We start from the raw sequence: 288,358 nt of genomic DNA on the forward strand, positions 1-288,358 counted from the left end.
AAGGACTTCTAATGGAGGAGAAAACATGGAAAAAATATAGATATACAAACAAGCTATACATAAGATAAATTGGAAATAGTCAACAGAAAGAACAAATAAGGAGAATCTAGCAAGACTTCCTGTAGAAGGTAGAATTTTATTTTTTTTTAATTTAGTTTTAAAACTTTCAGTTCTGAACTTTCCTCCTTTTCCTCCTTACCTCTTTCCAGCCATCTGGAAGGCAAGAAAAACAAAACCCATTACAAATATGTATAGTCACTAACTCGTATTTAGAATGTCAAAAAAAAAAAAAAAAAGAAAAAAGAAAAAAAGAAAGAAAGAAAGAAAAAAGAAAAAGAAAAAGAAAAAAAGAAAGAAAAGAAAAAAAAAGAAAAGAAGAAACAAGAAACTATGCTTCAGTCTGCAATCTCAAGTTCATCAATTAATCAATTATGTAGAAGTAGATAACATTTTTCAATATGAGTTCTTTGGAACTGTGGCTGGTTATTATCTTGATTAGAGTTATTAAGTCAATATTGATGATCTTTACAATACTGTTATTTTATAAATTGCTCTCCTGGTTCTTCTCAGTTAACTTTGCACCAAGTTCATACAAGTCTTCTCAAATTTATCTGAAACCATTTCAAAATGTGAGATTTTACCTAGGACTTAAAGAAAGCCAGGAAGTCAGGAAGTGGAAATGAAGATGCAGAGCATTCTGGTCATGGGGGGATAGTCAATGAAAAGTCCTATTCAGGACTTGTTAGAGGGACAACAGGGAGGCCACTGTCATTTGAATGAAAAGTGCATAGTGAGAGTAATAGTTCAGGGGAGTAAGGTATAAGAGGATTGGGGTATTTTTGGGGTAGGTTTTGAAGGGCTTTTGAATAGTGAAGAATTTTTATATTTGATCCTGGAGTTGATAGAAATTTATGAACAATCTGGGTAGATATGATGTACTCCTGTAGATGAGGAATAATTGAGTACTAAAATAAATCATCGTCACCAAGGACCTCAGCAAAATAGCAAGTGAGTTGCTTTTGGTTCTTTTCATCTTTCTTTCTGTATCTCTCATTGCCTCTTATCTCTTCTTTTAATTGACTCTCTACCTCTCCTGGCAGCTATCCAGTTACAGTTACCTCATGCCTTACCCAGGCCAGCATGCTTCCAAATTATTCTTTACCTCCTCCAACTCCCTTCTGGCCAAACTAACTTTTAGGGGATAATGGATCTGTTCTCATTTCTGTGTCAGTTTGCTCTTTTGCTTCTAGAATATATGATGTAGCTGGAGATTTGGGAGGGCTCTCCCTAACCTGGGCTAATCTTTTCATTCTACTCCTCTGTTAGCAACTCTTAAAAAACTGACTAGTATTTATAAAATTCAGTCTGCAAAGCTGATTTTTATTACATTATAGGCAGCAATTTATTCAGTCAACAAACATTAAACCTTCATTATGCTAGACAATGTGCTAAGCTCTGGAGATACAAAGAAAGACAAAAGTACAGCTCTATGCAGCTAAAAATCTACTGGGAGAGACAGCATGGAAATAATATTCACCCAAGATGTATACAATGTAAATGGGTATAAAAATCCAAATGCATTATTTTTAATTATGTTTCTCTTGATTTGGTATCAGTATTGTGTGGCATTGGCCTATTGCCCAGAGCCTGTGTGTACATCAGGCTATTTCTTTTTCTTACCAGAACCGGAATTGGGGAGGTAGGTATGGAGAGGTGTTGCTGGAAGTGCACGGCAAAGAGAGAAGCAACAATACTTGGACAACTCAGGGACTTAGCAAACAAATCAAACCAAATTTTAATAAGAAAACCAAATCTGAACATGCTGTTACTGGATTTTTAAAAAACGCTATCATTACCCCTGTCATGTTAGAAAATATATAAATATTATTCAACAACTCTTATCCTGTGATGCACTGAACACTCCTTATCCTCCCCCATTTGATCCTGCATTGTGGAGATATGTACAAACATAGATGGTATCCTTACATTAGTCCAGTTTTGTTCTGTTGTGTTTTGTTTTTTTAAGTCACACATCAAAGTGAAAATAGGGGATAGGGAAGCCAGAAATCCACCACAACATTAATTCAATGTGTCTCATTCCTTGTATTTATTTGTATAGTGCCTAGTACAGCGCCTGACACAGTATAGATGTTTAATAATGGTTTACTCAACCTCTTGCAGGACATGAGATTTCAAGAGTTCATAGTCTAAAAGACTGAAGACTAAGGACCTGGTAAGAATTTAAGACCATGAAGCATCCTTTATTCTGCTCTTGGTTTAAAACTGATCTGCCCTCTCATCCCCATCTCTTGAGCTTCCCTGGCTTCCTTCAAGACTTAGCTCAAAGCCCACTTCTGAAGGAGCCATTTCCGGGTTCTCTTTCATTTGTTTATATGCATTCTAACTTTTCTGCATATATTTTGTATGTACATAGACTAGAGTGCCCGGTGTGTAAGGGTGTGTTTGTATGTGTGTATATGATTGCCCTCTCTGGCAGTCGGTAAAACCTATGGACCCCACCACAGAATGCTTTTAAATGTATAAAATAAAATATACAAGACGTGAGCTCTTCCAGAGCAGGAACTATTCTTTGCCTTTCTTTGTTCCGCCAGTGCTAACCTCTTTGCCTGACACACTGTAGGTGCTTAATGTTTATTAACTGATTGACAAAGGTAACCAATTATACCAAAGTAGTTATCAAAATGCTTTTTTTTTTTTTTTTTAAGTTCACAGATTTTTTATTCAGCTTGTTTGTGCGTAGTTGCTGGCTTGTTTTACCATAAACTTGGGAGTTCTTTGAAGTCAGAAACTGTCTTTTTCCTTTTTGTATTTCTAGACTTAGTATAGTGCTTGACATAGTAAGAACTATTTAAAGTAGTAACTATTTAAATGCTATTGTTGCTGTTATTTTTATAATATTCCTCTTTTGATTGTAAGCTCCTTGAGGATAGAGACTTTCTCCGACCTCTTTTTCCCCAGTGCTTAGCGCAGTGCCTGGTATATTAGTAAGCGCTATATCAATTTTAATTTTTACATTATACAATTCCTCTAGAATTGTAAGCTCCTTGAAGGTAGAGATGGCTTCTTTTTGTATTCTCAGCACTTGGCATAGTGCCTAACACATAGCAGGAGGCATAATATTTATTGGTTGATCGATCCTAGTTATCTCTCCTGTCTCCCCCCCATCCCCATTAGACTATATGCAGGCACGTGAGTGACTTTTCTTTGTATCCCCAATGCTTCATTCAACACAGTGAACGTAGACAAAATGTTTGTGCGTTGCTTGCTTGACAGACCAAGGCACGTGTTCTGGAGGAAGGCGTTTTGGGCCGCCTGAGGTTGAAAAAGTAGGGGTCTCCCCAGCGTCCCCGCGTTCCTCAGTTTATCTTCCCAGCCTCTCTCTCCCGAGCTCTGCCCGAAGGTGAGCCCGCGGACGACTGGGCGGAGTTGGGCCCCATCCCGGTGACGTGCGGGCCAACCAGGCGGCGTTGCGGCTCCCCGGGTTCCCTCCCGGCCGCTACCGCCTCGCCTCCTTCTTCTCCTCCTCCCCCGCCTCCTCCCCGGCTTTCTCCTCTCCCGGCCCCTCCGAGTAGCAGCAGCAGCAGCAGCAGCAGCAGCAGCCGCCGCCGCAGCCGCCGCCGCCGCCTCCAGCCTCCGCACTCGCTGCTGCCGCCGGCCGGCCGGCCGCCTTCCAGTCCGTCCGTCCTTCCGCCGGCCCGGCCTGGTCCGGCTCGGCCCTGGCCCCGGCTCCGGCTCTGGCCCCGGCCACATGGCGTTCCCTCATTTCTGCAACGCGGACGGCTCCGATCCGCTCTGGGTAGATTACGCGCGGGGCTGGGGAGAGGCCGCTCCCGGGCTGGGGAGGGCAGGGCCGGGCCGGGGCTGCCTGACCGTGATCCTGGACACCCCGTTGGGCGAGCCCCCAATCTGCGGGAGGGGGAGCGAGTACCTATCGGTTTGCCCCGCCCGGAGCCACCTGGACTGAGGCTTCGGAACCTTGGGGGGAGGGGAAGGGCCGCGGCTGCAAGCCCGGCACGCTCTGGGGTCCTCTTCAACGCTGCGCCCTCCCCCCCCCCCCTTTACCAACCTAGCTGCTCCTAGATTGGGGTGAAGACTGTCCGGCTTTCCTCGGGTTCCCACTTCTGGGCGGGCGGAGAGTTGATGGTCTCTTTTCCATGGTTAGGGTTGGGTGGGACTGACTCTGAGCCGGATTTGGAGCTCTAGGAGGAATGGGTGTGAGGAGGTGGAGCACCTACTTAAAAGATGAAAGCATCTGGGCATAGGCTCCCCCCATTTTCCTTCCCCACCTACCTCCTTTGATCTCACTCCACGGCTTCCCCTCTCCCGAGAGACCCTCTGTAGAGGGAAGTACCGAAGAACTTCGGTGTCTCAGTTGCATGTTTTCAGTTAGCCTGTCTCCCATGGGAATATATGCGTGGCTGAGCCTTGAGACTGAGGAGTGGGTACAGAGAGGAAACGGGATGGGGCTTTAGGTTTTGTGGATATGGATGGTTGTCTGGAGACATCCCTTCATCTAGGTGAGTGGGATTGGGGGCATTTCATTAGATCTACAGAAGTGCTTTTCCTTCTTGTGACACCATGCAAATAAGTGCGCTTAGGGGATTTTGTGGAAAGCTTGGGGTTGATTTCTGACTCTTCCTTCAAAGTCAAGGAATGAATTTATTATTCACTCTCACTGGAAGTCACAAAGCATGTGCTCTGGCTGTGTATTGTCCTCTCATTGTGCAACTGGGAGAATCCACTAAAAAGGACCAATAGTCAGGAGGTCAAAATTCCCCACTGATGATGCTCTGGGCTCAGTGGTCAAAGGAAGTTAAAAATCAAAACACTATAATAATAAAAATGAATCGTATAATTAGTTGGATGCATGAGAGCTTTGAGGATCCCTCTTCAGGAGTAGTGGATTTGATACTTCAAGGTGACTGATTCCTGTAAACTCTGAACATATTTATGTTTCCTTCGTTTAGAATTACTTTCACCTTAGTAAACATTGTTTCCTTCTTTGTGTTGAAGTAGGGATTTAGACTTAACAGAAGCTTGATTACAATGTAAATGCAGTGAGCACATCTGGATTTTAAACTTTGGTTCTTTAAGGAGGGATTGCTGTAAGAAGGAGATGAAATTCAGCACCCTAAATATATTCTTTTATTGTTTTTCTTGCTTCTCTGCTTCATAAACTGCATCTAGGGTGTTTGTGTAATTGCCACCTCCCCCAGTAGTACTAGAGATGCCAGTCCAGGATGACAGAGCTGTAATGAGCCCCTTGTCCTGTTTTCAGTTCAGTGGAATATGATAGTCTAGTCTGGAAATACTTAAGATTCTTTACAGTCAAGGCTCTGGAGAGATTTAGAAACAAAATGTCTACAATGATCAAATAAGAGAATATTTGTACAAGACATGTGCACAGTGCCTGGCACATAGTAATCTCTCTATAAATGATTATTCTCTTCCCCTCTTTTCCTCTACAAAGGCCAATTGTACTGTCAGTGTACTGTAGTGTTCAGGAAAGTGCAAAATTCGAGACAGGAGAAACCTTGGTTCAAATCCTGTTTCAGGCACTTAATTACCTAGGTAACTAACCTCTCTGAGCCTGTTTTCTTATCTGTAAAACTCAGTTACTCAAGCCAGTACTTTCTAAGGATCAGATGAAACAATGTTTATAAAGCCTTTTGTATATCTGAAAATTATATATAAATGCCTTGTAATAGTTATTACTAGTGGCAGTACTTTGGTGAAAGCTGAGGAGAAAGGTTGGGACTTGTCATCTTACAGTTTGTGTCATAGAGAGTCTGGAAGAACTCATTTGGAGTTCTCAGATTAGTAGTTAGCTTGAAATGATAGAAATTTGTTTTCCTAAGTTAAGAGAAAATCAATAAATGAGCCTTAGGAGACTACAGATTTCTACGAAAAGGATGCTATTTACAAATTACTTTCCTGTGAAAATTAGATGGTGCCCTTCCTGTTGCCCTAACTCAAGAAAACTCATCCAGGAAAAATCTGTCAAATTGTGCTTTCCTAAAGTTTTCTGCCATACCTTTTTAGCCTTTTAGAAGTAATGGTCATTAAATGGTCTTTTCTCAGGTTCTAACTGCTAGGAGAATCAGGATAAACCAGGCTGGGTGGGGAAGAAGAAAAGCCAAAAGGAAGGCATTAGTAACACCTTAGTTGCATAAGAATAGATCCTGGATATACTAACCAGCATACAAATAGCATCTTAGCCTAATTGGCCCTTCTTATGAGAAGATGGTGTAATTGGTATTAATCAGACTAGTTCTGTGGTTTATTTTTTCTTGTAGTGGGGATAGATTGTATTGAGCCATCATCAGAACACATGACAAAGGCCTCCTAGCCATTAAGATTTGCATTTTGTGAGATTGCCATTTAGGTGCTGGTGGTTAGGGTTAGACACCTTACTGTTGTGATGGAACAGAGAAAATTTTTCTGGCCTCTAAGACATTTGTATAATGGCTTCCCTTTTAGCAACTGACCATAAATTTGGAATACAAATAAGAAAAAAAATGTGCTTATATGTATATAATATATTATTATTATTATTATTATTATTATTATTATTATTATTATTATTATTATTATTATTATTAATAGTCTTGGTTGTTCAGTTGTGTTTGACTCTGTGTCCTCATTTGGTGTTCTCTTGGCAAAGATACTGGAATAGTTTGCCTTTTCCTTCAATGTGTACCCATTTTAGAGATGGAAACTGAAGCAAGTAGGGTTCAGTGATTTGCCCAGGAACACAGCTAGTAAGTGTCTGAGGCCAAATTTGAACTCAGGTCTTCCTGACTCTAAGCCTGGTGCTCTATCCATTGTGTCACCTGGCTGCCCTAACAACAACCACCATAATAATAACCTTGGGAGGTATTATCTGCATTTTACAGATGAGGGCTCCTTGAGGTTAAATGACTTGATCTTTGACCACTTAAGCAGCAACAGCAGTAGCTGATTGAGTTCTGTTAGCTCATAAAATCCAAATCTTTTCAATAGTTCACAGGATCAGAGATCCAGAAGGAATTTGAAAAATTATATAGTCCATCCAAATTTTGCAAATGAGGAAACTGAGGCCGAGAGAAATCACCTGGTCAAGGTTACATTAAGTGGCAATGCTCAGAATTTTAAACTCATTCATTACTCTTTTTCACTGTACCACTTTTTTTTTTTTTAAATTGGAAGAAAGCATCCACATTTTTAATCTACTTTGTTTCCCCTCCAGCCCCCCAGAGTCTAAGATGAGGAAGGGAGAGAAGGAGAAACATGACCCAATGAACGAAGGCATCGAATTTATGGAGTGCTGAACGAATTTTAACATTGTCTGTCTCTATTTTTGGTTTTGGTTAAAGTCAATAAACTTCTTTGATGAGCAAATTAAGAACTTTGAGAACCTGCTTAAGTGGGGGTATTATTACCATTGAAATGGCAATGAAAATCAGAAATAAGGTTAAGAAATTTCTAAAAAGGTGCAACCTCTCAAGATTGGAACTTCTACACTGAAATTTTTTTGCTCTCATAGCTTTCTGGCTCTGAAAGAATGGATGTTTTCCTTGGAATTACATAGGTATTAAGCTATTTTAAACAATTTGACTTCTTGGATTCCACCCTTTTAAGCAATTTTTGTTATTTTTCTCTTTCCCTTTATGGTCAAGCTTCTCTTGAAAAAGGTGATTTTCATTCTCTTACCCCAGCCCAGGTAAATAAGAAATAAATGTGGTATTTCCATTCCAATAGGCCTTATATACTTTTCTTCCATATTTCCTCAGTTCATAGAGATTGAGATACTTTGGGATGGTTGGGATATTAATAGTGAATGGCTGAAGAGCATTCTTTCACCATTTAGATTGTTTTTTCTTTCAAAGGAAAAATTTGTAGGCTAGGGATTCTTAAACTAGGCTGTATGAACTCGTATGTGTGTTCAGTATTTTATTTTTGAGTTAACTGTTTTCAATAGAATTGATTTGTCAATCCAATATATATTATTTTATGTATTAAAAGATATTGTTCTGAGAAGAGATGCATAAGTCAGATTGCCAGAAGAGTCTTTGACAAAGAAAAGATTAAGAATCCAATTCAGTACAATCTAGCTCAACAGCATTTATTAAATTCCTGTTCTGGGCCAGGGACTATGATAGGTGCCAGAGCTGTAAAGATAGAATGACAATAATCCCTCAAGTAGCTTTCTTTCTACAGGAATGGGCCCCAAAGTAGCCAGGAGTCTCCTTTTTTTGGAGAGTCCTCTAGAACTGACCCGTGTTTCCAAGCTTCTTATTGGCAACAAGTTGGTACTGTTCCAAAAATGTTAAATGTATTGTTAGAGGTCTTGGGTTCAAATCCATGCTTGGCTACTTGTGTTATCTCTGACAAGTCACTTTTTGGTCCACAATTTTCTAGTTTCTAAAATAAGAGGATTGGGCCAAATAACTTCTGAAATTCTTTTCAGCTTGAAATCTTTTAACCGAACGAATACATCTGAATGAATCCATGTGACTGTTTTCTGTAGGTCTTCAAATAATCATGAAATCAGAAGACCTGAGTTTAAGTCAAGAAGACTATATGACTCTGGGCAATTCACTTAACCTTCAACTATAAGTTGGATCAGTAGATGTAATTTCCTTATCTGGTGCCTGTTAAATTACAGGTCAAGTCCTTTTTCTTTTTTTCCCCAAATTTGTTTTATTTTAAGAAACAATAAAAAAAAAAAAAAGAAAAACAGGAAATACAAAACAAAATAGAACATTATCATGTGCCCAACAGAACATCAGGGAGGATTCAAAGTATATGACAACAAATACCAATTTAAGAAAGTATATATATATGTAGAAGAAATTACATTCCTGAATGTCTCTTTTCTTTATTTTCATGTAAATTATTCTTTTGTTCTCTGCTGTATATCTTTTATACTTTATTCTTTTTCCCCTTTTCATCTTTCCCACCTCCAAGCAGGCTATAGTTAAGAAAGGCTATATATATATATATACACACAACACATACATACACACACATATAGATAGATACACTTATATTTTCCTTTCATCCTCCCCACTACCCCTAGCAGACTATAATTAAGAAAAGATATATTTATGTATACATATGTAGATATATACATACATACATACATACAATCACACACATAAGTCTTTCCTATCATTGATTATCTTATTAAATTCTGCTCCATAACTTGGCTTACTATTACTTAACCTCCTCCCACCCAGAAATCCCTTCCTTGTCTTCTTCCCTTATCCTTTGTTTCCCATCTACCTATCCCTTTCCCCTTATTTATTTTTAGATATTGGGAGGGTACTATACCATTCATGGTATATATGTAGTGTTGCCTAGTAAACCTATTTGTGATGTGAGTAGGTTTTCATAACTAATAGCCTTCCTCCTTCTAATGCCTCTGTGTCTTCTTCCTCTGCACCTCATTTATGTAACATGATTACTATTTTTACCTTTATTCTGCCAATTTTTCTTTTGAGCTTATCTTATTGTAGATGTAAATCTTAAACGTTAACTATACATTTTCCATGTTTAAAAAAGTCCAATTTGACCATGATTCAACAGTTTGTCCATGTTGAGTTCCTTAAAATTGATCTAGGATATTGGCTCTTATATGTTAAATTTTCTTTTAAGTTTGGGTTTAATTGGTAGAAAGTACTGAAAATCTGCAAGTTTGTTGAATGTCTATTTTTTCTCATTCAAAATTCTAGATAATTTTGCTGGATATGAGTTGTATCAGGGTGGATCCCTGTTCTGCCCCTAGTCTTCTTGGTTTTTCACTTGGTTTTGCCCAAGTTTGTTTTATTTGAGGGGAAAATCTAGGAGAGCTTGAAATCAGCCTATTCTCCCATCTTTTCAGAATCCTCCTTCCTTTTTTCTTAATATTATGTTATTTTAGGTGTTATAGGGTCGTGGCTCTTATGATCCACAATAAGTATATCAACAGCAAAGTATTTTCCCCAAAGAGCCCTGCCAGGTGAGTACTACAAATATTAGTCTTTCCTTTTTATAGATAAGAAAAGTGAGACTAAGTTAATTGCCCATAGTCACAGAGTGAATGTTAAACCAAGAAAGTGTCTAGAGTGGACAGTACCTTGCACACATGAAGACATTCAATAGGGCTATGTTGAATTATATTCATAGTCAGTATTCTACTATGGGCCTCCTGGATCATTCCCACTGCATATATCTTTTGTCTAGTGGTAACTACAAATCCTCTGTTCACTTCTGTAGAATTTAATATAGAGACAAATTTGGGGGAAGAGGGATGGAGACATGACTGTAAACCTTCCTGTCTGACTGAAGTATTCACAATTATATAATATAATCTGTGGTTTGGCTCAAGAAGCACCATTGAATTTTCATTATAGACTTTCATACTTCCTGAGACCCCCTTCATTACTGAATCATAATAGCTAATAAAACCTTCACATATAAAAACTTCCCTCAAGCTTTTGGCAAAATTAATAGAAAGTATTTACAAAATGACCTGATGGTGACAATAAAGGCCTGAGAGCCCTTAGGGGGGAATATAACCCTTCCCAATAGGAAACAACCCATCCTAGAAGGAAAAATGAGAGTGACATTGTCTACTGAGGTCCTTTCTCACCCACATGCAACTACATTGCTTGTAGCTGGATTTAGACAGTGTTAAAGGTTGTAAGTAGAGTTGAACTGTTCATGAGTGTGGGCTAAGATTCTTCCTCCTCCTTTTCCTTTACTTTCTGTACTAGTATCTGATAGCCCTTTTTGATGGCTTGGATGCCTTAACTTTAATTGGCTGCTTTGAGGTCATTTGACTATTTCTTTATCTGGTGAGAATAGTACTTATAGCAATTGAGATAAAACTCCCCAAAGCTGAAGAAGTGACTTGTTGACACTTTCTTGTGATATCTCTTCCTTTTGAAGGTGAGTTCAAATCTTGCTTCAGATCCTTACTATTGTGTGACCTTGGACAAGTCAAATAATCTCTCTGCCTCAGTTTCCTCATCTGTAAGATGATATCTCTTCCTTTTGGAGTGAGTTCAAATCTTGCTTCAGATCCTTAGTTTTTCTGTGACCTTGGACAAGTTAAATAACCTCTCTGCCTCAGTTTCCTCATCTGTAAGATGATGATAATAATAGCACCTATTTTCCAGTATTGTTGTTGGAGTCAAATGACATAATAATTGTAAAACTTTTTGAAAATCTTAAAAAATTTTAGAAATGCTAGCTATTATGTCAGTCCACATAAACCTATTAAAAATTATTTTAAGTTCTAAATTCTTTCCCTCTACTCCTTCCTCACCCATTGAAAAGGCAAGAAATACAATACCTATTATATATATTAACTCATGCAAGACATTTTCATGTTAACCATGTTGCATGAAGAAAAAGTTTCAGTCCAAATTCAGAGTTCATCAGTTCTCTATTTGGAAGATGGATATATATATATATATATGTATGTATGTATATTTATATCAGAGTACTTTGAAATTGTTATGATACAGAAACCCATTTCCTGACCAAGATCTGCAAATTTATTTTTATTTTTGTCCTCCTCCTCCCCTTCACTCTTTAGTTTAAGTGAGCTCAGAATAAAAAAAAATTTTTTTGGAAATTTTAGATCTTGAATAATTCAGATTAATCAGATGTTTTTGAAAGTGGTTGGACAATTATGAATTTTAAATTGATATAAGGAGCGTACATCAACTCTGAATTCTGTTAGCTAGTTACAATCTAGGATCAAAAGGAAGGAATTCACACTTTGCTGGGGAATTTGGATCAGTCCTACTTAATGGACCTGTTAGGTATTAAAGAAAATAAGAGGGCTGGACTTGGGGCAAGAAAACCTGAACTCAAATCCAGCCTTAGACATATACTTTTTAGTTGTGTGACCCTCGGCAAGGCAAATAACTTCCTTGCCTCAATCTCCCCCTCTATAAAATCAAGCTTAATAAATAGCACCTACTTCCCAGGGTAGTTGTGAACTCAAATGAGGTTACATTTGTAAAGTGATTTTCAAATCTTTAAGAGCTATGAAAATGCTAATTTTTTTTTTTTTTAAAGACTGATTTTGGGGTTATGAGGGTCAGCTGAGATTATACAGGGGGAAGGGAATAAGGATTTATTACTCTGTTAGGCACTGTGCTAAGCACTGTGCAAAATTTTGACTTAAGTTTTTCATTATCATTTCCCCTTCCCCTTATTAGTGCTCCCATCCTCCCTTGTTTGCTTTCTTATTTTCCTCAAGGACTCTTTTGTTAAGTTCTATTTCTCCCCTCCCAAAGATATGTGAAAATGGAAAGAACATTGGGAAGAGACAGGAGATCTGGGTTCTAGCTTAGCCACTTACAAGCTCTTGGACAAGTAATTCCCTTAGACTCTTTTGGTATCAGTTTCCTATTCTGTAAAGTAACAATAATTTGTCCTAGTTTTCTTTTTTCCTCTCTCATTGGAGTAGACTTAGGCAACTGAGGTAATGCTTGTTAATTGAAAATAATTAAAAGTAATACTCTGGGGCAGCTAGGTGGCACAGTGGATAGAGCACCAGTCCTGAAATCAGGAGGACCTGAGTTCAAATTTGACCTCAGACATAACACTTCCTAGCTGTGTGACCCTGGGCAAATCACTTAACCCAGTTGCCTCAACAAAAATAAATAAATAAAAATTTAAAAATTACTCCATTCCATCTCTTAGGACTAATGATACAGTGTTGTCTAATAGCACCATATTATGACAAAGATGGTATAGCTCCTTTGGGGTGGATTAGTGGGACTGCCTACTCTTCTCATTTATATAGAGATTTGAGGCTCCTGTGGTATGACTTATCTAAGACTAGCAAGTTACTGGAGAACCCTGGCTAGTTAATAAATATTTATTAAGCATGTTCTGTGCACAACATATTCTCTAGTAGTGAATCATGGATAAAGAACAATTTTGGCTCTTGTGGAATTTTAGTGTCTTAATAAGGATGGGTAAGTCAACTTCAGTAAACAAAAAATAAGACATGGAAGTAGCTTAGAGGTTAGAACCTGATCTCCAGACGCTAAATATGGTGATACCATTCAAATTCATTAATGTGAATTAATTAATTAGTTAATTCTCTCCTTCCTCCCCACTCCTCCCTCTTGGCTCAAAGCTGCATATAAAAATTTTACAATTAAGTAGCTGTCACTTAAAGTTTTTCACAAAATTCTACTCCTCTTTTGTGATCTAGTGTTCCCTTTGCCCTTAGTCAAGATTTGGGTCCGTCCCCCCCATAGTTAATACTGTTGTTGAGCAATCCCAGTGACTTTGCAGAGAAATAAGAATATTTCCTTTGAGTGTTACTTCTTTATTTTATTTAACTTTTGGGTCCAACAGGTTATATACTGCTACCCCTCATTCTCCAGTGTTATTATCAGAACCATTTAAAACAAGCAACAGGCTTACACAGTTGAGAACAAGGTGGAAGTTATTAGTGTGCCTTGTGTGTCAATCTTGCTGGTATGAAATGTCTGTGTCAGGGTAGTGTGTGGGTGTGATAGTTATGGTGGTGGGTGGAGGTTTCCACACAATTGAACATATTCTACTCTAAAGGATTTCCAGCACTTGGCTTTCTGTTGATTGTGGACTTTTGCCTGCACTTGGCTTTCATAACCTTCAAAAGAAAGAAAAGAAGGAAGAAAGAAAGAAAATAACATGTCTGATTTTCAAATGCTCAAAAGAACTGGAAGACTTTTTAGACATGGTCTATTGGAGGTCAGGTAGTTCCCTTTGGCAGTTTGATCAGAGAAATGTTTTAAAATGCAGAAATAAAATACGTAAGATTATAAAGCCAAATTATCAAAATAGCTTCAAAAAGCAAGTTCACAGGCTCCAGGTCCCTGATCTAATCTAACTCCCACATTTTACAGATGAGGAAACTGAGGGCCATATAAGTACTAAGCAGCACATCCTGGATTTTTACTCAAGTTTCCTGACCAGTATTTTCCCCCATCATAACACTTTTATTTATTATTTTACAATATTCCTCATTATTATTCTTTTAGGAAGAAAAATGGGTTTGTGAAATGTCCACTTCTTATGTCCTTTTACAAATTCTTAAAATTGGGGAGAGGGGAAATATAATGATTTAGGTGAAAAGCATTTGGTGGTGGATGAGTAGGGTGGAAGAAGAAGGTGACCTGGTGATTATAATTAAGTTGGATTAACTAAAGCCTTTTGAGAAATCCCCTTCCCCAAGATCATTAATAAAATTATTCCTGGATAAGAGGAAAAGCCATGTCATAGGTTAGAATCTTTTGAAGGACTAGAATTATAATTTAATGAGGGTGAATGATCAGGCTACTTTATCAAGGAATCTTCCCTTATTCTTTTTTCCTTCAGATAAAGTTTCTGAACAAGCTATTGCATGCCTTGTGTCTCACCCAGAGCCAGACCTTCCTCCAATATTCAAGATTGAGAATAGTTCCAGGTTATAATTTTTAGCCAGTTAGTTTGGGAGGAGGCAGAGGGATGAATTGAGGTGGTCATGGGGTGTATTGTATATTTTGGAGAAATGGGTTAATTATTACACAAGTTAGAAACCTTGAATTCTGATCATCATGTAACAGTGCTTTGAGGAAGAAAAAACCATTGACAAAAGAAAAGAGAGAATAGGAAACAGAAAAGTGAGAAAGATTCAGAATAATGCTGTTGCTATAATTTGCCTACATCTGATTTGCTAGGCCCTGGTAAGCCCAAGATTATATGAAAGGTCTTAGCAGAATTGAGGACACAGCCTAGACCTCTAGTCTCTAGGTCACACAAGGTTCCTTTGGCTTCAGCTGCATAGGAGTTAGGGAGGAGAGTTTGGAAAAACGAACAATAGACATTTATGTCAGGTTTAAGGACTGAATTTGAGCAATTGGCTGGAAAAAGCAATTAGTAAATTCTTTAATTAGGTTCTGTTGGTAGTTTTGTTGTAAGGATAATCCTTTTATTAGTTTAATCTGTGAAAATAGAGCTGAGACCCCATTTCAGATTTAACAACCACTGACCCATACCTGTGAAATTCAGGTTATTCTTTACTGAAAGAAATGGATAACTGAATTAGCTAAGAAGTCATGACTATATCAGATATATAGATCTCATTTGGATTATTCACTGTAATATGGGGAACTATTATCTAGGAATACAGAATTATCTGCACCAAGCACTTAGTAAGCTCTAATAGATGCCTGTTGACTTGACTGATTTCCTTTTAATTATTTTCTTATTTAATATTTAATTTCCACCATAACATGTAAAAACAGTTTTAAAATTTTTCTTTTCAAATTTTGAGTTCCAAATTCTCTCCCTCCCCTCCCCTTTCATTGAGAAAGTAAAGCAATTTGACATAGGTTATATGTGTTGACTTCTTTTTAAGCATATATATCTTATTTATATGTATATAAATAAGATATATATGCATATATATCTATGTATACATACGCATATATCTTCTATTTCTGTTTATTCTAGATCCTAAATATAAGGGATAGTTTCCATAGTTTGGTAAGAATATAGGTGAGGGGTCCTGCTTGGTTTTTGATTTGATTCACAACCTATTTTAGTTTGTTAACTACTCATTGATGAAGAAAATGAGGGTTACTAGAATACTTATAATTCTCAGAGTTGTCTTACCCTTTTTGAAGGATCTTCATATACATTTGATCCTCAGATCGACCTGTTAGAATATAACAAGAATCTTCAAATTAAAAAAAAAGAAACAAGACAAGAAGGTTTAGAAATCTAAGATGTTGATGTTTCCACATCCATCTTACTCACTGGATTCAAGAGGGATAGGGGGTGGGGAGGGAGACTCTTGGAGGTTGGCTGAGGTCAGAAGTAGCAATTTTCCATCTGCCAAAGCCATATTCAAGTGTGTGATTCAGCACATTGTGCTTCCTTATGCCTAAGGTAGGTAAAAGTAATTCTTTTGCTTTTTTCCATAAGGGAGAGAAGAGAATGATGTAAGGTGAAAAATATTCTGCACAATCATATGTTGAAAAATATTATTGTGGTAAGGTATCCCAGAGAGACAGATTTTATTGCCACCAAATACCATAGATTGGCAAAAACAACACTAGATCAGGCAAGTGTTGGTGGAAGGAGTTGTTGAAACAAGAAGAATCAGAAGCAGCTTGTGGGAATAAGTTCTTAAAGAAAGATCTGGGGTGCTTGGCTAAATTTTGGTCAGGTCATAAGGCAGTTGACTATAGGCTAAAATTAAAGTCTGCTTTGTTGTATGTTTGCCTCTCAGAGGAAAGATGCTCCAAAACAAGAAAATCTTATCTTTTAAACACTGATAATTTAGGAACACTGTTTTTTTTTTTTTTTTTAAACAAAAATGTTTATGCCTTTTAGTATCATAGTTATTTCCCTTATAAAACTCTTCCACCTCCCTATCTGCCTGTCCCTTCAGTTGAGGCAGGAAAACTATTAGAGGACATCAATAGCCACAGCCACCTAATTTTATTGCATCTAGCATATCTTGCATCCAGAGTATACCACCTCTATACTAAGAGGAGAGAGTTGTATTTCACTGACTGTTCTCTGGGGCTGTTTAGGGATGTTTTAATTTAAATTGTTATTATGAATATCATTTTGGTTAGATTTATTTTTCTCTTATCAGTTCATCTAAATCTTTAGTGCTTCTAGGAGTTTCTCAGATTTGTCACTTCTATTTTTTTGGGTATTTTGTTTATTTTTTTTTTTTTAATGAGGTAGTTGGGGTTAAGTGACTTGCCCAGGGTCACACAGCTTGTAAGGGGTGATTGTCAAGAGGCAGGATTTGAACTCAAATCCTCTTGATTCCAGGGCTACTAGCTGCTTCTTTGTGTTTTATTGATGCTCTTGTTTCATCACTGTCACTTTTTTTTTTTTTAATTAAAACTTTTTATTTTCATAATATATGTGTGGATAATTTTAATATTCACCCTTGCAAAACCTTGTATTCCAAATTTTTGCCTTCCCTTCTCCTTGCCCCCTTCTCTAGATGGCAAGTAATCCAATATATATATGTTAAAATGTGCAATTTTTCTGCATATATTTCTACAATTAACATGTTACACAAGAAAAATCAGATCAAAAAGCAAAACAATGAAAAAGAAAACAAAATGCAAGCAAACAACAAAAAGTATGAAAATTATGTTGTGATCCACACTCAGTTCCCACAGTCCTCTTTCTGGGTATAGAATGCTCTCTTCATCACAAGACCATTGGAACTGGCCTGGGCCATCTCATTGTTGAAGAGTGCCATGCCCATCAGAACTGGTCATCATTTAATCTTGCTGTTGCTGTGTATAATGATCTCCTGGTTCTGCTCATTTCACTTAGTATCAGTACATGTAAGTCTCTCCAAGCTTCTCTGTATTCCTCCTGTTGGTCATTTCTTATAGAACAATAATATTCCATAACATTCACGTACCACAATTTACCCAACCATTCTCCAATTGATGGACATCCATTCAATTTCCAGTTTCTAGCCACTACAAAAAGGGCTGCCACAAACATTTTTGCACATGTGGGTCCCTTTCCCTCATTTGTGATCTCTTTGGGATACAAGCCCAATAGAAATACTGCTGGATCAAAGGGTATGTACAGTTTGATAACTTTTTGGGCATAGTTCCAAATTGCTCTCCAGAATAGTTGAATCAGTTCACAATTCCACCAACAACGTATTGATGTTCCAGTTTTCTCACATACCTTCATTATCTTTTCCTGTCATTTTAGCCGATCTGAGAGGTATGTAGTGATATCTCAGAGTTGTCTTAATTTACATTTCTCTGATCGATAATCAGTGTCACATCTTATATTCATTTATCTTTACCTCTATCTAAACCTCTACCCCTCAAAACTTCCCAATTACTGTTGAGGGTATCATCCTCCCCTAGGTATCATCTTTAGCATCTCTCCCTCCCTATATCCAAAGTGCTGCCTAGGCCTGTCGATTTCACCTTTTCATGATCTGTAGTCTTCCTTTTCTTCTCTGACATTGCCACCACTCAGCTGCAGATCTTTATATTTGGACTATTGCAATAGCTTGCTGATGGCTTAGTCTGTTTCAAGTCTTTCCCCACTACAATCCATCCCCAATTCAACCACTAAAGTGATTTCCCCAAAATTCAGGTCCTCACCATGTCACCTCCCTATTCACTAAACTCTGGTGGTTGCCTATCACCTTCAGGATTAAAACAAAGTGCTCTGTTTAGCATTCAAAGTTTCATAACCTAGTTCCCTCCTCCCTTTCCAGGCTTTTTACACCTTATTCCCTCACATATACTCTTATTCAGTGACAATAATCTCTTGGCTGTTTCACCAACAAGACATTCTATCTCTTGGTTCTGGGTGTTTTCTAAGGCTGTCCTCCTTACCTGCAATGCTTTCTCTTACCATCTCTGCTTACTGCCTTCCCTGGTTTCATTTAAGTCTGACTAAAATCCAGTCTTCTACAGGAAGTGTTTCTTAATCCCTCTTACTTCTAGGACCTCCCTTTGTTAGTTATTTTCTATATATCTCATATGATTAGCATATTGGTTTGTTATATCCCCATTATATTATAAGCTTTCTGAGAATAAGGACTGTCTTTTGCCTCTTTTTATATCTTCAGTATTTAGCACAGTGCCTGGTCACATAATAAATACCTAATATATAATTATTGACTAACCAACCTTGGAACCCTTTCTTATAGTAGATGCATCATTTTTCATCATATAATAATATTGTTTCACATTTCTATCATCCCAGTTTGTTCAGACATTCCTTTATCGTAAATACTTAATTTATTTCTCAATTTTTGTTTTAAAAATGCTTACATTTTAATATTTTGGTGGACATGGAGCAATTTTTCCTCATGGGGCATATCCCCTGCAGGACTTTCCCTGAGTCAAAGATAATTGTGCTTCATTATTCAAATTATTAAACAACTTCATCGTTGAACATGTATGATAGTTTTAGATTAACAGTAGGGTTTTTTTTTTTTTTTTTTTAAAGCATCAGTTTGTCAGAACTCACCAACTGCTACTTCTGATCTCCCTCCTCAGTCTTTTTTATGTCAAATGGGATCCAGGTGGAAAAACAACTGGACTGTGAGCACTCTTCCCTATGTACTTGGTGACTCTGCCTTTGGATTTTGAGGCAGAATAACTTCAAGTTATGTAGTTTTTCTATATTTCTTATTTCCTCCTCTGTAAAATGTGAAGATTGAACAAGATTAGCTGTAACATTATATAGCAAAAAGAGCAGGGGGATTTATAACCAACTGTGGAAGTAGGAGGAGGAAGAAAAGGGAAGTGACCTACTATGTGCCAGGCACTGTACTAAATAAACACTAAACAAATATAATTGTATTTGATCCTTAGGATAATCCTGGGAGGTAGGTATTATTGTTATCCCTATTTTACATCTTAGGAAACTGAGGCTAACAGAGGTTAAGTGATTACCTGTGGTCAATAAGCTGAATCTAGATTTGAACTCGAGTCTTCCTGACTTCATACTTAGTACTCTAGTTACCATGCCAACTAGCTGCATCTAGTCAGAGCTTTAGGATTTGAATCTTGACTCTGATAATTATAACTCACATGGTTGTGGGTAAGTCATTTCCTTTCTTTGGGACCTAGTTTCCTCATCCATAGAATAAGGGTATTGAACTAAATGATCTTGTCTTTTCCTCATCTTCCAAATCCCATACTATATAGGATTTTTCAACCTGGCATCTGTGAACTTAGAAAAATTTATAAAAATTGATTCAATTTATAATCCTATTTTATTTTATGCACTTAAAGATATATCAGACAATAAACATTTATTTACATGCCTTCGAAGCGCCAGGCAGGTGTTGAGTACTGTAAAAACAAAGACAAAACAGCCCCAGCTCTCAAGGGGCTCATATTTTAATAGGAACATCAGGGTACATATTTACAAGCATATACAAAATGAACTGGAAATTATCAACAAAGACTTGATAATAATCAACATAATTAAGAAATAATCAACAGAGAAATAATCACTAGAATTAAGGGAGGGTGTAAAGAAGGGGATTCACCAGATTTCCAAGGTGCCCGTGACAAAACAGGCTTAGGATCCCTTTTGTAAGAGCTCTTTCAACTCTTAAATTTCCATTAGTTTATGTAAACAAATTCTTTGTATTATACTCCAGAGGACCAATTCTGGACATCCATTATCAAGGTATAATAAGAAAATTGGAAGAGAAATGAGTAGAACTAAAACCTAGTTCTCCTGATTGCCACTCTAGTGCTTTCTACCATATAAATCTGCTTGAAATACCTTGAACTACCTGAGTCTCAGAAGCTGAAAACTATTTGGTGATGGTTAAACCACCATAAACCACCGTGTTGAACTGTTTTGGGAGATAGTTTGATATGATGGCTAGAAAGCTGGACTTTGAATTAGAAAAAAACTTAAGTTAAAATCTGTTTCAAACATTTGCTAATTCTGATCTGGGGCAAGCCATTTCATTTTTAATTACCTCACGGTGTTGTGAGGATCAAATGAGATACTATGTATAAAAATGTTTTGAAAATCTTAAGGCACTATAAAAACATCAGTTATTTTTTGAACATGTATAGCTTGTTGGATAAAAGTTAAAGTGTATGGGTGACTTGTAGGAAGCTCCTAAAAGAATGCTCTATTAAGATTATATGAATCTTACCACCTTAGTATAGGGTGAACAATTTGTTTTTAAAAGAAGAGAGAATTTAGGTAATAGCATTTATAAGAAATACTTGAATCAGTTTCCTCATTGATAAAATATGGGGCTTGGAATTCATGGCCCTTCTGGAAGGAAATCTGTGATTCACACTCTTGAAAGGACTTAATCCCAGGTTAATTGGTATACTTTAAAATTTTATTTGGGTTAACGCTGTGCCTTTCTTCCTTAGTACAAGCTGGCTCATATTAAAACAAAAGCCTTGTTCTGTGTGGGCTATCTTTCAAAGTAGGTAATATGGAAACTCCTTTTGTTATTTTGGGGCTGCTCAATAATTAGAAAGACATTATAATGATATATCAAGAAGGGGGTGAGGAGTTGTATGTGATTTAGAGCACAGAATCATCACTCAGTGGGATTCACCAACACATTCATCAATAATTATTAAATTGACTATGCAGAGCATTTTATAAGGTATATCTATAAAGTAAGGCTTGGTCCCTGCCTACCTGAAGTTTATAGTATTTTAAGGGGATTCTTTTAAGGGAATACTTTTCTTGAAAACTTGGGATCATATCCTTTTTTTTGGTACTTCCAAGCAAGGTGCCTGGCACATAGTGGCCACTTAATATGTGGCATAAATGGAATATAAGCAAGATGTTGGGTGGATTTCTGAAGGATATGAGTTTTTTTTTTTTTTTTTTTTTTAACTAATTGGGGACATTAGGGAAGGACTTAAAATTCGGGTTGGGCTTTAAAAGTTATGAATGAGATTTTGCCATTGAGAAAATTGGGGACATTAGGGAAGGACTTAAAATTCGGGTTGGGCTTTAAAAGTTATGAATGAGATTTTTGCCATTGAGAAGATTATTCCAACTATAGGGCAGGAGCAGAAGCACAGGGCTAGGAAGAGATGGAATGCATCTTCTAAGAAGATGGGCACAAGGGCTGCCAATTACTCCAACTAGATTTTGGCCTGTGTAAAGTACATGTAAAGGAATATTCTTAAGTGGTGTGGAAAAGAATGAAAGGTGTGGAAATCACTATTTCCAGCCCCTTGGGCATTACTCTCCCTCTCAAACTCTTGTTTTGGAGTTATTTTAGACATGTCCAACTCTCTATGACTCCATTTTGCAGTTTTTCTTGGCTGGTTCTTGACTGGTTTGCTATTCCTTCTCTAGTTCATTTTATAGATGAAAAAACTGAGGCAGAGTTAAGTGATTTATCCAGAGACACACAGCTAGTATGTATCTAAGACTGTATTTCAATTCATGAAAATGAGTCATCCTTATTTCAAAACCACTCTCTGTTTACTGTGCCATCTAGTCCTCCCAAACTTTGAGATCCAACCAAACTAACCTCTCTATATGTCCCTTTTATATGACACTCTATTTTCTGTCTTCATACCTGGAATACAGGCCATCTTTTCCACTCCTTCAGGAAGTTCCTTGATTTCTTTATGATCAGCTCAAGTTCCATCTTCTGCAAAAAGCTGTTCCTAACCCTTCTAGCCATTAATGTCTTGCCTTCCAGATCATCCTGGGTTTAAATCCTTTGTATAGATCTGCATTTATTTGCTTTATATTTATGTTATATATATTTATATATAAACTTATCATCACATTAGAAGTTCCTAGGAAATAGCTCAGGGGTAAGCTTCTAGAGAGCATGGGCGGTCAATTTTAACTGGAATTGGGTTAGGGTTACTTTGTCTAGACCACTTTATGTTTCTTTGCCCATTGATGAAATTGAGTCTTCTCTTTTCTCTTGCTTGAATAGAAATAAGTTAATGTGGAGGGGAAGAGAAGTATAAACCAACATCTGTCCTTAGTTTCATAACATCTCGGTGCTTTTGCAATATTTGGATGAAGAAGCACTTTTTTGGTGGTTGGAATCTTGGCTAGTGTGCATGTTTTCTTCCTCAGCAGGAAATGCTTATGTCCTTATGTTGTCAGTTTTAACCCAGGGATATAGAAGGAACATAGGAGCAAAAACTCCCATTGTCATCTTACTTTAGTATTATTATTTGGGTAAAAACAATAGAAAATAAGATGAGAATTAAAATAAGAATCTCTCTTAGATCTCCTGAAAGCCAGAAGCATTCATTGCAAGGGATTGAACTGCCTGCCTGGCTCTCCTTCCATTCATGTTAAGTAACAGCAGCAAGAGAAAACCTTGACACAGGTTGAAACACAGATGAAAACCTTGAACCAAGTGAAAAATTGAGAGAGAGCCTTGATAAGCATCAAGTTGTTGTTTTTTTTGTCCTTTGTTCTCAAAGAGCACCATGACACCAGGAAGGTGATGCCATGACAAGCAATTGATTTGGATTTAAATGAGGGAGGCTGTGCAAAGTTACCAGCCTCACTCTCTTCTCCAGAGCCATCTGGATCAAGTGACAAGATCTAGATCAGGATGACTAGACACTGATGCAGGAAAAGACCTTTACCTTTTTTAAGCTAAGGTTTTTAACAGGTCTCAGTTTGACTGACTAATTAATCAGTAATTAAGATTAGGTAAGAAATAAGGAGAAAATAGCTTCTTTTACTAAGTAAAAAAAAAAAAAAATCCAGGAGGGGAAGATCCTCAGGATTTCTGGCCAAAACAGAAATATTTTCTATTTATATTTATATCAGGAACCAAACAATGACCAATTGGGGCATGGCCTGGGATCTATTGTTGGTCAACCAATGAGAGCCAGTGTGAGTTGGGTTTAAGGCAAGCACTAGCCTGTAAACCCCAAGATATCTTGTGAGGTTTCACCTACCAAAATGTATATTCCTTTGGGCAGAGCATCTGCTGGTAAAGGTGTGGATACTATCTAGACAGAGGGTAAGGAAGGGAAGGAAGAAAGAAAAGAAAGAGCTGTGCTTTTTTTTTTTTTTTTTTAAGGTGCCCAATCTTTTCATTTAAAACATGCTTTTAAGATAGGAACTTAGGATACTTCAGGATAAGGTTTCTTAATGTCTTTTGTGACATGGATGCTTTTGGCATTTTGGGTAAACCTTTTCAGAATAATAATTTTAAGCGCCCATAGAATAGAATTACAAAGGATTACATGAAATAATGATCAAAATGTTAAAAAAAAATTTCACAGACTCAAAGCTATGAACCCTTGTCTTAGAGTGAATTTAATTCAGGGAACCTTGATTGCATGGGGAACAGAAGCATCTATGCATAGTGAGCTTTGGATTGGTGCCTCCCTTAATAATAGAATCAGATTTCTTGGCCTATTCTTACAAAGAGAGTTGGGAAAATCATGGTGGCTGCTATTTAGAGCAGCAAGTTTTCTAAAAACTCACTTCTTTTAGTGCTTTCTCTACCAGAGAATTGAGGGTCAGGGAATAGCGTTTTATATATATATATATATGTATTTGTATTTAATCAGAGGAACTATTGTTAAGATAGAAACATTTGTCATTAAAAAAAGTGTCTCCTTTTGGGTTCTATTCTTTGGACTCAAAAGATGTTGCGGAAGTTGGTGTATGCTTCCATGGTGCCATTGGTAAAGGCAGCTACAGGACTACTGAGTTGATAAATTTTCATGGTTGTTTTATTTTTAAATATAATGAGTCAGAAAATGAGGACTCCTAGGGAGGATCCCCAGTGAAATGTAGGATTGGTGATGGGAAGCTGGAGTCTTCTCTTTTACAGATATATTTGATTTTATTTCTGACATTATCCAATTAGATATTATTTCACACCCCGCCACCCCTTTGTTTTATGCAGTCTGTTTCAGATGGGATTAGCATCCAGAGCACAACAGGTCTGATGTTGTTCCCATCTGTGCCTAGCTGCAGGCCTTTGATTGCTTCTTTGTTTTGTGTTCCCTTTAAAGTTAGATTCAGTTTGAATGGGACTAATTCATTTGTTCTTGTTCTGAATCTTGCTTTTTTCAGGAGGGGGGGGTGGAGAGGGAGAGGGGAGAAGGGAGAGGAGAGAAGGGAGAGGAAAGAGGGGAGGGGAGGGGAGAAGAGGAAGAGGAGGGGAGAGAGAGAGAAAAAGAGACAGAGAGAATATGAATGAATGTATGTGTATGTTTCTTTTCCCTCACACTAGATAGTAAACTCCTCCTCAAGGACTGGTACTATACCTATCTTTTTGGTATTTTCCTATGAAGTTTTGCATATGAGGAAATGCTGTATCGATAATGTGTTGGCTGAGCAGTTGCATTTTTTCCCTCCAGTTTACTTCAACATTATTTTTTTCAACTAATTAAGGTGAAAGACTCCAGGCTAATTTTGAGTATACAAAAATTTTGAATATATAACCCTTCCTGAGAGGAAGAATTGACAGTTGGATAGATTGATAATTCCCCACTTTATTAGTAATGGCTAGCATTTATTTTTCTATAGGGCTTTAAGGTTTGCAAAGTGGCTTATAAATATTAACTTATTTTCTAAGAAACCAAGATAGAGAGTGTAACCAGACGCTGCCCAGTATCACATAGTAAATATCTGAGGCTTGATTTGAACTTAGGTCTTCCTGATTTCAGATCTGGTACTCTATGTACTGAACCACTGTTACCTCTAAATGTACACTTAACATGCTCAGGTATAGAGAGCTCTGATGAAATGGATTACTGAAAAGACTTTTGTTTGTTCTTGTTAAATATTTCTGGAAAAAATAGCTAACATTTATGCTGCACTTAATATGTACTATGCACTGTTAGGTGCTTTACAATAACAGGCTCATTTGATCCTCACAAATAACCCTGGGAGGTAAGTGCTGTTTTACAGATGAGGAAATTTAGGCTGACAGAGGTTAGGTGACTTGCCTAGAGTCATACAGTTAGTAAGTGTCTGAGTCTGTATGTGAACTCTAGGCTTGTTGACTCCAGTCCCAGCACTCTATCCACTGTATTACCCAGCAACTTTTAAAGATATATTTCGTATTTTATTCTTAGAATTGATTTTCTTTGCCTCTTAAGTGGAATCACAGTAAATGGGACCTTAAATGTTCATTTAGTTGGACTACTCAGTGATAGAGATGTTCTGCTGAAATTTGATTACTAGAAAGACGTTTTTATCCCTTGTCAAAACTTTTTCTAAAATATTTGAATATAAAGATAGTAAGAGGCCAGGCTGATTGTGTTCTGGTGATATTCAGTGGTCTGAAATTTGCTTGCTTATTTATTTGTTTTAAAATAAATCCCCTGGTGAGTTTTTATGTTCCTCCTGAGAGCCAACAGCATGAAATAAGCAAGATTATTTGTGGAATGATGCTCTGGTTTAATCAACGACTTAATGTAATATCAGTAAGCAAGCATTTTTAAAACTCCCTAATATGTGGAAGGTACTTGGAAATACAAATGCAAAAGTGAGACAGTCCCTATGAGAGGCTTATATTTAACTGAGGTTGATAAATTATGATTTATGATGAACCTAAATCTGGAATCCATTAAGTGCCAAAGGTGCCCTGAGATCCAAGAAGCAAGTTGAACATTTATGCTTTTAATAGCTGGATTATTAGAACTTTTATTCTACTAAGAAAATGTTGTTTTTCATCCTTTATTTTGTGTGCTGTTTTGTAGAGATTATTCACATAGTCATAACATATATGATGGCTAGAGTTTCATTTTAAATGTTGTTGCCACACTTTAATGGTTTAGAAACTGAAAGTTTGGTGAATGCATATTTACAGAATTAAATTACAAAGGTACAATGGATAGCTGTAGAAGAAGGAGGTGAGTTCCCCTTCCTTGGAGTCTGAATTACTTATTTTTTTAAAGTTGTTTTCAGTCATGTCCAACTTTCCTTAAACCTTTTTGGAGCTTTCTTGGCAGATGTTGGAGTAGTTTGCTATTTCTTTCTCCAAAGCACTTTATAGATGAGGCAACTGAGGTAAAGAGTTAAGTGACTTGGCCAGGTTCACACATCTATTAAATGTCTGAATCCAAATTTGAACTCAGATCCTTCTAACTCCAGGCTTGGTACTCTGTCCGTTTCACCACCTACTTGCCCATGACTACTATTAGGTGTGTTGTACTGGGAGATTCTTTTTTTATGAATTGGACTAGCTGGCTGATTCTAACTCTTAAATTCTGTGATTTGCCTTCCAATGAAAAAAGAATGAAAAGTTTAAACTAGGAGGCTATTCTAATCAGAAAGCTGATTCTGGAGTCAGGGGACCTGGTTTCTAAACTTGCCATTGACAAAAGTTGTATGAGCTTAAACTAGTTTTTGGACCTTCATAAATAATTAATTTCATGTGGCAAGATGTTGGGGAGAGATTGGGACTCAGGTCCTTTTCCAGCTCTATATGTGATCGTGTGAATTTTGAACCGGAAATTGGGAGAGCTGGGTCCTACTGTTAGCTCTTCCAGATGATTCTGGATAAAATGCAAAACACAATCCTGTGCTTTAATTTTCCTCTAAGTAAAATAATCATCACTGACCCCCATTTTGCCTCCCTTTTGATTACTCACTTTTTGAGTGAGTAGTGTTGTTTGGATGACCAAGAAGAGTGAGGCAGCAGTAGACATTTTTTATTCAGGGGGAAGTTTGCTGTGTTTGGATGGGTCAGGTGGGTTTTGTGCTCAGCAGAAGTCAGAGGTGAGCAAGCCAGCCCATGCAGCTAGAATAGGAAACCACAATTCTGCTCTGAATAGCACACAGCATCCTCCTCAGAAACTGTTTATAAAGTCAGTGGGGTCTGTATTATGTGGCACTCATTCTAGGAAGTGCATTTATTTTTCCTCCACCTCCTGCAAACAAGCACCTGTATGATTCACATTTCAAATATCTCCATTCTTCAAAAATTATGCCAAAATAGAATTCATGAGCTAGAATTGAAATGGCACCAATGGCACTTGTGGAGAGTCCCCAACTCCGCTCCTTATTTGTTGGGTGAACATGCTGTCATATCACTTTCCAGTTTTCTTATCTATAAAATGTATGATAAGAACTTACATTTGGACTGGAAAAGATTTAGTAATAATCTAGTTTAACATCTTTTCTATCCCTCCCCAGTTTTACAGGTGAGGAAGTTATATCTTAGGTTGAGTGATTTGCCCAAGTCACACAGCATTTGGACCCCAGGTCTTTAAACTCTGCTCTTAACTGCTCTTTCACCAGGATGCTTCTCCTAGGTTAAATAATTTCTACCATGTCTACTTTATAGGTTTATAAGGATCAAATTACATGTAAAAGTGCTTTAAGAAAGAAGTCTTAGAAACATTTATAATGAATTATAATTATTTATCTTGATTTCAATTTAACAAACAATTTAGAGGCATTTAAGTGGTGGTGGAGAGAACTTTGGGCCAAGAATCAGGAAGATCTGAGTTTAAGTTCAGCTCTAGACCCTTACTAGTTGTGGGACCAGGCAGGCCACTTAACCTCTGGCTGCCTCAGTTTCCTTAGCTGGAAAAGGAAAGTAACAATACCTACCTCCCCAGGTTTTTGTCAGGATCAAATGGGATAATACTTGTAAAATCCTTAGCACATCTCCTGGCCCATAGTAGATGCTTAGTAAATGCTTATTCCCCTTATTTATTAAATGCTGTTTATGTATAAGACACTGTAGACAAAGAATAGAAACAACAATAAGATTGTCCTTGCTGTTAGAGACCTTGCATTCATTCTATGGGAACATCAAGACGGTTTTAGTTATTTGCTGGACTTGTCTAACAGTAGCTACTTTGTATATATTTGTATTCATTAATTTATATTTTTGCTATATATATTTTATACGTACTTGTCTGTTCATCAGAATGTAAGACCCTGCATAGTAGGTACTTAGTGAATAATTACTGATTGATTGATATTTGACTTCCATAAAGAATTTTCTGTGACCGCTAGTGATTGTCCAAAGCTGTACATCTGTCCTCATTTATGATCTAGTATAATGAGCTGCCTGGCATACAGTATGCATCCAACAGATGCTTGCTTGGTTCTGTATGCTTAAATACACAAGGTTAAGCCATAACAAAGAAAATAGTATCCAGATGACAAAATTCCAACTAAAAAAAGGCCTGGTCTAAGTATCCTGACCTCTAGATTCCAGCCAGCTCTGTTTCTAAAGTAGTTAAAGATCTTGGATAAATTATTTCATTTCTTAGGGCCTCAGTTTACTTTTTAATATTGATTTCCTATTCTTTCCGCATGAAGGATACTCTTCTACCTGGACCATCTATAATGTGAATCTGTCATACCTGACTAAGTAAGTCCTCATTGTCCATTGAATAGTACATGAAAATTTCTACCTCCATTCATCGTATTCTTGCCTAAAATCTGCTTCCCCTATCTACTTTCCCATTATTATTGCATAGATAAATTTTTGCCTGAATGGATTTGAGAATCATGAAGTGCTGAAGTAGGTATAAATTATGAATTTTTAAAATGTGTAGTTGTCCTATCTCCCAACTAGATTGGGGGATCTTTATTTAAGGATTTGAGCCAAGGTCTTTCCCAGTTTGAAATTTTCTTTATTTAAATAATTCCATGTTATTGACATGAAGAAGTTACTCAATAAATATCTTAAATTTAATAGATTATAGAGTGTGAGACTCTCCTAGATTCTAGGATCTCAGGGGTCTGTAGATAGATTTCAGGGGGTCTATGGACTTGGATGGGAGGGAAATTAGTTTCACTATCTTCTAACTAAACTTGAGCACTTCTTTCAATTTTATTATTTTTTGTGTGAAAAGAGGGTCAGATGATTTCATCAGACTGCCAAATAGGGTAGGGCATGACACATAAAGCTTAAGGATCTAGAAAAAGAGTAAAACATTTAGCTGGATTGTGAGAAACCTGTAGCTTTTGCCTAGAGAAGGGAGTAAGTGCTGCCTGGGAACAGGGAGATTTGCTTGGAACTATTTGCTACAGCGAGCTCATTCTGCCCTGTTAGAGTCAGGTATCTCCCTACCCCCAACCAACCAGAGAGTTTGGTGGCAGAAATCTTCTAGCCTTTCAGCTGCTCCTGCTAAAAAAAGAAACAACAGTTATCATTCCTTTCGGGTAAATGAACCTGATGGCCTATGAGACAGCTATAAGGAACAAGAATATTTCAGGAGTTAGGACTGATAGTACTCTGCCCTGCAACTTGACCTGGAGGGAACTCTGGGTTTGAAGGAGCAGAAGCTGCATTTTTATTACATATTGAGAAAACGTTATGGAAGATAAAAGTATCTGTTTGGTGTCTGGCTGGTTTTTTTGTTCTCACCCTTTGCTTTCTAATAGAAGAAAGTCTCAATTCAATTCAGTTGTGTCAATTCAGTATAAGCCGCTACACAAACTGAAAAACAAACCCGATCCTTTTTTAAATTTTTTAATTAATTATTTTTTTTACAGACGTCATTCTTTAAGAATTTTTATCTTACTGAGGGATACAGAATGATACAGATAAATACAAGGAAGTTTGGAGAAAGACAGAGAGAACAATGTTAGTAAGGGTATTAAGAGGGAGATTTAAGAAAGGTGTCATCTAAGTTAACAGGGAGAGACAAAACAGGGTCAGTGTTAATGTCAGTAAAGGGGAATTAAGAAAGGCAACATTTAAATTGAGCTCTAAATGAAGGGAAATATTGTAAGAGAAAAAGGCCAAATATGGTGCTGGTTTTAGCAGGATATGAAGGATCTTAAATGACAGGCTAAGGAGTTTGTATTCCATTTTGGTGTCCATTGAATAATTGTTTGATTATCTTAGCATCAACAGAAAGACTAGGAATGCTGGTGAACAGGGTAGTGACAGATTTTGACAGCTATTTTAGAAGACAAAAGACTGGAAACAAGGAGACCAATTGGTCCAGGTCAAAAGTGATTAACATTTGCTCAAAAATGGTAATCATTGAATAATGGGAACAAGTGTGGAAGATATAGAGCTTGAATCAACTGTACTTGGCCACTACCAACAATAAGTGCCAGATATTCAAAGATGTTTTATAGCAGCATTATATGTAATTGTTTAAAAAAAAAAAAGCGGCTTTCATGAGTGACAAGTAGTGAAATAGTTAAATGAATTAAAGACACAGTTTATGTAGGAGGGAGGTAGCAGGTATGAATCCAAAGTTTAAAATTGAGAGGAAGGTGGTCCCCTTATCAGAAACAGGGACATTTAAAGGAAATGTAGCTTTTTAAGGTGTTGAATAATTTAATTTTAGAATGCTTCCCTTGTCATCTGTGAACCAGAATATTGTATTTGCTGGATTTGTGTGCTGTTAAGTGGAGAGAATACGCTAATGCTACAGGTTGTTATGTTAAAAGATTAGAGTTTATTTGCTCTTGGCCCTTGACTCACAGCTGTGGACTGGAGGAGCATGAAGTGAAAATTCAAAACATTAATCACATGCAAGAAAGAGGAGGGTTTTCTTTAGTGCAGATATGTGATTACTCTTTGGAACAGAGATTCAGGGGGGATTAGACCACTTCCATAGGAAGCAGTCAAGTTGCCTAGCCTTTGACTAAATCTGTATAAACTCAATATACCCTTTAAATAGGGGGTATGAGAAAGACCTGAGTTCAAATACAATTTCAGACAATTGTGGAAGTCACTTAATCTGTTTATCTTAATCTACTAGAAAAGAAAATGGCAAATCACTCTTTTATCTTTGCCAAGAAAGTTCCAATGATAATATGGTTTATGGGATCATGAAGAGTTTATTCTTGACTGACTGAACCATCTTCAAAAACCATCTTTTTCTAAAGGATTAATAACACAGTGTTTGAGAAAGAAAGATTGTGATGCTGTCTAAATAAATGCTGGAACAATAAGTGTATATTAACTTTATAAAAGAATGGCAAATCCATAGGCTTCCCAGCTAGGGTTTCCTTGCAATGAAGGAGAAAAAATTAGTTCGTTTTCTTCATTAAACCTGCAACTATAACCTTTTTCTTATTTGAATACTTTAGAGGGTTAATCTCAATTTAACAAATCTCTTCCTTTTTATTCTTTCAACTATGTGGCTTTTTCTTTCTTTCTTTTTCTTTTTCTTTTCTTTTCTTTTTTTTTTTTTGCAGTCAAATTTTCTTTCTTTCTTTTTTTTTTTTTCTTTTTTTTTTTTTTACCTTGCATAATCTTTTGTTGCAAATTTTCCCCTCCTTCCCCTCACTCCTCCCCTAGCTGGCAGGTCATCCAATACATGTTAAATATATTGAAATACATGTTAGAGCCAATATGTGGATATATATTTATACAGTTATCTTGTTGCACAAGAAAAATCAGATCAAGAAGGAAAAAAAAAGAAAAAATTGAGGAAAAAAACAAAATGCAAGCAAATAACAACAGAGAGAGTGTGAATGCTATGTTGGGTTCCACACTGTTCCCATGGTTCTCTCTCTGGGTGTATATGGCTCTCTTCATCACTGCACAAGTGGAACTGGTTTGAATCATCTCAATATTGAAGAGAGTCATGTCCCTTAGAATTGTTGTTGCCATGTATATTGGTTCTGCTCATTTCACTTAGCATCAGTTGATATAAGTCTCTCCCAAGCCTCTCTGAAATCATCCTGCTTACAAAACAATAGTATTCCATAGCATTCATATACCATAACTTATTCAGCCATTCTCCAATTGATGGGCAGTTACTCAGTTTCCAATTTCTTGCTACTACAAAGAGCGCTGCCACAGACATTTTTGTATATATGGGTCCCTTTCCCTCCTTTAAGATCTCTTTGGGGTATAATCCCAGTAGAAACATTGCTGGATCAAAGGGCATGCACAGTTTGATAACTTTTTGAGCATAGTGGTTTTTTTTTTTTTTAATGCTTTATTAGAAATATCACTTAAAACAACTAAACTTGATTGGTGACTTAGTTATAATTTCTTTAGTCTAACCATCTCCATCAGCAACTGAGCTGCATTATATAGACAGAGGGGCTGCATACAAATGTTAGGAAATCTGCCTGTCATATAGTCAGGATTTGAATCAAGGGCTTCCTGACACCAAGACCATTCTTTATCCACTAGGCCAAATTGTCTCTCTCTATTGAATGAATGTTTTAATTAATTAATTTCAACTCATTATTTTATCTGAGGGTCAAGGCATAGTTAATCAGGAAGATCAGGGTTCAAGTTCACAGACGCAGAGAGGAGCATGAAGTGAGACACCTCTGTTTCTAGTAACTTTGCAAGGCTATTAAAGTTAAGCAGAAAATAAATGCTTACAGATATTGGTAAAGGGAGTTTTCTTATCTGGGAGTTTATTGTTATATAATAATGACTTTTCAGACCTTCCACTAAGGCCCTATCAATATTCTTTGTCTATTCATAAGTAGTGTATAATCCATTCTTCTCTTCTTGCTTTTTTTCACTTTGCAGTAATTATTTCATAAAGATCTTTCCAGTTTTTTTTTTTGTAAAAATAATCATGCCCTTTGATCCACTAATTCTATCACTGAGACTATACCCTGATGATGTTAGCAAAAAAGCCACTACCAACAATTTCCAGGTATTCAAAGATGTTTTATCACAGCCTTATATGTAATTGCAAAAAAAAAAAAAAAAAAAAAAAAAAAAAGGCAGCTTTCATGTTGACAAGTAGTGAAATAGTTAAATGAATTATAGATACTTACAGTACAATAATATTGCAATGCAACTAAAATAGATAAATATAAGGAATTCTTGTATGAAGCACTGTTCTGGGCAGCTAGTCAGTATAGTAGATATCAGGAGACTCCTCTTCATATGTTCAAATCCAGCCTCAGACACTTATTAACTGTAAGACTCTGTTTCTTCATCTGTAAAATGATCTACAGAAGGAAATGGCAAACCATTCCAGTGTCTTTGCCAAGAAAACCCTAAATGGGGTCACAATGAGTCAGACATGACTGAAATGACTGAATAACAACAAATTTTCTGTGCTCATGGGTGTGAGGAATACTAGGGAGGAGGAATGGGTGAATAGGAAGAGATACTGATTAGGAGTTTAAAAGGTTAGAACATAAATCCCCCATCCTGCAATCACCTTTATTCAGGTCTCCATCACCTCTCACCCAACCTATTACAACAGCCTCCTTATACCATCTTATCATTCCACTCTATCCTATATATTGTTAACCACAGTAATTTTCTCTAAGTGCAGATTTGACTTTGTGATTCTTTTACTTAACAGACTCTCATAGTTTCTAGGATAAAATATAAACTTTCTTTTTAGCTTTTAAAGCACTCTAAGACCCTGACTCTTAATTGATCTTTAATGCCTTAGTGGACATTCTCCTCCTTTTGGACTCTGAACACCAACCAAAGTGTTTTCTTTTCTTTGACTCTCATCCATGATACTCACTTTTCTTTTTCAGTGGTTTTTCACTGAACATCTCCCATTCCTGAAATATCCTCCCTCCTTTTGCTCAAGAGATACCCTGTCTTCCTTCAGGCATCATCTTTTGTGTGGACCCTTTCCTGATTTCTTCCAAGTGTTTGTGTTCTCCTTCTGAAACTACCTTAACTACTTCATGTGCAATTGTGTACGTTCACTTTATATTTATGCTGTGTGTTTTTATATGAATTTGTTTCTTATTAGTAAACTCATTGTAAGTAGGTATTCTTCCATTCTCTGTACTGGTATGCTCAATTGTTCAACACTGCTTGGCACATAGTAGGTGCTTAATAAGAACCTGATGATTGATATTAGCCAAGCAACTTTTGGCAAGTCATTTCAAAGAGGGGTTATTTGATCCACCAAGATACCAGGTATGAAGGCATTGTATTGCATTGGGTATCAGAACATCTCGATTCTAAAGTTGGCATTACCACTAACCAATTCTGTGATTTTGGGCACGTTATTTAATTTTTTTGGTTCTAGTCCCTTGTTCTGTAAGATGTTGAGCTAGGTGATATGCAAAGCCTCTAATTATTCTTAGTCTAGAATTTTGTGAGGAACCAGATTGTGGCTGAAGTGTTCTCTTTTTTGCCATTAAATTATAAGTACTTTATGTACTGAGGCACCAGTGAGGATAGATAGTCTGTGGGAGTTTAGAAGAAATGAAAGGGTTAGTCTCAGTGTTGGAGTTTCTGATCTAACTGGCAAAGTCAAAAATACATATGAAAAATAACATAAGAATTATAGTGGTAATCAGAAAGTACACAGTGACATAGTACAAACTGAATAGTCAAGGTCCAGAGAACACTTTGAATAAGAAACAGAGGTGAGTTAAGCCAACAAACATTAAGTGTTAACTATGTGCTAGACATGGTACTAAAGATAGCATATAAATACAAGATTTGTATAAAATCTGTACATAGTAGATGGAAGATACCCCAAGAAGGGAAAGCAGTAGCAACTGGGAAGATCAGGAAAGATTTTCTGCTGACAATGCAATTGGAACTTTTTGTTTGTTTGTTTTGTTTTGTTTTTTTATTAAAACTTTTTATTTACAAAACACATGCATGGGTAATTTTTCAACATTGACCTTTGCCAAACTTTTTGTTCCAAATTTTTTCCTTCTTCCCCCCACCCCCTCCCCTAGATACAGGTAATCCAATATATGTTAAATATGTAAAAATATATGTTAAATCCAATATGTGTACATATGTGTGTGTATATATGTGTGCGTGTATCTTGCTGCACAAGAAAAATCAGATCTAGAAAGAAAAAAAAATCCTGAGAAGGAAAAACAAAAATGCAAGCAAACATCAACAGAAAGCGTGAAAACGCTATGTTGTCATCCAAACTCAGTTCCTACAGGCCATTCTCTGGGTATATATGGCTTTCGTCATCACTGAACAATTGGAACTGGTTTGAAGAGAGCTACATCCATCAGAATTGATCATCATATAGTATTGTTGTTGAAGTGTATATTCTTAGTCTAGAATTTTGTGAGGAACCAGATTGTGGCTGAAGTGTTCTCTTTTTTGCCATTAAATTATAAGTACTTTATGTACTGAGGCACCAGTGAGGATAGATAGTCTGTGGGAGTTTAGAAGAAATGAAAGGGTTAGTCTCAGTGTTGGAGTTTCTGATCTAACTGGCAAAGTCAAAAATACATATGAAAAATAACATAAGAATTATAGTGGTAATCAGAAAGTACACAGTGACATAGTACAAACTGAATAGTCAAGGTCCAGAGAACACTTTGAATAAGAAACAGAGGTGAGTTCTCCAGGTTCTGCTCATTTCACTCAGCATCAGTTCATGGAGGTCTCTCCAGGCCTCTTTGAAATCACCCTGTTGGCCGTTTCTTACAGAACAAAAATATTCCATAACATTCATATACCATAATTTATTCAGCCAATCTCAATTGATGGACATCCATTTAATTTCCAGTTTCTAGCCGCTACAAAAAGGGCTGCCACAAACATTTTTGCACATGTGGGTCCCTTTCCTTCCTTTAAGATCTCTTTGGGATAACTTTTTGTTCCAAATTTTTCTCCCTCCCTCCCTTTCCCTAGATAGCAGGTAATCTAACATAGGTTTAAACATGTGTAGTTCTTCTAAACATATTCCATATTTATCATTCTGTACAAGAAAAAAATGACAACAACAACAACAACAAAAAAAAAAAAACACAAGCAAACAACAATAAGAAAGGTGAAAAGTACTAAGTTGTGATCAACATTAAGTCCCGATAGTCCTCTCTTTGGATCCAGGTGGCTATCTGTATCACAAGTCTATTGGAATTGGTCTGAATCAACTCATTGATGAAAAGAGCCAAGTCCATCACAGGTGATCATCACATAATCTTCTTGTTGCTGTGTACAATGTTCTCTTGGCTCTATTCACTTCATTTAGCATCAATTCCTGTAAGTCTCTTCAGGCCTTTCTGAAATCAGTCTGCTCACTCTTATAATACAAGAATATTCCATAAAATTCATATATCATAACTTATTCAGCCATTCTTTAACTGATGAATATCCACTTAGTTTCTAGTTCCTTGCCATTACAAAAAGGGCTCCTACAAATATTTTGCACATTTGGATCCTTTTCCCTTTTTCTGTGATGTCTTTCAGATATAGACTCAGTAGAGACACTGCTAGATCAAAGGGTATGTACAATTTGATAGCTTTTTGAGTATAGTTCCAGATTGCTTTTCAGAAGGGTTGAATTGGTTCACAACTCCTCCAACAATATATTAACATCCCAGTTTTCTCACATCCCTTCCAACGTTTATCATTATCTTTGGTAAACTATTTTTGAGATGAGAATTGAGTCAATGCTGGAAGTAAGTTTGGATGGGGACTGGTGGAACAAAGGAAGGGGGAAAAGTGAAAATAAAGATTACAAGGATTTCAGATTTAGAGCTACAAAGAACCTTGGAGGTCATGTATCCAACTTCATTTTAGAGATAAAGAAACTGAGGTCTAGAGAGGTTCAGTGACTTGCCTATATGGAGGAACACAGAGTTTGAGCCTAGGTCTTCTGATTTCAAATTCATTAAGCATACATTAAGTATCAAAATGGGAAGCTGGGTGGTGCAGTAAATAAAAGAGTAAATAGATAGTAGATAGAATTGTGGAGTCCAGAAAACTTGAGTTCAAATCTAGCCTAAGACACATTAACTTTGTGACCCTGGACAAATCACTTACCATGTTTGCCTAAGTTACCTATCTGTAAAATGATTTGGAGAAGGAAATGGCAGACTACTCCAATATCTGTCAAGAAAGTACCCAAAGAAATCATGAAGAGTCTTAGTTAAAATAAGCAAACAATAATAAAGTATCTATACTTCCTAACCTTTCACTTTCCTATTGGAAACTAGGTCTAACTAAACTATTTCTTACTTTTGCAAGCATGTTATTAGACTAAATGAAATCCTTATATAGTAAATATCAGACTCTGGTCATGTCGGTAGGACTTGGTTCCTTTGTTTTTTTTAACTGGATTTTGTTGAAATGTTATGATTAGAATATGTTAAACCTCTTGTCATTCTGAATCTTACAGATTAAAATGTTTTGAATTTTTGGGATAGTTTATATATTTCTTTAAAAAAATATTTCTTTTAATAGAGAAGGAACTTAATGTTATTGCCTTTCTTCTGAGATTAACTTAAATTTATCCTGTATAAAAATTGTTTGTACACAGTGGTAGATTATAAACATCCTGGGAAGAGAAATTATTGTTGCTTTTCATTTTATCACTACACTCAGCACATAATGGGTATTTAATAAATGCCTGGTGACTTGGCAGACTTGACAGTAGCATGTGGGGTAGGAGATCTTATCTGTGGTTTCCTCCTCCTGTGGCAAATTAGTTTTTTAATTAGTGATTTTTCTTTGGGACACATAGTAGGGTTAAAATTGAAAAAGGGGACATAACGTGAGTGACTATGTTCCTTAACTCCATATTTCAGTGAAGCCTTTCCCATGGAACTTTGTCACTGAATGCCTCTCAGAAATCTCAGACATGAGGTAGAAGGGAAGGGCAGCAATGTCAGTTTAGATAGTATTAACTTCTCAGGGGATAGGAATACTTTCTTTATGCCTCTGCACAAAGTAGGAGCTTAAGAACTCTTTAGTAATGTTTTCCAGAACCCTTAACTCTTTTGGGGCCTTTCAAAGAGTTCAGAATTAGGTGTTAGGTTTTTGGTTTCCACTCTGCTTCTTCCTTGATAGCATTAATTTCCTGTATAGTTCTTCAAGATAGACAAGGAGGGCCCCTTGGGGGTTGAAAAGAGTCCCTTAATTTGTAGCTATGGGTCAGAGGATTATAAAAAGACAAATATAGACAACTTCCAGTGTGGTGGTATGCTTTGATGGCCTTTTTCCTTAGTCCTCTTTGGGGAGCTAGCCGGATTTATTTATGTTAAGGTTAACTGTCTTTCTCTTAAGGAATGTTTTCTCAGATCTAGTCATATCTGGGGAGGGAGCTTGAACGGAGCCCCACGCTCAAGTCACAGCCTGTGCTGACCTTCCCAGTTAAGTTGGAAGTATTGAGTAAACACTAACAACATTTAGTGGTATTTGGGGCTATACAGAGCATTGTGTCAGTGCTTTATACAGAGTATTGGAGCACTGAATAGTTCATACAATCTTTTTTTTTCCATCCAGAAGCATATTAAGTACTTGCTTGGGGCCAGGATTCGTGCTAAGTGTAGGAGAGACAAAGAAAGGCTGAAACAACTCTTGTATTTTTTTTTTTTTTCTGGTAGGAAAGAACAAGGAAACAGAAAAAATCACTTCTCTCTCATCCTGTTTTCTTATTTGGGAAAATGGACTCTGGAAGAAGCAATAAGATCCTCTTTTAGTTTTAATGCTTTTCTGTGTATTAATTTTCCATTATTTATTGTGTCTCAAAGATCCTTGGTGATAATCAGACCTATTATGGCTATTCTGTTCATGTTGTGTGAATGAATGAATATGTGTGTGTGTGTGTGTATGTTTTACTAATCAGAAATTTCTCCTAAATATGAATTTCAGTTTATGCTAAAACTTTATTAATTTCTCAAAATTGAATTACTACAATTAAATAAATTAAATTAGAAATTCTAGAGGGTGTGTTAGAAATTTTTTTTTTTTGGATTCCTGAAAACTTCTAGAATGAATTTTATTTTATTTTTTGAAATATTTTTTTATTATTTAAAAATTTTTTTTGACAGTATATATGCATGAATAATTCATTTTTCCAAATTATCCCCTCCCTCCCTCTACTTCCTCCCCTAGATGACAGGCAATCCCATACATTTTACATGTGTTACAATATAACCTAGATACAATATATGTGTGTAAATCCAATTTTCTTGATGCACCTTAAGTATTAGATTCTGAAGGTATAAGTAACCTGGGTAGACAGACAGTGGTGCTAACAATTTACATTCACTTCCCAGTGTTCCTTCTCTGGGTGTAGTTATTTCTGTCCATCATTGATCAACTGGAAGTGAGTTGGATCTTCTTTATGTTGAAGATATCCACTTCCATCAGAATATCTTCATACAACACTGAAGTGTACAGCGATCTTCCTGTTCTATTCATTTCACTCAGCATCAATTCATGTAAGTCTTTCCAGGTCTCTGTATTCCTCCTGCTGGTCATTTCTTACAGAGCAATAATATTCCATAACCTTTATACACCATAATTTACCCAACCATTCTCCAATTGATGGACATCCATTCAACTTCCAGTTTCTATCCACTACGAAAAGAGCTGCCACAAACATTTTGGCACACACAGGTCCCTTTCCTCTCCTCAGTATTTCTTTGGGATATAAGCCCAATAGCAGCAATGCTGGGTCAAAGGGTATGCACAGTTTGATAACTTTGACCATTTATCAATTGGAGAATGGTTTGATTTCACAAAGAATATAAGAGGAAAAAAGTTCAGTAAAACTAACAAGTAGAAGTCTGGCTTATATGCAGGATTCTACCTTCATTCCATATGCCTATTTCTTCAATGAATATGTGTTTTCATTTATCCCTTCTCTTTCTGTTTTGGTTATGTTCCAGTTTTTTACATTTTCTGAGTTGTGGTGTGTGTTATTTTCCTGGATCTACTTAATCCAACTTGCATTAGTGAGAATAAACTTCTAAAAGTACTTTCTATCTACTTAAGGATAGAAACTAGCCTGTACTCTGTAGACTCCCATTTGATTTATTTGATCAAGTATTTGTCACTTTTTAAAAAAATAAATTTTATTAATATCTTTTATTTTTACATCATCTCCATTTCCCCATTATATAATTTCCTTCAACTCTCTGAAAGCTATTCCTTATAATAAAGACAAAGGCAAAAAAAAGCTCAGCAAAATTAATATTAGTCAACAAGCATTTTGTTGTCTGTTGTTAGCCAGATAGTGTTCTAAATACTGGAGAAAATAAGTATGAAGAATGAAATTAGTCTCTATATTCCCAAGGAGCATGTTCAAATGGGAGAGACAATATGAACCTATCCAAAAATATACAGCATAAATGTAAAGCAAATAAATTATGTGTGTATGTTCAAGCATGTGTGCACATGTGTAATGCCCCCCTTCCTTCTAGTTTGGGAGGAAGGATACTAGCAATTAGTGGGATGGATAAAAGCTTCATGTAGAAAATATCTTTAAGAAAGAGAGATTTCCCAAGGGGAAGGTAAACTTGGAATACATTCCAGGCATGTGGGAATTCAACTGATTAACAAATATTTATTAAATGCCTTCTTTGTGTAAGGCACAATTTTAGATGCTGCAAAGATAAAAGTTAAAAACTATAGTCCCTCTAAATTGTGGGTTTTCTATTCTGTCTGAGAAGATAATGTGTATATATGTATGTATGTATACACACATGTATGTATCTGCACACACATAGATATATAAGACAAAATAGTTGGGGGAGGGCCTCAAAATCTTTCTATTAGAAGGTAGTCCTTGAGAATTGATCATAAAACTTAGTTGAGGAAACAAGAGCAATACATCTACCATAAAAAGGAATAATTAAAGACAGCACAAAATTCAGTTTTAGGCCCTTAATGGCCTGAAAGATAAAATCTAAAAAGCTCCCTGAGGAGATGGAACTGGAGCTTAAAGATGGGTAGGGTTTGAATAAGATGGAGTTTCATGGAAAAGGTATTCAAAGACAAAATCATGAGTGACATGCATTTAGGAAATGAGTTTGATTAAACTGGAGGATGAATCGTTCATCAACAGAGAACATTGTGGGGAAGGTAAGTCCTGATTGTGGAGATTCTTCTAATGGAGGTTGGATCACAAATATAGGGAGTAATGGCCAGGGAGAATTTTTGGCCAGGAAAGTCACATGATTAATAGATATATAGTCTTTTAAGGGGTTAGGGAGTACCTCCTATGATCTGGAAAATTCACATATTATGGTATTAAAAGATAAAATATTCTGACATTATACAATATCATATACATATATATGTACATTTTATGCATTTTTAAGTTTCCAAACTTTTTCTGTGATAGCTGCTGGCCTTCACATGTTGTCTGCATCTTCTGAAAACCCCTCCGCCTTAAATTCCCATTCAATTTCTCATACTGACCTGTGATAACTATGGTAACTAAGGGATAACTCTAGTGCAAACAGGGCCTTTGTAGATCCCTGAGCAGGGGAGTGATGAAATGTTTGTCTTAATTTGGCAATGGTGTATAAGATGGATGGAATAGATTGGGGGGAAGGGAACAAATAAGAAAGATGAAGCAGTGGTTAAGGTAATAGGGCATCACTGAAGCAACAAAACTTTAAGTAATTCAACATTTAATAACCTATTAACAAAGCCCTCCAGCTCAATCCATATCATATAACATAACATTTAATTACATGTCATTGTATTGTTTTATGTGTATTGGTCCTCCCTCCCAAGCCAGTCTGTAATAATTCAGACTTTTCATTTTAAAAATCCATATTTGGCTAGGTTTTGCTGTATTTTGGCCTTTTTTGGAGAAGGAGAACATCTGGTCACTTCTCCCTTAAAGGCCTTGCTATGCTTGAAGATTATTATCTACTTATAGCCTTTTCTTTGAACCAAGTACCCCTCTCGTCTTAAATTCTTACAGGTTGGACTGAAGGTTGATGACATTGCCCCTTTTATCAGTTCCCATAGTACAGTGATAATAGTGGTTCTCCTTTGCCACAGGAGATCTTGAACTCACACTGAGAGCAGAGGGTGTAATAAAGGAATCAGTGGCCCCTAGCCAATTCTTTTGGCAGCAGTAAGATTTCAAGTCTGGACTTGGTGCTTCCCCCTTTTCAGTCTCCACCCTTCTTCCTTCCTCTGTTCTGACCCCATTTGTCATCATGCTTTCTGTTTCAAAACTGCTGATTTTATTTTCTTTTACACAGTACTCTCAGAATGTCATTTGTGTAACTGTCACCTTTAGGACATCTGTACATAATAGGTCTCAGCAAATATTTGAATTGAATTAAATAAAGGTTCCCATAGTGTAAGCATATTATCCCTCACACCATAAACTAAAGAATGTTCCCTTCTATTTGAGAGATAAACTAGAGTGACCAGGGAGAAAAACACAATAGGTATTGGGGACAATAATGCTGCTGGAGTCTCTTAATATAGGAAACACAATACAACTGTGGGTGTGGCTCAACACAGCATGAGTAATATCAATGTTATCCCTATCAGTGTCATTCAAGATGAAGGGAATTTTTGTCTGTATGACTCAAATCCCATATTTTGTTTGGGTTTTAACTATAGGGGTATATACTTCTAGCCTTAAAGGAAGCTTAACCAAATCACAGTTTTGTATTCAGAGATTGCTCTTTCTCTGCATTTTTCATGCCTCATGAAGTAAGCATGAGGAGAAATTCATGAGTAGAATTTTTTTAGATCAGTCTAGATAAATGGCCTCAGCAGGAAGTTGACTTTTGACTAAGGATGATGATTAGTTACCTTTTTATTGTTTCTTGAAGGGATATAAATCAATTCATCAACAAATATGTCAGTCACTGAACATTTATAAATTGCCTACTGTGTGCCAGGCACTGTACCAAGCTTTGAGGATAGAAAGAAAGGCAAATGATAGTCCCCTGCCTTAGTGGAGCTCACAGTGTAATAGTGGTTAGCCCACATAAAAGGAAGCAAAATGAGAGTGGGAGAAGGATGGCACCCAGCCCTCAGGACATGATGCAGTCCTGTAGCAGATGAAAAATGATGAAATGGCCACCCCTGGGCACCCTCCTAAAATGGAAGATGTACGAGATGCTTCTTGAAGTCTACCTTTCACTCTCCTTAACCCAAGGGAGATAGTGAGGAGTACCACGGTCAGGGAGTATTTGAGGACTTGTGAGCTCCAGTATGAAGAGTTTGGGAATACAAAGAAACAAAACCAGTTCCTGCTTTTAAGAAATTTACTTGACAAAAAAGAAGACAACATGTATCTTCACATATATTCTTTCAGTCTCTGTGTCTCTGTCTTTCTCTCCCTCCCTTTCATTTCCCCTTCTCTCCCTATCCCTTTTTCTCTTCCCCTTTCCCTTTGAAAAAGTAGAGCTTAAGCTGAGAGAAAGGAAGAGGACCTGAAAGGAGGAGGTACTACTTTCCAGGCATAGGGGAAGGCCAGTGCAAAGGAAAGGGAGATGTAGTGCTGTTTGTGGTGGGACACAACTGAAAAACGAATTTAAAAAGAAGAGATCAGGATGCTGATTACAACATGGGACAGAGGAAAAATTCTCTGCTGGCTTGCCATAGATTTTCCTTGCTCAGTTATGATATTTACTTATTTTTATTTTTTAATATATAAATTGATATCATTTATCTGTATGTTTACTCTTTTCAACCCTCTCTCAATTTTTGCCTTAGTCACTAGCTGTGTGACCCTGGACAAATCACTTAATCTCTCTACCTCAGTTTCCCCAACTGTATAATGGAGATAATGCTACTACCCATTTTGCAAGGTTGTTGTGAGGATTAGATAATACTTATAAAGCACATAGTAGGTGCCATATTAATGCTCTCTCCTCAGTCCCTAGCCTCTTTGCTATGAAGAGATTTTCTTATCTGCTTATGAGGACACTAGTCATTTCATTACTTAGAACCCTGTTTCTTCTTAGTGATGTCTTTATGTCTTCATTTACATCGTGATCATTGTGTACATTGTTCTCTTTGCTAGCTTATTTTGATTTTCATCATTTTGTATCACATTTTCTCTGATTTTGTAATTTCTTAATTCTATTATATCATAAACAATTAAAACAAAAGAAAACTTCTTCCTCAGTATTGGACACTTTGTTTCCAGTTCTTGGCTTCTTCTTTGCTATGGATATTTTGGCACATTGAGCCTACTTTCTTTGATTTCCTTGGCATATGTGCCTAGTAGTGGGATTTCTGGGTTATTGTATAAATAAGATTCACATTTTTCTTCCATAATTTCAAAATGTTCAAGATGTTATTTGGTCACTTTGTAGCTCCACCAGCAGTGTATTAGTGTTCTTTGGATCCCTCTACCAACATTGACTGCTTTCTTTCTTTGACCTCTTTGCCAATTTACAGAGGTAGGGATTTGTAAAGACAACCTCAGAGTTGTCTTTAATCTGCATTTCTTTTATTCTTAGAGATTGAGTATATTTTGATGGAATCATTTATTTCTTGCAATTGTTTTGAAAACTTTTTTTGTTTGTTTCTATCCTTTAATTACTAACTACATGTCAATTACCTATATATCTTGGATCTCACAGTTTTATCAGTGATTTTAGGTGCAAATTTTCCCCCTTTATACATTTTCTCTTCTTATTCTATCTGCATAGTTTTATTCATAGAAGTTGTCAAAATTATTTTATCTTCCATTTATATTCAGGTTTGCACATGAGGAACCTGGGATAAACAGGGTTTAAGTGTCTTGTTCAGGAGGTCACACAGATGGTGACTGAGGCCAAATTTGAACTCAGGAAGATGAATCTTCCTGACTCTAGAGCCAGTATTCTATCCAATGCCATCTAGCTGCCTCCTTTCATCCTTTTTAAACACAGTTTTATTTTATTTTATCTTCTTCTTCTTATTATTATTTTGCCAAATAAAAGACCTTGGACAAAGCACATATGTGACTTTTATTTATTTATTTTTTTTTTGCTGAGGCAGTTGGGGTTAAGCGGCCATGCACAACTTTTAAGGAGATTTTAAAAAGAGGTACTATATGGCAAAGCAGGCAGAGTCTGGAGTCTTGAAGACATTAAATTCTTAAATTCAGATGTGGTTTTCGACACTTAGCTATGTGACCCTAAGCAAATCATTTAGCTTCTGTGTGCCTCAGTTTCCTTATCTGCAAAATGAGGGGGGTAATAGGACCTACTTCTCAGGACTGTTGTTAACATCAACTAAGGTAATATTTGTAAAAGATTTTGCAAACCTTAAAGTAATATGCAAACGCAAACTATTATTAATAAAATCTGAAATTACATTGAGTTCTCAGTATTGGTGGTGATGTGCTTGAATTATTCTGAGGGTTATCACACAGTTTGAGGTTGTATATCTCAGTGTGAGCCACATTCTCTTGTATACCTATGGTGATTTAGAGGTAGTTGGTTGTGCAATAGACCCAAATGCTGGGTCTTGAGTCAGGAAGACTGTTCAGATCTGAACTCAGATACTTATTACCTATGTGATACAGGGCAAATCACTTCATTTCTATTGGACTCAGTTTCCTTAACTGTAAACTGGGGATAATGACACCTACCTTGCAGAGTTTGTTGTGAAGATCAAAGGAGATAATAATTTAGCACAGTGTCTGCCACATTATAGGTGCTATGTAAATGATTATTTCCTTCCTCTTTCCTTTCTAGTATCATTTTCCTACTTTCAGAGAAAATTCTTAGGAAAGAGAATTTCTTTTAGTGATAGTGTAGAAGCCACTGTAGCTAGAGGACCCCAAAGGTGACATCCCATGGACACCTGAAGAGTTTCACAAAATAAGAACATAATTAGTAACTCATCTTAATGAGTAATTATTTACAGAGTTGTCTTAAAACTTTTAAAGTTCTTGGTCATGGTGAGAAAATTAACTTTAAGATTTTTTTTTTTTTTTGTGGTTTGAAACTTCCTGATTGAGTCTGCATTAGCTTTAAAAATAAATATTAGTGTTATTTAAAAAAAAAAAAAAAGCTCTGTGTTCATGAAGAGCAGTACATGAATGTGTGTATGGGTGTATATAAATAAAATAGTGCTAGAAAAATAACATTTTAAATTCTGGTGGTTCCCTGTCTCCCAAGAATTAGTTCTGCTTAACACAGATGGAATAATTTTGATCAAATAACAGTCTAGGCTTATAAGCAAAAAGTGACCTCATTTGTAGAGTATCTCTCATCCTACTTCCTTTTATACACTTAGCTTATGAGGACACTAGTCATTTCATTACTTAGAACCATGATCAGTGGCAAATCATGTAGGCACCCTGATCCTTAGTAGAATGAGGGTCTTGCAATGATGGACTCTAAGGTCTGCCTCTTACAACTCAGAACTTCTAATACTATGATGCTTAGGGACTGACCATTGACTTACTAAGGAAATGTGTTGTTCTTGTCTGTACATTGTAGAGACAGTAGTTGATAGTTAGAGTAGGCAGTTTTCTCTTTCCTCTTTTCTTTTTAGCTTAAAACCTTTTTGTTTGGGTTTGTAAGCCTTTAGCTAGGTGATAGTGCATACATAGGGTGTGGGGGACTAGAGTCAGCAAGAACTGAGTTCAGATCCAGCCTCAGATGTTAGTTGTATGACTAAAATAAGTCACTTAACATCTGTTTCCTCATCTGTAGGACACCTGCTTTGAAGAGTTGTTGTTAAGGATCAAATGAGCTTATACTGGTAAAATACTTAGCACAGTACCTGGCACATAGGAAATGCTATATAAATTTCAGCTAGCTCCAAATCAAATCTTACCTTCCTATGTAAGGTGGCCTCCATTCCAGACCAGTAGAATTCCTTCCTCTGTTTCTAACCATAGATCCAGAAATCCAAATCCCATTCTTAGATGTCATGTTCCTAATCAGGTTTTTACTTCCCAAACCTGCCTTTATTTAAAAAAAAAAAAAAAAGTTTTAAAAAATATTTTATTTATATGCCACTTTTAAAAACTTTATTATATTTTCCCTTTCTCTTATAAAGCTTTTTCTTTAGCTAACATATGTTAAATATTTTGTGACTCTAAACGGACTCCTTAAAAATGTTTGCTCTTATTTGTGTTCCTCCTAATTATAATGTTCTGTGTTTTTATAATTCTAGAATTTCATTTAAAAACATATAAAAACCCCCTTACCAAAGATGACTTGCTGGCATATATTAAAATTTGATAATATTTGTAAAAAAAAAAATTCTAATTTGCATGCCATCCCTCTAGGAATTTTTGTATGTTATGTAAAAGCAAGACATAGCTCTTTTTTATACTTCCATATTAACAGTGATCATCTTGATCTTATTTTCCCCTTAAGATTGTGTATGGACCTTCTCATTGTATCTTGGACACTAACCTGTAACCAGGATAGCATAATTGGGGTCTTTGCTGAAATTTAGAGGATTCCGACAATACTTCTACTCTTTCAGCAGGTGGAAATAATTAAATTCTTAGTACCTGGTTGGGAAGACTAAGTTAAAATAGGAAACACCCTAAAGGCAGATTTTCCCCCCCAACAGCCCACTTTTTAAGCTTTCTAAGCAAGCCTTCTCTTTACTAGTATCCGCTATATTCTGAGTTTTGACTCATTATATGGGATGTGTTAATTACTCTTGGGCAATGATTTGGGGGTCTCTTAATTCACAGTGCTTTGGGTCTTGAAGATCATGCAGTCTTTTTCTTGCATTACATTCTGCCTCCCTCTGCCTCCTTCTTCCCCAAAGAGAGAATTTATCTTGGAAAAAACTGCTGCTATGGCGCTTTTGCTACTTTTTCTTGGACCTGCTTTGTGGCATCTGCCCCAGGTGTCAGAATTGCTAAGTATGGCTCTGTTATTTGGGACAGCTGCTGAGAGGGAGCCACTGAAACTTTATGTATGGCCTTGATGTTCTGTTTGATTCCATTAACAGAACCTTTTTTTTTTTTGTCTCTCTAGGATTGGAATATCACCTGGTATACTAACAATCCAGACTTCACCAAGTGCTTTCAGAACACAGTGCTGGTATGGGTGCCTTGTTTTTACCTCTGGGCTTGCTTCCCATTCTACTTCTTCCATCTCTGTCGGCACAACAGGGGCTATATCCAAATGACACATCTCAACAAAGCCAAAACTGTAAGTGATTGTGGGTGTGTTTTGTGAGGGATGGAAGTGGGGTGAGGAAACAGATCAGTTAGCATACTCCTGAAAGGATTTGGTTCTTTCTGTTCTATGAGTAATAAAACTTCATTTATTTGAAACTCTGCTAACTAAAGTCCTAAGATAGCTAGAATTTAAAAAATAATAGTTTTTAAGAAGTTTATTGTTGTATTTTGTTTTGGTATTACAGTCATTTCTTCATATATATATCATCCACAAATCCTAGATAGCTATCTTCTAGCAAAAGAAACAAGATAAACAAAACCAACCAACTTATTATCTCCTCTGATAGCTTTAGGCAGTCATTAGGCAATTATTAAGTGTATCTTAAATACTGGGGATACAAAGAAGGCAAAAAGCAATTCTTGCCCTCAAAGAACATTCATTCTGATGGGGGAGATGACATAAATAATGGGTTCACATGAACGTTATACAAAGTAGATAAATGTAATCTGAAAGAGGAAGCATTAGCAACTGGGGACTGGGAAAGGCATCCTTTAAAAAAGGTGGGATTAGACTTGATTCTTGAAGGAAGCCAAACAAACTAAGATGCAGAAGTGAGATATCGTGTGCAACACTCCCTACTCGTAGCCCACCACTCCTCTAAGAAAAGAGAGGAGTGCATTAGTGCTTTTCTTCTTTGGGGCCAACCTTAGTCCTTATATTCCACAGCATTCAGATGGTAAATGGAATTTTTTTTTTTTTTTTTTTTTTTGGCACATGGCTTTAAAAAGAAAGATGACCAGAAAACAACTATTAAAGAATTATTTAAGGAAAAAAAAATACCTTCCATGGTATGTCTATATTTCCTGAAGTTGGAAAATCATTTCAGCTTCCTAAGCCTTCTATGTCTGTTTCTTCAATGGAAATAGGTATTAAGACTGGTGCTGCTGAAGCCCCACAGGGTCTACTCATTAAAGGACAACACAGCTCTTTTTCACTGATTTGTTCTTGGTGAGGAACAGTGGATTGTCAAAGATTTTCAACAATAAATTAAAATGAAGGGAAGTTTCTGAATAATCCTTGTACTGAAAATCAGCAAGAAGAATTCCCTACTCAGCCCTAATGGGAGATCTGGCTGATCTTGTTACTAGAATAGACCCTCGTCTTAGGTCTTAGATTTGCAATAGCAATGATTCAATCAAATGGTTATCAACAAAATGTATAAATACACCAACCAAAGAGTATTCTCTGCAACCCAGCAGAGAGATCTTCATGATCTTCAAGGAGATTTCATCACTCATCTTAATAAATTAGTGGGAATATCTTCCCTTCTTTAAGATATGGTCCTAGAAAAAGAGCAAAGGGCTCATCTTTTAACCTTAAGGTGATTAGGCTCTCCTAGTCATACCCTTTTAAATATTTAGAGTCAATGTTTTCCTGTTGTCTCGGGAATGCAAAGTAAATATGCTATGATAAAGGCTATGGAATGAAGACATTGAGCTTCCTAATATTTTAAATATTTATGGTCAGTCAGTCCTTTCTTGCTGTCTTGAGAATGCAAAGCAAATATGCTATGGTAAATGTTATGGAATGAGGAAATTGAGCTTCCTAACTAATTAGATACATATCTGTCAATATTTTTCCCCTTACCCATTCTTCTTCCCTTTCTCTGTTCTTAGTTAATGTGGATAATAATCTTTTGTGAATTGACTGGATTCTGATTACCATCTCCATCTCCACTACTCTTTAAGCAATGTAGTTGGGAAACAATGATAATATAAAATGTCTATTTCTATTGCAGGCCTTGGGCTTTTTGCTATGGATAGTCTGCTGGGCAGATCTATTCTACTCTTTCTGGGAAAGAAGTCAGAGCATTTATCGGGCTCCTGTGTTTCTAGTCAGCCCTACACTCTTGGGCATAACAATGGCAAGTATGAACTATCTTGTGTTGTTCCTTGTTGGGTAAGAAACATGATTTTAAGAGAAAAAAGGAATTTTTTTCTGGCTTGAATAACAAATGCTGCCTCTTAGTTTTTTTGTATCTTACTCTCTCAGTCTAGGTCCTTCTTATCCTATTCATTTTGAGCCGTTATTGAATATCCACTCTTGGCATAATTGCCTAGATGTTACTGGAATTCCTCTTACTGTGGGGAAAGGACCAGAAATGGCTGAGAATTGGGCAAATCTGTCAGACATAGACTAATTTCATCCTTTCACATAAAACCTCTAAATGTGTATTAGGGTAGTGGGAAAGTCCTATTTTTAATTCTGTAACCATTATATTCTCCCTGAACTCAGAGGAACCCGATTAGATTTATTGCCAAGGATAGTTGAGCATATTCTCAGTGGTTGGTAGGAGTAACTTGCAGTTTTAGATTGGAATAACAGAAATCTATTACCATCTCCTGGGAACTACTTAATATCCTAGAATCTTGGGGCTTTACCTAGCCTGCTTCATAGGAATCATTCTGCCACATGACAGTGACCCCATGCAACTCATGAACTGCCTTCAAAACATCCTCCATGGCATTTAAATGGTTTGTATTGGTGCCTTCATTCCAGTTGCTCTATTATTCTTGGTGCTAAACTTTGGGGTAGCAAGTTGGTTTTTGAATATGAGTATTTGAATTCTTGAAGTTGATGGGTGACAAGTCATTATGACAGGGGCATTTCTTATTTTCAAGTCATACTATATTGGCATATTTGGATGCTGTGTATATCTCCCCAGTAACAAACTTAGAGCAAATAAGTTTGTGGTTTGTGGAAGACCTATGGCACTGAGGTGGAATAGCAATCATAATAGCTATGATAAATAACAGCATTTATTTCGTGCTTTCAGGTTTGCAAAATGATTTACAAATACTGTACTACTTGATCCTCATCCCAGGACATGAGGCTCCTCATTATATTTTATTATTTATTATCTCCATTTTATAGATGAGAAAGCTGAGACAAATTGAAATTAAATGTTTTGTTCAAGGACATAGAGCTAGTTTAATGTCTGAGGAAGGATTCAAACTTGAGTCTTTCAGACTTCAAGTCAGATGCTCTTTTTACTGAGCCATCTAGATGGAATTCTGAGTTTTCATGCTAAAAGTTGCCTTTTGAAAAGAGAAAATGACTTTATAATAGAATTGCAATTCATCATGAGCACTAATATTTGCATGGTCACAGAATTGTAGAGTTGGAAGAAACTTTAGAAATGATCTAGTCTTACCCTTTTATTTTATAGAGAAGGAAATGTACTTTATAGCAACATTCACTCAGCACTTTGGATTTGCAAAGCTTTTTATATACATTATCTCATTTAATTCCCATTGCTTCATAGGGTTATTATGAAGATCAGATAAGACAAACATTTGTATACATACACAAATTTACATTTGCATAAAGCCCTTTGCAAACTCAAAAGTCTTCTTGTCATTATGATATTTATATTCTTATCATTGTTATGTTGTTTTTAGGTCTTATCAATATTATTGATAAGATTATTGATACCTTGCTTTTGGCCATGAATTAGAATTTTACATATTTAACTACAAGACCTATTGTATTCCCTAATTCCCTAATAAATACTCTTGATGATATTTTTTCATCTAACTTTTGGGAAATAGTTTGAAGACTTAAAAAAAATGCTTAACATAGAAAATATTGAACCTTTGTTCACTTTTTAAAAAATACTGATAAATGTCATTTTAACAAAACAAAGTATGATTCCCTCAAAAGAATTAAGCAAAATGAAGCTTAACGCTCATCATTGTTTATCAATAGGCAGTGACAGGTAAACTAAGTACTGGGTATACAAAGAAATGTTAAAAGTTGAGAGATGGATTTTTATGTTGAAGAAACCACCATAAGACCAGTATGTCTGAATTTCCATTCAGATCAATTTCTCAGGCTAAAGTGCTACAGACTGGCCAAAGGATAATCAACTCTTTGCTGCAGACCACTCTTTCTTGTGTAGTGTCCATTCTGTGGCTTACTAGTAGGGGACTATGAGCTGAGGAGGTAGAAAAATCCAAATTAGAAGAGAAGGTAGAATCTTTTTTTTTTTTTTTTAATAGTTTGTAGAGTTTTTTTTTTTTCTTTTTAAGAAATAAAGATGTTCAGTAGTCATAGTTTTGTTTACTAATAAAAATGCATTGTTGATAAACAGTTAGGAAATATTGGTGGCCAGAGTGGAACCTGTTTTAATTATCTTAGATTGTTAAGCACTCAGACTCTTTTTGGGTCTGACAAACATATCATCTTCCTAATAATTTTCTTTCTATGTTTGTGTCTATTTTGTGTTCATTTCTTTTCCAGTTGCTAGCTACCTTTTTAATTCAATGTGAGAGAAAGAAAGGGGTCCAGTCCTCAGGGGTCATGCTCATTTTTTGGCTCCTCACCCTGTTATGTGCTGGCATTGTCTTTCGATCCAAAGTCCTGCATGCCTTAAGAGAGGTAAATAGTTTCTTCGTCCCTTCCTTTCCTTGAGGGTTGTCCCATTCATGAAAGGCACCAGACTTTCATGTTCTTATTATTGTATTGACTGTGGATCTGAATAGTTTTAATAAGCATCATTCGCCCTCTGAGAGTAAGGATTTGGTAAACAAAAAATTGATAAGACTTCCATTTGATAGAGAGTACTTTTAGACCAACAGTTAATTGTAAACAATAAGACAGGCCACCATCCCATTTTCTTTAGCATGGGAGCAAGCAGGAAGGCAACCCTCTCCCCTGGGTAGTAAAAACTTGTCCTAGAATAACCTATGTATGGTAAATTCTTGTTCTGTCTCTGAGATGAGAAAATGTGTTTACATGTTTCCAAGTGTGTGCTCTTTTAAAGCCCAAGGGTTTAAAAAAAAAAATAGTCCTTTAAAAATGCTTAAAGTGGAAAGGACTAAACCTCAACTCATTTTAAAGAAATTACTATTAAATAAATAATAATAATGTAAATAACAAATAAAGCGAAGTATAGTCCTTAAAGCATTAAGCAGAAATATCTCTCTGAAGTTATTTATAATTTTGAGAATTTGGAAAATGGACTTACAATTATTTTGCTTTAGGGATTACCCATTATGGAATTCCTTCTGTCAAAACAGATTAAATCCTGTTCTGCAAATTAGAGAACTATCTAGGACCCTGAGAAATTAAAAGACTTGCCTAAGGTAACATAGCCAGTATGGATTGGAACTGGGACTTGAATATAAGTTTTCCTGGCTAGTTTTCAATCCATTGTATCACACTGTATTTTTATGAGGAGTTTTCCTTATTTCTTCGAATAGACCCACATTACAGAGCAGAATTCTTTATATAGTTACCAAACTTTAAATTTCTGTTTTTTACCTGGCAGACCCTTTTTGTGCTGATAAAAGGAGTAGATTAAATAGAATATATCTTATGGAGTGGCTAGATGCCACTGGAAGGACTTTATTTTCCCAAACTGGACATTTTTTGGTTGGGGTTGATAAGATCAGAGTTGGTATGTTCCAGGTTCTATTCTTACCTATATATTATCCCACCCCCATTTTTAAAGCACCCTCAGAGAAGAAGTTCTGAAAGTTGAATGTGTTTTACCTTTTCTCCTCTTGTGTTCAGAGTGATAGAGTTGATATATTTCGCGATGTCACTTTCTACATTTACTTCATCCTGGTACTGATTCAGTTGATACTGTCCTGCTTCTCAGACCAGTCACCTCTCTTCTCAGAAACTATCAACGATCCTGTAAGTATGAAGAAAAAGGTCTGTGTGTGTGTGTGTGTGTGTGTGTGTGTGTGTGTGTGTGTAAGAAGAAAAAGGAAAGTATGTGTGGGGGGTGGGGAGAAGGAGCCTGAAGATGATCATGTCATTAGGGTCAGGATATCATGATTTCCATGACAGTAGTTTGGATTGAGGCAGGAAAGACAATGCACTATCTTCTCTCCCTTCTGTGGACTGAAGGGGAACTACATTTTCCTGTACATGAAGAAGCATTATTTGTGACCAGCCAATGAGATTTTGTTGTGAGAACAGTTTTCTGGCTGCTGAAATGCACTTGGGCTTGACTGGGGTTGTTCTGGGCCTGAGCCATTGGTTTTGTGTAGAATTGATCATTCTAATGTGTGGCCAATTTAAATGGGAGGAAGAAAGATTCTTTGAGAATTTTTTTTAAAAAGAAATACTTCAACTAAGATATCATGAGGGAGGAGGGACCTGGAAATTCTTGTTTTCAGAACTCCAGCCTGGAGATTTGCTTCTTCTGAGGAAATGAGCCCTTAGAGAGTTTATTTAGCAGAGAGCATGTGTGTATGAGTGTGTGTGTGTGTGTGTGTGTGTGTGTGTGTGTGTGTGTGTGTATGTGTTTTGATTGTTTCCATTATCACTTTAGAGATCTAGAAGCACATATGTGCTGGGTAATGAATCATCTATCACCTTGCGAATAATTAAAGTCTTTATATGTGACAAATACACTGATAAGATAAAAATATATGTTGTTTACAAGCAATAAGTTTTTGATTAATGAAGAAGTGATGGTGGGTGGTGGGAAGAGAAGCAGAACTTGAAATTTCATTCTCTGACTGGGTACTTTTAGGATAAATCATTTTCTCTTGGCCAACAAATTCAGGAAAACTGAAGAGGGAATGGGATTTTCTGAGAGCTGACACTATTGAGGATTAAGATAAGAGAATTCTCTTGTTCCTCTTGAGTGCAGTGACAGGATATAAAGTAGAATTCATGTTGTTTTTTTCATTCTTTTCTCTTCTCCTCTCCTTCCACTCTCCATTGCTTTTGTGATATTATTTTGAAAGAATAAGGTTCTCAGTGCCAAGCCCTGGCCAACAGAGACCAGAATGTGCAGAACTGGGGAATGTTCCCACTTCATCTCTTTTCTAGGTCAGTAAAATAGTTTTTTGGGGAATTTGATTGGTATAGCACTAAATAAATAGCTGTTTAGGGACAGCTAGGTGGTGCAGTGGATAAAGTACCAACCTTGAAATTAGGAGGGCCTGATTTCAAATCTGGCCTCAGACACTTAACATTTCCTAGCTGTGCGACCTCGGACAAGTCACTTAGCCCAATTGCGTCAGAGGAAAAATAAAGAAAAATAAATAAACAAATTAGTTTAGGTATTATTGTCATCTTTATTAAATTTGTTCGATCTATCCAAGAGTACTTGATATTTTTCCAATTGCTTAGATCTGACTTTATTTGTGTGGAGAGTGTTTTGTAGTTTTGCTCATATAGTTTTTGACCCTTTCTTGGCAGATAGATTCCCAAATATTTTATCCTATTGACAGTTATTTTAAGTGGAATTTCTCTTTGTATTTCTTGCTGTTGGATTTTGTTGGTGATGTATAAAAATACTGATGATTTATGTGGATTTATTTTGTATCCTGCAATTTTGCTAAAGTTGTGGATTACTTCTAATGTTTTTTAGTTATTCTCTAGGGTTCTCTATACCATCATGTCATCTGTAAAGAATGATAATTTGGTTTCCTCATTACCTACTCTAATTCCTTTAATCTCTTTTTATTCTCCTATTGCCAGTGCTAGTATTTCTAATACAATATTGATTAGTAATGGTGATAGTGGGCAACCTTGTTTCACCCTTGATCTTATTGGGAATGGTTCCAGTTTTTCCTCATTACATATGATGCTTACTGATGGTTTTAAAATAGAGGCTACTGACTGTTTTAAGGAAAAGTCCATTTATTCCTATGCTCTCTAGTGTTTTTAATAGGAATGAGTGTTGGATTTTATCAAATACTCTTTCTGCATCAATTGAGATAATCATATGATTTTTGTTAATTTGATTATTGATATAGTCAGTTATACTAATAGTTTTCCTAATATTGAACCAGCCCTGCATTCCTGGTATAAATTCTACTTGGTTATGGTATATTATCCTAAGGATGCTTTTTCGTAATCTCTTTGCTAATATTTTATTTAAGATTTTTGCATCAGTATTCATTAGGGAGATTGGTCTACAATTTTTTCCCTCTGTTTTCATCCTATTTGATTTAGGTATCAGTACCACGTCTATGTTATAAAAGGGATTTGGTAGGAATCCTTAATTCTCTCTTTTTTTTTTTTTTCAAATACTTTCTATATTATTGGAGTTAGTTGTTCTTTAAATGTTTGGTAGAATTCACATGTAAATCCATCCCGCCTGGGGATTTTTTCTTAGGGAGTTGATTAATAGCTTGTTCTGTTTCTAAAATGGGACTATTTAAGTAATTTATTTCCTCTTCTGTTAATCTGGGAAATCTATATTTTTGTAGATATTCTTCCATTTCACTTATGTTGTCAAATTTATTGGCATAAAGTTGGGCAAAGTAACTCCTAATTATTGCTCTGATTTCCTCTTCCTTGGTGGAAAGTTCTCCCTTTTCATTTTTGAGACTAACAATTTGATTTTCCTCTTTCCTTTTTGTAATCAAATTAACTAAAGGTTTATCTATTTTGTTGTTTTATTCATAAAACCAACTTTTAATTTTATTAATTAATTCAATATATATTTTTTTTTTTTTTACACTTTCAATTTTATTGATTTCTTTTATTTTTAGAATTTCAAGTTTGGTATTTGATTGGGGGGGTTTAATTTGTTCTTTTTCTAGCTTTTTTAGTTGCAAGTCCAGTTAATCTTATCTTTCTCTATTTTATGCAATTTAAGCATCTAGAGATATATAATTTCCCATATTATTGCTTTGGCTACATCCCACAAATTTTGGTCTCATTATTGTCATTCTCTTGGATGAAATTATTGATTGTGTCTATGATTTGCTGTTTCACCTATTCATTATTTAGAAGGGATTATTTAGTTTCCAATTACTTTTTGGTCTATTTTCTTCTGGCTTTTTATTGAGTGTAATTTTTATTGCATTGTGATCTGAAAAAAATGCATTTACTATTTCTGCCTTTCTGCAGTTGATTTTGGAGTCTTTATGTCCTAATATATGGTCAGTTTTCGTATAAGTTCCATGAACTGCTGAGAAGGAAGTGTACTCCTTTCTGCCTCCATTTGATTTTCTCCAAAGATCTATCATACCTACCTTTTCTAGTATTCTATTTACCTCCTTAACTTCTTTCTTATTTATTTTGTGGTTTGATTTATCTAGTTCTGAGAGTGCAAGGTTGAGATCTCCCACTATTATGGTTTTGCTGTCTATTTCTTCTTGCAACTCTCTTAACTTCTCCTTTAGGAAGTTAGATGCTATACCACTTGGTGCATATATGTTTAGTATTGATATTGCTTCATTGTCTCTGCTACCCTTTAGCAAGATAGTTTCCTTCCTTATCTCTTTTAATTAGATCAATTTTTGCTTTTGCTTGATCTGAGATAAGGATGGCTACCCCTGCTTTTTTTTTTTTTTTTTTTTTTACTTTACCTAAAGCATAATAGATTCTGCTCCAGCTTTTTACTTTTACTCTATATGTATTGCTCTGCTTTAAATGTGTTTTTTGTAAACAATATATTTTGGGATTCTATCTGCTATCTGCTTACGCTTTATGGGAGAGTTCACCCCATTTCACATTTGTGGTTAAAACTACTAATTCTATATTTCCTGCCATCTTAATTAATTTCGAATTATACTTTTCTCTTTCCTTTTCCCCTTTCCCTCCTTCTTACTATTTTACTTATGAGCACTACTTGCCTCAAGCAATCCTTCCCCTTTATGGAACCTCCCAATTTCTTATAACTTTCTCCTACTATTTCTTTTTTCCCTTCTATTTAGCCTACCCCTTCCCTTTTCCTCTTTCCCCGCTTGCTTTTTTATAATATGAAAGAAGTTTCTTGGTGAAACCAAACATGTCTAATATTTTCTCTTTGAGCCAAATCTGATGAGAGTAAGATTCACACAATGTTCATCACTTCTTTCCCTCAGTTATAACAGGTTTTCTTTGCCTCTTCCTGAGATGTAATTTCCCTCATTTTATTTTCACTTTCCCCTTTTTTCTGGTACACTCCTCTCTATTTTAAAGAGACTTCTAGAAATTTTCAGCTAGACCATGGTAGATAACCTTATACCTGGAGTGCTAGTGGCAGGTTGCTGAGGAAAATGGGTGAAGAGTGGGACTTGGAAAGGGAAAGTTCCATTATTTCTAGAAATAGAAGAAATAAACTCCAAACCCCGTTGTAGCCCTCTGCTGGTGCCAGTCTTGTCTTCACAGAAGATTTTGCTCAAGGTAGTGTTGAAATTGGCTTTAGACAACATCTAACAGGTTTGACAGTTTTCATAGAGATGGTAGAAATTACTGTTCTTTGCTTTACTTAATTCACTGATATCAGCCAAGTTAGCAAATATTTGTGTAGGCTGGTAAATTCTTGGTATTTAACTACATAGCTAGCTGAGCATATACTATTTAGATCAACAAGATCTATTCAGTTGGATAGATTTTCCCCCATATGGTTTTCCTTTTTTGAATGGTATTTTTGCTATTAAGACCATTTCAGTTGCTTTAAAAATTTTTTATTAAGTACTTGCTATTTAAAAAGCAAGTCCACATAGTTCATCTGCCATCTATTAAAAACATTGTCTTGTATTATGAAGTATCCTTTCATATTAATTTGTCTCATTTCCTTCTCTAGGTTGTGAGCTCCATAAGGACAGGGACTAGATCCTATTTAATATCTTTCATATGCTTTATTTATTATTATTATTATTGAGAATAGTAATAATGATAACAATAGTTGACCTTTATACAGTGCTTCCTGGTTTGTAATGTGCTTTGTACACTTTATTTCATTTGATCTTCACAGCAATGCTGTGAAGCAAGTATTACAGGTGTTGTTATCTCCATTATACTGGTGAGGAAACCGAGATTTATAGCGGTTAAGTGACTCACTCTTTTTTACATAACTTGTAAGGCAAGATTTGAATCCAGATCTGTCCTGACTCTTCCCACAATGCTACCTTGCCGCTAATAGTACTGAATAGGTTTCCCGTAGGTTCTTATTAAAAGCTATTGCTCAATGTGAGTATGTACCCCTGCTTCATTTTATCTCTCTGTATCCCTGATTCACCCTCTTTTTTGGAAATTATGGAATTTTATTTGTTTTGAAACAACATAGACCCAAGATTTTTCAGCATCTGTGTGGTTTGTAAACATATTTGTTTGTTCTCATACCTCCTAGGGACAGATTATAGATAGTGAAGCGAAGGCTAAAGTGAAGGCTAAAGCTTCATTTCTGGATCCAAAGCTTCATTTCTGGATCCAGAGCAAACATTTTGTACCTATCAAGTGAAGAGGAATCCTTCCTAAATTGTGCTCCAGTCCTTCCTTACAACAGGCCTACATGTGCAGATACAGTATTCAGTCAGTAGAGGAGAGATTATAGAGCCACAAACAAGAATTCTAGTCTTGTTTGTTATGTGTTGTAACAAATTATTCAACCCCACTTGGACTTCATTTTTTCCTTAGCAAAACAAAGGGATTAAATTAGATACTTTTTATTAAACTGCTATCTGTGCTCTCTGGCTAGGAAATTTAAATAAGACATGCATTTTGCCCTCCTGGGGTAAAGGGTTAAGACAATTTTTGCTTGGCCTTTCTGACTCAAGTCTTTCCTTGTTCTAACTCATTCTTCACTTAGTTGCCAAACTGATTTTCCTAAAGTGCAAATCTGACTGTGTTAACTTTCTATTAACTACTGTGATTCCCTATTACCATCAGGATCAAATACAACAGCTTCTGTTTGGTTTTTGTGAAGCCCTTTGCAAACTGGTTCCAGTCTACTTTTCCAGTCTTATACTTTACTTCCCTTTGGAAATTCTTCGAAATGATACCTTTGGCATATTTGCTAGTCCTCAGATGAGATAGTCTCTCTCCTTGCTCTGTCTTACCAAAAGTAGCTTGCATCTAGAACTGTCTCTCGCCTCACTTCTGTCCTGTGGGGGGTTTCTCTAGCCTCCTTTAAGACAAAGCTTGAACCTCATCTTTGGCAAGAGGCTTTTTCTAGTGCCCCCTGGCTACTAGTGCCTTCCCTCTTAGTGCCTTCTATTACTGTAAGTAAAAAAGAAACTAGTTTTTTTTTTTTCAAATTGTCTTATCTATTAATATGTGAGCTGTTTAAAAGCAAAGACAGTGATTTTGTCTATCTTTGTATCTGTAAGGTGCCTAGCATAGGACTTGATAGATTAAGTGCTTAAAAAATGCTTGCTGACTGATTTATAGATTGCATTGTACAATAAACACAATGGAAAATTGCAACCTAAATACTTTCCGAGGTCTTGAGTAGAAAGGTTATTTCTGATCAAGAATACTTTATTGAATACCATAACTGAATTGTGCTTTTAAGGATGGACAAGATTTGACAAATATAAAGGAAATTATAGGTATAAGATACAGCTTGAAAAGCAGACAACAGAATATTATTACTTGGGGAAGTGAATAGTCCTCTTTTGATGGAGTAAAATGTACAGAAGAATAAAATGCAATCGTAGTCTAGAATAAAAAAGGCTAGTTGATTAGGGAGAGCTTTGAACATGAGACAAAGCAAATTTGAACTTTGTAAGCAGTAATTATTTTTGAGGAGTAAGATTTATGTATAGAAATAGATCATTCTGGCTGTGATATAAAGCATAATTTGAAGTGGAAGAAAGTGAAGATAGAAAGACTTTTTCAATGTTATTGAATAATCTAGATAGGTAATGATGAGAGTTTATATGAAGGTAGTGACTCCTAAGGGAGTAAGAAGGAAGATATAGGGATATTCATATAAGAGAAATTGTGGAAATAAAATCAACAAACCTTGATAATTGAGCTCATTTAAGGTGTAAAGGTGAGGGAAGAGTTAAAGGACTCAAATTTTGGAATCTGGATAAATGGTGATATCACCAACAAGAATAGTTAATTCTTTCATCAAAATCCTCTTCCTGATCTGAGATCTAGGGAATGTGATTCTGTTTGCTCTGGCTCTTTAATGAATCTCACACCCTTGTGATGAAGACATTTTTTCTGGTATTATTTTTCTTTCTTCAAACTTTCTCTTTGGCCAGCCAGGAACTTTACTTGGCCCAGTCTTTTTCATAATTTGGGGCTCTCTTAGGTTAGGCAGATTCTAAGCCTAAATCTAAACAGAAAGTAGGAACCCGAGATCCCTGGGAAGTTTTAATTTCTATTGATAGTTTGTAGGTTTCCTAGTTCCTTGAGTCTAAGAGATTAGAAAAAAGAGGAAGAGATGTTTGCTAAATGTCTTTAGTTGTGTTTAACATTGCTAGTCTGTTCAAAATAACATGTAAGATTTTGTAATGAGACTTCATTTCTTTGAACTCAGTTCACTTTTGGGTAAGGGATAGGAATAATGGAGAGTAATAGCAGAAAAAAAACTGAATTTACATTAACTTGAGTATCCAAGTCCATAGAGGGTGTTATGATTTTTTCTTTTTTTGGCTTAAAGACTTCTTATCTATTATATTTGTCTTGTCATACATATTTGACCAGCAGACTGGTACTGATCCGAGGCTGTCTAACTACACATGTCTTGGAGGGTTTTGTTTTTTTTAAAGAATTGACTTGCTTTGATCCCTAGCACCTAATATATTGCCTGGTATACAATAGGAATTTAATAAATGTTTGTTGATTGATTGATGGATTGGTTTCCAATTCAAAAAAAGTGCATCTCCATAGTTATGCTATTTTTGTTTTCCTTAAACTACACTTCAAATAGCCTCCTCAGTCCTTAACTAAATATCTAGCTTAAAGAATCACAAATAGTACTAGGGTTAGAAAAAGAAGAAATTGTTCCTAGGCTTATGAAAGTAGAATCAGAAAAAAATCTCAGAGCGATTAAATTACTTGCATAAAATTTCTTGGTTAGCTAATAAATAAAGTACTTCGATTTGTCCCATTTCTTTTATTTCTTAATTTATTAGTCTTCCCCCAATACCATGCTTGTGGGATCTTGGACAAGTCACTTAACTTAGTCTGACCTTAGTTTCCTCATCTGTAAAGTGAAGTAGAAGATCATCTAGATTGTCTTTTAACATTCATTTCCTTCATAGCTTTAATATTCTCTGATTCTATATGTTTGGAACCTTTAAATTCTAATATGGCTGGCCTCTTAGAACCAGTGTAATGTACCTGATTTTGAAGCCAGGAACTGGGTTCAGGTGTGGCATCTGGATAAGTTCCTTAATTCCTCAGTGCTCTAGTCTACACCCTAAACATATAATTTGCAGAAAAAGTCCCAGTGTGTACTGGCAGAGGATGCTTCCTTCCCCAGAACTTCCCTCTAAAAGTGGAACCATAGCTCCAATCCCTATTCTCTGGGGCTGACCTCAGAGATTAAAGGGTCTAGAACACCTGTACTATAGAGGATTTCCATTTCAGTTGGTGGGCTAACAGTGTTGGAAAGCAGTCACCAAATGTGTAGGCAGAGAAGATTATGTATTGAGGATTCACTGAGGTCATATAGAGAAACAGGAAGAAAATGTGACCTTTCCTGAATGGGTCCCTAAATTCTATAACTGAAAGAGTGAGTTTAGCCAGTATAGATGGGTTAACATAAAAGGTGTTACTCCTCCTTTCTCCCAAAATCCAATAAAATGGTGATTTTGTTTATTCACTAGATACTAAAGATGGAGCCTATTCTTTTGAGGAGGGAAACCCCCTCCCCCAGAAAGTAAAGGGAACATGGAATTATATCTGGTAGTCTGGCTGTATAGACAGTTTGACTCTCCTTAATCCCTTTTCACTTCCTTTTTAAGAGAGGAGTCAGGAAAATCTTAAAGGCACTATTGGCTCAGGGCTTCTTATACCCAGCACAGAGTCTCTGAGACTACATTCTCTTCTGTGGCTAATTTTATGCTTAGCCACAGGCTTAGTGATTGTCCTTCGGAGTGAGTCCCTCAGAGAGCTCTTGAGTCACAGTGGCCTTAATGTAGGATGCCTAGCATTCTTATCTGTAACAGTCAGATGTCCCTCTCCTCCCTCCGCTGGCCCTTTGCTGTACCCTGGAAACTGATTACAGATTTCTTAGGTCAATGTGACAACTTACTAAAGACTGACCAAACTTTTCTTTTTACTCTCCCTCTCTTCTGCTCCATTCCCCCTAACCTTCCTCCCTGTGTTTATCTGCTATACCTCACTATCAGGGTATGTTGGTTGTATCTGTCAAAGAATACAACTGTGGACATAGGCCTTTGAAGTGCATTTATTTGGAGGAATGGAAGAGGTAGAGGCCAAATAGGTTTATTTAGAAAAGTCCTATAAAATCTTGTTAATTTGGGGTAGGCTTCTGCCCCAAATTGGCAAAGTATCCAAACTATAGACTATCCTAGAAGCAAAAATGATTTCTTTTATTGCTATTATAACTGATATTCATCTAATGTATTAACATTTATAAAGTATCTTCTTTCCATGTATTAGCTTATTTGAGCCTCAAAAAAACCCTATGAAATAGGTTCTATAATTATTATTCCCATTTTACAGATGAGGAAACTTAAGACCCATAGTAGTTTAGTCAGTCAGCAGGCATTTATTAATTTCCTACTTTGTTTTAGAGACTGAAGATATTAAGGGGGAAAAAAAAAGAAATAGTCCCTGTCCTTAGGAGAGAGAGCAAGTATGTTTTTTAAGCATATGCAAAATTAGTATAATTTCAAGGGGGAAGATACTAGCAGCAGTATGGAGAGGAGGTGGTGAACTCAGGCAATATCTCGTGTAGAATAACACCTCATTAATTGAGCTTTCAAAAAAATTAGAAATCTAAAAAAATGAAATTCAGTAAGAACTGTTTCCTAGGAATGCTCATCATAGTCCTACCGCTACTACACAGATGGAGATTAAAACCTAGGTCTTCAGTACAATGTCCAGCCTTCTGGATCATCACCAGTAGTAATAGCTTGTGTTTATATATTACTTTAAGGTCTATGAAGTACTTTCTTTGCAACAATTCTAAGAGGCAGATAGTATGAAGTACAATTTTCCCCCATTTTTAGAGAATGAAGCAACCTCAGAGAGGCTATTTAATTGCCCATGTTAGAATATCTTGTAAAGTGTTGAAGCCATAATTGGAATTTAGATCTCTCCAATTCCAGGTTCTGTACCTAGAGATGTGTAAGGCCATTGATATATTTTAAATTTAAATTAAAATATACATTTCACATACATGCATGTATTAATGCTTAAAATTATTTTAAGACTTTTGGCATATAAATACACATCCACACCTGCCATAAATGAACTTTAGAGATCATTTAATTCCACATTTTACCACTAAAGAAACTTAGACCCAGATATATTCAATAGTGTTTTATTTTTCCAAATATATGTAAACATAATTTTCAAAATTCATTTTGTAAGACTTTGTGTTGTAGATTTTTCTTCCTCCCTCCCTTATCTCCCTTCTCCTTGAGACGACATGCAATCTAATATAGGTTAAATATGTGCAGTCCTTTTACTTATATTTCTATATTTGTCATTTGTGTAAACAAAATCACACAAAAGGGAAAAACCACAAGAAAGAAAAAGCAATCAAACAACAAAAAAGTGAAAATACTGTATTTCAATCCATATTTAGACTCCATCTTAAATGCAGATGGCATTTTTCAAGTATGTAGGAATTGTATAGGATCACCGCATTGCTGAGAAGAGTCAAGTCCATCCATTGATCATCATATAATCTTGCTGTTATTATGTAGAATGATCTCCTGGTTCTGCTCACTTTGCTGAGCATCAGTTCATGTCTTTCCAGGTTTTTCTGAAGTTAGCCTACTCATCATTTTTTATAGAACAGTAGCATTACATTCATATACCATAGTTTATTCAGCTACTCCCCAGTTGATAGGCTTCTACTCAATTTCCAATTCCTTATCACTACAAAAAGATGTTACAAAAATTTTTGCACATATGTAGACTTTCCTATGCATGGTTCCTTAACTGATTAGTAGCAAACACAGGACAGCCACCTATCCTTATCTCCCTGTCTAGAGCATTTTTACATTATTCCCTTCTCCTTCTTTGGCTTCAAGCCTGGTCATATTTTTTTTTTTCATTTTCTTTGAAGAGAAATTCCATTTAAAATAACTGTCAATAGGATAAAATATTTGGGAATCTATCTGCCAAGGAAAAGTCAGAAACTATATAAGCAAAACTACAAAACACTTTCTACACAAATAATCTAGAGGTTAAATTTGGCTCTTCAATTTTTAAAATTCAGAGAATATCAATTTATATGCTATTTGTTGTTTCTATCCTCATCTACCTGATGTGTCTTTAAAAAAAATTATAAGGATCCAACTATAAATTAATTCTGCCTTTTAAATTATCAGGATAGATTAAAAATGGGAAAATGATTTATCATTATCAATTAATTTATGTGTAAAATCCAATTAATCCTTAATTAATTAAAGCTAATTCAGTTTTGAGAACTTATTACTTAAATGTAATACTAATACTTAAAACTAAAACTCAATGCCTGAATTTTCATGATAGATAAATTTTAGAAGTTGATCATATACATCTATTTATAGTTCGTAGAGAAAACAGTCTAATCGTGTTGCTTTTTCAAATTTACTGTTCCATTCAATTAAAAAACTTACACATTACATCTTTGATTCTAATCATTTCCCCCTTTGGAGAATATCATCCCTGTGTTATAATTTGACTACAAAAATAGGCTAAAATTATGAGATGTTCATACCTTCATCCTATTATAGTATCAATCTGTAATTTAATAGATTTAATATTATATGTACAAAACTTCTTGATTATAGCAACTTGATATAAAAAGAAAAATAGGGACAGTTATATTATAATATAGGGAAAACTCCTTTAGCTCTGTTAGGAAAAAAAAAAATTCCTTTATCTCTGTTTTATTCCAGCATGATTCATATCTAACAACCATTCATGTAGTCAGAGTGTTAAAATCAAGACTTAAGATTATCATGGTGAGAAATTTTTCCTTTTCAAGAAAATAGAGTAGTGGTAAAATAGAATCAGGAGGATCCTACCTAGGCTGTGTCCTAAGTTGTCCCCAGAACTTTTCCTAGGTATGGACATCCACCTTTAAGCAGTACTACAGCCTATGCTGTTTTCTACTATTGGCTTTATGACAATTCTCTTTGTAAACAAAGCTCAAAACAATAAAATTTTCATAATAACCAAGAATTTTCAAATGAAAATTCACTATTAAAGTAAACATTATTTACTATATATACTATATATTATTATTATGTTACTTGCCTTATAACAAAATATTTAGCAATCTCCTCACTAGATATTTTTTAAAATACCAAATATCCAATTTTCTTTCATATCCTTTTAAAAGCCAATTTATAATCAAATAGCATCTAAATTTATGATTTAATTTTTATTTTAATTTATTACCTAATAGCATCTAAATTAAAAGAGAAATTTTATCAAACAGCATTTCTGGTTTATAATGGCCTCTCAAATTTTATAATATAGATTTAGAAATATGCTATAACTTAGAAATACAATAACACAATAAATTTCAGATGACATCAGTTACACTTCCAAAATTGGAAGTCAAAATAATACAAAATTAAGTGCTGAGAACTGTCTTTACATGTAATTGGAAAAAAAATATTAAATGCGGAAAAACACTGATTTAACCTAGCATGTTAAGCTCTGCTTCTCAAGCAGGGGAGATTTTCTTTGGAGTCAGACTCTACTTGCTTAGCAAGTTCACTAATCTCACTCCTGCTTTATTATTGAACTCACTTTTAATTGAGGCCACCATTTCTTTGTGAAGAAAACTCTTGGGACCTTTTTCTTGACCTGGGAATAACTCACTCTGGTAAGGCTTTTTTGGTGGGTGGTTGGGGTAAAAGGAGCACATGGAAAATTGATTTAATTGCATGATTTAGGTTAGTTTGATTTTTTTTTTTTTTTTATTTGTACAAGTCTGGTAAAATTTGTAAAATTAAATAACTTTCTGGGTTTTTTAATTGCTTTATGCCTCTGGTTTGTGTGCCTCTGTGAAATGGTTGAAATTAGTGTTTTAAGTGCGTGCTTTGTTTATATATGTCTTGTTCTTTTGTCTGTGTTGTGGCAGGGCAAAAGCAAATGCTGGCCCTGAGGACCTAACTGCAGACTCTGCTGGGGCTCAGGCCACTTGCAGCTACTGGGCAGGGTAGACAAAATATACTAAGTTGCCTTACAATTCTCTTAACACCTGTATTTAGGAGAGGGTCTCTGAACTAGGGAGGAGGGTTAACAAGAGGTGACTCTACAATACAAACTGCTTACCTATTTTTTTCTCTACTCTTCATTCTGTGCAAAGTACTAAACTATTTTTCTTCATTTCCCTAGAGCAATAAAATTATTCTTGCTGTTTGCTTTTAAAAAACTTTTAAGGGGGCAGTTAGTTGATGTAGTGGATAGAGCACCAGCCCTGAAGTCAGGAGGACCTAAGTGTCCAAATTTGACCTCAGACACTTAACACTTCCTGGCTGTGTGACCCTGGGCAAGTCACTTAACCCCAATTGCCTCAGGGGATAAAAACTTCTAATAAGTTTTAATAAGATTTAATCCTTATTTCTCCTTAAAATAAATCTTACAGAGTGGGTGCCCCAAAACTTACTAAGATAGTTCAGAAGAGAGTGAATTCCTGGACTTAATTCAAAGTCTCAAAAATTCTCTCCAACATTCTTAAAATGATTAATTTCCAAACTCCTTGATAATTAAACCACAATCAGCTTGAATCTGGTAAGATTTTTTAAAAATAGTTTTACAACTTTGATTATCTGACTTTATTTCTGTAATTCCAACTTGGCCAGTAGCTGAAATGACAGAAAAAAAAAGTGTCCTATAAGTTTCTCTTTTCTTATAATCTAATCTTCCACAAAAAGGCTAAAGTGGGAGTTAGACTTGCTAACTGGGACTTCTGCTTCAAGTGTAAAAGCTCATCAATCTTTCCCAGTGTTCTAAATTCTGGCTATAACACTTAGAAGTTTTTCTGGCTGGCTACATTTTAAATCTTTCAAGGCAAAATCTATCTTACAACACAAATATAGATATTTACATCTTACAAAGACAGAGCCAGGGCAAAATAACAAAATAAATACAAACTGTTCAATTAAAGTGCTAATTTCAACCAGTTCAGAGTTACACAAATCAGAAGCATAAGCAGTTAAAAAACTCAGAGACTTATGCAATTTTACAAATGTAGGCATCTACAATTTACAGACGTGTGCAGAAAAAGAAAAAAAATAACTCAGACACGCAACTAAGTCAATTAACTTTATTGAAAAAAAGGGGGAAAAGAAGTTACCAGAATAATTCAGGCAAACCAGGACACGAAAGAGGACCCAAGAGTTTCCTTCACAAAGAAATGGTGAGCCAGAGTTTTTCTTACAAAGAAATGGCAGGTGCAATCAAAGTTGAGTTTGATAATGGAGTAGGAGCAAGAGCAATGAACCTGTCTGGCAAGTTGGGATTGGACTCTGGAGAAAACCGCCATTACACCCCGTCCATTCTACCTGTACTGGAGAACACACAGCCCCACCTCCACATCCACTCCTTGAACTATTACTCCCAACTGAAGTGAACAGAATTTTTTAATACATTCTAAACTGGGACAGTTTCTAACTTTAAAAAGTCCAGAGCTCAACAGAGCAGGCCACAGGCAGGTGTGGAAAATAACTTGCATGCAAGAAAGCTCTCCCCTCCTGAGAAGGAGAATTCAACATGATGGGCTAAGGTCGTGCTTAAATTCATAAGTGGACTGTACTATGCTGTAATCATTCTCTCCCCCCCATTTTATATTAATTAATTTTTTTCCAATTACATGTAAATACAGTTTTCAGCATTTATTTTTGTATGATTTTGAGTTCCAAATTTTTCTCTCTCCTTTCTTCCCCAAGATAGCAAGTAATCCGATATAGGTTATACATGTACAGTCATGTTAAACATATTTCCCAATTAGTCATGTTGTGAAAGAAGAATCAGAACAAAAGGGAAAACCACAAGAAAGGAAAAACAAACAAAAAAGTGAACATAGTATTTTTCCATCTGCATTCAGATTCATAGTTCTTTCTCTGGATGTGGATAGGATTTTTCCAGGTATTTTCACAAGTCTTTTGGAATTGTCTTAGATCATTGCATTGTTGAGAAGAGCTAAGTCGATCATAATTGATCATTGCATAGTATTGCTAATACTATATGCAATATTTTCCTGGTTCTGCTTGCTTCATTCAGCATCAGTTCCTATAGTCTTTTCAGGTTTTTCTGAAACCAGCTTGCTCACGATTTCATTTTTAAATAGTATTTTCCAAATACATGTAAAGATAGTTTTCAACATTAATTTTTGTAAAACTTTGTATTCCAAATTTTCCTCCCTTCCTCTCTTACCTTCTCCCCCCCGCCCCAAGACAACAAGCAATCTGATTTTAGGTTAAATAAGTGCAATTCTTTTAAATATATTTCTATATCTGTCATGTTGTGCAAGAAAAATAACCAAAAAAATCATAAGAAAGAAAAAAACAGACAATAAAAAATGGTGAAATTATTATGCTTCAATCCATGTTCCGTGTCCGTAGTTCTTTCTCTGGATGCAGATGACATTTCCCATTCCACGTCTGTTGGAATTGCCTTGAATCACTTCATTGAAAAGAACCAAGTCTACCATAGATAACCATCATATAATCTTGTTACTGTATATAATATTCTCTTGGTTCTGCTCACTTCGCTCAGCATTAATTCATTAAGTCTTTCCAGGCTTTTCTAAATCAGTTAGCTCATCATTTCTTATAGAATAATATTCCATTACATTAATATATCACAAGTTATTCAGCCATCCCCCAGTTGATAGACACCCACTCAATTTCTAGTTCCTTGCTACAAACATTTTTGCACATGTGGGTCTTTTTTCTCTTTTATCTGCTCATCATTTCTTATAGCAAAATTACATTCCATTCCATTAATATATCATAACTTGTTCAGCAATTCTCCAATTAGTGGGCATTTCCTTAATTTTCAATTCTTTGCTATTATAAAAAGAGCTGCTATAAACATTTTTGTATATGTGGGTCCTTTTGCCTTTTTTATGATCTCTTAGTGATACAGACCTAGTAGTGGTATTGATGGATCAAAGAGTTTTATGGCCCTTTAGGCATAGTTCCAAATTACTCTCCAGAACAGTTGGAACAGTTCACCAAGTGCACCAATAATGCATCAGTGTTCTAATTTTCCCACATCATCTTCAACATTTCTCATTTCCCTTTTCTGATACATTAGGCAATCTGATAGGTGTGAGGTGGCATCTCAGAGTTATTTTAATTTGCATTTTTCCAATCAATAGAGCAATTTTTTTTTTCATATGGCTATGTATAGCTTTAATTTCTTCATCTGAAAACTTCCTGTTGTATCCTTTGACCAATTATCAACGGAGGAATGGTTTGTATTCTTGTAAATTTGACTCATTTCTCTGTATATTTTAGAAATGAGACCTTTATCAGAAACACTGTAAAAACTCTTTCCAATGAAGGAGTCCTACCAAACTCCTTTTATGACACAGCCATGGTACTGATACCTAAAACAGGTCAATCGAAAACTGAGAAAGAAAATTATAGATCAATCTCCTTAATGAATATTGATGCTAAAATCTTAAATAAGATATTAGCAAAAAGACTTCAGAAAATCATCCCCAGGATAATACACTTTGATCAAGTAGGATTTATTCCAGGAATTCAGGGCTGGTTTAATATTAGGAAAACTATTAATATAATTGACCATATTAATAATCAAATTAATAAAAACCATATGATCATCTCAATAGATGCAGAAAAAGCATTTGACAAAATCCAACATCCATTCCTACTAAAAACTCTTGAGAGTATAGGAATAAATGGACTATTCCTTAGAATAATCAGGAGCATATATTTACGACCGTCAGTAAGCATAGTATGCAATAGAAATAAACTGCAACCTTTCCAAGTAAGATCAGGAGTGAAACAAAGTTGCCCAGAAACACTAGCCTCTGCAATAAGAGCCGAGAAAGAGATTCAAGGAATTAGAGTAGGAAATGAGGAAATCAAACTATCACTCTTTGCAGATGACATGATGGTATACTTAGAGAACCCCAAAGACTGCTAAAAAGCTATTAGAAATAATTCAGAATTTTAGCAAAGTGGCAGAATACAAAATAAATCCACATAAATCCTCAGCATTTTTATACATTACCAACACAATCCAACAGCAAGAGATACAAAGAGAAATTCCATTCCAAACAAATGTTGAGAGTATAAAGTATTTGGGAATCCATCTACCAAAGAATAGTCAGGAATTATATGAGAAAAATTACAAAACACTTGCCACAAAAATAAAGTCAGATTTAAATAATTGGAAAGACATTCAGTGCTCTTGGATAGGCCGAGCGAATATAATAAAGATGACAATACTCCCCAAACTAATCTATTTATTTAGTGCTATACCAAATAGACTCACAAGAAACTATTTTAATGACCTAGAAAAAATAACAACAAAATTCATATGGAAGAATAAAAGGTCGAGAATTGCAAGGGAACTAATGAAAAAAAAGTCAGAGGAAGGTGGTCTAAGTGTACCTGATCTAAAGCTATATTATATAGCAGCAGTCACCAAAACCATTTGGTATTGGCTAAGAAATAGACCGGTAGATCAGTGGAACAGGTTAGATACAAAGGTCAAAAAAGGGTACATCTATAGCAATCTAATCTTTGACAAACCCAAAGATACCAACATTAGGGATAAAAATTCATTATTTGGAAAAAAACTGTTGGGAAAACTGTAAATTAGTATGGCAGAAATTAGATATGGATCCACACTTAACAGAAGATTTTGACTACATCAAACTAAAAAGTTTCTGTACAAACAATACTAATGCAAACAAGATTAGAAGGGAAGTAACAAATTGGGAAAATATTTTTAAAGTTAAAGGTTCTGACAAAGGTCTCATTTCCAAAATATATAGAGAACTGACCCTAATTTATAAGAAATCAAACCATTCTCCAATTGATAAATGGTCAAAGGATATGAACAGACAATTCTCAGATGATGAAATTGAAACTATATCCACTCATATGAAAAAATGTTCCAAATCACTACTGATCAGAGAAATGCAAATTAAGGCAACTCTGAGATAACACTACACACCTGTCATATTGGCTAAGATGACAGGAACAAATAATGATGAATGTTGGAGGGGATGTGTGAAAACTGGGACACTAATACATTGTTGGTGGAGTTGTGAAAAAATCCAGCCATTCTGGAGAGCAATTTGGAACTATGCCCAAAAAAATTATCAAACTGTGCATACCCTTTGACCCAGCATTGCTGCTATTGGGCTTATATCCCAAAGAAATACTAAAGAGTGGAAAGGGACCTGTATGTGCCAAAATGTTTGTGGCAGCTCTTTTTGTTGTAGCTAGAAACTGGAAGATGAATGCATGTCCATCAATTGGAGAATGGTTGGGTAAATTATGGTATATGAAGGTTATGGAATATTATTGCTCTGTAAGAAATGACCAACAGGAAGAATACAGAGAGGCTTGGAGAGACTTACATCAACTGATGCTGAGGAAAATGAATAGAACCGGAAGATCGCTGTACACTTCAATGCTGTATGAGGATGTATTCTGATGGAAGTGGAAATCTTCAACATAAAGAAGATCCAACTCACTTCCAGTTGATCAATGATGGACAGAAACAACTATACCCAGAGAAGGAACACTGGGAAGTGAATGTAAATTGTTAGCACTACTGTCTATCTACCCAGCTTACTTATACCTTCGGAATCTAGTACTTAATGTGCAACAAGAAAATGTATTTACACACATATATTGTATCTAGGTTATATTGTAACACATGTAAAATGTATGGGATTGCCTGTCATCGGGGGGAGGGAGTGGAAGGAGGGGGATAATTTGGAAAAATGAATACAAGGGATAATATTATTTAAAAAAATTACTCATGCATATACTCATGCATATCTAAATTAAAAAAAAAAAAACAACTGTTTCCAAGCTTTCTGCTTTTCTTCTAATCTTGGCTGCATTGCTTTTATTTGGCAACCGCTTTTTAATTTAATGTAATCAAACTTATTCATTTTGCATTTTGTAATCTTCTCTACCCCTTTTTTGGTCACAAATTCTTCTCTTCTCAATAGATCTGACAGGTAAACTATTCCTTGCATTCCTAATTTGCATATGGTATTACCTTTTATGTGTAAATCATACATCTATTTTTGACCTTTTCCTGGTATAGTGTGTGAGATATTGTTCTATGTCTAACTTCTGCTATATTATTTCCAGTTTTCTCAGCAGTTTTTGTGAAATAATGAGTTCTTATCTCAGAAGCTAGTCTTTGAGTTTATCAAACAGTAGATTGATATAGTCATGTATTATGTATAGTCAAGTCTATGTCTTGTGTACCCAGTCTATTCACTGGGTTATTTCTTAGCCAGTAGCAAATAGTTTTGATGATTGCCACTTTATAATATAGTTTTAGATCTGATACAGCAAGGCTACCTTCCTTTGTATTTCTCCCCCTGCCCCAATTAATTCCTTTGGTATTCTTGAACTTTTGTTCTTCCAGATGAATTTTGTATTTGTTTTTTCTAGCTCTATAAAATAATTTTTGGTAGTTTGATTGATATGGCACTGAATAAGTAGATTAATTTAGATAGAATTGTCATTTTTATTATATTGGCCTGACCTACTGATGAGCAATTGATAGTTTTCCACTTGTTTAGATCTGACTAAATGTGTATGGAAAATGTTTTATAATTGTATTCATAGAGTTTTTGGATGTGTCATGGCAGGTAGACTCCCAAATCTTATATATTGCCTACAGTAATTTTAAATGAAATTTCTCTTTCTGTCTTTTGTTTCTGGGGTCTGTTGGTAATATATAGAAAGGCTGACTATTTATGTGGGCTTATTTTATATCCTACAACTTTGCTAACATTGTTAATTGTTTCAAGTAATTTTTTAGTTGATTCTCTAGGATTCTTTAAGTATTATCATCTGTCATCTGCAAAGAATGATAATTTTATTTCCTCATTGCTTATTCAAATTCCTGTTATTTCTTTTTTTTTTTTCTCTTATTGCTAAAGTTAACATTTCTAGTGTAATATTTAATAATAATCTTGGGATGATAATGGGCATATCCTTATTTTACTCTTGATCTTACTAGGAATGCTTCTAGTTTATATTCATTACATATAATGCTTGCTGCTGATTTTAGATAGATATTACTTAACATTTTTAAAAAAATTGTATGCTATTAAGTGTTTTAAATAGGAATGGGTACTCTATTTTGTCAGATGCTTTTTCTGCATCTTTTGAAACATTTGATTTTTGTTAATTTTGTTAATGATATGCTCATTTATGCTAATTCTTTTCCTAATATTGAATCACCCCTGCATTCCTGGTATAAATCCCACCAAATTATACTTTATCCATGTGATTAATTGCTGTAATCTGTTTGCTAATATTTTATTTAAAATTTTTATCAGTATTCATTAGGAAAATTAGTCTATAATTTTCATTGTTTTGGCCCTTCCTGGTTTAGATATCAACACCCTATTTGTGTCATAAATAGAGTTTGGTAGGATTCTTTCACCTGTTTTTACATTACCATTTTTGGCCCTGCTTCTTTTTTTAGTCATGTATTTTCTTGATCCTGGAGATAGTAGGTCTAGGGATCTATAAGCCAAGGGACTAAGATGAAAAGTTCCTAAGAATTGTATTGACACTCTTCCTCCCCATATATGTACTTGTAGAGTGTGTGTGTGTGTGTGTGTGTGTGTGTGTGTGTGTGTGTGTGTGTGTGTATTTGATATCTAGAGAGTTTAGGTCTGTCATACAAAAAGTCTTAATGCAACTGGAAGCTTTAATAGCTAAAGTTTACACTAAGACTTTTGGGACATCCTGTATGTGTCAAATATTCAATCAATAGGCATTTATTAAGTGCCTTCTCTATGTTAAGTATTGTGTTAGGAACCTGGGATATAAGTGCAAAGAATGAAAATTCCCCTCATGAAAGTTTACATCCTAATGGAAGAGATAAGTACAGATAAATGTAAAAATTCATTGTATAAATAAAAAGTTAATAAATAGGAATACATGCATAGTAGTTAAATGTGAAGTAGTTTGGGAGAAAAGCCCAGGATCAGGAAGTTTTCATAGAGAATAGTGCTTAAAATGTCTATTAAAGGAAGAGTGGTAATCAGTGAGGAAGTAGAAGGAGAGTTAAGGAGGAGTACACCTCAGGCATGTGAAAGGGCCAGAGCCAAAGGAGAGGGATGGGCAATGGGGCATCTTGACTTGTTTGAGGAATATAGAGGTAAGTTTTTTTGGATTCCATGGTACTAGAGGGAGAGAAATGTCCTATGAGCCTGGAAAAGTTGGCCTGGGTCAGGTTGTAGAAGGCTTTTAATGCTAAATAGAAGTTTATATTTAACCTAGAGGCAATAGTAACTACCAGAGTTGACTAAGCTTTGAAGTCATAGGGTCAGAACTTCATTTAAGAAAAATTACTTTGTCACCAATAGGTAGAATCCACTGGAGCAGGGAGAGACTTGAGGCTGAGAAACCAGTTAGCCTGTTGAAATAATCTAGGAGACAGATGCTGGACTTAAGTGACAGTGTGTGAGTAGCAAGGAGATGGATTCAAGAGAAATAGAGCATCTGTTCTGCCTCTTCTGTTATGGTAGCAGATTTGCCTTTCTGTTTATGTTTGGTTTATATTGATAATTATTAATTTTCAATTAACTTATTATGTACCCACCTATTATTGAACATGGCACTATAGGAAACAGGAAGGTGTAGTTCTCCTAGGGAAGCCAGACTATAATGAAACATTTTTCATACATAATCAGAAAGTGAACAATTAAAAGTTGGCTTATACTCGCTTGTATAAAGTGTCTTTTAATTTGTACTTTGTTAAAGGTCTTTTATGACTGTGTACTAGCTTAGATTCCAGAATTCAACATTAAGTCAACATTAAGTAGTGCTGGGGGCAGGTGAACTGCTCTGTGTATTTGAACCTAGAAAATAATACTTATTAATGATTTGGGTCTTTTATGAAACTCTTATGGCCTCCTCTGAGAAAAGGTCTTTGAAAAGGCTGAAAGTAATGTCTTGTTATTTATTGTTTTTAAAAGTTATAACTCAGGAGAGGGAATATCATTTTTGATGCCAGATTGGATGTGTTGAAGTGATTGAATGTCACCAAAACAGAAGGATAAGGTGTCAGTAACTACTTTAATAGCCCTAGTGTGTGTGATTTAATTATTCTATTCCCTGCCCCCACCCCCTATTTCTTTTTTTCTGATAGAATCCCTGTCCGGAGTCTGGTGCTTCCTTCCTTTCTAGAATCACTTTCTGGTGGATTACTGGGTAAGGACACTGAACTCTAACTCCTATCTATTTTTTTCTGAGCTGACTGACCTCACAGATTGGGCTTGTCTCCTCTGCTTGTGCAGAAGTACTGTGGCCAGTAGAAGCTGTGTGATCATAAATGAATTGGTACCTCATTCAGTTTGTTCATCTGTAAAAAGGGGATGGTGTTAAATCCCATGCCAAAAACCTATAAATGTACTCCTTTCTCAAGTTGAAAGTTATAAAAATTAAAAATACTTTAAATCATTTGGTAAGGAAAGACTGGATCATTTGAAGTTATTTTCTCTATATTATTACTGTCAAATTAAAATAGAAACTGGGGCCATTAAAAGCTCCTTTTGGGTCATATTGATTTAGTTTTAAAATGTAATGTTCTTTATTATATTTTAAATTTATTTTGTTAAGTATTTCCCAGTTACACTTTTTAAATTTAATTTTTATTTTCAGTTTTAAACTCTCTCCCATTCATTGAAAAGACAAGACATGAAACTTAATATACATATGAAGTCATGTAAAATATATTTCCATATTAGGCCCAATTTCATTTTAATCTGGTTCAGACCACATTCAGGAATGTTGTGGCCTTCATATGAGCCATAGGCCATATCTTTTATATCTCTACTCTACAGGACAATTTTTCAAGGTTTATCCTGTTTGTTTTTGTCATTAGAATGATTGAGAATAAGAGCTCTTTCTTCCTTAGTAATATGTTTTCTGGTATTGACATGCAGATATACTTGTTCTCTCACACAGTTTTCTCTGTTTCAAATTTAGGTTGATGGTCCAGGGATATAAATGTCCTCTGGAAGCCACAGATTTATGGTCCCTAAACCCAGAAGACACCTCTGAACAGGTAGTGCCTGTTCTGGTGAAAAACTGGAAGAAAGAATGTGCTAAGTCAAAAAAGTAAGTGTGAATACTATAGACGATATGTAGGCTTCTGGGATGATGATCTAGGTTTCAGACTAGTGAATATAGAATAGTTTTTCCTAGGAAGGGCGTGGCATATAAATTTGGAGTTTTTTCCCATTGTTAATTGACCAATAGTGCCAGAGTTTTAATTGTTTAGGTCATTAATATAAGGTAATAGTTCTCCAATTTTTTTGTCTTTAGGACCTCTTTACACTCTTAAAAATTTTTTGAGGACCCCAAAGAACTTTAGTTTATCTGAACCATAGTTATTAGTATTTACTATACTAGAAACTAAAAATTCTTTTTAAAATTTGTCAATCATTAAAAAATTCCACTTCATTCATGTTAACATAAATAACATTTTTATGAAAAATTACTTTCTAAAACAAAAAAAAAAATTAGAATGTTTTTTTACAAACTTCTCTATAATTTGGCATAATAGAAGGCAGCTTTATTCTCATACCTGTTTTTGCATTCAATCTGTTTTAAAAAGTTGTTTTGGTTAAAAAAGTGAAGAATGCCTGGCCTCACAGAAGTATGCAATTGGAAAAGAAAGCAGTTTTTTTTAATATACAATTTTTAAATGGCTATTTTAATAGCAATATTTAATAGACCGTAGGCATTATTTTAATAGACATCTTAGTACTGAGAATGAAAATAGTTTTGATTTCATGTATCACCTGAATGGGTCTCTAGAGACTCCCAGGAATTCAAGCACCACATTTTGAGAACAACTGATTAACTAATTAGGCCAAGATTGTGAATTACATCTCCATAGAAATATATATATATAAAGAGAGAGAGAGAGAGAGAATGAAGGAAGGAAAGCTCTCCTCAGCTTTCCAAATCCTTGGCATGTAATTCACACTTTCTGTCATAAGGGATCCAGGCAAAAAGACATCAATAAATTCATTCAGCTCTTTACCACTGTTACTGGGAAAACAACCAAGTACAGGATCAGCTGCTACTATATCAGTAGCATCCTCTTTGTAAGCAAGAGGAAATCATATTTGGAAGGCATTGTTGATTATAGGAGAATGGGGTTTCTGTGCCTTGTTTGGTTGGGATGAGCATTCTATTATTATGCTAGGAAAAGTGCATTTGTGGTTGTATGACTGGTTGTGTTCATAAATACCTAATCATATTCCTGACTTTGAGAAGGGAAAGTATGGATTGTATCTGTTGAAACCAGAGTTTGCCTAGTCTTAAGTATATTTCATTAAGGATAAATTAGACTTGAATGTGCTCTCGGTAGAGTAAATTTTCTGGCCACAATTTCATCACTATGGGAAATAGGTCTTCATCCCCACAGGACTAAACTAGACTTGGAGAGAGCCAAGTTCCCAGAATTCACATCAGAAAAAGCAAGAGAACCCTGCCTGGTTCTAGAATTCCTCAGTTTGATTATATTTTGGGCCTTTCTTAATGAAGGGATGCAGGGGCAGTTACTACTTTGAGATATTCTAGTTGCTATATATATATATATATATATATATATATAATACAATCATTCCTGTTCTATAAAGTGAAACAGATCATGTAACTTTGTTTTTCCTTTATATGCTGCTATTGGGGATCAGGAACAGGAGTCACAAAGTACTTGAAAATGAGAAGTGCTCCTCAGAACAGCTAAATGTTATTTATTTTCTCATATCAAAATCAAGGTTATATATAACAAACAAGCTCAGATACCTGTTTTTCTCAGTTTAGCGAGTTTTAGGAATATAAACCTCTTTCTGAACCATGATCTTTATCCTGACTTGACTTTTTACCTTATTTTTGGGGTAAAAATTTTTTACAGAATATTATTAGTTATAGTAAAATTTAAAAATTTATGGCCTATTTGAACAACATGAATAAAAATGAGAATACAACCTTGTAGGAATCAAGTCATAGTTGGTAATTATAATATTTTAAAAGTAAGTTCATTGATGATGTCTTTAGTTTTTTACGTCATCATAGTTTTCTCAAATATCCCCTTCTCTCCCCCTTTCACAGATCCATCCCATGTAAATTAAGAGATAAAGAGAGGAACATAGAAAATCAGTACTGACTAGGGCATGAAAATATCCAAGAACATGTGCAGTGTGCAATACTATGAAAGGATGGATTGAGTGTATCTTCTCATATCAGTTCTTTCAAGTCATTCTTGATCTTTATAATTGTGCAACAGAATTCTTACCTTATTAATTCTCAACATAGTTTCCAAGGCAATCAAGAGATATATTCTACTATTTCCTCACAAATGACCAAACTTGGAGAGTCTCATTAGTCAGTTAGCTGAGAGTCCTCTCTCTAATTTATTAAATATTCTTTATTCAATAACCCAGTGAAACTTTTATTTCTATATACTTTTGTTCATTTTTAAATAACCTTTTTTTCTCACCTAATCTGCTAAGTTTAAATAAGGCTCAAGGTTACTGGCTTTGTAATTTAGCAACAAAAATGGACAAATGATTATTTACAGTGTACTAATTGTGAAAAAGGTCACACAATCAGGTACTTCTAATGATTAACTTTGGAAATACTCACTATTCAACTTGCAGGTACCAGTTTAAGTCTTTTTTTCAAGAATTTTCTTCATGTTTTCCCCCCTGAAAAAAGTTAAATTCTGTTTTCTCATGAAACATTTCCTCACATTTTTCTCCTTAACAGATAAATCATCCAATTTCTTAGGAAAGAAATTCTCTCTCTAGCCATGACAACTAAAATACACTCCAGAATAATAGTGAAATTATAACTTCTCAAGATTCTATTCCCTCTTAGAAAGCTGTTGAAGCCAGTGTTGTGGTCTGTTTGTAGGAAGAGCCTTGGCTCATAGTTCTTTGTTCTCATGTTCTTTGTGCCTGCACAACCTAGTTCACTTTCTGCCCTTTTACATTCTTCTTTGCTCTTGCCCAGAATCTAGTTATCCTAGGCATCCTAATATCTTCTCTTTTCTATAAAATCGCTTCTACTAGATTCTTCTTTTCTTTGATTCAGTCTTAACTTTATTTCACCACACTTTATTTTCTTTACTTTATATTACTCTCCTGTCTTCTCTCTGTGGGTCTTCTCTTTTTCTTCTGGTATTTAGTCCTTCTAGCTTTGTATTTTCCCATATCCTTTAAGTTAAAAAGGCCAAGAATAGATGACATCTCTTGCTAGTAGTGACTTTAGGCAAATGAATGATGTAAAGCTATGGAAAAAAATAAATTAAGAGACCACTCCTTTCCTCCACTTAGCCCCCTTCTTCCTTTTCTCAAACAGAAAAAAAATATTAAATATTTCTATAAGAAATAAATAGGTAGAGTTGTGAAAAACCTGGAAAGACTTGACTTATGATAAGTGAAGTGAGCAGAACCAGGAGAACATTATACATAGTAACAGCAACATTGTTTGATGATCAACTATGATAAGACTTAGCTCTTCTCAGCAATACAATGATCCAAGACAACTCCAAAGGACTTGTGATGGAAAAATATGATCTATGTCTAGAGAAAGAACTATGGAGACTGAATACAGATCAAAGGACATTATTTTCACATTTTAAATTTTGTTGTTTCTTTCTCATGGCTGTTCCTGCTTGTTTGACTCTTCTTAAAATTTTTTTTTAAATGTTCTGATTCTTCTTTCACAACGTGACTGATACGGAAATACATTTCACATGATTGTATATATATAACCTACATCAGATTGCTTGCTGCCTTGAGGAAATGGAAGGGAAGGAGGGGAGGGAGAAACATTTGGAGCTCAAAACCTTACAAAAACAAATGTCGAAAACTATCTTTGCATCTAATTAGAAAAGATGATTTAGTATGATAAATAAACAAATACTTAAAAAGCATTAAATATTTAATTGAATTAGTAGTTATAGCTTGTATGTAGATGCATATTGTTTATGTAAATAGTATATGTATGCAAAACATGCACACACATTTTTATTATTTATTTATTTTTTTTAATTTATAATTTTTTTCACAGTATATATGCATGAGTACTTTTTTTTATAATATTATCCCTTGTATTCATTTTTCCGAGTTATGCCCTCCCTCTACTCTCTCTCCTTGATGACAGGCAATCCCATACATTTTACATGTGTTACAATATAACCTAGATACAATATATGTGTGTAAATACCATTTTCTTGTTGCACATTAAGTACTAGATTCCGAAGGTATAAGTAACCTGGGTAGATAGACAGTAGTGCTAACAATTTACATTCACTTCCCAGTGTTCCTTCTCTGGGTGTAGTTATTTCTGTCCATCATTGATCAACTGGAAGGCACACACATTTTTACATGCCTATGAAAACTTTGGCTGAACAGATATAATGAAAAAGTGAAATAATTATCTATGGTAGTATAATAATTTATTAAAATAAAGAACAGACAAAAATCAAAGGTTAAGAGAGGAAGAAATCCATGCAGGTAGCATGATGGAGAAGACTTCATGGAGATGTAATTTCTTAGAGTCTTGAAGTATATGTGAAATTTGGATAGAATTCTAGGTAACAAGTGATAGAAGGAAAGTTCTGGAGTTGAGAAAGAACATATTATGTTTGTGTTTGCTGAATATTCAGAGATATGTCTGTATAGAGATACTGCAATTGGATTTTATAAAATAGTTATCAAACTTGATTATATGTTAAAAAATTATATGTAAAATAGGTATGAAACTTACAGCTGCAAAATTCAGCTTAAAATGTAATTGGGAAATCTTTAACAAAAGATATAAAAATATAGGAGCAGATAGGTGACACCTATAGATACCTATAGATAGAACACCAGCCCTGAAGTCAGGAGGACCTGAGTTCAAATTTGGTCTCAGACACTTAACACTTCCTAGCTGTGTGACCCTGGGCAAGTCACTTAACCCCAGTTACCTCAGCAAAAAAATCACACACACACACACACACACACACACACACACACACACACAGAGTACAATATAGATAATAGATAATGTTAAGACTGCTAAGTGGCTCAGTGGGATAGATCACTGGGCTTAGAATTGGGAAGATATCATCATGAATTCAAATCTAACCTCATGTACTAGCTGTGTGACCCTGAACAAGTCACTTAACTGTATGCCTCAATTACTCATCTATAAAAATGAGCTGAAGAAGGAAATGGCAAACCATTCTAGAATCTTTGCCAAGAAAAGCCCAAATGGGGTCGTGAAGAGTAAAACTGAAAGGACTCAGCAACAGTAATTAATAATATTGTGATTTTATAAGTCAATATGACTCATAGATATTCATATCTATTAGAGTTTGATACTACTGAGATAAAACAACGAACATTGGGTGTGATTTATGGGATTTTATCTTATAGATAAATGGAAGCCATTGAAATTTTTGTGTAGGGTAGTAATGTGGAAGAATTAGACATTTTTAAATAATTAACTTCATGGTAGCTCAAAAGATATATTGAAAAGACTCAGAGAACTACAATTCAGGAGCCCAAAAGCTATCACAGTATAAGGGGTTGGCTGTGAGGGCCTAAATGAGTATGTTTGTTGTACATTTCTAGGGTACGTTGCTGTGACTAGAGAAGGAAGTGCTCAATGGGGACTGGGGCATGTTACTTTAACTATGTTGCTCTCCTTCTGTCTTTTAGGCAACCTGTAAAGATCATGTATTCCCCCAAGGATCCAGCAAAGTCAAAAGGGGGCTCTAAAGCAGATGTGAACGAAGAGGTTGAAGCCCTAATTGTGAAACCCACTCAGAGGGAGAGAGACCCTTCTTTGTTTAAGGTGTTATATAAAACCTTTGGGCCTTACTTCCTCATGAGCTTCCTTTTTAAAGCACTCCATGATCTGATGATGTTTGCAGGCCCTGAGATCTTAAAGTAAGTATATCAATAACCAAATTAACAAAAACCATATGATTATCTCAATTGATGCTATGTGTAATAATATTAATAAGTACAATTATAGTTATAGTAGTTGAGGCAGCAATCAGAACAGTAGCAGCTGCAACAGGAGCAGTAGTAGTAACAGCAGTTTACACATATCACCCCCAATGGGATGTAAGCTCTTTGGGACTATTTCTGTAGCCTAGAATAATTCCTTGTACTTAGCAGACACTTCATAAATGTATATTTTATAATTGTTCAGTCATGTCCAACTCTTTGTGATACCATTTGGAGTTTTCTTGGCAGAGATACTGAAGTAGTTTGCCATTGACTTCTTCAACTCATTTTATAGATGAGGAAACTGAGGCAAACAATGATTTGCCCAAGGTCACACCGCTATCTAGTAAATGTCTTCCTGACTCCAGACCCAGCATTCTATCCATTTTTCCATATAGTTGCCCAATAAATATATACATGATATTGCATTGGATTGGGAAGGTAGTGATACTGAATGTAAATGTAACAATAAAATACAAAATTTTATTTTTAAAAACTTCAATGAGTCTAGCCTACATTTTTAGCCCTTATTGATCACATGTTACATTATTGAGAAAGAGTTCTTCTGTTCACATTAGTGTTCAGAAGCCTTATAAAACTCTTGGACAAGCAGTACTTATTATTTTCGTCCTTCCTGGACTTGAGATTTAACATCTTGGGACACTCCAAGGCATCATTCAATCACTAAACATATCTTAAGTGCCTTCTACATTCTAGGTACTATCCTAAGCACTGGATATGGAGATAGAATGGTAGAAAGAACACTGATTATCGTAAAGTTTAAAAAAAAAAACAAAACTAACATAGTGTATTGTAACAGAAATAAATTTTTTTTCATACATAGTTTTTTGTTTCCTCCATTGGATCTGTCATGTAAATCAGATCATTAATAACATTTTAAATGTACATTTCAGCTAGATTAAAATTTCTCAAGAGTTAAGATCTACTTTCTTGTTTTTGCTGATTATCATCTGTAAAAATAAAGAACACATGACATGCTTTAGTATTAGAATTTTCAAGGGTTCTTAATCTCTCATTTCAACAGGGACTGATTTCTCCTTTCGAATTTATTATAATTTTAAAAAAGGGCTCTCTTCCCTTTATTGGATAAAGACTTATGTTCTTTGGGTTTCTCAGTCTATGGAGAGTCCTTAATTACCTTAGTATCTAAACTTAATCTGAATATGGGTAATTTGGTTTGTTTTCTTGAATATACTATTCAATATTGATCCTTGAGTTGATTTTTGTTTTTGTTTTTCATCATCCATATTATCATAACAATGCTACAGTTAACTAAATGGAATATATGTACTAATATAAAATAACTTGGATCTATAATTTCTAGATAGGATATCTCAGCAAAACTCTTAGAAATAAAACAACTTCATTCAAAACTTTAAAAAAAAAAAAGAATACTGAATTTTAGAGTCAGAGGACTTATGTTTAAGTCATGGTTCTTTTAATTTGCCACATTACTTTGGTAAGTTACTTTGACCCCCTCTGGCCATCAATTTTTTCATCTGAAAAATGAGGCAGTTCAACCAGAGAATCTCTAAAGAGCTCTCCTGGCTCTAGACTCTTTTATCCTTTCCTGTGTAACTCTTTGTCTCTAAGACCTATGTTCCTGTGATCTTGGACCCTGGAAAATGGGGTAACCAGATAAGCTGGGAGACAGAGCTTTTCTGAATTGTTCCCTTGAATTTTGCCAAGACTTTGGCATTCAACACTATGTAGTCTGTTACTTTCCCACTTTTGTACTTCACCTTCCCTCCCAAGTTTTATTTTATTTTATTTTAATTTTTAATCTTTAAATAAATTAAGCATTTGTGTAAGTTGCTTGTCAGCACTTTCTGCATTTTGAATGGAGTGATTGAGTTTTGTTGCCTCTTCAGCCTGGAGTTAATGGGCTTTCTTTGTTCCTTTACAGATTGCTCATCAATTTTGTGAATGACCAGCAGGCCCCTAGTTGGCAAGGTTATCTGTATACAGCACTTCTCTTTGTGAGCGCCTGCCTACAAACCCTCGTTTTGCACCAGTACTTCCATATCTGTTTTGTGAGTGGAATGAGAATCAAAACTGCTGTCATTGGGGCCATCTATCGTAAGGTAAATTAAATGAAAAATTCCTTAGCGTACAGATTGGCAAATTATCTTTGGGATCTTCACTTTCTTGTTCTCTTGACCTTGAGCTTCAGAACCTACAATCATGCTTCAATGAGCTCTTGGACAGGGACCTTTATTTTGCTTATATATTTTAACAGATTTTTATTGACATTTTTTGTTTTTACATCTCATAGGTTGTTTCCTTTATGTCTTTCCCTCTTCTACTTCCCAAAGAGTCATCCCACATTACAACTTTTTGTAATAAAGAAAAAGGAAAAAAAGAGGGGGAAAAGTTAGGAGAGATTGTGGAAAAACATGCCACCAAAATGTAGGTAATGGCATGAATTGTTATAGGTATTTTGGAAAGCAGTTTGGAATTAGGCAAATAAAGGGACTAAAATGTTTCCCCTGCTAGATCTAAGATAGTCATTGAGAAAAAGAAAGGCACACCAAAATATTTTTAGCAGCACTTTTCATGATAATAAAAGACTGAAAGCATAGTAGATGCCCATTGACTGGAAGATAGTTAAATAAATGGAATATCACTGTGCTGTAAGAAACATTTACAGTGATGAATAGACTATAGAAACATAGACTATCACTGTAACTGTAAATGAGAAGAGCATCTACCCCAAAATAATTGAACTGGGCTTGTGAAATCATAAAGAACAAACTTGTTCCCAAAAAAGAGATAGGAGGGGATTCCTCTGCCCCTTTCTAGAGATTGAAGTCTATAGATATAGACTGTTGCAATATAACGTTAGATTTTTTTAATGTCATTTCAAAAAAAATTATGGATATATTTTGCTTTTGTATGACTTCCATTTCAGATATCTTCTTCCTCCTATATCATTCTTTGTAACAAAGAATAAAAGAAAAAAATAGCAGTTCAGAAAAACTGCCCAGCAAATAAATCTAATCCAACAGTTTATACAATATTATAGACTTCAGTACCCTGATTCTGCAAGGAAAGGAGGGAGGTGCCTTTTCTAATATCTTCTTTAAAGCCAATTTTAATCATTGCAATAACATAGTGTTCAGTCTGGAGGTTTGTTGTTCTTTCATTTATGTTATTGTATATAATTCCTTTGCCAATTTTGCTTACTTTTTATGTCCAATTTTGTATGTCTCCCTATGCTTCTATGTATTCTTCACTTCTATCCTTTTTTACAACAATATTCTGTTACATTCATGGACCACACTTTATTTATTCATCACCCAATTGAAGAGTAGATTCTACTTTGTTAGAGGGATAGATAAATTCAATTTCTGAAGCTTTTAAGATGAAGATTGATTAATGTTAAGTTATGGAATGGTAAAGGGTTGTGTCTAATAGAGAAGGTGATTTCCTACATTAGCATGTAGAATGTATGAGCCTTTAACATGTAGTTTTTTTTAAATAATAGCCAGCAGTTGGCAACTCTTTTCATAGTGGCTAGAAACTGGAAAATGAATGGATGCCCATCAGTTGGAGAATGGTTGGGTTAATTATGGTATATGAAGGTTATTGAATATTATTGCTCTGTAAGAAATGACCAGCAGGAGGAATACAGAGAGGCTTGGAGAGACTTGCATGAACTGATGCTGAGTGAAATGAGCAGAACCAGGAGATCGTTATACACTTTAACAACAATACTGTATGAAGATGTATTCTGATGGAAGTGGATGTCTTCAACATAAAGAAGATCTAATTCAGTTCCAGTTGATCAGTGATGGACAGAAACAGCTACACCCAGAGAAGAAACACTGGGAATTGAGTGTAAACTCTTTGCACTATTGTCTTTTTACCCAGGTTACTTATACCTTTGGAATCCAATTCTTACCATGCAACAAGAAATTTGGTTTTACACACATATATTGTATCTAGGTTATACTGTAACACATGTAAAATGTATGGGATTGCCTGTCATCCAGGAGAGGGAGTAGAGGGAAGGAGGGGAGAATTTGGAAAAATGAATACAAGGGATAATGTTGTTAAAAAAAAAATTACCCATGCATATGTACTGTCAAAAAAAATTATAATTATAAAATTAATTTTAAAAAATAAACAGCAGTATTTCTTGAATGGAATAGTAAACTGATTTGTGTAGGTCTGAGTTTAGCTAATAGTTTTTTCCCATTACTTTAATGCATATGGCATTAGCCATTTCATTTAAGCTTTGAACATCATTAAGTAGATTATTTGTTCTTTGAGCTGTATAACAATTGATATATTGTGGGTGCGCTTTTTGTGTATTCTCTTGAGTCCTTCTTTTACTACTTTGAAGCCTGTATAAAACTAGTGCCTTCTGAATGTTGTAGAGAATCTTTTTACATTTGAAGATGGGGTGATAGTGATGGTGGCAAAGTCTGAACCTCTAGAGTCCTTTCCATTGCAAAGACTCTGTTGGCTGCCTGCTGGGATGCTAGGAAGATTGGAAGTTGCCACCTCTTCAGGGGTGAAGAGAACGGCACTTTATTAATTCAGGTTTCACAAAATGCCCCAAAAGACAATTTGTTGTTTTGTTTGTTTTGTTTTGTTTTTGTTACTAAGTAGATTTATCTTTAGAGAAGCTGTAGCTTGTGCAAACTGGACTAGATCCTTGGTCTGGTATGCCCAGTCATTCTATCTTCTGCTTTTTCTCTTAGGCCCTGGTGATTACAAATTCTGCCCGAAAGTCTTCCACGGTTGGGGAAATAGTGAATCTCATGTCTGTAGATGCCCAGAGATTCATGGACTTGGCCACTTACATTAACATGATCTGGTCAGCTCCACTGCAGGTCATCCTAGCTCTCTACCTGCTATGGCTGGTATGTATTTGTTGCTTTTTCTTTATTGTTTTGCTCATATGATTGTATTCGATAGAAGTAGTAACTTGAGTTTGGGGGCATTGTGAGGTTTCTTTGCTCTCCCTTTCAAATATTAGAATGATGAAATAGTATGTATTTCCATCCTATGGTAACTGGCGTTTGTATTGTAATGTATATGCTAAGTGTGCATAATCTCCTTTGAATCTAGGTAGTAAATATTTTGCATATTATTATAGACAAGGAAACAAACTTATAAAGGTTGAGTGACTTGTCTCACTTGGCGGTGATCATCAGAGGTAGGATTTGACAAAGAAAAAAGAAAAAAGAGGAAAAAAAAATCAATCCAGCCATATTATATTAACCAAGTCTAATGTTGTATATAATGGTACCCTAACATACTTTTCTACTTCTGCAAAGAAGGTAGGGAGTTGCTTTCTATCTCTTCTTTAGGACCAAAGTAGGTCATTATTTCATAACATTCAGTTTCTATTGTTTTGGTCTTCTTTCTCTTTTCATTTATGTTGTAGTCATTATATATATTATTTTCTAGGTTTCTTCATTCATTATTTCTAGTTTAGGCTTTTTAAAAATTAAATTCATTTCTTTTTAAATTTTATTTTTTATTATGGACTTTAACAACAATAGCATGAACATTTCATTGTGTAATGAAAAACAGAAAGGGGATGTTATGTGAAAACAGTGAACTTTTGTTAGGTCCAACTTGATTTTTTTTCCTTACTGTATATAGCTTGGGGTAGGGATTTTTGGGGCGGGGGTGGGGTGGGGTGGTGGGAAGGCAAGATTCAAATTGAATGTGGTAATTCTAAAACTACCCCACTTTTTTATCTCCCTCTGAACTTCCTTATGCTTTTTTCTATTATTTTTTTTCTAATTATTTTTTAACATTTTTTCTTCCACTTTTTAAAGTATCACTATCATTATCCCTTCTACCCCTCCTTCAAAAAAAAGAAAGAAAGAAAGAAAGAAAAAAAGAAAGAAAGAAAAGTCCTCTCTTATAATAAATAAGAATGATTTTTAGTCAGGTTACTAATCTTTTTTGTTCTTCTTCTCTGTATTTTTTTTTTGGAGAAAGGTGAGTTCTTGTGACTATTTGCCAGTTTTGATTGTTTTATTCCTCCTTATTGAAGATCTGATTATTACCCTGTTTTGGGGCATGTTCTTTTGCTAAGTTTATTTTAAAAGTCCCTGCTTGATTTATCTTGTATAAGCATTTTGACTTTTAATGTATCCACAGAGAGAGGGAAAGATGACAAGAGATGAGGTGTGACCACAAAAGATGGAGACTGAAACTGGATGTTTAGCAAACAAATCAGATTTAGACGTCTAAGTGAGTGTAGTCAGTTACCCTGTTGATTTGGCCCAGTGTTGCTGCTATTGCCCAAACCCACAAGCCTTCTGAAGAAAAGACTTTTTACTTTGATAGTTACTCTTCGTATTTGGATTGGCATTCTATTATTTGGACTACATTAATACTTCGACTTTCTCTTTCACCCTATTTATCCCTCTGAACATGGAATGCTTTATTTAATTATTCTGTTCTCCAAATTAATTTTGCCCTCAAGGAATCAATTGTCTTCAAAAACATTCTCCCTCCCCCTCCAAAAAAAAAAAAAAAAGAATATATCTCAGTCTTTAAAGGTAGTGGCTAGAGGAGTTACTGAGCATATTTTGAATAATGACACCTTTGCCTAGGGTATGCATTTTTGTAGCAGATGATGCATTGGGAAGTGTTAATTCTTGTCTGTTCTCGTAGAGCTATTTTAAATTATTGGATTTTATTGCTCATTTGCTATTTCAAAGAGCTTCCCTTTTATAGGCAGGATTCTTCAAGGGCAATTGTTTCTTCTTAATTCTTCTTTCCTTCCCCCTTAGAATTTAGGGCCTTCTGTGTTAGCTGGAGTGGCTGTCATGATCCTCATGGTTCCCCTCAATGCTGTGATGGCCATGAAGACCAAAACCTACCAGGTAAGGCCTGATGAGAGTCCCAGGCTGGGCTTGGTACTGTTCTCCTCCTCTGCCAAATTTACTCAGATAAAAATCCTGTTACTGAATTAGAACAAGTGCTTGAAGGAGTATGGAACAGATTCTAGGTTGCTTATGGAATTTAAAATGTGAGAACTTGGCTATGCTTTTTGGAAATCATGAGCATGTAAATCTCTTAGATGAGTTCCAGGGCCCAGCCTTTATGGAACATAATGACATGCTCTTAAGAGATTGCCTTCTCTGACTGGGGGTAGGTCTTGAAATTGACTTATTTCTCAATCTGTCTTTAATGAGCAGATTTCCTTAAATTTATCTTTTTCTTGAATAAATATCATCTCAATTACTTGGCTTTGACTTTGCTTAAAAGAAAGGTTGCCTCCTTTGTCCCCTGGCAGAAACTCTAAATGACTGTTCTTGGCTTTGCTTTTTTTTAATCTGTAATTCACATTTTCCCCCTTGGTCTCTGGAGAGACTAATACGCAGCCTGCCAATGGAACCTGCAGTGGAGAAGGCCTGTCTATGATAAATGGGATCTCATTAAGGAGAAAAGTATGGCTTTTGGCTGGGCTGTGTGAGTCTTATGCTTTCAAAGTCTCACAGCTTAGGTTCAAAGCATCAATCTTGTCCATTATTCTTTATTTAAGCATGTCACCAGTAGCCTCCTTGCAAAGAAAACCATGATGCCAATGGAATTAAATTTGCCTTTAAAGATCAGTAAAAGTACAGAAAATTGCATGAGATGAAGGGCTGGAGAGGGAGACTTTGGGTTCTTCTAGATATCTGCAGTATAGGATTTTCTCTTTGATTTGTCAGAATTTCATAAATCTTGTTAATTTGAAGTTCTTAAAAGACCATCAGAGCAGCTCTCAAGTATAAGTTAAAGATTATCTGTATTCTGGAAATGTTATTGTCTTCCTTCAATAAATGGACCTTGGAAGGGGAAAAAAAATTACAATTCTAATTGTAATCACTCTCATTCTCTACTCCTTTCCATGGTCAACATCCCTTTTCTCCTAAGCCAGTGATTATGAGGAAAGAGGAAAAGAGTGAACAGAGAGGAAAAACAGCTCAAGGAAATAGAGAGATGGAGAAAAAGATGAGAGACTGGGGAAATTAAAAGATGCTCCATCAGTATTTGCCCAAAATATTTTACCTCATTTAGATCTAACTCAAGCTTTCTTCTTCTCCTCCTCCTCTTCCTACTCCTTCTACTCTTTCTTTTCTTCCTCCTCTTACTATACTCTTACTTTTTTCTTTTTTGTCCAACTTGCATTTAGTGACAAAAGTCCATCAACTGAGCTTTTCAGAACACTGCATTCTGGGCAGTAAAAAAATTAGATGATATACAAATTAGAACTCCAGTTCCCTATAACTCAACAAGTTCTCTGTTGACTCTGTGTCTTTTGTATAAATTTAGTAGATGCCTTGAAGTTGATTTGGGCAACAAAATTTAAATGATTTGGTATGTGATTTGGAGAGAAAAATGGAATATTTTAATAGCTTTTCTTGAAAAAAATGAACATTTTCTTTAGAAGTAAATGATGTGGTTTTTATGTTTTCTTTTTTAAAATAGTATTTTATTTTTTCCAATACATGCAAACATAGTTTCAACATTGATCTTTGCAAAATTTTATGTTCCAAATTTTTCTCCTCCCACCTGCCAAGATAACAAGAATGCAATATAGGTTAAACATGTATACTTATTCTAAGCATATTTCTGTATTTGCCATGATGTGCAAAAAAATCAGATCAAAAGGGAAAAAAGGCACGAGAAAGAAAAAAAAAAAGATCAAACGACAAGGTGAAAATATTATATGCATTTATCCACATTCAATCTCCATAGTTCTCTCTGGATGTTGAATTACCTTGAATCTTGGTGCAACTTTTTCACTACAATGCTACAGTAATAAGCGACAAGAGTAATTCTGTAGTTGACAAATCCAGTATACTTCTGAATTCACATATGGAAGGCCTCCCCTTAATTTTCAATTGCCTTTTTTCTCAAAGGTGGCCCACATGAAGAGCAAAGACAATCGAATCAAGTTGATGAATGAAATTCTCAATGGAATCAAAGTTCTGAAGCTGTATGCCTGGGAGTTGGCTTTCAAGGAGAAAGTGTTAGAGATCAGACAGGAGGAGCTGAAAGTGCTTAAGAAATCTGCTTATTTGGCAGCTGTGGGGACCTTCACCTGGGTTTGCACACCCTTCTTGGTAAGTGAGATTGATAGGAAACTTGTCCTTAAGTCATTTAAGAGTTACAGTTCTCTTTCTATGGTTCAGATCTTCCTGGAGAGATGGAGTCATGAGTGAAATGAAGTTCTTACTGAAGCCAGCTTTAAATTGTCAGAAGTGGTATCAAAAAGACTATAAAGTATAGGAAACATGTTTAAACAGAGTTTGATAATTGTTGGTTATTCATCAGAATACCATATTGTTCCTAGGTTTGTGCGTTTAAAAAAACCTTTCTCTAAACTGTGCCATTTATATCTCTAGAGGATCATGGAAACTCTAGAGGATCACATCTAGTCCAAAGTGTCTTAAAATGTGGGTCGTGACCCCATATAGGTTCATGTAAGTTAGTGTGGAGATCACAAAAAATTTGGCAATAATAAAAAGATATCAAATATTCTACCAAGATTTAATTTTTTATGTAAAAATAAGCAAGCACATCCACCTCAGAATGCAAATTTGCTTTTATATTTAACAAATGGCAAACATATATACACCAAAGAATTGTTTTAAAATAAATTTCTTTATTATTTATTATCAATAAATGTTTGATTTGTGCACCTATTTTGTGCATCTATATATGTGGGGTTGCATAAAAATTTCTCAGGTAAAAAAAGGGTTGAGAGTTAGAAAAAGGATAAGAAACCCTGATATCATTTTAGGATAGATCATATGATGGTATTCAGTTGTACTTTTCTTACAAAAATAGAGCTTTCTAAATGCAAAAAAGTATTAATAAATTTTTCTGTTCAGAAAAACTATATACCACAGTTTAAGCATCATAGTCTATTTGGTAGGAACTCAGCTAAATTGCACATGTAGGATCTCAAAATGATTTTTACCAAAGCATGTATCTGATCATATCATTTCCTTGTTCAGTTAATTCCAATGGTTGTTTGCCATAGAATCAAACACAGACTTCTCTGTTTGGCATTTAAATACCTTTACCACCTGTCTCTAATCTATCTTTCAGAGGCTATACAGTATCCTACATGATCCAGCCAGACTATCTTGCTGCTTCTCACATATAACATGATATTTCCCATCTCTGTGTATTTGTTTAGGCTATCCTTCATACCTAGAACACATTCCCACTTAATCTCTAACTCTTAGAATCCTTAGTTCCCTTCAATGCTCATCTCAAAGTTTTATCTCCTATGTGAAGCCATTTCTTTTCCCATCGGCTGTTTTAGAACATCTACCTCATAAATTATCTTGTATTTATTTCGTGAATGTTTATGCAGAAACGTATTGTCTCTCCCACTAGAGAATGAGTCTCTGAGTTTGGGTACTTCAACATTTCTGTTTTTATAGCTCCAGGGCCAAGCACAATGTTGAAATGTAGTAAGAACTTAATAAATGCTTATTTGATGGATTGATAAAGAAGAGAAAACAAACTATCATGAACATACTAGCCTTCCAAGCTCAGATTATCCTGTCCTTCAGCAAATATCATATCATATCCAAATGAATGTTTGCTGCAATTAGATTTCAATTAGTCTTAAGCATAACTTGGCAGAAAGGACATTGCTCTAGGAATCTGGAGATCAACCTGAGTTTTAGTGTTAAATCTGCTACTGCATTATGTGTGTGACCCTGAACAAATTATTTGTGGGCTTCAGTCTTCTCATGGATAAAATGGGGGGGAAGGGTGGAAGAGAGTATGAATGAATCATTTTAGGTAATATCTAAACCTGATCTGGAATATATTGACTCAGTATTCATTTGAACCCAAAAAACAATTTCCAACCATTAACAGGGACTTGAAGGAAAAAAATGAAATAAAATTTAAAAATAAAATAAAAATTAATACAAATATTTAAAATATTTATATTAGATAATATGACATAATATTATATAATAATAAAAATATTTAAAATTTTAAAAATTAAAAAATAAAATTGTGAAATGGAAAATGCACAGAAAACTTGGGGAAAAAATTGCAGTTATTAGATTGAGAGGTTGAAAGGTAACTTCCACAATTATTTCAGGCATGTGAATATTAGAAACTTGTATTTGGAAGCCATTCTCTGGTAGTATGAATCTTGGACCTTGAGTCAGAAACGCCTGAGTTCAAATCCTATCCCAGATACTTGGTAGCTGTGTGACCCTGAACAAGTCATATAATCTCCTTGTACTTTAGTTTCCCAATTTGAAGAATGAGGATGATAGCACCTATTTCACAGTTTCTTAATATTTGAAATCAGATCCTTATGACTGCATGATTTAGATTATTAATACTTTTATTAAATATTTTATAAGGTTTTGAGGAAATCTTAAAGGACAATATAATTAAGAGTTACAAAGTTTGTCATATTGTGACCAAAATAATTTTTATGTATAGGTCTTATCATATATTTCTGTTCAAAAATGTCTATTACTTCAAGAAAAGTCAAGCTCTTTTTATTGTCATTCAAGACTTTCTGAACTCTAGTATCATCCTGCTTAAAGAGTTGTATGATGCTTCAGCCCAAAAGGACTACTCTTTGGTAGCTCTGCTTTTCTGATTTTGTTCTTTAGCTCATACTGTCCTTCCTCCCCATATCGACCTCTAAAATTCTTCCCCATCCTTTAAAGCCCAACTAAGATGCCACTCTCCCATGAAATTTTTTCTCATTTCCCACCTATTGGTAAGTACTTTCCTTCTCAGCTCCTAAGTAATTGCAATGGCTATACTGGTCCATGCAAAGAGATTCAGAACCTGAGTTCTAAATCTGGGACTTTATTCAAGTCCCAGCTCTGCACTTTACTCTCTGTATGACCTTAAGCAAGTCAGTCCTTTTGAGTTTCAGATTCCTCATTTGTAAAGTGTAGGAGTTAGGCTAGATAACTTGTAGTGTCCTATTCCAGATCTAAATCTTTTATCATACTTTTATCTTGTAACTCTCTAGTATATTTAATATATACTGATATATAATTATGTATATGACTTATCCCCTTAACAGCTCTGTGACAGCAAATGTGATGTTTTATCTAAACTTTTATATCTTTTTCTGTGCTTTGTACTATGTTCTGCAGACAGTAGCTGATTAATAAGTGCTTGAATAGGGCAGCTAGGTGGTGCAGTGGATAGAGCACTCAGGAGGACCTGAGTTCAATTCTGCCCTCAGATACTTCCTAGCTGTGTAACCCTGGGCAAGTCACTTAACCCCAATTGCCTCAGGGAAAAAAATGCTTGAATAAATAAATGAATAAACCAAACTGTGTAGTGAAGCATAGTATTGGAAGTCAGGAAACTTATATTCTAATGTGGCCTTGGCAAAATTATTTCTCCTCACTTTAATAGCAATAACAACAACAATAATAGCATTTATAGATTGCTTTAAGGTTTGCAAAGCCCTTTACTATATTATCCCCATTGCTTCTTATTTGAGTTTCCTTATCTTCTATATAGTGGGGGAGTTGGGATTGATGGAGATGAAGTACTTTATTCTAAAAACTCCTGTTTTGTATTTTGCTTCATTCAGTGAAACCAATAGTTAGAGATGTCAGCCCGACTTGTTAGTTTTAGTCATCTTTTCCTGCTAGGCTATCTGAAAACAAGGAGTGAAAGCTTCCAAGGGAGTTGGAGGAGGATGGTGCATTCTTTCTTGACTTTTATATTTGTAGCTTATTCATTTATTTATTTTTGATGGGTGGAGTTGAAGTGCTGGTTGTATGACTGTGCTTAGAAGATGCCATCCATTCCAAATAAATCTTTTGCATAAAGCAGTCTAGAAGCAGGGGCATGGCTGAAAAAGTAGTAAAACTTGGCCACTGACTTAAAAGCCAAGGCCTCTGACTACATTAGGATAAAATATGTTCCTTCTGTTGGAAGACACCTAAATGTTCTTTTCACTGGAAGATTCTTTTCCTTCAATGTTGGTGAAATGTTTATACAAATGGAGGTATGATAAAAGACAGGAGACTGGGATGGTTGGGTGCTGGCAATAGGAATGTCACCAACCCATTTTTTATATGCTACTTTTCCCCCTGAAAATATAGCCTGCTATGTTTAAAGTTGGTTTACAGTAATGTAAATGGAAAGAATAAAAAAGTCCCTCATGAATGCTTTGTAATTAGAATGACCATTCTTGGCCCTAAAGAAAGATGAGAGAATGCATTTCTCCTGTTCATCCTCAAGCTTTCAAATTAATCTTCCTGAAGTTGCAGGTGTTGTATAATCATAGCATCCCTTCCCTCCTCTCCCTCCTCTCCCTTCTCTCCCCTCACTCCCCCATCCATTGAACTCCTGTGGTTCTCTATGACCTTCAGCATCCAGAGGTTTTAAAGCTCTTCTTGCCTTTACAGGATTCTTACGCCTTGTACTCTACAATCTAGTAACACTGGTTTCTTTGCAGTTCTTTACAAATGACACCTCTTCTCCTGATTCTGAGCATTTTTACTGCCTGTTCCCTGTACCTAGAACAGTTTTCCTTCTGACCTCCACCTACAAGTTTCTTTAAAGTCTCAGCAAAAGTCTTCAAGAAGCCTTTCCAAGTCTTCCTTAATCTCAGAGCCTTTATTCTGAGATAAAGTCTTTATCTTGTTATACATATTTGTTTGCTCCTGTGAGTAAGAGACTGTGAGTTTTTTGGGAGCCAGGATTGTTTGTTTTTTTCCCTTTCTCTGTATACCCAGTGTTTTTAGCATAATGCTTGACACATATTAGGTACTTTCAAGAAATGCTTGTTGACTGATACTGTTAGACTCAGTTATTGTGTGGGTTAGTTTTGCTGAACTGCTTTTTTTTTCCCATTTAAAAAATTCTCTCTTAGTATATTTCTTAATATTAATATAATATAATATATTTCTTAATATAATATTCATATATAATTTATAAATAAAAGGGATATAAAATTTTTAAAAATCAAAAAATTCTTAAATTGTATTAAATACCCTTAATGAAGAACATCATAACTGGATATTTTTTAAAGTACTGATATCTTTACTTTTCATATTCCCTTCATTTATTTATAAGCATAGCCCTCTTCATCCACCTATAAAGGATGGTTTAGGGCAAACCCCATCATCACTCTTGGACAAACAACTCTAAAGAACATGCCTTGGTATGATATCGATTGGTACTTTTTACTTGAATTGTAAAGGATACTCTTAGTGGGTGTGTGGGTATCTAGTATTTTGGAAATGTAGGTACCTTTTTCCCTCTGCAAAATATTGTGGGGGAAATAGGATAGTATTTTTTGCATCTTTTCTTCAGTCCCTAACTTGATAACTTGGTCTAGCTTAAAATAGTTGGTCCCAATTCTTTCACTCTTTTAAAAATTATTTTCCCATACAATGTACTAATCTATTTTTTTAATTTTTAAAAAAACCTAAACTTAATAGGAAATAGGAATAATTTTCATAGACACAGTAGAAAACAAAAAGAGGACATGAAACTGTGAATCTTCATTTCATGTTGCTTGCTTTAAAAAGTATTATTACATTTTCCTTATTACTTTCAAATCTGTCTTGTTTCCTCCAGAATTTTCTTCTTTTGCCTTGTATACATTAAAAAAAAAAATTTTAATGACTCTTGAGAGAGCATCACTTGTTAACTAACACATTTCCTTAATTAATAACCAAGAGGAAGTGAAAAAGGCATAAGCAAGCAAAATAAATACATGTATTATCCATGTTCAAAAATATTTGGTTCTGCCCTTTGAATCTTATACTTTTTGTTGGGAGCTAGTTTTCATGGATCATCATTGGTCTTCCGGAGACATAGTCAATTATTACATTAATTGGAGTTCTTAAGTCTTTCAAAATTGTCCTTATCATTGCTATTGTCCTTGTGTACGTTTTTCTTTGAGTTCTACTGATTTTATTCTGTATCCATTCACACTACTCAGGATTCTCATAAATCCTTTTGCCTGTTTTTATGGTAGAATTAGATTCCCTTACATTTATATACCACAGTTTGTTCAACCATTCTCCAGTTGTCTGAGGAGAGATCAAGGGCAAATCCTTTTCTTTTTTTTCCCACCTTTTAATCCTCACTTCAGATTTAGGAAAGCTGTTTTGCTTGTGACTGTTCTTTCTGTGATATAATCTTCTTTCTTATCCTCCCCACCCTCCTCCCTATTTGTTTTCCTATTCAGTTTCATGTATTTCTGTACCAAACTATTTGTGTGCAGTGTGCTAATCTTCAAATATGATGCCATTGACTCACTATCATTAGAACACATTCTTTAAAATTAAAAAAAATTTTTTTTGAGGATTTAAAAATGTTTTTAATTTCTTTTAACAGGCTGTGATTAGGGTACTTATTAAATTACTCTTACTGTGCAGTTACTTTGGAGGAATCAAAGTATATGACATAGTCATTCCCTTTATGTTTTTAGCAACTCAGTGAAGAAGCAGGCAAATCATATATGTATGAAATGAAGAAGAGAATAAGGCAATATGTAACAAAGTGCTGAAATGAATGGTATAGACTAAATGTTAGAGGTAATGATAGGGAGAGATGACATGGAAGAGTACATGGCATGTGTTGGACTTAAAGATGGACCTTTAGGAATAGATAAGATTTCAATAAGAAATGAAGACAGAGTATTCCAGTCTATTGGAAGAGATGAGAACATGAACCATGATGTGAATAAAAATGGAATATTTATGGGAAGATGAGTAAGCTGGCCATTCTGGAGTGAATAAATCAATTGAAAAAGACCATGTAATGGCAAAGGTAAAATTCAAACTCAAATCTCCTATTTTCTTGGCTCAGTGTTTTCTTTTGGCAAATATATTGCAAATAAATTTATTTTTTAAACTTTCCAATTAAAAAGTCTATATTTTTTACCCTTCTCCAATTGAGAAAGAGAAAAACAAAACCCTTGTTAAATATTCAGTCAAACAGATTCCCACATACAAAACTTGTCTCATTTTCCCTCCTGGTTTATTTGCATGGAAAAATCTTCCTAGGGCATAGTGGAGGATAGGTCCATTAATCAAGAAGGGATGCAAATAAAAAGAATGAAAGTTGTCATGTTCTTGGTTCAATTTTTTGAAGGTCTTTGGGGGCAGCCTTAGTTTGGAGAATAGCCCGGGGTTAAAGTCCAAATCCTTTATTAGCTCTTTCAAAAGTCTTATGTCCTTGCCTAGGGCTTCCGCTAGCTTTCTTAGAGGTATTTCCTAAGTAGGACAGGTGAGTCACCATGGTGGTGTGAGATGGGAAGAATGAATCTGAGTCCAAGGGCTTGTGCTTCAGCCTCCAGTCCGCTTGTCTTCCTTAGCTCTGAAATCTGGCTGAGGCTCCTAATTTATATACTCTATACTGAGTATAAATCAATCATTATATCATTAGGAAATCATTATTTGTTGTAAGATTAAATCAATCATACTGAACTTAGAGAACTATTAAGCACCATGCTAAACTAGATAACCATTGTCTCATCAATTCTACTTAGTACCTTGTAAGAATCTTCGTTTCAAGTTCAGAATTCTGGCCCATAACAGAAAGATTTCTCTTAAAAAAAATTAATAATAGCTTTTTATTTTCAAAATACATGCAAAGATAATTTTCAACATTCACCCTTGCAAAACCTTGTGTTCCAAATTTTCCTCCCTCTTTCCCTTCCTTCCCCCGTCCCCTCGATAGCAATAATCCAATATATATTAAACAATTTTTCTAAACATATTTCCACATTTATCATGCTGCACAAGAAAAATCATACCAAAAAGGACAAAAAAGAGAAGAAAAAAAGCAAGCAAAAAACATAAAAGGTGAAAATACTGTGTTGTGATCCACATTTAGTTCCCACAGTCCTCTTTCTATGTGCTGATGAATCTCTCCCTCACAAGTCTGTTGGAATTAGCCTGAATCAATGCTCTTTTTGAAAAGAGCCAAATTCTTCTTCTTGCTGTGTACAGTGTTCTCTTGGTTCTACTTACTGCACTTATTATCAGTTTATGTAAGTCTCTCCAAAACTCTCTGAAAGCATCCTGCTGGTCATTTCTTACAGAACAATAATATTCCATAACATTCATGTACCATTCTCTCAGTTTCCAGTTCTTTGCCACTATAAAAAGGGATGCTACGAACATTTTTGCACATTTGGGTCCTTTCAGATCCAGTAAACACACTACTGGATCAAAGAGTATACATAGTTTGGCCTTTTGGGCATAATTCCAAATTATTCTCCAGAATGGTTGAATCAATTCACAACTCTACCAACAATATGTTAGTGTCCCAGTTTTCCCATATTCCCTCCAACATTTATCATTATCTTTTCCTGTCATCTTAGCCAATCTGAGAGATGTATAGTGGTACCTCAGAAAAATAATCCTCTCTTTAGGATCCTATGTTTGAACAATAGGGGCAACAAATACACACACATGCACACATATGTATACATATACACAAGGTGTTCCAGTAGGCTTAGTAAAGTTTTAACCTATTATAGCCAAAACTTTTGGAACATCCTATATAAGGAGGGAAGAAAATAAGCATATATTATCATGTGCCAGACACTGTGCTAAGTACCTGTGGTATGGTTACAAGCAAAATAAGACAGTCACTACTCTCAATGTTATATTCTAATGGAGGAAAATCATCCATAAAAGGGGGAGAGACAAGGAGTTGGCACAGGAGCATGATTTTGAAGCCCAAAGAGAAGTTACAAGAACTGATAGAAAAGGAAGGCAGGATGGCCTAGGCCCTTCCACAAAACTGAGGGTTGAGAAGGAGCTTAAAGTGAGAGAGAAGAGATGGGCTGTGTGGAATATTCCAGGAGGAGGAGGCCCTATGAGTGCTGTCTACTTTATGTCAAGGAAGCCTCCATTGGTAAAGTCCAGAAAATCAGGGCCAGGAGGAAAGTGAAGATACAAGTCTATGCTAAATAAATATAACAACCACAAAAGAATAAATACCAGGTAATTTAGGAGATAGGGGATTTTTCAGTTGGTGGAATCAGAAAAGGTTGCATGTAGGAAGTAGTGCTTAAGATGTGTCTTAGAGGAAAATTGAGATTCTGTGAAGTAGAAATGCGGAGGGATAGAATGATCATTGTGAAAGCTAAGGAACAGAAGATGGAGTAAAAAAGGTGAAGAATGAGAGAAGGCCAGTTTGACTGGATCCCAGGGAGAAATATGCAGTGGGGATTGAAAAAACTAGATTAGGGTCATGTTAGGAATATATGTGGAATTTATATTGTGTCCTAAAGGCAATGAGGAAGCACTGGAATTTATTAATTAATTAGGGGAGGTATATGGTGAGAGTTGCACTTAAAATCACTTGGCAGTTAATATGGAGGATGGATTGGAGAGAGGTAAAGAGACCAATTAGGAAGCCATTGCTGTTGACTAAGGAGATGCTATGAGGACATAAGATTAGATGATGGCCCTATGAGTAGATGAAAGAGATAAGTAAGGTACTAGACTTAGTACTTTAGTACTAATTTGCAAGATTTAGCAACTGATGGGATATGTGGAATGAGAGAGTATGAAAGGAGTCAAGAATTAATTATACTGAGGTTATAAACTATGGAGTCTTGGAAGGTTCATGGTTCTTTTAAGAAAAATATGAAAGTTCAGTAAAGGGGAGAGTCCTTTAGGGAGAAAGAAAATGGGTTCTGTTTTAGACATTTCCAGTTTGAGATGTTTAGGATATGTATTTTATAATATCCATTAGACAGAAATTGAAGGTAGCATCTAAAGCTATTCTTGTGACTCATTAGCCTAGAGATGATAATTAAACCCACAGAAACTGATGATGCTATTTAAGAGTATGTTGAAAGGAAGAGAAGGGTCCAAGGTAAAGCCTTGGAGAATGTCTAATGTTAGGGCATATGATATGGATATAATGAGTCAATAAAGAAGACTGAGAAGTGGTCAGACAGATAGGAGGAAAATCCTCGAAGTAAGAAGAACTGAGAGGAGTACTTGATCAATCACATCAAATGCAGTAGAAATGTTTAATCTATTAGATTATTAGATTTTGCTCTTAGGAGATAATTGGTAATTTTGAAGAAAGTAGTTTGTGTTTAGGTCAGAAACTGAATAGCAGAGGGTTGAAGAGTAAGGAGAAGAAGCAATCAGAAAACAATGATGTGGTTAGCTTTTTCTATGAATTTGGCTGAGAAAGAAAATAGAGATGAAGGCAGAAATAATAAGAACTAACAATAGATTGGAAGAGTCAATCAAAAACACTAAGCCTTAATTGTGAATTCGGGAGGCTGATGGTACTCTTGAGATTAATAAGAAAGTTAAAAAAGGGAAAAGAAAATAAGTTCTGTTTTGACATGCTGAATTTGTTATACTTCTGGGACTTACAGATTGACCTGTGTAGGATTGGAGCTCAGGAGACAAATAAGGACTGGATATTTAACTGTGAATCATCTGTTTAGAGATGATCATCTGACCCCCCCAGGAGCTATTGAGAGCATTAATCAAGTTTTTTAAAAAAAGAGAAAAGTAAAGGAGGTCCAGAATGGAACCTTGGAAGATACTGGTAATGGGCTGATGGCACAAATGAAGATTCAGCAAAGGAGACAATACAGAGGAGGAGAACAAGGAAAGAGCAGATCATGGTAATAAGAGAAGAGAGAATATCTAGGAGAAGATGATTGTGTCAGAGACTATGAAGAGATAAAGAACAAAAGACCTGGTTTTTATTTCTTGTTTTTGAGCTCTTCTGTTGTTGTTGTTGTTTTTGGTTTTTTTTGGAGAGGCTGTGGTACCCTTGTTGTCATGGTAAACAGTCAAAAGGCCCATGTTCAGATTCTAACTTCATCACTTAATAGTTACTTGTCCTAATCATTTGGTCTCTCTAAACCTTAGTTTACTCATTTGTAAAAAGTATACTACCACAATACTAACTTAACCTCATGAATAAGATGATTTATGCAGAGTATTTGGTCATTTGTAAATAAAAGTAAGCGCCTATTGTTTTTCCCACATGCCCTTTAATAGTCTGGAAGCACCAAATGCATTTGGTGAGTGTAAATAAGATTGTGAATTTGATGGAAGAAAACTGAAATTTCATTTCTTTATTTCAGGTAGCTCTGTCTACTTTTGCAGTCTATGTGACAGTAGATGATAACAACGTCCTGGATGCCCAGAAAGCTTTTGTTTCTCTGGCCTTATTCAACATTCTCCGGTTTCCCCTGAATATACTTCCAATGGTCATTAGCAGCATTGTACAGGTACAAGTCTAGAATGGATATATGATTTCCAAGATAAGGAATTCTTAGAAAAACATTGTTTAAAAAAAGTATTTCTCTACAGTCCCAGTTCATGCCTTTTACTGTTATGTTAGAACTACATCAATCAAGTTTATATAGAAACTTGAGTCCCTCCCCAATACCCATGATTTATATCTACACGTTAAGAGTTAGCTATATAGGTAGAGGCTGACATATGGGGGTTTTAGAAATGACAATAGAGAAAAAGCCCTAGAACTTGAGCTTTTTACATGTTTGTCCTTTATAACAAGGCATAGAGCCAGTTCTGATTTTCCAAAGTCTGTGCCAGCAAACTACAAAGTCTGGCAGATGGGAAGAGCCTAGTCATAGTGTGATGACCCATATATGCTTATGTCTGTCATCCATGAACCAGTCCGGTTGAGTTCAAATTGGTTGGCCATTAGTTGTTGAATTTTCTCACCCACATAAGTAAAGAAGGCCTCTGTGTTGTTGGGAGGGGTAATCCACATAGGTGAAGTCCCAGATCCTTGGAAGCAGAATTTTAGAAGCATCTCCTTTCAGAAGCACTTTTAAACAAGGGTTCATCCTCACTTATAAGTCTGTTTGTTTGCAAAATTCAATTTCAGAAAATCTCGGTGAATATAACCCAGTGTTGTGTCTTTGAGAGTGTTAGGTTTTTAAAGAACTTAAATATAGCTGCAAAACCACTGGAAGTGAACCCAACAGAACCACTAGTTTAAATGGAACCATTTGTAGACATACAAGTCAGAGTGAATTGTAGGGCATCTGGCTTTTGAAAAACTAAACACTTTAGAGGGGCAGAGAGGAAGCTTCCAAAATGAATGTTTGAGTGTTCGAAGGACTCCTGTGAAAATATCAAGAAGACAGACTAACTTACTTTTTGGTAGGATGAAGATGGATGGATTAGGAAAAGATTGTTATAAAGGATTTTTTTAAAGTAGCTTTTAAATCTGATGCTATTTTTAAAAAGAACAACCACTACTACTTATAATTGCTATCTGTTTAGGCAAGTGTTTCCTTGAAACGCCTCAGGGTATTCCTTTCTCATGAAGAACTGGAGCCAGACAGCATAGAGAGAAAGTCTATCAAAGATGGTGAGTATTTGTTTTCTCTTGCTGTGTCATAACACCCTGTCTTTCACCCCTCCCTTTTCCCCTTCACACCCTTTCTTTTTCTTGGCTTTCTTTGTACTTTAGTTCTACCCTGCAGTTTATTTAGCACAGAGGAAAATGCCAAGGGTTGGGAGAAAGGCAGAGTGGAATATGAAGAGTATTATTCCTACTATCTTGTTGAATTTCCATCTTCTCCTCAGTCCCACCGGGATGCCTGCAGTGTGAACTTTCTAAACAGGCTTAGGGCTGCCCACTTTATCTTCCTGCTGAGGAGGCAGTTCAGGGCAGATAGCTTCAAGTTTCAGTCTTTTTCATTAGAGGCAATAGTTATTCTCTGCAGGCCTAGAGACAAAAGTCCTACATAGCACAGGAAGGATACTGGTTCCTCTTAAGTCAAATTTGTCTGTGAAACTGTGTGAGTTGAAACTTGAGGAAGATGGGGGCAGGTTTCTCATTATAGCTAAAGCTTACTATCTTCAGGTATTTGAAAATCTCAAAGTACAGAGTCTCTTTTGAATAATTTATAGGCATCTTTAATCTTTTTGTCTAGTCTGGTGAAGCCTATGGACCCCTCTCAGAAAGTTTTTAAATGTCTTAAATAAAATAACATTGGAAAACAAGTTTTTGAAATAATTATAAAATTGTTTTCTTGCCTGAGTTTTCAGAATCTTTAAAATCTATCCATTAACCCCTGTAATCCTTAACATCTTCCCATTAACCCCATCCCACAGTCTATCTGTGGACTCCAGGTTCTAAGAACTCTGTAAAGTATCTATTTTAGGCACCTAACTGCTCCATAATTTTGACTTTTTCAATGAATCTGCCCTCCACATATTTAACATTTTTCTTTTTAAATACTTTATTTTCCCAATTTTATTTTTATACTTTATTTTCCCCTAGTATGTATAAAAACCAATTTTTAAACTTTTTTTTTTTTTTTTTACAAATTTAGGTTCCAAATTATCTTCCACTCTTTCTTCCCTCCCCATCATTAAGAAAATAAGCAGTTTAATAAAAGTTATATATGTGTAGTTACACAAAACATATCTTCATATTAGTTATGCAATTCAAGAAAACATAGACAAAAAAAAAAGACCAAGAAAAATAAAAAAGTAAAATAATATTTTGATCTGCATTCAGACTCCCATCAGTTCTTTCTCTGGAGGTGGATAGCATTTTTCATCATAGGTCCTTCAGAATTGTCTTGGATCATTGTATTGTTGAAAAAGTCTTTCACATTTGGTTATTGTACAATATTGCTTTTACTATGTACAATGTTCTGGTTCTGCTCACTTCACTTTGCATCAGTTCATATAAGTCTTCCCAGGTTTTTCTGAAATCTTTTTGCTTATCATTTCTTAGAGCACAGAAAGAAGTATTCCATGACAAGCATATACCACAACTCATTCAGCCATTCCCCAACTGATGGTATACTTCTTTTTAATTATGAACTTCATGAGGTATCTAGGTGACAGTGTCTAGAGTGCTGGATCCAAAATTAGGAAGACTTCAGATCAAATCCTATCTTAAAGTCTTAGTATTTAGGTGCAGTGATCCTGGGCAAGTTATACAGTCAGACTTGGCTTCCTCATATGCAAAATAGGAATAATAATAGCATCTACCTTACAGAGTTATTGTGAGAATCAAGAGAGATAAGCTTTGTAAACTGCTTTGTAAGCCTTAAAGTGCTATTATGTAAGTACTAGCTTTCACCATCATCATCACCTGCAACTATGATAGCAGCTGTCAGCCAGAACTTGCAGTTGATGTAATCTTTCTTAAGTTTTTAGTTCTTCGGTAAGTTTTCATTTATCCAATAAGATACATATCTTTCATGGAAAATTCCATCCTTCTTTGAACAGATGTCTGAGTGCCCAGGTTGTGCTTATTACTTTGCTGAGTCTGCAAGAAATAATGAGTCTAAAGCAGAGTTCCTGACCTCTAGAATAGGATAAGCTTCTTATCATCTAATTCACAGCCTCAGAGATTTAGAGCCAGGAGGGACTCTTATTTGTAGATGAGGAATTGAGGTACAAAGAGGTTAGGGATTGGTAATACTGGGAGTGGAATCCAGATTCTTTATTTCAAATTCATCACTCTGTTCATTCTGTGGTTATTAAGATGAGACTTATTTTAGGATACATAGAAATGTTAATATAACAGAATGTTATTAAATTCTAAAATTAGTGTCATAAGCAAGTCATGGCCATAGAAGTTTAGGTGAAAGACTGATGATTTTGAATTGCATTAATTAGCCAAGGGTGAAATAATATTTGAACCTCAGAACTGGGGCTGAAATAGGAGAGAAAAGATAGAATGGGCCTGAAGCAAGGCAGTTTGAATATTTGATGAGACAGGGAGGATGATGAGTATATATAATGGTGGAGAGTGGAGGAAGATTGATTTTGTAGATTAGAGAATTCATATAAAATTATTATGGAAAATAAGTTTGGAAATGTAGAATAGAACCAAATGGTGGAAGACCTTGAATGCCAGTCTTTTGAGAAGCTCACATTTCATGATATGGGTCCAAGGGGGCAAACTTTTGATGATTTGGGGTAGGAAAAAAAAGATCATGATAAAATCAGTACTTCATGAAGATTGCTCTTCCATGGAGTACGGAATAGATTGGAAGTTCATTTTGTCAGATAATACTACATAAAGGCTTACATTGAGTTGGGAATGAAAATTAAAAGGTGATTATGAGAAATATATCTAGGTGGTGTGGTAGGCTGAACTCTAGACCCAGATTTCAAAACTGACTTCAGACAGTTACTTGCTGTATGGCCCAGGGCAAGTCACTTAATTCTGTTTGCTTCAGCTTCCTTATCTATAAAATGAAATGGGGAAGAAAATGGCAAACCACTTTATTATATCTGCCAAGAAATTCTCAAATGGAGTCACAGAAAGTCAGTCACAAGTGAAAAAGAATGAGGAACAACAATAAAAAGGAGAGGAATGAATTAGATGACTTTTGAAGCTCCTTCTTTCCTCATATCTATAATCTAAAAGTGGCTAAATGTTTCTTCTTCCCTTTTTTTTTTTTTTTTTTTTTTTTTTTTTTGGCTAGACATCTAGAGTTAAGTGACTTGCGTAGGGTCCCAGCTAGTGTTAAGTGTCTCTGGCAAGGTTTGAACTCAGATCCTCCTGACACCAGGTCAGGTGATTTATTGCACCATCTAGCTGTTCCCTCCCCCCCCCCCCTGCTATTATTCTCCTAGTCTTCATTTGTTTGGAGTAGGATTGTGTTCTCAGCTGATATCTGCATACATAGCAGAATCTCTAACCCACACTCTCCCTTGACTTCTGCTTGGTGGCTGAATTTGTTTAGTATTGGATAATCCTGTGTAGCTTTAAGTCTTTAGAATATCCCAGAATTCTGTTATATTTCCCTTAAAGTGTGGTTTCCTCTGCCAAAGCTATCGTCATGCTGATTTTAGTTCTTCTTTGGGTTCCATCAACTCCAGCTTGCTAGAGAAGACAGGAACCCAGTTTTGACAAGTTAGACCCTGCGATGGCATCTGGTCCCTTCTGATTTGTTACTGTTGCCTTTCAGGTGGTGGTGCCAGTGTCACTGTAAAAAATGCCACATTTACCTGGTCGAGAAATGATCCTCCAACTCTGAATGGGTAAGTCAGGGCAAGCATTCCAAAATCTCGGAGGTCCCTGCAAATGTTTCCTCTTTCTGGGGGATGGTCTCCTTCCCTCCCATCCTCAAACTAGATCTATGTATGCCTGCTGTTGAAGACCACATATTAAGCTACTTTGATTGCCTACCAAGTAGAATGGCCCTCTTAAGAATGTTCCCATTGTCCTGCCAAGTACTGCTTTCTCTCTGTAGCTATCTCTGTCTTTCTGTTCTCTTTCCTTTCAGTTCCTTATCTTTATTAGGCAGCACAGTGTTAAGGGAAGTGACCTCTGTTCCCTTGGCAGCCTGTCTGCGGGTGGCCTATGTCTTTCATGTCAGTCCATTCTTAACAGCTTGCCTACCGTAGATACATTGTTCAGCGTTAAAGCTAGATGAACAGGTTCTAAAAAATGCTAAGTCCAGAAGGGAAACTAAAGGGTTTTGTCCATCTTCTTGTCTCCTAAAAATAAAATACATTTAGTTTTACATGACTGCACTTGTATATATGATATCAGATTTCTTACTATCGCAGGGAGGGACCAGAAAGGGACGGTGGGAGGAAGGGGTAGAATTTGGAACACAGAACTTTTATTTAAATGTTTAAAGATTGTTTTTACATGTAATTAGGGAAAAATAAGAAATTGTATTTTTAAAAATACATTTAGATTTGGTAGATAGTTGCTTGGTATTTCTGAAAAATTCCCAGAGGAATAGACCTTTTTTTGGTCACATTTGACATCTGATTCTCTTTATCATGAGGAAGGCCTCTCTTATCTCATCCTCATCCTCCTTACTAAAACATAAGCCTTTTGTCTTTAGTGGAGTGAGAAGAAAGAAATCTCTCTTTGAAGGTGCAAGGACTCTTCTCATAGTCATTCACTTCTGTTTCTTCATCTTTCTCTTCTTTAGTTCTCTCATTCCTTCTGATCAGGGGTAATTAAACCAGCCCCTTGCCTGTCTTGTTTGCTAAAGATGCTGGTTATTCTTCTTATTTCCTTTTAGCATCACTTTCACTGTGCCAGAAGGTGCCTTGGTTGCTGTGTTGGGCCAAGTGGGCTGTGGGAAATCATCCCTGCTGTCTGCACTCTTGGCTGAGATGGACAAAATGGAAGGACATGTGTCTATAAAGGTATATTCTTAGCAGCTAGAATAGAAGGGAAGGGGTTTAACTCCATAGAAGAAAACTGGGGAAAGATACCTTCTGACTTATCAGGAATATGAAGGGCATAGAAATAGGGATGATGATGATGAAAATAAAGATAATATTATTGGTAATAATGATGATGATGATGATAGTACTAATACTAAAATAATAATAGTAATAGCTAGCATATATATAATATTGCTTTAATGTTTGCAAAGCACTTTACAAATACATTTAGTCCTCACAACTCATTAAATAAAGTATAATGAAGATAAATGTGACTATATAAATTAGTAAATAATTATAAATAAATATTATGTGCCAGGTCCTGTGCTAAGTAACTTATAATTATTTTCTCATTTGATTCTCACAACAATCCTGGCAGGTTAGTGCTATTATTATCCTATTTTTACAGATAAGGAAAGTGTGGCAGACAGAGATGAAGTGTCTTGCTTAGGGTCACACAGCTAACAAATTTTTTAAAGCTGGATTTGAACTTGGATGTTTCTGACTGGAACAGCTAGAAGGCCTGAAGTCAGGGAGATACGAATTCAAAGGTAGTGATTTAGCTGCCCTGCTGAGCTATCCAATACCTCAAACTGCTTGTTACAAAGTCTTTCCTAATTGTGACCTTGCAAGAGGCTGTTATATTGTATATATAAGACTCATTTGCATTGTGAGATAGTAGAAATCTGGCTTTTCCTCACTGTCCAAGCAAATTACTTCCCTAGTCACCTCCTCCTCCTTACCTCCATTCCCCTAGGCCTTGCATCTGCAAACTGAGAGCATCTGACTAGAAGATCTCTAAATTATAAATTCTAGGCCCCTATGACTTATAATTAATAATATCCTTTGAAAGTGTTCTACTGTAAGTAGGGTGATCATTACCCCAGTAGTCTTGTTTTCCTCCTTTGTTGCTTTCTAGCAAACATTCCTTATTTCACTGAATTCATGGCCTCATCTGTATTGGTATTACATCTTAGCTGTGGATTGAAATATATCTCTACCTCCTTTTTCTGTACCATTCTGGAACATTTCAGGACATCCTAGCCCTCTTCCTCCCTATTAGAGAGGCAAGTTACTTGATATCTCTATGACACATTCTCCATGTTTTAAAAATAAGGAACTTGAACTTGCTGACCTCTACGGTCCTATCCAGCTCTACATCTTTGAGTATATGATGATTTCCAAATCAAATCTGTCATTGATTATGAAATGTCAAATAAACTTCAGCCCAGTCCAGAGAGAAGACTCATAAATTTAAAATTATAGCAGCAGGATCTGAATGAATAAGGCTAAGACACTTGGGTTAAAGATAAAGTAAACTAATTGTGAAAATGCCAATTTACCATCAGCCTACTTTGCCTCATAAATCATTAACATAAAAGCCATCAATAGCTAAGAATTAATTACTTGGAATTCCAGACACATCCTGCCTTTTACTTGAAAAAGTTGCTAATATATGACTTTTTTTTTCTTTGCACACAAGACCCAGACAATTTATGAAAGAAGATACTATTTCTGATATTTTATTTGGCAAGACTTGTGTTTATTATTTCAAATTATCCTAAATTCTGAATGAATGAAAGCTGTATTAATGAGATTAATTTTAATTATATCATAGTTTTTAATGGAATTTTCACCCCTGAAATGGCCATATTAAAGATAGTTATCTGCAAGGCAGTACCATATATTCTAGTGTAGGTGAGGTAGAAAGCAGAGATCAAATCTCACTCATGGAAATAGCTGTGGGTCTATCACTTCATGGGGGAGGAATGGGTAGACAGTAGTTTTATCTGGAAAACCATAGGAATTTGGGTGAACTGCAAGCTCAGCCTCAATCAGCAATGAACTGTGGCAGCCAAAAAAGCCAAAATGATCTTACATCATGAGAACCAAATTTCCAGGAATAAGGATATGATAAACCCAGTGACTTTTAATGGAGCATTATGTTCAGTTCTACTTAATAGGGGTAATTGATCATCTAGACAGCATCTATAGGCAGGCAATTAGGATGGTAAATGAACTTCTAAGAGTTTATATCCTATAAGAATGGAAACAAGAAGACTCAGAGGGAGCACAATCATTGTGTTTGCATGTGGAAAAAGGATTAGTCTGGTTCTCTTTGACCTCAAATGGTAGAAGTAGAAATTACAGGTAGAAGTCACAAAGGGTGAAGGAGGGAGGGGTAAAATTTGGAACTCAAAACTTTAAAAAAATGTTAAAAAAAATTGTTTTAACATTTGAGAAAAATAACATTTTAAATAAGGGGAGAAAAAGAAGTTGCAAGGGAGAAGTGTAAGCTTGCTCTAATTGTTATTCAGGCATGGCAGCAAGTACATTTTGATTGCTTTTTCTATACCAAGCAGTTTGCTAAGTGCTTACAGATATAATATGCAAAAATAAAGAATAGTTTTGCCCTCAAGGAGCTTACTTTCTGTTGGAGAAAGACAAGACACAAAAAGAAGCTTAAGTCTGGGTGGAATGTGGTGCTGAAAGGGTCCTGGGGAGTGTAAAAGTTACCAAAAATCAGAAGCAGATCCAGAAGGGCCCGGGCCCCTCCCCCAAAATGGAAGCATCAAAAGAACTCATCAGTGAAAGAAGGATGTTTCAGAGTGAGGAGATAGGTCCCAGACACCAAGATGGTATCTGGTTGTCATCTTCAAGTACAAACTGGCTTACTACTTGTTGGGTTTGTTATAATGAGGATTCTTTTTCAGAACTTTGAACTAGATGGCTGCTAACATCCTCTCAAACACTAGAAAAAATTTCTGTGATTTATTTCCCTATGTCTATTTCTTTACCTCTAAAATATACCTGTTTCACTTACTTCCTAGGGTGTGCCTATAACATTTGTGTTTTGACAACTCAGTCGACATAGATCCCTAAAGAGTGTATGTTGACTTAGAAAATGCCTATTAACATTATCTGTGTTCTATTGTATTTTTATTTATTTTGTTAACTGTCTTGTCTGGTTTAGGCAACACTGAGAGTGTTGAACCTTCTAGCTTATGTTTGATACCTCTGCCTTAGAATATCTATTAAGATAATAAATGTGTAAAAGGATTTTTTAGAATACAAAACACTGTATAGATGCTTGAGAGTAATGGTGTGTGTTTTGTCTCCTGTCTTTCCCTTTCTCGTGCCTTATATAGGGTTCTGTGGCTTACGTCCCCCAGCAGGCTTGGATCCAGAATGCTTCTCTTAGGGAAAACGTTCTATTTGGCCGACCGCTCCAAGAGCGGTTCTACAAGGCTGTGATTGAATCCTGTGCGTTACTCCCAGACTTGGAAATCTTGCCCAGTGGAGACCGGACAGAGATTGGAGAAAAGGTTGGTAAAATGTTGGCTTTAGCCCTTTTGAGAGAAAAATTCTGTCCTAAGCATCTAGGGCTAAGTGCTGTGAGAGACAACAAAGTAACAACTGGATTGGAAGTTAGAAGATGTGGGTTTGGGGTCTCACCTGTGCTATTTACTGGCCCAGTGGCCTTCAATAAGCTTTTTAACCCTTCTGACTTCTGGCTCCTTCTTCTATAATATAAGATTGATAATTATCCCAGCAGTGCTAGCTTCAGAAACGCAGAGTACTTAGTAACGACAGGATGACTTGGACCAATCACATTCTCCTTAGACCTCAGTTTCTTTTATCTGTCCTCTGCTTTATCCACTCTGCCACTTGATTATTATGTGGATTCAATGAAGTAACACAAGTAAAGGTACTTTAAAGTGCTATAGAGATGTGAGGAATTGTTCTGAGGTGACAGTAGCCTTTTTTTTTTTTTTTTTTTTTTTTTTTAAAAGCAATGCCTTGGGGTAGCCCTCATCTATCTGGGAATGTAGCGGCATTTGAGTCAGGTGAATAGCTTGCTTAATAGATTTGAAAACCAAATTTCTTATATGAAGTCAGGGGCCCTCTGGATGACCTGTGCCTGAAACCCTCAGTTGAAATGGAGCTGAGGACCAAATAAAACACGGCACAGCTGACTCAACACTTTTCCCAGGCAGTTTAAAATTCCAGACTGACTCTCATGCTCAGGGATTGCAAACTTGCTTTAATATTAAATGAAACAAAACAGTAAATCTGCTGGTGCTTCCTCTCTCTCCTAAGCCCCTTCAAACCAAAACTAACATCATAAAGCAGTTTGGTGCCCTGGACCTGGAGTTAGGGAGGCCTGAATTCAAATATAGCTTTGGACAGTTATTAGGTATGTGATCCTGGGTGAGTCACTTAATTTCTGTCTGCCTTGGTTTCCTCATCTGTAAACTTGAAAGCATTATAGAAATGCTAGTTATTATTATTATCATTATAAAACTAACTAATGATTTTTAGATTACCTAGAATTTGGGGTATCCATGCTACTATTGTCTTCCATCAGGATGAATGAATGGACATTCAGAACCTCCCTACTACCATTCATGAATTTCTTGTGGCTCACTGTGTTTCTTTTTTCTTGGAGGGTCAAGGGAGATTTTTTTTAATCCTGAACTTAAATACCAAATAAAATTAACATTTCCATATACACAATAGAACAAAAGAGGATTGAACATGAAACTGTGAGTCTCCATTAAGAATAATTTGCTTTTCTTTTTGGGATAACAAATTCAGCATGTAATTTTGAAGCTGCCTGATTGTCTGTGGTTCCTTCTGACTTTTTCTGTTATTATCAAACTCACTGTTTTTCTTAAGAAGTTCATAAAGCTTGGCTTAAAATGTTTTTAACCTATTTTTCTAGGGTGTAAATCTGTCTGGTGGTCAGAAGCAACGAGTGAGCCTGGCACGGGCAGTTTACTGTGATTCAGATGTATACCTCTTTGATGATCCCCTCTCTGCAGTGGATGCCCATGTGGGAAAACACATATTTGAAAAAGTGATTGGCCCTCAGGGAATGCTAAAAAACAAGGTATTAAAGAGGTTGGGTTTTGCAGTCAAGGATAGAGGTGTAGACAGAATGACCATTGCTTTTAGATAGATCATAGAACTTATTGTTCTATGTGGGTCAGAGACAGGAAGCAAGAGTTGGAAAAAGGGAAAAATGTCTGTCATTTTTCTTCTCCCCCCCCTTTTTTTTTTAATGTGTTCCCTTTAGGACTTCTTAGCTTTCTATTTCTTTTTTGAGTGTGATTTTAATCATTTTGGTTTGAGACCTTTGTAAATCTCCCTGAGATAGTTTTGTCCAACTCTAGATTGTTTAATAAAAATTCTCAGATTCTTTATCACCATAAGGATTGATTCATTCATTTTGACTGGCTAAAGGAGCCTTTCTTTTCTAATGTAAGCAAAAATGGTGGTGGGTCCTCAGAGGCAAATTTCCATGCCAAGACCTCAATAAGTCATATAGATTGATTTTTTTTCTGCAGAGAGGCCTGTAGGCTAAGAATTTGGAGCCCAGAAATCATCAGTGACTTCTTGGAAGATAGGGAAATATGGTTTCCTTCCTTCTTAGCTTTATACTTCAGAGTATCTTCTGGCAGACACTGATCCTAATAGCCATTTTCTTGTTTGGTCTGTTATGCCATAGGGAGTTTATAATCAACCATATTTGTCGGAATAGATGGTTGTCGGTGTCTGGATGGGGTGTAATCAAATTTTTGTGCTTGTGTTTTTAGACCCGAATATTGGTAACTCACGGGGTCAGCTACCTGTCCCAGGTGGATGTGATCATTGTGATGAGTAATGGTAAGATCTCTGAGATGGGCTCATACCAGGAGCTGCTGGATCGAGATGGAGCATTTGCAGAGTTTCTCCGAACTTATTCCAATACTGAACAGAACGTGGAAGATGGAGGTAAGGACAGGGTGAGAAGAGATGCTACCTTGAGGTACCCATTTTCTTCCAGTTCTATACTCTTCTGTTTGCTTATTTGGCCTCTTTACATGAGAGATGTCAGGAGCTAGTCTAAGTTCTGACTTTTACTTACAAGTGTGGCCTGAGTTTATCACTACTTGAATACAGAAATGTTCTCACCAAGCTCATGGCCTTTCCTTTCTTCCAGATCAATACAAAAAAGACTTAGATGTTCTTCTCTTAATACATATGTCCTGGCAGCCAACAACTGAGAATTACTATTTTCTTGTTTCTCTTAGTGTAGAATCTAAGACTTAGAAGTAAAAGACAGAAATGGAGAAGCTTTTGGTATTCTTGAAGCAATACAAAGCAGAAGAGGCAGCTCTGGGTTGACATGGATATGTTTGCTGTTGTCTTTTTGTGTCTGATCTTAGAGGAAGGACAACTTAGAGTGACTTTTAGGAAGAGTCATTATTTACTTTTTCATTATTGATGCCTTGCATTTAATTCCAAAAAGCTCAGTCCTTACTTTCCTTTTCTCTGCCTGTCAGGCAAGATTAAAGTTTAGGGAATAATTTTTTTCCATCCCTTTTTTTATTGCTCTGTGCTAACATTCATTTATCATAGTACCTATAATTTTAGTAGCAAAACTGACACTGTGATCTTTTAAATCACAATTTCCAGTTATTCTCAGGCCTTGTATTCACTCTGAGAAGTAAGTAGCAATTTGTTTTGTTTTATCTTTGCACTAGATTTTTCTGGGGCTCATGTTGTGGTCCTTTGTCTCTTTAGTCTAAGGGGGATAATTGTTGTTCATTTGGAGTTTTCTTGACAAAAATACTGGCATGATTCTCCATTTCCTGTTCCAATCTATTTTATAGATGAGGAAACTGAGGTAAACAAGGTTAAGTGATATGCTCAGGGTCACAGCTAATTAATATGAGAGTGGATTTGAATCCAGGTCTTTCTGATTCCAGGTCTGGTGCTCTACCCACTGTGCCACCTAATTGCCTCCCTTCCCCTTCTCCCCCACCCCAAGAGATGGTAGCAAAGGCTACCTGATCTGATTGCTTCATTTTTTAAAAGATAATCTTGGAAATGCTTAGTCTCTTATAAACTGTCCTTAGGAATTTAGACTAGTTTACTGATCTCCAGGATCAAGAAAAGAGTTTTTAAAACTTCTCCTTTGAAAAAAGTTTTTGTTTCTTTTTTTTTTTAATCAGGGAGCATTTGTTTCCCTTTTACCTGCCCCTTCTTCATGAAAAACAAAACAAAATCCAAGCTCTTCTAACAGATATGCAGAGCCAAATCTGACCATTTCCAAATATCATGTCTCATTTTGCATCCTAAATACTTTATCTCTTTATCAGGAGGTAGGTAGTTTTGTGTTTTTTTTTTTTTTTTCCCCTCATTGGGCCTCTGGCATCATAATTGGTCATTACACTGATCAGAGCTCTCTGTCTTTAGATTAGAGCTATCTGTCTTTATAGTATTGTAATGATTGTCTACATTAGTTTCCTGGTTCTGCTAACTTCTTTCTGTATCAGGTTTCTCTGAAACTGTCATTATTTTGTATAGTTTCAAAGTATTTCATTATATTTATATACAGTGGTCCTCTTTGTAATCTGTACAAATTACATCTATATTTTTTTCCATTGCTTTTGTATTGCTCTGTGTCAACATAATATGTATAGATTAGATCCAGTTATTGTTTGTTCTTTGTTCTGGAATCATCAGAGACATCAGAGAGGTGATACCATAACATACAAGTAAATTGCCTTCAAATGAGGGAGGGCTGTACAAGGTCACCTGCCTCACTTTCTCCTTCAGAGCCATCTGGGTCCAGTGGCCAGATATAGATTAGGATGATTGAGTATCGTGATATGTGAAAACAGTCTTAGAATCCAGAACATTTATTTCTCTCCAGAACTATCTAAGCTTTGGTTTATTCTCTTCCGAGCCACCTATGCTTTGGCAATTATTCATAGAGGATGCCATTCCATTTTTTTCTTCATATCATTTAAATTGAACAATTGAAACTATTCAGTAAATTTTTTTTTCAGTCATGTTTAACTCTTTGTGACCCCATTTGGGATTTTCTTGGCCAAAAAAAAAATTGGTTTGCCAATTCCTTTTCCAGCTCATTTTTCAGATGAGGAACTGAGAAAAACTAACTGGTTAAGTGGCTATTCCAAGATTAACTATGCTAATAAATGTTTGAGACTAAGGTTCTTCTGACTCCAAGCCTAACAAGCTATCTGTTGTATCACCTAGTTGGCTAGCACCAACTCAGAGACCAGTAGATGCCTTCTTCCTTCATTTCTAGAGGCAATATAGGGTTTTTCTAAGGAGGCCTGAGGACTCAGATTCAGCCAATCTCTACCACTAATATAACTCAAGTAATAATATTTTGTTGGCTAACTGAAAAAGACTTTGCATTTAATTTTTATTTTCTTCTCAATTTTATATATATATAAAACAAAAATTTTCTTTTTTAAAGAACTTTTTCATTGTTGGTTTTCTCTCAAAAACTTGGTGCCATAAATATGTAAGTGCCATTACCCCTGTTATGCAAAAGGGGACACAGGTTGAGACAGTTCTTGTGGAAAGTGACCAAGCTAGGACTTGATATCCGGTCCTAGACTCAAAATTTAGTGTTCTTTCCTCCACATCAAGTCCTACTAGAGGGTCTCAAACAATTATGGTATTTCCTTCCCTCTCCCTTCCTTCTTCCTTCCCTCTCCCTTCCCTTTCTCTTCCTCTCCCTTCTCTTTCCCTTCCCTCTCTCTCTTTTCTCCTCTCTCCTTTCCTTTTTCCTTTCCTTCCTCAGAACAGATGAAGGAAGTAGTGTGTGAGGCCGAATTTCAATTCAGGTCCTCCTCACTTCAGATACTATGTTCTAGATGTGCCATCTAGCTGCCCCTCCAACTACATTTCTTTGTATGTTTTCCCTTAAATATATTATTTTGTTAGGTGAGGGGGTGTGGTCATTCTTTATTCCATTCCACAGAAAATTCAGAAAGTACATAGGGATTTATGGTTACCTTAAATAATTGGTATCTTCCCTTCTCTTCTTTCCTTTCCCTTTCCCTCTATTCTCCCTCCCCGTACCCCCACCCCTGATCCCTCATCCTTTTACAGGAAGCTTAACCTTTCCCCAAGTGTTCTAATATCCTTCGTAATCTTAATAATATTTCAAAAAACTTAAGACTTCCCTTAGAAGTAAATATACTCAGCAATCCTCTTTCTCATCAGCTTTGCACTAGCCAGATAATAAAGTGAGAGAGGGCAAAATCTAAGTCTTTTGTTCTTTCTGTACTATGGTTTAGATGCTCCCACGATTTTCTCCAGCCTTTGGGCTCTTTTGTGATTCCCATTCCTCCCCCCAAATCCAGTATTGCTTTGGAAATCTTTCCATCATTCAGATTATGTAACTTCCCCTCCCACATCTTCCGACTCTGAGAAGTTATAGCACTGCTTCTTCAACACTGGGCCAGGGAACTTTCCTCCTTGGCTAAGTAGGTGAGGACACTCCCAGCTCCAAATTGCTTATTCTTTGAGCCTGCTCTTGGGCAAGGGAAGGCGGGGGAGTGATTTCTTCTCTGTTTTCCAAGGCAGGTCTGCTCTCTTTTGCTGTAGTTTTTCTTCAAACAAGCAAACAAAAAAGCCGACAAGGACATTTTTTAAATGACTTTTTAACTTAACTTTCTGTAACTCTTGGTTTTCCCAACTCTAGGCAAGAAGGTCATGGCAGAGGAGGAAGGTTAGTGTTGCTTGGCTTTCACCTGGCTATAGTGCTTTTAGGTACAAGGCAGTAGACTAGCTTTTGTGAGTTGCATGACTGTGACAAGAATTTCAATTAGTTTCTAAGCTCCTGCTCTCTTTATCTTAAAATAATAATAATAAAGCTAAATGCATTCCCTATAATGATGACAAAGAAGTAATAATCTTTTGGCTTGAAATAAGAACTTTCTACTAATATTTGTTTTTAGGGCCAAGGAGGACCCTATTTGATCCAGGCTACTTTGTTAAAATTTCCACTCTAAACATTAGCTAATTCCTAAGAAGTGGAGAAGTATAGGGGAAGGTAGTTTTAGATGAAATTTTTGAGTAATTAGATAAGAGAAGGTTTAATTATATAGCGTCCTTCAAATAGAAATATGTACTAGACTGTCTTTGAACTTCTGGATTTTATATAAAGATGAGATTAAAGTAACTCTCTCCTGAATCTCTTGTAGACATTTCTTCTGAAGGGTCAGAACAGCAACTAGAAAATCTTTGGATCCATATTCAGAGACAGTCTGGTTGTAAGGATCTTTCTCTGGTTCCCTGAATATGACTTAATTGTCACCATTAAGTACACAATTCCTGCCATTTGGTATTTGATGTGTATTACAAGTAGATTTCAGTCTTGAGATTTTTTTTTTTTTTTTAACAAAAATTTTACGAATATCTTTTGTTTTCATATTACCTAAATTTTCTTAATATATCTCTTTCCCTCTACCTTCCCAGAAATCCATTTTATATTACAAAGAACTTTTATAAGCAAATTTTTAAAAATCAACAAAATTAAATTAGTACATTGAAAAAAAAAATCCATGAGAGTGATTCCCCTTATGGATTCCCTGTCTCTGTAGAGTTGTGAGGAGATATCTTCTCATATTTCTTTCTTGGGACTATACTTATTCTTTGTAATTTCACAACATTCGTTTTTGATTATTTTTTAGTTATTTTTCTTTGTACTGTGGCATTTGATTATTTGAAAAGGAAGATCTCCAGCAAATTAGTTTTCCCCCATCCCCTACTAGATAAAATATATATTGTTAGTAGTTCCAGTGGAATGTAAGCAACTTGTGGGCAGGTACTATTTCAGTGTAGGATTTCTATTTCCAGGACCTCCTATAATGTATGGGCACATTGTAAGTGCTTAATAAACATTTGTTGATTGATTGACTAAAAGGATAGATATTGAAAGGAGAAAGTAAAGCAGGAATATCTGCTTGAAATAAAAATGTACCTCTTGCTCTGTTCATCTTATTGGCTCCCAACTACATTAGGTCAACATTTTTTACCCTAATAGAGCAGGTATCCCAAAGGCTCTTCAGTTGTCTATTAGAGGACCATTTCACCTAATCTAATGCTTGGAACCTTTTGCTATTAGCAAAGCATCTTTAAAATAGCCATTTTCTTTAAAAATGGACTTGGATCTTTGTGCCACAGCTAGGGAAACTACGTGGATGTCCTAAGGCAATATGCCTTCTTTTGCGGAAAGATTTACTTTGGCTGTCTCCACCTCTAGACTAGAGTTTATCTGATCTATCTCTTCCTTACTTGAATGGGAAAGCTCCCAATGGGTGGAGTGAGGGTGTAACTTGTTTCTTATATGGGCAATATCCATGACAAGCAAACCCTGTATTTGAGATTTAATTTTTCAGAAGGATAAACCAAATTGGGTATCTTGGGACTACTCAACCATTCAGCAGAGACAACTTATAATAATAATATACTTTGCATAGAATTTACAACAACCTTGTGAATCAGATATTTTTAATATTATTACTTATGTGACCTTCAGGTAAATCACTTCATATTTCTGAATTTCCCCAGTTTTAAAATTAGGGGCATTGGATTAGGTGATCCCTTAAGTTCCTTTCACATACATACATAAACTTAAAAAAAACAAAACAAAACAAACCTATGATTTAATTAATTTAAAAGGACACTAAGTGGTGAAAGTCTCTTTGCCTGTATAGATATAACCTGCTTTGCAGATTATAGGCTTAGAGTTTCCTAGGGACACTGACAAGGTAAGTGACTGGTTCGGGGTCACTACCTTCACTATGTGTTAGAGATGGGAATGAAATCCTAGTTCCTCTTGACTCTAAGATTACCACTCTGTCTCCTGTACTTTTCTACCATTTTTCCCCTCCTGAGGCAGTTTGGGTTAAATGACTTGTCCAGGGTCATACAAGCTAGGATGTGACCCTGAGGTCATATTTAAACTCAGGTCCTCCTGACTTCAGGGCTGGTGCTCAATTCTAGCTGCCCCTCTTATCGTTTTTTTTATTTTTTTATTTTAAATAAAACAAGTCTCAGAGAGGTCAAAGAGATGTGGCTAAAATCATAGAACAACTGAATGTCTGATTCAGACCCAAGTGTCTCAATTCTCAGGGCAATGCTACTGCTCCTGTTCTGTATCAGCTATTTGCTTTACAAAAGGGTTCACTTAAATAGCAGGATCCCCTGCCCCTTTGTACCTTTCTTAATGGGTTTTCTTTTTTTGGGAGGGAGAAGGAGAAGTTGGAATTAAGTAACTTGCCCAGGGTCACACAGCTAATAAATGTCTGAGGCTAGATTTGAACTCTTTTCATTCTGTCTCCAGAGTTGGTGCTCCATCCACTGAACTACTTAGCAGCCCTTCTTAAGGGTTATCTAAAGCAGAGGGGTCATACCTTAGGGGCTAAACAACTCCTTATGTAGGCCTGGACTGCATATAAAATATCATAGATAAATATTTAATAAAAATAAGTAAAAACATACATTTCAGTTTAGATAATGTTAATTTTTGTGATTTTTTAAAGTCAGTTATGTGGCTCATAGGGATCTGTATTTCTATTTGAGTTTTGACACTATTTATCTAAAGCATTATATAGGATATTCCCAAAATCTGTTCAGTTTTAAGCTTTTAATAACTTAAACCATAACAAAGATTTTTGGGATACCCTATGAAATGTGTGTAGACTCCATCCCAGGGACCTTTGCAGTACTTATAAGGCCCATTAAATCCATTCAACTTGCCTCTCCTTCTCTTTGGGTTACCAGGTACTAATGGTCCAGCTGTGAAAGAAGTAAAGCAGATGGAGAATGGAGTGCTGATAACTGAAACGTCTGAGAAACAGCTAAAGAGGTAAGGGTGTGTGTGTGTGTGTGTGTGTGTGTGTGTGTGTGTGTGTGTGTGTGTGTGTGTGTGTGTGTGTGTGTGTGTGTGTGTGTGTGTGTGTGTGTGTGTGTGTGTGTGTGTGTGTGTGTGTGTGTGTGTGTGTGTGTTTGAATTCATAAATTTCCCTGGAGTTTCTCTGCCTTTTTTTCCGACTAACTTGAAAGAGGGAGGAGTATACTATTATTCTCATGGCTTAAGCTACCAAAAAAGTCCTTTGGTTGGCCTAGGCAGTGGAGGTGATGAGAGATAGGAAAGGGGGAACCCTGTTTTGGTTGGCGCAAAGATAGTTAAGATAGTCCCATGATGGCGCAGAGACCCTGCAAATGAATTTACAGGCCCGAAAATCTAGATTGATAAAAAAGTTTATTGTAGGGATTTTAGAAGTAAAGTTAAAGGTAGAAAGATACCAGGGCCAAAGATATCAGGGCTGGGCAGGCAGGAACCCTTACATGGCGGGAAGGACACCATGTTTTGGGGGGAAGGGCTCCTGCAAAGAGAGAGCTCTAGTCTGGCTCTTTTATACCTAAAAGGGGCTTGTGGGTGATGCCCCCAAGTTCCTGGCAGATCTCAACCCCTATCAGAGGGACTGACTTTCCTTGTCATTCTTATTTTATCTACCTTTTATAATTTTATAAGTTCACACATTTCTGAGGTTCAAGCTGAAACAACCACAGTCTTTTCCTGCCAGAATTGTGGGTCTTATAGACTCCATATTTTTGCAATAAATTCATCCTTCTTGACACTAAGGTTTCCTACATGACATGGATTTGTGGGCATTTGTCTTGAGTTGTGAAATTTGAAACAATATGTCTGTTCCTCCTGCCTTTGGAGGACCTTGAGAACAAGCTTGAGATGCTTACTTTTAGCTATTGCAGAGAGAGCACCAGGTCACAGCTTCAGTGGAGGTTGGTACATGAACTGGGACTACTAGGAATTGCTTTATTTTAAGGAAACAAACAAACAAAAAAATGGGAAGAACATGGCTGTTTTGAACACATTCAGGCACTTCCCTGATAATCATTCAGTTGAGGAGGACTTCTACATAGTCATATATTGAGGAACCTTTTTCTTCAGGGTTTACACCTCCATCCCTCTATCACTGGGAATTTTAGAGGGCATGCAGAAAGCCTGTCATAATCCTAGGAGTTCAGCTGTTTAATAAAGAACAGGCATGGTGGTATCTGTCTTGGTGGAATTAATCATCTAAATAAGGGGATATCAGCGTTGGAAAGAGTTATGATTCTAATATAATTATATATAATATAAAAATATAATGTAACATGATTATGATAAGGATAGCAGGACATTTTGAAGGTGAAAGGGAGGTCAGAGATAGTGCTAGATCAGAGCACAAGTGGAAGAAAGTAGACTTTGAGCTGTAACCCCAGTTAACTTTGTGAAGCTTCCCATGACTGAGAAGATTTCCACTTTTTTAGTGAGGAAATGTTGGTTTTTGAAGACCTTACTGTAGTTTTTCATCTCTCAGGTTTGGTGGTAAGAGGGTGGGAACTGGGGTCAGTTCACTCCAGGGATCCCCAAACAGTTTGGTATTTCCACAAATACAAAAAAAATTACATGTCTATATGCATTCATGTTGCCTCCCTGGAAGTTAAGTTCAGAGGATTGTTTTCACAACTCTACAGAGACAGGGGATCCATGAGGGGAACCATACTCATGGATTTTTTTCAATGTACTAATTTAATTTTGCTGATTTTTTTGAAATTTGCTTATAAAAATTCTTTGTAATATATGGAGACTGAATATTGAACAAAGAAAGCACAATATTTTCACATTTTAGGGGGGTTATTATTTGTTTGCTTGTTTTTTTTCCCTTTTGATCTGTTTTTTCCCTGCAACATGATAAATATAGAAATATATTTAGAATTATTGCACATGTTTAACCTAGATTAGATTGCTTGCTGTCATGGGGAGAGGGGGAAGGAAGGAAAGGGAAAAAAATATTTGGAACACAAGATTTTGCACAATTGAATGTTGAAAACTGTCTTTGAATGTATTTGGAAAAATAAAATACTATTAAAATTAAAAAAATATATGCCATAGGAGTTCTAATAAATGAGTGATTAGTTTTCTGGGAAATCCAAGACTTAGGCATAGTGGCAGAACTGGACCAGAATCCACATCTCTTTACTCCCAGAGCAATATTCCAAAGTCTTCTTGTCCAGAGCTTAGAGTGTGACTCTTCTTGCTCTCAGTGAGAGTTCTAGTATGTGCTCACATAGGTCCTGGGGGGGTGAGGGGGGGGGGGTCAGACCTCATCTGTAACTACAAAGATTTGATCTTTTCACTATGTTTGTTTTCTCTAGACAAATCAGTAATTCCTCCTCCTATAGCACAGAGCCTGGGAAACACAACAGCACAGCTGACATGCAGAAATCTGAAGCAGAGAAGGATGTCTGGAAGCTGGTGGAAGCCGATAAAGCCAAGACTGGGCAGGTAAAATCCAAGTATTCTTGCCCTCTCTACCCTTTGCTTTATCAATCAGCTGCTAACCTTTTAGCAACTTTTGTAATAGAATCAACTTTTGACCTAGCTTGCTTAAAGAAAGGGAATGTAGGGATTTAAAAAACCTTTTGTAATTCCATTGTATTAGTCACACCCAGCTCTTTGTGACCCTGCTTGAGCTTTTCTTGGCAGTGATACTGGAATGGTTTGCCGGTTCCTTTTCTAGCTCATTTTTTTTAGATGCGGAAATTGAGGCAAACAGAAAGAAATGATTTTCCCAAGATCATATAGCTAGTCCATGACTGAAGCCAGATTGGCTCATGTCTTTATGATTTTGAACCTGGTGCTTCATCCAATATGCTACCTTGCTGCCCCCAGATTTTAAATTTTACAGATTTTAAAATCTATATTCTATTTAAAGTGACTAGTGGTTGTTTCCTTTCTGAATATCATAGCAGCTGTCTTGGAGTGCTGCTATTTCTCTTTGCTCTTACTAACCCATTGATAATGATGCAGAAAAAGGCCCTCAAATAAGAAAAAAAAAAAAAAAAAGGTAGGGGCGATAGAGTAAGAGAATGAATTAACAGGTCTTTACTCATAAAACTTTATAGTTAGAAAAGGACATTAGATGTCATTGGCCTAATCTCTTTATTTTATAGATGGGGAAACAGGCACAACGGGGTAAATTCATTCTCTCATGGCCATAAATTGAGTGGATGAAGTTGCAAAGAATAGTGGACTTATGTCAGAAAACCTGGGATTAGATCCTTCCTTTACCATAACCTCACTAACCAGTGGTGACAATAGGCAAATCCTTTAGCTTCCAAACCTCAGTTTCCTCATCTTGTAAAATAGGAATAATGTCTATATAACATTATTTTATTTATATAACGTTATCATATATTATTATATTATATTTACTACTTAGTATAATATAATTACATACACAACATTATTTTATTTGTATAACAGTAGAGAATAACTCACTCTCTAAATGTGAACTAGGGATGTCTGTTAAAGATTGTGAGAAAGCCTTGTCCACAACGTGTTGGTGGTTTCACTCTGTGAAAAATAGTACCCAAGGATGGTTGGATAGAAAATGAAGAGATGAAAGATTGTAAAGGAAGAAGATTGGGATCTATTTCAGCATTGTAGCTACCTTTCTTTACCTCATGACTTTTTTTTTGTTGGGCAGCTGACCTCCTGATTGCCATTCTTTTCATCTCAAGCTGTCTTCCAATAACTTTGGGATGATGAGCAATTTCTCTCTTTTCTCTTGCTCACTAGCCTTTCCCCTTTGCTTTCCTCTTGCCTTCTAACACAAAATCTTCTTAGAAAGTAGCATCAAGCAATTACAATTTCTTTCCTGCTGTTTTTTTTTAAACTTCTAGTCTGTTCAAAGAACAAGAATAATTGAGGATTATAAATATACTGTTGAGTTATCTGTTTCTCTTATTTTCATGCCTCATTTCCCAAAGAAGGATCACTTGGACGTGAGACAGAGATAAAAGAGACTAAAGTGTCTAACTTAGATTACAGTAACTCCCTCCTGAGTCCCTGTGTACTTGCTTTATGTACTAACATAATAAAGGCATGTGGAGGCTGCTGACTATGATTCTCAGGAAAGATAGCACAGTGTGCTGAACCAAACCAAGGTATAAGGAAATAGCTTTTTCTGAATGACTGAGAGTAATGCCAGTGCTATAAAACAGTCAGCAGCTGCCTTTGACATCTTACTGAAAATTCACCATTGCACTAGGCACTGTAGAAATGATGTAAAACTTTGCTATCTACCCTTTGTCTACTTGAAGAGAAAAGATTAGCAGATTTGAAACAACAATATAATTATGGTCTGTGCTAGGCCAAAGACTCTGCATGCTATCAGAATTCTTCCTAGGAGATCATTGAGGGCTAGGGTAATAAGGGAAGGTTCCTGAGAAAGGCTGAGATAAAAATCAAGCTTTGGAGACTGGACAAGATTGAGATAAGTAGAAGAGAAAGAATGTTCTACTTGAGGGAAACAGTGACAGTGGAGGCAGGAAGGGACTTGTTTATATGAGGACCCACTCCAGGACCTAGTTATGAAAACTGTGACTTTGTTCTTAGCTGCCTGCTAGGATTTATATGGGTTTTGGAGGAAAGTGAATGCTATCCTATAGTTTTGCTCTGTCTTTTAATTTTGAAAAATAATTTTTCTCCATTGTGTTTTAGGTAAAGCTGTCAGTGTACTGGGATTATATGAAAGCTATTGGACTTTTTATCTCTTTTCTGAGCATCTTCCTTTTCATATGTAACCATGTAGCCGCCTTGGCTTCCAACTACTGGCTCAGCTTATGGACTGATGATCCTGTGATCAATGGGACACAGCAGCACACGAATGTCCGGCTGAGCGTGTATGGAGCGCTGGGCATTTCTCAAGGTGAGCCTGCATAGATTCTATATCCCTGGGCAAGAAGGTTTTACCTTTTACCTTGTTGTTCTTTTGAAGCCAGTATTGGAAGGATGAGGAAAAGAAAAGGGCTCTCATTTTTCATATTTTTTTTTTAAAACTAAACTAGTAACTAAACTCCCAAATCCCTCTTGGTATATAGATGTCTTTCTAGAATTAGGGAGGTTAAGGGCTTCAGATGGTATACTTCCTACATAATTTGCTATTGTTATTTAGTCATTTCACTGTATCTGATTCTTTATAACTTTATTTGAAGTTTTCTTGGCAAAGACACTGGAGTGCTTTGCCATTTCCTTCTGCAGTTTATTTTAGAGATAAGGAACTAAGGTACACAGGATTAAGTGACTTGCCTAGGGTCATACATCTAGAAAGTGTCTGCATTTGATCTTGGATTTTCCTGATTGGCATTCAATCAATTCACTACTGCCCTCATAGAAAGTACTTTCTTCCCACAAAATCAGTGCATGTAGGTTATGAGTCATTATTTAAGTTTATGGTTTCTATATACATACATGAATATAAAGAAATAGTTTTTGTTTTATTTTTCCCTTTGTTTTTAAATGTGAAATTCATTCTTGAGTTATTTCTCTAACTCTTTAAGGAATTCTAATTGACATCTGAGGGAATCTAAGACCTAGTAAAATATTATAGCCTACCCAGCAGTAGATCTTGATATTACTATAGCTTTTCTGACTTCTACCAAGCAAAAGATAGCCCCCGTTCTCAAGGAGACCGTCACAATCTGATTTGGGATACAACATGTAAACATGTAAATTATGTACAAACAGGTGTAGGTGATCTCTGTCCTTTGCTGGGCTGATCTCCTGATTGATGGTGTGGTGTATTCTAGGTATCTCTGTGTTTGGCTACTCAATGGCAGTATCCATTGGGGGCATCTTTGCTTCCCGTCGCCTGCATCTGGATCTCCTCCACAATGTCCTCCGATCCCCCATGAGCTTCTTTGAACGAACACCCAGTGGGAATCTTGTGAATAGATTCTCCAAGGAAATGGATACAGTGGACTCAATGATTCCTCAGATCATCAAAATGTTCATGGGATCCCTGTTCAATGTCATCGGTGCCTGTATAATCATACTGTTTGCAACGCCCATTGCTGCCATTATCATCCCACCCCTTGGGCTCATTTATTTCTTTGTACAGGTAAGTAGCACAAAATTTGTGTTGTTTATGTGTGTTGTGTGAGAGTTTGATGGAACCTTAGTGGCCTCCTTCCGTTTTTTTGAATTGTGTTGTGTGTGAACTTTAGAATGGAATTGGAGTTGTAAGCTGAGCTGTGTAGCAAAATCAGGTAAAGCTCCACTTCATCCTTAATAATCAGGGATCATGGTCTTGACATATGCCCAGTGCTGTCAAACTCAAAAATAAATGAGTTCCCATGGACCTCATGTTAACTTAAAAAATTAACATTATTTATGTTTTGTTGTATTTTAATTTTTTTTGTTGAACATAATAGGGGCTTTACTATGAGGATCAGATGAAAACATCACAGAAAATACTTTAGAAAGTATACAGCATTATTTCAAAAACAAGACATAACAAGGCTTAAACGTTCCATTTCCTTTATAAGACAGTACAGAGTTCCCCAGCTTTAAGGAGGAAGAAGATTGTGTATGGGGGAAATAAACTAACAGGAAGTAGTTTGATTCATTTGAGCCCTTAAAAAAAAAATTAAGCTGCTAGTCACTTAGGAATTTGGGGAGTGAAATAGATGAGATAATCCTTTTGTATGTACACACACACATATGCATGGCAACAGGTATATTCATTTCAGCAAAACCCTCAAACTTTTAGAATTCCTGAAAAAGAATGTCTATTGTATACATTTAATGCAGAGATATTTTTTAAAATATTCAATTGCCTGAAGTAATTGGAAATCTTAGAGACTTTATAAAGTTGGATTTATGTTAAGAGTAAAATTTAACCTCAAATCCGGAAGAGGTAGTTAAGAGACTATGCTTGCCTTGACAATCTTTGGGATTGCTTGGTCCTATAAGACCTTAGTTTAATTGGGCAGTACTTAATAAATTAGAGTTTGATGAAGCCTTAGTGGCCTCCCTCTGTTTTCAGGGGAAGAATTTAAATGGATTCATATAAAAAAAGAGTAATTTTATTGACATTCTTCTCCAGAGGTTTTATGTAGCCTCCTCACGTCAGCTGAAGCGCCTGGAATCAGTCAGCCGATCGCCAGTGTACTCACACTTCAATGAAACTCTCCTGGGTGTCAGCATCATCCGTGCCTTTGAAGAACAACAACGTTTCATCCATCAGAGTGACTTGAAGGTGGATGAGAATCAGAAAGCCTATTACCCCAGCATTGTGGCCAACAGGTATGCTAGTATTCTCTGGGATCCAGCATTTTTCTTTTATGAGGGACTACCTTATCTTCCATTAGAATCAGTGGGAAATGACATATTGAGGTTTTGGGAACCTTTGGTGAGATAATAAAATCTCATTTAATTTATAGTTAAGACCTTTGACAACCAACATAGTCATGAGTCCAGAAGTAGACAAAAAAAGCATCCAAATGACATACTTGTTGGGAAAACATAAACCCATTCCTAGGTGTTCACTGAGACATTATTTCAGTATTTCTACTGATGAACTTAGAGATGGTTTAATGCTTTCCTTTCAAGTAAACTATAGAGTCTTTTTGCCATCCATAAATTTTTTATATCTCCCAGACATTTATGCATAAAAATGATGGTACCAGTGGTAATAATTAAGAAGGGAAGAGACATAGACATTTTTTTTTTTCTATTGCTAGTAATTAATTAACTTATTTATTGGTGAACTTTTTCCAATTACCTGTAAAAAATTCTTAACACTTTTAAGAAAAAATTTGAGGTCCAAATTCCTTCCTTCTTCCTTCCCCTTTGCTTGAGAAGGCATGCAATTTGTTATGGGCTATTTACTTATTTATTTTTATTTAAAGACTTTTCAACTGATAAGTTTTAAAAATTCATCTTTGTCTTCTAATATCTTACTCCCATTGAACAAGTTTTTTTAAAAGACACAAAAAAAATTCTTCAACATATCTTGCAAAATAAATTTCCACATTGGGCACATCCAAAAATGTATATCTTTCTAAATTTTCAGTTTATCACCTTTCAATCTGGAGGCAAATAATATTTCAATTTTATAGTTTATCATTACATTGATGTTAGAGGAAGTTTAAAGGACAGCAGCAGGCCACATAGTACAGGGACATACAGCCTCATTGATCCCTGAGGACATCATCATATTAAGAAACACTACAATAGACAAAATGTTTGTGGCAGCTCTTTTTGTAGTGGCTAGAAACTGGAAGATGGATGGATGTCCATCAATTGGAGAATGGTTGGGTAAATTATGGTATATGAAGGCTATGGAATATTATTGCTCTGTAAGAAATGACTAGCAGGATGAATTCAGAAAGGCCTGGAGAGACTTACATCAACTGATGCTGAGTGAAATGAGCAGTACTAGGAGATCATTATACACTTCAACAACAATACTATATGATGATGTATTCTGTTGGAAGTGGAAATCTTCAACATAGAGAAGATCCAACTCACTTCCAGTTGATCAGTGATGGACAGAAACAACTACACCCAAAGAATGAACACTGGGAAGTGAATGTAAATTGTTAGCACTACTGTCTATCTACCCAGGTTATTTATACCTTCGGAATCCAATACTTAACATGCAACAAGAAAATTGGATTTACACACATATATTATATCTAGGTTATACTGTAACACATGTAAAATTCATGAGATTGCCTGTCATCTAGGGGAGGGAGAAGAGGGAGGGAGGGGAAAATTTGGACAAATGAATACAAGGGATAATGTTATAAAAAAATTACTCATGCATATATACTGTCAAAAAATTTATAATTATAAAATTAATTTAAAAAAAACTTAAAAAGAAAAAAGAAACACTACAACAATTGATTTTCATAATAATGCCTCTGAGTCATCAAAGGAAGGTAAAATTATATACTGATTGATTCACTTAAAAAACCAGGAAGGTATGATACATTTTAATTAGTTTTGTTGACAACTTCAAACTTTTTTTCATGGCAATGCTTTTCAGAGTGCTACCCTTCTATGATAATCCGTGCAAACATCTGAAAATCTGACAGCTAATTCCTAGCCATTAGCATTTCCCAAGCCTAAGCTCCTATCTCTCTACCTATAGGAAGTGTGTTTCGTTATTCAAATAATCAATCAAGGTTGATCATTGCAATTCATTTTGAGTTGTGATATGTATTAGAAAGATATCCATCCCAAATATTTGTCACTACCATGGGAAAGATTGGATCATAAGAGATTAAATGGATAGTTTTAATTATATGAAATGAAAAAAGTATAGTACCAAAAAACAAGTGCATTTGAAATTAGAAAGGAAACAAGGTACTTGGCAGAAAAATCTTAGCAACGATTTTTTGATAAAGTTATTTAATCTGCTTTATAAATATACACATATATAGGTATAATATATACTTATATATGTTATATAAATATGAAACTCAATAAAATTTATGAGATTAAGAGCAGTTCCTCAATAAATAATCACAGGCCACGAGCGAGTTTTCAAAGAAAGAAATCCAAACTATCAACCAATTGGAAAAATGTTCCAAATTACTAATAATTAGTGAAATATAAGTTAAAGCAGCCCTCAGATTCCAGGATATACAAATTGACTTGGCAAAGATGTCAAAAGAGGAAAATGATAAATATTGGAAAGGCAATAGGCAAATTAAGTCATTGGTCCAGCCATTCTGGCAAGCACTTTGGAACTGTGCCCAAAAAGTCACTCCATTGCTAAAAGGATCAAAGAAAAACGAAAGGGACTTATAGGTATTAAAATATTTGTAGCAGTGCCTAAACAAATTACAGGTTATGAATGTAATGGAATAATATTGATGGACATGGTCAGAAGAAGCTGATAAGATTTTTATGAACTGCACAGCATGAAAGTAAGCAGAAGTAAGAGAGTAATTGATTCAATGGTATCATGAAGAAAAACAACTTTGAAAGACTTTATAACTTTGATAAATAGAATAATAAACCATGATTCCAAGGGAGGTGGAAGATGAAGCCTCCTGTTTACCTCGAAAGAAATGGACTTTTAAAGTGAAGAAAGTGGCATATTTTTGTATATGGCTGATATGGGAATTTAATAGAGGATATATTCTTGTTATGCATAGAACACTTTCCCCCCAAGTTTGCTGCTGTTTACGACATCTTTGAATTGTTCTAAAGATAAGAAGTGGAAGATAAAAATAATAAATGTTTTTTTTAAAAAAATTATTGGGACAGCTAGGTGGTACAGAGGATAGAGAACCAGCCTTGAAGTCAAGAGGACCTGAGTTTAAATCTGGCCTCAGACACTTAACACTTCCTAACTTTGTGATCCTGGGCAAGTCACTTAATCCCAATTGCCTAAAAAAAAAAAAAAAAAAAAAAAAAAAAGGTGTCTAGAAAATTTATCTCATTTCCTGATGATACAGGATAAGTCAAAATTTTATTTTGTCTTCATCTCATGTTTCTAAGCCATCCTGTTTCAGACCAAGAAACTGAAAGAGTCTTTCAGGAGTAAAGGGTGTTTTGGAGTTCCTTAGAATTCCCACTCAGTGAATTTGCTTCGGTGGATCTTAACCTGGGGCTGACTTGTGCTTATATGTGTGGCTCTGCAGGTGGCTGGCGGTCCGACTAGAGTGTGTGGGAAATTGCATAGTTCTCTTTGCAGCTTTGTTTTCTGTCATCTCCCGGCATAGCCTCAGCCCTGGGTTGGTGGGCCTCTCAGTCTCTTACTCCCTTCAGGTAAGAAGAATATCTTTTGATATTTGAAATTATTTTTAAGGATGGTGGGAGGTGGAAGGGAATAAGATTGTGAATTCTTGCAGGCTAATTTTGAGTCCATTATGATCTAGGAAGAGGAGAGTCTGGGAATGAATGGTGGCTCAGAATAAAGAGGAATTAAATGTCTCTCTAGTTTTGGTTACCTGGCGCATCTAGGTGGCACAATGAATATCAGGCCTGGAGTCAGGAAAATTCATGTTCCTAAATTCAAATATGACCTTTTAATTTTTTTGGACCTAGACAAGTCACTTAATCCTGTTTACCTCAGTTTCCTCATTTGTAAAATGAGTTGGAGAAGGAAATGGCAAACTGTTCCAGTATCTTTGCCAAGGAAATCCCAAATGGGGTCACAAAGAGTCAGATTGTTACTGAAAAATGACTGAACAATGATAAAAACTTTGGTTAGGGTCATTAACCTGTCCCCCCCTTCCAGCTTTTCTCAATGATTTCCTTGGTCCTTTAATGAGAAAAGTCTTTTCTTTACCCTTGATATTGGTTCCCAGAAGCATGGGAGATATTTTGGAAATGTGGAAATTACCTAAAATCCCAGAAGCCTTGAATCTGACAATTTAAAGGGGATTTAGAGATATTTAGATCTCATACAAGGTGAACATTCAGGAGAGTTGATAAGCTGATCACTTTCATAATTATCCTGAGGCTCTTATCTTGTTTTGAAGTTCATGGGTGCCTTTTGCCCAGGACTGCTTTTGGATCTAGGCTTTGGATCCCAAGTTTGCTGCTGTTTACAACATATGAGAGTCTATTTGGAACCGGTCTATTCAGATGACTTAATGATGACTTAAACCCCTGCTGATTTTGTATCTTTTGTTTTTTACTTCATGATTATTTCCCAATGGACTTTCCCTTCTCTGTCTTCCCTGCCTAACTAGAACCTTCCATTAGATAAAGAGTTAATTAAAACTGAGTGACACAAACTACTGAATCTTGATGGTTTATGCAATATTCCACCCCCAGAATCCCCCACAAAGTTAATTGCAATTGAGTTCAGCACCTGCTTCCTAGCAAAGTTCCTAGTCATTATTTCCTTTCTTGCCAGAGCATCTGTTATCTTCAGGTGAAACTCCCTGCATCCTCTTTGCCTGCTTTTCCCAGTGAGCTCACCGGGAAGTAGAAAGGTTGGAGGTGGTATTTACATTCATTCACACCCAGATCAGATTACCGGGTACAATAGGACTGGGAGGCTTAAGTGCTAGAAGATTGCTAGGTGAGTTCTACTCCAAATTACTCCCGTTAATTAGCATAAACAGAGGTCTGTGGCAAGCTTAGACTAATGATCTGATCCCTTAAATATTATAAGTGAGGAAAATGAGGTCCAGATGAGTGAAGACTTCCAGATAATTAATGGAAGTGCTTAGATTAGAACATGGGTCTTTTCTTGTCACTATGTCTAATGCAGGGCCTGCTTCTCCATATACTATACATTATTTTTGGCGAGTTGTAGGGGTAGAATTCCTTTTAAGGTAATACAGTGGCACTGCCTGCCCCTCAGAGGAAGAGCAGATTTAAAGCCAGGGTTGCTTAGCTTTATTGAAATCAAAATTCATTTGTTATGTTTGAATGGGTTCGTGGAAATGAGATTTTGGATTCCAGGGCTCGACTCTTGTCTCTAACTCAGTATGTGATGTGGAGCAATTGGTTTATGATCTCCTGCCTTAGTGTCCTTACACAATAGTGGTAATGCTACCTGCTCTGCCTACCTCACAGAATTCGGATAAGGAGGAAAATAGGGAAAAAGTGGCCTCTATCTGGGTTCCACAGTTTAAAAAAATATTTTGACAACTGTTGCATTATTGTTGGTTTCCTTTTTAGTCTTGTGTATATTATTTTATGCATTTTAAAACATAATTCTGGTAAGAGGTCCATGGACTTCACCAGAATGCCAAAGGGGACCATAACACAGAAAACTCATATAGAATATTTTTTGAAATATAAAGCATTATATAGATGCAAAGAAATATTGCTGAGGACTTTGAAACATGCTAGAATTTGGAGAATACTTTGTCATCTTCCTATCACTATCTCTGCTCTTGTCCCATACCTGTACTATAAGACATCCCAGAGGACTTGACAAGACACTGAATATAAAGTGAATATACTTTAAGTCTCATACTTTAAAAGAATGCCATAGGCTATGTCTCTAGATTTTTAGAACTTCTTTTCTTAGAGATTTGGGATAAGGAGTGTTTGTGGATAGGGTAGATTGTGAGTAGTAGGATGAGGACTTTTTACTGAGATGAATTCTGCTTTTGTAGGTTACCACATACTTGAACTGGCTGGTTCGAATGTCCTCGGAGATGGAAACAAATATCGTTGCTGTGGAGAGGCTTAAAGAATATTCAGAAACAGAGAAGGAGGTAAAGTGTTTTTGCATTTGGGAAAGGTGCTTGACCTTGTCCTTGAATCATCTTGCCCAAATTCAGATGGAAGTTTGTTACTAATTATATGCCTTGATTTAAACCCTGACACAGCAAGAAAATGCCTAACAGATATAAAACCAAAGACCCAGCTGAATCAGAAGGAGCACATTTCACTTAGAAACCTAGCAGTCTCTTACTCTTTCTTTTTCTGAAATGGCTAGCTAAAGTTAACAGGTTTCTTGGAACTGAGCGTGATCTTATTAAAAATGGATTCTTCCAACATAATGGTATGAGCATCCCCTAATGGAAATATAAGGTATTACATCTGGAGTTTCTGCCTTATGACTAGCTTACTGATCTTGTCACTTGCCATATCATCCATGATTCAAGGTGCTGAATTGCCTCTAAGAAGAACTTTCTTCTTGGCTTCATTTTCATGAAACATTTGGTTTCCCTATGCAAGTTTCCCTAACAAAGATTTTGAAATGATTTCTTAGTTAAATTGGACTCTTATCCTTCTTCCCAAAATTGGCCCCTGGTATGTTGTGGCTTTCTATGGATGGTAAGTCCATTCCTAAGTATAAGTGCAGTCCAGTACAGTATATGCCTAGTTCTGGACATTTCAAATATAGTCTAAGATTGTATTTGTTTATATATTTATTTTTTTAAACTGTCATCTCAGATTGAACTTTGGCTTCTACTCAAATCCCTCCATCTCATTCCCTGCCTCTCTTTTCAGACTATTACCTAGCTAAAACCCTACCATCTTGTATGTGATGAATTTGATTTTTGAAACCCAGATATGAGACTTTGGCTGAGTCACTGAACTCTTTTGGCCCTAGTATCCTCAACTTTATTTAAAGGGGTTGGATTAGACAACCAATAAAGTCTCTTCTAGCTTTAAATCTGTAATCTTTTGTAAGGTAGTCAAGAGGTAATATAGAAGAAGATTTAAGAAATACAGAGGTATAAGTTAAATGCTTTTTCCAAGTGAAAAATTTGTCATTGGCTATCATTTAACCAAACTCTGTATGATAACTGTAAGTAAGTGGGTGATATAGTGAACAGTTGTGGCTGGCCTTAGAGTCATGAAATCCTGCATTCAAATCTAGCCTCAGACACTAGCTATGAAATCCTGGACAAATCACTTAATCTCTCTTTGCCTTAATTCACTGGAGAAGGAAATGGCAACCTACTCCAGTATCTTTGCCAAGAATACTCTAAGGGCAGTATTGATGTGCTGTGGTCCATGGGGTCACCAAAAAAAAAAAAATTGAACACAATTGAATTGCTAAAAAAACAAAGGCCTGAGAGACTCTCTCTTATAAAAAAAAAAAAAAAGTACCCTCCTTACTTTTAATTTAGGTTTTGTTATAGTACTGAGTTATTTGGTTTTTTCAGCTTATAGCACATTTGTTGTTCAGTCATCTTAGTCATGTCCCATTCTTTGTGATTCTATTTGAGGTTTCCTTGGCAAAGATAATTGGAGTAATGTGCCATTTCCTTCTCCAGCTCTTTTTACTGTTAAGAAAACTGAAGCAAATGGAGTGACTTACCCAGGGTCACAAAACTAGTAAATATCTAAGATCAGATTTGAATCCCTGACTTCAGGCTTGGTCCTCTATCTACTATGCCATCTGGTTGCCAGTGTAACACATTAAAACACTTTAAAAGTAGGGATAATAATAATAGGAATAAGTAAAAATTATAAGAAAAAAGCCTTATGGAGAAAAAAGTTCTCAAAAAGTATAGAAGCCTGGAGGGTGGAGGTGATGGTGGTGGGGAGCCTTTTAGTAAAAGGATTAAACAATCCTAAACTCCTCAAGAGTGCCTAAATCACTATATTCTGTTTTAACAAAATACTTTCACTGATGTTCAGAGCTATTAGTTATCTTGAATCATCCAGAATAGTTAAATTAAATTAATTGTGGCTCAAAAGCACAAAAAGGCCTATAATATGACACAAATATCTCCAAGAAGTCAAAACAAAAGCATACTTAAATGAATTTAAATGGCAATATTTTATAACCTCGAAAATTCAGTTACAAGGATTTTAAATTTATGAAGTGTTACTTGTAGCGCCAAGTTGAGTTGTCCTTAATTCTTTTTTAAACCTCAGAAATTTCCTAGGTTGCATTCATTTTAATGACAACAATAGCCTATGCCTGCCCTTGTTCAGTGTAATTTAACAGAGATTGAATAGTCAAAGCACAGTAAGAGCATTAGTTTATATCATCCACTCCTCTCTCCCATCCCCATCCCATCCCTAGCTCCATAAATGAGCTCCTAGTAGGGAGGTGCTCTTCACCACTGGAGCAGAAAAGTGTCTTATGTTCCCTTCCTACTTGATTCAATCTTCCAACAGAAAATTCCCCCAATTCCCCCCGCCTAACATTTTAATTATGTGGTACAATGATAATAGTGATGAACTTGAAGTCACATGATCTGAGTTTACCAGCTCTGCTACTTATTGCTTGCATGACTGAGAATGAGCCAATTTAAACTCTCTGGTACCATTTAAAAAAAGGGGGGGTATTGTGCTCCTTTATTAAAAAAGGGTATTATGCTCTCTGAGATCTCTTTTACTTGCAGATCTTAGACTGTAATACTATATGAATGCATCTCAAAAAGCTCTTCAAAAAGTTTCCAGCATTAAGTTTTATGTCAACAGAATCTTGATTTATAGTATTTTCCAGGACAGAGGTGTCCAACTCATTGACAGTCTTTTTTTTTTTTTTTTTTTTAAACAAAGTAACTGAAAAATGTCTAACAAAAAATTAAGTTTAGACTAAGACATAGAAAATGCTAATTTGTAGTTTTATAAGTCAATTTGTGACCTTCTAAGAATCTCTTTCTATTTGAGTTTGATGTCCCTAACTTATCTAGTAAAGAGTATCATTTCATGAGACTATGGGTGAGGAAGAAAGTGGAATGAATGGAATACGCTAACCCACTGATTTGAAAACCTTCTGTGGTAGAGATGGAAATCTGGAAGTTTTGGGTAACTTTTGAATCCTGATTGCTGCCATTAGTCAGAGGTTTCTTGGAAGTTCAATGGTACTTGTACAGGGTTTGTAGTTCACCTTTCTGATAAATATCTAAGTATTCTCTAGCTTGCTTCAGATTTCACTTAAAAATCACCTGTTATAGAAGGCCTGTTCTGATGCTTCCAACATTTTTAGTGCTCACCCTCCCCCAGTCACTGTATGCCTTATATGCCTATTGCATATTCCTATTTCTGTATATTTTATATCTCTCCAGTAGACTGTAAGCTTCTTGAGCAGAAACTGTTTCTTTTTTGTTGTCTAGTAGAACTTCAGGAACAGAGTAAGCACATATTTAATGCTTGTCTAATTAGATTGATCTCTCCCCTCACCATCTTCCCTGGCTGTGGTTTCAGGCTCCGTGGCTTATTGAAGAAGCAGCCCCTCCCAGTAACTGGCCGCAGGAAGGCCGAGTGGAATTCCGAGACTTCAGTTTACGTTATCGGGAGGACTTAGACTTAGTTTTGAAACACATCAATGTTACCATTGAAGGAGGGGAGAAGGTAGGTACTTTATACCTAGATCTTGACCTTCTTTTTCCTGATCTGTGTGGGTTGTTTTTCTAGCTTTTAAGCTGTCTCTTCAATACAGATGTAGGGAGATATCCTAAACATGTCCGTTAAAAGGCCATTGTGGCCAGGCAAATGGAACCAACTATAGAGTCCACTATTTCTCAGACCAAGTGACTATTCAATTTCTAATTGAGTGTTTTTTTTGGTTTTGGTTTTTTTTTGTTTTTTTTTTGCCAAGTGCTTGTGGAAAACAGAGTGGCTCAGTTTTGGCCCAGGAAGATATAAATAGTACATTAGTGAATTCATTTGGAACATGAATAGGGGAGATATTGGAGTCATTTCTACATTGTCCCCAGGAAACCTAATATTCAAGCAGCTCCATTTGGTCTTCCTCAACAGGTTGGAATTGTAGGTCGAACTGGAGCAGGCAAGTCATCACTCACGCTGGGCTTATTTCGCATCAATGAGTCTGCGGATGGAGAGATCATCATTGATGGTATCAATATTGCCAAGATTGGACTGCATCACCTCAGATTCAAGATCACCATTATTCCTCAGGTATAGAGCTGGGATGGGGAAAGAAAACAACTTTTAAATAGCTTATGCTGCTGAAGGTTGACTTTTAAATTTTTTAAAATTTTAATATCTCAAATGAATTTGATCATACAGAGTTGGAAGTGAAATTCTAGAGGCCATCCAGTTATACCTTCCTACTTGTTATAAGAATTCCTTCTGTGGCATCTTGTCAAGTTTTTAAACAGTGATCTTAATTGATTTTTCATTACTGATATGTTTATATGAATTTTTTTCAGATATTTTCCATATTTTATATGACATATTAGGAATGAAATCTTTTATAGTCATCTATTTTGAGTCAAAAGTCTTCACCCTTTATTTCATATAGCTTGAAATGGCACTTTCCAAATTGATATTTGTATATAAATCATTGTCTTAAGATTTTAAATATAATTTCATTTCTATATCTTAAGCATCCTCTAAAATCCATTATGACACTTTAGTTTCTATTGGCCAAAGGTAGCACATTCTGTCTTGATTAAGACAGTTTGTCTGGAATTGGGAGGAGTTAAGTAGGAAAGTAGTGGGAACCAGGATTCAAGGTCAAATTAAGGAAGACTTTAAAAGTCAGATTTAAAAATATTTATTTATTTTTTACAGGAACTACAACCCTGTTTGAGATAAAGTATTTCCTCTGTCTAAGGAAGGTTTTTTTTTTTCTTTTTCTTTTAAAGGAGTTGGTTGAAAGTTATCATAGGCTAGGTGATCATAATCCCCAGCCAGGTCTGAATTCAGAAATAGTTGCCAGGTTAAGGTCTTAAATTTGCATAAGAAAGAAATTATTTGATGCCTGAGATATCTTTAGGGTAGGAAGTCAAATGGCACATTTAAACATGAGTTGGGGATAGGAGGAATGATAAATGGTAGGGATAGATGGCATTTTCAGACCAAATATTATCTAGCAAAAACCATAGAGGAAATTTATTTGCTCTTTGGCTTCCTGTTTGAATATTTGCTATCAGAGAGTAATGAGAAGAGCTCCAGACTTGGAACCATACTACCTAAATTTGAGTTGAGACTCCATTATTTGTTCTCTGTGGAACCCTGGCATGCTTCTTCCCATAAGCAACAGTTCATGTTTATAAATCACTTTAGAGGTTACAAAACTCAGTTCTTGCTTCTAGATCCTCAGTTTTTTTTTTTAATTTCTAAAATGGGATAATGATACTTGCTTCTACTTACCTCTCCAGACAGTTGTGAGGAAGGCATTTTGTAAACTGTGAGGTGCTTGATAGATGGGTGCTATGATTACTCTCTGTGGCACTATCCCTAAATACCATAAATGGCCTGGTTCAGATGTGGAATGTGAATATGTAGAATTTTTTATGACCTACATAACTCCTTCCTTATACATCCAGCTCAGACTTTGAAAATTATGGAGCTCTTAGTGCTCAGATGGTAAAGAACAGTCTTGGATCTGTCTTTTTCCCTGTATAACTTCTTCACTTGGAAGGTAAAACAAAGGATCATTGGATATGTAATATTATTCTGGTTTTCCCATGAGTGGAGCTATTTTTACGTGGTTAAGAACACAAAAATTTTATCTTGCTCTGTAATGATAAAGGGAGTTACTTCATCCACCCTGTGTATCAGCTCTTCCAGCATCTTCTTTACGTTGAATCATATTACATTCCAAACTTTCCTCTGAATAGGATCCAGTCTTGTTTTCTGGCTCCCTGCGCATGAACCTGGATCCATTTGACCAGTATTCAGATGAGGATATCTGGAAGTCTTTGGAACTGGCTCACTTGAAGAACTTCGTATCAGCTCTTCCTGATAAACTGAATCATGAGTGTACGGAAGGAGGGGAGAACCTGAGGTAGGGGTCAGAAGCATGGGTTCCTCCCTCTCTAACAAAAACAAAACAACCAACCAATCCAACATCACATTTTAAAAATTATAAATTTAACAAAAGACAAGCTTACAAAATAAAGGATAAAATAATATACAAAACATTTAGTATTTGATAAAATAGAACCAAATAAATTAACTATTTTTAAAAATCATGTTTGTTTGGATGAGAGATGGAGAAGCTTAGATAAGAAGTATTTTTCTCACTTCTGAGTGCTGATGTTCTTTGGCTTGTATTAGATTGTTGATCAGGATAATTTGACTGTCTTGAATTGTGGTATAGATCTTGGAGGATGGTTGTGTTAGAGTTTACTGCAAGAAGACTTATATTCATCAAATGAAATGAGCTAAAATAGTAGCTAGAGATTCAAATTGTCCTCAAAGACAATTTTTCTTACAAATCTCAGTGCATCTATGGATAAAGAGATTATGGTGGCTCAAGGTGGAGGCAGTGGGCTTCTCCTGTTCCTATCCTTCCTATCTGTCCTCGCATATATATTATCACTAACACTCTTTCTCTTATGTTTCAAGATTGGGACAAAATGTTGCCTGTGCACTGAAACCCAGAATGTCCCAGGCCCAGTGTTCTACTTAGGCAAAAAAGTTAGCCTCTGATTCTGTGCCAGGAGTCCTACTAACTTCTGTTCTGCATGAGAGGTTTTTTAAAATCGTATTAATAAGTTTTGTTATTTATACCAGTCATTTCCTGATTGACTGCCTTTTCTCCTTCCCTTATGCCAAAGAAAAATATTTCAGCCAAGTCTGGTAATGTAGGTGATCCTCTGTACCTGTGATTTTTCTACCTCTTCTGAGAAGAGGAAAGTATATTTTACTATCTGCTCTTCAGGGTCAACATCAGCTATTTAGCAAATGACATCACTGAACAGCTTGATACCAAAAGACTTGGGAAAAAGGGGAAATGCTTTATAGAATCACCAATAAAACCTCGCACAGTGAGAGGTAATTCCAATCCTTTGTTTTCTGTGCTAAGCAAGCTCCTGTTCCTTCAGATAAGGACAAGCCCAGAGGCACCATGAGTGAATGGGAAGTCCTTTGGCATGGGAAGTTTTAATTCTAATTTTGTCTCTTCAGTAATTATTCTTTAAAATCTCATTTAATTTCTCCAAGCTTCCTTCACTTTTCCTCTCTGTTAAATGGATATTGAAAGCCTGTGTTACCACTAGGCATCCATCTCAGAGGGGTCAAAAGTATTTATGGCAATACTTTTTTATGAAAACAAAGAACTGGAAAGAAAGTGAATGCCTGTCAGTTGGGGAATGGTTGAGCATGTTATGATATATAAACATAATAGACAGCATTGTTTTGTAAGAAACAGTGAGGAATTTAGATACTTATGAAGACTTTTATAAACTAATCCAAAATAAAATAAACAGAATCACTATAATTAATTAGTATGTTAATATGGTAATTATATGATAATATAGTAAATTATCTATTAATTATTATTAATATAGAAAAGTAGAATATTAGAAGTATTGAAAGCACTCAGGTTGAGAAAGTGAACAATTTATGAGTACTGAGAGTGAATCATGTCTGCTTCCTTTCAGTGGAGCCACAGTATACTTCAAGTGCAGAAGGAAGCATCATTTGTCAGACATGGCCAGCAGTGTTGTTGATTTATGTCATAGATGAGAATTCTATGGGCATTGTTGGGATTTAGGATGCATGGGATCCCCAGAATATATTGGGGCTCCATTCTGGTGTTAGGGGTAACCCAAAAGAATTTGGAAATTTAGATAATTCCTAAGTCAAGAAACAAAAGTTTTATAGTAATTATAATACCAATTATAGCAGGCGAAATTCCAAGAGAGGAAGATTGCAAAGAGTGAGGAGCTAGTAGGTAAATTTATAGAGATTTGAGAATATAGAATAAAAACCAGAGCAGAGTAAATGACTTTAAGGGATAGGGTTCACATGACTAGTGGGAAGTTTGATAATTAGGGCTAACAATGATGCCCTTTCTTTTTTTTATGAAATTAAGAAATGCTCATTGTCTGAGTCCAGGTGTGAGATAGCAACCCAGACTTTTGGATGACAAACCAGACGTCCTTGAATGGTGGAATAAAGATATTAGGTCCAACTCCCTTTTTTTTTAAACACACGTTTTCCAAGGTTATGTCACATTATTCCCAATAACTACATTCATAAGGTGACTACATCATTCCCAAGATTGGGTTGCCTGGGAGTTGTTTTTTTTTTAAGTCCTGGGGTCTCTCCTACTATTGAGGTTTCTATCACATCATCCCCAAGGCCAGGTAGCTTGGATGTTATTACTATAACATTCCTAAGGGTTACCATATTAGCATGGGGGTAGAGAAACACTGAGAAAAGAAAAAGCATCAATAAAACATTAAATGCATTAAATGCAACAAATGTTAGGACTACACAGATGTAGCCTAGATGGGGGGTGGGATCATCCCTCTTTTTAAATGTTACTGGATCATTTTCTTATTCTGTCATCCTGGATTCTCAGATGATCAGGATATATTCTGTATTTCTATATTAATTACTAAAACTGAAACATCTTTCATTAATTAAACAATCAGTAATAATCCCCCATCTCAATCAGTTAAATAGTATTTATGAAACTGATAAAACCTCCTTTTCTCTAAGTATTAACTCACATGGACTCTGTGTGTAAGTGGGTGTGTCTAATCTCCTAAACTTAATCTCCTAATCAGTTATTGTGTATATTAGAATATATAGAGTACTGGGCCTGGAATCAGGAAGACTTATCTTTCTGAATTCAAATATGATCTGAGTTCATATCTGACCTCAGATTCTTTTTTTTTTTTTTTTTGAATTGTTAATGGAGATTTATTTATTTTTTTAAATTAATTTTATAATTATACATTTTTTGACAGTATATATGCATGAATAATTTTTTATAACATCCCTTGTATTCATTTTTCCAGATTTTCCCCTCCCTCCTTCTACTCCCTCCCCTAGATGACAGGCAATCCCATACATTTTACATGTGTTACAGTATAACCTAGATATAATATATGTGTGTAAATCCAATTTTCTTGTTGCACGTTAAGTATTGGATTCTGAAGGTATAAGTAACCTGGGTAGATAGACAGTAGTGCTAATATTTTACATTCACTTCCCAGTGTTCCTTCTCTGGGTGTAGTTGTTTCTGTCCATCATTGATCAGCTGGAAGTGAGTTGGATCTTCTTTATGTTAAAGATTTCCACTTCCACCAGAATACATCTTCATACATTATTGTTGTTGAAGTGTATAGTGATCTTCTGGTTCTGCTCATTTCACTCAGCATCAGTTCATGCAAGTCTCTCCAAGCCTTTCTGAATTCATCCTGCTGGTCATTTCTTACAGAGCAGTAATATTCCATAGCCTTCATATACCATAATTTACCCAAACATTCTCCAATTGATGGACATCCATTCATCTTCCAGTTTCTAGCCACTATGAAAAGAGCTGCTACAAACATTTTGGCACACACATGACCTCAGATTCTTAATAGCTGTGTGACTTTAGGCAAGTCTCTTAACTCTGTTTGCCTCAGTTTTCTCATCTGTAAAATGAGCTGGAAAAAGAATTGGTAAACCACTCTAGCCAAGAGAACTCCAAATGGGATCATAAAGAATTGGACATGACTGAAAAACGACTGAGCAACAACATTGGCTATACTATTTATTTTATTAATTGTGTAGTGAACAAAAAGTTGCCTTTAATCATCTTTACAATTGCTGACTTTTCATCAGTTCTAGAAATAGTCCCACAGTTCAGCTCTTTTAAGGAAATAGCTTTTCCCAAATTTTTCTTTTTAAGATAGAAGGTAAGATAAGAAGGAAGTTCTTTTCATTCTCCTTCTCTCAGTCTCTCTCCATTCAAGATGGGTCACTTCGAGAATTTCAGTTGAATTGTCAGTCTCTTGAATATTTTTATTTCCTCTTAGAAATATAGCATAATATCCAGAACGGATTAGTTAAGGCTGTTCCCTCCCATTTGAGATTGGAGTGAAACAAGACACTCAATAATATATCTCACCATTTAGCAAAAGGAGGGAAAGGCCCTTCAAAGGAAGTAAAAGATTTTCATTGAGGAGATGATAAATTCAACAAGTTTTCCTGGTATAGTTGTCTGGTGTTGGCTGTCCTACAGATATGATGGTGCAAAGTCTCAAAATCTGGCTAAATTAGCTCCTCCTGACTTTTTGTAGTTTTCTTTTTTTAAAGGTTTTTTAATGGTCTGAGCTTGAGTCCCCTGAGCTGATTAAACCTTGAGGATTCAGTGTCTTTTAAGGAACAGCACTAGGAAGGCCATCCTACATGTTTAGGGAGTCTGGTAGATGCTCCTACCACCATACATTCAGATATTATATCATTAATTTAAAATAAAAGTGTTTGTATTCTCTGTAGGAAAGGTTATTGAAGCTGATATTACATTAAAATGTGTGTGGCACATAATAGATATTTTTATTTATTTGTTTATAAACATTTATGTTTATTGATTGAATAATTAAAAAGGAAACTTTAAAATCTCATTAAAAGTGAGCCAAGCAAAAGAAAATAGCATGAGTTCATTCACTGAGAAAGTTCTCTTTGTTTAGAATAAATGAGAAAGGATGTCTTTTTTTTCCTCTCTGTGTATTAAGCTCTGTCTTAGCTAGTATTTGTGTTGGGATATTGTTTTCTAATGATATTTCTCTCTTCTTCCCCCACTCCACTTTCCTTTCTTCTCTTTCCTCTTTTCTTTCTCCTTTCTTATGGAATATAGCGTTGGGCAGCGCCAGCTTGTGTGCTTGGCACGAGCTTTGCTGAGGAAAACCAAGATCTTGGTACTGGATGAAGCTACTGCTGCAGTAGACCTGGAAACAGATGACCTCATTCAGTCTACAATTCGAACACAGTTTGATAACTGTACTGTCCTCACCATAGCTCACCGGCTCAACACGATCCTGGATTACACAAGGTAAAGCCACGTTTTTCTTTGAGCATCTGCTTTGTTGTGGGGTTGGTTTTCCCTTTGGGCTAGTATTAAATGGCCAGCAGGAGCTAAAGACTTCTTTTGAAAGTTGATATTCAGGAGCTAGTGACTATATCTGATAGACTGCCTCAGATCTTACCAAAATCCTAAAACCTGAAACCTAAAGTTTATGATTCTTCTGGGAAGTTTCTTTGCTTTTATATCCACATCTTTGCTTTTGATATAATTTCCTCCTTAAAATCTTTCCCCTTAGTTTACCTGTCATCGGGGGGAGGAAGTAGAGGGAGGGGGGGATAATTTGGAAAAATGAATACAAGGGATAATATTATTAAAAAAAAAAAGAAAGAAAGAAAGACACATGTTCCATTTTCATTTAAAAAAAAAAATCTTTCCCCTTAGCAAGTTCATTTTTTTATTTGAAGTATCTAGTGGCTCTGTGACTAGAGATCTGGGCCCTTAGAATCAGGAAGATCTTACTGATATTGTAAGATGATATTTGTAAAGGAGTTTACCTTATACATAGTAGTGCTTCATAAAATGTTTATTCCTTTCTTTCTTCCCTTTATTTTCAGATGACAGCATCATGAGGTAAATGTCCTAATATTGCACAGCTCTGATTGCTTTTTACTTTTATGGTTTTTTTCTCCCACCCCAGGGTGATTGTCTTGGATAAAGGAGAAATCGTGGAATGTGGTTCACCTTCTGTCCTCCTGCAGAAGAAGGGAATCTTCTACAGCATGGCGAAAGATGCAGGCTTGGTGTGAGGGCTGAGATTTTCTCTTCTAGGCATTTCCAAACTAAGCTGATGTGCATTGGACACAGAAGATCCAGTGAGCCTACGTAATTCCTTCTCTTCTGCTCCTCAAACCAAAAACAACCAAAAACAGCAGTGGCCTCCTCAGTCTGTGTCTACCAGTGACCTGCTCGGATTCTGTGGTGAAAGAGGGAAAGATACTAAATCTACCTTCTTGCTCCCTTCCTTCCAGACTCACACATTCTCACATCACAAATGCTTTACCTGTGGTCCCCAACCTTCAATGTTCCCTGAACATCCCTATGCATACATATGTCCCGTGAAGTGCAGCTCTCCCACATTTTTGCCACTTTTTTCAGAGGATTTCTTCTGAATCTTGGTCTTCAGGAGAAGCTGATTGCACATAGTTAGCTAGCTAGTGACCAAATCCAATAGACTGCCTCAGATATTTTCAAGATCAGAAGTCCTAAATTTATGACTTTACTAAAGAAGCTTCCTTGCTTCCATATCCTCACCTAAATTATTGATTTAATTTCCCCTTTGATACATCTTCACCATGCTAGATTTTTCTAGTTTGCAGGTTTTTTTTTTTTTTTTGGTGAGGATTTAATTACTGTCCTTGATTATACTGTAATTACCATGTTGCAGTGTCCTACAGAATGACTGACAGTTTCCAGAGAAGTGAGAGGGCTTTTTTCTTACCCTTCCCTGTCCCTAGAACTCACTTCACTGTCCATCCTGTTATGCATTTATCCTTTAGAACTGCACTCATGGGCCATCTTCTGAAGTGCACTGGCATTGGGAGGACTTCCTCCAGAAGCTAGAGGCAGCCAAATTGACCCTGTCACCTCACTGTACATTCAAGAAACTTGGCAGAAGTTGTTGATTTTTCAGAGCTATTAGGGGAAAGGTGCAAAGTTGTCTAGAGCTCTGAAGTTTTTATTGTTGACTTTTCTGCCTTGGGGAACACATTGATTCCTCATCCTTTTTCCTTTCCCTACCTCCTTTCTTCAGTATCCAAAATGGTTGTAATACTCTAGGTATCTCCATCACTGAAATGTGCAAGGACAAGTTTATGGTTATAAAGTGCTCAGAGAGAAGAAGGACTATGGATGTCCCAAATATTCTTAGTTCTTAAGAATAAGAACCAGTTGATTCTTATAAGCATTATTTTAAATTCTGGATTCTTGACCCCAGAAACCTAGAATCCTGTTGATGAAAGTGGGAGTGGAAATCCTGACTCTCAGTCTCAGATTCTTAGCAAGAGTCACCCACAATTTCTTCAGGGAGAATACCACCTCAGACTTGTATCCTCTTGCTAAGAAATATTTGACAATGCTTAACTCCTAGCAGGTGGCTGAGCTGATTGGGCATTTGGTCGTCCTGTATTCCCAGGAAGAATTGGATAAAACATGGTTCCTCAGTGTATATATTGTCTCAGAAGAAGATTACAATGATATCCAAAAAGCAAAGAGAGCTTCCTTCCACTTACTCAGAGATGCAGACTTTGAATTATGTTGCTGACCCCTTAACCAGAGAAATGTTCTTGTCTGAAATGGGGAAAAATATTTATTTTTTGTAAGTTATATAATTCTTAAAGTTGGATAAACCAAGTTTTTCTTGGGTATCTTTTTGTAATGAATACACTGGAAACGTGAACATTTGCAAATAATTTGCAGTAAAAAAATTTTTTTTTGTTTTGAATTGGTTTGTTCCCATTGCTTAAAACTTCAAGCAGTAATCTCATACACCTCCTTGTGTTAAAACTTTGTAATGGTTCACCTGAGCAGGAACTGTCAAAAGTAGCATCCTGGGAGGAAGTAGGGATGGGCAAAGTAATTGAGGATGAGGAGAAGACAAAAGATGAATGGGTAGGAAAGACACAAAATGATTGGTTCATTTTAGTAAGCTTGTATAATTGTACCCAGGCTTTTGGGTTGTGAAGCTTTGATTTGAAAATACCAAATTTGGAATTCCTGATTTGAGGCATTTTAAATACCACAGCATGGCCATAGATAACCTAAACTTGGATTGAAATGTTGAACAGTCTTTGTGTACTCTTCCTGACATTGAGTCAGGAAAAATCTCAGGATCTGGGTGAAAGATGAATCAACATCATGAGGATGAAACAGAATGTAGCATTAATTTCTGGTTCCCAGTGTTTTACAACCATGGAAATTAAAGCCTATGATGACAGAAGAACAACTGCAGATATCCACTTTACTAAATTAGTGCTTGAATTTCTTGCATAAGTGCTTAGCACAAAGCTTAATATGTAGCAGGTAGTTAACAAATGTTTATTGACTATAAGAGCTTCTGAGTGCTGCAGCAGCTAGATGGCAAGTATCTAGATAAAATGTTGGACCTGGAATCAGGAAAGCCTGAATTCAAATCCTGTTGGAAGACTGGAGCATATTGTTTAATTTCTGTTTGCCTCAGTTTTCTATAAAATCATAGTAATGATAGCATTCACCTCCCAGGGTTGTTGTGAAGGTGAAATGAGATATTTTTAAGAATTTCATTAACCTTAAAACACTATAAAAATGCTAGCTGTTATCCTCCTCCTCATTGTTGTTGTTCATGAAAGGAGGACATAAAAGCCCATTATTAGCCAAACTACAACTTCTTTCAGGGAAAATCCAGACTTGTACTCTGTTGCTAAAAAATGTTTGATGGTCTTTAACTCTCATCACGTGGCTAAGCTGATTGTACATTTGATAATCGTGCACATTTCTGGATAGAAATGGAGAAAACATGGTTACTCAGAATATGTTGCCTCAGATTACACTGATATCTAAGAACAAAGAGAGCTTCCTTCCATTTACTTAGAGATGCAAACTTTGAATTATGTTGCTGACCTCTAACTTTGAATTATGTTGCTGACTTTAAAACCAAAGAAGTGTCTTCTCTAAGATGGGAAAAGTATTTGAGTTTGGATAAAGAATGCCCAAGGTATGCAAAAGACCCGGAGCCAAGCTTACATTTTGAGCTTTCTGGGTTGTACATGTTCATTCTTTCAGTAAATAAGTTTTCTTTCAATGAACACATGCTATGTATCTAATCCTATACTGAACACTGGGGATAAAATACAGAGAGACATCACACTCCTGTTATCAGACAATTTACAATCTAGCTGTGGGAACAAGCTCTATATTTATGAAGAGTAAAATGATGCACTTCAACAGTACAGAAGAGATATTTCAGCATATGATTAAGTGCCATAAAAAAGAGACAAATGATTTTCCTCAATGTTAACTTAGGTTTTCTTTATATTGACAGATGAAAAAAAGCTTATTCTAGAGGGAAACTCTATTCTAGATATGGAGTTCCATTGGCTTCTTTCCCGCTAGGGCAACAGTTTGAGTCTATTAGCACAGCTGTGAACAGGGTTGCCCAGCTCTGGAATCTGGCCCTACACACGTCTGGCCTGACGCTGCTAGTTAGCTGCTTCAGTCAAAAGCTTTGTTTGAGAAAGACTCTTGTATCTTTTAAATACCCTCTGAGAAGTTTGCCCCAAATACAGTTAACTGCTTTCTTTTCCTCCCAACTCTTAGCAATTTAGATGTATCTCAAAGGAAAGATAAGGGAATATTGCTGAGTCAGTTGCCTGTTTTCCAAAATGACAGTGGTCTTGAATGGTTAGGAATGAGAAGAATCAGATATTGTCTCTCTCATAATATAGACTTATATAGACTAAGGAAGCAAAATGGCCTGAAAGGCCTAGAAGACAGATCCTTTCCCTCCCTCCATTGTACCCCAAGGAGAACCATTTCTTAAGGCAAAGTGTCCTAACACTTGTGTTATCATGGTAAATTCAGTTATGAATACTAGTATGTCAGAAACAAGGCCTGAGAAATATTGAATGGCAGCCAATCCCCATGTTAGTTTAGTGAAATGAGATGGTAAGTATTAAATAAATTATAATTCATATGGGTAGTACTTTGGTAGATAGTGCTTTTTTTTTTCCCTTCATGGGCTGATTTGATCCTCTTAATGAAGTACCTAGAGAAATTGTTATCCCTATCTTACAACTGAATTTCAGAGACATAACTTAAGTAGACCAGCTAGAAGATGGTTAAGCTGGGGGTGAGGAAGGGAGCACATTTTAGGCTGAGGAAGAACCAAGCAAAGATAGAGAAGCTGGTGATGTAATACTGTTCTTGAGGAACAGAAATCAGGCCAGTTTTATTGACCATAGAATTCAGCAAAGGGGATAACATTTAGCAAGATTAGGAAGATATATGCTTAATGACAGTAATTTTGGCAGCTTAAATTGAATGGGTTAGAGAGAGACATGTTCTGAAAAATAATTAAAATTTTGACTTGCAATATTTTAGGCAAGATATGATAGGGCCTAAACAAAGGAGGTGGCTATATGAGTAGACTGACTCTCATATTAGGAACACTCTCCCTCCTTATGACTTCTCAGGGTCAGCCAGTGAAATGGCAGAATCTGAAGGATATTCTTATATTCGAAAACAGCAAGGAATTCAGTGTCATCATGGATTCTGTCGGGGGAAGTGTAAGAAGGCTGGAAAGATAGGAGGAGACCAAGTGATGAAGGTATTTTGAAAGTAATTTTTTTAAATGATTTTATATTTGATCCTGGAGATAACAGGAAGCCACTGCCATTGATTTAGTAGAAGAGATGACATAGCTATATCTGATTAAGAAGATTAATTTGAAAGCTGAATAGAATAGTGGGGAGAGACATGAGACAGGGAGACCACCTGGAAAGCTATTTTAATAGAGGTCAAGCATGAGGTGATGCGGGCTTGTGTCAGAAAAGGGGACATGGGTGAAGGATATTGCGAAAATAAAATTGCAAATGTGGAGTTGAGGATGAGACTTGACAATAAGCTTGGATGACTAGAAGATGACTGGAATTTTAGTGGAGAGCTAAAATGATGGTGATGGTAAAAGTTAATAACTTCAGTCTTGGATGTACTGAATTTCAGTTATTTCTAAGATATCCAATAGAAGGAGATTGAGACTGGAGGTCAGGAGAAAAGTGGGGGTTGGATTAAGTAGGTCTGAGAGCATAGAATTCTGGAAAGGGTATCCAGGGAGGCTGGGTCACTGGAAGGGAGCCAAATCTCAGATGAATATAAAAAGATGGAATGAGGGGGGAAAAAAAGGTGCTATCATTTTAACTTTATATAATAATTTTCTCCCCCCAATCATTGATCATCTCCTGCCAAGTCCCAAATATGTAGGCCTTTTAGAACCCCTTGAGTGAGAGGGATTTGAGGTGACTAAGATTCAAGTAAAAGAGTGGGCAGTGGGGGACAAGGACTGAGATATGTAAATGGCAATCAGGATTTTAGTATCATTAGAATGGAAAGGTAAGATGGTGAGGGAATACATTAAACTTTGAGGAGTGAGCCTAGGTAGATTATATTTTCACTGGGGGTTTGACAGTTGGTATGGAGTTGGAACAGGCTGAATAATATGCAAGGAAGCTGATAAAAGAGCAGATCTGGGCAAGGACCCTCTTTTCAAGGGCAAAGGAGATGTGTTCACCTTAACCAAAAGGCCATATCTTAAAGCACAGAAGCTGTAAGGAAACCATTTGTGGTTAGAGAGAAATACTTGAGGTTGAAGTTTCCACTTTGTGTGACTCAGGCCTTCTCCTGGGCATGGGGGGAACAATTACACTCCAAGTTCAATGTGATGAATTATAATGTAATTGTCCAATTAATGTTAGCTCATTTGGATCTTCTACTTACTGTGTCACATTGATCAAATCACAAGAATTCTCTGGGTCTTTGTAATAAAATAATAATAATAGCTAGCATTTCAGTAGATCAAGTGGCTTAGTGGATAGAATGCCAAAGTTGGAGTCAGGAAGATTCATCTTTCTGAATTCAAATATGGCCTCAGACCTAAGTTATGTGATCTTAGGTAAGTCCCTTAAGACTGTTTGCTTCACTTTCCTCATCTATAAAATAAGCTGGAGAACACAATGGCAAACTATAGTATGTCGGTCAAGAAAACTCCAAATGGGGTCTTGAAGATTTGGATACAATTGAACAATAAAATATTGATATGGTGCTAATTATGTGCCAGGCACTGTGTTAAGTGCTTTACAGTTATTATCTCATTTGGTCCTTACAACTCTGGAGGATGAGCAGATGCTATCATTTCCCTTTTATAGATGAGGTAACTGTGGCCAACTGCCCAGATTATGTGGCAAGTAAGAGTCTTGAGATCAGATTTGAACTAGGGTTTCCTAACTCTTGGCTCAGTACTCTATTCATTGTTCTACCTAGCTGCTCTGAAAGTATAGCATCAAATGATTGTTGGGCCCAGAAGATTCCTCTTCTTCAAAAGGAATTCTAGAAACTGGAGCATCCACTGGGGTCCTTCTGGGGGAACCTGAGTGTACCTGAAGAGAGAAAATCCTTTTCTTTGGCCCTTTATCCCCCACACTGGAACCCTGGGGAAAACTGAGACTAACTTTAGTCTCATGTCTAGGTTTTTTCCCCAAAAAAGGGATTGAAAGGTTCTTTATTATATATCATGTAGATAAGCTAATAATTTTCTCTGTAAAAGAAATGTTTTAAACACACACGCACACATATGCAGCATGAAACACTTTTTTTGGAGAGGAGGTAGAGCTGTTAGGGTTAAATAACTTGCCCAGGTTCACATAGCTAATAAGTGTCTGAAGCAGGTTTTGAATTCAAGTCCTTCTGATTGATTCCCAGGTGGGTGCGTCCACTGTGCCACATGGCTGCCCCATAGGTGGGAGTCTTAAATAGGCACTTCACCCTCTTGGTGTTGGTGGGTAATTCTCTCTTCTAATGTTTCCTAATAACCCAAATAAGTATTTATTTGATTATTTCTTCCAAGAAATTGTGTGGCAGCAATAGGGGGAGCTTCTCATAGTGTTACTGGCATTCACTGAAGGACTAGAAGCTTCCAACTTCAACATTTCAACATTTACTCCAGGATTTATACCTGTGCTTAGAACAAAGAATAGGAGTAGAAGAGGCAACCAGAGACCCAAGCGTCTGACTCGACTAAGTAGCACCCTTCCCTAATGCATCTTACAAAGTCCTCAAAAGAAAGGGAAGAGCACCAGAAGGAGAAGTCAGTACTGTTAAGTTCTTCTGAAAGGGTGGATTTTCCTGCCTCAATGGCCAATGCATGGATGCTGCTTCATCCCCCTAGTGTCCCAGAAAGTCTTCCTTTTGCTTATACTCATTACATATATAAAATTAGATTGGACTAAATCACCTCCATCCTAGTTTAAGTGGTCTTGTGATTTGGGTCACTACAGGTCGGATGCCTTAGAAACATGGCATGGATATACACCCAGGGATATTTAATCTCTGCTTTAATTTTAAAGGATTTCTAAAAACCAACATTGCTACTTGCTCCTAGAAAACTCGTGTAGCAGATTCAGTTACTCATAGATTGCGTCAATCCATCAGTCAACATTTATTAAACACCTATATTGTGCTAATTACTGTGCTAGGCTCATTTCAACTCCTTTCAACCCCACCACCATTCTTGAGTAAAACTTGCTAGGTAAACACTTCTGGTGATTATGTTTAATTTAATCTTTTTCAGCATATATTGCAAAGTCAAACACGATTATCTTTACTGTTTCTCCCTTTCCTTAGTACTGATTGAGAGTGTTGGCATATTTGTTATGGAAATAGGAAATCCCTTTTCTCCTCTGGTGTACACATGTATGCACAGAAAGACCAATTAATTCCTGAGCTGCTCTTATAGCTTATACTAGTTTGAGAACATGTTGGTGAATAAAGCAAACATTTTCATTTTCTGAGGTTGGTTAATCAGGACAGGAAACGATTTACTTAAACCTTTTGTGGTAGATGGAATTTGTGAATTTTCTAATTGGATAGTCAAAAGTCTACTATTAATAGCAAAGGAAGGAGCTTGGCCTTTAGTTACAAACTATAAATTCAAACAAGTTTTTGCAGAGAGGAATCTAAGGAAGGACCTGTACTTGCTTCTGATAGGCATTTGGAGAATATGGAAGGACCTAGTGTACTTGTTTATCCACTTGGGAGAATGACGCTTCTTTTGGGGAGGAATCACTAAAACACCCTTTTCTCTGTCTTCCACCTACCCAAAACACATTTACACTGTAATGCCAGAGAAACTGAGGCAGGATAGAGATTAGAGAGTTATTATTGGAGAGTTTAATTGGCTGCATCGGACTCTTGTCTCAAAGTATCCACTATGGAATGTGTGATGCCAGAGATTCTTTATATAGGGGTTAGTGGTTAAGAACAATAATGACAGGATGGGGGAGGGAGTGTGTGTACCAGACATTCTGATAAGTTGGTAAGGTCTGGGATCATGATGTCTAAGATATTTAAACATTTACATTTTATAATCTTAGGGTAGCTAGTCCTAAATTATATCAGTCTTAATGGTTAGGAGGGATGTTGAAACCAGGGAGAACAATTCAGGGAAATTGAGGTAGAATAATCAAAATAAATTGTAGCATAACTAACAATACATTTTTTATTTTCAGAAGAAATTCAGATTTGAAAATTGTTAAAGACTAAGAATGTGGCTAAATTATTTCTGTATTAACAATCTTTTCAATCACTCAACAGGCATTTATTGAAGACTTGCTGTGTGCTAGCCACTGTGAGAAGCAAAGATGAAAAATGAAACAGTCTAGCAGCTTTTATTCTCTTGGGAGAGAGAACATGTAAATATAGACATATGTAGATGAAAGATACAATATATATGATATGTATATCATATATATATAATAAATATGAAATATATATATATGAAAGATAAAAAAGTAGCTTGAGTAGGGAAGAGCACTAACTAGTAGCTGGAGGGGTTCAGGACACATTTCCTTTAGAAGGTGACAAGAAAATGAGGGGAATGTAAGAGGTGGAGGGGAGGAGTATAGGCAGGAGATGGGATGATGTGAGGGTCGGTTATCATTTATGGCAGAGTTAGAAGTAACTCTCCACTGGATGTCAGGAGACTGCGATTCTGGTTCTCCATTAATAGTAAACTCCTTGAGGACGGACTTTTTTAAACCTCTTTTTGGTATCCCCAGCACAGTGCCTGGCACATAATAGTTAACTTAGTGTTTATTTACTATTTCTGCCACTTACTCTTTGACCTGGAACCAAATCACTTGACCTTTCTAGGCTTCAGTTGTTTTATTTGTAAAATGGGGATGCATTCCATGCCAGTTTCAAAGCAGACCAGCCAGATGAACTTTTGAGATTCCTTCCAACTCTTTTGTGTCAATGATAAGACTCCCAGAATTATCTAGCTTGAGCCAAATTCACTTTTCATACCCAATGCACTACTCCCCCTAAAAAAAAGTTCAATGGTTTCTTCCCCTTTGTCTGCTCTGCACATTTTCTTTTTGGTTTGGGTACTGCTATTGAAGTGGCCAGACAGATCTGAGAGTCCTGAGTTGGACTTTCATTATCCAGGTTTCATTATTAAAGTGCTCATTGAAGACATTAATTTAATTCAACCAACATTAAGTACCAATTATGTATCAGGTCAAGGTTAATTCTCACAGGGAATCAAGAAATAAGATTAGGTTCTTGGGATAGAAATGGAAAAAAAAAAAAAAAGCAAATATACTCAATCCTAAAAAAGAAAATACAGACCTTTCTCTTTCCCTCTCCAACCACCTGTATAAAACCTGACTTGCTAAAAATGTCTATTGACATTGGATAGCTATGTAGTGTATGAACATCAAGTGTGGAGTCAGGAAGACTTGAATTTAAATCCTGCCTACTTAGGAACCAAAGGGTGACCCTGGACAAGTCACTTGGCCTTATCTTCCTTTTATGTAAAATGGGGATAATAGCAGCTCCTACCTCACAGGATTGTTGTGAGGACCAAATGAGATAATGTATACAAGGTGGTTTGCAAACCTTAAAAGGCTATATAAATTCTATTTTTGACATTAAGTACCCCCCCCCCCAACTAGCCTAGGAATGATATTTTGATCATTTTGCATTTAAATCCATACTTGGTAGATATTTGCATCTGTTGAACTAGACCTATCCTTTGTAGCTTTTGATAAGTAGTAAATCAGTGGTTAAAGAATGACTGCCCTGCCTCTGCCCTGCTAACAACTCCAATCTAGAGGAAAATATGGGAAGTTGGCAGCTTTTTTGCTATTAGGTCTAGTCTTCAAGAAAGACAAAAGATATGCAGGGATTGGAGTGCTAAATAAGATCTCTTTAGAAAAGAAATCACCTTAATTAGCAAATTGAGGCTGAAAATGAAAACCTACTGAAAGCCTGTCTTCTCTTGCTTAGTTGCTATGTTTTGTTGGCTTGTTGGATTTGATAGACTGAATATAAGCTTTAGCTGGTAGCACCGATATTTATTCTTTCCATGGAAAAGGGGCCAAGGATTGCTAATCCCACTTTTAGAAAAGAATCCAGAAGGTATTAAAAGAGGGGAAAATTCCATGGAACTTATACCTTGAGTTTGGACATGTCTACCAGTAGAGAAGAGAAAAGATACTTTTCTCTAAGGGCTCTCCAAAGACTGAAGATGTCTCACTAATGTTAGAGGTAAGAATAGGGACTATGGGACATATGTGTAGGTCTATATACAGAATTTCAGAGGGCAACATTATTTCACAATGCATAAGTGCCTCAGGGACCAATTAATCAAATCTATAAAACACAATAAAACTTTTAAAAAACATGTTTGTTCAACAGAGTTCTGACCTCTTCTTTAAAACCTCCAGTTTTAAAGTGTTCAAAATGTGTGAGGAATCCATCTTTATTGCGGTGGCTCATTCTACTTTTATTTTTTACTTCAGATTTTTATACTTTTCCAAGCAGTGATGGGATGATATATGTAAGTGGACTTTCCACAGTCCTACTTTTCAGAAGATAGCAACATTTCATGGGGTTCATCTTGGATAGCCATAAACTTTTTAATATCTGGATTAATCACCAGACTTGGGTGGGTTCTGAATTCTGTGCTTGTTTTCTAACCAGAGAAAGCATGGGTTAACTCGGGAGGTCCTACTATCTTATCTTGCCCAGACCTATTGAAGAACTTTGCCTGATGATTGCCTCCTGGCCCAAGAAAAGTGATTACCACAAGGACAGATTACGCCCCAATTTAGGCATCTGGGAGTTTCTAACTTGACTGAGCTCCTGATTCTCTGTATTTTCTCATCTTTCTAGCTCTACCTCAGCAAAATTCACCGAGTGATAGGAACTTTTTAGTCAAGGAAGTACCCACTTTAGCCATTCTCACTTCTAAACCAGCTCTTCTCTTGTTCACTATGGGACCATCTTCCTCTTTCTCCATTTCATTTCCCTTTTATTTTATTTTTTTTTTTATTAGAATTTAAACTTCTTAAGGATCCCTCCTTAAGGGCAGGGATCAGCTGCCTTTTTTAGTAGCAGATAACAGTCAAGAAGGCAGTTCAAATCCAGTCTCTGACACCTTTTGATTGTGTGATCCTGGGCAAATCAATCTCTGCCCCATTTTCCTCATTTATAAAATAGGATAATAGCACTTATCTCCTAAGGTTGTTGTGAGGATCAAATGAGATAATTTTAGGATGCCTTGCACTATGTCAGTGCTGGCTATTATTAAATAAAATAAGGTGTAAAATGTTAATATTAATGTATTACATTATATTTGTAAATCTCAAAATGCTATATATATATGTGTGTATATATATATGTATGTATTTTTGCTTTATTTGTATTCCCAAATCTTAATAAAGGCTTCATCTCCATTCATGTGGATTCCAGCCTTCCTGACTCTAGGAATGGCATTCTATTTATTACTCCACTTATTTATTTATTTTTTAAAGATAGGAATTCCTGAAAGGAAAACTTTAGAAAAGAAAGGCAGAAGAGGTCTGACAATGGATGATCTATCTAGTCAGTTCCTACAGTTAAATCTGTAGGAAACTTAACCTATCCTCAGTAAAGCAGGTGCAGTGACTTTGTGTTTCCAATAGTGTGAATGGTGCATACCGAACCATACATAAATACTTTTTCATCCCATCTCTGCTGTCTCAGGGATTTATAAAGACTGGCATAAAAGCCTGTGTGGTCTATGGTCATAGAACAGAATGAAGCCTTCCCCTCCACCCCCCACAGTGATGAGTCCCACAGCTACCTGATGATCTAAACTGACTTTAAAATTTTTTTTTGATAGTTTTTGTTTTTTACATTACTTTCATATTTGAAGATATTTTTTTCCTTTTCTTCATTGAACAAACTTTGTAAAAAATATTTTTGGTTGTTGTTTTTTATTCTTGAAGAAGACAAATAACTATGTTGGGATCAAGGTAAACTTTGTCTGATTGTGGCTAATCTGATCAATACAAGCATAAATTGTTCTACCATAAATCGGGCACATTTTTTTTTAAAGGTGGGGAAAAGCAGTTCAGCAAAACAAATCAAAGCATCAACATACAGTAAATTCATTATTAATAATAATAGCTAGCATTTATAGAATGCTTTAAGACTAGCATAGTGCTTTGTATATATTACCTCATTTGATCTTCATCACAACTCTGTGAGGTAGATACCATTCTTATGTTCATTTTATAAATTAATTGAAAAAGAGAAAATTTGAATGGCTCACCCAGAATTAAGTGGCTGAGATAGTATTCCAACTCAGGAACTTTGACTCCAAGGCCAGCCACTTGTGTTATCGTCTATAAGGTACCTACCTACCTTTATCTATCTGTCTGTCTGTCTATCTATCTATCTATCTATCTATCTATCTATCTATCTATCTATCTATCTAACTATCTACCTATCTTGTCTATCTACTTATCACTCTTTTTTTTGGTTTGTTTTTTAAAGCGACAACTGCCTTTTCTCCATTCTTTTAAGGACTTTTGAGGACCAAACTTGGATGTAAATGAGGCAGGTAAATGGAGTCTTATAAAATCTTCTCACTTGCTTTGTTGATGTTCAGGTTTTTGTTGATAGACAGATTTTCTTTTCCCTTAGGGGTAGGATGGTGAAGGAAGATGTTTTACCTGTTTTTCACTTTTGGTGTCCAATATTGGATTCCTTCCAAATCTAATCCATTTTTTGATGCCTGGGTGGAGGAAGCCACACATTGCTTCCCACCTCTCAGGAGTAGCTATAAGCACAGTCAAGTGTTTAGTTGACTAAAGGAGGAAACCTTATCTTGCCTAAGGCTAGGAATTCAGCCTTTGTTTTCTTGTACTTCTGGAAGGAACCTAGGAGAACTTGGCTACAAAGAAAATAATTACCATCTGCTTAAGATCAAAGGAAAATAGATAAGAACTAAAAAGTCCTGGAAGACTATGTAATAAGATTGTCTCTTTTTACCGTTAAGAAAATTGAGCCTCAAAGAGGTGAAAAGACTTTGGCTTAAATAGTAAGTGGAAGAGGAGAGATCTCAATGCTCCATTCAGTTTAGGATAAGATATGTTCCTGAGCTATTCCCCAGATTTTACTCCCCTTTTTCTCTACCATTACCTGTGAGGCTTAGAGCAATTCATTCCCTTTCTTGGATCTTGGTGTTCCCATTTGTAAAATGAGGGGATTGCAAAAACTGATCCAGCTCCAATGTTTTCTGAATCTCTTCTTGAGTAGAAGTCCTGGACATCTGATGTTCACATCTTTTACTGTGACATGTTTTGGTTGCCCTCACTTTTCTACCTGTCAGGTCTTCTGCATATCTGGTAGACTCATTGGGATGCACAATTTCTGGGGGGAGATGAGAATAACAAAGAACAACAAAAAATATCGCTGTGAAAGCTACACTCTTCCTAGACCTTCCAAAATGGTCTCCAGTCACTTATGTGATCCAACAGAGGGAAGTTTTTGAATACTGCGAGGGTGATTAGTCCCTTCTCTCCCATATAATCTACACTCTGTCTTCACACATATGTCCATTTTCAGTAGCTAGTCCTAAGTGGAGGTTAATGGTAATAATTAGGTTGAATGTGGTCAGTGTATTTGCAGTGGGATCAGCAAATTTAAGGGACTGAAGAACCCCAGTGTTTTCTATATTTAAGAAAACCTGTTCCAGTACTGTTACCAATGCTCCTTTCATTTTTCCTGGGATTATGGGGGGATTATGGGAGACAGACAGCAGTGGGAACAGAGCTTGGGAATTTTGTTCCAGATCCAAGTAAGTAAACTCACTAGTGGTAAAGATGGCGTAGAGGTTTTCATGCCTTCTGTCCCAGGAAAAGTCCGTAAGAAGGGCTCACCCAAGCAAGGAAGATGCTGACTTTGTGACCCCTTCATGGAAGGGGACGTTTGGGCTTTGTGTACACATCCCCTCACAGCTTTCAGGGCACTTTGAGGGCAGGCTTGCCCTCTCTGGACATGCTTGGCTACGGGAGTACCTGTCATACAGAAACTTGCAATACCCAGGCTGAGACGAGGCTTCCTGAACACAGCAAAGAACATAGCTGTGAACAAACTGGTTCCCGTGTTCAGAATGATTTCTAGTTACTGGATCAATGGGTACGGCTGCTGCGGAGCCTCGGGGCAGGAAGGCCAGAGTTCAAATCCGGGGCAAGTTTGCCTCATTTCTTTATGCATGAAATGGAAAAAGACATGGCAAACCGCTTTCCATACAAGAACACCCTGAATGGGGTCAAGAAGAGTCGGGCGTAAACCACAGAACGGGGTGCTGGGCACGCCCCATGCCTCGGTCTCTCCCGTTTCTTCTTCTGCAAGATGGAGATAATAGCATTTACTTCCCAGGAGCGTGGTAAGGACCACGTGAGAGATTTGTAAAGCTCTTTGCAAACTATATGATTATGCTGGCTACAATCAAATGAGTTATGATTTAAGAAAACATGAACTGACGAGAACCAAGAACTACCATCTTTAAAGAAGGACGGGGATCAGAGAAGATGAAGTTTAAGTTTTCCAAAGTTTAGGGCAAGGCCAGTTTCAGACGGAGGAGAAAGGGAGTTCAGATCTTCGGGTTCTCCCCTCCTAGGGGATTTTGCAATTAGCAGGCTAGAAAAAAGGAGGGGCAAAAGTTCTGTAGGAAAGGGAAAGGCCTGGAGGGGAGGGGGATAGAATGGAGGGGAGGGCCGAAGAGTGGAAAGCGGTCGGAGGGCGTGGCGGGGAAGGGAAGGGAAGGGTGGAGCTAGAGGAAACCGGTGAGGCCGGGGGCGAGCTAGAGGTTTTCATCCGAGGGGCGGCCGCTCGGAGCCCTAGGGAACCCCCGGCGAGCAAGGGCGGGGCGGAGCTAAAGTAGGAATGGCGTAGGGGCGTGGCCATTAGGGGGTGGAGCTAGATTTTCAGTGGTTTGAGGAGGCGGGACTAGAGGGTTGAAAAGAAGGGAAGATTGGGCGAGTGGAAAGAGGCCCTTCTGATGCAGATTGGGTCTGTCCGATGGCGTGCCTGCTTCCAAATGCCAGCCAGGCTCCTCGAGTAGGAGTAGGAAAACTTCTTTCCGGAGTTTCCACCCTCTAGTAGCCTTCCAAACTCTAACCTTCCGATTATCTGTTTTTGAACAATCCAGGGGGTAGGAAAATGTGACGCCGAATGTTCAGGCTGAGGCTCGGGCGCCTCGGAAGAGAGTCGGTCCTTCGCCATGGGGCCTCAGCCAGCGCCAAAATTCAAAAGAAACGGTAAGTGCGGGCTTCAGGGCTGGCGGGAAGCTGCGAGTTTGGCCGCCCTTCTCGAGGTGCTCTTGGCTCTCCAGTCAGACCTTTTATCCCGGGGCCATCTCTCTCTGCAGCCCTGGCCGCCACGCGCTGGCAGGTACCGGTGGTCCAGGGAGGCGAAGTGTTTGTGCGTGCGCGAGTGAGAGGGTAGGGGCGGCTGGTGTCAGGGACACCGAAGGTGAAGGTTTGCGTGCGTGCAGGCGTGCATGCATGTGAAATCTCGGGGGGCGGAGGGGTTACGGACGGAAAGGACAGCAGCGTGCGTATGTTGTGTGTGAGTGTGCTTGGGGTGTAGATGTCTGGAGGGAGACTATGGTGTGTGGGTGTGTACGTTCTTTGTACCTCTACTCCGGGGGTAGAGGGTGGGATATCTGCATACCGACGTGTGTACGTATGTTAGGGATGCCTGCTGATACACAGCAGGCACTTAATAAATGCATGTTGAGGGAGAGAACGAGTACATGTATGGGAGAGGTATCGGAGAGCACGCAGTGGTGATGTTAGGGGTAGCTGTCAGGTTCAGAAGGTGGTTAAAGTGAAGCTGTGTGGGTTTCTTTTCTTTTAGAAGAAGTCTTCCCTCTGCTGCTGAGGAGACAGTTGTGGACTCATTGTCTGATTTGGGAGGGGACCGTAAAGTTGCCTAGTGCTCAGTCTGATGCTCTGCTTTTCACAGGTGAGAAAATTGAGACCCAGAAAAAGGGAGGTGAGTTGGTCACGCTTTAAAGTGATCACTAACCCAGTCAGCAGCCTAGGCCTTCTGCTTCACTGCTCCCTGGGCTCTCTGCAGTCGTTTTTCCTGGAGTAAGGTGGAATTTTGGAGGGAGCATCAAAACTTGATTTCTTTCTGGCTCTATTGTTTCCTCCCCTTGTGAGCCTCGAGAAGTCACCCTAAGCATGTGAGACTGACAGACATGCCAAAGAAGTACCCAGGTTGATGTTAAACTGTATGATGTCTGCATTCCAGGCTTCAGAATCTTACTTCCCCGCTCAGCTCACTCACTTGCTTTATCCTGTTTCTGATCCACATAACTGATGGATGATTCGCTTGGTCTCTTCCAGAAGCTCATTGCCCTCTTTGGAGACAGTAGTGAAAATGCACATCAAGTCCATCATTCTTGAGGGATTTAAATCCTATGCTCAGAGGACAGAAGTCAATGGCTTTGATCCCCTGTTCAATGCCATCACAGGTCTAAATGGCAGTGGCAAATCTAACATCCTGGACTCCATCTGCTTCTTGCTGGGCATCTCCAACTTGTCTCAGGTAAAACAGAAGCAAGAGAATGGTCATCCCTTTGGGGACGGCCAAGTTTGGGTTATTACATGTTTGCTATTGCTGTCTCTACCCCTTTTTGAGATTTTATATTACGTTTGTCTTAGAAGCCTTGTCTTTGAGAGGTATGATTGCCTCTGAGCTTGACTGAAATAATGTGGCTCATTATATCTGGGAAAGATGTGGGTTTTAATTTTGTTTCATATGTTTGGTCATATAGCTGATAAGTATGAAGTGTCTTAGGGTGGATTTGAATTTGGATCCTCCTGACTCCAGACCAAGCCCTCCAAAATCTTTCCCCAACTTGTCTTTCTGGAACAAGCTGATATTCCATTATTTTATGGTTACTGTTCTATGAACTGTTGAACAGGTGATTAAAACAGCTCTTGCTAATTATCAGTATTTGCATTTATAGTTAATTCACAGTATATAGGTAAGTTTTCTTATTGGAATTGAAATCTGACTTTCTTTTTTCCCATGATGCAATGAGATCTTTATACTTTTAATTTTTTATCTTTTGCTTTAGGTTCGTGCCTCTAATTTGCAAGATTTAGTATATAAAAATGGGCAAGCTGGGATTACTAAAGCTACAGTGTCAATCACTTTTGATAATTCTGACAAAAAACAGAGCCCTTTGGGATTTGAGGCCCATGATGAGATTACAGTTACGAGACAGGTGAGTCTTTTGGATATCTAAGAACTCTTATATTCCCAAGAAGAATTCAGGAGTAATATTGTTATATCTTTAGTGGCAAATGCTTTTGTTACAAAATCATCAGTAACAGCAATTGCTTAAATTGTTGTAGACCTTCATTGTGAAGAATGTTCAATTAAAATATAATTCAGTCAGGTCATAACTTAGATGTAAATGTTTGGTATCTTTTCCTAATGATTGGGGTATTTTAAAGAGGGCTCTGGCTAGCTAAAGAGAGAAGAGTTGACCACTGGAAGAGGATATAGGAAGTATTCAGGAAGATGAGAAGGGATCTAAGGATAATAGTTTGAAAAAAGAGACTACTTGGGACAAAATACAAAGATAGACTTAGAATTTTTGAATCGTAGACTTTTAGAGCTGGAAGAAACATTCAAAGTCATTTCTTACAAATTTTGGATCTTCCACTCTCTTCTACTCATTATACCATGATGCCTGCCCAGCTTTAACTAGAGTTGGTCTTTTGGCTCATCAGCTATGTGTGGACAGATGTTAGCACTGAGATTTTTCTATCTTGAAGTTCTAAATGTTTGCCTCAGTCCAGGGTACTGGCTTGTAAATCAGGGGACTTTGATTTTAGTCCTTGCTTTATTAATTAGCTTCATGACCCTTCTTTCAATGTTGGTTTACTTGTCAACAAAATTGATAAGTTGAATTAGATTTCTAATTCTCCTAGTGGTTCTGAAAATCTGATTCTAATTCATAATACCTTACTAGACTGTCTTCTATTTTATTTTCAGGTGGTCATTGGTGGCCGAAATAGATACTTAATCAATGGTGTAAATGCAAATAACACCAGAGTTCAAGATCTCTTCTGTTCTGTTGGACTTAATGTTAACAACCCTCACTTTCTCATCATGCAGGTAACTATGGTTTTTATATTTGCTTTATATTAATTGTGATATATGGATTATCATGAGTTAATGTGTGATGTAACATTGTCTTTCCTTCTGATTCTTCACTGATAGTACTCATTTTGCCTGATTAGCCAGTTTTTCCCCATTTTTTTGGCTGAAGTCTATTTCCTAGTTAATTTTCATTTGGAATAAGGCTAATTCTTTACATTGCAAGAACCTTTAGATGGAGAGAGCTACTTGTGTTGCTACCTGATAAACCCATCTTTCCACTAACAGATGGAATGAGGTTGCTTTATCCTGTGTCTTGACTCATTTCGGTTTTTCCTAAAGAATAAAAATATTCCTTATAAATATCTTAATTAACTGAAGTATTGCTAATAATACCGAATTTTTACTTTTTTTCATTTTTTTCTTAAATATCAATGTAGGTAGGAAAGAATTATACATATAAAAATAATTTATCACTGCAAATATTTATATTTATACAAATATTTATATTTATACAAATAATGCAAATATAATTTTATTATATCACCTATATATTTTCCAATATATCTTCTTTCTCAAAGAGAGCCATCTTTTATAACTAATAAGAGTTAAAAACAACAAAAAAAACCCCAGTTGAACTAAACTTAGCAACATCAACAAAAAAATCTGATATTTGAAATATTTTGTAACCATAGTCTCACACCTCTGCATAGATGGGGAGATATGTCTTGTATCTTTTCTTTGGGACTTTGATCATTTATTATTTTACAGGACTCAGTTTCTATTGTTCTATTTATGTTATTGTAAACATATATAATGTTTTCCTGATTTTGCTTATTACTTCACTTTGCCTCAGTTTATATAAATTTTTCCATACTTCTCAAACCCATGTTCAATTGTAATCGTGTGTTGCACCTTGTTTAGCTATTCTTCAGTTGATAGTCATCTGTGTTATTTCCATTTTTTTTTGCTTCTACAAAAATGACTACTATGAATAATTTGGGATAGATGGGATTTTTCTGTTTGTCTTTGATATCTTTTGGGGTATTTGCCTAATAGTGAAATGTTTCTATTACAGTAATTATCTTGGAGAATGACTTAAACTCATCAAAATTGTAATTTTTTTTTTTTATTCTGAGTGTTACAGACATCAAGAAATTGGAATATTTCTTTATATAAAGAACAGAAAAGGGTTTGCACATCAAACTATAAATACCTTGTTAAAATATGATTTATAAATTATACAATATATACATACATATATACAATATAATATATAATAGGTAAATAAGTAATAAAATATAATATCAGCATGTTAGTTTTTTTGATACATCATTTTAAATGCTTCATTGATTCTTTTGAAGTATAATTTAAAGGTGATTTTTGTTTTGAATCATGGCAGGAGAAATTGCCTTTAAGTTGACACTTTTATTTCTATACCATGGCTGAATTAAATATAAGAAATTTTTTGATGCTAAACTAGATTGTGTTTTCTTGGTTGCTAGTAAGTATAACATTCTTGTAATATTTGGTTAGAAAACTAACATAATGTTAGGCTATATTAAGGAAGATGTGATGTCTAGCAAGAAATGATAGTGTAGGACTCTGTCTTGGTCAGACCAAATCTAGAGTATTGTGTTCAGTTTGGGATTCTATATTTTACAAAAGATATTAACAATCTGGAGAGAAGATCATGCCATAAGAGATTTGACTGAAGGACCTTAACATTTTTGATCTGGAGAAGAGAAAATTTAGGAGCAACATGATAATTGTATCTAAAGGACTCTTACATGGAAGAGAAAATTAGACTTATTCTGCTTGATTAAAGAAGTTAGAAGTAGGGAACCAAGAATAGAAGTTGCAGGGAGACAGATTTCAGCTCATTGTAGAGAAAATCTGACAAACACTAATGTCAAAAAATGAAATGGACAGGTTCTAAATGATTTCTCTTCCTTAAAGAATAGATGTTTATCATAAAAGTTGGCTAGCAGATTACCAGTTAGATTCAGGTTGGACGATCTCATGAATTATATCCCTTCCAATTCTGGAAATTCAAGATCTAGCTTTTTCTTATTAAAATTTACTTGTACTGTGTTCCAGTCCTTGAGACTGTTAGTAGGCATCAACTAATCTGAAAATTTAATATTAATATCATGCTGCTAAATTAATACATTTTGTGATTTTATATTTAGGGCTTTAATTTGGGTCTCATAGAATTAAGACTAAATGATTTTTAGATTCTTATCTGAGTCCAAACCTTTTGATCTTAATTTAATAGAAGTTAAAAATGTTTTTGATATGCAAGACTGTGTATTCAGCAGGAGTTTTACTATCTAAAAGAATCTGTTTCCTCATGTCCAAAATGACAATGAGTTTGTAGCATCATAGAATTTTAGAACTAGAAAGGACCTTATAGTTTATCTGTTTTCGTGATTTTATTTTATAGAGGGGGAAATCAATATCCAGAGAAATCAAGTCTTATCTAATATTACACAGGTAATAAGTGGAGGATCCTAGAATTAAAACCAGGTCTTCTCCCTTCAAGTCCAATGTTTCTTCTGTACTAACTACCCTGCCAATATAGAATAACCAATATCCCTTTTAATTAAATCTTTCTGTAATTCTAGTTAAAATGAATACTGATATTTTAAAAAATACCAGGAGACCATTATTCATTGTCTTAAAGACTAATAAAAAGAATCTCTTATCTTCCTGAAGGTGATGGAAAGGACTTTCCAAAAGACTGATTTATTTCTGAGATTTAAAGCAGTTAGTAAACAAAAAAAGTATGATTTTTTTTTAAACATTTTATATGCATTGTTTTTCATTAAGTGCTTGAACATAATTTTCCATTTTATTTTCAGGGTCGAATTACTAAAGTGTTGAATATGAAACCTCCAGAGGTAAGAGCTTCATATAAACTATAACAGTGATTAATGACATTAATTGTACCATAAGTTTCTTAGGACCAAATTTATATTTTGGGAAATATATTGGATCATTTTGAATTATCTTTAGGTAACTTGTTTCTCTTTACAGTGTTTGGTTCTATCCCATATGGTAAGATAAGTTTGACCACATAAAAGATGCTTTCAGTTGTAGTTCTAGATTGGGATCTTCAGGTAGTGCTTTTTTTTTCCTTTGAATAACTAATAAAATAAATGGAATGATAATAAAGTTTTGTATGATTGTGGTTCAGACATCTAGTGGTGATGTGGGTAGAACATTAGACTAGGACTCAGAAAGACCTGAGTTTAAGTGTGGCTTCAGATTTACATTACCCCAGGTAAGCAAGTTAGTTTCTGTCTGTTTCCTCAATTGTAAAATGGGAATAATAATAGCACTTAACCCTTGTAAGGCTGTTGTAAGTATCAAATGAGATAATACTTGTAAAAGTGCTTAGCACGGTGCCTGGCACATTGGAGAATCTAATTATACCTTTCCTTTATTCCCCTTCTTATTTTCATTGTTTAGCAAGTAGGAGAACACTTCTTTCTTTCTTTCAGCTGAAAACTACCATATTCTCTGAAATATTAATCTCTCTGAAAGAATTAATCCCTGTAATTTAGGAGTCATTTTGTTCATTTTGTAGTAGCATTATAATTATTACATTGTAGCATTGTCATATCTGATTTCCTAGAAATACTATTGTAACATTTATACATTTATCCATTTATAATTTTACTTCCTCTGGCAATATTTCTTTAAGTGCTAGGTTTTTGTTGTTGTTTTTTGCCTGAGAACTTTCCCTATTCACAGGGGAGGAGGAGGAATTTTTTGAAGATGATTTGATATAGTTATATGGGCTTTTCAATTAAGAGTATCTTGGTAATAAGGTTAGAACAGAATGGATGATAAGCCATTTTAGAAAAATGTTTGTTTAGAAAAATGTTTGTGGCTAAAATTACTTATTGGGAGTATTGGGATGAACTCATTAGAGTATTGGAGGATTAGAGGAAACTAAGAACCTCACTGATCTTTTGGAAAGAAAGGAAGATGATGAAAAAAAAATACCCTGCTTTGGATTTGGCATTTAACCCTTCCCTAGTAGACATTTATACATTTATATGCATATATTTACACAACATATATGCTCTAGACCAGGCTGCATCCCAGTAGTCCTATGCTCTGATAACTAGATTAAAATGTCACTGGGAAATGTTTAACAAAGTAAATAAAGCACAACATAGCATAATGCTAATTTGTAGTTTTCTAAGTCAGTATGCAGTTATTGGTATCTGTTATTTGATAGAACTGTTTTAGGCAATGAAGACTCCCACAAAGGTTTTTGAAGGTTCATTTTCCTCTTACTTACTCCTCTTATTTGATATTTATGTGGTGATATTTAATAAGTAATGAAAATTGTTTTGGATTGTACCATTGATAATATTCTTATAATGAGTGTCTTCATTTTTGATCAAGGCTAAACTGTGCTTTGTGATTATATTGAGATAATCACAGACTCTTAAATTCTTAAATATTTATTTAAAACATTCTCATTTTAGATTTTATCCATGATTGAAGAAGCAGCTGGAACCAGGATGTATGAATGCAAGAAAATTGCTGCCCAGAAAACTATAGAAAAAAAGGAAGCTAAGCTAAAAGAAATTCAGACGGTAATTAATGTTATTAGATAATTCATATTAGGCAAGTATTAAGATTCTGTGTTTATACGTCTTATGCTATAGAAGTGGAGAAAACATCTATAGTATAGAAGTGGCAAGTTAAAATGTGATATTTTCCATTTACCTTCATTTGCCTAAAAGTATTTGCTTTTTTCTTTTTTATGTTTATGTTAATAAAGTTGTAATTCTTCATTTTATAGATACTGACAGAAGAGATTACTCCAACACTTCATAAATTAAAAGAGGTATGTTCTAAATATATGGAATGATAATTGAGGGATTAATTTCAGGGCAAGGGACAAGAGGTTCAGAGGAAAAATGACATGGCCATTAATATGCAGATAGTAGCAGAGCCAGAACTTAGACATGAGACCTCCAACTCCAAATCAACACTTTTTCTATTTCACACAAATTAATTCAATCAAGGATGGAATTTTTTGGCAGCCACATTACTTTATTGACTCATAAAGAATTTGTAGTTCTCTTAAATTCCCTAGGCTTTTTCATGTTACTTCCTTCCTCACAATAACTGTTTGTACAATCTTTTTTTGTACAGTTAAATTTTTTTTTTTTATTCCTGTGCAGGAGTTTGTTTCTTCCTATTAAATTGCATTTTATAAAATTTAGATTATTTTTCCAAAATTTTTATTATTAAGGAAGGAACATGATATTGTGTTCTTTCTTGAACTGTACAATAACAGTTGGAAAAAAATAAAAATGTTGTGTTGATAAAGCTAATAGGCTATTTAGTATGTTTGTCTTTTATTAGAAAAAGAGAAGTTTAACATAGGTCATTGGTGATTTGATTTTTGCCTTAGGTTCTCTACATGCTACATATTAATATTGTAATACGTTTTCTCACATATTTCAACTGACTAATAATACTTTTTGTTAGTAAAAACAGAAAAATAGGATTATTTTACAAATGCTATAACATTATGTATAAAAGCTAGTTTTCATCCAACTTTGTCTTTTGATGTCCTTTTGATGCTGTTTGAGTGGTCTAGATTCCTGGTGGTCTAGAGGATAGTGGTTATAAGAGAATTGTTAATAATCCCCTTTAAATCAACCGCAGGTTTTAGGAGTGAAAGAATTCACTCATTCCCTAATTATTAGTTGCAAAATGAAAGTTTATTGTTAGATAGAAATCAGTTTACCAAGAGAGACTGATATCTGTAGTGACAGATCTATGGAGAATGGAGTTTTGCATTGATAATGCGGTTCTCATTAGACAGAAAGTCCTGGCAGCAAAGGGAGCTACCCAAGGTCCATCTACAAAAGACCTTCCTTGATGGAAGCTATTATAGTGGGTGATTTGGTGGGGGCTGGGACAGCCCAGATGCAAAGGAGTGCTTTTTGACCAAGATTGCTAATTGAATCAAAGGCTCTGGCATCCTGGAAAGATAACTTATTTAGGGAGGATATGCCTTACCCAGGAGGGGCAGAGAATCTGAAAGGGATTACAGATCAACAGGAAATAGTTTCTTAAAGGGACCACAACCTGCTTCACTTTCCAGCTATACAACTATATGATTCTATGATCTATTCCAATTTAATTTTTCACTTATAGCATTCAGTGTAAAAAATGCTATGAAATTGAAATTTTGAGTTGTGATGTGGGTGTCTGAGTGTGTATATGTATGTATCTATGTGGCAGACATGGCAGAGGGAGAGTTGGAGAGCTTCAGAATAGATTGCATTTGAATTTCAGCTTGTTTTTTTTTTCTTATTGACCACTTTTTCAGGAAAGATCTTCCTACTTGGAGTACCAAAAAGTAATGCGAGAAATAGAACATCTGAGTCGTTTGTACATTGCTTATCAGTTTATGCTAGCTGAAGATACCAAAGTACGTTCAGCTGATGAGTTAAAAGAAATGCAAGCCCTAACTATCAAACTTCAAGAAGAAGTATCTGAGAATGATAAACATATTAAGGAACTTAGCCGTGAAATAGAAGAGTTGGAAAAAAGAAAAGAAAAGGTAAGAGCTAAAGTATGAAAGTTAGATTACTTGTATTGTAAGGTAAAAACTTGCTTTGTGGGGCAGAGTCAAGATGATAGCGAAGACACGTATGACATTCTAAGCTTCTCTCATACCCTCACTACTAATTACCAAATTCAGCCTCAAAAATAGTGCTTGACTAGTAAAATTCGCAAAGATTGGAAGTATAACAATTTACCAGCCAAAGATAATCTGGAAGATTGCCAGAAAAGATTTGTCCTGAGCAGCAGGAGCAGGCCAGCACCAGCAGGGAGTTAGAAGGAGAAACTAACATACTGAGCAGACTGGGTGGGGGCTGTCTCCATGGCTGGAAAATTTACAGGGAGGTCTCTACTACAGGTTGGCTGCTCTGCTTTGGTTGCAAAAGAATAAACCAGCAGAGAAATTAAAGCCAAAGGTAGAGTGTACTCCAAAAAATGCCAGAATCTAACAGGATCTGGCTACACCAACCCAAAACCAGAAGTGAGTGACTGAGCACAAACCACAGCACAGCTATGCAACCAAATTCTGAAGCACAGGGCTTTTACCCAGAGCAGTCACAAATCTGCATGGCAAGGGGGCTCAGCCTTGGGCAATGGAACTACTTGGCCAACAACTGTACTCCCCAGGGCAGAGACACTTCTGGTGTGATGTGGGTGTGGGGCTCTTCCCAGGGCAACTGCTAATCCACACAGTGGGCTTCTGCCTGGGGCAATGATACTTTTATTGCTCAGCCTCTAGCCCCAGGGCAGTCTCTAATAGCAGGGCTTTTAGCAGGGCTTTTAGCAGGGCACTTCCCCCAGCTCAGCCCTGCTACCCAGGGCAGAGACATTTCCAGTGCAGAGCTTTTCCCAGAGCACTTCCACAGCTCCGCTGCTTTTTTGCAGCCCATTTGCAGGACAGCTACTGTGCATATATCTGTACCTACTCTGCAGAGGAAGCTAGTAACCTCCTTACCCTGAAGACAGAACCCTTAGGGGTTTTAAAAAAATGAGTAAAAAAAAGGCTGTCCTAGAAAAAATTATAAAAAATCTTAAAAGAGAGCTAGAAGAAAAATGGGGAAAGGAAAGAGAAGCTATGGAAGAGAGTACAGAAAAGGCTTATATAACTCACTTAAAGAAAAATTTGATAAAGTGGGAAAAGAAAACAACTTCCTGAAAGGTGAATTGGAAAAGGTAAAGGACTCCCAAGGAAACAGAATTTGTAAATTGGAAAAGATAAAGAACTCCCCAGAAAGTAGGATTTGTGAACTGGAAAAAAAAAAAAAAAATAACTCAGTAAAAAAAAATTTGTGAAATGGAAAAAAATTCTATAGAGCAAAACAACTCATTTAAAAACTCAGTTGAACATATATAAAAAGAAGTTTAAAAAAGTTAATGAAGAAAATAACTCATTAAAAATCAGAACTGAACAAATAGAAATGAATGATTTTGTTGAGACCTCAAGAATCAGTCAAGCAAAATCAAAAAAGTGAAAAAATAGAAAAAATTTCAAATATCTATCTGGAAAAACAACAGACCTAGAAAATAATTCTAGGAGAGATAATCCAAGGATTATTGGACTTCCTGAAAATTATGATGAAAAAAAGAACCTAAATGCTATTTTACAGGAAATCATCAAAGAGAATTACCAGATGTAATATAATCAGAAGGTAAAATAGTAATTGAAAGAATTTATCAAATACCTGAAAAAGACCCTAAAATAAAAACTCCAAGGAATATTGTGGCTAAATTTCAGAACTATCAGAATAAGGAAAAAATATTACAAACAACCAGAAAGAAACAATTCAAATACCACAGAGTCAAAATAAGGATCACTCAAGATCTAGCTGCTTCCACATTAAAAGATCGAAGGGCCTGGAATCTGATATACTGAAAGGCAAAAGAACTTGGAATGCAGCCAAGAATAAACTACTCAGCTAAGCTGAGCATTTTCTTCCAGGGAAGAAGATGGACATTTAATGAAATAGATCAATAAAATTTGTTTCTAAGGAAAAAACCAGAACTAAACAAAAAATTTGACCTCCAGCTGTAGGACTCAAGAGAAGCAGAAGTATTTCTGTTATGGATATACATAAAAAGTACACGTATAATTTGATTTTGCTGATATAACATAAAAAAAAGGCAAGTAGAAATGGAAAGGGGATAGTACCAGAAAAAGGGAAAGGGGGAGCTAAAAAGAGGGAAACTATATCCCACGAAGAAGTAAAGGAAACCTATAATATCTGAGGGAATTTAGAGGGGGGGGGAACATTGTGTGAATATTACTCTCATCAGAGTTGGCTCAAAGAGAAAATAATTGACATATTTAGTTTACAGAGAAACTTCTCTCACCTCATTAAAAAGTGGGAGAGGAAAAAGGGAAAGAGTAATAAGAGAAAGGCACAAGAAAGGGGAAGGGATTCAAAGGGGGTGAGAGGGATTCTAAAGAGGCAGAGCTGTGTGGGGCAAGTAGTACCCATAAGTTTAATGCTGGGGAAAAGGGTAAGGGGGAGCAAGAAAAAGAAAAGCATAATCTGGGGATAATAAGGTGGCAGAAAATACAGAATTAGTAATTTTAACCTTAACTGTGAATGGGATGAACTCTCCCATAAAATGGAGGTGGATAGCAGACTGGATCAAAAGCCAGAATCCTACAATATGTTTACAGGAAACACATTTAAAGCAGGGAGATACATATAGAGTAAAGGTAAAAGGGTGGAGCAGAATCTTATGCTTTAGGTGAAGTCAAAAAAAGCAGGGGTAGTCATCCTTATCTCAAATCAAGCAAAAGCAAAAATTGATCTAATTAAAAGAGATAAGAAAGGAAACTATCTTGCTAAAGGGTAGCAAAGACAATGAAGCCATATCAATACTAAACATATATGCACCAAGGGGTATAGCATCAAACTTCCTAAAGGAGAAGTTAAGAGAGTTGCAAGAAGAAATAGACAGCAAAACTATAATAATGGGGGATCTCAACCTTGTACTCTCACAATTAGATAAATTAAATCACAAAACAAATAAGAAATTAAAGATGTAGATAGAATATTAGAAAAATTAGGTATGATAGATCTTTGGAGAAAACTGAATGGATCAGAGAGGAGTATACTTTCTTCTCAACAGTTCATAGAACCTATACAAAAATTGACCATATATTATAAGGACATAAAGACCTCAAAATTAAATGCAGGAAGGCAGAAAGAATAAATGCATTCTTTTCAGATCACAATGCAATAAAAACTACATTCAACAAAAAGTTAGGAGCAAATAGACCAAAAAGTAATTAAAAACTAAATAATCTCATCTTAAAGAATGATTAGGTGAAACAGCAAATTATAGACAAGTAATAATTTCATCCAAGAAAGTGACAATGATGAGACATCATATCAAAATTGGTGGGATGCAGCCAAAACAGTAATAAAGGGAAATTTTATTTTTAGAGGCTTACTTGAGTAAAATAGAGAAAGAGAAGATCAATGAATTGGGCTTGCAACTCAAAAAGTTAGAAAAATACCAAATTAAGAACTCCCAATCAAATACTAAACTTGAAATCTAAAATTAGGAGGAGAAATTAATAATATTGAAAGTAAAGAAACTATTGAATTAATAAATAAAACTAAGAGTTGCTTTTATGAAAAAAATCAATAAAATAGATAAACCTTTGGTAAATCTGATTAGAAAAAGGAAAAAGGAAAATCAAATTGTTAGTCTTAAAGATGAAAAAGGAGAACTTTCCACCAATGAAGAAGAAATTAGAGCAATAATAAGAAATTACTTTGCCCAACTTTATGCCAATAAATTTGATAACCTAAGTGAAATAGATAACTACCTCCCAAAATATAGGCTTCCCAGATTAACAGAGAGGAAAGTAATTTGCTTAAATAGTCCCATTTCAGAAAAAGAAATAGAACAAGCTACTATTAATCAATTCCCTAAAGAAAAAATCCCTAGGACCAGAGGAATTTACATGTGAATTCTAATAATTCTAACCAATATAAACTATTTGAAAAAATAGGGAATGAAGGAGTCCTACTAAATTCCTTTTATGACACAGACATGGTACTGATACCTAAACCAGGTAGATTGAAAACAGAAGAAAATTTACAGACCAATCTCCCTAATAGAATATTAATGCTAAAATCTTAAATAAAATATTAGCAAAAATACTACAGAAAATCATCCCCAGGATAATACACCATGACCAAGTAGGATTTATACCAGGAATGCAGGGTTGGTTCAATATTAGGAAAACTATTAGTATAATTGACAGTAACCAAATTAACAAAAACCATGTGATCATTTCAATAGATGCAGAAAAAAGCATTTGATAAAACCCAACATCCATTCCTATTAAAAATGGATTTTTCTTTAAAATAATCAGTAGCATCTATTTAAAACCATCAGTAAGCATCATATGTAATGGGGAAAAGGGTAAGGGGAAGCAAGAAAAAGAAAAGCATAATCTGGGAATAATAAGATGGCAGGAAATACAGAAATACAGAATTAGTAATTTTAACTGTAACTGTGAGTGGGATGAACTCTCCCATAAAATGGAGGCAGATAGCAGACTGGATCAAAAGCCAGAACCCTACAATATGTTGGAACCATTCGCAATAACATCAGGAGTGAAACAAAGTTGCTCACTATCAGCATTACTATTCAGTATTGTATTAGAAATGCTAGCTTCGGCAATAAGAGTTGAGAAAGAGATTAAAGCAATTAGAGTAGGTAATGAGGAAACCAAATTATAATCCTTTTTGATAATATGATGGTATACTTAGAGAATCCCAGAGATTCTACTAAAAAGCTTATTGGAAATAATCCACACCTTTAGCAAAGTTGCAGGATACAATATAAACTCATATAAGTCATCAGCATTCTTATATATCATTAACAAAAACCAACAGTTGAGTTACAAAGAGAAATTCCATTTAAAGTAACTACCAATAGTATAAAATATTTGGGAATCTATCTGCCCAGGGAAAATCAGGAACTATATGAGCAAAATTACAAAACACTTTCCACATAAATAATCAGATCTAACCAACTGGAAAAATATTAAATGCTCTTGGATAGGATCAGACTATTTTAATGACCTAGAAAAAATAACGGCAAAGTTCATATGGAAAAACAAAAGGCCAAGAATTTCAAGGGAACTAATGAAAAAAAAAAAATCAAATGAAGGTAACCTAGCTGTACCAGATCTAAAACTATATTATAAAGCACCAGTTACCAAAATCATTTGATATTGACTAAGAAATAGACAAGTTGATCAGTGGAATAGGTTAGGTTAGGACAAAATAGTCAATAACTTTAATAATCTAGTGTTTGAAACCCAAAGATCACAGCTTTTGGGATAAGAACTCACTGACAAAAACTGCTGGGAAAATTGAAAATTAATATGGCAGAAACTAGGCATTGACCCACACTTAACACCATACACCAAGATCAGGTCAAAATGGGTTCGTGACCTAGGCAGAAAGAATGAGATTATAAATTAGAAGAATATAGGATAGTTTACCTCACAGTCCTGTGGAGGAAGAAGGAGTTTATGACCAAAGAAGAACTAGAGATCATTATTGATCACAAAATAGAAAATTTTGATTATATCAAATTGAAAAGTTTTTGTAAAACAAAACTAATTCAGACAAGAGTAGAAGGGAAGCAATAAACTGGAAAAACATTTTTACAGTCAAAGGTTCTGATAAAGAGCTCATTTCCAAAACATGGAGAATTGACTCTAATTTATAAGAAATCAAGCCATTCTCCATTTGATAAATGGTCAAAGGATATGAACAGACAATTCTCAGACGAAGACATTGAAACTATTTCTAGCCATATGAAAAGATGCCCCAAGTCATTATTAATCAGAGAAACACAAATTAAGACAATTCTGAGATATCACTACATACCTCTCAGATTGGTTAGAATGACAGGGATAATGTGGAATGTTGGAGGGGATGGGGGAAAACTGGGACACTGATACATTGATGGAATTGTGAATACATCCAGCCATTCTGGAGAGTGATTTGGAACTGTGCTCAAAAAGTTATCAAACTGTGTATACCTTTTGAATGAGCAGTGTTACTACTGAGCTTATATCCCAGAGAGATCTTAAAGAAGGGAAAGGGACCTCTATGTGCAAGAATGTTTGTGACAGCCCTCTTTGTAGTGGCCAGAAACTGGAAACTGAATGGATGCCCATCAATTGGAGAATGACTGAATAAATTGTGGTATATGAATGTTATGGAATATTATTGTTTTGTAAGAAATGATTAGCAGGATGATTTCAGAAAGGACTGGAGAGACTTACATGAACTGATGCTGAGTGAAATGAGAAGGACCAGGAGATCATTATATATTTCAGTAACAATACTATATGAAGATCAATTCTGATGGATGTGGCCCTCTTCAACAATGAGATGAATCAAATCAGTTCCAATAGAGTAGTAATGAATTGAACCAGCTACACCCAGCAAAAGAACTCTCAGAAATGAGTATGAACCAGTACAAAGAATTCCTAACCTCTCTATTTTTGTCATCCTGCATTTTTTATTTCCTTCACAGGTTAATTGTACATTATTTCAAAATTCGATTCTTTTTGTACGGGAAAATAACTGTATGGGCATGTGTACATAAATTGTATTTAACATATACTTAACATATTTAACATGCATTGGTCTACCTGCCATCTGGGGGAAGGGGTGGAGGAAAGGGGAAAAATTGGAACAAAAAGTTTTGCAATTGTCAGTGCTGAAAAATTACCCATGCATATATCTCATGTAAATAAAAAGCTATAATAAAATAACTGCAAAAAATAAACTTGCTTTGCAGAGTGATATTTTGAGGTATTCTAGAGCCACTGAAAGTGTCTTACTGTCTAATTATTTTGTTTAGAGAGGCATAATATAATAGCTCTTAAAAATTATTTACTCTTTATAAAGTTGAATTTACAAAGTGAGATTGCAATGTAGTTGTAGATTTTAAGAAACTTGATTGAAGTGGAGAGATATGTTTTATTGTAGGAAATTGGTAATGTCCTTCAATCCTTGGAAGATGTACTTGCAGAGGCACAAAGAATCAATATGAAGTCTCAAAGTGCTCTTGATCTCAAGAAGAAAAATCTTGAAAGTGAAGACAAAAAACGCAAAGAAATAGAAAAAAGTATGGCAGAGGTATGCAATATTACTGTACATTCCAAAACACAAGGTATTCTAGTGCATTGTTCTCAGCAGTATTGACCTTGTAACACGTCATTTCAAATATAGTCTAATTTTTAAAACTTTACTAAAACTTAACATTAAATGCTGTAAGGGAAGCATTTTTATCTGTGGTCTATGAATTTGTCTTTAAATTTTTTTGATAACTATATTTCACTTCTTTGGAATACCATGCATTTTTATTATATGTGTTAAAAATATATTTTCTGAGAAGGACTTCCATAGTCTTCACTAGATGGCTCAAATGCTGTGTGACCCCCAAAAGTTAAAATTCTTATTTAAGGGGCTACAAAATATGGAAGCAGAATTGTTGATATCATAAATTTGGCATTCAACTCAATAATTTATTAAAGCTTGCTACATATGAAGTACTTTTTAAGTACTAGAGACATAAAAGAATTAAATAGTCCCTGCCTGTAAGGAAATGATATTCTATAATGTCTGTATTTCTCTTTTCAACCAATAAATCAGACATTTTTCTTGATACAATCAGGGATTTTGAAGTCCTTGGGTATAAATACCTGTCTATTTTGGCTTTAAAAAAAAAAGATCTTAGGTAAATTACAGCAATTGACTTTATTTTTTTCATATTAATTAGGCTAGGGCAGCTAGTTGGGGTAGTGGATAAAGTACCAGCCCTGAATTCAGAAAGAACTGAGTTCAAATCTGGCCTCAGACACTTAATACCTCCTGGCTGTGTGACTCTGGGAAAGTCACTGAGCCCTAAATGCCTCAGCAAAAAACAAAACAAAACACAACTAACAAACAAAACCACATTAATTAGGCTAAAATTTCTGATTTTTATTGTAGAAGGTGAGAAATTCTTCAAGTGCTGACTTTGCTTATCAATAGATATATCAAAGTTTTTAATTAATGTGATAATGCTGGAACTTAGAGTATATGAGGATCTTTATTAAAAAAGGCATCATTCTTCTCTTTGTGGGATGTCTCATTTTAATTTAATATTATATTTGCAATAGTAAGCTTAAAATATAGCAATTACTGAAGTAACCATAATTTGGAATGCAGGACTTTATGATTAAAGCCATGATCTTGAAATTCACTCCTATAGCATCATAACATTTTGAAATTGTTATGGAATCTATAATCTGTGATGTTTATATAAACAGTTTTAGGGTGTGTGTGTTAGGGAGCAACCTGCTAGTGGTTGCTGGGTGTTATAGGAGCTACCTGCTAGTAGCTCCTGGGGATCTAATTCTGACCAGCAGAATAGATCCCTTCATATGAGAGGATGATAACAATATAAGGAGGCAGTTGCATTGTTTGACCTCTCTTCTCTTCCCTCTTGCCTCCGATTTATTTTCCAATTCACAAACAACATCTGCTTCTGTAAAAGCTGATTTGCAATTCTTTCAAGTGTGTTATGATTCACAGCTATGGAGAAATAACCCACCCCTTGATAGTACAGTCCCTTTTAATCCTTTACAGGCTTTCTGAGTTTCACACTTAGGCATGGTCCTTAACATATTTGTATGTTTAAAGAGGGCTAATTTTGAATAAGCAGTTCTGGTTGTAAAGTTGTCTGTGTCATTAACAATTTAATTGATCTTTGGCAAATTTCTCAATCCCTTTGTGCCTTAGCTTCTTCATATGTAAAAAGAGAGAGTTGATGTTGAGAATCAGTTAGCTGTCTTTCAATTCTGCATTTATAGATTTGAAGAAAGATTAAGTTGATCAGCCACTGGTGATTTTGTTTGTTTTTGTTTCTGCAACTTCCAATAACTTGGAAAAGTTATCATCCACATTGATGGGGAGAGAATATATGCTGAAGTATTTATGTATAAAAGAGAAGAAATAAATCCCTGTTCTTAAAACTATTGAACTAGATATTGAAATTTTGCTTCACAAGTGAAAGAAATTAATTTCCTTGTTATTTTTTTTTCCACAAAGGATTCTAAAACTTTGACAGCAAAGGAAAAAGAGGTAAAGAAGATAATAGATGGGCTGACTTCTTTTCAAGAAGCAAGTACTCAAGATGCAGTTGCCCTGGCAGCTGCACAGCAGCATTTCAATGCAGTTTCTGCAGGCCTGTCCAGTAATGAGGATGGAGAAGAGGCAACTCTTGCTGGACAGATGATGAACTGTAAGAATGACATAAGCAAAGCTCAGACTGAAGCCAAGCAGGTATAATCAGAAATAAACAATTCATAATTATAATTTTAAAATGTGATAAATTGTTAAAGGTTCTTTCCAGCTGCTATATTCCATATCAAGAGTTTGACAACTTGGTGTGATGGAATGAATATTGGATGAGAGTTTGGAAAACTGGTTCTAGTCCTCTTTGTGTCATTTACTAGATGTGTGGACTTGTACAAGTCCCTTAATTCTTGATATTAACATCATTCTTCTTGTTTCTATGCTCTTAAGTTATTTTTCATTCATTCTATTTTAAACCATTTTCCCCTATTCCCACTCCTGTGGTCACTTGTTCACTGCATCCTTAAATACAAAATGAAAAAAGGAAAAGAAAAAATGTGCTATGTACAAGTGTAGAAGAAGATTCAATATAAAACGTAAATTTCCATTTCAAGGGGCAGCTAGATGGTGCGATGGAGAGAGCGTTGTCCCTGGAGACAGGTGAACCTTTAGCTTCAGACACTTGACACATAATTGCTGTGTAACACTGGGCAAATCACTTAACTCCTATTGCATCCCCCTGCCCCTCCAAATTTCCATTTCAAGAAAACTTATAAATGCTACATATTGTTTTCAAAGCTGGCTGGCTTTTCTTTGTTTCCTTGTTGGTTTTTCTTTTTTCTGCTATGTATTCTTTTTACTTTATTGTTTTTCTTTCTCCTTCTACCCCACCCCCCACAGAAGGCTATAACTGAGCATGGAGAATAGCATACTTCTCTGTTTTTCAGTTTATATTAAATCTATTTTAACTAACTCTATGCCCAATTCTAGTTTTCAAGAAATTACTTGCCTCAATTTCCCTTGGATTTTTAAAGTCTTTTTTGAGTTCTTCCAATAAATCTTTTTGTGGTGGGGACCATTTCAAGTTTCTTTTTGGAAAAGATGTGGCTTTTTTAGCTTCATTACCTTTCTCTGAATATGAACCCAAATCTTCTTTATCCCTATGGTAACTATAGAGGTTGAGTTTTTTCTCCTTTGTTTACTTATTTTTATTTATTTTTTAAAAATTGTTTTTAGCAGTTATTAATGTAATCAAGTTGTGGTCCCAAGATATGGGGAATGATGCTCCAAGTCTAAGATCCTTCTTACTGTTACTTTCTGAGGTCTGTCTTGGGACCCAGCCTTTGGCTCTCCCATCTACTCCAAAGCAGGGCCCCCAGTCACTGTCTTACTAATGATTTTGCTCCCTCTGGTGGTTATAAACTACAACTGAAATTGAATCCAGGAATTCTGCTTTCCCACAAGTGCCCACAGCCAACAGCCCCTCCCCCTTGATACTGCATTCCGGGTGCTAGCTGCTTCTCTCTGCACTTATATCTTGGGACTTGGCTGGTCAGCATAGTTGTGCTTGGTTGGCATTCCTTGACAGCAGAAGGTCTTTCAAGTGGAAAGTCCTTCACTCTTCTTCTACTTAGCATTACAGTCTCCCACATTATCTGCAAAATGAAAGTTTCTAAGACTAAGGCTGTCCCTTAACCAAATTACCCCATGGCTTGTTTGTTGATTCTACAGAGTTGGTGTGGAGGTGTTTCCACTTCACTCTAGAAAACCTCCACGTGGGGTATCCTCAGATTGTCTTGGGACAACTTTTTTATCAACATGTTTATTTCTGCTGCTCTTCAGTCATTTTCTATTTTGTTGTGGAAGAAACTTGGAGAGCCAAATGTTTTCTGACCTACTCCTCTCATTCCAGAATCGTCTCTCATACTATATCTTATTTTTTTTCTTTTTAAGGATGTCTTCTACCCTTACCATATTTTTGAGGCAGCTTATTGGAATGAAATATAAAGTACTTTGAAAACTGTAAAACAAATTTTTGTTAATATTGTTATTGTTATTTGAACCACTGAACTTAGTATACCTTGGAGCTCCTTTTTCTGAATTGGTTAGCTAATAATCAGCCTTGTATTTAAGCTCTGTTGCTAGTTAAATCTTAAAATATTTGCCATGTGTATTTAATGAAATTGCTGGAAATTGATTTATAAACAGGAAAGTACTTAGGAAATTGCTGTTGGAAAAAATGCTTATATATGATAAGTAGATGATCTAAGTAGATAAGAGTTGGAAGTTGTTATGGAGTTACTGGGAGCTGTTTTTAGTAAATCTGTTTTTCTATATTTGCTGCTCTTTTATCTTTAGTACTACTATGGTTTTGTCTCATTTTTCAATCTAGGCTCAGATGAAGTTGAAACATGCCCAGCAAGAACTAAAAACCAAACAAGCTGAAGTTAAAAAGATGGATAGTGGTTACAAGAAAGACCAAGAAGCCTTCGAAGCTGTGAAGAAGCTTAAAGAGAAACTGGAAACAGAAATGAAAATGCTAAATTATGAAGGTTTGCATTGTTTGTTATGTGAGAATATTTGGCCAATTGCTAAGAAGGGAATGCTTTAGGGGAAATGAGATTCTGAAAAAAAAATCAAATTTATATTTACAATTATGTTGTAAAGTTTTGATATTTAATATTAAATAACCTTTTTATGGGGATTTTTAACATATCAAAAGAGTTAAAAATTATTTCTTTTAAAAATGTTATTTGGATGTCTTTTTTTCTTTATATCAGTCTTTTCTGGGTAAGAAAAAAACCATTACCTGACTACAGATTGAACCATTTTTGTAATTAAAAAAAAAAAAAGCAGGGGCAGCTAGGTGGCACAGTGGATAGAGCACCAGCCCTGAGTTCAGGAGGAACTGAGTTCAAATCTAGTCTCAGTCACTTTAACCCTAGCCTCAGGGAGAAAAAGAAAAAAAAAAAAAAGCACCTTCCAATTCACCAAAAGCATTCCATACAAATACCCTATCTATCAAAGACACATAACATTCTGCCTGAGTAGTTTCCTGGCTCTGCTGTGAGGAACGGAGTATATTTCATTATTTCTTCTCCTGGGCTGCCTCTGGTTTTTAAATTTATTTATTTAAATTTTAGGCATTTAGGTATTTAAATATAAGTATTTACTTAGGAAGCCCAGCTTCCTAAATGATATTTTTATTTTTGTTAATGAAAACATGAATTTAATTTTGCTTATTCTGCATCCTGCAGTGTTCAATTTTTCTGAATTTCTCACTATTCATAATTTCTCTTTATATTATAATATTCCATCACCTTTGCATGACATGATTTTTAGCCATTTCTCAATCCAACTATTCTTCCGAAAGAACATAATAACAAATTTAAATAACCCCCTTTACAATTTGAGAGAAACCTAGCCTTGAAAGAATCCCTTTTCTGCTTCACTCCCCTTCTGAAGTACTTGAATCAGGGTTGTACTGAGCATTATTGAATTGTCAGTTCTTACTGGTTATATTTTACTGATAGGAGTAACATTTTGCTTAGTTTAAAATTAAGGGCTGTTTTCATGAAATACAGGTATTTCTTTTTACAAAACCAATATTTAATAATTGGCAGAGATGGTTTAAATATTATATATGTTTTTTCATTTGATACTTCTCACCAGAGATTTATGCTTGGCTTTTATTTAGTATTTAATATTTTGCTTAAATTAAATCACTAAGAATATTAGAGGGAATTGCTTTTTTGGGGGGCTTTAATTTATTTTTAAAAATTATTTGATGAGTTATGTTTTGCTATTTAGAAAACAAGGAGGAATGTCTATTGGAAAAGCGTCGATTGTTGTCTCAAGATGTTAGCAGGCTGAAAAAAACGTGTGAAACCCTATTTGCCAAGTTTCCCAGTCTTCGATTTGAATACAAGTAAGAAGTCATGAACTTAATTAGCATACATCTTAAAATAAATAAAATACAGATAGTTAAGGCTAAATATATAATAAAACAAAACACCACAACAAGCATTCATTAAGCACTTATAGTAGAGATCTTTGTTAGCACCATAATAATTTAAATTTTAAAAAAATTTTTTAATTTCAGTCCAAATTTTCTCCCTCTACCTCCTTTCTCATCCATTGAGAAAACAAGAAATATAAATGTCCATTTTATATATATAAAGTCATGCAAAACATTTCCACATTAGCCATAAAAAAGAAAGAGTTCATCAGTTTTCTTTCTGGAGGTAGATAGCATGGTTACTGCTATAGATAGATTGAATGGTTACTGGTCTTTGTGTTGCTAAGAGCTGCTAAATTTTTCTCAGTAAATTATCATGACAGTATTTTTATTAGTGTGTACATTGTTCTCCTGGGTAATGCTCACCTCACTTTCCAAGTTTTTCCGGAAATCGTTCCCTTTATCATTTCTTATAGTACAACAGTATTGCTTCACAGTCATTTATCATAACTTGTTCAGCAATTCCCCAGTTGATGGCCATTCCAGTTCTTTGTTACCACAGAAAAAGCTACTATAAATATTTTTATTTAGAATTACTAGTGGTTATTATTATTAGTGGGTCAAAGGGTTTGCCCAATTTTATAGCCCCAGAGAAATTATTACTTTGCTATTATATTCATAGTGACTTTATTAAATTAGGATTAAGTTTTCATTTCCTTATTCAGAGATTATCCCCTGTCAGTTAAGTCAACCTGACTCTGAAGGACATGATTGATAGTGGTGATTGTCCTAATCCTTGGGGTATTTGATTATGGGCAGAAAGACATCAGACAAGTAGACCTTATTTCTATTTGGTGTGCAAATAGTATCAAATCTAGGTGAATTCTTACCTTTAGGAAATAAGCCCATGCCCCTGTATTCCTCCATTAGGATCACCTAGCTCCTGAAGCAGAAAACCAACTAGAGTGGTCTGGGTGAAGATGAATTCCTCTGTCCAGATTGATGGAAGTGGCTGAGTCTCATGATCAAGCCATCTTCTCTCAATAGGATGAATTGAAGACTTTTAGCCCACTTCTTTATTTAAATATCCATCAATCCAATCAGGATTTCTGTCAGGGACATTCTCTTTTAAAAAAAATTGGCTTCCATTAGGGGTTTTTGATTACTGTGAGAAAACAGTGACCAACAATTTATTGATTATTAGCTATTGTGATTAAAACAATATATGCAGCAAAGTTTAGTAACTTTTTAGGTACAGTAAGGAGTTTATATTCTAATATGGAAGAATAAAAAGTACCAGATGTGTATGGTGTGGCGATAGCCAGGAATGAACATGTGTATCTGGTTTTGAGCAAGATAAGGCAAAAGTTCACTTATTAGAACTAAAGATCTAAAGGGTAGATGAGAATTTAGGCTTCATGATGAAGATAGTAACCTCACTGTATATTACATTTTATCATACAGGTTATTTGCACTGAAAAGTATATTTTGATATATTAAAGTTAACTATAATTAGTTTAACTGATTATGAAATTATGGATTGTCTTGCATATGTTATGAATCTTCTGCTTTTGTTTTAAACTGGGAATATTAGGAAATTAGGAAAACTTGATCATGAGTGGGTAGTAGATTGTTTAATCAAATATACTATGTCAGAGGGAGTAGTATCTCTCTCTAGAATTAATTTTTGTTATCTTTTGTGTAAAGGGATCCAGAGAAAAATTGGAATCGTAATCATGTAAAAGGCCTTGTTGCTTCTCTGTTTAATGTAAAAAATGCCTCTACAACAAAAGCGCTAGAAATTGTGGCTGGTGGACGACTCTACAGTGTTGTAGTTGACACAGAGGTAAATTGGTAGCATTTTTCAGTCATATGTCTTTTTTCATACTTATAGTTTTTTTTGATAAAGATGTAAAGTTGAAAAAAGTGTTTTTAACTTCAGCTCTTTTCTGTTAGGGAAGTAAAAGGCTTCTTGGGTTTTTTAAACACTTTTTAAGTGTGCTATATTCACAGAATCACATAATTTCTAGATTTGGAAGGGGGCTTTGGTGACCATCCATCCTGTTCTTGAAGGCCATCCCCATTATAACATACTTAATGAAAGGTTTTGTACTCTCTATTGATTATGTGTGGAAGACTAATCCTTTCTGAGACAGCTCATTCCCTTTTTAGAAGTTTTTCCTTTTATCAAATTTTAATTTTTCTCTTTGTAACTTCAATACATTGCTCTTAGGTCTGCCCTCTGGGAACATATATAGCAAGTCTGATCCTTCTTTTATTATAATTGTTATTAGTGACTCTATTGCTCTCTTTTGCTATGTCTATTCCCAAGTCTAATCTTTAGGCTAAACATCTTCAATTTGTATACCATTAAATAGCAAATGATTTAATATACCAAATATTGTGGAATCCTAATGATTAGAATAAAAATAACTAAAACTTAGGGTTAAGTATATTCATTAAGCAAGATTTAGACTAGAAGATATAGTAAATCCTAACACTTCTATTTTATATCTTAAAAGATATATGTTAAAATATATGTTAAAACATCTTTTTATTTTGTTTGAGAAAAATTAATTGAAAAGGTAGAATCACTAATTATACATGGTTGCTGTAACAAAATGTTAAAGGTGAAGGAATGTGTTTTCTAATAGGAAGTTTCATATGTACAAAAATTATAAATTACAAAAGAGAATTTATTTTGTAGCAAGTCTTATTTATTTTTGTTATGTAATGTAAATGAAATCATTAGAACTGTTTTTTATAATGACCCATATACCTGAATTTGGTGTTTATGCCCTGTTTCAGAAAACATGTTAGTTTTTATATTGGACAGAGTTTTTCCATTAGTTTGATGGTGTTAGAAACATTTTGTAAGGTTAATCTTCATTCCTCTCTTATTGCAAGGTTAAAATAAAAAAATCACATAGACATCATCACTTAAAAAAAACCCCAACAACTCCAGTTTTGGTTTTGAATTTAAAAAGTTTTATATTAATGCCTCATGATAATATGAAAGATATCCATTCCTTAATTTTTGGTTTCTGCTTTATGGTCCCCTAAAATATTTTGCTAAAAAAATAGAAAAGCAACATGCATCAACATGCATGATCAATATTATATGGAGGAAGGTCAGATAACTTCTTAGAAACATCATAAAGCTCATAGTTCTACCATATCGTTAAAGATAGAATTCAATTTCTCCTTTTGAATTTTTTATGGACCTTGAATTTTTTCCCCCATAATATGTAATATTTATTTTAGATTACAGGTAAAAAAATACTAGAAAAAGGTGAACTAAAGCGTCGGCATACTATAATTCCATTGAACAAAATTTCATCCAGGTGTATTGGAAAAGAAACTCTGAATATTGCTAAAAATCTGGTAAGTCTCTTATATATGTCTCATATGCATTTTGATTTTTATAACCCCTTTTCAAAGAAGCAGATGGCTTAATTTCAAGAAGATTTTGTTTCAAATTTTTCTTTTTAGTGTATTTTAAATATTTTATAAACCTGGAGTGCTATGTAAGTGGTGTCAACTGGTATCATTGTATTATTTAGAGAATAACATTGTATAGATTTGTATTACCTTGGGATTTCAATTATGAAAACATATAAATCCATAATCTCTTAACATCTAAAGTTAAAATATTTTTGTAATTAGTTATGTGAATTTTTAGCTATATTAATGAAATTGGCATTCCCCTTAGCTCTGTATGGCTTTTAGATGGCATAAAATTCTACCAAAAAGTTTTATAGTGTAATAATGATTAATTTTTTGTTTGATAGCCTAGACCATCCTGGATATGCTGTCCTATATTTTTAAAGATTTGATGCATGTTCAGAAATTTTAGATTTATTTTTTAACTTAAATTTTTTTTCTTTTTCTTTTTTTTTAAATTTAATAACTTTTTATTTTCAAAATACATACAAAGATAGTTTTCAACATTTATGCTTGCAAAACCTTGTTTTCCCTATTTTTCTCCCTCTCTTTTATCCCCCCCCCCATCCCCTAGACAACATGTAATCTAATATAGGTTAAATATGTGCAATTCTTCTAAACAAATTTTCACATTTATCATACAAGAAAAATCATTATCATTATCAAAAAGGAGAAAGAAAAAAGCAAGCAAACAACAACAAAAAAATTGAAAATATCATATTGGATCACCACACTCAGTCCCTGTAGTCCTCTTTCTGGATGCAGATGACTCCTCATTGTTGAAGAGAGCCAAGTCCATCACATAATCTTGTTCTTCCTGTGTACACTGTTCTCTTAGTTCTCTCACTTAATCAGCATCAGTTCATGTAAGTCTCTCCAGATCTTTCTGAAATCATCCTGCTGATCATTTCTTATAGAACAATAATGTTCCATTACATTCATATACCATAATATATAGCTATTCTCCAAGTGATGGACATCCATTCAATTTCCAGTTGCTTGCCACAACAAAAAGGGCTACTACAAAAATTTTTGCACAAGTAGGTCCTTTTCCCTTTTTTATGATACAGACCTAGTAGAGAAATTTAAAATTTTTTAAAATTATTTTTTCAATTAGAAATCATTTTTCTCTATCTTGTTCCTCATCTTCCCCCATTTAAATAAATAAAAAAAAAGTTATAGCCAATCAAAACAAATTCCTATATTGGTTATGTCCAGAAAAGTATATCTCATTCTGTATCTGTTTGGAGATGGGTAGCCTTCATCATCTTTAATCTGGAGTCATAGTTGGTCCATTTGTTGATCAGAGAAATTTTAGATTTATAAGTTCTTGGGAATTTGTTCATAATTATCAAAAAGCTGCTCATTCCTGCATCCCCTCACCAGATTTGCTTAGTGGAATCCATGCAATCCAATATAGTATGGCTGCCCTGTCTCCTCCTGCTGCTTAGGGTAATTTCTTCTACTCCTAGGTCACCATAGGGTAGTTCAGATGACCCAAATTTCAACACAGGAGTTGTGAAAAAGAAACAGAAAGATTGGGTAGAAGAAACATTTGGCTTAAAAAGAAGGTGTTAATAGACTTATCCATTTAAGCCACTTTCTCCTACCTCAGGTTCTAGGAAGCTGGTGAGTGAGTGCTGTGGATGCTACTTATTTTTATTCTTCTTGTGTTCTGACATACTATATTTTATGTAAAAGTGTTTTAACCAAAGATACATTTTATGTATGGACTTAAATAAAGCAAAGGAATGCTTTTTAAAAAATGTAAACTTTTAATATTAGTTTTTCTGAAGCTAGATTTGAAATCTGATCAGTAGAAGTTAACATAATGGCAGTTGTTTTGTTTAGAAACTGGACTTGGTGACACAAAAGCAAATTTCACCTTATTGTGTTTGCTGTGGATCTTTTTTGTTTGTTTTTTGTTTTTTTAAAGCATTAAGCACATTTGTGATTTTGGGAATCTTTTACTGTTTCTAGCATAGGAAAAACTAATTGATAAGAGACATAGTTTTGATGTGAAGCTCAATGTAAACTTCATAAATAGCATAAAATGCTCAGAGTAATTCTAAGCGAGATATGCATATATATATGTATATGTAAGTGCTTCTTTCTCCTAAATGTTAGTGCCCTCCCTCTAAGATTATTTTGAGGGGCGGCTAGGTGGTGCAGTGGATAGAGCACCAGCCTTGAAGTCAGGAGGACCTGAGTTCAAATGTGGCCTCAAACACTTAAGACTTCCTAGCTGTCTGACCGTGGGCAAGTCACTTAACCCCAAATGCCTCAGCAAAAAAAAAAAAAAAAAAAAAAAAAAAAAAAAAAAGATTATTTTCGAGTCTTTCCTGTCTGTATCTTGTTTGTTCATTGTTATTTACCCTCTTAGACCATGACTCTGGCCTGATAAGTCTTTTTTACTTGGCAGGTTGGTGCTGATAATGTGCATCTGGCCCTTTCCCTGATTGAGTATGAACCTGAGCTTCAGAAGGCAATGGAATTTGTCTTTGGGACAACATTGGTTTGTGATAATCTAGACAATGCTAAGAAAGTTGCCTTTGATAAAAGGATAATGACTAAAACAGTCACTCTGGACGGTGATGTATTTGATCCCAGTGGAACACTGAGTGGTGGTAAGGGCAGCTGTTCTTAGATGCTTTTATTTGACTACATGCCCATATTTTCCTTGGTAATATAAAGAAATCTTTGTGTTAAAATAGGAATGCTTTGTTAATATAGTATATTTGAATTTTTGAAATAATTGAAAACTTCATAACTTTTCATTGTATTGTTTTAATCTTAGTAACAGTGTTATGAGTTAGGCAGGTTACCTGTTTGTCTCCATTTTTGTATATAAGGAATTTCTGGCACAGAAGGACTAAAAGAGTTTTCAGTATTAATGATGACACTGGAACCTAGGTTTCTCAGTCTATTATTTAATCCAATAGACCTTACTACTCTGAATCTTAGAGATTAGAAAAATATGTTTTTTTTTGAGTCTCTTGTTTCATTAGTGTGGAAATTCTCTTATTCACATTTGTAATTTTTCTATAATTTGGTAGCCAGGAATTTTGCTCTTACACATAATTCCCAAAATCTAGATTTTCCTTACTCCAAGATCAACACTCTGAACTCATAAAGCAAAAGCATATGATTGGCATTTCAAATAGCAGGAAGAGCTCTGAGTACTGCATAGCTCCTCAAGGTAGATATATAATCTAGGCTCATTTTAAAGATTTATTTTGCATAAGGTTATAGGACCCATAGCTAGTATTTCACTGAAAAATAGTGAATCCTGTATAGAACAAACCTTCTAGAACTGTGGGTCATGACCCCATTGAGATCATGTAACTGAATGTGGGGGTCATGAAAAATTTGGCAACAGTAAAAGGAATCTGATATTCCACCAACATTTAATTATTTATATAAAATAAGCAAGCTTAACCATCTCATTGACATGTAAATTTGCTTTTGTTTTTAATAAATGAAAAAATTTATTTATAGCAAAGAATTGTTTTAAAATAAATTTCTTTATGATTTATTATCAGTAAATGTTGGATTTGTATACCAATTTTCTAAACCTATATACCTGGAGTGGTATAAAAATTTCTTGGGTGAAAAGGGGTCAAGAGTAGAAAAAGTTTAAGAAGTCTTGGTGTAAAAAATTCACCTCAAGAGAGTTCCTTTTTATAGATTGTCCCAATTTGTATGTTTAGAGATGCTATAGTTGATGTCTTTAGGGGTTAAAATGTTGGATATTAATTCATTAAAAGATATTTTTATTGTGAAATCGAAGATAATGCTGTATATGGAAAATACAAGTTCTCTTATTGCCTGTAATCTTGATGAATGATTTAAACTCTCTGCTCCTCAACTTCATTACTTTTAAAATGGGTGGGGTGAAGTGGGGGGAAAGATAGACTAGATTAATGATCTTCAAACTTTTTGGATTATTCACTGCTGTCAGAAAAAGATTTTTGAGCATCAAGATAGGTGTATTATTTGGGTTGGCGTGTCCTATTATACAAATAATTATGCATGTATAAAACTTTCATAAGAAATAGCAATTTAATGAAAATTTTGCTTTAGCATTATATCACAATACACTAATTTGAAGGTTTCTTTTTAAATTTAGTTTGTCTTGATTATAGTGTTTGTCATAGCTGAAAAATATTTTAAGATTACACAGATCTAAATAGGATAAATGCAAACACTTTCCAAATCATGATACTTATTTTTCAATCCCATAATACAAAAGTGTTCATTGAAGTTAGGTTGTTTCCCTGTTTGGGAATTGTGGGTTTTATTTTTATGTTTTTAATAAGTAGCTTCAAAATTCACTGAAATACTTCAAATACTTCATTTGCAAAACTTAAAAATGAGTTAGAAAATATTTTTTTCTAAGCTTAAGTATATAGACATTAGAGTTTTTATAGATGACAGCACATTATATTTACCTATAGAGGAGAGTAATTATCTGGAAGAGGGTCGTCTACAGTGTCAAGATGTTGCACAGAAGTCAAGAAAAATGAGGATTGAGAAAAACCTTTAGATTTGGCAGTTGGTAACTTGAATGAGAGCAGTTTCAGTTGAGTGAGTGGTCAGTGGTGGTCTAATCCTTAGGAGAATGGAAAGAATAGAAATATAAAAGTTTAGAGGACTAAATTTGCTGGGAAAGATAATGTAATGAGTTTTCTGCAGCTTGTAATCCATCTACATCTCCTTAACCTAAGATACTTTGTTTCCCTTAAAATAAAAAGAGGGTGGGACAAGTGAGATTGTGTAAATGTTAGTATTTTCCCAATGCCACCTTCATTACTTCATTGGGTTTGCACCATAATGGGGGAGGCCCTAGGAAGTTGTGTTGGAGAAAAATCCCATGACCAACTAACTGTTGTGAGGAGGAAGGAGTTTGGCCCTTCTTCATTGGTGACTTTCTTGGGGTTATATTATTGGAATTTATTGTGAAGATCATTATAGAGAGATGACTTGAAGTTTCCTAATTTTAAATTTTTACCTGTGATTTTATATGTGTCTTTGTAGATACCCAGTATCAAGCTCATCTTTTCTGTCTGTCCATAACAGGTGCACGGCCCCAGACTGCATCTGTTTTGACCCAGGCTCAAGAACTCAGAAATATTCAAGAAGAGCTGAAAGTCAAGGAGAATGAACTCCAAGCTATAGAAAAGGAATTAGCAGGTCTAAAAAACACTGCAGAAAAGTAAGGCTTCTTTTAGTTTAGCTAACATTGTTTTTCCCTTCAGGGATTTGAATGATATACCAAATGTTTACCTTTTCCCCTCCCTAAAGGGCTCAGTCAACTGGGAAAATTCATGTTCTTTTTGATTTTGAATGTTCAATAATTATCAAAAGGTATATCTATTACAAGAGAGTATGGTCTAGGCCACAAAGAACACTTGTGAGGGGACCATTTAAAAGAGGCTGAATTTGGAGTTAGGGCTGGATTTCCATTCTTGACTCTTTTGCTTCCTGCCTGGATGATGTTAGAAAGCCACCCAACCTCCATGAGCCTCGTTTGGCTCCTTTGAAAAATGAGGTCAGTGGATTAGCTGAAAGCTTCTTAAACTATAGAATGTGAACCCCATATGGGATCTCATAACTTAATATGGGGGTCGCAAATTTATTATCTGTAAAAGTATATATATATTTTACATACCCATCTTCCTGGGATCGAGTAAATATTTCTCAGGTGAAAAGTGGAAGATAGAAGAAGTTTAAGAAACCCTAGATTAACTGACAATAGTTTTTTCCAACTCTATATCTATGATACTTAGGCTAGATGTCAAAAGGAAGATGCTTAGGTGACCATGCAGGTTAACCTTGGTGAGCCTCCATTTGACAGATTTTGCAGTTAAGAAATAATTGCTAACTTGGATGAGATTTGTTTCAGTTGAGTGAATGGTCAAGGATAAGGAGGAGATTGAGTACCTAGGAAACAGGAAGGAGAGAAATATTCTGGGAGAAAAAAATTAGGAAAGTTCATAAGAAGGGTAATTTGCTGGGAAAGTTAGAATATATATTATCATATGAGGTCTTTGCAGGTTGTAACCTGTCTGGGTCTCCTAAACTGTAGGATGAATGTCAAGAATAAAAAGAGGGATGGAGTGAGGTAGAGTTAGCTTTGTGGGGCCAATATCTACCCTACTACCTTTATAGAACTCTTTTGAGAATTAAATGAAAATATGAGCTGAAAGCACTTTGCAGTGAGGATTCTGGGAAGATGATAGAGTAATTTGATAAATTTCAATCTTTCCCAATTTCCTTCACAAATAGAGCGAATTTGCACTTTTGGGCGAACATAGATTGGTGAAAAGCCAAGAAGACTTGAGGCTGTACTGGAGTCCTCCACAAGATCTGAAGAAAGGCCCTGGGCTGGGTTTAACCTGTTAGAAGTACAAACAACTCTGGGCTAGCTCTTCAAAAACATCCAGTGGGAACCGTGGGGATTGGCAGGTTGTGGCTTTCACCTCCTGTTGAGTAGGAAGTTGAATGGAGGAAGACAAAGTAAACCTTGGCTGATTGGGAACATGGGGCCCAGCTGTGCTGCTGAGATATGGCCCTGAGCAAAAAGGAATCAGTAGCCCAGGAGTGCAGTAGTAGCAGGGCGGGACACTGATGGCTTTGGGCACTTGCCGAAGGTTGCAGCTTTTGACTTGGGTTTCCTGGTAAAGGTGTGTGATATTGGAGAAACTGAAGCAAGATAGAGACCAGAGAGTTTTTAATATTTTATTTGGATTTCTGAAAGGGAGAGATTGTAATGGGGGCATGTTGCCCACAGGGCTGATGTCCAGAGCATCCAGCAGAATTTAAGTTCTCAATGACATATTTATATAGCTCAGCTAGCTAAACAAAGGCAGGGGGGAGGAGTCCAAACTCTGTGGAGCAGAATTTCCAGGCAGGGACCATCAATCCAGTTCTGACAGGTTGGGTAGTAGGACCTAGAATTTATGGTAGGATCATAAATTCTAACAAACTGGGAGTTAAGGAGGTGTCCAGCTTAGAGCCAGGAAGTCTGGACTCTCCCTATCTTGAGTTTACACATTGACAATTTATAACCTTAGAGTAAGTAGCCCTGAGTTATATCAGTCTTAATGAACTGTAGGAGGTTGCAACTAAGGGGATTGAGGCAGAACAGTTAGGAAAGCACCATTCCCTTTACTCCATAATTAGAAGTACTTACACTAAAACCTCTAATTGAAAAAAAGAAAAAAATGAACCAGCAAAAAAGAAAGTTTTACTATTGAAACATTTTATGGGAACAGGGAAGACCAGGATTTATCTTCTTTTACATTCAAAGGAGGGCACTTAGTTTAAAAAAAAAAAAAAAAAAAAAGAGCTTCTACCCCAAAGAGTAAAGTGAAATGGCTTGCTGCCCAGAGAGAATTTATAGAAAAACTCAAAAAAGAATTCAAAAATCAAATGAGAGAGATTGAGGAAAAACTAAAGAAAAATACTGAAACCATCCAAGAAAAATAAGAAGATTATGGGGGGAAAAAAGTTAACTAATTAGAAAAGGAGATATAGAGTCTCAAAGATGAAAATAACTATTTTTATTTTTTCTCATTAAAACTTTTTATTTTCAAAACTTAAGCATTAGCCCTTGCAAACCCTTGTATTCCAATTTTTTCTTCTCTTATCCCCATCCCCTTTTGGAAAGTAAGCCAATATATGTTAACACATGTTAAAAAAAATTAAATCCAGTATATGCACACATATTTATACAATTATTGTGCTATACTAGAAAAATCAGATCAAAAAGGGAAAAAAAATGAGACAGAAAACAAGATGCAAGCAAACAACAAAAAAAGAATGCTATGTTGTGATCCACCCTCAGTTCCCACAGTCCTCTCCCTGGGTGTAGATGGCTTTCTTTATCACAAAGTCACTGGAACTGGCCTGAATCACCTCATTGCTAAAAAGAGCCATGTCCATCAGAATTGATCTTCATATAATCTTGTTGCCATGTACAATGACCTACTGGTTCTGCTCCATTTCACTTAGTATCAGTTCATGTAAGTCTCTCCAGGCCTCTCTGTAATCATCCTGCTGATCATTTCTTATAGAACAATAATGAAAATAACTCTTTGAAAATTAGAATTGGGCAAGGGGAAGCCAGTGAAGCTATGAGAGACCAAGAAATAACAAAACAGATTATAAAGAATGAGAAAATAAAACAGAATGTGGAACAACAGAGCTGAAGAACAGATCAAGAAGAGAAAATATAAACAGTAATTGGATTGCCAGAAAGTTGTGACCAAGAAGAGAATCTTGACACAATAATATAGGAAGTAATCCTAGAAAATCCTAGAAAACTGGAATGCTAGAACATGAGGAGAAAATAGAAATAGAAAAAATCCACTGATCACCATCTCAAAGGTATCCTTTGTGGAAAACATATAGGAATAATATAGCCAAGTTTTGAAACCCCCAGACCAAAGAAAATATTTTGCAAGAAACAAGGAAGAAACAATTCAAATATACTGGAGCTACAATTAGAATTGTACAAGACTTATCAGCAGCAGTCTTATCAGTCTTATAAAAGACTGTAGATCTTGGAATCATATCTACAGACAAGCAAATGTATTATGGCAGTGGACAAAAATATTATATCTAGCAAAATTATCTGTAATTTTCAATGAGAAAAAACGGACAGTCAACAAACTTGCAGATTTTCAGGACTTTCTATCAACCAAACCCAAACTTAATAGAAAATTTAACATGTAAGAGCTGATATCAAAGAGCAATTTTAAGGAACTCAACATGGACAAATTGTTTATCTTTTTTTCTACACGGGAAATGTATACATTATGTTTAAGGTTTACATCAACAATAAGGCAAGCTCAAAAGAAAGATTGGCAGAGTAAAGGTAAAAATAGTAATTATGTTATACAAATGAGGTGCAGAGGAAGAAGACACAGAGGCATTAGAGGAGAGAGGAGGACTCTTAGTTATGAAAACCTACTCACATTGGGATTGAATTCAATAGGCAATATTACATATATATCTTGAAGGGTATAGCACCTCCAAAATCTATAAAGAAATAAGAAGGGAGGAATAGGGGATGGGGAAGCAAAGGGTAAGAGAAGAAGACAAAGTAAGCCAATATATCTTAACACATGTTGTCTCCAGAAACTGCCTATTGCTCTCTGGTCTAGAGGACAGACTTCTTCCTCTAGAGAGCCGCCTCTTGGCCCAGACAAGACTCTCCATTTCTCTTTTATCCTCCCAGAGAATAACGTGGGATAACGCAAGGGCTTCTGGGGAAAATTACTTCAACCAATGAACTTGCTCCTCCTAAGCATGCAAGCTCCACCCCCAGGAGTTCACAAGTAAAACTCCCTTTAAAGGCCGGAACTAGAGAATTGTTAAGTACCTACTTAGCACTTAGTAAGAACCTAATATCTCATTATCTCATCTGCATGTAGTAAGAACCTAACGGAGGAGTAAAGTAATAGTAAGCCAGGTTATAGAACAGAATCTAATGAAAGAGTCAGCAGGGATAGGAAAGACGTATGTGTGTGAGAGTGAGGGATGTGTGTTTTTATGAGTCTATGTATATATCTATGATGTGTATATAAATATATCTTTTCTTAACTGTAGCTTGCTTTAGGGGTGGTGGGCAGGATGAAAGACTTGTGTATATGTCTGTATGTGTGTGTGTGTATGTATATATAAACATATCTTTCTTAACTATAGCCTGCTTGGGGGTGGGTGGGGGCATAAAAGGGGAAAAAATGAATAAAATAAATAAGGGGTGCAGTAGACAACAAACAAACAGTTTTCAAGGAAGTAAAAACAGACACTCATGAATATAATTTCTTCTAATATATATAATCTCTTAAATTGGTATATGTTTTTATATATTTTGAATCCTTCCTGATGTTCTGGGCATGTGATAATTAATATTCTATTTCGTTTGTATTGCTTTTGTGTGTTTTTCTTTTTGCTTATTGTGCTTCTTCAAATAAAATAAATCTTTGGGGGAAAAAAGAAAGCACTTTACAGACACACATGGAATATGGTAGTGGAAACAATTTTGATGTTCATCATTTTTAACTTTTCTTTCCATAAATGGTTATGATTATAGAAATGACGAAAAGCTTATGATTAAAGCACCCAAGATGCTCAATATTAACTGTTACCTAAAATCATAAAGGCAATATTAATTGTTTTCAACATATTTACTCAATACAGGGATGATAACTTTGAGTGCTTTCAGCTTTTCCTATGTAGGTTGCTATTATGTTACCAGAGAAAAAAAGATTTAGAAACTCATACTTTAGGTATTGATAAGTGTAATTGCATGTTTTATGCTTAGAGATTTTTATTTATTGATATAGATTCTCCTTCTTAATAAAAATAGTGAGGCAATGTTTTCTGTGATAAATACTCCATGACATGTAGACTTGATGACACATTTGTATATTTGAATTTGTCTGGAAAGTTAATTTTATTTTGGGCATGGTCATTGGCAAGCACCTGCAGTCCCTGCAAGCACTTGTAGTCTCTGATACAAGTCTTTTTTTGTAGGGGAGGTAAGATTTGTCTTCATTTTGTTTTGCTATTCTAAATTAACCAATTTTAAAGATTTCCATTTTTAGGAAAATGTTTTTTAATCAGGATATTTTCCCAACTTTGCAAAGGCTGATAATAGTAGCCAACATTTATGTCCTATATGCTGGGCACTATGTTGAATATTTTATGATGATTAACTCATTTGCTCCTCACCACAATCCTGTAGTTGTTATTACTGTCTCCAATTTTGTTGATGAGGTAACTGAGGCAAACAGACATTAAGTAACTTGCCTGGGGTCACATAATAAGTATCTGTGGTCATATTTGAACTCGAGTCTCCCAGACTTCAGGCCTAGCACTCTGTTGTGCCATATTAGAGCCTATAAGACAGAGCTTTTGAAGAATATGCTGCTAAATTCCGTTCAGAATTACAGGTGTCTCAGAAATGTGAGTTTGTATTTCATATATTTCACATAGCCAATAGATTTTTGTCCACACATATTCAAGCTCATTTTAGTCATGAACATTTGATTTAGATGCATTTGTGAAACCCCAAAATGATCACTGATCACTTACTACAAATGGAAATTTTTTAAGGTATCGTCAACTAAAACAGCAATGGGAAATCAAGTCTGAGGAAACAGAATTATTACACACTAAGCTTCAGCACAGTTCATACCACAAACAACAGGAAGAACTGGATGCCCTTAGGAAAACAATTGGTAAGATGAGAACATTATGTATGTTATTTTGTTTCTGTTGATATTCTTTTCCTTTTTGTTGTTAAATCTTTCTTGTCAAGGCGGACCCTTTGTCAACCCTATTTGGTGTTTTCTTGTCAAAGATACTGGAATGATTTGCCATTTCTTTCTCTAGCTCATTTGATAGATGAGCCAGACAGGGTTAAGTGAGTTGCCAAAAGCTAGTGTATGTCTTGAATCCAGTTTGAACTCAGGTCTTCTCCTGACTAGCCCAGACATTCTATTCAGTGTGTCACCTAGCTTTCCCTTAAGTTTATATAAAATAAATGTTTTTTTCCAAGATTTAAAAGATGAAATTTTCATCTACAGTGTTAGCAATGTTAATGATAATTTAAAATACTTATTCAATTAATTTTTGGTATCCAAAATTTGGTCTCATGATTATATCTCCTGGGTCTGAACAAACTAACTTTTAGATTGAATTTAGGTGTACTTATTAGGGGTATTCATATATTTAAAATAAAATCTTTTCTTGGCTGCAAGTATTCCAAGTAAATTCTGTTCCCCCTCCCCTTTTTATTTTGAACTGAGGTAGAGGTAAGTCTTAGCAACAATTGGCTTTCAGGATTGTGGGGACAGCAGGTCTGTTTGATAATTTTTTCACTCTTTGAGTTCTTTAAGCTCCTTGAGGGCAGGAATCATTTTCATTTTGCATTTTGTATCTGCATAGCCTAGCACATTGTATTGGCCACAGTCTTGCTTGATTAATCCTTGTTGAATTGAATAACCTCACTCTGAATTGAAGCTGGCATCTTGGAAGTTCTGTTTTATTTTTATCTCTAGTGAATATATATATATATATATATATATATATATATATATATATATATATATATATATATATATTCTTATTTTTAAAGCAGGAAGAAAATTTGTTGCTCTCTGCTTTACTTGCTTTAAAAGATAGCCTCTGCAGCCTTCTGGTGGTGTTTAGGGTAAAACAAAAATATATAGGAGAAAATATTTTTATTTTCATTTTTTTTTAAAATCACCTTCACCCTGATCCTTCTTTATAAAGTTCTATTCTGCATTTCCTGGTGCCAGCATAGCATAAGTTTGATATGCCCCACTAAGCTAAAAGAGTTTCTAGTACAGTCCAGGGCTGGGCATAGATCCTGTCTGAGGACGAGCTTTGTGAAATTTACAAATTTCACAAATTCATCAGTTTTTTGAAATTCAGATCTGCTTTCTACCAGGAATTTTTATTTTATTTTTTTTGGCCATGGCAACTCAGAGCAATCTATTAAGTTGTGGAGGAATTAGAATCCTCATTGGTCCAAATTGTTGTCACACTGATAAAGTCACTGGTCATTAATGTCAAACAGTCAGCAAGCATTAATGAGCACCTTTTCTGTGTTGGGCACTGTGCTAAGTGATGAAGGCAAAAACATGGTCCTTGCTCTCAATGAGCTCATGTGCTCATGTGAGAGAAGACACTAGAATTGAGAGAGACTGCGAAATGCCTCCTGCAGATGGAATGTTAGCTGAGTTTAGAAGGAAAACAGAAACAAGGAGGAAGACTTTTAGGCATGAAGGAATAGTTAGTGAAAAGTCATGAAGCTAGGGAGGGTTATTTACAAGGATCAGCAAGTACACTAGTACAACTAGAACATAGTGTATATAGAGGAGAAAAGTATAAGACTGCAAAGGTAGGAAGGGGTCACAATGTGAAGAGCTTTTAATAACTAGCACTTATATAACACTTTAAACTTTTTACAAACATTATCTCATTTGAGCCTCACTACAACCATGGGAAGTAGGTATTTTTATTATCTTCATTTTACAGATAAGGAAACTGAGTCAGACTGTGGTTAAGTGACTTGCTTAGGGTCAAACAACTATTGAGTGTCTGAGGTGGGATTTGAATTCAGGTAGTCCTTATTCATGGTCCAAAGCCACTGATCCATGTAGCAGCTAATTTATGTTTTCAAAAAGGCTTCTTGGGACTTTTACATTGAGTAGAATGCAGTTTCTAAAATATCTTTTGCTAGATCTAGCCAGATTGAACCTGATGATGTGTTTTGCCACTTGAAGTATTTACTGAGCATTTTTCACAAAGAGCGGTTTTCTTTTCAGTTTAAAGTTGAAGAGTGTTGTAGAACTTGTTTTAATTGGTAAGAAAATGTTTGAACGTCCCTCCTCAGCTTCATTGTATTACCTGAACCATTTCCATTTCATTTTAGGTTTGCTCCTAACTAATTCTGTTTTGTTTAATATGAAGGGTGAAAAGGATCTCCCTACTTTATATTCACCCTGGCATCCATACCTTCTTTACCCTGTAGTCTACATTTGGTCTCATCTCTCAATTCCTTATTGCCTAAGGGCATAAAAATACACAGTATTTGAAACATTTGTTTATAGATAATTTGGAATTATAATTTTACTAACCTTTAGATATTTTAAGAGTTTATTTTTTATGTAGTGATTCCTAACCAGTTAGGAAAGATAATTGTATTGCACTGGAAAAAATAATACCTGTCTTCTAATTTCAAGACTGAATTTTTGAGCTTTTTCTGTTTTCATCTTGATTATTTAAAATTGTTTAAAAAAGAAGGGGCAGCTGGTGGCTCAGTGGATAGAGCACCAGCCCTGAATTCAGGAGGACTGGAGTTCAAATCTGGTCTCAGACACTTAATACTTCCTAGCTATGTGACCCTGGGCAAGTCACTTAACCCCAGCCTCAAAGAAAAAAAAAAGAACAAAAAAACAAACTAGTGTATTAAGAGGTTGTTTTTGGAATTGTAAGTCACTCTTCTTTAATTCTTGATGTAGAGAAAGTGAGGAAACCTTAAAAATACAAAGGAGATACCCAAAAAAAGGCTGAAGAAAAATTTGCAGTGGTTGGAGAATAAAATGAAAAATGCAGAAGCTGAACGAGAGAGAGAACTGAAAGATGCCCAAAAGAAACTTGATTGTGCTAAAAAAAAGGCAGATGCTTCCAGCAGAAAGATGAAAGAAAAACAGCAGGTAATGAATGTTTGATTTCTGATAGCTTTTATTGAAAAGGAAATAAATTTGTTGAAAGTATTTGATAGGGTAGAAAGTAGAGGATAGACAGATTTGTTTCATTCAATTTTGAGTTTTTAAAAATTTTTTAATTTCCATTAAAATGTTAAGTCTAAAAGTAGCTGTCTTCAAAAAGAAGTATCACACCAATCTATAGAAATGCCTTATTTTCTGAGTTATATGATAATTATGTATAATGCTTACATGCCGAAAGTGTGTTGCAAGTTTAATAGGAAACATGTTTTTGTTAGCTTGTTCAGGAACAGACTGAGGTTTAGATGATGGAATGGATTGTGCTAAAGAATCAATAATAATAATAATAATAATAATAATAATAATAATAATAATAAAACAAGAACATTTTAAAGATGAAAGTGATTAAGGAAAAGAAAAAGTATGTTGAGATGTTAGAGCAGATATTACTTAGGAGTATGTTTTCCCTGTGAATATTTGAGAAGTATATTGTGGTTTGGGTCCCTAATCTCGTTAATGTGGATATTCTTTCCAACTGTAAAAATCATAACTCTACCATGTATATGTAATTATTGCTCATGCCTTTGTTTAATACAATTCACATTAGTTGTAGTTTTCCTCCAATAAACTCCCTATAATAAAGAAATGCAGCTGTGCAAAATACCTATACACCATTGTGTGTTCTCAACTTTTTGTCTTCTGAAGGTGTGATGATGCAGTGCAGATTTTTCAGTGGGCATTTCCTTACCTTCTCATGCCATTGTCTGGATTCTTTTCTTCTTCAGTTTTATTTTCCTACTTGCTTCCTATATTTTGTGTGAGAATTTGCCTTGGGATTTTTCATTATTCTCTTTGATGATGTTTTGAAAATGAATGTGTACTTCAGTCTGGTGATGTTTTTGGTCATAGTGACTCTGTATTATAGTCAAGGAAATCAAGTTTTTTTTAGTGGAGGTGATTTTGGGATTCTTTAGACTTTGTTATGACTGCTTTCTATTGATTAAACTTCTCTAAGAAATTTTGGAAGATAATAGTCTAGAAGAGACATTAGAGATAATTTTTCTAACCTTATTTTATGGATGTGAAATGTGGAAAGAGACCCAGAGAGGTTAAGGATTTTGAGTTTGAGATCATACGAGTATTATTATTTCCCATTTTAAAATTCAGCTTCTTTGACCCCAAATTCAATGTTTTTTTTCTCTGTAGCATTCTGTCTGTGTAGTCACTGTCTTTTTTTTCCCCCCACCATAAATGATAGTGTAGTATATTTGCATTGCTTTCTTGTTCATGCTACTCTCTTATTGTGATCAAACTTAAGTTTTAAAAGATTTGCCAACAATTTAACTTTTTCTCCCCATGTAACTAATAATCTGAATACATTTTTACATAGCTAGATTTTGTACATTAAACTAGTATCCAAGTATTATCTATTGGAAAACATGTGGTTTGTGAAAAAGAAAAATTCAGAACTTAAATTCTGACTTTTCTTGCAAGTTGTATGTGATATTGGTCAAAACTATAGCTCTTGCATATACATAAAGTAGAAAGATAACACTAATCTTCCTTTCTGGCAGAAATGTTGAAAGAATAAAGAAAATCATAGGGGCAGCTAGGTGGCGCAGTGGATAGAGCACCAGCCTTGAATTCAGGAGGACCCGAGTTCAAATCTGGTCTCAGACACTTAACACTTCCTAGCTGTGTGACCCTGGGCAAGTCACTTAACCCCAGCCTAAAAAAAGAAAAGAAAAGAAAAGAAAATCATTAAAAAATGAATCCCTGATTTGTTTCCTGTTTTCCTTCATCCTTCCAAAGAAGCATTCACTTTTAGTATGTGAACACAATATTTTGCCATAAATTAATAATTAGCTTGAATAGTATTTACATCCTGATTTTTATATTGTAATTAAGGTACCAATCAATACTTCTGTAAATCCATATACTATTTTGTTTTAATAGGAAGTTGAAGCTATCAATTTAGAGCTTGAAGAACTCAAGAGAGAGCAGAGTACCTATAAACAACAATTTGAGGCTGTAAATGAAGCTATCAAATCATATGAAGAACAAATCAGTATTATGGCATCTGAGGTGGCTAAGAATAAGGTATGTTTGATTCACTGTGCAAATATTAAGCTCTTGCTCTGCAGTGTATTTGGTTAGTTGTGAAAACAACAAAAGTGGATAAGACAAGGTACCTACCCATAAGGAATTTGTAATCTAGTAGATAGATGTGATAAAATATACAGATAAATATAACATATAAGGAAAAGCAGAAATGCTAAGCTTTCAGCTGAGTATGATCACTTCTTTCCTGAAGCATTAGCGATAGCTTAGAGAAAAGGTAGTGTTTGACTTGAACCTTGAAGGAGGGGTAGAATTTCATGTTATAGAAATGGAGGGGGAAAGAGCTGGAGAGGAGGTAACCTACTGTTTAGGGAATGCTGTTAACAGAAACTCCAATGTGAGAAACCAGAACCAATTTGGGAATGGAGATTAATTTGGATTGGCTGGAGAGTATAAAGTATATTAATGAATGAACCGAAAAACTCATAAAGGCTAATAATATAATCGTTATTCATGAAGTGATATGAGAATGACTAAAATTGTCTTAGATGTGATTTATCATTTGATGTCTTAAGGCTAATTTTTTTTTTTTAATGAGAATTTTATGAATGAGAAAATATTGATCAGGAAAGATTTTTAGTATGGCCCTAAATACTAACCTATTATTTTTTAGCTAACTTTATGAGGCAAATAAGCAAATCTAGGTAAACACTGAGGGAATGAATTTTTGTTCTTAAAAAGATTTAAATAAGTTTAAGTATCTGTATCATTTCCTTAATATTCTTCAACAACCACAGGTAATTTTAAAAAAAGAATATATTCATTTCTTTTATTGTTTGAGACAAGAGTGTATGTGTCACCCTAATACTATGGGGAAAAATTTAAGACCTACTTTGGAGAAGTTGTTTTATGCAAATGAAAAAGAAATGCCCATAAACAGTTTTAATCAGTGGGCTAATAACAAAGATTAAAGATGGTATACTAGTTTGATCTCATTATCATTTGCTTTATGGAGATTTTTTTCCTGTTTAAATTATAAAACCATGAAAAGTCTCTGGATCTAAAAAATTTCTTCAGAAAGGTCTGGGTCGAAATATCTGTCAGATAAGTTCTGAATATGAGTTTAAATGTGTAAAAAAAATAATGAGGTGCTAGGAATATATATATACACACAGACACACACACATACATACATATTCACTTAGGGAATTCTTGCATTGATAGTTTTGCTTTCTGGACAATTGTGGTCTTTTTTTTTTTTTTTTTTTTTTTTTTTTTTTTTTTTAAGCTGGGTTTAAAAAGTCAACAGTTTGTTTTAATAGATATTGTCTGATAGGAATCAGTGAAGAAAGCCCAAGATGAGCTGACCAAGCAAAAAGAAGTGATTGCAACCCAAGACAATATAATTAAAGCTAAATATGCGGAAGTGGCAAAACATAAGGAACAAAACAATAATTCCCAGCTTAAAATCAAAGAGCTGGATCACAACATCAGCAAACATAAGCAGGAGGCTGAAGATGCAGCCTCAAAGGTATGTTCATATTCCTGCTTGCCTTTTGATAGTCACATAGTTTACTCTGCCTAAAGCTCTTTTTCTCCTTAGTCTGCATTTGAAATTTACTTCAGTTTCATATTTAACCAGAGTAACATTGGTTAACTGAGCTATAAATCTTCCCTTAGCTGCTTGAGTAATTTAACATGCATTATTAAATATTTTTTTAAAAAATTATTTTTTACAATTAGAGTCCTGGCAAACATTTTTGTTATAAGAAGTATAGTCAACTATTAGGTTTAGTCATTATTATTTCAGCTTTGTTGCTGTCCTTTTCACTTTCTTTGATATAGTCATTGACGTAGTCTTTTCTTAGTTCTGTTTACTTCATGTTGTTCATTTAGTTTATGTGTCTTTCTATATTCTTCTCTCTTAATCATATTCACTTATTCCATGATGTTCATGTATTACAATTTGTTTACTCATTCCCCAATCAATGGAAGCTTCTTCCCCTCTCTGTCTCAATTATTTATAATTTCAAAAAAATCTTAATGGAAATATTTTCTTCTAGCTCAGGGTTAAAGGGCATAGTAATTAGACTTATTTAAATTACTCTATAATAAGCTATCCCTAAATATTCAATATATCAGTTGTTATTTATAATCCTTACATAGTAGTTCTTGCATATCTCCAGGTATCCAAAATGATGAAAAATTATGAATGGATAAATTCAGAGAAGCACCTCTTTGGCCAGGCTGATACTGCTTATGATTTTAAAACTAATAATCCAAAGGAAGCAGGTCAGAGGTTACAAAAATTAGAAGAGAAGAAGGAAAAACTGGGAAGAAATGTCAACATGCGAGCTATGAATATGCTAACAGAGGCTGAAGAGCGGGTAAATATGTTTAATGTTAACATTTAGTCATTGGATAAGGAAAGCTGCCTATGATCTGAAGAGTATCATGTGGCTCTTCAGAGAGTATAAAGCCTCTCGTGTGTACCTTACTCTTTTTTTCCTATATCATTTTTTTCTCTTACATTTTTTCTTTTTATTTTACTCTGCCATTTTCTGATATTTTTTATCTTATGTTTGCATGTCTCTTGCATTGTATCCATATTTTAATCTAGATGATGACATTTAATTATGCAGGCTTCTGATTTTCTTTCCCAGGATAAATAACTTCTGTTGATTCTATTTTTCTTACCTTTGTTTTAGTCGATGTGAAAGAAATTTTTAGATTGTCAAATTATAGAAACTCATGTATTTTTCATCTTTTTCTTAGTGAGACAAGATTAACATTTTTTTGTTTTATATTTCTTTTAGGTTTTATTCTCCTGTATTCCATGAATTTGAAACATATCTAGCAATTTTTCAGGACCCACAGCTGTAGCATCTATAGGAAGTTTAGTTAATGAAGTAAACATAAAATTTTAGCACAAGAATATAGTTATCACTGATACTAGGTAGGAGAGTACTCATACAGTTGAAGAGGGAGTATTATTCAGAAGAGAAAGTTAGAAAAGAAAAATACCATGATGCAAAAAAGCATCTGGATCTGAGAGTAGAAGCAGGGGAAAAACATTAAATTAGGTTAAAAAGGAAAACAACATGTGTGCGCACGCATGTGCGTGTATGTGTGTGTACGGAGAGAGAATAAGATAAAGTAGGACATTCATCCTGTTCAGATGTTTAACATGAATGATGATGATTCATAGTGATTATAAAATTGACCCTCAGTCATCTTGAAAAAATGTTAGGAGTCTTACAAAGTAGAATCATACAAATACTTAACTTTTTGAACTTAGTCTTTTCTCTCTCAGAAGATAGGAAATTACAGAGGGGTACTGCTCTTCTATATCTGAATTTTATCAGTAAGGAAGAACTTTTCAAAGCAATCCCAATAGACTTTGAACAGAAAATGCCATCTGCATTCAGAAAAAAGAAATCAATACATGCTATGTTCACTTTTTTTTTTCCATCTCTCCCATGTTTTTTCCCCTTTTGCTCTAATTTTTCTCTTCCAACATGATTCATAAAACAATGTGTGTTAAAATTTTTTAAAAGGAGGGGAGGCGGAGAGAAAAATTTGATGATAATTTGGGAGTGATATTTGGAGAAAATGATCATGGCATTGTAGGGAATAGTAACCCTGGGATAAGTAGCCTATAGATCAGATTCAGAGGAAAGAGATGATCCTATGGCTAGGTATTCGAGAGTCTAAAAAACTGCTATAATTTAAAATTCCTTGAACACTTAGATATTTGTGTGTTATATGAGTACCAAATAATTTAGATGATATAGTATTTCCTTGATAAGAGATCACATTTCATTGTTTGTTTTTGATTTTTGCAAGAAGACTTCAGGAAGGTTTGGGAATAGAAATATCTTCCATCCAATAATTAAAACTTTAAACCTATGCTGAAAAGAAGAGGAAGTTTTAATGATTTTAATTATTTTTTGATGCATGTATAAATAAATATTTTATATATCACTTATGTATCACAAAACATACTGACTGGTACTTTGCCAATTGCTTTTTCTCTATTAGTATAATGACTTGATGAAGAAGAAAAGAATTGTAGAAAATGACAAATCCAAAATTCTTGCAACCATTGAAGACCTTGACCAGAAGAAAAACCAAGCCCTAAAAATTGCTTGGCAAAAGGTATTTTAATTCTGCCTATCTTACATAGTTGTGAAAAGGATATAGAATATTTCCATATGCTCATGCTAATAGGATGCTATATGCACAATTTGAGACTATATGATGTCAGTCTCAGATATTCTCATACATGTCTTATCTTTTTGGATTTAGGTGGTATGTCCCTCTACTTTTGTTCCTATAATATTTTTTAAAATTCCAATTGGGTTATGCTGTTTTCCCACTTTTGGTTGACTAACTCTCTATTTTTTTCTTATATTAGCTGTTCTATCCACATGCTTCTCCCACATCTTCATAGCTACAAACATGTAATCAAAATTGCATAGAAGTGATGAGAATTCTTTAGGACTAAGAAGTGTTTAAACTTCTTTTTAAATGTTTTTGGAATAACCTGAATTGAATTCTGTGACTACATGGAGAGAAAGGGATTCTGGGGAGGGAAGGGAGAACTTTCTAAGGCTTTAAGTGACAGGAAAACCAAAGAGTTAAGGGTTTTGAGTATGGAGTTCAAATTGTTAAGCTTATGGCTGAGATCAGCATAGAAGAAAGTGAATTCAGATCAGAAATAATGATTTGAAAGAGTACAGAAAAGTAAGTTTAGGAGGAATAAGGAAGAAATAGAATGATAGGTTGTTATTGCACTAGAGGATGTCAGAGATTTTGATTATTAAATGGAAGGGAATACAAAGTATTGAGATTCAGAGTGTGACCATCGCTGTGTTATTTGAAGAGTGTCTGTATGAATATTAAAATCCTCTAGTATAAAAGCAGGAATTGGGAAGGAGGGAAAGACCATGAATTAGGTACTAAACTCCTTGAGAAAGAAGGAGAATGACCTGAGGGGTTAGGAGACAACATTTGCCATGATCTGTATTGGGTGATATATTTCTTTTTCTTTTTTTTTTTTAATTCAAACTTTATTTACTTAAAATTTTAAAACAAAATAGAAAAAAAAACCCCACCAACATTTTCATATGCACAGCAGAGCATGAGAGGATCCAAAGTATGAAACAATATATTTCCATTTCAAGAAAGCCTATTTAATAAATAATATGAGCTGTCCATCTTTGTTTTTCTTTTGTTCTCTACAGTACACTTTTTATTTTATTCTTTTTTCCCCCTTTCCTGTTTTCCCTTCCTAAGAGGGCTACAATTAAGCACACACACACACACACACACACACACACACACACACACACACACACACACACACACACATATATATACTTATTTTAAATAATCTAAAATAAGATTGATTAATATGGCTGACATAGAGTATATATAGTTTCTTTATTTTTCTCTTTTGACTAAATTTATTTTAGCTTTAGCTTTATTTGATATGATTACTTCTCCAGTTTTTTTCTAATAAATTCCATTCCTGATCATTATTGCATTTGTGTGTATCTTTTATTTCCTATCCTGATTCCTTTGCTTTACTTTTATCCCCTATCTTGTCTTGCTTTTACTTAATGTAGCTGCTCCCTCCTCCCCTGACAAGGATTCCTCCCTTAACTCTCTCCCTACCTCTCTTTCTCTTTATCCCAGTCCATTAATCTAGACTCCTTATCACATTCTTGTTAGTCTGTACAGTCTTCTGTTACCTGCCTCTTTGTCCTATTCCTTCCCCCTCTTATTTCCTTGTGAATTTAGAAGACTTTTATAATCTTCTTGATATACATGCATTGCTTCTCTCTTTTCCCCATTTCCAGTGTGAACAGGATTTTAGAAGTACCAGCCCTCTTCCCTTATCTAATTCCTCTGTTTTAGTTCTTCCTTTTGCGCCTCATTTGTATAACGTAATTACTTTTTTTACCCTTTCCTACATGGTTTTGCTTTTTAGATTCACATCATATTCAGTTCTACTCTAATCTTTCTTTCTAATTAGCGATTACTAATGACAATTTTAGACATGTTTACATTTTCACTTATAAAACATAAACAGTTTTTTTTAATTAAGTTCTTGGAATTAGTCTTTGATGTTTGTTTAACTAATATTTCTCTTGGGTCTTACATGTCAAATTTTTAATTAAGTATAGATCTTTTTTTTTCCAAGTCTGGCAATTCATCGAATATCTTTTTTCCCTCTCCATTCAGGATTATGCTTAACCTTGCTGGGCGTGATATTTTTGGCTGCAACTCTAGTTCTGTTGCTTTTTGATTTATAGTGTTCCAGGACCTGTGGTCCTTTAATATAGTTAATGTAGTTGCTGCTAGGTCTTGTGTGATTCTAAGTGTGTTTTCTCCATATTAAATTTTTTTTTTTTAATTGTTGCTTGTAATACTTTGTCCTTGATCTAGGGTTTTTAGAATTTGGCTATGTGGGTGATAAATTTAGAGTCAATTTCACAGGAGGAGAGTTTGTAGAACAATAATGGTAAAGAAAGCATGGAAATGGCAGTGGAATCACAGCAATGTTCTGATTGTTTTACCAGAACCAGTGATAACCTGGGGGAGAGGGCAAGTATGAGAGAAGATGTACCAAGTATGACCAAGAATGCAATGTGGGGTATACCATGTCTCTTAATAATCACTTAATGATATTCATAGATGGGAAGTGTATAAGAAGTAGAAGGACAAAATGAATTATTGAAAGGGAATTTTAGAAGGCACAGTAGAAGTGATGAACAGAATTGGAATGGGGCATGGAAAAGATAGGATTGAGGAGTATGGAAATGAGAGAATTGGGATTTGGGGATGGTTTACTCTTAGGTAGTGATTAGAAGATAGGGAGGATAACAGGTGCTAAGAGTTTGGTAGCTATGGAGTAGTGTGAGTATCATGTGAGTAGTGATGCATTGTTAAAGGAAGGGAGGAAGATGTATATGAAATACGTTGGAAGCAGAACTTGTAAACTTGACGATTGGTTATGGGTTGGGAGAGATCGGAGGGGAAAGTGTTAAAATTACTGTAATTTCAAGCCTGAGTTACTTAGAGGTTTTAGTTATAGAAATGGAGGTTGAGAGGAAAATGACATTAGATGTAAAATTATCAATGTAGAGATGATAATTGAACTGGAAATATGTGAACTTGTAAAGACAAATGCCATGTAGATAATCTTTAATGTAATTAGGTACCTATATCTTATGTTTATCTAATATCTGTCTTTAGCAATATGAAATGTGGACCATTAATGTACAGGGACTTTATTCTTATTTTTATGTAATCTTACTTTATTCTGTAGGATTACATTTCTCTATAATGCCTAGAGCTTATTAGGAAAAATTTAAATTCTTAAACAGAATTGTCTTTGTTTTCTGTTAACATTGAACAAATTGTAAGAATATGATGTATTTTGGCAAGACTTGGCTTGTTCTCTCACTTATTCTAGCTAATTTTGGGAAAATCCATGAATATTTTGGTAATTTTCTTAATGAGTGATTTCATAGAAAGATTAAGAATAACTTTGATTATTTTTAAAAAGACAAGAATTCAGACTAGAGAATACATTTATTGTACTTAAAGTGGAAATATATTCTGTTGGTTTCACTGAGCTAATTTAGACTTAGATAGAATGTAGCTGTTAAATTTCATTTTATATGATTATTACTAGCCTTTTGGTAAACACTTTACTATTCTCATATCAAGGTGAACAAGGATTTTGGTTCAATTTTCTCCACTCTCCTTCCCGGTGCTAATGCTATGCTTGCACCACCAGAGGGACAAACTGTTTTGGATGGTCTGGAGTTTAAGGTTGCTTTGGGAAATACCTGGAAAGAAAATCTAACTGAACTTAGTGGAGGACAGAGGTAAGAGATATATTTCTTCTTTTGTAATTTCTTTTCATTATAAATTTGACATTCAAATACAAACAACAGGAAATGAAGCCTCAGTTAAAATTGTAAAATCTGAATTATTTACATTTTAATTTTTTAAAAAGAGAAAGAATTGAAAGGAAACTTTTTTTATTTTAATTTAGAATTTTTTTCCCACAGTATATATGCATGAGTAATTTTTTTTTTTATAATATTATCCCTTGTATTAATTTTTCCAAATTATCCCTCCCTCCATCCACTCCCTCCCCCCGATGACAGGCAATCCCATACATTTTACATGTGTTACAATATAACCTAGATACAATATATGTGTGTAAATACCATTTTCTTGTTGCACATTAAATATTAGATTCCGAAGGTATAAGTAACCTGGGTAGATAGATAGTAGTGCTAACAATTTACATTCACTTCCCAGTGTTCCTTCTCTGGGTGTAGTTATTTCTGTCCATTATTGATCAACTGGAAGTGAGTTGGATCTTCTTTATGTTGAAGATATCCACTTCCATCAGAATACATCTTCATACAGCATTGAAGTGTACAGCGATCTTCTGGTTCTATTCATTTCACTCAGCATCAGTTGATGTAAGTCTCTCCAAGCCTCTCTGAATTCCTCCTGCTGGTCATTTCTTACAGAGCAATAATATTCCATAACCTTCATATACCACAATTTACCCAACCATTCTCCAATTGATGGGCATCCATTCAACTTCCAGTTTCTAGCTACAACAAAAAGAGCTGCCACAAACATTTTGGCACATCCAGGTCCCTTTCCGCTCTTTAGTATTTCTTTGGGATATAAGCCCAATAGCAGCAATGCTGGGTCAAAGGGTATGCACAGTTTGATAACTTTTTGGGCATAGTTCCAGATTGCTCTCCAGAATGGCTGGATTCTTTCACAACTCCACCAACAATGTATCAGTGTCCCAGTTTTCCCACATCCCCTCCAACATTCATCATTATTTGTTCCTGTCATCTTAGCCAATCTGACAGGTGTGTAGTGGTATCTCAGAGTTGTCTTAATTTGCATTTCGCTGATCAGTAGTGATTTGGAACACTCTTTCATATGAGTGGATATAGTTTCAATTTCATCATCTGAGAATTGTCTGTTCATATCAAAAGGAAACTTTTAAAAATAATAACAAAAATAGTATATTTACTTCCAAATTATTTTCTGTATACTTTATGTATTCATATAACAAAACGTATTGAGCCAGTGTGTTTTATCTGAGTATCATTTTACTTGTCTTTGAATATTCTGCCTATAGATGTATTACATATTATTTAAAAATTTTTTATAAGTTATATTTAAAATTCCTACCTATCTTCCTTAAAATTTGAATATGAATTAAGATTCTTAGTTTAATATATTTGATAAAAATAAGAGGAGTTATTGATTATTGCTTATTTGTATTCTTATTTTTAAAGATAGTGGTGTCTCAATTATCTGAGAGATGGTGATAGAAATACTCTTTTCTTTCCCTAGATACTATTAGCTTTTAATATCTTATTTACCAATCCTAATCTTTGGAATGAATAAAATTATTTTCAAGATTTGGAGAACCTTAAAAAATAAGAATCTTAAGGGAGAAGTAAAAATTCAATGGCTTTATTCCTTTGCATAGAAATTATCCTTTGCATAGACAGTTGTTGATGTGAAAAATAAAATAAGAGTTCAAATATTTTTCTTTGAGAATGAGGAAAAATCTGTACAAACCAAAAGCAAAAAGGAGGAAAACAAGGATTAATAATCAGTAAACTTTTGAAATTTGATATTTCAAGAATCTTATTGCTACCACTTTGCATCTTTATCATTTTATATAATGATTTGCTTCCAACCAGTTGTTCTGTTTATATGAGTACTTGGAGAAAGGTATGATTTAACTGTTTTCCTCCTTGTTTTAAAAATAGGTCTTTGGTTGCTTTATCTTTAATATTATCCATGCTTCTCTTCAAAACCTGCTCCAATTTATATTCTGGATGAGGTTGATGCAGCTCTTGACCTTTCTCACACCCAGAACATCGGGCAAATGCTTCGAACTCATTTCACACATTCCCAGGTGAGACACTGAAAGTCAATAGTTCTTGAATAGTAAGGTTTAAATGGGAAGTGTTCTCCCCTTCCTCCTCTCCTTCCTCTCTCCTCCCTCCTTCCCTCCCTCTCTTCCTTCTTTCTTTCCTTCTTTCCTTCCTTCTCTCCTTCCTTCCCTCCTTCCTTTCTTCCTCCTTTCCTCCCTCTCTCCCTCCCTCCCTCCCTCCCTCCCTCCCTTCCTCCCTCCCTCCCTCCCTCCCTCCCTCCCTCCCTCCCTCCCTCCCTTCCTCCCTCCCTCCCTCCCTCCCTCCCTTCCTTCCTCCCTCCCTCCCTCCCTCCCTCCCTCCCTCCTTTCCTTCCTTCCTTCCTTCCTTCCTTCCTTCCTTCCTTCCTTCCTTCCTTCCTTCCTTCCTTCCTTCCTTCCTTCCTTCCTTCCTCCCTCCCTTCCTTCCTTCCTTCCTTTTTCCTTCCTTCCTTCCTTCCTTCCTTCCTTCCTTCCTTCCTTCCTTCCTTCCTTCCTTCCTTCCTTCCTTCCTTCTTTCCTTCCCTCTCTCCTTTCCTTCCTCCCTCCCTTCCTTCCTTCCTTCCTTTTTCCTTCCTTCTTTCCTCCCTCCTTCTTTTTTCTCTCCTTTCCTCCCTCCTCTCCTTCCCTTCCTCCTTCTTTCCTCTCCTTTCCTCCCTTCCTTCCTTTCTCCCTCTTTCCCTCTCTCTTTCTTCCCCATCTTTCCTCCCTTCCCCCTATCTCCTTCTCCCCCTCTCCTCCTTTTCCCTATCTCCTTCCTTCTCCCTCTCTCCTCCCTTCCCCTATCTCCTTTCTTCAACCCTCTCTCCTCCCTTCCCCTTTCTCCTTCCTTCTTTTCTTTTTTCTTTCTTTCCCTCTCTCCTTTCTTCTTTCCTTCCTTCCCTCTGTCCCTCCCTCTATGAAAAATCAGGACAAAATATAATAGATGTGATGTTATTCGACACATAATCAGAAGTATTTCCCATGCTTTTTTTCTTTTTTTCAGTTTGTTGTTGTGTCCCTCAAGGATGGGATGTTCAACAATGCAAATGTTCTGTTCAAGACCAAATTTTGTGGATGGGGTTTCTACAGTGGCTAGATTTACTCAGTGTCAAAATGGAAAGAACGTGTCTTCACAGCAAAAAGGGGACAAGATAAAACCTAAGAGCAGGCCTAAGTGATGAAATATGGATGTCCCGAAGTACAATCATCCATCCCTTACTTTTGTCTGTCTTTTTAATCTTAATGTTAATATCTTGGAACTTAAGTTGAGAATCTTGTCTGAAGTGTACTTTTGTTTGTTTGGAACTAGGAAAATCCATGTTCCATTTCTTGTTCATGTTTTTCCTTATTTTTATATTTATGATTCTTTAAACATTTAAAAATGTGGAGTGTTCCTAGTATTCATCTGCTATATTTTTGTATTATACATAGAACTAAATAACTTAAATGTCAGTTTTTTAAAAGCAACCTTTTCTGCTTCTGATATGCTCCTGTGCTAAGTGAGCAAGGCACATTTGCTAGTTCAAAAGGCCAATAACTTGTTCTTATTCTAATCACTTGACTTGAGTTTTGTCCTTTAAAAAAAGAACATGTAAGTATATTTTTATATTTTTATATCATGTATAACTTTGTGAATATTTTCTTAGCTAGGATTTTCTCTTGAATTTGTAGATGCTAAATTTAACAGCAAATCAGAATCAAGAAAAAATAGAAAACATAGGCAATGATAGGAAAGAAATAAGCTGCTAATGAATGTACTGCTGTAAAATAATTTTTAAAAACAACAAGGAAGAAAGTAGAAGACATTTCAAGATTGGAAACAAATCTTTTTTATTGTACAGCTATTGTCACTTTTAATGTTTTTTGCCTTGTTAATAAACTAATTCAAATATGGAAATGTGGTTTTCTTAGAACTGAAGTGTGAAGGAATAGAATTTTTTAACATTCCTTGACCTATAGGAGGCAATCTTATTCTAATTTTTTAACAATATTTATATTTGTAACAGCAGAAAAGAAAAAAAGAACTGTTATTTATTCTTACTCGCTAACTTGTAATTTTATAATTTTTTAAGATTGAAAACTCAAGAAGGGAAATATATAAGAAAGCAAGAGTTTTTCTTTTGAGTGAGAATATCTTTTATTACATTTAATAGTTTGATTGTTGCCATTCAGAATCTTTAAGGCACAATCAAAGGAGAAGGAGGTGGGAAAGGAAAAAATACATAGTACTTGGCAGAGGAAAGTTGGGAATCGTGTTAGAATTGGAATTAATCCTAAAGTCACCATTCTTCAGAAGCTCCTTCCTCTGTTCTTACTAAGGGGGAAGGAGGGGAGGAAGACAGTTAAAGTTCTTACCTTAAAGCCTTTAACTTTCTTTTTAATGGTCACAATTCTAGCTTTGAAATCTTTCAGATCCTATTTTCTATTCTCATTATCTTAAGGTAATTCTCATTCTAAGACAAATGGAAATTTTTTATTATTTTTAAACTAATTTTTTTTTTTTTAACCAGCAAGATTCTACCCTTATTCCTACCTCTCTCCTTTTCTTCAATGAAAGAAGACACTGTTGTAAACATCAAGCAAAACAAGTTTCTATATTGCCCATATCTAAAATATATGAATTTGTGTGTATGTGTGTAGGATAGTGGGTATTTTTGGTCTTTCTTTCACAAAATGACTAGAACAGAATTTTTTGCATGACTACACATATATATATATATAATCTATATCAAATTGCTTGTCTTCTCAATGAGAAAGTTTGGGGAAGGAGGAAGGGAAAGAATTTGAAACTAAAAGTTTTAAAAATTAATGTTAAATTGCTCTTTTATGTACCTGGGAAAACCCCCAAATGCTAAGTAAATATAAAAATGCTGTTAGGGGCAGCTATGTGGGGCAGTGGATAGAGCACCAGCTCTGAAGTCAGGAGAACCTGAGTTCAAATCTGGTCTCAGACATTTAATGCTTACTAGTTGTGTGACCCTGGGCAAGTCACTTAACCCAAGTTATCAGCCAAAAAAAAAGCAATTTAAAAAGCTATTGTGATACTTTTCAGATGAAACCATCATGGCAAAGTAGCAAAAAGAACAGTCTCTCACTACTTCTTTTCCCCTCCTACACACACATCCCCAATTCCTCTGAATAGATTTAAAAGATGTATCAAACCAAATCCTCATTGGGAACAATCATGTTGTGAAAGAAAAGACCAAAAACCCTCAAAATAATATTTGCTTCAATCTATATTTAGACACCATAAGTTCTTTCTCTGGAGATGCATACTATTTTTCTTCATAAGTCGTTCAGAGTTCTCTTGGATCATTGTATTGCTCAGGATAGCTAAATCATTCATAGCTGATCATCTTGTAATATTGTTCTTTGTACACAGTATATTTCACTTTGTATTAGTTTGTATTTCTTTCCAGGTTTTTCTGAGTATCTCACTCATCATTTCTTATAGCACAGTAGTATTCCATCATAATCACTTACCTCAAATTGTTCATTCATTTCCCACTTGATGGGCATCCTGTCAATTTCAAATTCTTTGCCACCAGATAAGAGCTGCTAAAAATATATTTTACATATAAATCCATTTTTCTTAAAAAAAAAATAAATCTTTTGGATATATACTTCTTGTCCATGTCAGAGAATGCACTATTTTATAGCCCTTTTGAGCATATTGCTTTACAGAATTTAATTAGTTCACAATACCAACGGTGAATTAATGTCTCATTTTTCCTACATCCCTTCCAAAATACTTGTTACTTTTCTTTTCTGTCCTATTAGCCAGTCTTAAAGGTATGAAGTGGTATTTCAGATTTGTTTTAATTTGCAATTAGTAGTGATTTAAAGCAATTTTACATGTGGCTATATATAACTTTGATTACTTCATCTGAAAACTTCATATCTTTTGATCATTTATCAATTGGGGAATGGCTCTTAGTTTTATATATTTGACTCAATTCTACACATGTTTGGGAAATGAGGCCTTTATCAGAGATATTTGCTTCAAAATTTTTTTCAGTTATGATTGCTATCAGTTTTTCCCTCCATCTTATTCCACTCCCTTTTCCCATTTGTTCTGTTCTGTCTCCTTTCATCCTGACCCTTTTGACAACCACCCCACCAATTCATTCTGCATTCTATCACTACACCCCTTTTCATTTATCTGCTTCCCTTCCTACTTTCCTGTAGAGTAAGGTAGTTTCTTTTTTTTTTTTTGAGGCTGGGGTTTAGTGACTTGCCCAGGATCCCACAGCTAGGAAGTATTAAGTGTCTGAGATCACATTTGAACTCGGGTCCTCCTGAATTCAAGGCTGGTGCTCTATCCACTGCGCCACCTAGCTGCCCTGAGTAAGGTAGTTTCTATACCCAATTGAGTATGTATGTTATTCCCTTTGAGTTAATTCTGATGAGAATAAGGTTCACTCAGTCCCCTCCCCCATATTTCCTTCTTCTGTAGAGGATAATTTACCCCATTCTACTTCTCTCTCTTTCTCCCAATACATTCCTTTAATTTTACTTTTTTAGATAACATCCTTTTTGAATCTTTTCATGTCCTGAGACCAATTCATATTTTCTTGGAGGCTTTAGATATAGGAGCTTTGACTTTGTAACCTTCTGAATGTTTATTTAGATCTTCCTTGTCACCTTAGTAACTTTCTATGGTCAGAATTAATTTTTTCTGTTCATTTTCCCCCATCTATTTCTTTTAACTCTTTGTTAAAGTAGGACTCTGCTTTCAGACTGGAGAGTTCATTATTCCAAGTTTCAGAGGTTTTGTGCAGCAGTTTTTAGAAACATTTCTAGGTTTTCAGTTCTTCTAAGGTAGTATGATCCAAGAAATGTTTGCTATTTTCCCGCCCTGTGCTCTAGTCTGTGAGTGAGACTATAAGCATGCTTTTCTGTCCTGGAACTGTGACAAGAATCCCTGATCCACTGTGGCCACAGACTAGTGTGCTAGTTCTTGCCCTCACCTGATATTTCCACCCAGGATTGTGACTCAGATCTGAATATAAAAAGCAAAGAAATCCCTGTAATTTTTTTAAATCTTTATTTATTAATTTTATAATTATAATTTTTTTGACAGTACATATGCATGGGTAATTTTTTTTACAACATGATCCCTTGTATTCACTTTTCCACATTTTCCCCTCCCTCCCTCTACTCCCTCCTCTAGATGACAGGCAATCCTATATATAATAAATGTGTTACAGTATATCCTAGATACAATATATGTGTGTAAAACCAAATTTCTTGTTGCACGGTAAGAATTGGATTCTGAAGGTATAAGTAACCTGGGTAGAAAGACAATAGTGCAAACATTTTACACTCCTTTCCCAGTATTCCTTCTCTGGGTGTAGCTGTTTCTGTCCATCATTGATCAACTGGAACTGAATTAGCTCTTCTCTATGTTGAAGATATCCACTTCAATCAGAATGTATCTTCATACAGTATCATTGTTGAAGTATATAATGATCTCCTGGTTCTGCTCATTTCACTCAGCATCAGTTGATGTAAGTCTCTCCAAATCTCTCTGTATTCCTCCTGCTGGTCATTTCTTACAGAGCAATAATATTCCATAACCTTCATATACCATAATTTACAAAACCATTTTCCAATTGATGTAATCTTTTGATCAGATGTTTGACTCTCTTTCCATCTGTGGACCAAGAGCTTCAGAAATAGTTGCTGCTGCTGCTGATTCAGTGGCTCCCAAGGCCTGTTTCAGGTTTGGTCTGTCTTGGCATGGCCAATGGTGGACTGTGTTCCACTATCACCCAAGTGTGACAGATCTTTCCTGCTAACCTTCTAAATTATTTTTGACTGGAAAATTACTTCACCTTTTTCTTTTGTAGGTTCTGTTACTCCAAGAATTGTTTTGTGGTATTATTTAAAGGTTCAGAGAGGTTTTGAGAAGAGTTCAGATGAGTCACTGCTTTTTCTCTGCCATCTTGGCTTTGTCTTGTCCACAATAGTATTTTAAATAAGCTTCCTACTTCTTTCCCCCTCTCTATCTTACCATCCAGCTGTATATTGCTTCAAAATTAATCTTTCTTTTCAAATCTTCCAAGAACTTCAGATTATTTGCCAAATAAAATTCTTTAGTCTGGAACCTGCTTTTATGGTTTTATCTCACTCATAGTAATCTTCTTGTATTTCTTAAAAGTCCAGTTAAACTTTTGCATTTACTCATATTGTTTTCTATAATTGGAATGTTTTTTCCTGCTGCCACCTTCTTTGTACCCAGAATGTTTCCTTTCCTTAAAGTGTTCTGTGATTCTCCTCAGATAAATAATTTTTTCCTCAATCAACAGTTTGTTATTTATTAAAAACACTTTAAAAATGATTATTATATGCTAGGCAGGAGAGACACTGTCCTTGGTGCTGGGAGCTCATAAATTTGTTTTATGATTGTTTATAGCATATCCTTTTATGTATGTGTCTTATTCCCTCATGTGATTGTGAACTCTGATAGCAAAAGCTTATCATAGCAATTGTATGGTATTCTGCTTACAGTAGATGCTTAAATATTTAAGCTAGAGGGTAAGCTCTTTTTTTCTTATTTGTGTCTCTAGTAGTTAGTTCTGTGCCTGGTGCATAGGTAAGGGATTAATAAATGCTTTCTGATTGTCTCCATTTAAAAAGGAAAATCTTATTATACTTCATTTAAACAATAGCTCATGTCTTTCAATAAGTGCTAACTTTAAAATTACAGTTTTTGTTTGTTTCAGGAGACTAAATCAGTATGTGTTATAGTAAATAATTTAAAAGCCAGAAAAAGTATTCTTACTCTAGTTCTGTACTTCTGAGCTTTTGCCTTACAGATTTGCTTTCATGGTAAAGATTGGAAGAATCTAACAACAAAAGGTAAGAAGGCATGAGAAAAAGACTTGTATGAACTTTTCTTTTTATGACTCAAATAACAGACATTTTACTTTGAAAACTAAGTCATAGGCTAGCATTTGTTACCTTCATAAATCACAGGAACCATCATGTCAGACAGCACTCAACTGGATCTTTAGTGGCTTTTTGAATGTCTATATGCTTCTACCAGTCAGTATTTTGTATTTGCTGTTCTTATGCTGAACTTTGAAAATAACTTGAATAATTTCATTTGCAGAGTTTATTATTTCGTTATTATACTACAGGACCTATATAAAGGAAAAAGAATGATAATTATTAGTAGTTTAGTTTTCAAGTTCATATCAACAACCAGTATTTTCTTTGAGAAAATGTTTACCTTAAGGCAGGAATATGCTCATAATTCTTTAACTGCATTTATGAGGCAAAATATACACAAGAGGTGGAAGTTTAATCTGCATTATTAACATTTTTTCCATCACTTTTAAGTCTAGATAATTAACAATAAATCAGACCCTGATTTGTAAATTTTGCCAATTTCTGAGGTATAAATAAAAATCCCCCCCAAATTTAACAATCCATTCTGAGCCAGTTGGTTCTAGCATTCAACTGCCCATGAGCTACTACACAATTTAGGTAGCTTTTGTTTCTAAGGGAAGGAAAGAAAACGCCTCATGAATTATTTTATTATGTCAACTTTGACTAGAATCTGTGACTTGAGAATCAATTGAAAAAAACTTGGTTGGGTTGGAGGATGGGTGGAGATTTTGGGTAGGATTGTGAAAAGACTGTCAGGTGAAAGATAGTACTTGATCATGGCCTCAGGGGTTGAATTGGGGTCATGTCTAGAAATGGTAGAGAGGCAGATTGAAACTTCATATAATGGAAAACTTTCAAATGATTAGAGTGATGCAATAATTGGAATGGGCTGATTTTTCATGTCTGAATATGCAACGGTAATGCCTTTGTTTAGTCTTCAATGGTTTCCTCTCCTTCCCTCCCTCTTCCCTTCCCCCCTTCCCTTTCTCCTATTCCTCCCTCCTTCCCTTCTTTCTTCCCTTCCTCCTTTCTCTTCCTTCCTCCCTTTCTTCTCTCCCTCCTTCCCTTCTTTTCCCATCTCTCCTTCCCTCCCTCCCTCACTTCCTCTTTCCCTCCCTTCTTTCCTTTCCTTCCCTCCCTCCTTCCTTTCTTCCTTCCCTTCCTCCCTTCCTCCCTTCCCTCTCTTTCATCATACCTATAAATGCTCTTGCACTCCCCCAAGATATCTTGGAGTTTACTAGCTAGATTTCTTAAGGACTATGTCTTAAATCCAAACCAAAAGCATTTGACTCTCACTGATTAGTCAACAAGGTCATAAGTCATTGTTCATTGTTTGGATCCTGATTGACTCAGGGCTAATGTAAATGGCAATCTATCATGGTAAAACTGTCCTTATGTTAAACCTGACTAAAGAGAAATATAGCTTGCCTTAAGGTTGGCCACTAGGTGATACAGTCTATCTTTGATTATCCTGGTGGTGGCTCTCCTGTCTTCCTGCACTATAGGCGAGACTGGCAGACTGTTGGAAGAAACTGGGGACAGTCAGTCAGACTGTGAGTCAGACTTCTGGAAGAAATTGTGGAGTAGACTGGTTCTGATTGGGAGACTGAGAGAATAAAGACTTTAGACTTTATTCCTGACTATTCTCATGGTGATTATTCTGCTGAAACCCAGGCTGGTCTGAAGGACCTCCAGAAAGCTAGTGTGAACATTACACAAATCAACCAGAGGACATCTTTCAAAATCACCTTAAAGAGAGTTTGGTTTTGATGCTTTAATTACTTTTGTAGTTGATCATAAATAGAAAGTAGTGATGAATGTGCTTTAACTTTTAAAAAATACTGATTTTTTTTGTTTTTACATTGTTATTTGTAAATCTTAATACTGATATTGGCTATTTTCATTCAAATATCAATTACAGTTATATGTACAAATATATTACAAAATGAATTTATAGATACAATTATATATTTAATTATGTATGTATATTACATGTTTATATAATTTTCCTTTACTCTTTCTCTTCCTCCTTTACAGTGTTAATCTCATCTAATAAAGAATTTTCTTAGAGAAAAAAAAAACCTGATAAATATATTGAAAAAAAATCTGACAATATTTGCAATGTTTCACATCTGTGGGATGCCATCTCCCTCCCCCTTTCCCTGCAAATGAGAGGTGCCTTTCATATATCTTTGGGGCCAGGCTATGCTTTCCAATTTTGGAACATTCACTTCTGATTATTTTGTAGTCATTGTTCTTTTTACTCACATTATTTAGTCATTGTATATATATAATTTTTTTGACTCTGCTTATTTCTCTTTGCATCAGTTCATGTCTTTTCATATTTTTCTGTATTCATATTTGTTGTTTGTTATAACACTAATATTTAATTACATCCATATATTCCAATTTATTTAACCATTTTTGGTCTTTTGAAAATTCTATATTTTCATTGATAGTTTATATGAACATAATCAGTACTGTCTACCGAAAATATTTAATCCCTCAATTATATTCTTCCAAAACAGATAGACATGTGATGAAGAGAGCCATCTACGTCCAGAGAAAGGACTGTGTGAACCGATTGTGGATCACAGCACAGCATTTTTACTTTTTGTTGTTTGCTTGCATTTTGTTTTTTCTCATTTTTTCTCCCTTTTTGATCTGATTTTTCTTGTTCGGCAAGATAATTGTATAAATATTTATACATATGTTGGATTTAACATGTTTAACATATATTGGATTACCTGCCATTTAGGGGAGGGGATAGGGGAAAGGAGGGGACAACTTGCAACACAAGGTTTTGCAAGAGTCAGTGTTGAAAAATTACCCATATGTTGAGGTGTGAGAAATGAGGGTTGAGAGATTCCCCTGACAGCAATGGGCTCTCCTGGCCAGTCCGCAGGCTTTGCAGAAAGAATTCGCAATCCCCAATGAATACAGTTTTGAGTTTTGTGGTAAGAATGGGTTTATTATGTTGAGAAGAGAAAATATCTTCATCATCGGGCTAAATCCTGTTAGGTCTTTTATTAAAATGAGTTTACATTGAGAAGCAACTCAGTGGACATTCCTAATTAGGAATTAGCAACAATGAAATGACAGGTCTCTGGTTATATTGAATTGATTTTGACTCTGAGGAGCAATTTGAGGGACTGATCTTCAACACAATAAAAATTCTATAGAATGATTTGCTAGCTACTTTGCCCAGTTTAGGGCTGTAACCCTTCAAGATCCCAGGACTCCTGTGAATTAGGGCTAATATATACCAATTTGAATGGAGATTTTTTTCATATAAATTAGAGGAGTTTTGAAATTAGAGACTTGATCAATTTCTCCCTTTTCAATTGCCACCAACTCTCACCTATTTCAATTGCCAAATTTGACAGCAAAAATTTTAATGATAGATTAGGTACTCATTTATTATTTATTTATTAAAGGATGCTCTGTCCAGCCAAACAAGACATCAGGTGGGCTGGAGATGGGAAATGGGGAAGAGCCCCGTGAGTCTCCAAATCTGTACCCAGATTGACATCTAGATGGTTGGTAATGTGGCAGTCATATAAGGATCATTGTCCATTTTTATACAGGAAAAGTTCCTTTTCTAATATGTGTTGAGGGGTACCCAGAGAGTGCTAGAGCTGGCTTGGACTGGCATGGGAGAGACAATGGTTGAAATTTTAGTGTATTTACACTTCAGAAATTACTAAATGCCACAAGTCAGGATTTATTTTGTCTAGATTTATGAAAGTGATGAGAGAAAATATAAAACACGCAGATTAAACTCAAAAGCATATTGTACTTCCTCCCCCCACAAAGCCAGTTGTTAAAACATTTATTAGCATATTCCTCCAATTCTTTTCAGATATTTTCAGATTGTGATTGGTTATAAGCAAGATGTTGTTGTCTACCTTCTTCAGATATATTCTTTGGGATCTTTAACAGTAGTAATTGATTGAGGGAGATGAGAAGATGGGATTGGAAAGTTTCCTAACTATTTAGGTTGGTTAACAGGATGAAATGCGAAGCATCTTATCTGCAGTTCCATGTTCTATGGACCTATTAGGGGTAACACATTTATGAAGTTACAATTGGAGATATAGGAAACGTTTGCTAACTTTAAAAGTTAAAATAATAGAAATAAAGGTGAGTTAAAATGACTTAAGTATACAAAATAGTAGCCAATTTATATGGAAAGGAGTTTTTAGAAGGAGTTGTTTCTCTTAGATTGTCCAATTAGTTCTGGGAGGGTAGCTTTTGAGTTAGTCAAGTGAGGATCAAGGGCCTTCTGATGGGACTACTTATAACACTTGCCCCTTCTGCCTCCTTTGGATTCTACAAATCATTAATGACCCAGATCCTATAGTAAGGGAAGGGGGAATAACTTTTAATACTGAAGAACCTAATACAAGGAAAAAGGCCTCAATTATTAATATGCTATACATGAAAGTATATATGAATACATATATTTTCTAATATTAATTCATCGACATTTCCCAAAGGAAAGATGACAATTTGTTACAAAATTTTAAGACTCAAACATATCTTTGAACACATTAAGTCCATAAAAATTTGTTTAGCAATCCCCCTATAAGGCACACCAATTTTATTCCCCATTCTTTGCCATTGTATAATAACTGCCACTATTTTAGAGTATATGGGGTCTTTCTATCTTTGGTTTTTTATGGTATATATCTTTTTTTTTTTATCTCATCCGTTTTGTTTTTATAACATTTTTGACAGTATATATGCATGAGTAATTTAATTTTTTTTATAACATTATCCCTTGTATTCATTTTTCCAAATTTTCCCCTCCCTCCCCTAGATGACAGGCAATCCCATACATTTTGCATGTGTTACAATATAACCTAGATACAATATATGTGTGTAAATCCCATTTTCTTGTTGCACATTAAGTATTAGATTCCGAAGGTGTAAGTAACCTGGGTAGATAGACAGTAGTGCTAACAATTTACATTCACTTCCCAGTGTTCCTTCTCTGGGTGTAGTTGTTTCTGTCCATCATTGATCAACTGGAAGTGAGTTGGATCTTCTTTATGTTGAAGATATCCACTTTATGGTATATATCTTATGGCAGTATCTGGATCAAAATGATGAGGTGCAAGAGTTTGCATGGGAGATCCTCTCTGGTTGGAGCCACAGATCCTGTGTGAAAGAATTCACAAACCCAAAATCTGTGTGGCAAAAAAGGGATTTATTCCCCCTAAGAAAACAGCTTATTAAGAAGTCAGTCTTTCTTAGTGGGCAGGGAATATAGCAAAGGTGGGTTACACTGAGAAGAAAATATCTTCAACAGTGGACATGGTCCTGTTTAGGATGTCTGCAAAGACAGTTTGATTAACTGTTGATTATGTCAAGTAAATCTTGGCCTTGGGATTGGGAGCAGTTTGAAAGATTTAAGAACTCTGATCAATGCAGTGATCAGCCAAGATTCCAGAGGATCCCTGATGAATACAAACCATCTCCTGACAGAGAGGTGTTAGACTAATATGCAGAATGAAACACATTATTGGATAAAACCAACATGGGAATTTGTTTTGCTTTATTATGGATATATGTTATAAGAGTTTTGTTTTTTGATCTTTTTTTTTGTGTGTGTGTGTGTTAGCTGATCATTAAACAGAAATGGAACTTCTAAAGTGTATATACGAATCCCTATGGGCTACATGTTGATTTAGTTTTATAGTTATCTGTTTTTTATTGTATTTTCATTTATTTTGTTAAATATTTCCCAGTTACATTTTATTCTGCTTCAGATCACATTTAGGAGTATTGTAGACTCAGTAAGCCTTACAGACCTCTTTGATGTAGACCTTCACTGATATCAGTGTCTAGAAAAAAAAAGCATCATTTCATAAATCATACTCTTTCTTAGCAGGAATTCTTTGTTCCCCCAATATGTATTTAAATTAAATCTGGGAGCTATGACATCTCTTTCAATAATAGTATTGTTCTTGGTGGTTACATGATACTATGCAAAATCCTACAAAGAGATTTTTAAAGCATTTCTTCTTGGGCAGAGAAATTGATGGAATTGACCAAGAAGTCCAAAATTACATTTTCCTGCCTTCGGAGGAATTAGGTTTAAATCATCCTCATTAGTGAACATGTTTATTCCAGAAACACCTTTAATTTTCTGTGCCTAGCCTTTCTGACAGAATTTTTCTACTCAGAGAAAAACCATTTCTCCATACCTAGTATTTACCTCTCTCCCACTTTGACCCCAACTTCAGAATCCCATTTTTGGGATCTCTTCTTAGAACCTTTCAAACTTTCTAGCTCTTTAGAAACTGCCTGTGTCATTCAGGGTAGGAATCCAATCAGATGTACTTCAGCAAGTCCCCTCCCTTCCCCTCTCCCTTCTTCTCTTCCTGTTCAACTCTCTTCTGCTTTACAATAAGGGTTGGGCATGACAGCTCAGGTGTTCTATACTGAAGAACTGAGAAGTGAATGAGAACCTGGCAAAACCCAAGCACCAGAAAAGGAATCTCTCATTTGGATCTTTTAAAAAATTTTTTTATTTTCCTGCCATACATGAAGATCACTGCATTCTGTGATGACCACATTAGCACCCTGGATACTTTAAAATCAGCTGGAGTCAGGATAAACAAAAGTCTTTATTCTTGGTCTTTAGTGGTAAAAGTCAAGGGAATGAACTCCTCATCTCTTCGTCTTCTGCCCAGAAGTAATTCTGGCTAGTCTCACTGCACCTCCTAGTCCCTCTCACAATTCTCTTTATACACCAAATGATTGGGCCAGCATAGGATAGTGGGAAGGGCCATTTTTCAAGCATATTCTTATAGAATATATTTTTTTTTTGTTTGTTTGTTTTTTTTCTGAGGCTGGGATTAAGTGACTTGCCCAGGGTCACTCACACAGCTAGGAAATGTTAAGTGTCTGAGATCAGATTTGAACTCGGATCCTCCTGAATTCAAGGCTGGTGCTCTATCCACTGCGCCACCTAGCTGGCCCTCTTATAGAATATTGTTCAATTGGTAATTAGCCCCAAGTGCTCAATTGTCCAACCTCAGTGCATTAACTCAAGAGTTTCAGCCCTTAACAGCATTCTAAACTAGGACTTCTATAGTCCTATTCTGTAGAGAAATAATTATATCTTTGTATTTTAGGTGTTTTAATCCTAATTCATCCTTTCCCCGCTCTCTGCATTCTCTTCCAGGTGTTTAAAGTTAAGTGTCTTCCCTAGTATGATGCAAACTATGTTTGCTATATAAAAGCCTCTTGCTTTTAATATTTTAACATGTTTCCTCCTCCTCCTTTTCTCCCTCCTACCTTCCCCTTCTTTTTCCTCCTCTTTTTCCTCCTCCTCCTCTTCCTTCTCTCACAAAAACAGCAACTACAATGAACTGGAATAACATAAATGTTTTCTTAAAAACTGTTTCCAAAGACAATGTTTTCTTTTTTTTTTTTTTTTTTTGGGTTGGTGAAATTATTCAAAAAAGATGGGATGCTGGTGTTGTCAAATAGAGAATATTTTTTTCCCTTTTAAAAAATTAATTTTATAATTATAATTTTTTGACAGTACATATGTATGAGTAATTTTTTTTTTTTTTACATTATCCCTTGTATTCATTTTTCCAAAATTTCCCCTTCCTCCCTCTACTCCCTCCCCTAGGTGACAGGCAATCCCATACATATTAAATGTGTTACAGTATAACCTAGATACAATATATGTGTGTAAAACCAATTTTCTTGTTGAACGGTAAGAATTGGATTCCGTATTATTGTTCTGTAAGAAATGACCAGCAGGATGAATACAGAGAGGCTTGGAGAGACTTACATGAACTTATGCTGAGTGAAATGAGCAGAACTAGGAGATTGCTGAACACTTCAACAACAATACTATATGAGGCTGTATTCTGATGGAAGTGGTATCTTCAACATAGAGAAGAGCTAATCCAATTCCAATTGGATTGGATTCCAATGTCCAATTGATGATGAAAAGATCAGCTAACCAAGAGAAGAAACACTGGGAAATGAGTGTAAACTGTTTTTAGTTTTTCTCCCCAGGTTATTTTTACCTTCCGAATCCAATTCTTCCTTTGCAACAACAATAACAACAACAAAATTTCGGTTTGCACATATATATTGTACCTAGTATATACTATAACATATTTAATATGTATGGGAATGCCTGCCAAATAGGGGAGGGGGTGGAGGGAAGGAGGGGAAAATTCAGAACAGAAGGGAGTACAAGGGATAATGTTGTAAAAAATTACCTATGCATATGTATTGTCAAAAATGTTAGAATTATAAAATTAATAAAAAAAATAAAAAAGAATTGGATTCCGAAGGTATAAGTAACCTGGGTAGAAAGACAGTAGTGCAAACAGTTTACATTCAGTTCCCAGTGTTCCTTCTCTGGGTGTAGCTGTTTCTACCCATCATTGATCAACTGGAAGTGAATTAGATCTTTATGTTGAAGATATCCACTTCAGTCAGAATATATCTTCATACAGTATCATTGTTGAAGTGTATAATGATCTCCTGGTTCTGCTCATTTCACTCAGCATCAGTTCATGTAAGTCTCTCCAAGCCTCTCTGAATTCCTCCTGCTGGTCATTTCTTATAGAGCAATAATATTCCATAACATTCATATATTTATCCAACCATTCTCCAATTGATGGGCATCCATTCATTTTCCAGTTTCTAGCCACTACAAAAAGAGCTGCCACAAACATTTTGGCATATACAGGTCTCTTTCCTTTCTTTAGTATTTCTTTGAGATATAAGCCCAGTAGTAGCACTACTGGATCAAAGGGTATGCACAGTTTGATAACTTTTTGGGCATAGTTCCAAATTGCTCTCCAGAATGGCTGGATTCTTTCACAACTCCACCAACAATGCATCAGTGTCCCAGTTTTCCCACATCCCCTCCAACATTCATCATTATTTTTTCTTGTCATCTTAGCCAATCTGACAGGTGTGTAGTGGTATCTCAGAGTTGTCTTAATTTGCATTTCGCTGATCAGTAGTGATTTGGAACACTCTTTCATATGAGTGGATATAGTTTCAATTTCATCATCTGAAAATTGTCTGTTCATATCCTTTGACCATTTATCAATTGGAGAATGGTTTGATTTCTTATAAATTAGAGTCAGTTCCCTATATATTTTGGAAATGAGGCCTTTATCAGAACCTTTAACTATAAAAATATTTTCCCAATTTGTTACTTCCCTTCTAATCTTGTTTGCATTAGTTTTGTTTGTACAAAAGCTTTTTAATTTGATGTAATCAAAATCTTCTATTTTGTGATCAGTAATGATCTCTAGTTCTCCTTTGGCCATAAATTCCTTCCTCCTCCACAAGTCTGAGAGGTAAACTATCCTCTTTTCCTCTAATCTATTTATGATCTCATTCTTTATGCCCAAATCATGGACCCATTTTGATCTTATCTTGGTATATGGTGTTAAGTGTGGGTCCATATCTAATTTCTGTCATACTAATTTCCAGTTTTCCCAACAGTTTTTTTTCAAATAATGAATTCTTATCCCAAAAGTTGGTTCTTTGGGTTTGTCGAACACTGGATTGCTATAGTTGTACCCTATTTTGTCCTATGTACCTAATCTGTTCCACTGATCGACTAGTCTATTTCTTAGCCAATACCAAATGGTTTTTGTGACTGCTGCTTTATAATATAGCTTTAGATCAGGTACAACAAAGACAATGTTTTCTAAAGAACTGTTTAGGAGATCCCATAATTTTGGTGTAAAGAGACCAGTGGCTCGGGTGTACTTGTAAGAAAGCAAAACAACCTTCACCAGCTTCATCCTGGTGGAGCACCTGCTCCCTATATCAGCTTCTTTCTCCCTCTTCTAAAACTGAGAGACTTCTGTCTTGAAGCTGAAAACTGGGAGATAAGAATCTCTCTTCTCCTGAATTGTGGCCAAATCTACCCCTCAAGCAGATAAGGATCCCATCAAGTTCTGCCAATGAGGAGAGAGTCCTGAAGAAGAACTGAGATATGGGTTGCATTTGTAAGTCTAATATTCTTTTTAAAAATGAATTGTGGGCATATTCTTACTTGATAGTCACAAGGAGGTTTTTTGTTTTGTTTTGTTTTGTTTTGTTTTTTGTTTTGTTTGTTTTTTTTTTCCCCTAAGGCTTCTGCATGAGTTCTGCATAAGAGATTACAAAACCTCCCTGGGTACTTTGTAAAACCATTTAATTTCATAAGCAATTCTCTACTTCTCTCAAGCAGAACTCTAAAGCTTTAATTCAGGGTTCTCTTAGATTTCCTTTGGAAGAATGAACTCACTGCATCCCTGGTATTTCTGAGAGTGTGAACTCTGGTCACAGAGACTAAACTCTCCTTTTTGCTTGAAGCGTGGAAGGGATTTAGGAGGGATGAGATTCCTTATACTCCTCAGTGGTACCAACTATTGTAAGAATTAAAGCAGGCTCGCATAATTCTTACATGAAAATGGAAAATGGACTTTTTTTTTTTTTGACACTGCCTCTATACACCAATACCTTTCTAGTTGCAATCAATAAACAAACTTTTTTTTGTTGTTATTTTGTCATTTCACTTGTGTCTGACTCTCCCTGACCCACTTTGGGGTTTTCTTGACAAAGAAAATAGTTTGCCATTTCCTTCTCCAGATCATTTTATAGATGAGGAAACTAGGGTAAAGTGACTTATCCAATACACTGCTAGTGAGTGTCTGAGGCTGGATTTGACCTCAGTAATATAAATTTTCCTGATCCAGGCATGACATTCAATCCACTATGTCAGCATCTATTGTGTGTTAGGCACTGTATTAGGTACTGAAGATACAAAGAAAGATAAAAGACAACCCCTTCTCTTAAGATTCTCTATAGTCTAGCAGAGGAGACAACATGCACATACCCAAATACAAACAAAATATAGACAGTCTAACTTAGCAAGAATCTCAGAAAGAAGGCATTAAGTATAAGCAGAATTAGGTAAGGCTTCTTATAGAAGTTGGGACATCAGTTGAGACTTGAAGGAAGCCAGAAGAGCCAAAAAGTGGAATTGGAGGAGGGAATTTTAGGCATGGAGGACACAGCCAGTGAAAGTACAAAATACAGGGATGGAGTCTTGTGTATTCAAAGAACAGCTAGGGAGAACACTGTCACTGGGTCCTGAAGCACAGGGTGGAAAGTACAGCATAAAAGGATTGAAAAGATAGAAAGAATCTAAATTATGAAGGGCTTTAAAAAGCCAAAGAGTGGCTTTTAAATTTGATTGCTGAGGTGAAAGGGAGCCACTGAAGTTTGAATAGGGGAGGTGATTAAACCATGTGTTAAAACATGATTAAACCAGTGTTAAGGAAGATCCCTTTGGTAGCTGAATAGAGAATGGACTGGAACAAGAGAGACCACAAGGCAGCCAAGTGTAACATGAGGTGGCTTGCACCAAAATGGTAGCAGTATCAGAGAAGAGAAGGGATAGTACAGGATGATTTGCTTCCCCTGGCATAAAATTAAGAGAACATTAGCATTATAAAATAAAGTGGGATGCTCTGTGAATTCTCTTACAAACAGAATTTCTCTTGTCAGTCTAAAGCAGGGGTTCTCAAACTAAGGCCCAAGGGCCACATGCGGCCCTCTGAGGACATTTATGTGGGTTATGGCAAATGGGCTGAGGGGTGGAGACAGTGTGAGTTTTTGTTCTTATTATAGTCCGGCCCTCCAACAGTCTGAAGAACAGTGAACTGGCCCCCTATTAAAAAGTTTGAGGACCACTGGTCTAAAGTTTAACCAGCTAGATTAACTAGCCAATTAATTAACCAATTACATTTATTAAAATTCCTTTAGACTCATCATGTCCCTTTCTTTTTCAGTTAGATTTCTTCTCTGTATGGATCCCTGCTTATTTGTTTTGCTGCACTAGGGGGTACTGTTAAGTTGTAAAACTCCTTTAATAGCATCTGACCAGTTGGTTTAGTGATAAAATTGTAGCTTCTTTTACCATGTCAGTATGCCTTTTTGTGTGTGTATGAGGATATGATAGAAATGTATGGTTTTGCTTTGAGTGCATGAAAAATAATGGATACTATGAAGGGAACTTGCAAATTAGGAAATAAAAAATGTATATTTGTAAAGTGTTACTGATGGTTTTTTCTTTCCATTCATTTAGATTATATACCCAAATGTTGGTGATGATGGCAGGATTTAAAATGCAGTCACTGGAGAAACAGAATTTGACCTCTTTTGTTTGATACTTGCATTATTCCTCAAGAGGCAGCTAAAATCTTCATTCATCTTGTTTACTCTTAATGTTCTTTCCTTTCAGTTTGTTTTTGAAATGAATTTACTGTCTCTGAAAAGATACTGGAGCAACAGTCTTTAGACAAACTCCTCTGTGTTGTTACAAAACCTGCTCCTGTCCAGGTGAGCCACGTGAGCACCTTTGATTGAGGTCTGTCAAGCTGATCTGAGGCTTGACTCAAAGGGATCCTGCCTGGACTTGAGAAAGCAATTCAGTCTCAAGTGGGGAACCCATCAATGAAAAACAAATTAAAGAATCAAATTCATCCATTGGAAAAAGAATGTGTTGTAAATTATGGGCAAAATAACAACTAATAACTAACATTTAAAAATGCTTTCTTGTTGAATGATCTCTCTCCCTCTTCCTCTCTTCCTCCCACTCTCCCTCCCCCTTTCCTTTTCCCTTTCCCTCTGGATCTCCCTTTCCCTCCTCCTTCCCTCCTCCTTACACACACACCCCTCCACTTAATCCAAATAATTCTTTAAAGGAAATACTATAAATATTATTAGCCTGGCTTTTATAGGTCAGAAAGATGAAATTCTATGAGTAGGTAGGAACTTTGAAGATCACACAGTGGTGGATCTGAGATTCAAAATCAGTTTTTTTTTTCTTTTTCTTTTTTTTTTTTTATTATAACTTTTCATTGACAGAGCATATGCATGGGTAATTTTTTACAACATTATCCCTTGCACCCACTTTTCCCTTCCCTCCCTCCACCCCATCCTGTAGATGGCAGGCTTTTTTCTTTTTCTTAAATTATGACAAGCTTCTCAGAAAGCTAGTAATGTATGACTGGTAAATTTGATGCAGAATTATATTTTTAAAATGTTTAACAATTAGTACCTTGCATAAGTAACTTGTTTAAAATTGTTTTTGAGTTCCATTCAAATTAAACCTCTGAACATCATGGATTTTACTATACTCATCCTAGATTTAGAGGCCATCCATTTTCCATTGAATCCCAGAGATTGTGGCAAAAGTGAGATTTGAATCCTGGACTTCCTTACTCCCAGGTCCAATGTGTGATGTATTTTCTCATATACAATTATTCCATCTAGCTCTTGGAGAGATGATGCTTGAACATTAATTAATAATAATATTTATATTATGTTTTTCTTTATGGCCTACAAAGCACTTCAATGTACAAAGTACATTATCCAGTTTAGAAGTTGAGTAGTAACATGGACATATAATACTAATAAATCATAATTTCTAATATGATAGATATCAGTAGGTAAAACCCATATAAACAAAAGCTCTTTAGAGCATTGAATAATTTTTAAAAATGTTAAAAAATTTTCTGAGAACAAAAAGTTTGAGAACCACTAACCTAAAGATATGAATTTTTTTGAGTTGTCAGAGAAATACATACCTGAATTAAATTAAATCAAAATATGTGACACAATATTGTGTACATGTCAGAAAGTTCATTTTGATCAAAATATTTTGTAAACCTTTAGGAAGGACATAACACCTATAGTATATGTGCTAAATACCTCTGTGTGTGGTTCTGTGTTAGTGATTTTACTATGCTATGTCAATATGACTCCAGACCTTGCCACATGACTCTACAATTGACTATTATCTTAATGTGGACAAAGAATAATTGAGACATATAAGACTAAATTTTTGGCTGATTCCAATCAAACTTTATTGACAAAACTGAATTTAGTTAAGTCAATAAGCATTTATTAATCACTTTGTGCTAGGCATTATGATAAGTGTTAAGAATACATACATATGTTTATATGCACATATGTATACAAATATAGATACTTGTGTGTCTATATGTATAAATAAAAGATAAACACATAAATGCAGTGCATATATGTATATATAAACATATATACATGTGCATACATAGGCATATAAGTTTATGTATATATGCATATGTGAGCACACATGTCAATATATATGTATGCACACATGTATATTGATTACATATATTTGTGTATTTGCACGAACACACACACACATACACTTTTTTGATTCACACTTGTGGTTTTCCTAGCAGATGGAACTCTTGATAAGGAAAACTTGTTTCTCCATGCAGATTGTCAGTGGTTCTCCAACTTTTGGTCTTAGTCACAAAGGCGTTTGGAATCCTCCAAGACACGGTGACTTGCCCAACTTGGCACTATCTTTATGATATAATTGCCACATTCAACCATTTAGAAGCACTGAAATATTTGCTTCTATTCAAGACCTACTAGTAATTTTATGTTCTCTGTTGTCCTTGGTTTGGGATCAGAGGAGAGGGGAGAGAAAAACATCATGGATGTTTCCAATCTTTCCTATGACATGAGGGCTCATTAGGAAAAGGGGAAAATGAAGGGCTTGGGAGATTCACTCACCTCAGTTGGCCACAGAGACAGTTGGTGCAGTGCTAGGGATGAAGACATTGGAGAATTATCCTTTAAGACCAGTATCTTTGTATCCTGCCCTTCCCACCTCCAGATTGGATGTATTGCTGAGAGTATGGTTGTGTTAAAGCTACATGGTCACAGACTGGATTTGACCTCATGTTTTCATGCCTCCTTCTACTGTCATGCTGCCTCTTATATGTGAGATAGACATAAATATATCTTTTGTTCCAATTCCCTTCCCCTCACTTCCAATCCCCTCCCCAGATGGTAATTCAATATATATATTAAGCATGATAAAAATATATTCATATATACACACATATATACATATATACACATCCACATGCTATATATCTATAATCATATACACACACTTATGTATACGCATACATTTATGTAAGATTGTATTATGCTTATTTGTCCTCTTTTTCTCTATAGGTGAATAATATCCTTCCTAAGTCCAAATCTTTCCATGTTTTTCTAAATTTACCAATTCATCATTTCCTACATTATAGCAATATTCTTACCTTATATTATCTAGTTATTTTAAATAGTCTAAGACAATATTGGTTAATATGGCTGAGATACAGTGGTTTTACTATTTTAAAAGTTAAATCTATTTTAACTTTAACTTTGAAATCAAAGATTTTAATCTTTCTACTTTTTTCTAATAAGTTCTATTCCTGATCATTGTTATTATATTTATGTGTATCTTTTGTTTCCTAAACCTATGGACTTTTTTTTACTTCTATCTACTACTTTGCCTTGCTATAACTTAACCCTCTTCCCTCCCCACTAGGATTCCTTCTTTATCCTCTCCTTCTACCTTTCCTTCTCTTTTTATCCCATTCCCATTAATTTTGCACACCCTTCTATTTCTCCCCATCTTATTCCCTCCCCTATTATTTCTTTCTGAATTTAAAAGACTTTTATGCATACATGCATATATTATGTATGTGTTGTATCCTCTTTAACCATTCCCTATGTAAGCATGATTCTAGAACTACCAGCATTCTTCCCCCATCAAATTCCTCTCTGTTATTTCTTCCTTTTGTGCCTCATTCATATAACATAATTATTTTTTTTTTTTTTTACCTTTTTGTGCATGGTTTTGATTTTTAGAATCACATCATATTCAGGGACAGGGACATTGACTTCCTGGAGGGTGAAACTTTTGATTTGGATTTCTTGGTCAGAAGAGAAACCTGAAGTGAAGTCAGAGACACCATTCTCCCCAACCCAGGATTAGAGGTGCTTACACTAATACCTTTTATTTAAAAAAAAAAAAGTGAGTTGTCAAAGAAGAATCCCACCATAGAAACATACTAGGGGAATAGGGATGACTGGGGTTCATCTTCAGAGAAGGATACTGAAGTAAAAAAAAAAGCTTCCACCCCAAAGTGTAATGTGAAATGGCTTTTTGCCCAGAGAAAATTTATTGAAGAACTCAAAAAAGAATTTAGAAATCAATGAGAGACATTAAGTAAAAATTAAAAAAAATCCAATATAAACAAGATTATGAAAAAAAGTTAACCAACTAGACAAGGCAATACAGAGTCTCGAAGACAAAAATAAGTCTTTGAAAATTAGAATTGGACAAGGGGAAGCCAGTGAAGCTATGAGAGACTAAGAAATAGCAAAACAGATTATAAAGAATGAAAAAATAGAATAGAATATGAAATACAAGAAAAATGACAGACCTGGAGAACAGATCAAGAAGGGAAAATATAAAAGTAATTGGACTGTCTGAAAGTTGTGACCAAAAAATTGACACAATAATGCAAGAAATAATCCAAGAATATTGTCCTGGATGATAGAACATGAGGGGAAAGTAGAAATAGAAAAAATCCAATCACCATCTCCTTTGTTGAAAGACATTATTGTCAAATTTTGACCCCCCCCCCCCAGATCAAAGAAAACATTTTGCAAGAAACAAGAAAAAACTAATTCAAGTACACGGAGCAATAAATGTAATTATACAGAACTTATCAGTAACTACAATAAAAGACCCAAGTTCTATCTATAAACAGTCAAAAGAACTAGAACTATAGCCAAAAATTTCATATCCAGCAAAATTATGTATAATATTGAATGAGAAAAAATGGGCATTCAATGAACTTGCAGATTTTCAGGACTTTCTATCAAACAAACCTGAACTTAATAGAAAATTTAACATATGAGCCAATATCAAAGAGAAATTTCAAGGAACTCAACATGGATAAATTGTTTATATATATATATATATTTTTTTTTTTTTTTTTAACATGAGAAATTTATAATCTATATTTAAGATTGTCATCAACAATACAACAGCTCAAAAGAAAGTTTGGGGCAGAGTTAAGGTAAAAATAGTAATTGTCATATAACGGCAGAGGAAGGATAGACCCAGGCATTAGAGCAGAGAGGAGGGCTCATAGTTCTGAAAACCTATTCACATTGGGAATGGTTTAAATAAGCAACACTACATATATTCTATGAAGGATATAGCACCCTCCAAAATCTATGAAGAAATAAGGGAGGGGGAGGATGGACAGACAGGGAAGCAAATTGTGAGGGAAAAAAACAAGGGAGGGTTCCACAGGTGGGGAGAAATTAAATAATAGCAAGGCAAGTTAGGAGCAAAATTAAAGCAAAGGGTCAGCAGAGATAGGAAAGATATGTGTGTCTGTGTGTGTGGGGGTAAGTGTTTGTGTATGTATGTGTATGTATATATCTATATATGTACAGATAAATAAATCTTTTCTTAACTATACCATGCTTGGGCTAGTGGGGGTGAAGAAAGGGGGAAAAATAATAATGTAAAAAAAAGGTGTTCAGTAGAGAAGAAAGGAACAATTTACAAGGAAGTAAAGAAAAGATGGACACTTATGCATATAATTTCTTCTACTAATATATATATATATATTTGAATCCTCCCTGATGTTCTGCTGGGCACATGGCAATGTTCTCTTTTGTTTTATTTCATTTTGTTTTGTATTCCTTTTCTGTTTTTCTTTTTTCTTAATCTGTTTCGTTAAATAAAATAAATTTGGAGGAGAAAAGACTCAATCTCTTTTTCTACTTGGTTAACTTTCTTTTCATAATCTTTTTGTGTCTCTTGGATTGTTATTCTTTTAAAAAAGTTTTTCATCAGTCTTTTTTTGGGGAGGGGCAGGTGACCATTTAACTCTTCTTTGGAATAAGAGAAGCTTTTTTTTTTTTTACTTTAGTATTCTTCTCTGAAGAGGAACCCCTATTTTCCTATTCCTATAGTAACTTTCTATGGTTGGGTTCTTTCTCCTTTGCCTGCTCATTTTTTAAAAATGGGAGTTTATTAGTGTAAATCACCTATAACCTTGGCATGGAGATGGTGCCTCTGGCCTCAGATCTCCCTTCAGTTTTCCCCTCTGGCCTAGAACCTGATTATCTAAGTGCCCGTGCCAAGCAGCATCCCTGTCCCACTGCTTCTGCACTCTCTGGTCATGTGCTAGTTCCTTCTCCCCCAGGGCTGGCTCAGCACCAAAGCTAAGACTGACATTCCTTATAAGCAAAGATTTCCTCAATCTTATCCAACTCAGACCCAGGACTCCCCACACTGTCTGGGAAGTAAAAGTCCCTGTGACTGAGCTTAGGCTACCTCCCAACCCAGTTAGCCTTAGGATTCACTACTTGCTAATCCAGGGGAACTAGCCTAGACATGTTTATGTTTATATTGTCCAAATCTCAATCCTCGTATCTTTTTTGGGATCTTCTCCAATTGTTCCAGGAGGACCACTGTTCTGCCCCAACACCTTTCTGTTTTTAACCACTCTTATGTTTGCCCTGAGGCAAAGTTTTCTTCTTTTTGTTGGGGAAATCTGAAGAGTTTGAAATTTTCTGATCTGCTCTGCCATCTTCCCAGAATCCTTCTTTTTAAAAGTTTCTAAATATCTTATTTTTCTAATTACATGTAAAATCAAAGTACATTTTTAAAAATTGAGGTTCAAATTCCCTTTCTCAATTCCCCCCTCATCGAGAAGGCAAACAATTTGATATAGGTTATATATGTGCAGATATGCAAAATGTATTTCCATATTAGATATGTATACACACAGTTTAAAAGAGTTCTTTCACTACTGAGATCAGGTTTGCACTCAGTTCAATTCTACAGTAGTTAAAACATAGTGGGGCAACTTACTAATCACATATAAAATTATGTTACTGGCTTGAGTAAACTGAAGAATAAAATAGATGGCCTTTTGGATGTGGCATCCTATTAAGAAGAGGAGAGCTTCAAAGAATAAGCAGGCAAAGTCTCACATAACTTTTCCTCCATCACATCTTGTCTGAGATTTTACACTTAGCTTTGAATGAAGGAAAGAGCTTTGAGAGGAGGTAACAAAACTGGTAACTAGTTGATGGAGCTAGAGTTGTTTAGCTTAGAATAGAGAGGACTCAAAGGGGTAGAAAATAACTGGATTTAAGTTTTTGAAAGCCTATAATCTGGAAGAAAGATTGAACTTGTTCACTTAGGCCTAGGAAGCAGAATTAGTAGCCATGGGTACATACATATGCATAAGAGCAGGGGGCATATGTGTTGGCGCATGGCACTGCTCCATGAATTCCTGGATAGATGTCATAGAGATCAAGTTTAAGTTTAGTGTCCTAATCATTCAAACTATACGAAATTGGGATGGTCTGCCTTGGGAACTAATGGGTTCTTCTTCACTGGAGATCTTTAATTAAAATTGGAAGACCAGTTGTCTGTTATAGTGTGGTGGGAATGCTTTTTGAAGTGAGATGGATTAGATAGCCATAGAGTATCAGTCAATAACCAGCAAGTATTTATTAAACTGTTAGTATGTATAAGACTTTTTGCTAACTTCTGAGGATGGTAAGAAAAGCAAAAACATTTCTTTCCCTAAGGGAACATTCATTCTAAGGAGGGAAATAACATGTCAATAACTAGATACAAATGTGACATATAGAAGTAAATTGAAGGCAATTTGAGAGGGCATTATTAGCATTAGTAGCTAGGAAGCTTTTTACTTTGAACCAGATCTTAAAGGAAGCCAGGAAAACTTAGAGAGAGAAGACAGGGGACAGAAAATTGCAGATATGGAGGACAGCCAGTACAAAGTCATGGGTACAGGAGATATACATAGTATGTGGATGAGAAGCTGCAAGTAGACCAATGTTGCTAATTTTACATAGTATAGGGAGGAGAGAGACGTATGAGACTGGAAAGGTAGAAAGAAGTCAAGTAGTGAAAGGCTTAAAAAAGTTTTTATTGATATCTTCTCTTTTTTACATCACCATAGCATCATATATTAATACCTTCTCTTCTTTCCCTTCCAGGGAGCCATTCCCTATTTGATATATTTGATGATACAACAAATAGTATTTTTTTTTTTGAGAGGAAAAAGAAAACAAGTCAGTACAATTAAAGGAAATATTGAAAAAATCTGAATCTGTGTGCTTTCACAAAGGGATAGGTTGGGGATATTTTCTTGATCTTTATATTTTTTTACATTTACTTTTGTTTTTTTTGTATTGTAATTCCTTTCATTTAAATTATTGTAGTTACTGTGTATATTGTTTTCTTGATTCTGCTTACTTTACTTTGTATCCATTTAGTTAGATCTTTCAATGTTTCTATGCATTCATCACACACTTTATTAGAACAAGTGATATTCTATACTTTCATGTATAGAATTTGTTTGTCCACCCCAATTGATGGGCACCTATTTCGTTTTCAATTTTTATCTATCACAGAAGTGCTGCCATAAATATTTTGAAGTATATACTTTTTCTTATCAGTGGCTTCCTTGAAGTATATTGTTGTTTGTCCTTCATTCTTAATGAGGACCAATGACATCATGAGTGTGAATTAGATTTTAGGTGAGGTTATACAAAGTCATTAGCCTTACTCTCTCTTCCAGTGGCAAGACAAAAGTCAAGAGGACTGTGATGGCCCAGGATGCAGTGAATGATATTTTCGTAATGACACATTAGACCAAGAAACCTGAGATAGGTCATGATTATGATTTCTTTTCTGTAATTTTTTTAATTTTTTTATTAAAGGAGTATCCTTATCTTTCCCCCTCACTCTAAAGAGCAAATTGTGATCTAGACAGGTTTCAATGGGCTATAACCACTCAACTAATAAATAGTGGAGCTAGAGTTCAAGCTCAGGTCTACTAAGTTCAGTGCTCCAAATAGCAATAATAGTATTAACAAAAACAAAAAAAATAGTAGTAGTTGCTATTTATTGTGTTTTACAGTTTGTAAAGTATGTTATTTTCTATTCCAACAGTATGCCTCACAAATATAGCAAGGGCCACAGGTCCAAAATATTTTCAGCCCCTTTCTCCCCCAGATAATTTTAGTTGCTAGGGACAAAAATGACAGTCTATGCTCTCAAAGAGCTTCCTTGCTTATGTAGGTAGATAATTTGTTTTTTTAACATATACTCTTAGTTCCCAGGGAAACCAAGAGGATAAATAACTTGTTTGTTGTTTCACAGTTAGTATATGGAGAAGCCCAGGCATGAATTCAGGTTTTTCTGATTTCAGGGGCTGGTTCTCCACCTTTTTATCTATATGGTTTCTCTATTGAAGCACATAATATATGGGAAAAAAATTAATTCAATCCAACCTATATCCTTCTTCAGGCTTTTTTCCCTCCCTTTCTAAGACCTCATTTCTTTTTCTAGGGTTTTATAAGTATCAATACCTTGAAATTCTGGATGAATTCAGCTATATTCCTTAGGTTCTAAATAAGGATGAAAGACATGCTTTTTTTCATTGTGTGAGACAGAGTGTTAGATTCATCAAATTTGTCAGAGTTGGAAGACTAAACTGCCATTTAAAAGATAGGGAAGTGGTTCTAGAGAAATTAAATGGTTTGTCTGAAATCATGCAAGTGGCAGAAATGGAATCAGAACTCAGTCCAAGTAAACTCATCTCTGTTAATGAGGGCGTAGTCTATTCACTTTCTCCCAGAGGTTTTCTGTTCCAATAATTACATAAAACTTGATGACACAATAACAGGGAGGGGTAGCCTGTTGCTTTTTTTCCCCCCAGGATGTGATGGACTTTTTTTGGAGGGGGCAGGGCAAGTGAATTATTTTTGTGGATTAGTTTGTACTTTTTCTAAGCTTTCTTTACAGCTTCAGAAGCACTAATGTTCAAATTAGAAACCTATTATTTATAAGTATTGTATTGGAACTGAAATCCATTACTTTCAAATTTCTATAGAGGCACAAGAAAGAATAACTGGAGTATCCAACTTTTAAGATTTCCCTGCTCAGTCATCCCTTTTCTTTTATTTCCCTAGCTGACTCATATCTGTCTAACCTCTGGATCACCTCATATACCACATCTCCTCCAATGTTTCTGGAATGAGGAGTGAGTACATTTCATAACCTTGTCCTCTCTTCTAAAGAGTTTTACCTTATTTTTGCATATTCCTCCTTAGATGTGACATAGGTAGTCATAGAAGGTACATCGTTCCCTTATCTCCCTATCTTCTCTCCTCTCTCATTGAGAAGACAAGCACATTGATATAGATTATACATGTACAATTATAGAAAATATATTTCCATATTACAAGAGAACACCGACTAAAAAAACTCCAAGAAAAAATAAAGAAAATTTAAAAAGTATGCTTTGATCTGCCTTTAGACTCTATTAGTTCTTTCAGTGAAGGTGGATAACATTTTTCATCTTAAGTCTTTTGGAATTGTCTTGGATCATTATGTTGCTGAAAATAAGTCATTCACAGTTGATCACTGTATAATATTGCTGTTATTGTGTGCCATGTTCTGTCTCAGTTCACTTTGTATCAGTTCAAATAATTCTTCCCATGTTTTTCTGCAACCATCCTGTTCATTATTTTTTAGAGCATAATAGTACTCCATCACTATTCAGTCATTCCCCAATTGATGGGCATCTCTTCAATTGCCAATTCTTTGCAAGATCTTTGTTTTCAAACAATTAATCAAGAAGAATTTAAACGCTTGCTATGTGCTATGTGCACTGCACTAAATGTTAAGGATACATAGAAAATGAAAAGTGCTCATGTCCTCAAAAAGCTTACATTCTAATGGGAGAAACAACATATCCATAAATATATAAATGCTAGATAAATATAGCATAGATAGAGATAAGATAAACTTAAACAGGAATGAACTAGCAGCTGAGGGAAGAGAGAAACTGAGAAGACTCTTAGAGAAGATGTTGGTTGGATTGAGGGATTCTAAGATTCAAGGGTGAGAAAGAGAATTCTAAGCATGGGATATAGTCCTAAAAGCCTGGAGAAGGAAGATAGAATGTTGCATGAGAGGAATAGTAAGCAAGCATGAAAAGAACATACAATAAGTGGAAGGGGAGTAATGTATGGTGGAAATATGTTTTGCATGACTGCACATGTATAATCTATATCAAATTGCTTCTTAAGTGGGGCTGAAAAGGGAAATAGGGAATTTTGAACTCAAATTTTTAAAAAACTGAACTTAATTTAAAATAGTTTTTTCATGTAGTTGAGAAAAATATTCTTTTTAAAAGGAGTAATGTGTAAGAATATTGAAAAGAACAAAAAGGCCAGATTGTGAAGAGCTTTAAATGGCAGACAGAAGAGTTTATATTAAACTTAGAAGCAGCTGGATAAAGCAGAGAACTTGGAATTAGGAAGCTTGAATTTAGTCCCACTTCAGACACTTTCTAGCTTTGTGACTCTTGGGCTAGTCATTTACTTTTTGTCTGCCTCAGTTTCCTCATCTCTAAATTGGGAATAATACTAGCACCAACTTCCTGGAGTTATAATGAGAATGAAACAAATTATCTTTTCAAACTTAAATTGCAATTACTATTACTATTACTACTTATTACTACCATTACTACTACTACCATTACTACTACTACTACTACTACTACTACTACTACTACTACTATTACTATTTTTATTAATAGAGAGAAACTTGATTTTATATTTGCCTATAGGTGGCAGTGGGGATGGGATGGGGTGGAGAGAATCAAATACTTCAGGAAAATCATTTAGTTAGTTGTGTAAATTGATTGGAATAGGGAGAAATTTGAATCAGAGAGATCAATTAAGACCTATTATAATAGTCCTAGTAAGAGGGGAAGAAAGCTCTAATTAGTGTGATGGTTATGGGAGTGAAGAGAAAGCAACATATAAAAAATATTGTGGAATTAGAAATGAAACATGTTGGGTGGTAGAATATTAACATTTTTTTTGCTAAGTGGGTTCTAGGAAGCTTTAAACATGATGATCTCCCTTTCTTTGTAGCTTGTTAGATAGTAACTAGATCTATTTTCTAAGCTTTTGTTCAAACTTTATCTAATAGATTATGTGTAAAGGACTAGAGGATTAAAAACTGGAAATACCTTAGAGATCATTTAGTGCAGAGGTTCCTAATCTGAGACCCATGGGTATAGTCCTTGAGGACTATGAACTTGGATGAGAAAAAAGGTCATATTTTTTATTAACCTCTAACTGAAATTTAACATTTTTATTTCAATTATTTAAAGATTTTGTTCTGAAAATAGCTGTCATGGGCTTCCCTAGTCTGTGAAAAGGTTCATGAAATGTTACACTCCTAATGTTACACATCTTTACAGAGGAAGCCAATGAGGCACACAGAGGTTAAGTGGTTTGCCCATCCATAGTCACTAAGGTAGTACATATTAGAACTGAGATAAGCTTTAACAGTCTGTTTTCAAATGAGAAGACAGATATTGAAATTATGTCTCTTATAATATGAATTTTCATAGAATATTAGGTCTTCCTCCATTGAACTTCTACCTTAGAACTAGCTTTCTGACATATCCTAATTGAAACCATCAGTGTCTTCTGATTGTTCAAGTAAAACCAAATTACAGGATTTCGGATAGTCATTTCATAGTAATATATTGGGGGGGTGGCATAAGAAACACATCATCATTTGAGTATACCGTCTGCCAAATTGGAGACAGGAAAAAGGAAGAAATACAGCTTACATTGAAAATAAAAATTGTATAATTAAAAAGACCAACTTCATTTCCTTTATGTGATCACATTTTCTGGGACATAACAAACCAGACTGGCTAAAAGCTCATATAATTATAATGTTACTGGAAATATTGGAAAATCCTACATTCTCTTTTTTTCCTTTCTCTTTGTTTCTCTTTCTCTCTCTTTTTCTTGTCTCTTTTTTCTCTCCTTTCCCCCCTCACCCCCTTATTCCCATCCTTCCTTCATTCATGGGTGGTAGTATACAAATATATTGTGGTCTCTTCTACTGAGGCTTGAGGATCAATTGAGCTCTAGAGTTCTGCATTGCAGTGGACTAAAAGATCAGAAGTCCCACACTAAGTCTGATGTTAATATGATTCACTCCTGGAATGAAAGACTTGTAGGCTGCCTAAAGAGGTATAAATTGGCTCTAGGTGGAAAGAGAATAGGAGAAAGATTTTATGTGGATCAGTATTTGAATGGACCCATAATTTGCCCTGATGTTTCTGGATAAGATTAGAATAACCACTCTCAAAAAATGAAATAAACTAAAATTGGGCTTTTTTGTTAAATTCTTTGTGCAGTCACACGTACCACTTTAGGAAGATCCCCTCCTCTCTGACACATGGTTGGCACCTAATAAATTTTTATTGTTTTGATTTTCCTCTTCATCAAAGCCGTTTTACTTTTTTTTTTAAGTATTTATTTAAAATTTAAATAAAAAATAGGAAAAATAGAAATAGAAAAAGAGAAAAGATTTTCATGTGCACAGTAGAATATATGAAAGGATTCAAAATGTCCATCTTTGCTTCCTTGTAGTTTTTCTTTTGTCTTCTGTGTAATTTTTACTTTATTCCCCTTCCTCACTTTCCTCTTCCCTTTCCCTCTGCTCTAGCACCTCATTCATATAAGATAATTACAGTTTACCTTTCCCTACACAGTTTTGTTTTTTTAGAATCACGTCATACTTATCTGTACCCTAGTTTCTCTTTTGAACTACCTAATTATTAATGACAATCTTAGACATGGTTTACATTTTCATGTATAAAACACAGGCAGTTTTTCTTTGTTTTAAAAAAGTTATTATTATAGCTTTTGATTTACAAAACACTGACCCTTGCAAAACCTTCTATTCCAAATTTTCCCCTCCTTCTCCCTCCTCCCTCCCTCAGATGGCAGATAGTCCAATACATGTTAAATATGTTAAAGTTTATGTTAAATCCAGTATCTGTATACATATTTATACATTTATCTTGCTGCACAAGAAAAATCGGATCCAGAAAGAAAGAAAAAAACCTGAGAAGGAAAACAAAAATGCAAGCAAACAATAATAGAAAAAGTGGGAATGCTATGTTGTGGTCCATATTCATTTCCCATAGCTCTCTCTCTGAGTGTAGCTGACTTTTCACTACTGAACAACTGGAACTCATTTGAATCATCTCACGTCCATCAGAATTGATCATCATATATTTTTGTTGTTGCTGTGTATAATGATGTCCTGGTTCTGCTCATTTCACTCAGCATCATTTCATGTAAGGCTTTCCAGGTTTCTCTGAAATCATCCTGCTGGTCATTTCTTACAGAGCAATAATATTCCATTATACAGGTCAGAGGAGGAGTCTCTCACAGTGCAATCAGGAAGTACAAAGGCCTTGAAGCCTGAAATCCCTGGATGTAGTTTTCTGTGAACAAAGTGGACAGCTCATTGCCAATGGTGATAACCTGACAATCAGGAAACTCATAGCTCTTTTCCAGAGATACAGCAGTGGCTATCTACTGTTCAAAGTCTAGGGTGACATAACACAGCTTCTCCTTGATGTCACATACAATTTCCCTCTCAGCTGTGGTAGTCAAGCTGCATACCTTCTCTGGATCAGGATCTTCATGAGGTGTTCCGTCAGATTACGGCCAGCCAGATCCAGACGGAGGATGACACGGGGAAGGGCATAATCTTTATAGATGGGCACAGTGTGGGTCACATCATCCCTGGAGTCCATCACAAGGCCAGTGATATAACCAGAGGCATACAGGCATAGCACAGCCTGGATGGCAACATACATGCTTGGGGGATGGAAGGTCTCAAACATAATCTTTTCTCTGTTGGCTTTGGGGTTTATGGGAGCTTCCATGAGCAGCAGAGGGTACTCCTCAGGGGCCACAGGGAGCTCATTATAGAAAGTGTGATGCCAGATCTTCTCCATGTCATCCCAGTTGGTGATAATACCATATTCAATGGGATACTTCAGGATAAGAGTACCTCTCTTGCTCTGGGCCTCATACTCCACTTAGCTATCTTTCTGGCCCATGCCCACCATCACACCCTGATGTCTGGGGAGCCCAGCAATGGAAAGGAACACAGCCTGAGGGGCATCGTCTCCTGAAAAGCCAGCTTTGCACATTCCCAAGCCATTGTCAACAACCAGAGCAGCAATATCATCATCCATGGTGAACTTTGAAGTGGCAAGTTTAAACCCTTAAGAGAGAGAGGAGGTGATGCCCTATCTGGAGGCGGGGGGAGGCAAGTGCATGCTGGGTGGAAGAGCTAATGATGGTAACAACATAATTTTTGGAAATGCTTTTCTTACAGGAATAAGAACAGCAGCTACATACATTTGACATATAGATGGGCTATTCTTCATTCCCGATGGCAAAACTGTCCATTCAAATTTTTTATAAGGCTCAGCTAAATTAATGCTGGGCACTGAAAAGACAAAGCCCTTCATATCCTCCTTATCTAGAGGGACAGAACTGAAACAATCCTTAATTGAAAGAGGCCATTCCCTAGGCGACTGAGTAGGAAATGCCTCCTATTGATGATGTGATCTCAATGCAACCAGAGCTTCTGCTTATGAGGCAGTCTGTTTTGTTCACAGAAAACCACATCCAGGATCTCAGGCTTCAAGGCCTTCCTTGATTCAAGTACTTCCTGATTGTACTGTGGGAGGCTCCTCCCCTGACCCTTATATTCCATAACATTCATATACCACAATTTATTCAGCCAATCTCCAATTGATGGGCATCCACATAGTTTCCAGTTTCTGGCTACCACAAAGAGGCCTGAATGGCTTGATTTCTTATAAATTTGAGTTAGTTCTCTATGATTTTGGAAATGAGGTCTTCATCAGGACCCTTGAATGTAAAAATGTTTTCCCACTTTATTGCTTCCCTTCTAATCTTGTCTGCATTAGTTTTGTTGGTACAAAAACTTTTTAACTTAATATAATCGAAATTATCTATTTTGTGATCAATAATTGCTCTAGTTCTTCTTTGGTCACAAATTCTTTCCTCCTCCACGTATCTGAGAGATAAACTATCCTATGTTCTTCTAATTTATTTATAATATCATTCTTTATATCTAGATCATGAATCCATTTTGACCTTATTTTGGTATATGGTGTTAAGTGTGGGTCAATGCCTAGTTTCTGCCATACTAGTTTCCAATTTTTCCTTCAATTTTTGTCAAATAGTGAATTGTTATCCCAAAAGCTGGGGTCTTTAGGTTTGTTAAACATTAGATTGCTATAGTTATGTACTATTTTGTCCTGTGAATCTAACCTGATCAACTACTCTTTTTTTAGCTAGTATGAAATGGTTTTGATGATCACTGCTTTATGCCACCTTCATTTGATTTTTTTTTCATTAGTTTCCTTGAAATTCTTGACTTTTTGTTCTTCCAGATACTTTTGTTCTTATTTTTTCTAGATCATTAAAGCAATTTATTGGGAGTCTGATAGGTATAGCATTAAATAAATAGATTAGTTTAGATAGTATTGTCATCTTTATTATATTCGCTTGACCTATCCAGGAGCACTTAATATTTTTCCAATTATTTAGATCTGACTTTATTTGTATGGAAAGTGTTTTGTAGTTTGCTCATATAGTTCCTGACCCTCTTTTGGCAAATAGATTCGCAACTATTTTGTCCTATCAAGTTATTTTAAATGGAATTTCTCAGGGGCAACTAGGTGGCACAGTGGATAGAGCACCAGCCCTGAATTCAGGAGGACCTGAGTTCAAATCTGGTCTCAGACACTTAACACTTCCTAGCTGTGTGACCCTGGGCAAGTCACTTAACCCCAGCCTCAGGGGAAAAAAAAAAAAGGAATTTCTCTTGCTGTTGGATTTTGTTAGTGATGTATAAAAATGCTGATGATTTATGTGGATTTTTTTTTGTACCCTGCAACTTTGCTAAAGTTGTGAATTATTTCTAATAGCTTTTTAGTTGATTTTCTGAAGTTCTCTAAGTATAAAATCATATCATCTGCAAAGAGTGATAATTTGGTTTCCTCATTACCTACTCTAATTCCTTTAATCTCTTTTTCATCTCTTATTGCCAAAACTAGCATTTCTAATACAATATTGTATAATAATAGTAATAGTGGGCAACCTTGTTTCAACCTATCCCTGATCTTATTGGGGATAGGTCCAGTTTATCCCCATTACATATGATGCTTACTGATGGTTTTAAATAGATGCTACTGACTAATTTAAAGAAAAGTCCATTTATTCCTATACTCTCTAGTGTTTTTAATAGGAATGGATGTTGGATTTTATCAAATGCTTTTTCTGCATCTATTGAGATGATCATATGGTTTTTGTTAATTTGATTATTGTTATAGTCAATTATGCTAATAGTTTTCCTAATATTGAACCAACCCTGCATTCCTGGCATAAATCTTACTTTTTGAAGGTATTCATCCATTTCACTTAGGTTATCAAATTTATTGGCATAAAGTTAGGCAAAGTAACTTCTAATAATTGCTCTAATTTCCTCTTCATTAGTGGAAAGTTTTCCCTTTTCATTTTTAAGATTAACAATTTGATTTTCCTCTTTCCTTTTTCTAATCAAATTTACCAAAGGTTTATCTATTTTCTTCTTTTTTTCATAAAACTAACCCTTAGTTTTATTTATTAATTCAATAGTTTTTTTTTACTTTCAATTTTATTAATCTCTCCTTTCATTTTTAGAATTTCAAATTTAGTATTTGATTGGGGGTTTTTAATTTGCTCTTTTCTAGCTTTTTTAGTTGCAAGCCCAATTTTTTTATCTTCTTTTTTTCTATTTTATGCAAGTAAGCCTCTAGAGATATAAAATTTCCCCTTATTACCACCTTGCTGGCATCCCACCAATTTTGGTATGTTGTCTCATTATTGCCATTCTCTTGGATAAAAGTATTAATTGTATCTATGATTTGCTGTTTCACCCATTTTTTCTTTAGGATGAGATTATTTGGTTTCCAATTATTTTTTGGTCTATTTTCCCCTGACTTTTTATTGATTATAATTTTTATTACATTATGATCTGAAAAAATACATTTACTATTTTACTTTCTGCATTTAATTTTGGGGTCTTTATGTCCTAATATATAGTCAATTTTTGTATAGATTTCATGAACTGCTGAGAAGAAAGTGTCCTCCTTTCTGTCTCCATTCAGTTTTCTCCAAAGATCTATCATATTTAACTTTTCTAATATACTATCTACATCTTTAATTTCTTTCTTATTTGTTTTGTGGTTTGATTTACTTAATTCTGAGAGAGCAAGGTTGAGATCTCCCACTATTATAGTTTTGCTGTCTATTTATTCTTGCAACTCTCTTAACTTCTCCTTTAGGAAGTTAGATGCTATGCCACTTGTTTAGTTAGTATTGATATTGCTTCATTGTCTATGCTACCCATTAGCAAAATAGAGTTTCCTTCCTTATCTCTTTTAATTAGATCAAGTTTTGCTTTTGCTTGATCTGAGATAAGTATGGCTACCCCTGGTTTGTTTTGTTTTGTTTTTTTGTTTTTGTTTTGTTTTGTTTTTTACTTCACCTGAAGCATAATAGATTGTGCTCCAGCCTTTTACTTTTACTGTGTATGTAATCACCCTGCTTTAAATGTGTTTCTTGTAAACAACTTATTGTAGGATTCTGACTTTTGATCCAGATTGTTATCTGCCTCAACTTTATGGGAGAGTTCATCCCATTCAAATTTATGATTAAGACTACTAATTCTGCATTTCCTGCTATCTTATTATCCCCAGATTATACTTTTCTTTTTCTTTCCCCCCTTACCTTCCTTTCCAGTATTGAACTTCTGGGCACCATTTGCCTCATGAAGCTCTCCCTCTTTAGAATCCCTCCCTCCCCCTTTGAGTCCCTCTCCTTTTCTTACACCTTTCCCTTATTTTTTTGTATTCCCTTCTATTTAGCCTACTCTTTTCCTTTTCCCTTTTCCTCTCCCACTTTTTAATGAGGTGAGAGAAGTTTCTCTGTAAACTAAATATGTCTAATATTTTCTCTTTGAGCCAAATCTAGAAGAGTATGATTCACACAATGTTCCTCCCCCTCCCTTAATTCCCTCAGATATGATAGATTTCCTTTGCCTCTTCAAAGGATGTAAGCACTATTTCAGAAGCTGAATTTGGTAATCAGTAAGTGAGGGTAGAAGGGAACTCAGAATGAAGCATGTGTCCTTTCTGCCATCTTGGCTCCATCCCCTTAGTCTTTTCATCCTTCATGTTTTGAAGGATGAAAGTATCAGTAAAGCAAATTTTAAATTTATCAGCTGTTCTACTTTTGGCAAAGATTTAAAGTAAGTAGCTAATCATACACCATCATACCTACATGGCAGTCTTGTGAGATTACAGTTGTTTGTTTTGTTTTTGTTTTTTTTTTGCCCTTTGCTAAGGCATTTAGGGTTAAGTGTCTTGCCCAGGGCCACACAGCTAGGAAGTGATAAATGTTTGAGGCCAGCTTAGTTCCTCCTGATATCAGGGCTGGTGCTTTATCCACTGTGCCATCTAGCTGTCCCCTCGATTTACTTTCTTAACTTGTACTTATGCTAGTAGATTGAGTCTTCAGAGAAGAGGCTGCTGATATTCTTAGAGTGCTAGAATGGGTGGCTGTACTTTTGACATATTAGAGTTCCTGTTCCACCACTGATGTACTTATATTAATAATCAGTCTCAATTAACTTAACAAAAATCATTTACCTAAAAAGCATAACAAGAATAGCAATTATAGAACATTCCACCCATAAACCTGGAATTCACTCTCCCTAGATACATATAGCATCATTAGAGACAGTGGGTACAAACTTTAAAAACCATGTAGGATGTGATAAAAAGCATGTACAACTTTGGAATTGTAGGCCTTGATGTAGCAGCAAAATGAGATTATATTTTTTATTTCAGGAGTCAACTCTTCTAAGCAACACATGGTAATGCAGAGAGGTATAGTCCCTCTTTTCTCCCATACTTTTCTCTGATTCAGGGCTGGATCCTCTTAGTATACAACCTTTCTCTTACTTAGTGTCATCATTCTAAATCCTAGTTTAGTTCATAAGATGGCCATGGTTATTGTTCCAATAATTAGAAACAGCTTTGGGGTACAGTACCCCTTGTTTTTTCCCCTTTTAGTGCTATACAAATAAACTGCTGGGAAATGAAACATTGAGGAAATCTTTCTCCTGTAAGCCTCTTGGGCATAGTTCCAAATTGCTTTTCAGAATGGTTGGATAATTTTACAACTTCACCAACAATGTATTAGTGTCCCAATTTTCCCACATTCCCTCCAACATTCATCATTATCTTTTCCTGTTATTTTGGCCAATTGGAGAAGTGTTTCTGGTATTTTGTAGTTTATCCTTTAGGAATCTCTAAGTATATCATAATATCATCTGCAAAGGGTAATAATTTTGTTTTCCCAAGACTCAATTCCAATTCCTTCAATTCTTTTCCTCCTCTTATTGCTAAAGCTAACATTTCTAATACAATATTGAATAGTAATGATGATACTGGGCAACCTTATTTCATCCCTGATCTTATTGGGAATGCCTCTACAGGTGATGCCTGCTGAATGGTTTTAGATAGATGCAACTTATGATTTTAAGAAAAACTCCATTTATTCCTATCTCTGTAGTGTTTTGTTTTTTTTTTAATGGGAATGGGTATTGTATTTTGTCAAATGCTTTTTCTATTGATAAAGTCATATAATTTCTGTTTGGTTATTGATATAGCTAATTAAGCTTATAGTTTTCTTGATATTGTAATCATCCCTGCATTCCTGCAATAAATCCTTCTTGGTCATAGTATATATCCTGGTGATAAATTGCTGTGATCTTTGATAATATTTTATTTAAGATTTTTGCATCAACATTTTTTAGGGACATTGATCTATAATTTTCTTTCTCTGTTTTTACCTATCTGATTTAGATATCAACATTGTATTTGTGTCATAAAAGGAATTTGGTAGCACTTCTTCCCTTATTTTTCCAATAGTTTGTATATTATTGGAATTAATTGTTCTTTAAATGTTTGGTAGAATTCAATTGTAAATCCATCTGGCCTTGGAGATTTTTTTTTTTTTTAGGGAGTTAAGTAACAGCTTGTTTAATTTCTTTTTCTAAAATGGGACTATTTAAGTTATTGGTTTCATCTTCTGTTAATCTGGGCAAACTACATTTTTGTAAGTTTTCATTCATTTCACTTAGATTATCAAATATATTGGCATACACTTGGGCAAAGTAGCTCCCATTATTGTTTTTATTTCCTCTTTGTTGGTGATAAATTCACCCTTTTCATTTTTGATACTGGCAATTTAATTTTCTTCTTTCCTTTTTATAATCAAATTACCTGAAGGTTTATCTATTTTTTTTTTCACCAAACCAACTTGTAGGTTTGTGCAATAACTTGCTTTCTTTCGATATTATTAATCTCTTTTTTAATTTTCAGAATTTTAAACTTGGTGTTTAATTGGGGGTTTTTAATTTGTTCTTTTTCTAGCTTTTTTAATTGCACCCTCAATTCACTGATCTCCTCTTTCTCTATTTTATGCAAGTAAGCATCTAGAGATAAAACATTTCTCTTAATAACTACTTTGGCTGCATCCCACAAATTTTGGTATGTTGTATCACTATTGTTATTCTCTTGGGTGAAATTATCAATTGTTTCTATGGTGTGTTATTTCACCCACAAATTTTTGGGGGATTATTTAGCTTCCAATTAATTTTTGATCCACTTACCATTAGACCTTTAACACATGTAATTTTTATTGCATAATGATCTGAAAATGAAGCATTTATTATTTCTGCCTTTCTGTGTTTGATTGTGAGGTTTTATGACCTAACATATGGTCGATTTTTATGCAGATTCCATGTACCACTGACAAAAAAGTGTATTCCTTTTTATCCCCATTCAATTTATCCAAAGGTCTATCATATCTAACTTTTATAAAATTCTATTTATTTCCTTAACTTCTCTCTTGTTTAATTTGTGCTTCAATTTATATAGTTCTGATAGAGAGAGGTTGAGATCCCCTACAAGTATACTTTTGCTCTCTATTTCTTTTTTGCAAGTTCTCCTCCAAGAATTAGGATGCTATATAACACTTGGTGCATATATGTTCAGTATTGCTCTTACTTCATTATCTATGGCACCCTTTAGCAAGATATAGTTTCCTTCCTTATCTCTTTTAATTAGATTCATTTTTTCTTTTGCTTGATCTGAGATCAGAATAGCTACTTCTACATTTTTACTTCAGCTGAAACATAATAGATTATGCTATTAGATATGCAAAATTATGCTAATAGATATGAGAGATACTCTGTAAGTATCTCTCAGCTTCAAATGTGTTTCTTGTATACGACATATTATAGGATTCTGGCTTTTAATCCAGTCTGTTATCTGCTTCTATTTTATAGGAGAATTTATCCCATTCACATTCACAGTTAAAATTACTAACTCCATATTTCCTACCATCCTATTTTCCCCAAATGATTATACTTTTCTCTCTCCTTTCCTCTTTCTTTCCCCAGAAGTGATTTGCTTCTGATCACCATCTCTCTCACTTTGTCCTCCCCTTTTTCAGTCCCTATCCCTTTTTTATCCCTTCCCCTTTCTATTTCTGCCCCCTCTTCTATTAGCTTTCCTCTTTCCTTTCCCTTTTCCTCTTCTATGCTATAGAGTGAGATAAGTTTTTATATAAAATGATTTTCCCTTTTTGAGCCAAATCTGATGAGATTAAGGTTCAAACAATGTTCATCCCTCTTCCTTCTTTTCTTCAACGATACCAGGTCTTTTTTGCCTCTTCATGTGATGTAATTTATCTCATTTACCTTGCCTTTCCTCTTCTTTCAATATAGTCCCTTTTCCATCCCTAGTTTCTTTTTTATATCCTCATATTAAAGTCAACTTATACCTATACCCTCTAAGTATACCTCTAATAAAGATACAGTTCCCAAGAGTTAAAGATATTGTCTTCCCACATAGAGATGTAAACATTTTAATCTTTAAAAAACAAAAATTTTCTTCTTCTCTTTTTACCTTTTTATACTTCTTGAGTTCTATAGACATAAAAATTTCTATTTAGCTTTGGTCTTTTCATCAAAAATAGTTGAAAATCCTCTATGTCATTGAATGTCCATCTTTTCTCCTGGAAGATAATGCTTAATTTTGCTGGGTAGTTGAATCTTGGCTGCAGTCCAAGCTCCTTTGCTCTTTGCAATATCATTCTAGACTCTTCAATCAAGGTGGAAGCTGCTTGGTCCTAGATTGTAAAGGGCTAAAACTTTGAGCAGATGCACCTGAGCATCTAAACCTAGATAATCTAGCACTTAAGGCTAATTACCAATTGGACAAGTCTCTATTAACATGTTTGAAGGATGACCTACTCAACTCTGTGCTGGCTTGATCTGTGGGTGTGGAGAGAGAAGGGAGGAGAGATGAGAGGGTGGAATAGAAGAGGCAGGATCTTTCTTTGGCAGTGGAGAGAGAGGAAGGAGGTGTGGAGATTCCTATATCTAATCCCCTGGCTGCGACCCCAAAAGACCAAGATTAAAGCTTATCCTGACTCTGGCTGATTCTAAGATATCCAAGGTCTCAACATTAGATAATCCTGATTGTGGCTGCTCAATGTCTGAATTATTTCTTTCTGGCTGCTTGCAGTATTTTCTCCTTGATCTGATAATTCTGGAATTTAGCTACAATATTCTTTAGAGCTTTCCTTTTTGGACTCTGTTATAAAGGGTTATCTGTGGATTCTTTGAATGGCTATTTTACCCTCACTTCTAGATATGCAGACATTTTTCTTTGATGATTTCTTGAAAGATGTTGCCCAGGCTCTTTTTTTTTTTTTTTTTTTTTTTTTTTTTTTCCCATCATCGTTTTCAAGTAGTTCAGTAATTCTTAAATTGTCTCTCCTGGATCTATTTTCCAAGTCTGTTGGTTTTCCAATAAGGTATTTTACATTTTCTTCTATTTTTTTTTATTTCACTGGTTCTTAATGTCTTATTGAGTCATTTACTTCATTTGTCCAATTCTAGTTTTTAGTGAATTAATTTCTTCAGTTAGCTTTTTTTTAATACCTTATTTTGTATTTGGCCAATTGTACTTTTAAAGGAATTGTTTTGTTCATTGGATTTTTTTTTTCTATTTCACCAAATCTAATTTTACGAAATTTTTTTCTTCAGTACATTTTTTCCATTTCACCAAATATGTTTTTTAAGAAGTTGTTTCTTTCTGTGTTTCTTTTTCCAAATTCTCCTGCAAATATCTCATTTCTTTCCCCCATTTTTTCTTCTAACTCTCTTTTTACATTCTTTTTGAATTCTTCTAAGAGAGCCTTTTGAGTTGAAGACCACTTCATGTGCCTCTTTTAAGCTTCATCTAGAGACCGTTTTGCCTTTAGTGTCCTCAGGGTTTGAGTTCTGTACTTCCCTGGCTCCACAATAGCTATCTATGATTAGAGATCTTTTTGCTTTTTTGATTATTTTTAAAGGTTGAGTTCTGTTTGTAGAGCAGAAGGGATGTCTCTGTACTGGTCTGTATCTCCTGATTGTGAGAGACTTTTCCTGAAGTCCTTCCTGCTGGAAATTTGTGATACTCCAAATATTTATGAGTTCTGTCACTCCAAAACCTGTTTAGAGGCTTGATCTAATACTGATCCTGAGGGAAGCCATGAAGAGCTCAGGCAAAGACTTGCCTAACTTGGCTCCACCCTCTCTAGTTGTATTTTAAGGCATGAATCAGAATTCCAAATTTCATTCTCAGATATCTTTCAAAGCCAACTTTTCACTTTCCTAACTAGCCTTTCCCTTTGAAATGCTCTTCCTTCAATGGATAGTAATCATTAAAATGCCACTTGTGTTTCTATGGTAGGTAGTCACCTCACCTTCTACCCCAGTTCCTAACTCAGCAGCAGGAAAAATATCTTAGATTCAAGCAATATTTCTCTTCTCAGAAAGTCTGTGTAGACCTTGAAGCATAACTTGGTAATATAACCTTGGTGAAAAATCTCTACCAGTTTCAGGGTATACTTGTTCTCTAGATCTTTTTTGGGGGGGAAGGGAGAGAGGGGACTACATATTTGCCAATCTGTTATGCCACGGTCTCCTTGAATTGTTTTACCTCAGTTATTCTGCCCCAATCCCCAGGTTGCAACACCACCCTTCCCTGGTAATCATCAGGATATTTGATAAGGAGAAAGATCTTCTACATGACCCCAGACCTTCCCTACTTATCAGAATGTCTGGTGCCTCCCTCAACCCTGTCAGAATCAGATTGATAGTCTGTTCCTGCTTTCAGTGCTCTGACTCTGCCCCTACCTCAATCTATCCCCTGGTAGCTTGGAGTTACATGCACATATACTTCATGGGAAGCACATATTAGCTGCTAGATGCTTTGGATATCAGCCCTGGGGGGCAACATGCCCCTAGAACAATCTCTCCCTTTCAAATAAAATATTAAAACTCTTTAATCTCTATCTTGCCTCAGTTTCTCCAGCATTACATACTAAATATTCAAGACAATGTTGCCACTTCTATGATCCTGAGATGTCTTCCTCAATCAATTAATCAACATTAAGTACCTACTATGGACCATGTACTATGCTAAACACTAGGGATATACATAAAAAAAAAAAAGAAATGGAATTTACAAGCTAATGGGAGATGACAACACATAAAAACTGAAAAGGGTGGGGAGGGACACCAGGGGATACGTAATGTAGGGGGACATTGGAAAATGAAGTCAGCTGGAATTTTATTTATTCCCTCTGCAAAGGCTTTGAGAGGAAGTTGGTACTCTACTCTCCAGCTTTTTAATCTAAGGAAGAGAAAGCTGAAGAGAATGGGAAAGTTGAATGTCCAAGGCTTGAATTAGCAGTTTGGTGGTGAGTTTATAAGTGATCAGTTTATCCTGGGAGAGGCATAGTGTTCTGTGAAGTTGAAACCAAGCAGAGCTTCATCTGGAAAAGGGAGAACAGTCCTGTACAAAAACTGCAATTCTTTGCATTCCCAAGTCACCAGTGATGGGAGTGAACCTCTTAGGTATAGTTTGGTATTGCCATCAAAAAGTTTGGGGTTGAGGTCAGAATGTTGTAACAAAAGACCAATGTTCTATACAGAAAGGAGATAATCCTAAAAGTAAGCCCCAGAGTTCTAAGTGATGGAGAAGGGTTCTATTACCTGTTCATCAGTTTCTGGGAAGGTCTACTTATATAAGTCATTTGCTCTATTTTGGTCAAGGATCCTCCAGGCTTTGATAGTTGTTGTCCTACTTATGTGGCCTTCTAGGTATTCATAGGATTGCTTCCAAGTCAGTCTGGGTAGACTTCAACTATCACTGATTTTCATCAATTATGATGAATTGAGGTCTGTGGAATGATCACAGGAAAAAAACTTCAAGTGAAATCCAGAACTTGTATAGAAGGGTGTGTCCTGGTTGAATGTGTAAACTGTTATTATTATTATTTTTTATGTGTATGTTTTATGAAGCAATTGGGGTTGTAACTTGCCCAGGGTCAGATTCGAACTCAGATCTTCCTGACTTCAAGGTCAGTGCTACCAAGTTATTAAAACAAAATTCCCAAATGGACTTTTCCTTAAAATAGTCAGTAGCATCTATTTAAAACCATCAATAAGCATCATATATAATGGTGATAAACTGGAACCATTCCCAATAAAATCAGGAATGAAACAAGGTTGCCCACCAATCAAACTCCCAAGAAACTATTTTAATGACCTAGAAAAATAACAACAAAATTCATCTGGAACAACAAAAGATCAAGAATTTCAAGAGAACTAATGAAAAAAAAATCAAATGAAGGTGGCCTAGCTGTACCAGAGATAAAACTATATTATAAAGTAGCAGTCATCAAAACTATTTGTTATTGGCCAAGAAATAAAGTAGTTGATCAGTGGAATAGGTTAGGTTCACAGAACAAAATATTCAATAACTATAGCAAGCTAGTGTTTGACAAACAGACAAAAGATCCCAGCTTTTAGGATAACAATTCACTGTTTGACAAAAACTGCTGGGAAAATTGGAAATTAGTATAGAAGAATAAGTATGACCCCATACTTAACATCGTACACCAAGATAAAATAAAAAAAAATAGGTGTAAAGAATGAGATTATAAATAAATTAGAAGAACATAGGATCATTTACCTGTCAGACCTGTGGAGGAGGAAGGAATTTGTGACCAAAGAACTAGAGGTCATTATTGATCACAAAATAGAAAATTTCAATTATATTAACTTAAAAACTTTTGTACAAATAAAACTAATGCGGACAGGATTAGAAAGGAAGCAATAAACTGGGAAAACATTTTAACAGCTAAAGGTTCTGATAAAGGCCTCATTTCCAAAATATATAGAGAATTGACTCTACTTTATAAGAAATCAAGCCATTCTCCAATTGATAAATAGTCAAAGGATATGAACAGACAATTTTCAAATGAAGAAATTGAATCTATTTCTAGTCATATGAAAAGGTGCTCCAAATCACTATTAATCAGAGAAATATAAATTAAGACAACTCTCAGATACCACTACACACCTCTCAGGCTGATTAGAATGACAGGAAAAGATAATGCTGAATGTTGGAGGAGATGTGGTGGGACACTGATGTATTTATTGTTGATGGAATTGTGAATGCATCCAACCATTTTGGAGAGCAATTTGGAACTATACTCAAAAAGTTATCAAATTGTACATACCCTTTGATCCAGCAGTGTTATTACTGATCTTATATCTCAAAGAGATATTAAAGAAGGGAAAGAGACCTGAATGGCAAAAATGTTTGTGGCAGCCCTTTTCATAATTGCTAGAAACTGGAAATTGAATGGATGCCCATCAATTGGAGAATGGCTGGGTAAATTGTGGTATATGAATGTTACGAAATACTATTGTTCTATAACAAATGACCAGCAGGATTAATACAGAGAGACTTGGAGAGATATATATGAACTGATGCTAAGTGAAATGAGCAGAAACCAGGAAATCATTATACACTTCAACAACAATACTATATGATGATCAATTCTGATGGAAGTGGCTTTCTTCAACAATGAGAGGATCCAGATCAGTTCCAATTAATCTGTAATGAACAGAACCAGCTACACCCAGTGAAAGAACACTGGAAAATGAGTATGGACCACAACATAACATTTCCACTCTTTCTATTATTGTTTGCTTGTATTTTTGTTTTTTCTTCTCGGGCTATTTTTATCTTCTTTCTAAATCCAATCTTTTTTATGCAACAAGATAATTGTATAAATATGTATATATATATATGTATGTATGTACATATATATATATTGTATTTAACATAAACTTTAACATATTTAACATGTATGGGATTACCTGCCATCTAGGGGAGGGGCTGGAGGGAAGAAAGGGAAAAGTTGAAACAAAAGTTTTTGCAAGGGTCAATGTTGAAAAATTACCCATGCATATATTATATTTATAAAAAGCTATTTAAAAAACAACAACAACAAAATTCCCTGATAGGCTCATCTAGATGATAGGGTCAGGATTTAAAATCAGGTGCAGCTAGATAGTGCAGTGGAGAAAGTGCTGGGCCTAGAGTTAGCAAAACTCATCTCCTTAAGTTCAAATCAGCCACAGACAGTAGCTGTGTCACTTAAGTCACAAGTCACTTAACCCTGTTTGCCTCAATTTCCTTATCTGTAAAATCAACTGGAGAGATAAATGACAAACCACTCCAGTATCTCTATTATAAAACCCCTAAGTGGGATGATGACGATTTAGACACAATTGAAAGAGTGACTGAACAACAACTTCTGACTCCAGATCCAGGGTTCTTTCCATTGCATCAGTCATTAACTTCCAGAGTGAGTTTTGTTAGTTTTATGTTCTATGGCTCACAATAATCTGTCTCTCTGTCTGACCTTAGACAAATTACTTAATCTTTTTATGCTTCCAGCAACTCCTCTAAGTTTTAGAGAAGATTCCAAGTCACTTTAAGGACTTCCTTAAAGTCTATTCAGGACTTTCTCCAACTAATGAAATCATAGGCCCACCTCCTGCTCCCTCTCCAGAAATACTTAGTAATCATGTGGCCTTGACAAATTCTTTTCCATTTCTGGTTCTCATTTTCTATTCTGTAAAATGAAAAGGGTTAGGCTAGATGACTTTGTAAAGTCCCTTTTAGCTCCGACATCTTGTGGATTTTTGAAAAATTCCAATTTGTGCTTTCCTAAGCATCTCTCTTCTCAGTTTTACTGGCTCTTTGTCAAGCATTGTAAAACCTCTAAATCTGCAGGAGGGGATTTTCCTTCCCTTGGTTTAAATAATCCAGGGTATTTCTTTGCTGCAACATTTAAATATTTTCCATCTCTGTGTTATGCTTGCTCTGAATGCCTTCTTGGTATTTTTGGCCTCTCCAGTACTTTAAGTGGATTTTTCCTGTTCCTCTGTCACAATGGTCACAGCAGACTCACAGTAGCTTCACAGCTGTGAGAAGGTCAGAAAATGCTAATGTGACATTTAACAACTAGCTTCATAGGCTCCCAGAATGCAGGGCTGGAGGGACTTCAGAGATCACTTTTATAGATAATGACCAGAGAGGTCCTTTTGGAGTCTCATCTAGTTCTTATCATGAAATAAATTCATTATAACTATCAAATGATTATGAATAGCCTGATGGTAAATTGGAAGGAGTTGTTATTAGCAGAATGCCCCAGGGAGCTGGTTTGGCCCTGTGTGATTTAATGCTTTTATTTAATTACATGACCATGCTATTTCCACTCAGATCATTATTTCTAGTTCCTTCACACAGGAACCTCAGACTCTCCTCCTAGAACTACTCTGGACTCCCACAGGCTAACATAGGCTTTATCTTGCTTAGGGATCCTGGTTTCTATTGCATTCACAAGTCTATTCTACGCCTTCTTCCCCTCCCCTTCTCCTCCTGCTTTCTAACTTCCTTTCCTGTGCTATTTTCCTTCATTAGCCTCCTTAGGGCAGGGACTATTTTGCTTGAGAATCATTGCATGAATTTTTTATGTCAGGCTTCAGAAGTCAAAAACTGGATGACCATTTATTCATCATATCATGAGAGGATCCTTGGATAGTTACTGGTTAGATAATATGGCATCTGAGCTTTAATTCTGAAATTATATGATTTTGGGTTTGTACCTTGTTGCCTCTAATGGACTATAAAGTCCATAAAGACAGGGGCTATGTCTTATTTAGACATACATTAGGGTTTTTAAAAGTTTTTGTTGAATAGACTAAATTAGCTTCATGTCATGTAGTCTGTCAACTGTGGATTTAGGTGGATTGATGCCTTAGCCTCAGGATCAGAATCAGAGAAGATAATGAGACCTCAAATGAAGCAAGGATTGTGCTCTCCCAACTACTGATGACCTAACATTATTGTTCTAGAGGCCACGTTCAAGATCTCTTACTGCTAGGTCAGGAGAACAGGTTTTTTTCCCCAGGTCAATCCTTTTCCCTTAGGTACTTACTAGTTGTCACTTAATTTTGTTTACCTCAATTTCTTCATCTGTAAAATGAACTGGAGAAGGAAAAGGCAAACCACTTCAGTAACTTTGCTAAGGAAGCTTTAAAGAGATTCACACATAGTCAGACATGACTGAAACAACATAAAACCAACAATAATCCTTTTCCCAGAGGACACCATTCACCTGTAATCATTTGCTTCAGGATAGTTTTTTTGAGTGCTATAGCTAATTTTACTGTTTACTATATTATACTTGCCTCATCAAGTACAATCAAATGTTGCTTCTTCTCAGCCTAGGATATCTCTCAGCTATCAGAAATCATTCACAGAAATTAGCAATTAGTATCTTTCCTCCTTCCTCTTCCCCTAATAGCTATAACTCCCATCTGATTTGTATGACAGCATACCAAAATGGCCAGCGCAAATCTACAAGCTGTAGATCACTCTTCAGTAGGAGCTTCCTTTGTAGGCATCTTTCTAATTTTTGTATCTCAAAGGACACTTTTGCCTGGTCTTTTGCAAACTTATAAAACTTTATTGTACAAACTATTGTATTCTTCCCTTTTAAAATTGGCAGAAATCTATTGTGAGTTAGGTAAGGACTGCAACTTGTGATGCTGGAGGTCTCTGCTCTGACATAAACTGAAACACTAGTCTAGTTATCAGATTTGCTGTTCCTAAGCTTACTTTGTAAGTCTGTGAACCACTTGTATCAGGACTTACAAAGTGCAGGGAAAGGACAATTTTTCATGTAGAACTTTTTAGGTCTTATTTCTTTTTTTTTTTAACTTACTTTATTTAAAAAAATATTATTTTTATTTTCCCCAGTTACATGTAAAACAATTTTTGGGTTATACATGTACATTTATTTTTTATTTATTTTCATATGAGTTATATTGGGACAGAAAAATCAAAATAAAAGGGAAAAGCACCAAGAAGAAAAAAAAACAAGAAAAAGAAGGTGAAAATAGTATGTGTGGATCTATATTCAGTCTCAATAGTTCTTTCTCTAAGTAAGGATGATATTTTTCATCCAAAGTTCATTGGAATTGCCTTGAAACACTGAACTGCTGAGAATCACAGTTGATTATCACACAACCCTGCTGTTTTCCTGGTTCTGCTTGTTTCACTCATCATCAGTTCATGTAAATATTTCAAGGCTGTTCTAAAATCAACTTGTTCATCATTTTCATGTAGAATAATAATATTCTATTATTTTTATATACCAAAACTTATTCCCCAAGTGATGGGCAATCACTCACTTTCTAATTAATTTTGATTGATAGAATCTCAAAACTAATGTCATGTTAGAAATTCATCCAAGCTATTTCTGAAAGTCATCATAGACTTTACTTTATCCTGAAGCTGACCTCTTACCATGCAGGAATGGTTTGAAGTGAAGGTATAAAGCATTACTTCTTTCCATATACACACATGGGATGCTTCCCTGGTTGCTTACTCTTTGCTCCTTCTCCATTGTGCAGCATGCAGAAGAAATACCCAAATACAAAGCAATATTAGAGATTCTTTTTCTAGGGAAACTCAGCTAATACCTTCCCCATGCATGCACTAGAGACTCATGTAGGGCTCTGTGAATGTCACATGGCCAAAAGACCTAACAACAAAGCAGTATAATTAAAGATACACTCTGCTTAATAATCTTTCTTTCTTAAATATCCTTTGTCTTTGTGCTCCTGCATGCCCTCAGCACTAGCAGAAGAACCTTTAGGTGTAAGTGGCTAGGCACTGCACCCCTTACTTCCTTGGTGCTGAGTCAGTTGGGGACACTCAGCTTCAGCACAATGTGAGGTCCTAGGACTGAAATTTCTGATCACAACAGTATTGAAAGGTGTGAGAAAGTCCTGGAAAATACATGGAAGAATAAACAGGATTTGCTTGCAAGCTTGATTTGAAAAAAAAAAAAATTGGATGTGTGATAATCACTGCATAGGGAACTCCCAATGAAGAAATCTCTACTAATGAAATTGTTCAATCTATTCAGTTGTGTCTGATTCTTCATGATCTTATTTGGGATTCTTGAAAAAGATACTAGAATGGTTTGTCGTTTTCTTCTCCAGCTCATTTTACAGATGAGGAAACTGAGGCAAATGGGATTGAGTGATTTGCTTAGGGTCACACAACTAATAAGTATCTGAGGCCTTATTTAAACTCAGGAAAGTGAGTCCTTCTGACTCCTGGCTGGCACTCTGTGCACTGAGCCACCTATCTGACTGAGTCACATGACTTTCCATGTAGACCAATACCTCTTCTGCAATTTATTCTTACAAAGTTATACATCTGGGTCAAGTGACTTGCCCAGAGCTACACAGCCAGTACAAGCAAGACATAAAATTTGAATCCAAGTCTTAGAACCTGGCTGCCACACTGCTTCTCATAAGTTAGCTAAAAGTTTTAAAAAAAAAAAAAGAGTAAAAAATTAAAATTTTTGAGCTTGACAAAAAAGGAGAAAAGTTGTTACTACTGATAGAAACAAAAGAATCAATTAAAGTTGGTGGTAGGGTGGTAGATGTCTCTTTTTTGATATGAGTAATTTAAAAATTATTTTTAAGTTGATAAATACATACAAAAAGACCATTCTCATACCCAAAGAAGAACAAAAAAATCAGATTATGTATAAACCCACAAATATCCATTATGTTTAGCTTACTTTTTAAAGTTCATAGTTAAGTCAGCATTTTAGTTTCAAAATCAACGTTTCTTTGAAACTTCATTTTCCTCTGTGAATTAAAAAAAGCTTCATTGTTGTTCCTCTTAATCCTACCTTTCCCCTTCTATCCCCTTCTCTTTTTACCTTTCCATTGCTCTCTCTCTTAACTCTTCACTTTATCATCATCAAAAAAAATCAATAGATATTTAAATGGAGTTATTATATAGCCATTTGCAAATATAAGACTGGAGATTGAGTGAGAAACCTAAGAACTCTCTTTGAGGATCATCAATATAAGTGTGAGAGATTAAACTCTAAAACAGTATCTATTCCCAGAAAGAAAGAATGGAGAGAAAGAAGAACAGAGGGTCAAGAATTAAGCCCTGAGTAATGAAATACTGTGAGGGAGTAAGAGAGATGTATCACATGGAAATTCAATAAAACCCAGCAAACAAAACAGGCATCTGGTTCCAAAAGTGACCTAGGCATCTAGTGGGAATAGTGTACTCTAAACTCAGTATGCGTGTGTGGGACGGCTGTCAGAGTAAAGTGGCACATTTTAGTTCTCACCACAATCCTCCTAAGAGCAATTACAGCAAGGCTGGGAATGAAGGGCAAACATAGCTTTCTTGTTAAAATACAAATCCACAATCGTTCTATACATGCACAAAGGAGATAGAAAACAAGGGATTTCCTGTAGTTAAAGGCTCGCTTTTCAGTTCCCAGTTTATAGGGTGAGAAGATGTCCCCCTATAGAAAAAACTACTACATGGGATGGCTACTAAATACTTTTTTTGCTTCTTTCTTTGTGCTTCAAGTCAACCATCAGTATCACAGATGAGGAAAAGGCTTTGACAAGAGGGTACCATGCACTCACAGGCAACAGTACATAAATGGTCCTTCAGAGACAGCCATGGAGAAGTAGAAAGAGTCTAATTAAGGGGGAAGGATGCAATTTATTTGACAACAAAATGCTTTCAGGAGAATGGCAGTAAAAGAGTAAGAAAGGAAATGAGAAACACCTTGGTTATGAACAGATGAAAAGGAGGGAGGTTCTGCTTTATTTTATGTCTCAGCTGGAAGGAGATTTAAAATAGTGTTATCAGCATTTTTTCTTCCCATTAGCCTTCTGTCCAGTCTCTGAGGGAAGTAGGAAATGAGGAGTGTTAATTAAGCAAGTACCTAATTAAGGCAACCTTGGCAAACAAAAGGTTGCTTTCTAATTGGACCACTATGATCAATTATCCCAGCAGGTTGTAGAAAATTATCTAGTCTTCTTCAAACAAAGATAGACTGGGAGAAGCCAGTTCTGTCCTGAGCTGCTGAAGGAGCAGGTATATTCACCTGAAGGCAGTCCTGGAAAGGGCTTGGAAGTGTTAATATGACACCACACTCTATCTAGAACACATGGAGAGATAGCTAAGATACTATACAACTGTTTTTTTTTTCTTCCTCCTTTTATTTTTTATTTTAAAAAATAGATTTTTAATATATTTTGTTTTTATATCATCTATAAATTTTTCTCCCTCTTCCCATCCTTCATAACAAAGAATTTTTTAAAATAAAAAATAAAAGGAGGAAGAAAAAAAATCCAGCAAAACTGATCAGCATATAAACAAATCTAACATTATCTGTAATATCCTATAACTGTGGATTTTTTACCTTTGCAAAGGAGCTAAGGGGTAGGTGGGGGGGAGGTGCTTTGGGGTCATGTTTATTCTTTATAACTATGCAACATTGATTTTCAAATGTTTTCTTGGTTTTCCATTTACATTGTTGTCACTGTGCATATTGTTTCCTTGCTTACTTCACTTCTAGTAAGCTTTGCCACATTTCTCTGATTTCTTCATAGTCATTGTTTCTTACAGCATGGTAATATTCTGTTACAGTAATGTATGCACAATTTGCATAGCCATCCTCTGATAGATGTGATAAACATTTTCAGTGGTACCACAGGCTCTTAGTGAAAAGCTGTTTGATTCCTTAAAGAGAAAGAGGAGACAGTAATGTAAATGTGTCCAGATTTGCATTCTGGCTACCTGTGTGACCTTAGGCATAAAACTTAATTTCCTTGGGTTTCAGTTGACAAATTTTGAAAACGAATATTTGGACTGAATGACCTCTGATGTCCTTTCCAACTTGACATCTATGATATCAATAATTATCAATCTATTGAAATTCTCACCATGCTTCAAGATAATACTCAAGTACCACTCCTTGTATGATGTCTTCTCTAATCCCTCAGAAAGAATTACTCTACAAGCTCGGATACAAACATAATTATTGTATATTATTTGTCAGTTTTGTAAAGCTTTAAGTTGTCTGCACTAGTATAGAGTTTCCTCAGCAAAGAGTGCCATATTTCAATAAAATTCCAATAAAATTCTCTCCAATCTCCATTCTCTTCATACAAAGTCTTATCTTTATAGACATACTCTAAGATTTTAAAGGCACATGGGCCTTGTGGTTTGCTGTGTGATTCTTCTACTCTCTGTCCTTTCAAATTTTCTTGGAAGTTTTTTGAAGGATGGTCACCAGCTGATCTACTATTTACCATTTGTTTCCACTCTTGAGGAATTAATTTTCACCCTTCCTGATAAGGCCAACAGTTAGTTCCCAGATGGTTTGCCAGTTTTTCAGAATCACACTCGGCTCCTCTGCTGTGATAATTTGAAGACTTGTGGTTTTCTGAAATCCCATTTGGCTTCTGTGCCTTGAAGACAGAAGGAGTGGATTACAATTTGTTTTCTTATTTTCTCTTTGATGAAATTATAATTACCATATACTATTTATTATAAAGAAGATAAAAAAAAGAGAGAAATGGTCTCTTATCCATTATAAAAAATCCCCCAATTTCCCTCCTACTCCCCACCATGGCTTTGTAGCACTTTATTCTTAGATAGAGTATGTCCTTGACAAATGAAAAAATTAAATAGCAACCAAGTCTGTGCATTTATTGATCTCACCATTGTATCTTCTTGGTATCTTCTACCGCCTTCTCATTCCTGTGTGAAAGACTCTTATTTTTTGTGAAGAGATTTTTTTTTTTTTTTTTTTTGCTTAGACAATTGGGGTTAAGTGACTTATCTAGGATCCACAGCTAAGAAGTGTTAAGTGTCTGAAGTCACATTTGAATTCAGGTCCTCCTGACTTGAGGACTGGTACTTTGTCACTGCACCACTTAACTGCCCCTAAGAGATTTTTTTTAAAGGAATGTACCATGATGTTATCTCATCTTTTGCTACTGATCCAGTCTTGGAACAAACTTCTCTGCAACAATGCCTATTTTTTTTTGGCATTTATGTGTAATCATTGCATCCCTTTATATACTATATGTTCCAGACAAACTGATTTCTTTGACTCCTCATCCATAACATTTCAATTCCTGTCTTATGCTTTTGTTCAGATGGAACATGCCTAGAATTCTCTCTATATATACTTTTTAAAAATTTCTTCAAAACTCAACTCAAGTACCACCTCTTACCTTTTTGATTCCCCCCTTTTCCTATTCCTTAAAATTAATTTGAATTTATTTCACATTTCTTTGATTGTTACTTTGTCATTGAAAAATTTTAAAATAATAACTTTTTATTTTCAAAATATATGCAAAGATAGTTGTCAACATTTACCCTTGCAAAATCTTGTTTTTCAATTTTTTCCTCCTGCTTCCCCCCCCCACTCTCCTCCCCTAGACAATATATGTTAAATATGGGTAATTCTTCTTTACATATTTCCACAATTATCATGCTGGAAAAAATCAAATCAAAAAAGAAAAAAATGAGGGAAAAAAAGCAAGCAAACAAGAACAAAAGAGGTGAAAATACTATGTTGTTATCCGCATTCAATCCCTACAGGCCTCTTTCTGTGTACAGTTGGTTCCCTCCATTACATGTCTATTGGAATTGGCCTGAATCACCTGATGGTTATGTTTAAGTGTAAGTATTCTTTCCTTTAATACAATGTTAACTTCTTCAAGGAGCTTGCTTCATTTTTTATCTTTATAACCCCATTATCCATAAATGTAGATTGAATCAAAAGTGTAGACACTGAACATTGGGTATACAGAGAGAAAAAGAAGAAATAAATTTTACCTTCAAAAAAGTTTACAGTTATACACATAGGCAAACACATACAGCATATGTATAGAATAATTATAAATTATTTTGGGGTAGGGAGACTACTAATAATTAAGTGAATTGGGAAATGTCTGTAATGGAAGTGACACTGAAGCACCTCCTTTGAAAGGAATTTATGTAGTAGAATAAGTGAAAAGCAAAGAAGAGCATTCCAAGGGTGGTGAATAGTAGTGTCTGCACAGGCACAAGGCTATATAAGATGAACCCTTGTATTTAAGGGACATGAAAGAGGCTAGTTTGAGTGAAATGTAGGGTGAGAGATTGATCTGCAAGGAGAGATTAGAATCAAATTATGAAAAACTTTAAATAACAATTTCTTTAAAAATACATCTTTTTATTCTATTTGAGGAACAATAGGAAATTAAAGAAGTTTTTTTAGTGACATCATCAGACTTATGCTTTGGCAGCTGTTCACAGGATAGATTAGTGAGAAGTTTGAGTGGAGAGTAGAGAAAATATATTCTTCTCAATTCTGTTGAATCTCTTGTATCTGTTTTCTTCTCTCCTCTCACATGATCAACACTACAGTACCCTACCACATTATCACTTTTTTCTTGGACACTGTGCCACATAAGCTGCTTTTGCCTCCCCAACACACTTGATATTCTGGACAAATGGGCCACTTGCTCTGTTCTCCATATCCCATATCCCATCTTCGGACTCCTTGCCTTTATACCAACCAGAACACTATAGGGAAGAGATTGGAGTCAGGGAGACCGGTTATGGTATTACAATAGTTTAGATGAAAGGCAATAAAAATAGAACTATCATGGTGGCTCTTTGAGTAAAAGAGAGGATATGGCTAAGAAAGACATTTTTGGATCTATAACTAATAATATTTGGTAACTGATTGAATTGGTGTGTATGTAGGGGAAGGAGGGTAAGAGAGAAGAAAGATTCAAAGATTCCTACTTTTATTTTATTCCTTAAGATAATTTATATTCATATTCTGTATCTCTTGAAAAAGCAAATAATTTACTCACTTCTGCTATTCTTTGGCATGTAAATCTTTTTTTGGCACTTCAATTCTAAAAATTAGAATCGTGACTTTAACTGTAAGAGCACTTCCTATTTTTTTGGTTCTTTGTGGCCTTCAGAGTTGGAGGCCTCTATATCTCTATAAGAGCATGGAGGAAAATTGACTTACCAGTAAATAAACTCCAAACTTAATTCCTTCAGGATGCTTTGACATTTGAATCCTCTAAGAGGAATGGGTATCAGCATGGTATAGAGGAATAGTAGACACATTAGACTTGGATTTAGTAAGACCTGAATTTCATATCCCACCTCATATATTTGCTAGCTGTGTGACACATGGGGAAGACATTTAACCTTTTTTGTGACTCAATTTACTCATTTATAAAATGAAAGAGTTTGATTCTATGGCTTTTAAAGTTCCTTTCCTCATGACTTCCAAGCTTATTTTAATTTAGTTAAGTGTTAAAAGATATAATAAATCTGATGGGTAGAGATAATAATAGCTAGTATTTATATATTACTTTGATATTCACATTGTTATTATTCCCATTTTGCAGATGAGGAAACCAAGGCTGATTCCTATTATAGCACACTTGACATATATATCCAATTTGTGCTTAAAGACCTTGAAGAAAGGGGAACACACCGCCTTTCAAGGCAACTCAGACTGTTAAGCAGTTAAAATTGTTAGGACTTTTTTTTCTCCTTTACTTGATACTAAGTCTAAATTTGCCCCTTTTAGACTTCCACCCATTGATTTTGATTCTTTCCTTTGGGATGAGACAGAAAAATTTAATCCTTCCCTGTTCCAAAGGATAGTCTTTCAAATACTTCAACATAAATATATGAATCTAAGATGTTATGGTGTCTTTTTCTGTCTTAGCTTTTTACAGAAAGCAGATAGCAGTCTTGCTCTTAAAAAATGAATCTCAAGAGTTTACATAACTTTCCAGTGGCCCCAATCTTTTCTTTTTAAACAACATATATATTCTGTGATAACAAACTGATGTTCCAAATGGCTTGTCATAGGACAGTGTCTGAATTGTTTGGTTAATGTCTACCTGTCTCCTTGGGTCCATGGCATTTTTGACAGTCACAGAAAAATGGGGAAGTTGTGCTCTCTTGTGACCAACAGACTCTTAGGAACCCACAGAATTTGTACATTATGGCTTTTTAACTGAATTTGCTATGTCATTTTGGAATTTTTCCTATAAATACTTTGTAACAAAGAATATCTCACAGACAGGATATGAGACTAAATTGGTCTTCCGGCTCCCAAACTCTATATTGGACTTAATGATTTCTAAAATCCCTGCCAACTTTAAGTATCTGTGAATTTATAATTAAATTTAGTGCAACATACATTTATTAAGCACTTATGGTATTTGACTAAAGTCAATGCAACATGCATTTATTAAGTACCCGAGGTTAAATGCTTTTTATTGTATTATGGCTTTTTATTGAATTTGATTATAAGTTGTACCATGTAATTATGAAGTAGATTAAGAAAGGCACCAGGGATACAAAAATGAAATAGTCTTTGTCCTCAAAAAGCTTACATCTTAACCAAAGGGAAATATAACATATATAAAAATAAATAGATACAATACTTATATGTAATATAAAGTAAATAAAACAAGGTAATTTCTTTTTTTACTTAGAAGTGTTTTATATTTTTCCAATTATGTGGAAAGATAATTTTCAATATTAATTTTTGTAGTATTTTGAGTTCCAAATTTTTTACCTTCTTTCTTCCTCAAAGAAGCAAGCCTTGTATATGTTATATGTGTATAATAATGTTAAATATATTTCCAAATTAGTCATGTTGTGAAAAAAAAGAATCAGAATAAAAGGGAAAAACCATGAGAAAAAACAAAACAAAACAAAAAACAAAGTGAAAATATTGTATTTCAGTCTGCATTCAGACTCCATAGTTCTTTCTATGGATGTGGATAGCAATTTCCATCACAAGTCTTTTGGAAGGACAGTGGATAGAGCCCTGACCCTGAAGTCAGGATGGTCTGAGTTCAAATCCAGCCTCAGACATTTAATACTTACTACCCACTTGACCCTGAACATGTATGTCATTTAACCCCAATTGCCTTGCAAACCTCTCTTCCAATTATTATTATTATTATTATTATTATTATTATTATTATTAAAAGCAAGTCTTTTGGAATTGGCTGAGAAGAGTTAAGTCTATCTTAGTTGATCATTGAGTGATATTGCTATTACTGTATACTGTCTTCTGGTTCTGCTTGCTTCACCTAGCATGAGTTCATGAAAGTCTTTCTAAGTTTTTATGGAATCTGCCTGCTCATTATTTCTTGTAACACAATAATATTTCATTACATTCATATACCACAATTTGTTTAGCCATTTCTCAAATGATGGCTATCTCAATTTCCAATTCTTTGCCACCACAAAAAAAAAGCTGTTATAAATATTTTTTTATATTTGAGTCCTTTTCCCTTTCTTGTGATCTCTTTGGAATACAGAAAACAAGATAATCTCAAGAGAGAAAGAATATTAACAACTGGAAGGGATCAGGAAAATCTTGGGTAGTAAGTATAGAAGGGTAGAGATTCTACAAAATATAGATTAGAGAGCATATATTTTGGACATGGTGGGCCCCCTGTACACAATATGGAAGGAAGAGATGAGATGGAATATCATGTATGATTTCCTACAATGCTTTTTTGTTTCTTTCCTCTGAGATTATCTTTAATTTATCCTGTATAACTATTGCTTTAACAACTGTTTGCATGTTGTCTCCCCTTTTAGATTGTGAGCTTCTTGGACAGGGATGATTGTTTGGTTTCTTAGGGTTTCTTTGTATCTTCAGTATAGTCTTTCTGAATATTTGTTGGTTATCCCCAAGGCATTAGATACCATTGGAACATACTTGTGATAATGTAATCAATTTAGAAGTATAGACTTTCATATTTGAAAAATGTGTATCAAAGTTCACTTAATAACTAGATCATCTAGCAATTTATCTTGCATTGAGTAGGCACTCAATAAATATTCATTGAATGGATAAAAATGAAAGACTATGTGAATCTAGTGCAATGTTCTCATTTTACTGAGGAAGAGACAGAGGACTAAAGAAGTTCTGTGACTTGCCTATAATCACACTCATAGTAATAGAACTGGAACTAAAATCCAATTCTTGTGTATGTGTGCTTTTCTTTACAATTTGAGCCATCATTACTTAGATTTAGATTTTAGGGTAGCTTCAGTTTTTTTGTTTTTCAGTAGTATAAGAGGTAGATCACAATGGTAGCTAATACTGTGGTAGTATGAATGGGATGTGTTTGTGTTCTAACATTAACAATGATTAGCTTTGTTACTTTGATTCTCTGAGATTCACTCTCCTTATCAACAAAATGAGCTAATTATAGTATCTGATTCACAGTTTTTGGAAAACTCAAATGAAATAATAACTGTACTTTTCAAATTTTAGAGTTATAAAACTGTCCATACCCTTTGACTTGGCAATACTACCATTAGGTTGGTGTTCCAAGGTGATCTGGGAAAAAGGGGAGAGAATTTATATATTATAAATATTTATAGCAGCTCTCTTTGTGGTGGCAAAGGACTGGAAATCGGGAGGATTCCCAACCATTGGGAAATGACTAAACAAAATGTGATATATGATTATGATGGAACACTACTCTGCTATTAGAAATGATGAACAAGCTAAGTGTAGAAAAACATGGAAAGAATGAAATGAGCAGAACCAAGAGAATGATATAGAGATTAATAGCAATATTATTTTTTTAAAAACTGTGAATGACTAAGATATTCTGAATTTTATAAATATTCAAATCAATTACAAAGGCTTACAAAGGAAGATGTATCCACTCCCAGAACTGATATATGGAGGTATGCACAGTATAGCTTTATCTCTGTCTATCTATCTCTCTGTCAAATGATGATCTTCTCTAAGGTGGGGGTAGAGAGGAAGAAAAGGAGACAGTTTGAAACTTAAAATTTAACAAAAATTTTTAAAAATAATTGTTAGTTATTTTTATGATGCTTTAATATTTCAGAAAACTTTAGAAATATATCTTTTCCCATTTTTTCAAGTCACTCTTACAATACCATAAAATGAGAAGTTTGCCTCAGAGGCCAACCAGTTCAATCTCCTAATCTTATAAATGAGGAAAATGAGACCCAGAGAAGTTAATAAACTTGCCACTGGTAACACTAGTTAACTAATAAGTGGCAGTGGTGGGATTTGAATCCAGGTTCTCTAAGATTCTAGAACTAGATCTCTTTCCATATACTATAGTGAGTCTTAAGAGGGAAGACTTGCTTAGGGGGTTTGTAGATTTTTCAGCCAATGCACCTCTCAGGATGGATTTAAGTTCTTCTGGAAGCAAATGTGAGGATAGACTTAGCAAAGGAAGTGACTTTGTCTACCATGGGCATCTGCTCACCTCACATATGATAGGTACAAATTGATTTTGATATTGAATTTTGACTTTTGATATTGAATTGATCATTTGCATGATCTTAGATTTCACTAATGTTGGATACTCTTTCTACTAATTTCTCATCATTCAAAACTGTTGTTATAAGATACATAAAATTTCTAATAGAGTTGCTAGGGGCACTGAGACATGAACTGACTTTTTCAGGTTCATTTAATTACTAGGTATCAGAGCTGAGAGCTTGAATTCAGGTCTTTTTGAGTGATAGGCAGGCTTTCCTTCCCCTTTGCCACGCAACTCGCTAAAATTACAAGTTTTAGAACAGTGACTGATCTGTATTAGTAGAGAAAATTTCTTTATTGGGAGTTCCCTAAGCCAATTAAATCATAAGTTTGGACACACACAAAAAAAGTGGTCTTATTTTTGAAATGACAAGCAAAAATCTGATTTTGTCTTGTGATTCTGGGTAGAAGGACAACTTTTTGTTTCATGTTATGTGTCAGGTTACGCAGTTATGTTATGTAGCAAACTAGATAACTATTAAACTAAGAAAACTCTAATGGTTTTCTAGTCACAGCTACTTAGAATTTGTCTTGATTTTTATTTTCATTTGTTGCTTTCTTAGCTTTTAATATCTAGAATGTGGCAATTTATATACTTGCAAAGAGAAAAGAAAGTCATCATATATCCTTCTCAAAGGATGAGGAGGGTGGTTTTAGTTTGATTTGTTCAACGTAGCTTTAATTAGACAAGTAAAACAAGTAATCGAGTAAGAAATAAATGCTGCTTGAATTAAATGAAGTAAACAGTAGTAGCAATAATAATAAGTGGTTTGAATGTTTGAATTTTTTAGTTCCAGACATGAATAACCTCTGAACTTTAGTATCTGACCTTTCTGGTAATGCATTTAACTTCTCCATTTGACAGACACTGACTCTAATTAAGTACCTGCTCTGCCCATGAAATTTCAGTAGCACCAACAGTTTCCAGTGTTAAGAATTCAAAGCTAGGTTTATTGCTACTATTAACAACTCATGAAAAATTTTTTCTTTGAGCATTAGAAGAAAGTGTTTTGGATTTAGAATCAAACTCCAATTACTATATTTGTGAGACTTTGGGCAAGCCAATTAACCCATTTGGACTTCAGTTTCCCATTTATAAAATATGGGGTTGGTCTAAATAATCTTTAACTCCCTCGGAAACATCAAGTCTGTGACCTTATTATCTACATAACTTTGAATTAAATTTAGTAACTTTCTACTTCTGTAAAATAAAGATGATGTGTCTAAGGTTTTTTTCCAGTTCTAAATCTATAATCCTGTGGTGTAGGATTCAAATTTAAGATAAAGCACAAATTTTTAAATGGACAGAAGCATATGAAGGTGTTTCTGAAGGAAAAACTGTAAGCCATTGGAGAAAAAGAAAATCACCTGCTATTGAGAGGATGTTGTGTGTTTGGATTGGGATACGCAAGTTTTTTAGTTTTTAAAATTTTTTCTTTTCCTTTTACTGAAGGTTTTTAGTTCCTGCCAAATGGGTTTTCTAACACAATTTTTAAAAATTCAATTTTCAGAACTATTAAAGAGAATGTGCCGTTTGGGTGCTACTTTGAGTTTTTTTCAAACTTTGATGTTTTTCTGGCTGTGGTAGAAGAAAAATCATAGCCCTTCTTCATACTCCTGCTACTTGGGATAAACTTCTTATATTTCTGCCTCATTTACTCAATTTTTGTTGTTGCTGTTTAGTGATTTTCAATTGTGTCTTACTCTTTATGACTCTATTGAAATTTTCTTGGCAAAAATATTGGAATGATTTGTCATTTCCTTTTCCTGCTCATTTTATATATGAGAAATTGAAACAAACAGGGTTAAATGATTTGCCCAGGGTCATACAGAAAATAAGCATCTGAGGCTAGATTTGAACTCAGGAAGATGAGTTTTCCTGATTCCAAGCCCAGAACACTATTCATTGTGTCACCTTGCTGCCCGTTATTTATTCTATAGGTATTTCATTTCTAATCTTTGCAGGAAACTTGCCTTCCTTCTTTTGCTAAAGGACTCATCTCTCTTTAATAAGAGTAAGTCATTGTCTGCCCTCGTATCCTTAAGAAGTATAATAGGATCACTCCTGTTTTTTTTTTTTTTTTTGTTGTTGTTTAATTGATTAATCATGTCTTATATTTCATGACTCCATGTGATTTTTTTTTTTTTTTAGCAGCTATTACTGGAGTGGTTTGCTATTTACTTCTTTGGCTCTTTTAACATATGAAAAAATGGAGGCAAACAGGTTGAAGTGCCTTGACCAGAGTTACACATCTTATAACTATCTGGCTTTTTACTTAAGTCTTCCTGACACCAGGCCTGGCATTCTATTCATTATGCCACCTAATTACTCAATTTTTTTATCCCTTAGTTCTCAATTTTTTGTTTGGTGTTTAGCCTCTTGGATATCCAATACATCCTACAATGTCCAAGATAATAATGTCTATAGTTTTGTCAATTGCAAGCTTTTTACCCATTGTTAAATGGGTAGCTTCAAATGTATTATGTTAGCTACCACAGAACCTTCATATCATCTACCCTTAATCCTATAATAAAATGTCCTCCTCAATGCTGGTTGCTTCTCTCTCTGGAGATACTTTTGTCCTCTATTTCTTATTACCACACATAAAAATATAAGATGGTTATTACCATATTGCAAACTTCAAATATTTGACCTTAGTTAGCAGTTGCTAATTTTATGTGAAGTTAAACAGATTTCATCTTTTCCATTACCAATGCCATTCTTGGCATTCCTATATATTCTTTTCTTTTAGTAGGATCCAGATCTTCTTTCTCTTAACTCTGTCAGAATTTCTTGAACAGAAAGTGAAGCCATGAGATCAATAGACTGTGATCACATGATCAGAATGATTTAAACCAGAGTCAAACTCCACACAAAAAATTTCCTGACTGCCACACAAATGGCAGGAACCATGAATGATCTTTTGCTTATAAAACTGGGCTGTTTTAATGCCATCTGTTGGACAACTGTACTATCTTGAGTCTTTACTCTCTAGTAAGTACTTTTGTGATAGGAGGGCTCCCTTCCTTCCAATGAAAAATCCCATTTCTTTAAATGTCAAATGAAGCATCATTTGAAAAGTTATGGGATATCACTAGCACTCTGCCAGATGATTTCTGGGTGACTTTTGATGGCACATGGCAAATAGAAGCAAGTATCTTCTGCACAGATCAAGGGCCAAAGTAAAAGCAATAATGGAGCCTTAGCAGTGGTTAACCAGAAACTATCATATCCCTCATTTAATTCATTTCCATTCAATAAACACTGACTAAGTACCTGTAATTTGCAATATGAGTAGAAGTGTTTCACACACACACACACACACACACACACACACACACACACACACACACACACACACACCCTTCTTGCCTTTGAGGAACCTAGTCAGGAGAAGGAAAAGTGAGACACTTGGACAAAACAGTATGATGGAAGCTGCATGCAGTCAGTGCTAAAGAGAGATCTAGGCAAAAGACTATGAGAAATTGAAGAGAGAGAAAACTATCAGCTGGGAGAGGTGAAGAAGGCTTCATATATCAAGAGATGCCTGAGCTAGTATTTGGACTTAATAGACCTTGGATTTGATAGGTTAAAATATGGAGGGAAGTTATCTTGGGGAATGGAGATGTTGTTCAATCCTTTTAGTTGACACCATTTTGGGGGGTTTCTTGGAAAAACACTGGAATGGTTCCCCATTTTCTTCTCTCATTCATTTTACAAATGAAGAAACTGAAGCAAACAGGGTAAAGTGACTTGCCCAGAATCCCATAGCTAGTAAGTGTCTGAGGCTAAATTTGAATCCAGGTTCTCCTCACTCCAGGGCTGAAACTCTATCCATTGTGTGTCACCTAGAATTAGAGATAGCTTGTGCAAATGAATTGAGTAATTACAGGGAGGGGATAAGATCAAAGAACACCTACTATCCTAATATGACTAGAACATAATAAGCATGAGGAGAAGAAATGTGAAGTTAGACTGGAGAGGTATAGTGGAACTAGATTGCAGGGAGTCTTTAATATCAGATTTTTTTGTTTTATTTTCTGAATAACAAAAACATTGAATTAATACATGATTGAAATATAGACATAAGAAAGAAATCATATGGTAGAATCATTCTCTGCTCATCCACAAATGAAAGAAATCTGGGAGATAGGAAAGAAATCTCCTGCCCAAAATCTGCAAGGCAGTGGAAAAGTTTTCCCCTCATCTATGGTCCCCTGCATTACATAGGATAGAAGGAGTCTTCATTTTATCTTGTAGGCAAAGTGGATACCTTGAAGGTGTTGGAGCAAAGACTGACACATCCAGATCTTTTAGTAGAAGGTTTACTTAGTGGTATACAGGATGTATCAAAGAGGAGGGAAGCTTGAAGCAGGGAGAAAAATTAGAATTTTTACAAATATAATAGCTTGTGTGAGAGATAATGAGGACGTGAATTAAGATGGCACTAGTAAGAAGAGTGGAAAGGAAGGGCATGAACATCGAAGTATTGAAAAGGAATGGAAACTGGGCAACTGAATGGATTTGTGGGATGAGAGAAAGAGATGACTTTTACCTTGTAATTTTGGAACTTTAGGAAAATCGTGGTGCCATTAGCAGAAATAGTGGAGGTAAGAGAAAAGGCAGATTTTGTAGGAGAATTGGAAGAGGAATTCAGTTTTGGACATAGTTAATCTCTCCGAGATTCAGTTTCTTCCTCTGTAAAATGGGCTAATAATACCTCCACTGCTTATCTCACAGAATTGTTATGAAAAAAACTTATAAACTACAAGAAATATAAATATAAGTTATTATTATTTATATAGTACAAAGAGTTATTCTGTTTATGTTCTGAAAAACCTTAAAAGCTAGAAGTAATTAAATTGTGCATACATCTGGAAATAGATTGGGAAGGTTATTTGGAGGCATTTGAGGTAGGTACAGGGAAATTAAGAGGTATAGACTGAGTCCTGGGCCTCGAGTCAGCACGATTCATCTTCTTGAGTTAAAATCCAGCTTCAGACACTTATTAACTGGGTGACTGTGCAAGTCATTTAACCCTGTTTGCCTCAGTTTCCTCATCTGTAAAATGAGCTAGAGAAGGAAATGACAACTCTAGTATCTTTGCCACGAAAACCCCAAATGGAGACACAAAGAATAAAATATGATTCAAACCAACCACACAATAACAGGATAGGAGAATATATGTATAGGTAGTAAAAAGTGTAATACTTAGACAGAGGATAGGGGAATGTGTGTGTGTGTGTGTGTGTGTGTGTGTGTGTGTGTGTGTGTGTGCAGGGAATAGAATGGAAAAGGATAGAACTTGGTTGTTTATTGACTAAAACGAAGAGGGGAAAACATCGGGATATTATTTACTTTTTATATTCTAAACATTTAACCCCTCAGTACTTTTGTTCTCTTTTATGTAAAACTAGAAAGGGCCATAATACCCAGTCCTTCAACAATATTTTAAATCTGTTCCTCACATGAATTTAGAAGAGGCTTCTTGATCCTTTATTAATTCCAAGATAAACATTTCCATCTCCTCATCCCATGATGTACAGAGGGCTGTTTGGTGGGATTTGTACCTCTGCAGCCAGGTGGCTCACAGATGGATTGAGATGTGCTTAATATTAAAAGAATTCTTTAGGAAACTCTACTCATACAAATATTGCTAATCAAGTGATAACTTATTGTACAGTTGGATGAATCACCAATCCTGTTTTAACAACTATCAAATTAATCTCCACCATACTGTTAGAAAGCTGACTCTGAAAGTCAGGTATCAAGGAAATTGTATTAAGAGAGAAAGTCCAGAGGAATGGATGTTTCTGGCCAGCAACCAGATGTTTCTGCCCTTCTAATAGGAAGAAGCATTACAGAAGAAGACAAACTATATAAACTGTTAGTTTGTCACAGTGCCCTCTCTTCAGAGAATGGATTCATCAGTTCTTCTTAAGGTAACATCGTTTCTTACATTCTACTTCTAAATATGCCTCCCTCCCCTGTCATTCATCCTATGTTCTGTTAATGAGGTTCTAAATATATTCGGGGATCAGCTTATGTGCATCAGTCTTGTTAAGCAAGTGAAAAAAAAAAAAAAACCTTTTTCAAGTCATTGATCTTGGTCAGTTAAAACTAGTTTCTAGCCTAAACACCTTCATCAAAAATTTGGAGCCAAGGGAGTCTCTTCTGAAAGCTCATTGGTCAGTGATAATTATTATTATGATCTTACATTACCTTGAGGAATCAAAACTTAATCATTCTGTGAAAACTTAATTCTAGGTTAACTCTCAAAATACCCACCTAAGACTACTGACCTAATTTTATTATTTAATTTGTTCACCTGCAAGGAGTGGTTTACTGGGTAATTTATCATGACTTTCACTCTTCTCCCTTCCACAATCATCTTCTCTTTTATAAAGACAAAACCTTCTTATACTGTGGATATATATATATACCCTGCACAGAGTCATGTAACTGAATATAGGGGTCATAAAATTATGATTTATAATCATTCTATCTATATACTTATATACCTAGAATCATAGAAAAATTTCTTGGACTAAAGGGGGTCACTAGTGGAAAAAGTTTAAAAAGCTGTGTAATACCTTGTAGACTCTTCAAGGGTAGCATTGTGCCTTATTTTTTTGTATTTTCTTCAGAGCTGAGGTAAACAAGCGCTTAATCACTGTTTGCTGAATTGAACGCCACCAGTCTATTTTAAACACTTAATAGATAATAAACAGCTTAATAGATGCAGCAAATGTGAGTGCAGAGGAACTGAATTGTGCTTATGTTGAAATGTGGCTTTCCTGTATGTTCCTGGGTGGAGAGGGCTTGTGACATGGAAGATGGGGTCTGCTAAGAGTTAGAAGTTTGTTCACATGGACAGGAGGACTAAGGCAAACTTTGTCTTTCTCATTGTTAATGCTGGACAGCCAATTGGCAGCTGGAAGGATAGGGACTGAGAAGATTTAAAAGCTGAGAAGCCGGGGCAGCTAGGTGGCACAGTGCACCAGCCTTGAATTCAGGAGGACCCGAGTTCAAATCTGGTCTCAGACACTTAACATGAACTAGCTGTGTGACCCTGGGCAAGTCACTTAACCCCAGTCTCAAAAAAAAAAAAAAAAAAAGCTGAGAACCAGGAGCTTTTGTGAGCCATCAAGCACTCAAAAAGCATGAGAAAGAGATCCTTTTAGTGGCTTCTTCAGAAAATGCCTCCTTCTTTTCTTTTGCTAGTGTAAACAAGAATTTTTGCTAGAGGAGCTGAAAGGACTTGAGTAATACATCATTTTTTTTCAAAAGAATAAAAGATTTAATTTTTTAAAAATCTAAAAGGAATGCATTTTTAGAAGGTGGAGGGAAATCAGGACCAGTAGGTTGGGAGGGGATAAACATGACACAGGAAAAGAGAAGAAATATATTAACTTTGAGATAATCTGACCAAGATAGTCAGATTCTGTCCATGGTCAGTGACCCACAGATAAGGACACTGTGAGCCTAAAGATATAGGAAACAAGTAGGAAATGGTGGAATATTATGGTCAGTTTTATAAATCTTGGAATTACTTTTGTTTCCTGAAAGACACTGATTGAGCTTTTTTGCTACAGAAACAATTAAAAGGCTCTTATGGTATGGGAAGTTTGTGTTCTATGTCAGTGGAGGGAATATACATATCAAAGAAATGCCAGACCTTTAAAATTATGTGCCAGTGACTAATAGAATAGGACTGTATTTCTGATGACTTATGGCCTTTTAAAATTTTATCGGAATAAGATTTTTTACAAACAATGCCTTTTAATACAATTTTTAAAATTTTTTTGTTATTTATTTTGTTAACTATTTCTGAATTGTAGGGACTCCAGCAGGCATTATTGACACCCCTGATCTAGAATAATTCCCCTCATCCTACAGAAGAGAAAGCTAGGCAAGTGGAGATGTCTGTTCCTAGGATATGAGTCCTGGTCCTTCCATATCTCCTCATCTTTCCACTATATTTAGGCTATCTCTCAGAGTCCTTTGCCATCAGGGTAATGGCTTCTTCCTAAATAAGAATAATTTTTAAAAGCATTAGAGCTTCAGTTCTACATGCTTAGTAGGAACATATCCAGAAAGAAATGTAGATCAAAGAAAATTAGAGCTGGCAGGGCCTCACCTAATCCTAGCTATTTAATAAAGGGAGAAAATGAGATCCAGAAAAAGGAGACCACTTACTCAAAGGTATGCAATTAACTAGTGGCAGGATTGAGGTTTACGGACTACCAATAGAGTGCTTCTACCCACCCACCCCCAACTTCCCTTGATACAAAGCCTCACAATGTCTCCTTGGATTGAGACCATGCTCTGTTCAATTGTTATTTTATTGCTTGCCTAACAATGTTCCATTTAAAAATTTAACGTCTTGCATGATGATTAAAAAATTAGTAATTTTATGGCCACTGAGTAATTTTGAGCTATAGAAAGCTATCAGTTCTCTCCCTCTCCCCACTATAGTCTTTTGTTGTTGTTTAATGAGGCAATTGAAATTAATCAATTTGTCCAGGATTATGAAGCTAGTGTCAAGTGAGACCATCTTTGAATAGAGTCCTCCTGACTCCAGGACCAATCCTCTATCCACTACTCTACCTAGTTTTGCCCACAGAGTCTTAATATTTAAATTACTCCATTACAAAAATGGTCTTAAAATGAAGTAGCTAATTCAATTTTTGTATAGTTACACGTAAATATTGATCTTGATACTATGGTACTCTTTCTTGCATTCAAAATGCTTAAGGAGTAGAAGAATTAAAAAAAAAAAACTTCTCTCAGACTTATGACTTGAAAGCTAAATGTGATTGGAATGAATGAGGCGCTCAAGAAATGGAAATTGAAGCTGGGAAGAAAACATCCACAAGAATGTTATAAACATACTGGCAAACTGAAGAAGTGGCAGATGGTCTTCCTGTTCACATGCTGTAACAAGAACAAAAGCAATTTGGGGTCAGAAGTCAGGGACACACAGAACAATAATAAATAAAAGGTTCTCTAACCACCAAATAGCATCTCCTTTTTCTATCTCCTTTCTCCTTTCCCCCTGACCTGTGACAAGTGATTCTCTCTGTTTGGTTGGTTTTGGTTAGTGGCTGAGTAACCTCTGTCTTCTTATGTCTGATATTAGTCGTCATATAGAACAACCTATATAATTTAATATTATATTGAGATGCTAGTAATAGCAATAAGAAAAGGAAAAGAAATAGAAGGAATCAGAATAAGCAATAAGATAATAGAACTATCTCTTTATGAAGCTATGATTTTATAGTTGGAAAATCCTAAAAATTCAACTAAAGTTAACTGAAACAATAATTTTAGCGAAGTAGCAAGATATAAAATAAAGCCCCATAAATAATTAGTGTTCTTATATATCACTAACAAAACACTGTAAGACAAGTATCAAGAAATACCCCATTTAAAATAACTATAGAAAGTATAAAATACCTGGTAGTATGCTTGGACAAAACAAATCCAGAAACTACAGAAACATAATTATAAAACCCTTTTTATTCAAATAAACTCAGATCTAAATATGTGGAGAAATATTAATTGTTCATGGGTAGCCAGAGGCAATATAATAAAAATGACAAAATAATCTAATCTATTCATTGCCATCCCAATTAAATTAACAAAAAATTATTTACTGTTAGAAAAAAATTTATTTTGGAAAAATAAAAAGTAAAGAATATCAAAGGAACTAATAAAAATATAAAGAAAGGTGCTTTAACAGGATTATGTCTTAAATTATAAGGCAGTAATCATCAAAAGTATCTGATACTGGCTAAGAAATACATAGCTCAGTGGAACAGTATACACACATGTTGTGTATTCACAGCAACAAATGATTATAGTAATCTTGTGTTTGACAAATGTAAGGATTTAAACTTGGGTTAAGAATTCAATCTAAATTCAATAAAAAAATTTTATGGGAAAGCTGGAAATTGGACATTTACCAGTACCTTGCCCCATTTACCAAGATGAGGTCAAAATCAATATAGATATCCCTAGATATAAAGGGAGATATCATGAGAAAGTGAGAATACTGGAACAGACTTCTGGATAGGAGAATAATTTATTAATAAATAGGAGATGGTATTGTAAGTTGTAAATGGGTAGTTTTGATTACATTAAATTAAAAAGGTTTTGAACAAATATAACCCATGTAGCCAAGAATAGAAGGAAAGCAGAAAATTGGGGGGAAATTTATCAATACTTTCTCAGAAAAAGGTCTCATCTCAAATATATAAAAAACTTTGTCAAATTTATAAGACTACAAATGACATAAAAAACATGAGTAGGCAATTTTTTGATGAAGTAATCAATACTACATATAGTCATATGAAAAATGTGTCATTATTAATTAGACAAATGCAAGTTAAAACAATCTTGAGATGCCATTTTATACCTATCAGACTGGCAAAAATGATAGAAGGGGAAGGCAGCATATTTTGGAGAGGATGTGGAAAAATTAGGGCGCATTCACTGTTGCTGTTTTGAAGAATAATCTGGAATTATGTCCAAAGAGTTATAAAACTATGTATACTATTTTGCCTAACTGTCATTGTTAGCAACACTTATTTATTCCAAAATATTTATAGCAGTGCTCTTTATAATGGCAAAGAATTGGAAACTGAGGAAATATCTGTCAATTGGAGAATGGTTGAACAAGTTTTGGCTTATGATTTGTGAAAGTACTGTGCTTTAAAAAATATGGGCAGGATGGTTTCAGAAAAACATAGAAAGACTTGTATGAACTAATGAATAAGATGAGCAGAACCAAAAGAACATAGCAATAATAATGTTCCAAGAATCACTTTGAAGGACTAAGTTATTTTGAGTATTGTAAATACTCATATCAGCTAAAGAGGACCTAAGTAGAAAGATATTTACTTCCTGAGAACGAGCTGATGAGTAGAAGCTTGTATAGTGTAGTTTTATACACATATATATACTGGACACACATCTGTGTCCAATGATAGCTTGAGGTAGGGAGGAAGGGGGAAAAAAGATCAGAGAACAAAGGAGCACAGAAAAGCAGGGTAACTTTGAAAATGATCTATAATACTTATTACATAGTTTTTTTAAAATAAACAATGTGAATGGAAATTCATGGTTTTATATTAAATCCACTTTTTATGTTGAACTATGTAACTGGAAATTTTTTGTCTTTAAATTCAAAATTAATTTTAAAAAATATGCTATTCATTTATATAAGTTCTTTTCTGCATCCCTTTTTATAAATATTTTTATTTTCTTTTGAATTTTTTACATGTTGTTCATCAGATCCCTTCATATGTCACTGAAGGCTAGTGCAATTTTGAGGTTAAGTTGCCTTCAACATCAGCAGGATGTGTGATCAACGCCTAATGTGTGATCGTATAAGCCTAAGCAAGTCTTAAACTCTGTGCTCTAGATAGTTATCTAGTATTATAAATTGTAGAGGCAGTGCCAGTAGTCAAGGATAGAGGAAATTTCTTTATTCAAAGTTTTTTTTAATAAGAATAAAACCAAAGATATGAGCTGAAAAAAATTTCCATTATATTCCTTTATCATCCATTGTTATTTTCCAATCATTAGGCATTTGGTTTTGCTTTGGGACTTTTTATTAATTTATTTGTTTTGATGAAGAGGCAATTACAAATATATGTTGTTTTTCATTTTTGGTTCTAAACTGGTAACTTCCATGATATTAGTACCTTTTATATGTTTACTAATTCAAAAGTGATAAATATTTTAAACAGAAAAACTTGGGAATTAATCAAAGACTGGTCCAATTTTCATCTTACAAGCAGTGTAAAAGCACACATATTATTATGCCAACGTTATATCAACATTGACTTTTCTAGTCTCTAATTATTGT

The 288,358-nt window shown here is 35.3% G+C and overlaps 2 protein-coding genes and 1 pseudogene across 2 annotated transcripts; 2 read left to right on the forward strand and 1 right to left on the reverse strand.

Moving 5' to 3' along the window:
* The first annotated feature begins 3,468 nt into the window (after positions 1-3,468).
* On the forward strand, positions 3,469-148,743 carry ABCC1 (ATP binding cassette subfamily C member 1 (ABCC1 blood group)). Its single transcript, XM_074280626.1, has 31 exons — positions 3,469-3,817; positions 48,034-48,210; positions 49,979-50,104; positions 52,483-52,620; positions 53,758-53,883; positions 76,426-76,487; positions 77,265-77,396; positions 83,003-83,233; positions 85,224-85,401; positions 88,027-88,188; positions 90,082-90,174; positions 92,200-92,403; positions 103,398-103,544; positions 104,572-104,659; positions 108,234-108,306; positions 109,308-109,434; positions 112,605-112,781; positions 114,182-114,349; positions 115,056-115,233; positions 122,056-122,140; positions 124,498-124,627; positions 126,848-127,055; positions 127,936-128,246; positions 129,234-129,433; positions 132,787-132,913; positions 135,226-135,327; positions 138,731-138,877; positions 139,286-139,444; positions 141,115-141,281; positions 146,076-146,270; positions 146,941-148,743. The coding sequence occupies exons 1-31, from the start codon at positions 3,770-3,772 to the stop codon at positions 147,047-147,049; spliced, it is 4,575 nt and encodes a 1,524-aa protein (XP_074136727.1). The 5' UTR covers positions 3,469-3,769; the 3' UTR covers positions 147,050-148,743.
* A 13,896-nt stretch (positions 148,744-162,639) lies between these two features.
* Positions 162,640-216,257, forward strand: SMC2 (structural maintenance of chromosomes 2). The gene is given in 29 exon segments (XM_074280627.1): positions 162,640-162,773; positions 163,245-163,349; positions 163,736-163,937; positions 164,473-164,622; positions 165,399-165,521; positions 168,368-168,406; positions 170,009-170,119; positions 170,329-170,373; positions 171,874-172,107; positions 179,114-179,263; positions 181,220-181,453; positions 183,639-183,798; positions 185,057-185,174; positions 186,912-187,050; positions 188,469-188,588; positions 191,071-191,275; positions 193,728-193,863; positions 199,776-199,900; positions 202,712-202,779; positions 202,781-202,906; positions 204,875-205,018; positions 206,316-206,510; positions 207,166-207,366; positions 209,021-209,137; positions 212,720-212,880; positions 214,816-214,858; positions 214,860-214,964; positions 215,944-216,006; positions 216,008-216,257. Coding segments are annotated over 27 exon segments (3,591 nt in total). The 5' UTR covers positions 162,640-162,773; positions 163,245-163,349; positions 163,736-163,769; the 3' UTR covers positions 216,119-216,257.
* Positions 216,258-248,222: 31,965 nt separating this feature from the next.
* On the reverse strand, positions 248,223-248,893 carry LOC141554902 (actin, cytoplasmic 1-like; annotated as a pseudogene).
* Positions 248,894-288,358: the final 39,465 nt, after the last annotated feature.

The sequence above is a fragment of the Sminthopsis crassicaudata genome, chromosome 1, assembly GCF_048593235.1.
Source record: "Sminthopsis crassicaudata isolate SCR6 chromosome 1, ASM4859323v1, whole genome shotgun sequence".
NCBI lineage: Eukaryota > Metazoa > Chordata > Mammalia > Dasyuromorphia > Dasyuridae > Sminthopsis > Sminthopsis crassicaudata.

Excerpts from the sequence above, each read along its gene's own strand:
- ABCC1 (XM_074280626.1), top strand. The coding sequence starts at position 3,770 with ATGGCGTTCCCTCATTTCTGCAACGCGGACGGCTCCGATCCGCTCTGG. Across the intron at positions 90,175-92,199 it reads TGAAGACCAAAACCTACCAG|GTGGCCCACATGAAGAGCAA; the intron begins GTAAGGCCTGAT and ends TTTTTCTCAAAG. Across the intron at positions 112,782-114,181 it reads GGACAGAGATTGGAGAAAAG|GGTGTAAATCTGTCTGGTGG; the intron begins GTTGGTAAAATG and ends CTATTTTTCTAG.